This window comes from Pogona vitticeps, chromosome 6 (assembly GCF_051106095.1).
Source record: "Pogona vitticeps strain Pit_001003342236 chromosome 6, PviZW2.1, whole genome shotgun sequence".
Classification (NCBI taxonomy): Eukaryota; Metazoa; Chordata; class Lepidosauria; order Squamata; family Agamidae; genus Pogona; species Pogona vitticeps.
The window spans coordinates 111,409,807-111,628,419 of record NC_135788.1 but is presented as its reverse complement, the minus strand read 5'-3'; the positions used below and the strand labels follow the sequence as shown (position 1 = coordinate 111,628,419).

General features: G+C 44.5%; 11 protein-coding genes and 3 long non-coding RNA genes across 30 annotated transcripts; 6 read left to right on the top strand and 8 right to left on the bottom strand.

Moving 5' to 3' along the window:
• Positions 1 to 9,268: 9,268 nt before the first annotated feature.
• SRCAP (Snf2 related CREBBP activator protein) lies at positions 9,269 to 37,780 on the bottom strand. Of its 6 annotated transcripts, none has more exons than XM_072976847.2 (34): positions 37,649 to 37,780; positions 32,565 to 32,638; positions 31,687 to 31,919; positions 31,184 to 31,426; positions 30,872 to 31,057; positions 30,223 to 30,363; positions 29,423 to 29,639; positions 28,914 to 29,215; positions 28,483 to 28,573; positions 28,294 to 28,383; positions 27,550 to 27,702; positions 26,218 to 26,465; positions 25,953 to 26,130; positions 25,499 to 25,635; positions 24,447 to 24,616; positions 24,165 to 24,357; positions 23,925 to 24,061; positions 23,520 to 23,706; positions 23,216 to 23,385; positions 22,213 to 22,562; positions 21,237 to 21,755; positions 20,982 to 21,149; positions 20,095 to 20,325; positions 19,303 to 19,629; positions 18,705 to 18,943; positions 18,226 to 18,590; positions 17,813 to 18,015; positions 17,489 to 17,658; positions 16,764 to 16,960; positions 16,309 to 16,423; positions 15,444 to 15,572; positions 15,159 to 15,341; positions 14,818 to 14,901; positions 9,269 to 14,421 (listed from the first exon to the last, which is right to left on the bottom strand). In XM_072976847.2, the coding sequence occupies exons 3-34, from the start codon at positions 31,729 to 31,731 to the stop codon at positions 10,546 to 10,548; spliced, it is 10,044 nt and encodes a 3,347-aa protein (XP_072832948.2). In that variant the 5' UTR covers positions 31,732 to 31,919; positions 32,565 to 32,638; positions 37,649 to 37,780; the 3' UTR covers positions 9,269 to 10,545. The 6 variants fall into 6 exon arrangements, with proteins under 6 accessions (XP_072832948.2, XP_078233231.1, XP_072832949.2 ...); XM_078377105.1 differs by having other exon boundaries at positions 28,483 to 28,570; positions 37,556 to 37,653; XM_072976848.2 differs by lacking the exon at positions 37,649 to 37,780 and adding an exon at positions 37,556 to 37,644.
• Positions 37,781 to 38,116: 336 nt separating this feature from the next.
• Positions 38,117 to 41,160, top strand: LOC140701326 (uncharacterized). Of its 2 annotated transcripts, XR_013537160.1 has the most exons (3): positions 38,236 to 38,375; positions 39,187 to 39,262; positions 40,600 to 41,160. It is a non-coding gene; the product is annotated as an uncharacterized LOC140701326 (long non-coding RNA). The 2 variants fall into 2 exon arrangements; XR_012080267.2 differs by lacking the exon at positions 40,600 to 41,160 and having other exon boundaries at positions 38,117 to 38,375; positions 39,187 to 40,443.
• A 2,989-nt stretch (positions 41,161 to 44,149) lies between these two features.
• On the bottom strand, positions 44,150 to 60,736 carry FBRS (fibrosin). 3 transcript variants are annotated; one of them, XM_072976855.2, is made up of 18 exons: positions 60,198 to 60,736; positions 57,224 to 57,409; positions 56,202 to 56,237; positions 55,952 to 55,981; positions 54,820 to 54,868; positions 53,267 to 53,672; positions 51,962 to 52,200; positions 50,536 to 50,735; positions 50,350 to 50,394; positions 50,089 to 50,184; positions 49,247 to 49,315; positions 48,948 to 48,977; positions 48,500 to 48,736; positions 48,196 to 48,328; positions 47,651 to 47,734; positions 47,475 to 47,558; positions 46,278 to 46,497; positions 44,150 to 45,709 (listed from the first exon to the last, which is right to left on the bottom strand). In XM_072976855.2, the coding sequence occupies exons 1-18, from the start codon at positions 60,591 to 60,593 to the stop codon at positions 44,974 to 44,976; spliced, it is 3,276 nt and encodes a 1,091-aa protein (XP_072832956.2). In that variant the 5' UTR covers positions 60,594 to 60,736; the 3' UTR covers positions 44,150 to 44,973. The 3 variants fall into 3 exon arrangements, with proteins under 3 accessions (XP_072832956.2, XP_020669210.3, XP_072832957.2); XM_020813551.3 differs by having other exon boundaries at positions 48,665 to 48,736; XM_072976856.2 differs by lacking the exon at positions 48,500 to 48,736.
• A 290-nt stretch (positions 60,737 to 61,026) lies between these two features.
• Positions 61,027 to 62,222, bottom strand: LOC144583401 (uncharacterized). The gene is made up of 2 exons (XR_013537159.1): positions 62,082 to 62,222; positions 61,027 to 61,527 (listed from the first exon to the last, which is right to left on the bottom strand). It is a non-coding gene; the product is annotated as an uncharacterized LOC144583401 (long non-coding RNA).
• A 1,814-nt stretch (positions 62,223 to 64,036) lies between these two features.
• On the bottom strand, positions 64,037 to 84,056 carry PRR14 (proline rich 14). Of its 5 annotated transcripts, XM_078377107.1 has the most exons (13): positions 83,944 to 84,056; positions 76,854 to 77,055; positions 76,473 to 76,743; positions 74,710 to 74,840; positions 74,363 to 74,606; positions 74,186 to 74,235; positions 73,674 to 73,768; positions 70,331 to 70,698; positions 69,972 to 70,174; positions 68,925 to 69,039; positions 68,680 to 68,786; positions 66,249 to 66,320; positions 64,037 to 65,205 (listed from the first exon to the last, which is right to left on the bottom strand). In XM_078377107.1, the coding sequence occupies exons 2-13, from the start codon at positions 76,949 to 76,951 to the stop codon at positions 64,953 to 64,955; spliced, it is 2,007 nt and encodes a 668-aa protein (XP_078233233.1). In that variant the 5' UTR covers positions 76,952 to 77,055; positions 83,944 to 84,056; the 3' UTR covers positions 64,037 to 64,952. The 5 variants fall into 5 exon arrangements, with proteins under 5 accessions (XP_078233233.1, XP_072832961.2, XP_072832963.2 ...); XM_072976860.2 differs by having other exon boundaries at positions 69,972 to 70,698; XM_072976862.2 differs by having other exon boundaries at positions 69,972 to 70,698; positions 74,710 to 74,837.
• A 1,346-nt stretch (positions 84,057 to 85,402) lies between these two features.
• Positions 85,403 to 87,832, top strand: ZNF768 (zinc finger protein 768). The gene is made up of 2 exons (XM_020813556.3): positions 85,403 to 85,610; positions 86,730 to 87,832. The coding sequence occupies exons 1-2, from the start codon at positions 85,478 to 85,480 to the stop codon at positions 87,641 to 87,643; spliced, it is 1,047 nt and encodes a 348-aa protein (XP_020669215.3). The 5' UTR covers positions 85,403 to 85,477; the 3' UTR covers positions 87,644 to 87,832.
• Positions 87,833 to 89,381: 1,549 nt separating this feature from the next.
• LOC110090084 (uncharacterized) lies at positions 89,382 to 122,155 on the top strand. The gene is made up of 8 exons (XM_078377104.1): positions 89,382 to 89,449; positions 91,003 to 91,084; positions 91,327 to 91,446; positions 93,389 to 93,472; positions 94,801 to 94,953; positions 95,075 to 95,209; positions 96,522 to 97,168; positions 119,346 to 122,155. Exons 1-8 carry the CDS (start codon positions 89,397 to 89,399, stop codon positions 121,102 to 121,104), a joined length of 3,033 nt encoding a protein of 1,010 aa, XP_078233230.1. The 5' UTR covers positions 89,382 to 89,396; the 3' UTR covers positions 121,105 to 122,155.
• Positions 102,005 to 104,286, top strand: BORCS6 (BLOC-1 related complex subunit 6). Its single transcript, XM_020813557.3, has one exon. The coding sequence runs from the start codon at positions 103,085 to 103,087 to the stop codon at positions 103,805 to 103,807; it is 723 nt and encodes a 240-aa protein (XP_020669216.3). The 5' UTR covers positions 102,005 to 103,084; the 3' UTR covers positions 103,808 to 104,286.
• Positions 122,156 to 123,872: 1,717 nt separating the features above from the next.
• On the bottom strand, positions 123,873 to 175,944 carry ITGAL (integrin subunit alpha L). 3 transcript variants are annotated; one of them, XM_072976852.2, is made up of 30 exons: positions 175,637 to 175,944; positions 158,781 to 158,895; positions 156,894 to 156,988; positions 155,894 to 155,958; positions 155,016 to 155,130; positions 154,693 to 154,823; positions 152,710 to 152,855; positions 152,001 to 152,145; positions 150,250 to 150,400; positions 146,957 to 147,024; positions 146,248 to 146,380; positions 145,222 to 145,370; positions 144,701 to 144,838; positions 144,403 to 144,606; positions 143,597 to 143,727; positions 142,290 to 142,450; positions 138,852 to 139,003; positions 138,499 to 138,627; positions 138,005 to 138,078; positions 136,115 to 136,256; positions 135,301 to 135,405; positions 133,986 to 134,065; positions 132,585 to 132,671; positions 131,399 to 131,474; positions 130,925 to 131,035; positions 129,828 to 129,896; positions 129,096 to 129,200; positions 127,934 to 128,029; positions 126,255 to 126,362; positions 123,873 to 124,641 (listed from the first exon to the last, which is right to left on the bottom strand). In XM_072976852.2, exons 1-30 carry the CDS (start codon positions 175,695 to 175,697, stop codon positions 124,456 to 124,458), a joined length of 3,528 nt encoding a protein of 1,175 aa, XP_072832953.2. In that variant the 5' UTR covers positions 175,698 to 175,944; the 3' UTR covers positions 123,873 to 124,455. The 3 variants fall into 3 exon arrangements, with proteins under 3 accessions (XP_072832953.2, XP_072832954.2, XP_078233225.1); XM_072976853.2 differs by having other exon boundaries at positions 127,934 to 128,026; XM_078377099.1 differs by lacking the exon at positions 155,894 to 155,958 and having other exon boundaries at positions 175,637 to 175,833.
• A 2,509-nt stretch (positions 175,945 to 178,453) lies between these two features.
• On the top strand, positions 178,454 to 186,744 carry SEPTIN1 (septin 1). Its single transcript, XM_020813524.3, has 11 exons — positions 178,454 to 178,587; positions 178,726 to 178,816; positions 180,308 to 180,394; positions 180,507 to 180,630; positions 181,883 to 182,017; positions 182,492 to 182,609; positions 182,911 to 183,012; positions 183,118 to 183,217; positions 183,307 to 183,472; positions 185,054 to 185,138; positions 186,339 to 186,744. Exons 1-11 carry the CDS (start codon positions 178,585 to 178,587, stop codon positions 186,417 to 186,419), a joined length of 1,092 nt encoding a protein of 363 aa, XP_020669183.3. The 5' UTR covers positions 178,454 to 178,584; the 3' UTR covers positions 186,420 to 186,744.
• On the bottom strand, positions 186,708 to 190,061 carry DCTPP1 (dCTP pyrophosphatase 1). The gene is made up of 3 exons (XM_020813529.3): positions 189,885 to 190,061; positions 189,656 to 189,766; positions 186,708 to 187,741 (listed from the first exon to the last, which is right to left on the bottom strand). Exons 1-3 carry the CDS (start codon positions 189,974 to 189,976, stop codon positions 187,513 to 187,515), a joined length of 432 nt encoding a protein of 143 aa, XP_020669188.3. The 5' UTR covers positions 189,977 to 190,061; the 3' UTR covers positions 186,708 to 187,512.
• Positions 188,008 to 202,621, top strand: QPRT (quinolinate phosphoribosyltransferase). Of its 3 annotated transcripts, none has more exons than XM_020813525.3 (4): positions 188,008 to 188,140; positions 197,132 to 197,688; positions 199,551 to 199,682; positions 202,014 to 202,621. In XM_020813525.3, the coding sequence occupies exons 2-4, from the start codon at positions 197,137 to 197,139 to the stop codon at positions 202,233 to 202,235; spliced, it is 906 nt and encodes a 301-aa protein (XP_020669184.3). In that variant the 5' UTR covers positions 188,008 to 188,140; positions 197,132 to 197,136; the 3' UTR covers positions 202,236 to 202,621. The 3 variants fall into 3 exon arrangements, with proteins under 3 accessions (XP_020669184.3, XP_020669185.3, XP_020669186.3); XM_020813526.3 differs by lacking the exon at positions 188,008 to 188,140 and adding an exon at positions 195,571 to 195,685; XM_020813527.3 differs by lacking the exon at positions 188,008 to 188,140 and adding an exon at positions 196,252 to 196,363.
• On the bottom strand, positions 190,748 to 192,465 carry LOC144583400 (uncharacterized). Its single transcript, XR_013537158.1, has 3 exons — positions 192,341 to 192,465; positions 192,216 to 192,235; positions 190,748 to 191,128 (listed from the first exon to the last, which is right to left on the bottom strand). It is a non-coding gene; the product is annotated as an uncharacterized LOC144583400 (long non-coding RNA).
• A 1,485-nt stretch (positions 202,622 to 204,106) lies between the features above and the next one.
• Positions 204,107 to 215,786, bottom strand: MYL11 (myosin light chain 11). The gene is made up of 7 exons (XM_020813562.3): positions 215,651 to 215,786; positions 212,649 to 212,744; positions 207,526 to 207,601; positions 206,726 to 206,830; positions 206,550 to 206,628; positions 205,671 to 205,719; positions 204,107 to 204,489 (listed from the first exon to the last, which is right to left on the bottom strand). Exons 1-7 carry the CDS (start codon positions 215,651 to 215,653, stop codon positions 204,385 to 204,387), a joined length of 513 nt encoding a protein of 170 aa, XP_020669221.1. The 5' UTR covers positions 215,654 to 215,786; the 3' UTR covers positions 204,107 to 204,384.
• Positions 215,787 to 218,613: the final 2,827 nt, after the last annotated feature.

Genomic DNA, 218,613 nt, shown 5'->3' with positions numbered 1-218,613 from the left:
GGCCTGAGTAGAATCGTTAATGTCAAGACCTTTTAGAAATGATTAATTCCTCAGATTGCAATAAGTCAGGTGCAGCATGATGGCACACAACAACATTTCTAACATTACTGTCTTTCAGTCTTTAGTCACTATTACCACACAGAATCTTTCTTTTCTTCCCCTCCCCTGCCAGATTCTACTATCCTTTGATGTACATTGGTCAGGAAAAGAGGGAGACTGTTGGAACTAGGTTTCGAATGCACTTTTTTCTAGAAGGAGCTGCTTCTCTGGCGCCTAAAGAAGTCATTCAGCTTATGTGTGTCGCATCTTGCATCCTTCCTATTTCCTTAGTTACCCAACATACAGAGAATGTATTTCCGCACAGGAGCCTAATGTTTGCATCATACAGGAGGTGACTTCTTCATAGATGTTCTATGGATTTACAACAGTTTAACTACAGTCTTGTAGATTTACACCAGTCTGTCTGTTGAAGTGTTTAAGTACAGTGGGGTCTCTACTTAAGAACTTAATCCGTATTGGAAGGTGGTTCTCAAGTTGAAAAGTTCTTATGTTGAATCTGCATTTCCCATAGGAATGCATTGAAAACCATTTAATCCGTATCTGCTCTTTTCCGTCCATAGAAACTACAGTGGAACCTCTACTTAAGAACTTAATCCGTTTTGGAATGGTGTTCTTAAGTTGAAACGTTCTAAAGTTGAAGCAAAATTTCCCATAGGAATGGACTAAAAACCAATTAATCCGTTCTGGCTGTTTTTTTGTTATGTAGAGGTGCGTTCGTACATTGAAGCATTAGTTCCCATAGGAACTAATGCAAAGCTGGTTAATACGTACTCTACCACTAGGGGGAGATTTTTTTTTTTAACCTAAGATGACCTAAGGTTTAAAAAGGAGCAGGAAAGTTTTTTTTTTCCTGTTCTTATCTTGGATTTCTGTTCTCAAGTAGAAGCAAACTTTAGCAAATGGAGCTGTTCTTAAGTTGGATTGTTCTTAAGTAGGGACGTTCTTAAGTAGAGACCCCACTGTAGCACCTCCACATCTATGTTGAATCTATATTTGTAAATAAGTATGAATACTGCCAAAAGAGTATATCCATCTAAAAGGAACTGTGGCCTAGTAAATGATGTGCCCCTGAGATGCCTTTCTACTGGAAGAGGCCAAATGGCATAAACAGCCGCTTAGAGTGGTCTTACAGGCCAGATGGGCGGGGTATAAATCAAATAAATAAATAAATATAAATCAAATAAATAAATAAACAGTTTTTATGGCTGGATTACGGTCAGGATATTGAGCCATTTTGGGACTGAAGCAACTGAAAAATTCTTGCGATCATATCCAATTTGTGGCTAACAAGAGATGTAACATTCTGTTTTGCTTGTGCTTATTTTCAGGTCATGTTTAAGCTATAACATAATTGCCCAAGTTATATTTTTGGCACCAAATGTGTGTCTGACCTGCACTGTTACACACAATGCACACAATAATACAGAAGCCAAAAAAAAAAAAAAGCCAGGTTTTATCCAACTGCTGATCAAACAAAATGTAACAGAAGGACTTTTATCCATAAAAGACAATGCCAAAATAAAAGTAATAGTTATAAGGTATCCAGAGACTCTTTGCTCTTTGTTTTGTATCTTTGTTGTACAAATATAAATCAGATGGTCCTTATTCCTATAGGCCACAAAATAAAGTTATCAACACTGTGGAAGCTTTTGCATTTTAGTTAGTCCATTTTGAAGGAATTTACATCCTGACAATATAACATTTATTTCAGTCAGGCATCCTGTAAAAAAACGATATGGACAATAAGTGCATTGCAGATAATAATAAAGATAACAGAATAAACCTCAACACACGGTGTTCACTGATTATTATCTTCCAGTGCGTCACTTCGATATTTTGAGTCCATGTAGAATTCGTATTTAATTTGTTCTCACAACCATCTCGTATGGTGGACAGTACTTTCATTACAGCAGATGAGTGCAGGTCTCAATATCAAATCTGGCCTTTTGCCTGTCCATGCAAAGAAAAGGAGGCTGAAGAGTGAAAAAAAAATAAACCACCGAAATTTGTGGAATCAACTCTTCAACTTTTGATGAGAGAAAAACGACACAGAAGGGAAATTATCCACCCAGGCTGGTGTTTCTGTTCTTTAGTATCCCGTGGTTCCAAAAGATTACAGCATCTGGAAGCCCGATAAAAATCTTAGATGGAACAAACCATACTTTGTCAATGAGGCGGAACTGGAGCTTCTGTACATGGAAGGAAATGACATCATTTCTGCAGTCTGTCTTTTCATCAACAATGGCTCCAGTTAGAAATCCTGGATAGCAGAAGGCAACTTGCAGACTGGTTAAGGACCATGCAGGATAATAAATCCAGCAGGGAGGAAACCCAGAACAGGTGATCTTGAAAGCCGAGAGCCACATGTTTCCAGAGCTCATCATTCAGCTTGCGATAAAATGTAAGAAAGCAAGATGATGGACAGGGGTACCAGAATGAGAAAGCACAGCCAGACACCAATGCTTAGGAAAGACATACACCGAGACCTCCGGGCCCAGTAGACTGCTGAGTCCTGAGAATCGTTTTTTTGCTTCTCTTTAGCCTAATTTAGAGAAAACAACAAGAAAAGAGTTAGAAAACACAGTTGCTAGATATCATTGGTTTTTAATACTAGCATTTCAGGTTCTTTCTCTTGGCATCTCACTTTTCTAACACGTAGTAAGCTGTTTACATTACGTAGCATCACCCCCAGAATGGGTCTACTCTTTCTCTCAATGTGTCCAATAGTCTGCATTTCTTTACTGTCCCATGAAGGATAATGCTTTACCTAAAGCAAAAGGTCAGCAAAGATGCGCAGAGCAATCCTGAGTGAAGAAAGAAACAAGCACGTGCAATGCAGGGTGGTATTATTTATTTTCCTGACAGAGTAAGGTTGGGCTTTCTTAATTGTTCCCCTCTTGCTTCAGGTGGGAGATCCATGCTGGGTCCCTCTCAGTGGAGAGAACACACCACCCAACATTGTGGGGCTTTGTAGCAGCCATTTTTCCCCATGGATATTAACATTGTGGGGGGCTCAGCCATGAACTGCCCCCAGCAGTTCCTTTTTGAGGTGGAGAGCAGTTAGCAGGACACCTTCATTACACCCAAAGCCTCTCCAGATGGGTGGGTTGGTGACGCTTTGTAGCTCTTGGTTTTATAATTCATCAATACAAACGTTTCTCTTTCTTTGTTATTTTACTTGAAAATAAGAAAAAAATGGAGTTTAATGTCAATTAGGGAAATACGAAAATTATCTTGTATAAATCACAAGCCCTTCTACCAGTTCTTCACATAACTAGCATTACTAAGTGGAATCCTTGTTATTTGTCTTCTGGAATTGTTCTTACAGAACAGCATGCTGTCTTGTTACTGATTAATCAACATGATTTAACTTTATCTTCAGGAGGTAGTTTCGACTACCTCCATCTCTGAATGTCAGGCATAACTGGTGGTGTGTTTGTTGCCAAAATGGTGACAAACTCACACAGGAGAGTCATTAACAGGCTTGGTGCAGTCCTGGTGTTTGCAGAAATACAGTACAAAAAAAAATCTTTGCTTACTGATCACTTGCAGGGAGAATTCCTATGACATGTCATATTTCTTCCTGCAACCTCTATTTGAGCTTATGGGTGGGTACGACCATGTTATGAGTAATTTGGTGAGGAAGGCCAGATTACTCATGTTTGAACTTGCTTATGGGTTCAAATGTAGGTTGCAGAGAAAATGTGAAATGTCACAGAAATCATCCCTTTACGGATCACTATGTGAGTGGAATATAAAGCTTGGTTGGAGATGTTGGGGGGGGGGGGATAGGGCAAAATGGAGCAGCTTCTAGAACTCCAAAAGCTGCCACACACTAACATACCTCTGTCCCCTGGAAGGCTCTACCTGTTGTTCCACCCTCCAAAAATACTTTCTAATTTTCTTTTCTGATAAAGTATCCTCATACTCTCTACTGGCCAATTATTATTATTATTTTTAAGTGTAGAAAACATTAGGAGGGGCATGGGAGATCAGGGCTGAAGAGAAGGCCAGAGCATAGCAAACACATCTCCCACACCCCTATAAAGCGCCAAACCATTTTCTAAGCCCTTTCTAAGATCTGGGGCAGCGGAAGTAGTCTGCAGGGCTATACTTCTCCTCCCCCCCAAGAATAGTATCTGCTGGAGGAGAGAGCATGGCTGAGCCAACGGACTGGCACACTGAACAGGAGGCACCTAACATTCCTGCATTTTGTTGCAGGCAACACTGGATTAAGGGATGCTGAGACCCAGAGATACATTAAATCGAAGAGACCCCTCAGCACAGCTTCTCCCAGAAGTGTACTTTGTGAAACTTCAAAATATTGAGCCACAAACTAGCATGTTTAGGTAAAGGTAAAGGTTCCCCTTGACAATTTGTCCAGTCGTGTCTGACTCTAGGGGGTGGTGCTCATCCCCCTTTCCAAGCCATAGAGCTAGCGTTTGTACGAAGACAATCTTCTGTGGTCACGTGGCCAGCGCGACTAGACACGGAATGCCGTTACCTTCCCACCGTTGTGGTACCTATTTATCTACTTGCATTTTGCATGCTTTTGAACTGCTAGGTTGGCGGGAGCTGGGACAAACGACGGAGTCTCAGTCCGTTGCATGGATTCGATCTTACGACTGCTGGTCTTGTGACCTTGCAGCACAGAGGCTTCTGCGGTTTAACCTGCAGCGCCACCACGTCCAATGTATAAGCTAAACACGCTTATACACAAGCATGTTTAGCTTGTGTATAAATCTGGCACTGGGGGCAGGTTGTGAATGTCTAAAAGCAGCCTTTTTCAAAGCTCTTACTCTCAAAGGTCTTTTGCTGTTGGCATTTGCTAGGAAAACCTTGTACTTTCGAGGGGATGGTGGCCCCTCTTTGAGGCTCTACTTGTACAGGAAGATAGTTGTGCTGGTGGCCCATATTTTCACAGAACACCCACCCGCCAATAGCCCTGCAGTGGCCCATAACAGAGGAAATCCTGTTCATGGTGGTGCCCAGTTTTATAGGGTCTCTTGTCTCTCATCACTGCTCTTTTGTGCCAAGGAACCCCTGATAGATTTCCACAGACCTCCATCCTCACTTCCACCCCTAGCATCTTTCCAACATTTTTTCTATAGCCACAGGGATCATAACATGACTGTTATTGTGTAGTATCGTAATTTAATAAAATATTCCCCACAAGTTTGTGGCATGACAATTCTGTCACAATTTTAAAGATATGGCCCTCCTTTTAAAATTCACAGATACATGTGGATTAAAGTTATGGTTACAACAGCAATGTCCAGGAATCGAGAGAGAGAGAGCAAGCCCACTGAATCAATGGAACATATAGAGATGATTCACCATATTCCCACTGATTCAATGGCCCTATTGCAGTTGCGACTTACTATTGGGTTTCAGACAATGTATTGTATAGAGTAGGCCAGTGGTTGCCAATCTTGGGAAACCCAAGTGTTCTTGGACTGAAACTTTCAGAAGCCTTTGCCACTAGCTGTGATGGCCAGGATTTCTAGGAGTTGCAGTCCAATAACACTTGTGTTAAGGTTGACAACCACTGCAGCTGATAGATATCAGGTGTAATGTAGTGGATAGAATGATGTACCAGGACTCAAGAGGCCTGGATCCAAATTCCAGTTCAGCTACTGGGGCAAAAGAACTAGTAAAATGTCTTAAATATGTCACTATGAAAACCCTACAAGAGTCACTATAATGCTGTTCCAACTTGATGGCACATAAGAGTAGGCCCATTGAATCAGTGGGGATTTTGTGAGTGTACTCTGCCAGAAGTTCCATTTATTCAAGGAGTTTACTCCAGTTGTGTCTTACTACTGTATTTCAACTGTGTGTTTTAATGATTTGATAAAACTGAATTCTATTCCTTAAAGTCCCACAGAAACTCTGTACTGGTTCCTGCTGAGCAAAGTGATTGCCTGTATAGCTATCCCTATAAAATGAAGAGAACAATCAGTGTGTAATTTAGCTACCAGCTGTAGCGGGGAAAGTCACAAGGTATCTTTGCATTCCCCGTCTGCCACTGAGAAGGTATGCAACACACCTAAAAAGCATATTTGTCTGGGTTTATTTAGCACGTGTAACACATGCACACACTCACTTTCTCTCTGGTCCTCTGGTAGACTAAAATGCAGGAAAAAGAGAACAGCAGAAGAGCTGAAATTATCTGGAGCAATATTCTAAACATGGTCTTTTGGCTCCAATACAAATGCTTGTAAATCAGACGACACTTGGGATTATTGTTTGAAAATTATAAAAAACACAACCAGGCTCACCTGGTCTGATCTATTCTGATCTATTTGGGGTTGGAAGAAGGAAAGCAGAGATATGAGATCCTCTATGTATCTTATCATCCCTCCCACCTATTTCAGCCACCCAATGATAGCAAGGTACATCTCACCTTGACTGCATAAATCAGCGCTAAGACTCCAATGCAAGAACAGCCACAGATGATGCTGGCGATGGCAAGGTTGCGGAACCTGTGCATCTTCAAAGGAGGCTGCTTGGCAGGGGGATCTGTCCTCGACGTGTCTGTGCTGATCATGACGGCAGTCTCTCCATCACGAGGAGGGCTCCCGATTCGAAGTTCCATCTCTTCTCCCATGACAAGCACAGCATAAAGTTGCTGAAGACGATTAAGGGTCTATCTTTTCCACTCCATTCTCTTAGTTTATGATTCAGGAGACAAACACAGCAAAAATTCTAGTCCACATTAATGTTTTTCTAGATTCAAAGCCAGAAGCCAGGTGTGAATCTAATCAGGGTTCAAAAGTTTCATAAATTTTCTGTATGAGAAAGCCACCTTTCTCTGCCTCGGTCTCCTCTGAGTAAAAGAATCAAGTAGCAGTGCTGTTGCCTCACGAGATGGTTACAAAAGCAAAAAAAGGCATAGCGAAAATGAGTATCGTTGGAAGTGAGGGCAATATTGTGTTTGAGAGCGTGTGTGGTCAAATCTCAGTTCCCTGGACTCTTCATTAAGCTCAACTCCAGTGGAAAAACCTCCGTAGCTTCTCTCCTGTCCCTCAGAATCTTTAGTTTTGATTTCTATTTTATCTCTGCCTACACACCTGACCCGAGAACTTGGCTTTTTTTTTCTCTTTGGGTTGGGTTTCACCGGATGAAGTCACAGTAGCTCCAAAGGTATGTAGGCTGCTCCTGCCGTTCAGCATGAGCTCATACTCTCGTTCCCACAATTTACATTGTGGAGTTGCCAATTAAATGTGTTGATAAGCTAAAATGTTGAGACGGCATAGCACAGAAAGTCAGGGAGGAGTTATAAATTGCTGGCTCTGAAGGTGGCAATTAACGGGAAGGTGAGGAATGTCACAAACCACAACTTCTGGCTGGTAGCTTCAGTCCAGGAAAGGCTTGAGAAGGACACAGGAGTGGGGTGAAGTGGATTGGACCCCCAATTTCCTTGACTTCTAGCTTTTATAAAAGGGCAGGCTTCTCCCACTATTATTTGACCACACTTGGAGATTGCTACAATCAGCTCTTTTACAAAATGAAAGGAGCTGCTTCTAAAATAAAACTTGTGTACGTATCACACATTTAGGCTAGAAGCAATGATATCCTCATGTTCTAAGCCAGTGGTTCTTAACCTTGGGTTACTCAGGTGTTTTTGGACTGCAACTCCCAGAAGCCTTCACCACCAGCTGTGCTGGCTGGGGTTTCTGGGAGTTGCAGTTCAAAAACACCTGAATAACCCAAGGTTAAGAACCACTGTTCTAAGCAGTCCTCAATTTGTATGCTATGGGTAACCTCATGCAAGTTCAGTGCATGTATATTTTACTTTGTGGCTTTATTTGCAAGACCAAGGCTCACAGGAGCCTGATAGGATTAGCCTCTTCACTGTTCTTAAACCCCTGTAATATAGATGTTTAGGCCAGGCAGTTTCACAATGTTAAAAATGAAGCACTATTAGACAACCTTCCTGATGCTTTGTGTATTTCAGAATTGAGCAGTGACCAGTAGGAACAGAAGGAATGCCCACCAGAGATTCAACAGGAAACCACCATTAGCCCAGAAAAGTCCAAATAAAGGTGCACAACTGCTACAGCAGAGAGGAATTAAAAGGCTCTCAACGACAGCGATCAGTTGGGAAACTGGTCTGCCCACATTCCTGTACTTAGTGGTAGCAGAAACACCTGGCAAAGCTCACAGCAAAAACATGAGTCAAATTGTTATTTGTAAGTTCCTCTTGGTATTTTTAAGGCATTGCAGGAGATTTTTTTTTTGGCCTACTGGACGGCACAATTCCAAGGTGACAAGCTTTTGATATCATGACTTGACTGAGCCGTACCCTCAAAGAAGGAATTGGTCCAGCTATGTATATACAAATGGCAGTCTGTGCTCAACTCAATTCTCCAGTAGATTAATGCCGCGTAAGGACCTTCTTCTTTCATTTTTTAACATGAAGGGACCAAGAAGCTTCTACTAAGGGTAAGTAGACACCCGCACACCCAAAAGCTCCTGTGACCCAAAACCATTTGTGATGCCCACTGGACTGACCGGGTTGCCCTACTTGCTCAAAATGGTGGTCCACTATTTGGTGATCTGCTAACAGCAATGAGCCTGCAGAGGAAGAAGGGTAAACCAAGAAACTTTCTTGCACTAGCTGAGTATTCTGAAATGAGGGCAGATGGGCATCTTGTGTTCCTCAGAGAATAAAATCAACAATGGAGGAGACACCCCCTCCAAATTCAACGCAACACATAAACCATGTACATCAGACATAGTCCGCTTGATTTACAAACCAGAAGAGTGTAGAATAGCAGTGGGAATAGTTCCTTGCCCCTCTCTGAAGACAAACCCTTGAGAAAACTTTCCCAGATTAAGATGTAAACCAGGTGTGGTATCCAACAGCCTCTTCTCAAGGGTCCAAACCAATCATGAAGTTCTGAGCCTTCCAAACTTTAGTTTAGAAGGTCAGGAACAGGCCACAAGTTTGAACTTTAATGATTTTCTATGCAACACTGCTGAACAAACGCTGACCACCAGGTGGGAGGTCAGGGCCAACTATGCACAGAAGCAAATGCAAAGCAGCCAGGCGAATTCGAGAATGAGAAGAGGCAGCCTGACTCCCAAGGCTCACGTATGTAATGCCAAGCCGTGGCTGGTGTTACGCGAGACCAAAAAGTTCATCTAATGGGAATGAGAACATACGTGGTTTAACTATCAATGATGACTCTACAGGCCCATATGGTGTGCTGTTGTGTTTTTTTTTGCTGTTTTTGTTGTTTTTTAACACTTTATTTCATAGCATTATTCTGAAGAAAGATTACATCGGTCTTCTGTACAAGTTCTGAACATGCTTCAGTAGGAAAGACAGCTCCGTGGGAACACCTCCCCCTCCACCCCAACTGCATCCCTCCCCAAAAACCAGAGAACCACTGCCACCCCCAAATCCCACAGCGGTGGGGGAGGGGAGGGAACATTGTGCTCCCCTATACAAAATAACCTTTGCATAGATTATGTTCAAAAGAACCTATTTTACAATGAGAGCTGTACACAGAGAGAAAAGGGAGGGGAGAGGGATCTGACCCAACTGGAGCCCACAGAGAGTCCTTGGAGCAGTGAGGCTGCAATGTACATCATTAAAAATCAGACAGTTTCTGGTGGTGCTGCAAAAGGGAGCGCATGGCCTTCTTGGGGTGGGCCATGCACCCCCATTTTGAGGGGGTCAGTTTTTTTGACCTCCTTGCACCTCAAGCGGGCCCTAAGCTAGTTAAAAGAATAAGCAAAGAGACAATCAAAAGGGAGAGCGCAGGAAAGGACCCAGTTATTTGGTCACTGTCATTTAAAAACCAACCCAAAACCATTAAAAAAGTAAGAGCTAATTGTGATATAAATCAGAAGAGTATCCACTGCAGATCTAGGGGCAGTGGGAACAGATAAAAGAAAGTAGAGACACCAGAGCCCCAAGATGTGAATTTTTTTAAAAAAGGACAAAAGCGCTCGATGAACACTAGGACTGAGGCTTCACAAAATGGCGGTGAAGTGGTGCGGCATTCAGGGATGACAGAACTGTTACGTTAACGGGTAGGACTATGGCAATACAAAAACTGCCATTCCCCTGCGCTCTGCTCCATGATCAGGAAGTAGCAGAATTCATTGAGAAAAGTACCGGCCCGATCACTTCCCCCAGTGATGGAGCAGCAGAGTGACAGGCCTGGAACTGCCGATATTTAGCTGGAGCAGGCCTTGCCACACCCTCGGAGGGAGAGCACCTGGGAATGGGCCATCATGCCTGCTGCCACGGCTGGACTCCTTTCAAGTAGACTCTATGTCAAGTCTGGAATGCAGGGAGCTGAGTGGGGGATAGCCGAGTCCCATCAGCTGCCCCCCCCATGTTAACAGCTGGAATAAGAGCGAGGGGAGGAGGGGACTAAATCTGCTTTATGGTTACGTACAGGGAAGAGACAACTCCGGGCTCTTCCCTGCAGAGCAGCGACCGCAGAACTTGTCGGGGTGTGGTCATCACGTCTTGGGTTTGCGGCCTCTGTTACTTAGTGAAGAGGTAACTGTGGCAGCCGGGGAGGCGGCAGTTGAGGGAGAGGGCAGGCCAGCGACTCCCCCGGCCGAAGTGGAAGCAGAAGCTGGGCCTGCCTTCCTGGTGGGGGCCGGGGAGGAAGCCGAGCGAGTGTTGTCGGCAGGTTTAGCAGCACTACGAAGGATGCGATCGGCCACGTTGGTCGGGTTGTGATGCCTCCTCCCCCTCCCTCTGCCACGTCCCTCTGATTCACAGCATTGGCGCTTGGGCTGTTGGGTCCCCTTGCTACTGTTCGACTCTGAGGAAGACCTGAGGGAGGACTCCGACTCCCCGCCCTCCTGCTCCAAGCTGGCCTGGGGAGCAGGGGACTTGCTGCTGTTGCTCACTTGGCTGCCTTCCAAGGAGCAGCGCCGCTTCCGCCGCTGGCTCTCCCACTCTAGGGGTGGGACGAGGCTGCCAGGCCGCAGACGGGTAGAGCGCGTCGGGGTGTCGCTGGACTGCTGTTCCCAAGTACTACTTTCCGCTGAGGAGAGACCCTCTGCAAGCACATCTTTTGGGGAAGCCTGAGTTAATCCCTCTGTACAGGAGTCCACCTTTTCTTCACGCTTCAGCAGGGCTAGTCTGGTGAGAGGGCGGGTATCCTCGCCCTCTGATGAACTCTGGTTGACACCAGGCAACGATGGCCCAAGTTCATCCTTTCTCCTTCGCCGCCTCCTCTTGCGGACAGGAGGAACCGGGGCCTTCTTTTCCAGGGTGCTTTCCTGCTCAGAGGCTGAGGCAGGAGGTGGTGCTGCCTCTAGATATGGAGAAGGGGAGTTCTTTGGGGGACGACCCCTCTTCCGTTTGGGTGGAGATTCTGCTGTTGTGAAAGCTTTGGGTGATGTATGTGGAACAGAGGCTGGAGAAGACGGTTCTTTCGCCTCTGGGGAAGTTTCAATTCCCGAGAGCGTTCTAGGGGAAGAAGACGGAGGTTCACATGCTTCTGTGGATGATTTGGAAAGCAGTTTGGGGGAAATGGGCAACAGTTCTTGTGCCTTAGGAGTCGATTTTGAGACTGATCTGGATTTGGGGGGTGTGGGTGCCCGGCTCTGTGCCTTTGGAGATGTTTTTGAGACAGAAGTTATTTTGGGATTCACCTCCAGCGATTCATGAACCTTAGATGCCGCTTCTACCATGGAAACGGGTGCAGGGGACTTCTGCACCTCTGGGGAGAGCTCTGTGATTGGAGGTTTTGCAGCTGAGACTTGTAGCATTTCAGAAGCAGAAGGTTTAGGAGATCTGATGGGGGACTCCCGTACCTTGGGGGGGCGGCCACGCCTTCGTTTCTCCACAGGGGAGTCATTCTCACTGCTCTCTGTTTTTGTCTTGGGAGACTTGTTCTTGGGGGTGGATGTTTGAGAAGCCTTCCCCTCTGAGGTCTTGCTATGGGGCTGAGTCTTCGCCACCTTATCGTCTGAGGTCTTGCTATGGGGCTGAGTCTTTGCCACCTTATCGTCTGAGGTCTTGCTATGGGGCTGAGTCTTCACCACCTTATCCTGTGAGGTCTTACTATGGGGCTGAGTCTTCGCCGCCTTCTCCTCTGAGGTCTTGCTGTGGGGCTGAGTCTCAGGCAACGTGGGTTCAGGTGCTTTGCCTTGAAGACTGGTCTCAAGGGTTGGCTCAAGGAGGGGCTGAAAGAAGCCTTGACTTGGCTGCTCAGGAGATTTGTTCTTGGGGGGACGGCCACGTTTGCGCTTGACAGGCTCCATGGAAGGGCTCAGAAGCCCCTCCCCTCTTGAACCCTCATCCTTTTCCTTGGCGGCTGCCCGGCTCTCCAGTTCAATTCTCCGACGGGCAGGCAAATCACGCAACAACGGCAACTCTTTTCCAGAGGGGGAGGTCTCTGATTCTGACACACTTGGAGCTGAGCTGTTGCTGGCACCTCCTGTAGCGCTGTTGGCAGCATCCAGCTTGCGCATGCGGTTACGCCGCCGCCGAATCAGCTCCTTTTCTTCCACCACTGTGACCAGGCGCCCCGGCAGCTTGCGCAAGACTTTGGCAGCAGGGCCATCTTGATCCTGACAGCTCTGACGGATCTGCACATCAGCACTCGTCCGACGGCGAGGTGCCTTGATTGGCGAGAGGCTCTCATCTGAAAAGAGCGCTCCTGGAGAGGTTACAGAGCCTGGCGAACTCTCCTGCAAGGCGACAGTCCCCGGACAGATGGCTGAAGTTTTGGTCTCTTTGTTTTGCTGATCATCCTCGTGAAGCTTTTTTTCCACCACTCCTTGACTGAGCTTGGGTGACTCGCTGAAGCTGTTGGCTTCACTGCTAGTTGCCTCTGGTGTCGGCAGTGCCATCTGTAGAGGTGAGATTTCCTCTCGCAAGTCTGAAACCGGGCAAAGCAAGTCTCCAGTTCTGGGAGGCTGCCCCACACCATTCTGTTCCTTAGCAAACGGAGGACTTTCCAGATGAAGGAGGGAGCTAGCAGCTGTCGTGGAGTGCTCTGGGGAAGCGAGTATTAGCATCTCCGTCTGGGGTTTTTTACTGTCTAACATGGATGCTGTGCCATCTGTTGCTTGTGGAAGAACGTCCTCTGAGCTTTTAAAAGCATCAAGCCCCTTCGCCAGCTTATCAACACAACCCAAGAGTGTTGCCTCCTGCATCACCTCCTCTTGCCTGTGTGCTAAACCTGAAGAGTTCAATAAGGCTTGTTCTGCACTCATCTCCATGTCTTCATCTGGCTTAGGCTGAGCCTCTTTTTGCTCAGTCAAAGCGATGCCTGCCTCACGTGCACCCTCCGGTTTGCTCTCACATGGTAGCTCCTGAGTAGCAACAAGGGGCACAGGGTTTGACACCTTCTCTTTTGGAGCTGGGATTCCCACATCAGGTGACGTCCCTGTATCCAATAATTTTGTGGTCATTAGTCCATCCTGGGTTGGTACTTGCACACTTGGGGCATTATTTGTAGTTTGAAGTTCAGGGGCCGATGAACTGAGCTGGGGAGTTTCTTCCTGTTCTTGTGAAACTGTACCAGCTTTTAATTTGAGTGCTTTCCCATCAACTACTTCTGTATGAAGCTGGAGGGCCTGTGCGTCCGATATTGTTGCCTCACACCTAGTTGAGCTGGACTGGAGATTAACCAAGGCAGAAGGTTTCTCAGGCCTCTGGGGGCCTCCCCTCAGGACCTTATCCAAACTGGAGTCTGTCGCTTGCCGGGGACTTTGCCGCAACGTATCACTAGCAATTTGGGCTTCTGTTTTAGGAGGGCTGCTTTTTATGACTCTGTCACCAGTAGCTCCTGGATCTGGCTTCTGTGGAGTGACTTGTGGCAACTTATCCCCCACAGAGGGGATCTCTGTCCTTTGGGGATTAGTTCTCAAAACCCTGTCACCAGAAGAAGGCGCCTCGGTTCTATGTGGGGCTATTTTCTGCACCCTCTCCCCAGCAGATGGGGATTTAGTCCACGCCTCCTCTCGGCGGGCCACAGTTCTCCGAGTATTTGGGAAAACCTGAGCAGACTTCTCCTCTCGTACTAATTCTCTGCGCACAGCAGCCCCTCGCGTATGCTGAGCCACTTGGGGCAGGCCGTCATCCTCCTCAGTAGTCACTGCCCGGGGATGTCGGAGATTGGGTAGCCTTGCTTGGGGGGACTCCACATCCCCACTACTTCCATCTCGTGGTGGGATGCGGATGCTCCGCAGCCTTTCGCTCATACGGGTGCCGGTTCTCTCCAAGGCCAAGCGGTTAGGTCCCCTAGCCTTTTTGCTCTTTTTGCTGGAGCCTTCTTCAATTAGATAGTTCTCATCCTCATCTTCTGGCAGCTTGAAAACCACTTCATCCTTAGCCTGATCGATGTCTTTCCGGGCAGCTTCTACTTGTTCCTGGGAACAACAGAGAAGCCGCTGAGCAAGCATTCAAAGAAGGCTTACCCTATGTTTTATAACTGACTCTAAAGAACAAACCTCTACTGTTTCCTTTCTGGACTGACTACTGAACATACCCATTTAAGCTATAACCGACCTAAACTCCTGGTTTACACATTTTTGGATATGGATGTCATCTCCATGAAAGGTTGCAAGTCCAGAAGGATGGGACTCACAACAGCCTGGAAGACAGTTGCTGTGCGGCTGTTCTTAAATAGTTGAGTCAGAATGAGGAGCTGACCAACTTCAAAGAAAAAAAAAAAAACAGCCAGAAAAAAACCCCACAAGAAATCCCTTCAGCCACCCTTGCCTGATGTTATGTAGGACAGCCTGAGAAAGGCGTGGGAAGTTTACCTCTGCCTGCTTTAACTCTTCCCGACTGATGTCCTCTAGAGATGCCTCCAGAAAGTTCATGGCATAGCGTTCTATCGGTGTGAGCTGCAAAGAGGAAAAAGAAGCTCAGGGAGATTGTTGAAGCAATGCTAAATCACACAATGTCTCAGGAGAAAATAATCAATGGTATTTAGACTAGGAAAAACATCTGCTTGGCACTTTGGAGCACAGTCATTCAGAGCAAGCAGTGCTTGATGAAACAGCACCTAAATTGAACTAGATAATGCAGGCTCACAGGCACTCACCATATAATGACAAAACACTGGCACTGACTTCCACTTCTGCACCAAAAGATCACCTACCTGTTCTACCAGTGAAGCAATCTCTTGCTCAGCCTTTGACATCTCCTCCTCCTCTTCCTTGCTGGGTCGATCGTCCACGTCCAAAGGGATGTTTTCATTGAACTCTGCTAGCTCAGCCACTTGCTCTGCCTTGGCCTTGGTTGCAGCCCGGATATCTTCTGGGTCCTCTGCCTTGCACAGTGCCTGTGGGCCAGACATACCGAGGCCCATAGGTCAGCGAGATCCCTTGTCAAAGGAGGGCCATCACTCTGCCTTCAGCAACAAAGCTGAGTGAAGGAAACTTACCTGTTCCAGAATCTGAGTCTGCTTGGTGGCCAAGGTGTCCTCTTCCTCCTCCTGTACAACAACTGGGGCCTCCCCTTCTTTCTTAGCTGGCTCATCAAGTGGCATGTCAAACAGCTCACGAATCGTTTGCTGAAAAACAGACACAGTGGGACATTAGGCAGTGAGCAGTTCATTTCTGGTCACACCCCTGAAGAAAATCCATCAGGCAGTGAATCAGTTTGTCTCTTCACAAAATTCTTTTGTGGCCTTTCTTGTCACAAAGCAACACTACTTCTCTGTAACAGCTCCTGAGAACACCCAGGGATGATATTGTCAGTGTTAAGACTTTCTCAGCAGTTTGTGCTTTATCACTAAACTCTTAGCACTAATGGTTGTTGTGATTTTTTTGGGCTCTTTGGCTGTGTTCTGAAGGTTGTTCTTCGTAATGTTTCACCAGTCTTTGTGGCTGGCATCTTCAGGGGACAGGAGTCAGAACTCTGTCTGTGCTCTGGTGCAATTCCAAACAAAACCACAACAATCACCAGATCTTGGCTGTGAAAGCCTTCGTGAATATATCTTAGCACTAAACTGAACAGAGTCCAGAACAGCATCCACTGCAAGGACAGCAGCTTTAATAATTTTGTTCAGTCTCTCACTGAGCTTGATATAACCCTTGGGAGGACTCCACAACATGTTTCTGACCCACAGAAAAACTGCTCTTGCCATATTGGAAGACTTCTGAACAAGCTTGAAGGCTTGAGATGGTTTCTCCAGAATCCTGAGAGGTGAGTGCAAAAAATCAATCCATTGCAGGGACCTTCCTCCCCCCGAAGGAAAAACACACTTCAGTACTCAGTCTCTACAGAAGTAAGATCTATACCATTACCTGCTTGAAATAGGCTGTAGTGAAGTTGCCTCCCTCAATTGCCATATCTCCCAGCATCCTCTTCTGATTGGCCTTCTTCAGAATATTTTCTTCCACTGTCCTTTCACTAATCAACCTAAAGGGACATCACAGGGTCAATCTACATGTTATTGTTTGTGCACAAAGTCTCGTATGTTACCCTGGAAACACAGTTCAAGTCCCCCTTAGAAAGTGTGGCCAGAAGCAGTATTAAGAGCTGTACTGCCTCTCAGAGCACATGCATTGGACATAAAAGGTTCTGGGTTTGATTTATTTATCTCCAGGTAGGACACGGCATGACCTCAGTCAAAATCCTGGAAAGCTGCTACTCGTCAGTGTATAACTCAGACTATACTGAGCTAGACAGACCAGTTATCTGATTTCACGTAAAGTAACTTCTTGCATCCTGCTCCAGTGGAACAGAAAACCCAGCTAACCTGTAGATGTGAACATCCCGTGTCTGCCCGATGCGGTGGCACCGATCTTGGGCTTGGGCATCCATGGTGGGATTCCAGTCACTGTCATAGAACACCACAGTATCAGCACCTGTCAAGTTCACTCCAACACCCCCGCTGCGAGTTGACAAGATGAAACAGAAGATGCGCTTGTCTGCATTGAAACGCTCCATGAGTGCCTGCCAGGGTCAGAGAAGAAACAGTGAGTCAGAAGGAGAAAGCAATTATGAAATCAAAGTGCTTGTCTTTTTTACCTCCTGGCTCTAGGAAGAAAAGACCAAGTTAGATCATCACTAGGATCCAGAACAGCCATTTAATGCAGCTCCCTCAAGTCTGTAACTCAAGAAGTCAACAGCCATCTCTAGAATTACACAATCTCTGCAGAAAGCTTTTGCATCAGAGAATAGAAATTCCCAGAATTTCTTTGCATATCCCTATAATGTTTTTCATTTGTCCATCTGACGGCACCCTTTACTCTTCTGACCAATGGCATGAAGCCTGTGTGTGTCTTCTTTTATTCTTTAATTTGAACAACGACTCGATTTCAGGGACTTTCACCATCATAATCTTAGAACTGCAGAGTGGAAGGGACCCTACAGAAAGAGTCCAGCCCCCTGTCAATGGGGAATCAAACTTCCAATCTAACTAAGAGCTACCTGAGAAAGCCCCTGGTGTCCTGCCATCCTGCAGTGGCTGCCATCACCTACCTGCCGTTGCTCGACACGGGTGCTACCATCCAGGCGCAAGTAGATATGGCCATGATAATTGAGAAACTGTTCCAGCACATCTAACATGCGAGTCATCTGAGTGAAGATGAGAACTCGGTGTGCTCCAGCTTTGAGCTGTCGCAGCAGAATATCCAAAGTCTGAAGCTTCCCTGCAGGTGAAAGGAAGATTTGAGGGAGACATTGGGGAAAAGGCAAAAAATCAGCAGCAGTTATGTGGCACGTATCGCTAAAGAGCCTTTACCAAAACCTTAGGTAAACCTGGTTTCCTGTTCATTTCAAACAGCCCCACCCCACAATACATACCACAGTCATACTGGATGAGACGGAGGTCTGGGAACTGAGTCCTCATGTTGCAAATGATACGATGCAGGCAGCTGGCATGGGGCGAAAGCTCCTGTCGCAGTGTCTCCTTGAAGACAGCCTGCTGGAGCAGGAGTGATGGGGGTGGATGAGAACTGTGCATGGTGATAGAGGGCGCCTCCACAGGAGGCATAACGAAAATGAACCTGCAGAAACAGAAGGAAGGGCTAAGGACCTCGAGGGAGACCCAGGATCCCTGCGAAGAACAAGGAGGCAGACATCCCACCAGGGCTTTTGGAACAGTTAAACTAGCGCTCCCAGGAACAGGGCGGAAAAGCAAAGCCCTTCCTTTCCTTTGCCACTCTTCTCTCCCCATTCCAAAAGGCTAAGCTCCAACAAAGAGAAAGCATTATTACCTCTCTATAATGTCTGTCAGTTCTTCAATTCGCTGCTGGGGTGTCAGGATACCTTGAGCCAAGGACTCAGCCCGTTGCCAGTAGGCCTCCAGGTGGTGGGGGTCCCTCTGCACTTGGGCTGCGTAGCAGTGGGTATAACCAGCTCCTCTTGAGACCTTTGGTTCTACTTTCTGGGCTGCTCCCGCTTGTTCCTCGTTTCCCTCCTCCTCCTCCCTCCAAGAAGGGGGAGCAGGGGGGAAAAGGGTACAAAAGCGGAGCACCTCAGTCCCATAAATGGGCACAAGGTTGCAGTGCTGCTCATTGAGGCGGAAAAGCCTGTCAAGGCGCTCCTCCTTCTGCTTTTTCCGCTTCTCTTCAAGTGATTCCTGCAGACCACAGAGGGGGAAATGTTAATAGCTCTGCATACGCTGTCCTTAGCCGCCATCCTCTTCTGTAATCCCAAGCAAAGGTTCCCACATGCCCCACTTGAGGCCACTCACCAGATAGAAGGGCGAGCGGGGTGGGGGAGGTGGTTGCCGTCGAGGCCTTGGAGCCAAAATGGAAGGGGGAGGCGGTGGTGTCGGTGTTGTGGAGCGCAGCATTAAGATCTCCGGTTCCTCCTTCGGCACTGGGCTGGAGGTGGCTTGGGGAGGCATAGCAGGGGAGGCACTGACAGCAACAGCAGAGACTGTGGCAGCTGGGGTGATCGCAAATGGAGCCACAGACGGAGGTGGAGAAGCTGTAACCACAGAAAAACACAAAACAGTAAATGTTAAGAGCTGTAGGTAAGCAAAGGCTCTTGGAGTTCTGATTACAAAATTCTCCAGAGACATTTAAGATTTAACACTTATGTTCTAGCACGCGCTTTCCTCAATAGCCACCTACTCCACCTGACTGATTTCTCCCTCAAAACTTTTTTTTATTTTGATGAAATAGGCTAAACATAAAGATCTCAGTGAAAACTGCTAAAAAAAATTAATGTAGTTTTTAGAAACACTAAAGCTGGCTCCTAAGCACTCAAAGTCACCTTCCAACCCTGGAACCCTCTCAAGAGACATAAACCGCCCGCCCGCTAGGGTGTCAAAAAACCCCACTTACCCAGCTGTTGCTCCATGCTGGGGCTCGGAGCCTGCACCATTCGCAGCATGGGTCTTACGAGAGCCTGAAGGGGAGCTGGTGTGGGTGCTCTCATGGGCACCACTGGTTGCGTGGGCAGCCTGACAGGTGGCACCGGATTCACAGGCAGTGGGGCTCGCTGTGCCATGAGGGCCGTTGGGAATCCAGGCAGAGTTGTGGCCGTTGTCGATGCGGTTGGGCGCAGAGGTGGCTGCTGCGGGCCAGTGGAGGGGGACACCAGTCCGTCTCGAGGGGCTTGGCGAACGACAATCTTCACCACTCCGGAACTGTTCACTGCTGAGGAGGGCACTGCGGAGGCAGCAATGAAGACAAGATAGTACATTGCGGCTATCTTACAGAATGGGGGCATTGCTAACATTACTCTTTGATGGTTAACTAATCCTGGCACAGAAGACAGAAGCGGACAGTTGAAGTTAAAAAGGTGGCAAAGCTAAAGCCATGGTTATTTAGGAAAAGCACTCCATAAACATTTTTTTTAAAGTTTCATTATTTAACATTAATGTCACCATGAATTACATACCTATTTACAAAAATCTAACATATGTACTACAGCGTAACAGAAATACAAGTCGAAGCAATAGGAAAAATAAACAGAATGGAGAATGACCAACAGCAGATGATGGAACAGCTGATACAGAAGAGAGGAAGAAAGGAAGGAAGTTTAGGATGGAGGTTTATTAACGTAGGCCCTCCATCTTCAAGATTACCTCCCTCCTTGAGAGATAAGAGCCAGAAATCCTGACAGTTACTGACCTTGGGTGGCAGCAATGGGGACACTGATGGTTGCCGTGGAGGCAACAGCCGCAGCGGCTGTGCTGGCCGCTGGCACAGGCAGGATGGTGGGGGCCTGGTGACCTGGCACAGCTTGCACACCAATAGGTGCCTGCCCAGCCTGCTGGGCCATGGCCTGGATCAAAGCCACTTGGGCGGGCTGGCTGATGATATGGTGCTGCCCCCCAGCAGACACCAGGTGAACTACATTCCCTAGAGAAAAAGGAGGAAGGGAAAAAGTGTTTCAGCTGCAGCAGGCGGCAAATGCTTCAAGGAGAAGTGTAAGCCCTCCTGCCGGAGGTCCCACCAAGGAAAGAGTGGCCCTCTTTGTCAGGCAAGGCTCGAGCGTTTTGTATATCCCTCGGGTCACCGGATGATTCACAGAGAAACACCAGGAGCTTAGAGGGAAGAGGTTGTATCCCATTGTACTTACTCCTCCCCCCCCCCGCAACAATTTGGGATTATCACAGTTCCACACATTAATCTGGTAAGGTTTTTATCCTGCCTGTGGCTCTGCAGCTGTGACTGTTCAGTCCTGTTCCACACAGGACTCAGGTACCATGACAGGGGAAGGTATTATCTATTTCATGACCAATTAATTCACTTCAGATAGCGTTTAGGAGGCTGAATATTCTCTAGTATGAACTTTGGAGAACAGATTAGCTAGAATCATCTTTCACCATGCTTGTTTAGATATTTATCTTAGGTTAAATCACTACATTCTCCCCCTCCCCCCTTCAGCTAACCTCTCAAACAGTCGTATACAGCAAGCCACACATCATGCAGCTGTCACTTGTGCAGCCAGGCACTTATGCAACACAGGGGAGGGGAAATGCCACTGGGACAGCGGGGGACTGGGGTTTACCTACTTGGCAGCTGTCGGGCTGGCTGAGGCATCGTGACCTGGCGCACCTGTGTACCCGTCAAGGTCAGTTTGTTGCCCTGGATCTGGAAGGTGAGGGGTTTGCTACCTGGAGCGCTCTGGAGGGGCCGGTTGGCCAGCGATGCAAGCTGTCCAATGCTGACCACTTCGCCTGCTGTAGTGAGGAAGAGAGAAGATGGTTAGACATGGGAGACAACTCTCCTGTCCCATCACCTTCCTAGGCCAGCCTCTCAGTACTCACAGGGCAAGCGTGCCTGCATATCCGGAGACAACAGGAGCCTTTGCTGCACAGTTCCGGTGGTTGTGGTGAAGTTGTAGCCAGGCAAAGTAGGAACAGCAGAATGGATATTCATAGGCTTCATCATGCCTCCAACGGTGCCTGTGCCGATGGCGCTGCCGGGCTGCTGAGCTGCAGGGACTGGCCCCAAAGTGTTTGTAAGAGGCGGCGGCTGCTGCTGCCCCACAGGGGGTACCCCCAAGGTGTTAGCAGTCTGTTGCTGCCCCACAGGGGATATGCCCAGGGTGCTGATGGGTGGCTGCACTCCCAGAGGGGTGATGCCCAAGGTACTGATAGGTTGTTGATGCTGCTGCTGCTGCTGCACCACAGGAGGCATGCCCAAGGTGCTGACAGGTTGTGGCTGCCCCACTGGGGCTAGCATGGGCTTGAGAGAAGATGTGGTGGTTGTGGAAGCAATTGGAGTTGGTGGGAGGAGAGGTCGGGGAGCAGTTGGAACCAGCTGAGCTGCGGTCATGGGCAGGACTGTGGGAAAGGAAAAGAGGAGATTGTTAGAAACCAGAAGGGCTTCCCAGTCTAGCCTTCTCCTCACAAAAAGGAATCATCTTGTTCCCAGAGGAAAAACCTTTCTTCACCGCATCCCTGTCTTACCTAACCACTTCCACCAGTACTCTATTGGCCCCCTATTAGATAATCACAGTTAAAGCAGCTTGGCCACAGTTGAGAAGCACATTTGCCCTTGCAACTATAAGGACCACAAGCTTATGAAACGGAAATTAAAGGAAAGAAGGCAACAAAGAACAAATCTGACACTCCTGTGTTACACCTAAACTTAAGACCTGAATTTTAGATGATGAGAAGTCTCACTACATCTCTGCAGAGAAGAATAAACAAATCTGGGCTCAACTATCAGAGTGAATAATTGCCTGTCCTTCTCCCCACCCCACTCCAATTTCTCCACAGTATGATCCCTGAACCTTACCCTGTGGAGCTGAGGCCTGGCCGTGAAGCAGGGTGGCAGGTGTACTGTTCTGGCTCAAAGTAGGCACTAGAGTTTGTGTTTGTGGTCTGGTTGCAGGAGGCACTGGTATCGACATGGGAACCGGCGAGGGGGTCATAGGGATTGGCAAAGGGAGAGAGACTGAGACAGGAAGCGGAGGTGTCGGTACAGGGCCTGGCATGATTGGTCCCGGATGCTGGATGGGAGCTAGAGCAGGTGCCAAGGGCTCTGGCAGCACAGGCGTCATGGGCCTCTGCAGTGGGGCCGTGGGACGAGGGCTGTTCACTAGCACAACGGTACGATTCTCCGGCTTGGGCATAGGCTGCAGCATCCTAAAGGGGACAAAATGGGAGAACAGGCCGATTCAGCGCTAGGACACCACACACACCCTTCGCCCTGTAAGAGCTCAATTCTCCACAGTACAGAACCAGTTAGATTTCAAGATATATTGAATCACCTTTGCTCTAGAATCATCCAAGACAGGACCTCTGAAATGTTCTGAGAGTTTATCAGACAACACCTGAATGCATAAATACAGCAGAAACCGGCAAGCATTGTCCGATGACACTCTTTTTCAGGGCACAGAATTTTTAATCTTCCACAGATTACATGTCTAAAGCTTGGCACCACCTTTCAATAATGGCAAAGCACATTCAAATACCCACATTATCTGCCAAATAAAAGTGATACTGATGGTTGTTGTAGGTTTTCCAGGCTGTGTTCTGAAGATTTTTTCCCCCTAACGGTTCGCCAGTCTCTGTGGCCCGCCTCTTCAGAGGACAGGAGTCAGAACTCTGTCTATGCTTTGGTCAATAGAGTTCTGACTCCTGTCCTCTGAAGAGGTCAGCCACAGAGACTGGCAAAACGTTAGGAAGAAAAACCTTAAGAACATGGCCAAACAGCCCAAAAAACCTACACCATCAGATCCTGGCTGTGAAAGCCTTTGAGAATACATAAATATTGGTAGTGTCCACTTTCTAGGTACCTGTTCACTTTCATCTTGACCGGCTTGGGTCTCGGAGGAGGGTCTGGGGACTCAGCAATTTCCTCAATCAGTTTTCTTGTCACCTTCCACTTTGGAAGGAACGTGTCTGTCTCATAACGGGACACACGCCCCTCCAAATTGATCAAGTCAAAAATGCCCAAGTCCACCTGCTGGAAGAAATAAAGGTACACACACACAGGAAATGAGAAGCAACCCAAATACAATGTCTAATGACTCTACAGATGCCTGCCCCATGGAAGAGCGATCCCCTTCTCCCATCAAGACAGAAAGGGAGTGCACCTGCCTTGAAAGGGTCATCATCCAAGACCTGGAGGACAAGTGAAGCTGTGTTGAAGCAGACGCCCTCTGTGATAAACGGCGAATGGATCGGCCGCGGGTCGAAGAGGTTCGGATGGTTGCAGACCTTGCGGAGCTGCATCAGGATGTTGATGACACTCATGAAGTGCCCTGTGGCCAAGGTCTCCTTCGTGCTGAAAAGGGGAATCGGCCAGAAGAGTGTCAGCTGGGCGGCCCAGACCTGCCAAGCGATCTGAGGAAACACTCCTGACTCCAGAGAGTGAATTCTAAGATCCAGGAAGCACCACTGCCTTTCTGCAGATTTCCTGCCCACTATTATTTGCCAAACCCTAACCCTAACCCAAGCCTTCCTCACAAAAGAGCTTGGTTCCCAGCATGCTCCAAGACTTACGTAGCTTGGGCCATGAAGTCATCATAGAGATAACGCTGGCGCTTGGAGAGCCGGCACTTGATGACGTGCTCATATTTCTTTGGCATTTGCTTCTCTACATCCACTTTCACTCTCCGTAGAAGGAAGGGCCGCAGCACCTGTTGGCAAGACAGCCAGGATGGATTGAATTTTCAAATATTTTCCTGATCATGAGACACCCCCTAGTACCATTGCAAGGCTTTCGCCTCCCACCCTGCTCACCTTATGCAGCCTCTTGACCAGGTTCTCATTGTATTCCTGACTGCCCTCAATCATGCCGGTCAGCGGATTGGAAAACCACTCTTTGAACTCACGATGTGACTGGAAGACATGGGGCATCAGGAAGTGCATGAGGGACCACAGCTCCATCAGGCTGTTCTGGAGAGGCGTCCCAGTCAGCAGCAACCGCCTCTGGCTGAAAGACAAACACAGCAAGAGTGTAAGTGTGAGAAGCATCGAAGAGTAGCCTGTTCCTCTTCCATCCTGAGAGGGTTGCTTTCCTACCTGTTGAAGTTGAGCAAAGACTGCCAGCGTTGGGATTTGAAGTTCTTGATGTTCTGGGCCTCGTCCAAAATCAGATACTTCCAATTTTTGCGTCGAAAGGCTTGGTGGTCCTGCAGCACCAATTTGTATGAGGTGATGCAGATATGGAAGGCATTGGGCTTAGTCCAACCCTAAACACAGAGCATGTGGTTATTACAGTGTGGCTGGCAAGGAAGGCTTCAGGTTACCATTAAGTCCTGGATTCACACATTGACTATAGTACATACTCTGGCCATTTTCAGAAGTGCTTTATAATTATACATATCGGGTTACCACTCTCCATACCACCTAATATCCATAAATAACAGTATTAAAACCATCCACAAAGATTGTTGTATGTTCTCTAGGAGTGAGAAGATTTCATCTGTCTTTTTTTAACCTACAATCCCAGGATCCTCCAATCACAAAGTCAGTTACCAAAAACAAACAAACAAACAAACCCTAAAAATAAATGTTTCTGGACAAATTCTGAATCTAGACATTTATTTTAAGTACCAGGACCAGTACTGAGGTTAGCTGAGTTTACTATACTTTCACATTAAAATCTTTCCCTAGTTTACTGCATACTTTCTTCATATCACCAGCCTAAGTCAGAAAAATTATCTTTTGTTAATGCTGAACTAAATACCCTTGGTTATCTATTAGAAGTCGACAAATAGATTCCAATCTACGCTAACACATAATATTCTTCATCGACATAATTAAGAGCTGTCAAAACTTGCAGTAGATCCATACCCGCTAGTCAGCATAGCAACATGGCCTAATTTATTACTTCCTATACTCTGCAGCCTTTCAGAATCAGATCACTGAACAGTTAAATCATTTTTAAATGAAAATATCCACAATCTAGGAAGAGTCAGAATCCCGGGGGGGGGGGGGGGACTATAGCTAGCTTCGTTTCTTCCAGTCCCACAGCAGCCCTCTTCTATATAACTGGATAAATTAAATGATTTACATCATGAGACAAAAAGCCAAATTTTTATCCCCAGCTGCAAGGCTTTGAATCACCTCACCTGCCGCTTCAGCTTACGCTCCTTCTGTGCCCCATAATATGTGAGGATCTTGAAACTGGGGCACCAACGTTTGATCTCCATCTCCCAGTTCAGCATCACGCTGGTGGGAACGATGATCAGGTGGGGTCCCCAACTGCCTGCAGGACCACATGCAAAGAACATTTTATCTGCCTATGAAAAGCTACATTTACGCCTTGAGGTACAGCTACAAACTGTGCTGTACTCCAGAGCCTGCCCTCCACATTCACTTTCAAAATAATTCTAAAGCTCCACTGCAAGGGAGTGAGCACATGTTAGCAGTCCCAAGGGCACCCAATGGCATCTGACAGGCTTCCATACACTATCAACTGCTTCGCTCCTCTTGCATGAAGCCAACCTGTCCCCTCCTTTCTCCTTATAATTTCAGTATCTCACCACCATACACCAGGCTCTTCTCAAAGTCTCTCTCACCCACCCTTTTCACAGGCCAAGTGAGCCAGCAGGGAAATCGTCTGGATGGTTTTGCCGAGACCCATTTCATCAGCCAAAATACCATTGAGTTTCTTCTCATACATGGTGACCAACCAGTCCAGACCAATGTGCTGGTATTCTCGCAGCGTCCCACGCAGCAAGTAAGGAATGGGCGTCTTAACCTACATGGGAAAAAAAGAGCAATAATCCTCTGCCTGCCTCCTTTTACTTCGAACCAACCCTGCTGGCTTCTTTCCATCTAGATTCACCTGTGTCGTCGCCAAGGTATATCCTTTGGGCTGCAAGCTCTCTGCTGCCGCTGCAATGTCTGTAATCTCCTTCTTGGGCCCTGGGGCTGGAGCTGAGTCATTGTCTCCCTCACCGCCACAATCCTCATCCTGCTTCAGAAGGTACTCAACACCAAAATCTTCTTTCTGGCTCACTGAAGTTTCTTCCTCCCCAAGGGCATCTTCCTCTTCACTTTCGTCCTGTTCACTCTCCACCTCGTCTGTGGCATCTAGAAGGAAAGGAAGCAGTTATCAGGACAAAAAAAAAAGTCAGCAGATCCCACCATCATCTGGCATGCCAGACCTTGCCTAAGTGCTGGGTGATTTTGTTTTTACCGCCTTCAAATATCTATGCTTTACAAACTGTGGAAAACATGTGCATCACTTTGGCTGAATGCCTGTTCCTTAGTGTAGTAAGTTGTACTACAGCAGGCTGGATCTGGTGAGTCAACTCCTATGTAAGTTTCACTAGTTCAACTGGGCCTACTGTAGTTGTAACTTACTGTGGTGTAGAAGTAACTCACAGTTAGAGTACACCTACTTGAATCAATGGCACTTATGGAGGAGTTGACTCACCAGATGCCCCACTGATTCAGCGGGCCTACCCTAGCACAATTTACTACGCTAAGCAACATGATTTCAGCCATTATATGAGAAACCTGTCAATTTATTGTAACTTTAGACTAACCACTAGCCAGAATTCTCTGGACAGTATACAGTCTGTTAAAATATGATAAATAATAATACAACAAGAACAGCAATACAATAAAAGACAGAGATGAGCAAAGTAAAATTTGCAGCAAGAGTCAAAGACACAATTAGAAGTACTGTATATGAAGGATTAGATGAAAGTGATCTACTCTCTTGTATTTCTAGATGATCCAATTAACAGAAATGAGAACTCCAAAGAAGAGACCTCTTTCCACAGCGGAAAGAAAGGAACTGAGGTAACCGTACACCACTGTACATGCATTTCCCCTTTTCTCAAAAATAAATCCCGGACAGATCTAGTTAATATTATGTCTACCTCATTCTTTGTTTCTTCAATTGAAGTTACAACCAAAATTTTGTGCAGTAGCAAGGACAGTAAAAAAAACAACCATGCTGATTAACCATATAACAGTTGCAATATGTATTTAAAACTGCTCTTGCATGTAATATACTTTGTTTGAGAACACTGTTGCTCGTTTCTCTGTTTGTGTACCTTTTTTTAAATGGCTGAACAAGGGTTGTAATAAATGAAAACAAAGGCTTGGTTAATGCATTCATCTTATCAGAAAATAGCAGTATTTTCCAGCTTTCTTCTCTTCATACCTGAGTGGCTACTGCTGTCATCCTCCTCTGACTCCACCTCGTACTCTGAAGTGCTGGCCTCTGAGGCTTCGGATGTGTCCGACTCCTCCATTTCGAAATCTGAGGCATAGGCACCAGCATATTTTTGCAGCAACTCCTCCATAGGCAATTCCCCTGTCAGAGGAAAAGAAAACTATGACATTAAGCCCTGGGATTCTGAGAAGCCCTGGTCTCTCAGGTCTGATCACACTCTGGTCCTTGCCACAGCAGTCCTATCCTTTCTTAATGCATTCAATGCAGCAATTACCCAGCAGCAACAGCCAAGCAGAACATGGCCAGAATGGTGGTTCAAGTACTTCCTTGTCCTTTCCAAGGCCACATTATCTTCCCCATCTGTTTAATCTAGTTTGTTCGTAGGGCTTGTCTGCAAGCCTGCTGTCTCCTCCCATGGTTTCGGGAAGAGGCAAAAATAAAAGGAGTTTGAACACAACTGGGTCACACAATATCACCAACAAGAAAAATCAGTCTACTAAGACTGAATGTAGACTCCAGGGCTACTGAATATACTTTTGTTGGATACTCCAAGAAATACAGAGCTGAACTGGGTCAGCTGCCCACTCTTTTAAGATCGGACTTTCTGGGAATGAGGGTAGACACACTTAAAGTTCAGAAACACAATTCAATCATAGTGCAACTGGTCTTCAGGGCACATGAAGTGTACACTCTGACCCTCTTTATCTCCCATGCCACAAGCGTCCTCCGAACCTTCCTTTGCCAGGTCATCCAGCTCCTTGCTGTGATCAACATCCCCTTCCAGCTTTTCTTCAGCATCTATAGTTTCTTCTTCATCTTCAGCTAGAATAATAAGAGTTACTTGATGTTACTACACAGAACCCCAAAGCCACTGTTTCAGTTTTCATCGCGTTTGGTCAGGCACCCCAAGAATCTGCTCACCTTCCTCTTCATTAGCAGTGAACTCTGCATCTTCCTCATCAGGCTTCCATGGTTTTTTATTTCTCTGAGTAACAGGCTTTGGTTTATCCTGCTGAGCATAGGACAGAAAGGTATTTCAGGAGACAGACCCAAGGGGGGAAGCTTTTAGCACTACATAAGCACATCACAAACTGAGGACCATAATGAAAAGGGGTACTGAATCAGACAAGGAATTCCCATCAGGGAGGGTCCAGCTGCAGAAGGCAGTTAAGAAAAGGTTGCAGTATTTATTATTCTCTCGTTATCCTTAAGGATTGTCAATTTTTTTAAAAAGCTGATGTGGTCTCTTTCTGCCAAATATTCACTCCAGAACCCTCTGACAGTGAATTTCCTTAGTCAAGAGTTTGAATATACTTCCAATTCCAAGATGTACCTGCAAACCAGCAACACACCTTTAAGTTCTTGGTGGTTCGTCTCTCCCCCTCCTCCTCTTCCTCCTCTTCACTATCACTTTCCTCTTCCTCCTCTTCCTCCTCATCATTGTCAGAGCTGGAAGCACAAGGTGACACACTGCAGGAGTTCTCTAAGATTTGAGGTGGCAGTGACTGCAGCAGCTCCTCTAGGGGCAGCTCGCTCTCCTGCTTTAGCAGCTCAATCTCCCGTTGCTGAGACTCCGAATCATTCCCTTCTTGCTGCTCTTCCACTTCAATGGTCTCCTCATCATCTGACTCCTCATGGGGTTGGAAATCCCCATCTGTCAGAGAAGGAGGGACGAGAGGCAACCCACATTATGAGACAAATCTTTACTTAAAAGAAGCATGATTATCATTCAGCTCTAAGGTTGGTGGGGCAAGAACAGGGAATGGACATGGAAGCAGTCTGGAGAGAAGGTGACAGGATACATGGGCATGTCACAATTGGCAGCTTCACAACACAGAACTGAACCATCGATGGGTCTAACCTTCATCCTCAATGAGCTGAGTGGGTGGTGGTGGGCTAGAAGCAGTAGAATCAGCGTGGGAGCTGCCAGTCTTGCTAGGAACTGGGAGGCTCTCGTTGAGGCTCTGGGTCAGCAGGTCTGAGTACTTCTCTGTCTGGCCTACTATAAAATCCAGCTGCAGGTCCAGGGCTTTTTTCCGCTTCTCCTCCAGCCGTGACTGCTGCTTGAACTGCACAACCTGAAGTCAGAAGATGAAGGACAGAAGTTTAAAAGCTCATAAGCCTACAGGATCTGATAGTTCTGGAACCTGCTCTTGACCTATAAAGAGAAGCTAAAACCATTCAAAATCTCCCAGTCTTTGAAATCTTAAGAAGCAATTTTCCCTATGCATGTACTGCCTTTTTAGCAACTCACAAAAATGAGAAATTGGCTTAACCTTGCTAGGCTGCTAAAAAGTACTTGGCTAATGAGATAACAGGGTCACAGACCTCTCAATGATTTATTCAAAAGAGTGGATCCAATTTCATACTAAAAATGTTACCTGATGGGGGGGGGGAAATCTGAGTTACTTTGGACTGCTGCAGGAGACTATGTAAAGCAGGAAATATCACAAGTTGCACAATTTTTGGTATGAACTCAAATGCAGTAAGGGCTGAGATTCAGTTAAAGTAAATCCTTCAAGTATACACAGATAGACATCTGACGCAAAGCTCACATTGTATTGCTGATTCAAAAGGACAGAACCAGCTGGAGACTAACACCCATACAGACTAGCAAGGCTTGAATGTCATTTAATGTAGCACAAGATCCTGCATACGTACCTTCTCAACGTTGCTCCAAAATTGCTTGACCTCTTTGGCGATGGATGATGCAATGCGACGTAGCTTGGCCTGCTCTTCCCGTTTGGCTCGTTCTTCTTTCTGCTTCTGCTCTTCGTGGTGCCTGATCACCATACGCACAACCTGGATGCAATAACAACAATAAGACACATTGATTATAAAGGAGGATTTCTATGGCGTCATTTTTTTCAGCAGCCTATGTTTGAACTTATAAGTGGGTTTGGACATGTTTATAAGTAACCTGGTGAGAAAGGCCAGATTACTCATAAACATGTTTAAACTTGTTTGTAGGTTCAAGTATAGGTGAAATGTCATGGAAGTGAAATGTCATGGAAGCCCTCCCCTACAACTCAATAAATTTTTCCTTAATCTGGATTCTAAAGAAAGCTAGTTGCACCTCAGAGAAACCTTTTTGGATGGAATTTTTAGGGAAATACATTATGTTGTCACTGGAGAATAATACTGTACCTAAAAACCTTGGATGCTACAAACTAACAAAGTGTCTTTAAAACCAGCAAAAGCCAGAGGACAATTAAAGAATAGTTCCAAGCAATGGCATTTGCTTATAAAAAGTTCAGAGATGGCAAAATATGGCTTCAAGATGGATATCCACCAAGCTGACAAAACTCACCTTCCTTGCTACGCCCCTCTTCCATCGTCGCTCCTGGGCAAAGTCAGCCGACAGCCACTGCATCTCCTCACAGAGATAATCCCAGTGTACTTTGGGCCGAACTGGCTCAGGCACCTTTGACAGCCTTTTTAGGGACCAGAATCCTTCCTTCTTCATTTCTGCAATTCGATTCTCAATCTCTGCCTCCTGAAATACAAAGCCAGCATCAAATACTTCATTCCTATCCTTTGCAATATGGCCTAGAACCAGACAATGTCTAGCCTATTTGTTTAGTTAATGGAAGGAAACATTCCAGATAACAACATGGCTTACGTGTTTGGCCTGCTCAGCAATCTCTGCATGTGTCTTGTCCCACATGCTCACTGGGTCAGGAGAGGTATACATCCCAGGCGATATAAGGGCTCTGTTCTGTAACTTGGGAACATCAAAGCTAAGATGACTGTCCAGAGAGGAGTCGTGGGTGAGATGTGGCGGGGAGATGCTGCCACTTGAGGCAGGTGAGCCTGAAGAGGCTGGCGACACTGGGTTGCTGCCTGTCATTCTGTCTGTCGTAGTCTGGGGAATGACAGGAGAGTAAAGACAGAAAAGAGCAGGTTAGTTAAGAATTTGCCATCCTAGGAAGGAATATAACTGTTCAAAGAAAATGTCGTAGTAGGGCATCAGAGAAACAGAGCATGCCACGTATCTCATCAAAGCGCTAAAAATCCATCCTGACAGCCCTTGCCAAACAATTCATTCTCTGCAAAGTTACAACCAGTAAAAGGGTAGAAGGCAGAAGGGCACTCACTCTGGAACTCTCCTGTCTTGAACCCTACCTGTGTATGCAGTGCGTGATGTTGTCTGTGAGGACTGCTCTGCATTTTAATTCTCTCTTGCTCTTTGCCTCTCGTCCCAAAAGCTTCAGTTGTGGTTGTAGTGCTGGCGTCCTCCTCCAGTGCATGCTGGGAAGCGGCCTCATTCTGGTCAGCCAGCCACTGGGACGAGCCGTCCAGCTCCTGGGTTCCTTGGCAGCCCAGCCTGCGCTCGGGACTGCCCGTCTCAGAGTAAGCTAAAAAAAATCAATGGGACTGGTCATCGTGAGAATAGAATGACACTAAAGAGACCCCAAAAACTGGCAAGGCTCAGGATAAACCATTTTTCTCTTTCTTTCTCTTTAAAGAAACTCACATCACAACAAAAGTGCTCTCTGCCTATGACAGCAGTACCCTTGAACACATAAGACTTAAACAGAACTATTCAACAGGTTTTTGGGTAAGTCTGGAGGTCCTTATGGATTCATGACTGAATATGGAAGCACAGATGGCTGCAATAGCCGGGAGTGCTTTTTATCAGCTAAAGCTGGTATACCAGCTACAACCCTATCCAGATGCCTCACTAGAGTAGTCAGGATTAAGGGGAAGGTCTTTTCAGTGGCAGCATCTTACTGAATGGAATTCCCTCCCCAAGATCTCCATTCCACTTCCTCTCTTTGTTAATTTTTAGACTGGTCTTTATGACACTTTGATTACAATTCATTTTCAGAGGAAGAGTAGCTTTAGTCTGTTGTGCTGAACTGGATAGCTTTTGGAATCTATTACCCTTACAAAAAACAAATGTGTTACTACTGACATGATGTTCTATTGACAGTGTCTCTATTTCTGGGCACATTTCATATATTTGCTAATCCTGAAATGGCATTCATTGCCTCCTGTACCTGTGTGAGTTGAGAACTCCTCTTGTTTTCCAGACTGCTCTTCCAGGGTTTCGCTTTCCTGGGGAAGATTATTCCTGAAAGAATATGGGAATGTCAGACCAGGGCAGAGGAAATACCTGTGCAAGAATCTGAATTTGTGGCGGGAATCCTTCAAATGTGTACATCCTATCCTTGGATCCCCAACAGCTTTGCTGAAGGGTGGACTCAAGCCTGTCTCTCCATGGATGTAACACAGCCAGCATGAGAGCAGCCTGACCGTGGGTTGCAGCAGAGAGTTTTAGTGTAAGCACCAGCTACCAAATCCAAGCCTATGAAAAGAGGCAGGAACCTGTTTGGGGTGCTGTTTACGGGCACGAGGACACGTTCCTCAAAAACACCAGCCCTTGACGGATTCTCAGTGGCCAACCAACCTGACCATTTTACTCACTGCGATCAGGCCCAGGGAAACACAAGTCCACATATCCAGTACTTTGTCCCCACTTGTTTCACTTGATGTTTTCACTTCCCTATGTACCCACCTTTGCTTTCAAGCGCCAAAAGTCGTCTCGTCACCCTTCATATCATGGTCCTAGAGTCGCTCTGCTTTCTTGCTCTATTTTCTTTCCAGAGATCTCTACAAATCTACTAAATTTTGCAAACTGAGATTTTGCAATGAAGCTCTTTTATCGTTTCTCCTATTCTGTACTGCGCTACTGTAAAGTCAACTTGTCTTTAACTTTTAAACAACCTACAATCGTCAAACCCACTTTTATCTGCTTATCTCATGTTAAACCCAGTTACCTTGAGACTCTATGGCCCTGTTCTGCCCCTGCTAACTGCATATTCTGTTTCAATCGATCAGTTATCCGCTGTCCATCCACTTCCAATTCTGGCATATTCTCAGCGGCTACATGCTGCCCCAACCTCCACACTTTTCGTTCAACTTGTTCCAGAATGGAGCCAGCATGGAAGCTACTAGCTGGGATGTAATCTGAACTCCCTGTCACCTTCACCCCTTTCACATGTAAGCCAACTGGACCTTCACCCCACATTGCTCGCCTCATTGCATTGTATCTTTTAATTGCAATGCCCATCACTCCATCACGCCAGTCTTTTAATTCCCGCTTCCCTGTTACCAGCCCAGGACTCTGCCGCTCTGCAGTCAAGTCAGGAGTTCCTTCTTTTGAGCCTGGGCTATGACCGGCTACAGAGAGCGGAGATGCCTTCCTGCTTGATCCCAACACCTCCTGCAGCCAGTGCACATTCTCTGACTTGCCAGCAAGCCCAAACATTCTTTTTCCCATCCCAAGATTTGGTGGCTCGGGACTCTGTCCAGCTGACTTTGTTACTCCATGGCCTACTACCATCATATCAATGCGCTCTTTTATTCCTGCCCGCAGTGATCCCAAAGCAAGTCCATGTCCTGGCCCAAGTCCTGCAGTCCAGCCAGAAGTTGGTCGGGAGGCTGTATAACCTCGTGACAGCGGCCTTCCAAGCCATGCAAACTGCAGCTCCTCTAGACATTGTCCTTCTATGCCAGTGACCTCATTTCCCAGTGGTTTCTGTTCCTTAAGTTCTTCTTCCTGCATGGCTAATTCTATCTCCTCCTGATCAGACCTCTTTCCTGTCTCACTAGTCTCTCCTGCCTGCTGAAATGTTGCTGCCTCTAGCCCAGGCCCTTGCTGGAATGATGGTATCCTGTTGTCTGCCTCTGAGGAACATGACATGCCTTCCCGTCCAATTCGATAACCCATCAGGACCACTTCTTCACCCATCTTGACCCTTGTCCCATGAATCCCTGGCTCAGCTGATCTAGTCTCTCTGCGCTCTAACATCCCCCTTGACAGCTGTTTATGATCCTGTTTCATTAACCCCTTTTGTTCAGCCTGTGCTGTTAAACTGGTCACAATCAAACCCGGAGCCACATGTTCCAGCACCCCACCGATGCCTCCTGCTGACTGAGTTCCCCCACGAGCTACCTTCGGGATTGGGCCTTGCCGCAATCCTGCCAAGCCCCTAATTCTCTTCCCCTTCCCTCTACAGGGTTGCTCTTGATCACCCCCAGTTCTGTGTTCTGCAAAATGTGATGACTCCACTAAGGACCTTGATCGACCCTGTTCTCCTGCCATTCTTAGACTTGATCCTGCTAATTTATCATCCAGCTCCAAACTCCAAGCTAACGCTTTTTCCTGAGAGGGCATCTTTTCCTTCCCAACATCTTGCTGATACTGACTCAATCGTTTTTCAGGCACATCAGTAGCTTCTACTGTCTGGTCCTGAAACAGTACTGTGAATGCCTCGGCACTTTGCTGATCCTCAGTAGCTGCCACCTTTCCCTCTCTAGTCACCTCCCCAGGAAACCTGTCAGCTGAACCCAACTGCTTGCCTCCTGGCTGGTCTTTCACCACCACCTCTTCTGGACCTGTTAACTCTTCAACCTTCTCCTGACTCATTTTGGATTTCATTTCCTCTTTATCTACCTCATCCTGATTCTGTACAGGTATTTCCGCCACACCTCTTCTGGGAGCATCTTCTTGTGTTCCAGCTACTCTCTCTGGTGGTGGTCCTGTCTCTGGTGCTGCTTCCTGATCTGCTGCCAATGTCACCTGCCCCCTGGAAGTTATCTCCTTTACTTCCCCATTAATCCCTGTTAGCACCATATCCACTTCTGCAGTCACTACCTCACCTTTCTCTACTGAAGTTATTACTTCCTCCTCAACCAAAGCTAAGGCTGTATCCACTATTGATGCCACAACCTCCTCTAACATACCTTCAGTTGTCCCAACTAATTCCTCCATCTTTCCCTGATCCACTGCATCTCTGTAAGCTTCTCTATGATCTGTTCCTCTTGCCTTGTGAGTTTCCATCTGATCCGGTGTGGAAATCACACCTTCTTTAGGAGTTTCCTTTTCCTCATTAATCTGTGCCTTACTTGCCCTAGCTAAATCTACAGTCACCTCAGCCACTGCTGGATCGCTCTCTCCAATCACCCTCTGTGTTTTTATCAGATCTTCTGAGAACCCCTGCCCCTGACCCACTGCTGGTACATCATTTGTTGTCACCTGCCCAACTTCTCTCTGAATTGCCCCCACCAAAACTTCACTATCTCTCTGACCTATTGTTGGTGACGCTTGGCCCTCTGTCTCCCTCAGACCTTCATGATTTTCCAAGGCTTTGGCCTGATCAACAAATGGTGCCACGTCTTCTTTTCCAGACATCTGCACTATCTCTCTTTGGCCTGCCTCTATCAAGCCCTCAGTCTCCTCCGAATATGCTGCTGCTGCATCTCCCTCTGTAGGCATGGATTCCATCTCCCTCTCATATGCTTCAGATACCTTTTCACCCCGATCCACTCCAGCTGCCATACTTTCCTTTGTAAGCACCATCTTCTCACTGGACTGAATCACAACTTCCTCGGTGTGACCCAAGTCTGCTTTCCCAACTTCATCTTCAGTCAATACATGCACTTCTGTCTGCCTTACTCCCACCAATTCATCAGCCTCTGCCTGACCTTCTGCTGCAACTCCTTCTAAAGCATCTTTCTCTAACTCTCTCTCATCTGCACCTAGCACCTCCTCACCCTCTTCCTTTCCAATTTCCTCCATGTCCTCCTCTTGTTCCAATCCTGACAACTTCACAGCCACTTCTTGATACTTTATTGATGCAGCAATTTCCTCTTCAGTTTCTCCCTTCATGTGGTCTGATCCTGGCACTTCTTCAACTTCCACTGTTGCATCCTGCCAATCACTTATCTCCTCTTCCTCCACTCCAATTAAATTCTGTTCATTTTTCTTCCCACTCTCTTCTTCTGCATCATTCTCTTTCTCTGAGCTGCCTTCTCCAACCAACATTTCCTCCTTATGTACACTTACATGCCACTGATCTATTTCTTCTCCAGCCTCCCCTTCACTTTTCATCTCATCTGGGCTCATAAGTACAATTGTTTCAGGCTGATCAGGTGCTCCCAACTCAACATCACCTTCTTCTCCACTACCATTTACTTCTACAAGACTTTCCAACTCTCCTCCTGGTTCTTCCACCTCCTCAGACGGCTCCTCATCCACTCCTAATACCAGGTTTTCCTCCCTCATGGGGCCCTGATCTGGTCCCACCAACTCTCCTGCTGTCTCCGATTTTAATCCTGATGACTCCTTAATAAGCTCATCTGCCGGGTTCTCTTGCTCCATCACTTCATCTGCTTCATTAGCAGAATGAACTTCAGCGTGTCCCTCTTCAGACTCCATGGTCATAGTACCCTCTTTATTGCAGTGCTGTTTCTTTTTATAGCTTTCTACACCATTTGATGACTTATAGTAAACAACCCTCCCCCCAATTCCGTACCAGTTTGCTCCCCACTTTACCCAAACCACACCAGCTACCTTTGCTTCCTGCAAAACCTTTACACCCTGTCACCTTTACACTCCCAGTCGCCTAATGCTCTTCGTACCGGTCATCCCTTGCCAGAAGCTGACAGCCTCTGACTCCTCAACGCAAACCCTACGCCTTGCAATTTCCTCCTGCTCCCCACTTAGCTCTGGGACCAGCGTCTTCAACACGTTGTTCCCTGGTGGCCTTTCCTCAGCGTAAGTTCGAGGTCCCCTGAGCCCCCACGTCCCACTTTGACCCCCTCTTCCCCCCCCACGGTTTCACTTTGACCCTGCCCTACCTCCCCAAACCCCTCCCACCCTCGCCCCTTTCCCCCCCCACGCGCGGAGGCGAAGGCGCCCGTTGGTTGGCCAGTTTCGTGGCGCGCGCAAGGGAAGACGAGGTGACGAGGGGGAGGGGAGAAGAACGCGACGGCGGGTGAAGTAATAATAGGCCGGCACAAGCGCGTTCGACCGTTGGCTGAAGGAGCGCACAAGCTCTCCCCTATTGGCTCATTCCCTCACTTCCCGCCCCACCGCGCTGTCGTTCTCTCTCCCTTAGCGCGCCCTCTGCAGGCAGGGGAGTAAATGACGAATGGGGGGGAGGCGGAAGAAAAGAGGGCGCGCGCTCTCTTATCTGTTTCTCACTTTTCCCTCCCGACTGGAAACAGGGTCTTGCGCCTCTCAGAGACGGTGGGTCTGAGCGACAGGAGTAAAGCCCCGGCCGGTCCGCCATCTTACCTGGGTGGGAGGGGGGAGGAGGGAGGAGGGAGGGGAGGCGCCTCCTGCCCCGCCTCCTCCTGCCGCCGCCTCAGCCCCAGCGCCGCCGCCTCGGACGGATAGAATCCGCCGCCATCCGTAGCCCCCAGACCGCGCCCACCCGGCTTCTCTCCTTGCGTGGCCCCCACCGGTGCTGCTCGGCACGTCGCCGACCCCTCCCACCCGCCTGCTGATCCCTAACCAGGCCCCGCCGAACCAGACCCGACCCGCCGCGGCAAAATGGCGGCCGCCACCACCAAGCGCCAGGGCCAACCCCCTCCCTCCTCCCACCGCTCCCTCCGCCCGCCGGCATCGGCGCGCGCGGATCTCGCGAGAACGAAAACGCCGTGAGGCGGGGGGGGAAAGGAGAACTGGCCTACTGTACCTCAAGGGGGCCGGCGCGGGGCGCGGAGGGGCAGGGAAAGTGTGCGCGTTGGCCGGCGGGAGGTGGGAGGACGCAGCGCTTTGCTGTGAAACATACCCACGGAGCAGGTGGGGAGGGGGGCGGGGAGGAATGAGAGGGGCCAAGGCACCCTGGGAGAAAAGCATGCTGGGAAATGGAGTCCGAGGGAATGCTGGGAAGCGTCTCTCACTCTCCTCCCCCCTCCCCCCCAACCTTGGAAACTCTCTTGAGAAGAAAGGACGCGAGTTCTTTCCTGGGCGCGATCGGTCGAGAACTCCTTTAAGGAAGGGAGGAAAAATTATATGTGTATGTTCTTTTCTTGGTGCTTATAAACGAAATTCTCCCTTGACATTCTCAGAAGACATAGGTGCGACTACCTCTTTTAAGTTTTTAATAAGTAACTTTATGCGGGGGAAAAGTTTTCATGCATGTAAGTTACACGTGTGTGTTTTAACATCCTAATTGGAACATGGAAAACGTTTCCAAAAACGTTGCTAACGCTTCAGTGTCATTTCTTAAACGTTTTTAAGCCGGCGGATATTTCTACTGGGAAAAATTAGGAACGGGAGTACTGTGTAGTCCTCTTCATCCGGTGTTTCGGAGGCGATTTAAATTTGAAACCCAGCATCCAAAAGAAAAATAAAATTCCAGATTTTGCGGAAACGGATGTGGCTGAATTAGTTTTAAGGGCATTAAAAATACACTATTTTTGTTTACATATTAAGTACAACACACGCCTTTTGTATTCTTCAGAACTTTCCGTGTGGTTACAAATTGTAACCCCCATATCCTTAGCTGAAACCCTGTTAAATTCTGAAAACGGGCATGGGAGAATTGTTTCTGGATTGCATCCAGTTGTTGTTGTAGTGGTGGAAGCCTGTTGAAATGAATGGAAAAGTTCACCATGACTATTAAATCCCACTAACTTCACTGGACTGCCCTGATTGCATCCTAATTTAAACCAGTGTTGTTTCAGGGTGGGTTTTAATCTTGCTTACTTGTTTTCATATCCAGTATTTTTTTGGTTTAATTGTTATAGTAATTCTGTACATCTGTTGAATTTATTTCTAAAAAAAGAACATAGTGTAAAATTCATATTTGTTTTTCTTCCTTTCAGAATAGACAACAATGGACTGTTCCTATGCAAGAAATAAAAAGTACAGTAATGCATTGGAGAGAGGCAATATGACACAGTGGGTAAAGCTGCCTTTATAGCCATTCAAGGCCTGTATCTCCTATGGACTAATTATGGAGCCCTAGTTAATATTCTTTATCCACCAGTTTTGTGACAGGACAACTGGGTAACAGGTCTAAACTACCTGGCTGTTTCCAGGATGAATGCAATTAATGCCCGAACACTCAAGACAACTTCAGGGGATAGTGAAGGCCATACAGTTGTTGAATACATTTAGAGGGCATGAAGTTGTGAGAAGGTTGTAATGGAACAGGATTAGGCAATTACAACCCTGCAGAAGTTGTTGGATCCAGCATAGCCAATGGTGGGAAATGTTAGGAGCTGCAGTTCCCGAAAAAAAAAAAGGCTAAAAGTCGGCCTTCTCTTCTGTACTAGCAAGATAGTTAAGATCTATCAACTTAAGTTTCATCTTTTCCCCTATATAAATAAACATGCTTAAAATTAGATTAAATTATAAAAAGCATAGCAAATTATTATTTGTAGGAAACACTAGTACTTTTAATTACATCACTGGATTGTGAATGTGCATTGTTACTGTTTTTATTAATTATAAATAGCTTTTTATACACACCTTCTGGTTTACAGAGAGCTTACTGTCAGATAGTAGAAAACAGCCAGTTCTTTTGTATATTCCTACCACAGAAGAGACTGGGCATAATGTCTCTTTTCTGTAGTATTTGATGTCTAATCGATGAAAGCTTTTACACCAGAGTTGCAGGTGTAAAGAATACAGAGTGGTCGACCAGACCAGATGGGCGGGATATAAATCAAATAAATAAATAAATACACCTGCAACTCTGATGTGCTACAGAAACTGAAAACATAACTATGTGAACCTGCTTATCAAGAAGCAGGCAGAAGGACTCCTGACCTCATTCCGATATTATAAAGCTACAGTATTTGCATCCCAGCAGCCTGTTAAGGCATATACTGTACTGTAATATGTTTTAGACAAGAAATGTAACTAAATCTGGTTGCTTGGTTGAATCTGAATACTAGTCACAAGCTTAAAGACAGAAGTAGTCATTACACTGTATTCTCAGGGTTGCAGTCCTCAGCTGTATGCATGCTTTCCTTAAAATGCATTAATGTATCTTTAAATTGTTGAATGTATGATTTTGCCTTCTCTTGAATCAAATTACAGTATTGGTCTCTTAGTTCTCCTCTGCCCAAGTACTCTATACATTTTATTATCTCCATCAGATTTCCTAGCCCTTTTTTTACATTCACCATCAGCATATGTTCTTAACTTTGCCCATTTGTGCTCTGGTAGACTTTTTTTAAACTTTCAGATAATTTTTATATGTTGTTATTCCTTATTGACTGACTGGACAGTGTCTGCGAAGCAACCAACATGAAATTGACCCAACTCCGGGAGGCAGTGGAAGATAGGAGGGCCTGGCGTGCTCTGGTCCATGGGGTCATGAAGAGTCGGACACGACTAAACAACAACGATTCCTTATTTGTACAATAAAAAGAAATCTGCAAGTGTTTCATAAATATCTAGTTCTGAAATAAGGAGAGACGTATGTAGGACAACTTTTTGACATGTACTGTATTAAGAGATGACAGAAAAAGCTGTTATCAAAGATTTATTTTACTATGTGACCAATTAGCTACAAAAGAAATTTTAGCATATACCATATTTTTAAAATGGTTAGAAATGTACATTGAGCTGTACAGTTCTAGATGTTCAGTCTAGATAGATACATATTAAGGTGATGTTTGATAGTAGGCATCACGGTAATTAAGGAATAAACTTTCTAAACTGCAATGTTATTTTCATTTGGAACTAAGCCCATTTAATTTAATTGCTAGCAATTTGCACTGCTAGCAATTTTAGGATGTTGGCATTTTATTTTACAAAATAAAGGACTCCAATATATTTGATGTCAATATTTAGTATGTTGCAGTCTTTTGTAAATTTAGTGTGTTGGCAATTAAGGAAATTCTCCAGGTGCGTAGCTTGTTAAATCAGTTTTGCAACAACTAACATTTTGTGGCACCTTAACAATTAGTATATTTATTAGTTTCTAAGCTTTGTGTGGGTTGCAGTCCATTTCAGTATTGAAACTAAAACAATTATTTATTTGGGATTATTTGGGTAATTGTTTCACTGTATACTTCTTAATTGTTTGTAAATTACTTATGGCCTGTTTCCAGAATGCAAAACTTTAGAAGACAGATTAAAAAACACTTTAGCAAACGTCGTAGTGGTAAGGAGGACTATGGGGAGTCTAAATTATTAGTTGTGGCAACTGGAAACCAATTTACAATAGTTTACTCTTCTGGGACAGTTAATCATACAAAGTAGTTCATGGATACATATTAAAAATTGCTTATCCTATAGAAGTTTACTTTGACTCATAGGTCTTTGTAATCGTAAGAGATATTGACTGAAATCCTATTGCAGTTATGCAAACAGTGAAACTTTTGGAAGCCAGTTGCTGTAAGTTAAAAACTCTCTATAGACTTTACCTGTTGCATACTGAGTCACAGGATATGGCAGGCGACAGGTAAGATCTACGGAGATTTCTTAACCTACAGCAGTTCATCAGTAAAAGTTACATTATTTGCATAACTGCACAAGATTTAAGCCAAAGTATACCCTTTTCTCTATTTCAAATTATACCAATTTATTTGTAATTAGAAAAAATACATGTTTAAAAAAAACTAACTTAAAAAGAGCTCTGCTGTTAGAATTTTACAGAATTCTGAAATATTCAACCTTGCATGTTCTTGCCACATTATAATTTTAGATCCTGGAATCTACAGTCTCACACAGTTATATTTGGGGTGACAACTCCCATCATCCCAATCACTTTAAGTGGCTATGGGAGCAGAACTACATTGTGATTGGCAATGGAACTGAATTTCCTAGGAGCTGAATGAGGTAGTGGGTCTTTTTTTATTTCTACAAAAAAGAACCATGCTTCATCTGCCTGAGGATTTTGCATTTCTATTAGGCAATGGTTTAAAAAATAAAAGTCTCCCTAAAGGAGCATGTAGCCAGACAAAAGAGTTTTTTTAGCCCGTGTCCAGTGTCTCTACTATTCCTGCTTTATTAGACTAGATTACTCAAAAGATGAGGGTAAAGCAAAGCAGTTCATAGATTCTGCCTGCCTCCAAGTCTAAGAGAACACAACTTTGCTGTAATTGCGACATTTCACGGAAACAGAAAGGGGTGAAGGTCAAACCCACACTGCTTTTGTGATTTAGGCTATACAAGATTTGGTGTAATTCCTATTTTGCAAGACAAACTGTGATATGAGAGGATGTGGTCCCTGCAGTGAGTGCTGAGAGAAAGTAGCGTGTGCAAATTGCCGTCTGCCCTGGTTCAGACCACTTCTTTTATCTTTAGCCCCAAAGCACAGTAGCTTTCTAAATGGGGGGGGGTTGTAGGGAGTATGGACTGAGATCATTGGTAACCATGGGATTTGCCTGATAATAATTCTAGCCCAACTGGCCCATCCTACAATTCAGTGGCTGAAATCCTGCTGCATAATGTTAAAAATAAAGTAAAATCGTAGGTTCTGTCCGTTCTTTGCAGGTAAATAAAGAGCCCCTGCCACAGTTCTCGGGTGCACCTGCACAAACTGGTTTGGTGGGTGGGTGTGCACATGCCTGAGAATCACATGCTTGAGAACTCACCCACAAGGAGTGGATAGAAATTTATGACTTTGCTTATGTTGAAACAATAGGATTTGGGCCTATATGTTTGGTAATGCTAGAGAGCTTGCAGAAGACTAATCTTCATGAACAGCTTTCTTAGCCGTTTCAGAAAGACACTTGGGGGACTGACAGAGGTTTGAAAGCAAATCAGAGTTCTCTTTAGTGATGTAAGTACTAGAAGCATGCTCAAGACAATATGATAATTATCTCCAAATAAATGTCATCTGGCTCTTCTTCAATACTAGGAGTATGGGTTAGAGATATTTTAAAATATATATTTTAGAAATGCAGATATGCTTACTACTTGACTAGTAAAGTGAAGCACTTTATTTTGAGGTGCCAGTACTTCTGACTATAACTGGTTATCTGTAGCTAAACACCCATCTTCCACATATTGACAGTCTGTGCAACTTTTGGCATCTCATAGTATAGGCTATATGAAGAATTAGATTTACCCTATCTGATCAAGAACCCAAAGTCTATCATGCAGGTTTCATGAGTCATGTCTTTATGCTTAACTCACAAAGTCCTGCCCGGAAGATGTATCTTTTTAGTAGACACTCCTGCTAGAGAGGACAACTCATGGCAGAAAATAGCTGCTTTGCTGCAGGTTTTTACCGAACAAATCTTTTGTGCTCTAGTGTTGGGTTCAGTTTGAAAGGATCAGGATGGAAAGGAATGAATAGGGGGAAATGCCATTTTTAACAGACATCTGTATAGATCTATCCATTTGCAAGGCAGGGAATGAGAGACGAGGACTTTATGCAAAGGTTTTCACTTCCCCACAAGCTACAACCCAAGTCCCACATTATTGCCTTGCTCTATGAATGCACTGAGGGAAATTATGGAGACTAAGCAATCTATAGTTTGTGTCTTGCTGTCTTTCCTCCCAATGCCAGAATATTAGTCATCTAGAGCAGTGGTTCTTAACCTTTGTTACCCAGGTGTTTTTGAACTGCAACTCCCAGAAACCTTAGCCAGCAGAGCTGATGGTGAAGGCTTCTGGGAGTTGCAGTCCAAAAACATCTGAGTAACAAAGGTTAAGAATCAGTGATCTAGAGCACTAGATTACTACTGTAGAACTGAAATCAGGCTAGCCAATAAGGTTCCTGCTCTCTTACCAACTCAGAAAGAACACTGGTCTTACATTGTCCCCTCTTCCTCCTCCCCGCTCCCCAAGCCATCCAGATACATAAACACACAAAGCAAGGAATTCAGAAGCACCAGTTTGGGGTTTAATTAACCAACCTGGGGAAAACGGGCACTGGATAAGTGTGTGGCACCCTCCATGTTGCACCTTTCCAATCAATTACAGGAGGAAAGGGAGCTGGAGGTAGGGAGGGAGCAGATACAGGTATAGAAAAGAGCAGTACAGTAAAAACAAGGGGAATTGGGGGGGGAGGGAAAAGGAAGAGAATAGAGAGAAGTCACTTTTAAAATCACAATCTCAAACCTTTTATAAATGTACAAAAAAACTCCCCACCTGCCTGGGGCAAATATATAAATATTTACACTGCTTGGAGGCAGGAGGAGATGCCCTAACATACAGGCTTCCTCACTTCCCCTGAAAGCAGCCTTCCCAAGAGTCCATGGAGAGAGGAGAGACCACCCCAGTCAGATTTCAGCCCAGCAAGAGTACTGGAAGCAGACACCAAATCCACCGACAATTCCTACAAAGGCAGGAAGAGGAATCTTTTGCAGAGCTCAGGAACACAGACCAGGGGCACTCCGACTCCCGGATTCCTGCTTCACCCCAGACACCAACACCCCTAAACAGAACCCTCTGCTGTAAGCCTCAACCATAGCCAGGAAGAGAATCTGACTATTCATAACTGAAGGGGAGCTAGAGTCCTTCCAGGATGGTGGGCAACAGCATGCCCCTGCTTCAGACTAAAGCGGCAGGTGGCCACGCTCCTATCCCCACTAGAGGCCTAGATTATCTGCCCAGGGCATGTGCCAACTGTCCATCAGTATGCCAGAGAAAAGGAAAGCTGCTTCGTACAGGTGTTTATGTTCCAGGGACCTGCTACAGCACCATTATCTGGAGTCCCGGTCCTTATAGGCAGCAGCCAGTTCTCGGATGTCGGGGGCACGCCGAGGGGAACAGGGTCGAGCATTGGAAGCTGGGATGAGAGGAGGCGGGGCACTTAGCAGTCCCACAGCTGCAGCTGCAGCCGAGGGGGCCGTTTTGGCCAGCAACCCATTTTGGTGGCGAGGATAGGCCATGAGGCTGGGGTGGGGTGGAGGCGCCAGGCCGTATAACCGGGCCCGTTCGTAGTCTTCGGCAGCTGCAGCAGCAGGAGACGGGGTTTCCAGGTAGCGGGGGAAGCGTGGTATTGAGTGCAACTCCAGCCCCCGATGGTAGGGCTCACGCCAAGCTTCAAGGGCAGTGTAAGAGGCTGCCGTGGGGGGAGCAGCCACCAGGTACGGGGAGACACTACCGCCAGTCCCGGCCTGGGGCCGCTCAAACACAGCCAGTGTCCCCAAGGGATGGGAGACATGCAAGGTACTATGGTAGGGAGGACCAGCACGCAGTGCCCCCTCAAACCCTGTCAACTCCGGCTCTTCCTTGACCTTCACCTCCTTCTTCAGGGGCAGCTCTGGATAAGGTGAGCGGGAGGCATGGCCTGAGCTTGCAGGGCTTCCATAGCGATGGTCACGTTCTGTCGGCATATGGGGGCGGCCCGGAGGCTCCTCATGAGCCAGTGCTGGGTTCTTCGGAGTAGGAGTTGCTGGAGACGCACGCAAGGGGTGGCGGGAGAAGAGGGCATCTCTGAAACACATCCAGGCAAAATGTTGAGGGTCAAATGTGTAGACCCTTTCTTGGCCTTCCTTAATTTCCTGACGCTCACCCTACTCTCCTCTATTCAAAACTACTACCTACATTAGCCTGTGCCAGTGTCTTCCTAATTGAGTCCTGGTTCCCTGCCCTCAACATAAATACCTCAGCTTCACCCCAACCCTCAGAGAAGTCTTGACTATTTCCCCTTCACCCCACCCTGACAGCCCTTCAATATTTTACTTGATCCTCAGCACAACCATGTCGCACTCCCTCCCACTTCCTGTATCTAGGTCTCTTTAATCTGCATCCAGAAATGGGTAGCACTAGTAAATTAAAGCCAGGACTTGGAAAATGTGTGCCAACTATATTTCCAAAACATCCCCAGCCAGCACAGGACATATTGATGGCATTCTGGGAGTTGTAGTTCCCCCCCCCCAAGAGAATCTTTCCAAACTCCGATTCTGAACCATAAATGTAACTAAACAGTCAATGGTAATTGGTCTTCTTTGCACACCTGAAGACTCTGCCACCACCTCTGTGTCTCTCATTTGCCTCTCACCTGTCCTTTTCATCCTTGATCGCTGGCCCATCAGGCTTCTCGCTCTCTTTGTCGTGCTGGCTGCCTCCACGCTCAGTTCCATCTCCAGTGCCACCTTTAGGCCAGGCCGGGGCAGTGGGGAAGGAAGGAGGCGTGCGATGGAGGCGGTTCCATGCCTCATGAGGGCTAGGGAAGGGTGGAGCTCCAGGGCTCTCCTTTTGCCCAAAGACAGTGCTCGAGTCTGGGAGCAGGAGCAGAAAGATCAGATCTAGCACATTAGAAGCACAGTGGCCCCCAGAACCCTTGTCATGGCTGGTTACAACCCTCAAAAAGCCCAGCAGGCACTTGAGAGTGGCCAGGTTAGCAAATACAGAGGCAACTGGGCCCCCTCTGTTGAAATATGGACACCAGTGGACAACACATTACAGGGGAACACCTACAACTAAGAGCTTACAAATACACCATGAGGAAAGAACCAATGGTACAGTCCTCTCAAACATCATTTCAAAATGCTCGAGTTGATGTGGGGGGCCTGGAAAAAGAATGGAATGAGCTCTTGCAATAAAAACTTTCTGTGCACAGAAAGTTAGCATGTCAAGGCAGAGCATCATAACCCACATTTCTCATTTACCAAGGAGTAACACCCTGGAGAAGACTTTCCCATTGCCTTTTCTCTGAATGGATGGTTGGGTCTCAACAAACCCAATGGTCTAACAGAGAGGTGGAAAGCCTGATGACAGCCTTCCAAGAAACGCTAAATGGACAGGACCAACAGCTAGAAAAAATGTTTGCAAATTCCAGGCTGAGCCTCAGAAAAAGTCCTTGCCCTTTTAGTCAAAAATAGACTGGCAGTAAGAAGAGGACAAGATTGAAGGCTCATGGGCTTTCTCTCCAGTTCTGGAAAGGAGATAAAGACTTGGAAGGAAAGAGGGATAAAATGAGGAGTCCTAAATGTCTATCTCTGGCTCTTGGTAATGGTGGTGGAGGAGACTGGGAAGAGACAGGCCTCCCAGGTTGGTCCTCCAGCTGTAAAAGCAAGATGAACAGGGCTCAAGAACAGGATTGTGGAGTGCTGGCCTCCAGCCCTACCAATTAAATAGGCATCTTCTATCACTGCTTCCTTTCTCGGCCTAGTAGTTTCCAGTAAGCTCTCAAGGAATCCCTTCCTGCCCTCATCCATGACAGTTACTAACATCTCATTCTCCCTGCAATACTTACTGAAGGATGGATTGCCTAGGCCCCCAAAAGCACCATTGGAAAGTGCCCCCAGGGAGGTGAAGCTGGGGGGCCTGCCAAAGGGATCTGGAAAAGAAGCAAGGAGAGAGGTGAGCAAATGTGCAACGCTGCTGGATCCCTGCCCCGCTTGCCCTGTCCCTAGGCATGCCAGCTCTTACCGATGTGTGGGCTGGGGCTGAGGAAGGAGCCATGAGGGGTGCTAGCGGGACCAAAGGACGAGGCACCACCTGGGTGGACAACACCTGCAAGATCAGGGAGGCAAGGAGGAGGAGTGTTCACAGTTAAGAGACCAGTGTCGCTTGGGCAAGAGGAAAAGGGGCACATCTTTTAGTTAGAGAAAAATGGACTTCCCAATACAAAACCATCTCTGTGGAAGAACCTTTGCCGCTATCATATCATAAATATCATACACAACCTGTTCTGAGCCTCCTGGTTGGTTTTGCTTCATAACCACTTGGTAAACGGAGGGCAGACCTGTTCACATTTTACAAACAAAAAGAGGAACCTCAAAGAAAAACTTCTCTTGAAATACTATGGAGGAAGGTAGAATATTTTAGAATGCCATTACCAGCATGATTCAAGGGGAGCCTCCAAGTGCCAGGGATGGGTATTTGTGCATTTAGAGGGTGGCTCAGAATGTGGGCAGGGGACGGTCTTTGAAGTCCAGGGGAAACCTGCTCTGAAACAGAGAGAGGGCACTGACCAGAAGCTGTAAAGAGGGTGGCAGGGCGTGCCAAGTCCTGGCCATGGGGCAGACTGCCAAAGGCTCCAGTCCCGGGCAAGCCTGCAAGGAGATCATTCCGGAAATCCAATTTGTGTGGGTCACCCTGCATCATCTGCAAGAAAAAAAGAGACAACTTTCATGAGCAACAAGCTTAATATAATTCCATCTACTCCAACCTTATCCTTTTTTATTTTAAATTTCTTTTGGCAGGGACACCTCCTGCTCAGCCTCACACCCCAGTCCTGGAGGGATCTGATTTCCCAGCCTCCTAACCCCAACTTACAAACCCTGACTTGGATCCAGGGTCCAGCACAGACATCAGAGGACTAGAAAGGGAAGTGCCTCTCCTGTTGTTTGCAGTGACCCTCAGATGGCCACGAACAGGAGCTGCTCCACACCCCGTCACTGTATGCAGGCGGAGGAGAGAGGCAGTGTAGGCCCACCCTACCTTCATCTTCTCCTGGTGCCGCAGAATCATATAAGCCACACGGACATGCATGGCACACCACTTCCCGGGCTTCTGCGAGAGAGGGGGGAACTGTCAGCTCTGAATATTATGTCCCTGCTGGGCCAGGCACATGTTGCCCTGCATTCAGAATTAGTCACAACACTCCCCACTCCCCATAGTTTCTCCCTCCCCCACCCATGCCAGATCAGCCACTGCTAGCCCCCAGTATCCCACAGGTCCACCCTGCTGGGCTGCAGCCAGGAGGGGTCCCCAGCCTACTCACTCTCAGCGTTGGCCGGAAAGGATCCGTAAGCTGCAAGGAGACAGAAAGGCCAGTCAGGGTTCAGTATGCCTCTCCAAAGAGCCTCCAACCCCACCTCTTAGTAACGTGATAGCTCCCTTATCTTGCCAGGCCAGTCATCTATCTCGCCTAGTACTGACTGTCAGTATCTCGCAGTTAGGAGCTGCTCCCATCCTTTCCGGAGCTCCCAGGGACTGAACTGGTGGCCTCCTGCAGGCAGTGGCCTACCAATGAATGAGCTGTCACAGCCCCATTTTTTCCCTCTGAGGTAATCAACTCACCTGGGTGCCTTTCTGGGACAAGGTGGCTGGAACTGTACCCAGCCTGGATGGCAGGTCAGGGTTAGTGCTCTGAGGAAGAAAGAACCGTTTGTTAGAAAGCCAAGAGATCCCGAGTGTAATGCTTTTCTCTGCCTCGTGAGGTCAGATGCAATGCCCAGGACAGGACCTGTTGTGGAACCCCATCTCAATAGAAACTGTGCCATGTTTTCCAACTCAATTCAAGCCTTCCAATGCTTTCCCCAGAATCCAAGTCTTGTGACTCCCCACTTGGCTACTCAAGACCTTTGATTCCCAGACTCTCTCCAATAATCAATGCATACACTGGCCAGCTCAGATGGAAAGGAGAATTCTAAACACACTCAGATACAAATACACATGCACAGATCTTAGAAAAATGTATATTTTGGATTATGACTCCCAGGATCCCATGCTCACAGAAGATGCTGGGAACTGCAGTCTAAAGAACTAATTCTTCCAAGCCCTCACACACAGATCTAGTTTCTCTAAAACAGCAGGAAGGCTCCTCTACTGGGCCTTGCTTTCTTCTCAGAGCTATTATGTAAACCCATGAGTCCAATCACCTGTTCTTCACTCATGCTCAAACCCACTGCATTTCACTGTCCCCAGTCACCTTGCCTCCCCACAGTCCTGATGCTATCCCATATCAATAAGCTCATTCTCTATGCAGAGGATCCCTGGCCCTCAAACTTCTCTAGTCTGCTAGATTTGGATTCCACCTCCACTCCCACTTAAAAAAATGAAAACAAAGAAAATCCCAGGAGGTCCGAATTTTAACCTCCCCACTTCCAAAGAAAGCCCATTGGCCTACTATGTCTATTCACCTTAGGTTGGAACGCCCCCTGCAGAGAGCCAAAAGTCACCGCGGGAGGCAGGACCGGGGAGATCCCCGACACGGTTGGGGGAAATGCAGCATAGAACTGGAAAAAGAAGAGAAAGCCATGGAAATGCCACCCAGAGAAAATGAGGCAAGAGGAAGGGGGATTTTGTTCCTTTCCCAACATCCATGGATCTATGATCCTCCCTGATCTGCTTCCCCATCTGAAAGATCAGCCCCACAAATGCTCTAACAAGACTGCACTTACATTATGCCTCAGAAGCCCATCCATCTTGCCAGGGTATTTCTCAAACTGAAACAGAACGAGGGGGGGGGAAATGAGACATGGGGTGAGAGAATAATCCCAATCCCAAAACTCCATGTTTTAACCCCCCCCCCCCAAAAAAGCTCAGTCCTACACAAGACTGTTTGCGAGGCCCAAGATGACACTCACCACAGCTGAACTAGGTGTGGGCACCATGCCCGGTGGGAAAGGGGTGAAGTGCTGGTGGGTGTGCTGGTGGGTGTGCTGGTGCTGGTGGTTGTGCTGATGGAACTGGAAGGCCAGTGGACGGATAGTGGCAGCCCCCATGTCGGCTCCACCTTGCGCTGTGAGAAATCGAGAACTCAGATCTTGTCGGATTAACTCTTGTTCTGGGGAAGGAAAGCACAAGAAGTCTGAAAGCAAGTCGCAGGAGGGAGGGTGGAGGAACCAGTGATGAAAAAAATGTAACGTCATCCACTGTTAGAACTCTGCACTCATCTGTATTCACATAACTGTGGCCAGTGCTCGGAAAAGTTCCTTTTTCTTTGATAAGTTCCAGAATTAAATTCAAGTATTCCACAAGCATGGGACCAGACTCCAATGTTATCCTCATCTCAAGTCTTTTTTCCCCCAACAGCATGGCACAGTTTCTACTGAAATATTATTAAGCATCTTACATCTCCCATTAATCGTTATTTTCCACAACTCCCCCCCCCAAACAAAACACCTGCTTCATGTTCCTGTCATACAGTCAAATCTTCCCTCCCCAAGTCATTAAAACTAGAAATATACTTTTCAAAAATTAAAACCCAACACGTAGCACAAAGACCAAGACTACACAAACACTACATTCCCTGCCTTATATTATCTTAATCACTGCTTCTGGGAGGGGAACTTTTCTATCTAAACAAGATATTTGGCCTCCTTAACATTTGAGAATTTAAAATAAAAAAATAATAATTTTTACAAAGCTGGAAGTGGTCTTCTGGAAGTGGGCTCCCCCTCCCATTTTCATTTAAATTTGGAGGGGCTGATGTGGCCCTTGGTGGATTCCCCAATACAAGACCTTATCATCCCTACCGTGTTTCCTTGAAAATAAGACAGGGTCTTATATTAATTTTTGCTCCAAAAAAATGCAGTAGGGCTTACTTTCAGGGGATGTTTTAATTTTTTTCATGTGCAACAATCTACATTTATTCAAATACAATCATGTCATCTTCTTCTGGTTGCTGCACAAGGGTGGAGAGCAGGGTTTCACTTAACTGAGGCTTATTTGGGGGTAGGGCTTATATTACGAGCATCCTGAAAAAACCTACTAGGGCTTATTTTCAGGGAAACTGGATATTTTATAACCCCTATACAAGATATACTTCATGCAATCAGCATTGGATACGTACAGGATGAGTCCAACACAAACTGCAATTTATATTTTACATGTCTGAGGAGACCAATCTTCATTCTTACTTTTCCAATTGGTAGGACATTCAGCTCCTTCTAGGTATTTATAGCCCACAGCCCTCTCTGCAAGGAGCTTCCACCCTATTTCTTACCACTCGGCCCCTGCAAAGCTTTCCCAAAGAGTCAAATGACACCACTGTACCCCAGTCCCCCTTACCCGATATGGCAGCGGCTGCAGCTGGGTGCCCAGCAACTTGCAGCAGCGGAGGTGGTGGTGGGAGGCCAGGCGAGGGAGTGAACATGCCTGGGTGATGGTGGGAAGGCGGCCGAAGTGTGGATGGAAAGGCATGGGGAGGCAGGGCCAGTGAGGGAGTGGAGGGTCGGTGAGGGACCTGAGAGGAAGAGGGGGAGCAAGGAGGGAGGATGGGCTTGGGGTGAGCTGCACCGCGGCTGCACCTGAAAAAAAAAAGAGAGAGAAATCATTTGGATGCTGCTGGTGGGGAAGAAATCAAGTAAAGAAAAGACAGAGAGAGAAATACAAAGCCCTGCATATAGATCTGTGGGGCTCAAGTTTGAATCCCAGTTCAGCAAGAGATTGAACTGGAAGGCTCTAATTATAAGATTAATCGAAAATAGATCCCCAAGTGGAAGAATGAGAACAACAACAGGCCTCATTGGGTTGTTGTGTTTACAAGCCAAAGATGAAATTTATAACATCTTTTATCTAGAGGAACCTTAAACAGAAGATGAACACATATCTGTTTTTTTTAACACTCCCAAATCAATTGATCTTTCTTATGAGCGCACCTATAGGAATGCTATGGAGAAAAAGTCAAGGAATGGGAATTCTTCTTCTTTCAGAAAAAGAGGCATATTTCTAAAGGAAGAGAAAAACACTCAAAATAAGAATAATCAAATAAAAGTGGGAAAGGAGATGAATAAAGCCCAAATGCACGGTGTCGTCACAAAATGATGGAATTCTTCGATCCCTCAAGTCCAAATTTCATCCCTGTCCATAAATTCATGAGGTGGCAAGACACACAACACACACTCAATCTCAGTCTGAAACATGGAAACAGCAATACTGATTCATTTACAACCTTGCTATATGGATGTACAAAGTGCTTTGGAAACTCTCAAGTGGTCTATAAAATGTAATTTTAAACTGAGAGGAGAGGCACTGTTTGTTTGATCTACAATTTCCAGAAACCCACAGTCAATATAACCATTAACCATACCATCTGTGGAATGTCCAAAGCACTAACGTTTCTTACATTTTGTTTTTATGATAAGTGAAGAGGGAAGGAGAATTGCTTGAATAAGATAGGGAAAAGAGCAGCTAAAGGGAATAAAATGGGAAGGAAGGAAGGAAGGAAAGAAAGAAAGAAAGAAAGGACATTTATCTTTGTAGAAACTCAATGAGAGGAATTGGGGGAGAGACAATCTTGGAACAGAGTGATGGCAGGAGGACAGGTAAGTCATTCAAGAGTGAGCTCTGTGAAGACATAGCACTGGGACTCACCCTCCAGTGCTGAGGTCTAGCCCCACGGCGTACGGTGCCTGCGTCTGGCTGGCAAAGGGTGGTACCTTCATGTGGAGCTGGCTCTGGGGGAGGTTGTGGGGGGCTGGGCCCCCCTGAGGTGTTGGAGGCAGCTGGCCTTTGGGCTGGGGCGTCCCCCGAACAGCGTTCGGCGTCTGAGCCCGAGTCCTGGCGGGAGGTGGGGCAGGAGGACTGGGGGGCAAGGCCTGAGGTGGAACAGGGGCTGCAGCTGCCTGAGAAGGGGGCTCCTTGGGCAGGAAAGGCACTAGCAAGGGGTCCCGGTCGGCCTCGTAGTTGCGTTCCTGGCTCCGCTCCAGGCCTGAGACTTTAGGGATCACAGAGAGTTTGGCTTCACAGCTCCCATTTAATGCACCAATGGGTCCCGAGGCTGTCAGGAGAAAGGAGAGAAGAGAAGATGGGGGTGAGGGCATGAGCAGAATCTGGAGACCGTTGGAATTAGAGCTTGCGGCAAAATCCTTATGCGGCCACAGATTTCATGACTAGGCAAGTGTTATCTCTTAAAATATTTTCATTTTGTACAGAACAGGAGCCAAAATAGCCTGGCCTGCTTCAAAGAGCCATTTTGGAGACAGCTAAGGGAAAAGCCTAGTGGAAAGAGCAAAATCAAATTGGGTAACAACTACACCAGCAGCAGAGAAGCCTATCACTGCACTGCAAGCATTTAACATATAACACTTAATGATGACAATGCTAACAATATGTTACTATTTCTTGCTTCTTAGAACAACTTAGGACTGCAGATCTGGAAGGGACCCTATGAATCATCGAGTCCAGCCTTTGTCAAGGAAGCACAGTGGGGGATAGAACTCCCAACCTCTGGCTGCACAGCCAGATACTTAAACCACTGAGCTATCTAGCAGTTCCATTATTCTTATCATTATTACTATTTGTAAATTTTATTAATGAGTAGTACCTTGAGCAGCTCAAAAAAAAAAACTACCTCTAAGCTAGACCTGTGTTTCTCAACCTTTGGCCCTCCTCCAGGTGTTTGGGACTTCATCCCCCGCAATATCTGACCATAGACCAAGCTGGCTGGGGCTTCTGAGAGATAAAACACTGAACACCTAGAAATAGGTTATTTGTCCCTCTACCTTCCATTCAGATGCCATTAAACTCCTTTTTCTGACAGCCCTCACCAGTGAGGCCAATGGTAAGGGATGATCAGAGATAAGTCTAGTATTGTCTAGAGGGCAGTCAACTCCCCAGCTGTGATCTATACCGACACTATCTAGTCTGATGGGCAACTGCCTTCCAGGATTCTCAGGCAGGGAATGGCTGTCTCATCCCCTCGTATGGACTCAACATGTACATGTTTTAACTGGACATGCTGAAGAGTACATCTGGCACCTCAAACAAGAAAATAACAGATTCTAGGACTGATCTTCAAATTCCTCTCTCTGACAATATGCAAGCCAGTATGAACCAGCTGGCTTGTGTTCAAAAATCCAGATTTTACAGCACAGAGAACCAAAGAGAGCTTCCACCCCACGTCTTTCTGCTTGCTCCAACCCCACCTTTGCTGGTTGAGACAGTGAATGAATGTTCGAGGTCATCAATGGAGGCCTGTGGAGAAACACAGAGGCTCCGTCAGTTCCCAAGCGACTTTTTAAAAATACATAACAACTCAAATTCATTTTAATACATACAGAAAAAAATGCATGAAAATGTATAAATGATAGCATTTTATTGTCTTCTAAAGCAGTGGTTCTTAACCTTTGTTACTCGGATGCTTTTGAACTGCAACTCCCAGAAACCCCAGTCAGGACAGCTGGTGGTGAAGGCTTCTGGGAGTTGCAGTCCAAAACTCCTGAGTAATCCAAGGTTAAGAACCAGTGTTCTAAAGCAAGATGTGCTTTTCTTACAAGCAGGAACAGATTCACCTGTTCTGCTAATACATGGGTTTGGCTGCCCTGCAGGACAGAACCGATGAACTGAGCAGGGAATGATTTCTGAGTCAGACTGCTTCTAATTCATCTCCACCCCCTTTCTGCACTCCATGGCACCAATTTCAATACATTCAAGACCATCAAGATGATACACTCAATTCTGTGACTACCTTCACAGAGGAATAGGAGGAAATGTGTAAGAAACATGCTTTACACTGAGTCAGGTCACTGGTCCCTCTAGCCTAGGACTGTTGACTCAGACTGATGACCACTCTCCAGGTTTTTAGGCAGAATTCTTCCCTGGCTCTACCTGGAGATTGTGTACAGCCTCTCATCTAAGTACTAAACAAGTTCAAGATCTGCTTAGTCTCTGAAATGACATGAAATATGGTGTGTTCAGGATATTACGGTGGTCCTATTCTGGCACTGCAGCCTATGCAGGCTTCCTGCAGTCTGCTAGGTACAGGTCAAATTGCTCATTTTGCCTTTTTTCAAACACTTTGGACCTCTTGGGATTAATCAAAAGGACCAAAGGTGTTCACAGACCTTTTGCATTATTGTGGAAACCTGATTTTCATAGCTTTGAAATCCCAGAAAACTGCTTCCATGAGCACAGGAAAGAGACCTTGTAACTTTGCACAACAGTGAATCTCTTGCAATACCTCCCCAACCCTGCCCTATCATCTCTCTGAAAAACATAAAACTATTAGGAGATGTTAAGGCCTGGTAAGCTAGGCACAAGAGTGGGGTCAATGTTTACCTGCTCCTCTCGGTCACTTTCTGTATCACACTGCAAAATGAGAACAAAAGAGAGAGGTGTCAGTTGGGGCAGCAAACTGGAAATGCTTGTAGGAAGGGGTGGAGAATGGGTTAACTGCTGAGATGTTTGGGCAGCTAAAATCCTGCCCTCTAAAAAGTGTGATGCTAGGATTATGTTCTGGGGAAAAGAACAGCAAAAATCAATAAACCCAGGTTTGGCAGGCTAGGTGGCATAGAAACAGCTGACTTACTAAATATCCAGTTTCCAGGTAGGTTTGGAGAGAAGGCTGGAAATTAAAAGAAGGTGGGGGGTAGAGACACAAACATTACTTTCACAATAACAAAATATTGTCAGTACCAAAAGTTCTTTATTTAAAAAAAGCAAAGATATTGAGATACAGTACTGTATGCCCTTAAGGCTTTTATGACAAACAGTAAGATGTTACGGTTTTTACTGAAAACAAGAACTGTGTCAGCATTAAAAGCATGAGTTTTGTATCCCCCAAACAAGGGAAAGCCGTAGCCTGAGGCACACATTGAGTACTATGCATCAGCTGCTTCATTTGCTGTTTTGCAGCAGAACTGGACAATCTGTGGTTCTCTGGAAGTTGTCGGACTGATATCAGCCCTCACCACTGGCTATGCTGGCAAGGGGTAAGGGGACCTGCAATCCCACAAGATCTCCAGAACTGCAAGTCACCTGCCCCTGCTCTAAAGTGGCCCTCCCGATAGATGCTAGACTTCCCATTTTCTTCAAAAATAGAGGACCTTCAAGACAGATTCAGTGTGAACTCATTAATATCCAAGTCTATCACTTACAATGTGACTAGAGAAAAAAAGGCTCTTTTTGAAAAAAAAAACTCACACTGAAAACTCATTACCCAATTTATCAATGCAACAGGGATCATGTGATCACAACCGTTGTGTAACCAGCTAATATTAATAAGGTAAGCATCACTGCCTGTACTTACTGCACTTCAAACCCTTCAAAACTCATGTCTATAATTCACCCACTATAAATGTGTGTACGTATGAATACACTAAACTTCAAAGAGCACAAAACAGTATGTTGCTTTTGCTGCAATATACAAACATAGTGTACCAACTGTTCTCATTACTCTGGCTCCTTTAAGTCTATATTCATACTCTCTCCTCCTGGTAGTAATGCTTATTTTTCTTGAAAAACAAAATGCTCTGCTAGGCCCCACTCCACACATTCCTTGGCCCATCCATAGCGGTACACACTTGAGCTCCCTTTCCTCCAGAGTCTCACCTCTTTGTGCCGTCTCTTGCTACGTTTTCTCAGCGCTCGCTCCCCTCCACAGCTCCTGCTGCGACCCTTCTCTGAACAACCATCCTCATCTTCATGTTCAGAGTTGTTCCCCTCACCCCGTTTTCTTTTTCCAGAATGCTTCATCCGGAGCTCCAACCGCTCTGGAGTCTTCAAGGTTGCATCCTTCTGTTGGTAGATAATCAAGACATGCTTGTGTTGAACAAAACTGACTAGAATTGCCTATGAAATGGACACTTCCTCTGTATAATGAAATATTCCCGAATAAGACCCTGGAATGGATGCTGTGATATGGCTGACTCTGGGGCAAGGGTGGGCAATATGCAATATGCCCCAACCCAAAATGCAGCCTCTCAACAATCCCCCCCATTTAGCATTTTTTAAAAATATATTTTTCTTAACTATTAGTTCATACAAGAAAGCCTTTATAAGCTGGGGGAAATACTTTGATAAGAATTTTTTTTGCAGGAGATAGTTGCAGATGGCAATCTTCCAAGGGATGGGGTATGTGACCCCCAGACTTTAGAAGGTTGCCATGCCTTCCTGTCCCCTGTCTGCTCTACGGCACAGAAGTACACATTATTGTCACCAGGAAGAAAAAAAGCACAAATGAATAGAGAGCAGAAATATAGACACATGCATTGATTACTTGACTGTGAGTCGTCAACTTCATCATTTACTTTGGTCTCCAAAAGGAGATGGAATTTCTATGTGAGAGCCAAACTTGGTCTCACTTTGAATTGCTTCAGGGAAATCAACAGAACTTGACTAACTGAAGTCTCATTCATTTCAATAGGCCTACTCAAAGTGAGACTATGAATGCAGACAGTAATCTTTGATTATCTTGCAGATTTGATAAAGTTTACATTTATGAACAAACAAGAATATGGAAAATTATCAAACCATACACTCAATGGACAAAAGCCAGTCTGAGATTTGTTGGGTTGGGTTCAAAATCTCCACACAGTCACCTCATTTATAGGCTGCTCTTGGGCCTGACATTTTATTTATTTATTTATTTTTGTTCTATTTATTTATATGTTGCTGTTTCCCTTCTGTAAAGAAATCAACTCTTCCATCTTCTAATCAGGTAAGATTTGTTCAGATGCCATTCTCCAGCCTGGCACTATCGAAAGGTACTATGCTACTATGCTTTCATTCTCAACCTAACCTGTGGCCTTAGACATCTAGAAAGAAGTGTAATAATCTACATAACAGTGTTTTCCAGGGTGACAGCCACTGTGGTGTCATGGTTCACATGCCAGACAAGACTAACACAATTCTTTCTTCTACCCTATCTCCAGCAAACCCAATTCAGCTGAGCAAACCTGGACTATTCTCTTTCAGGCTGACCTATCTTACAGGGCAAATCAGGGTGAATGAGACCAATGCAAACCTCTGAACTCCTTGCAGAATGTGCAGGATAAAAATGTAACCTGACTTTCTTTGCTTGAGCATCACAATTATTCTCAGCTCTGGGATTCTGCACAGTGAAGAGTTATTTATTGCACACTGGATTCTTTCAGAGTTTGGTGAAGACATGTACCTGTGTCCACACCCTGCTCCTCACCCAGTCCTGTCTAGCTGGAAAAGCAAGTGACTCCAGTACAGAAATGGTCTGCAAGTTCAGCCAAGAGTAGGGATTTCTTTACTGCATAAGCAAGTGGAACAACTGTCTTGTATGCCACCCACCTACTGAAGTCAACGGATGTCATATCTGCCCAGACACACTTTGTATACTGGGTCATAACCCAACTATGAGAAAGCAGGTGGTGTGTGTGTGATTTCCCTGCCATGAGGAGGAGGATAAGAAACTTATACGATAAACAGGAAATAGGACAGTCCCACCCCAGACAAAGAAGAGAAACAGAATCTTCACAACTTATACCTTATACATCTTTGTATTGTGTAATATATTGCGCTATTGGGAAAAATATAAAGGAGCCGATATAGAACCATTCCAGGGTCCTCTAGTCAACATTACCAAAGATTTACCTATGTCTTGATACAAAGAAAATAGCAGTACTTACACTGAGTTATGGATTCATCCCAATTTGATACCAATTAAACCCTTTTATTATACTTTATGATCTGAAAATGCCTCTTAAACAGGTCTGTCTTATCTTCAAAGGCCAAGGCCCTGTCCCCTTTTTGCCATAAGCCAGTCATTTCAGTGTAGAGGTCTGTGTGCTTCTTAAGCACTGTTGCTGACAGTACAGAAGACCAAACAATCATCATCTGCTTTCATCGGCCACTCTCACAGGAAGTTGAACCACATGCCTTTGCTCCTATTAGTATCTCAATAGACTCTGTATCTAGTACAAGAATATTTTCAAACACCGAATGTCCTTTTGTCTTGTGTCAGCTTCCTCGAGTGCCAGCAAAGACAGCTTTACTCTTGCTGGCTCATTTACACAGGGTTTCTGGTAGTTTCCCATCCAAGGCAACAAGCAAGTCTCACACATCAAATACTGCTACATCAGGGATGAGAATGATGGGGCTCTTCAAATGTTGTTTGACTGCCATTCCCATAATTCCCGATTACTGGGCTACATCAGCTAAGACTGATGGAAGATGTAACTCAAAAATCATCTGAAGAACCACAAATTTCTCATTCTTGTTTTATATCATCCCTTAGAGCCATCACCAATCATTTGCTTTTTGATTTGGGAGACCCACAGTGATCAAAACAAACCCTTGCACACTGAAGATTACAACAGCTACTAAATCACTGATCCCAACCACTACTCCCAATAAATGTTGCCCTAGCTCACTTCTTCCTGTGACATTTTGGGGAAAAGATTAGCTATATGCATGGAACCTGCAAAAATAACTAGACCCTACATTCACCTTATTTCACCCTGTACCATGGCTCTGTGAATCCCAAAAGGCACATCCCCCTCCCTGAGCTCAGCCTCCAGCTGCTTTGTGTGTTGTGCTGCTAGAAGCTCCTCACCTCAAGTGCTTCAAGGCTGACAAAGCTGGCAATGGCAAAGCCATCAATAAGATCCTCTTCTTCCTCTTCCTCTTCTTCCTCCTCACGACTGCAGGAGGATCCAGAGGGTCTCTTTCGCCGTCGTAAGGGCCGTCGGCGTCGGCGCTGTTGCTGCTGCAGTGGGCGGCTTTTTCCAGGTGCCATGGGGGCAGGCGGAGAGGGGCCCTCGCTGTCTGATCCTGAAGACGAGGATGACGACACGACGCGATGGGAAGAATTCCCAGGCCGACCTCCCCGGCGGCGAGTGCAGCGGCTCTCACGGTCCCGCCGTGAGCAACGCCGTTGCCTCCTTGCTCGGCTACTGCTGCCTCCTCCTCCACTCCAGCAGTGGGCAGGAGCAGCTGCAGTTCCTTCCATGATGCCCCCCCTTGAGGAACAGAGAATTTGTCTTGTTGTGTCCAGGTGGGTGCTGTAGACACGTGAGAATGGGGGGGGGCACCCTTCACCCCTCACCAGCCAAGTGCATTGCAGCTGCTCTCAACCAGGTCCTTGCTCCTTTTTGGACCCCACCCAGAAAAGCACCAAATACAAAAAAGTCAAAAAGTTTTTCTTATTCTGAGGCAGAAAGGCCTTGGCCTCCACACCTCACAGTCAGCAAAATGTAGAGTATGCTGCCAAAAGCTGAGGGATCTTGGTTCCTTTGGGGAAGTCCCCTTTCATTCAAGCTTAGTTCCCTCCAAAGCAACAGTGGCAGCTTCCTGTCCGCTTTTATTTTTGTCTTCCTCTTGAAGGCAAAAACGATTAAATTACAAAACAATTAAATATTTTCAAGATAAAACTAAAAAAATGGGAAATCATCCAAGAGCATTTCACCATAAAATTAGCATCCGCCAACGCCCAGAGCACAGTCCCTTTAACAAGGGGCTTCCCCTTGCCGTCCTGAAGAAAATCGGTCAGACTTAAGCCCCCGAGCCCTTCATAAGGATTTTACATCCCTCCAACCCCGACGCAGTGCTGAGAGATGAAGGCCTTCAAAAAAAAAAAAAAGTCTCGAAAGTCCCTTTCCAACAAATGCTGGCACTTGGCAGGTGGGTCTGGCAGCTGGGAAGGAAGCTTCTGATTTAAGTGCCTTGTTTTCTTTAAAGAAAAGGGAAAACCCAACCAACCACCACGAAACGCCTTTAGGCCTTTCCTTCCAGAGCAAGGTTTTCAACGTCCGGGCAGCGTCAAGAGCTTGCACAGCCTCCCCTTTAAGACTGCAGATGTGACTTCTGCCAACAATGGCAAATGGCTTCCGCTCGGAGGGCAGTCACTTCCTCCCCTTCCATGACGAGGCCTCCCATGAGCACTTCTGCAATGACATCTCCTGTCAAGATACCCCCGGTCGGCCGCCACTTCCTTTCTACTGTTATTGTTATTATTTTTAGGCGGCTCGGCTCCCCGCGACGGGGTGTGACCTTGCCTTTAAGGACCCCTGATGTGAGCGTCTCATTTCCCTCTCGCTCAATCCCCTTTAAGTGCTTGAGGCTTTAAAAGCCGCCACACATTTCCGACCAAGGCGCGGCCTCCCCTTTAAGGCCCGAGCTTTAAAGTTCTCCCTTGTCAAGCACCCGGTGTTCTCACGGCCGAAATGAAAAGCCCTCCCCACGTTCCTCCCGGGCCGCTCCCGCTCCCCTTCAGAGCCCAGCGCCCAAAGTCCGCCTGAGCCACCCACAGCCGCCTTTGAGCGCCACCCCTCCCTCGCCACCACAATGAAGGCCTCAGCACAACTCCCCTTTAAGAGGGCCGAGCTCCCTTTAAATCCATTGACAGGAGCTGGAGCTGGGGAGGGGGTTGTTGTCCTGCGGCTGAAAGTGCCCCCTCTTCTCGTCGCATTTCCCACCCACCCCCCTTTCCAAGCTGTACCTTTAAGAGCGCCGGCCGTTGAGGGTGGTTTCCAGGCACCGCCGAACCCCCCCCCCCGCCCCCCAGCCGCGTTTCGGCCTCGGTCAAGCTCGCGGCAGCGAAACCGCCAGCCGCTGGCGCTGATTGGTCATCAGGCGGGTCCCCTCAAGAGCCGCCGCGCCCCCCCCGCGAGCTGGCCGAAGCGGTGGGGCTGAGTAAGGATGGGGGGAGGGGGGGTGACTGGAAAGGTCCAACGCGGGTGGCGACGGGTTTGGAGAGGACGAGGCTCTTGTCCCCGCGCGAAGAGGGGGGCACTTTGGTCCCGTCGTCCTTTGCCCCCCCTTCCCGCTCCGTCTCCACCGCTGGCCCCCGGAGTCTCTCTCTCTCTCCCCCTAGCTGTCTCTACCGGATCTCCTTCCACTCTGCGCACGGCACGCAACTCCTCCCACAGCGTCAGATCCCTCCTCCCATCGTGTCAATGGAAGCCACAGAATCCCTCCGCCGGAAGAGCGGCTGAGGGGGACATAGTCCCTTCAGTCGGCCTCCATTTCCCCGCCTCCGGAGGCTGGAGGGGAAGAGATGTTCCCTGAAATCCCCACCCCTTCTTGAGGGTCACTTCCGTCCTTTACGGGATGACGCCATAGTGTCGTGGAGAACATGGCAGGGTGATGTCATGCAGCTCTCTCCAGTCACCTCACGGAGTGATGTCATAGCACCCCCATGTGACGTTGTTGGGCAAAGCACAGAATGTTTAATCCTGTATAAGCCAAATGATGACAAAGGGCCAACTCTTAATATTCCTCCTTGCCTGGCAAGGATAGCTTTCCTCCACACTTCTGCAGAGTATTATTTCTTAAGATCTGATGCACAATCTAAACTGGGGACACTAAAGGATCCAAAGTGTTTGTCTCACCACTAAAGTAGGCAGGTTGGCTAAAGTGACCACCTTTTAATATGGGTTTAAATCTTTTGTTACCCCCCCCCCCATTGAGCCTTCTGAATAGATAATGTAATAAATTATAAATCATTTCTACTTTTCAATTACATGGTAGTGTTCTATAACTATGGAGACAAAAGAAAAAGCAAAGCACCACATCCAGATAGCGCTATACATATGCAATCATCTCAACAGCTTAATTCCTCATCAGGCAGAACTGAGAAGAAAACAAATCACAAACACACAGTTGTTCAATTGCTATCCATAATTGGAATCACAAAGCATCAAGGGGAAGGCAATGCCACACTCCCACATATCTTGTGGCCTGAAGTGTTGCCATTGGGCAACAGGTTCAGAGTATAATTATAATAAACACTGGGGATTTCCTGGTGTGTGAATCAGGACTGGACATGAAGTTGCACTTGGCTAATACTTACACTTTCGTTGAGGACATACCCACTGGAATTAAGTGCTACCCAAAGCACACTAGAACAAAGACTACTCAAGAAATCCTGAATATCTTAGAAAAAGAAAAAGTGATTTCCAGTTAACTAATAACAGGGGAAATCGTTATAATGAAGGTGATAAAGAAGGGGAAAAAGGAGTTGTTGCATATTTTCCCCCCAAAGTTCTTAAGTTTATTAGATATATATGCGTGTGTGTGTCACTGTGTGCTAATAACTTTCATGTATTGTATCTGTCAGTGCCAGAACATTCTGTCCCACCTTTAGCAAAATACTTTCCCAGGCTTGGTAATGACAAGAATCCAAAGAGCTCAGAAGGGACATTTGGGCTGCTCCCACCAGTCTCTTTTCCATTAAAAAATATTCCAACTTTCCCCAACCTCTCCCCCATGCAGATAAATGCTAGGTGAAGCACCTGTATTTCCCATTATTATCCTGCAATGCTTCTGGATCCAAACATCGCATCTAAGAACTAAGAGGCATTCCATGGTTATAAAGGTGGATTCTCTGTTCAGATAAGACTGAAGGCCATCTTACTAAAATTACAAGGAAAGGTCTACGCAGGAAGTTGGAAGTTACTTTTCTCCCCAAGCTGATAAGTTTATTAGAAATATAGATTAATACAAAACTGCAAACAAACAAAAACCACCCCTCATGCCTAACAGCCATTTCTGCAATCTAATCTAAATTTGGAACATTGGGGGCCCGATCCAGGACTGAGACCTTCAATGGATTTCCAGCTGACTGCCCAGGCTTTAACAACGGGAGAGGAGAGACCTATTTCCCCATTCTCTTGATACACACCGTTCCTTCTTCCCCACCTTTCACCTCCCAGCCTCACAAATACACTCCTGTTGTTGCTTCCCCGTAATTCCTTTATCTTGTCCCATCCATTCTGTCGGGTGACCTGTTGTGTTCATATTTTGGTTGGAAGGAGACGGCAACCCCCATACGTAGGCAACCTACTCCCCACAGACAGGGCCATCTCACAAGGGGCTAAGTCTCTAGCTGACAGCACGAGAGCAGAGACCACTGGACCTACATGCTCCCCTCAACTGTACCCTGCAAGGCACTCACTGGTGGTCTGATTGTGCGCAGGAGACCAAGTGCAAAGTACAGAAACTCCTGGGTACCACAATTGTTCTCTCCCCTCCTGCGAACAAGCTGGAGAACTGAGCAAGAGGAGACTGACATGGTGCCAAAGCAGGCAGCATAGTGATTGGACAGATGACCCCAAGTGAATCCTGACCCCCATTTTCCTAGTAGCAACCTCCACAGCTCAATGGAGATTTTAGCCACAGTCAGGGAAGATCAGTTGATTGGAGGCATGGAGAATAAAGTGAACCATAGAAGCCTGGAGTGGTAACGTTGGCTTGGTGGCTTGAAGCAAACCAACCTCTCACTAGTTAAGGGAAGGCTGGAGGGGGGGAAGAAAGAAAGCAAGAGCCCCCAGGGTTGTTGCCCTTTCCTCTGGACAGATGTTGGCTGTGATCAGAGCTCTTCTTCTTGTTCAAACAGGGCATCTAGCTCAGCCAACCGCTGCTGCAGCATCTCCTCCAGCTCGGGAGGCTGAGCCTGAGCCCGTCGCCCTCCTGCCTTGCGTCCCCCTCGAGCGCGGGCTTTGCGCTGCTTGCGGCGAAGGCCGCCTTCTCGAAACTCCATGGCCCGCTTCAATTTGCGCTGGCTGGTAAAAATGAGAGCCCCGTTGCGTTCCAGCGGCACCTCAAAGATGGTCTCAAACGACCTGGCAGAAGAGAAAAGAGGTGGGAAATCAGGCAGAAGGCAGTGAGATCCTCAGGTCTCCCCATATACCAGGCCTAGCTTAAGGAGAAGCTACAAATAATGAAGACATAATGGGAAAAGGGTTTTCATTCCCGGTATTTTAGAGCTGAAACACACAAGACAAGAGCAACCACAACTATAACATCCACAGTATGTTTTGAATATAAGGCATAGATTCCATTGAAATCAGAAGACATTGAGTATGTCAGGAATCCCGCAAAGTAACCAAGCATAAAAGAAGTGCTTTGTGGCAGAGTTAAGAAGATCAAATTTGTGTGTGTGTGTGTGTGTGTATCAGAATGCCTCTGTAGTAAGACAACCCTCCCCAAACTACCTTTTCAATGCAACCATACTAACTACTGAGTGAAGTATTAAGTATTAATTCTATCAGACCTGAGCACTAGAAATGCTCAAGAAAAAAGAAGAGCACCCTCTTTTAGCAAGGGAGTTAAAATTCCAAGGCTGCAGTAAGCAGTCTAAGCCACAGGCTAACAAAAAGCCGAAGCCATAGAAGGACTGACCATGAAATACAGAGTAGGAATTGAGGTACTGAATCAGAGCCCTCTGCCACCACCCTTGCAAAGGACAAATAACCACAAATCACCTGCACATTTCAGTCAAACGCAAGCAAAGTAATTTGTACATCATTCTCACAATATGGAGAAAGTGTCAGCACTACAAATAGTCTGATGTGTCAGCTGTATTCTTTTCTTCCAGTGCAGCCCCAAAACAATCTCTATGCTCAGGGTTCTGCCATTACTCTCTGTGCCCTTCACCTTTAATTACTGGAACACTCCAGTAATTAAACCATCACTCCATGAACCGCCTTACCTCTCCCCTTTTTAAAATGAACCAGACCCCATTTAGAGACAGGTTCAGATTGCAGGCGCTTATGTTCACTGCTTGCAAGCAGTGAAGACAGAATCCAAGATATGCAGCCCCAAGTGGACAGAAAGCAAGGGAGAGTGTGCATGCCACAATAACATTCACAACAGTGAATCTCACCTCTTCTCTGTGGGTGTGCGATAGTTCTTATTTGTGTAGATCTCTTCCAGACTGAACTCTTTCTTATTCAACCTGAGGAAAGGAAAGAGAAGGCCATCATCTAGGAATATTGGGGCCAGTGTGAAAAAGGGAATTTTCTTTAGCGCAAGTGAATATAAGCATGCCATGCCTCACAATATGCTTTCCTCACAGTAGCCAGGATTTGCTTGCTACCCTTTATTTATTTATTTATTTATTTATTTATTTATTTATTTATTTATTTATTTATTTATTTATTTATTTATTTAATTTATACCCCGCCTATCTGGCCCACTGGACCACTCTAGGCGGCTTCCAAATATAAAATCAAATACAGTAATAAAACATAGACAAATACATAATAATCAAACAAGAACAGCAGTAAAGATAAAAAGGAAAATTAAGAAAAAATCAAGAGTTGGCTGGAGGGGAGGCCTGAATAAACAGCCATGTTTTTAATTGGGTTTTAAAGGTGCCCAGCGTGGGGGCCGCGCGAATCGCCAGAGGGAGATTGTTCCAGAGGCGGGGAGCCACCGCCGAGAAGGCCCGGTTTCGTGTCTTCTCCTTCCGGGCCTCTCTCGGCATCAGGCTCCTCAGCCTCACCTCCTGACTCGCGCGGGTGATCCGGGTAGACCTTGGTGGGAGGAGGCGTTCCGCCAAATATCGAGGTCCTAAACCGTTTAGGGCCTTATAAGTAAGCATTAAAACTTTGAAGTTGACACGGAAACAGATGGGCAGCCAATGCAATGCGGCCAGCATTGGAGAGATGTGTTGATATTTTCTCACTCCTGTAAGGAGCCTGGCCGCCGCATTCTGCACCACCTGAAGTTTCCGTGTCAGCCTCAAAGGCAGCCCCACGTAGAGCGCGTTACAGTGATCTAATCTTGAGATTACGAACGCATGCACCAAGGTAGTGAGCGCCCCCATGTCGAGATAGGGTCGCAGCCGGGCAATCCGCCAAAGATGGAAAAATGCGGTGCGGACTACCAACGCCACCCGAGTTTCCATGGTGAGCGTCGAGTCCAAATATATGCCGAGGCTGCGGACCCCACTCTTCACGGCCAAGGTGGTCCCCCCAAATGTGAGAGAGCCACCCAAGCCACCTACCACGGGGGCACCCACCCTCAGAACTTCCGTCTTATCTGGATTCAGCCTCAGTCCGTTCTCCTGCATCCACTGCAGTACGGCCCCCAGGCAATGCTGAAGGGAAAGGACAGCATCACCTGCAGTTGGTGAAAAGGAGATGTAGAGCTGGGTGTCATCGGCATATTGATGACACGAAGCCCCACATCCCCTAATGACCCCACCCAGCGGCCTCATATAGATGTTAAACAGCATTGGGGCGATAATCAACCCCTGTGGAACCCCACAATTGAGACTCCACGGGGCCGAGACGCTCTCCCCAAGCTGAACTCTCTGGGGACGGTCCCCAAAGAAGGAACGGAGCCAGGCAAGTGCCGAGCCACCAATTCCCAACTCAGAGAACCTCCCCAGGAGGATACCGTGGCCGACGGTATCAAAGGCCGCTGAGATGTCGAGGAGGACCAGCAGGGAGATTTTGCCCCTGTCGGCCTCCCTCAACAGGTCATCGTACAAGGCGACCAATGCCGTCTCAGTACCATGGCGCGGCCTGAAGCCCGACTGAAATGGATCCAGGGCATCCGTTTCGTCCAGGTGAGCCTGGAGCTGATCGGCCACCACCCTCTCAACCACTTTGCTCATGAAAGAAACATTGGCAACAGGCCTATAATTGCCAATTTCGTCTGCCGCCAAACTAGGTTTCTTTCTTATGGGCCTAATGAGTGTCTCCTTGAGGGCAGATGGAAATCTACCCTCAAGGAAAGACTCATTTATTATTACTGTGGCCCATTCTGTTGTTGTCGGCCTGGCTGCTTTGATTAACCAGGCCGGGGGGTGAGGCAATCAGGAGTAGCAGGACCTAGTCCTAGCACTGGGTTCCCAGCCCTTGCTCTTCCGAGTCCTAGTTCTTTAAGATTATACGCTACATACACATAGATCCTTCCCACAGTACCAGCACGAGTCACCAGTGCCCTGGCAAATCGTATCAGCCTGCAGTTCCTGTCAGCTCCAGCTAGTGTAGCCAACTGTGAGAGATGCTGGGAGATGGGAGTCCAGCAATAAAGGGAGACCCACAATTGGCCTGCCTTGGCTGAATGCTTTCATCTGTTCCAGGGGAGTAATATTATTTATATATTTATTTAAAATATTTTTATCCCACCTTTCTCCTTAAAAAAAAAAACCCAAGGTGCTGACGGATGTAGCTACCTCACTTTCCAGCGATGGAGAATCTGACCTGTCAAACCACCGACAGGCTAATTCAGACTCTAACGTCTTGCAAAAAGCCCCTGCCCCTTGTGATTCCATTCTAAGCCCCTTTTGGGGAAAAGCTAACCTGACAGGCCGGGGAAGCCCCATTGGAGTGAGATTTGCTTGCTGCCTGGCTGGGGTCTTGCGGATCCGTATGCAGGATACTTTCCCAACGGTGTTGTCCTGGGAGATCTGCAGTTTAGGAAGATCAAGAATGGCCTTGAGAGGACACAAGGGGAAAACAAAGACACCAAAAGGCCCAGCGTCCACAGCCGCCCCGTTCTGCCCAAGACTTTCTAGAGGGAGACCTTGGGCTGTGAAGCAACTGACCTTCATCTCGTCCCCTGAAAGCATCATCTGCTCCGACGTGACCAGCTCAGAGTCACCCATGCCCAGGCCAACCCCGGGCACCCTCTGTCCAACATCTGTGGAAGGGGAGATGTCCCTGTGAGGACAGAGGGGAGGAAACCCCAACACAGACAAATAAAAGTGAGAACTAGATATTCCCAGACAGAAAATGTTCACTCATCAATCCAATGGAAGGCAAGGAAGGTAACTTTGAGTAAAACAAACTGAGGGAGCAAGGCCACCTACCGTTGAAGGCAAAAAAAAAAAAAAGCATAATGAGACCTGTGAAGTGCTGTGGGGAAAACGAAACCCTCCTGCCTTTGAGCAGAAGCAGAAGGCCCACCCAACCACCATAGTTAACAAACAGAGATAAGGCTATGGAGAGACAGGCCTCTGGTGCTTTGAGCTCGGTGTAATCCACACAGGCTGGGTCCAAGGGAAATGTCTTTGCCAACGGTGTTGCACAGGACCCTTGGGGGCCGTTTTCCCCAATCATGAGTTCCTAGATGGTGGTGGACTACATTTCCTTGAAAAACCACAGGCCTTCTTGGCCACAGACGGGAGTTGTGGTTCAGCAACATCTGGGGACTCAAGATGAGGAAAACCTGCTTGGAGAGTACAGATTAGAAGGCCTCCCAAAAGGTGTGTGGTACCACAACAACATGAGTCTTCACAGCCAAACCTTTTGTGCAAAGGCAAGTTATATATCTATTTAAAAGAGAGGAGCTGGGATAGCAACAGCCAGGCAATAAAGGAAAGTATGCACTGTTCAGGCCTCCTTAGAAGAGATTGAACGAGTTGCTTTCTTGAACTATAACCTCTTCCCCAGGTGAAGACTGAATTATTCTAAGAACCGGAATGCAAAAAGCATATTTTTAAACTCTAACTTAAAAGACAGGCTTGCCTGAAAGCCAGTCACTACAACACATCTGAGGAGCAGCAGACAGCTTCAGGGGGCGAAGTGGGGTAAGGAGAAGTAAAGAGGGGAAAGGAAGTGGAAGGAGAGGTGTGTGGGTGTGTTTATTTTACCTGGAATGAGTTGCTTCAGATTCACGGCAGCAGGAAGGCGCAGGGGAAGAGTAGGAGCTGTTCTCACAATGCGCGGCGTGGGCCAAGAGGCGGGCAGGGGGGGTGCTGAAAGGGTACACCTCCTTACGCAGGCAGGGCAGGGTGGGACAGCCCAGCTCCCGGGACACTTCCAGGCTGCAGACGGTGTGCCGGCGCTGTCGCAGCTGCAAGGAAGGGGAAACGGCCACCGGAGACGCTTGCCAGGAACGGGACCCGGGGAAATCAGGGCAGGAGAAGCTACGTCCGAGGCGGGGCTGAAGCTGCGGCTCTGGATCCCCTTCATTCAAGCGCCACTGGCGGATGGGAGGCCGCCCACTCACCACCACGCTGCCGGTTTCCTCCTCCTCCTCCTCCGCGCAGAGACAACTTCTCTTCCGGGGCCGTGGTTCTGAAATGGCTATTTTCACCTCAATGTTGACTCCTCGGCGCGGGGTTCCCGACTGATTAGTGGTCTGGTCCGCATTTCCCTGAAGGCAAGGCAGCAGGGAAGATGGCACCTCAGAGGACGGGGCGGAAGGCTTGGACGGGCTCAGGAAGATGTCAGCAAAGGCCTCTAGTTTTGAACGCATGCTCTGTAGGACTGGAGCTAGGCTCCAAGGCCTGAAACGGGGGACCACTGACGGACGCAGAAGAGCAGACGTCGAAGGGGGCCAGGAGGAGGGCGCTTCAGCAGCTTCAGGCAGCACGTCTGTGGGGAGGGAATAAAATACAGCACTAAAGAAAAGGAAGACAGGAGTGGTTGGTTGCCATTCCGTTACAACAGACTTCCTGAGTTCCCATCATCCCCAGAAAGCATAGTGGAGGATAACCGAGGGCCCTAAGTGAGGGAAAGATGCTTTTCTGTAAACATTCCTCTTGGTTGATTGGTAAGGATTTATAAGCTGCTTAGACCTGAACAATTCAAAGCACGACACAGAAGCATAATAAGACATCAAGTAAACACAACATACAACTAGACCACGTGCACAAATGGACAAGACACACATATTAACATATGATCTTTAGGCCATCCTTGAGATGAAGGTTAGGCTGACCTATAATGGGAAGGCCTGGAAAAATAGGCATGTTTACAACAAGGGTCCAAAACTAAAAAATTGTAGGAGGCGTGTCGAGTTTGTGAGGGGAGACGATTCCACACTGTGGGTGCCACAGAGCTAAAGGCCCTTACGTGATACAACCGCAGAGTGGAATTCAAAGAGATGTGGTGGCCTTTCTCAGCAGCTTTAGATACACAACAGCCTACAAGAGAGAAGGTGGTCCCTCAGGAAGCAGCACACAGATTGTTCAGGGCTTTCAAAACCATAAGACTTTCTTCAGTCACTTGGTCATATGATCTCGGCATGCCCTCTTAGCCTTCATGCCTCTGGGTGGAGTGGTCACGAGCGACCCGAAAGCACCAGCTCCCCTCTGTCTGGGTGGCCTCTACATGCTTTCTTAGGCTTCAGCTTCACCTGCGCTAGACGGCAAAAGTGACTCAAGAACCTGGGAGAGCATTTGCAGCTCTAGATAAAATAGGAAATAGTGGTCCCAGCTGAGGTGGGGTTGGGAACCCTTGGATGCCCGAAAGCCCAATCTGCTCTGCTTCTCAATTCAGATTAGGGACCACCCTGCCAGCTCATTGATTTAGCTATTCAGCATCCAGGGTTTCTAGTGACTTTTGAATTTCTACTGAAGAACACCCAGTGAGCTCAGAAAAGTTGTCTCTTGAATTCAGGGAGCTGTATCCCAACAGCATAACTTTTCTAAACTTTGACTCAAAGGACAAGCATTCCTTTCAACTAAAAGCAACAACAGGTATTCAACTTCCCTGTTTGCTCACCTGAACAATTGTCTTTCACCAGCTATTCTTATTTGTTTTTAAGTGGACAGGCAAATTTTAGCCCTCCAAATATTGTTGGACTGCAACTCCCATCTGACCCAGCCAGCAGATGGGAGGGCTGCCCTTTGCCTATTCCTGTACTAAGACTAAGACCCACTGTAATATTAGATCTTGGAACTTAGGGTTCAGAAAAGGAAGGAAAAAAAATACTTCTATTCAGCCTGAATGATTTGCAGACCATTTGCTTTGTTTCTTTACTATGGCCTGCACTTTTAGATCATCCAGCAACCCAGGTTTTCTGGGCGTTTTACAAATAGACAAATAAAAAGATCTTTTGGGGAAAATCCCGATCAAGGTTAAGAAAAAGAATACTGGTGACTTGACTATGCACCCCATAAAAGTCAGCAGTCTTTGCCCAACAACATTTCATGGAAACTAGGGAACACCCATTCCTTCCACTCATTTCCAATTCATCGTGACGTGGAGGTGTCTGTGGTCTGTTCTCTCTATTTAACTTGCTTTCGTACAGTTCAGATGGCACACTGTTCAGATAAGCATACTGTTATAATAGCCCCCATTCCTCCTTATTCCTTTTCTCCAAATACTCCCCCTTTGCCTTTGTCTCTCACGTTGAAGCACCATCTTGCAGCTGTTCTGCGGACTATTCCAATCATCCTCAGCTAACCAGGATGATGGGAGGTGTAGCCCATCATATCCAGAGAACATCTGGTTGTAAAAGGTGGGGCTAGCAATCCCAAAAAGGATGTGTTGTTTGTTCTTCTGGATTAGCAACATAACACAGACAATGCCATTAGGCACTGATCTTTCTGACACCACCATCAAGAGAAGGACTGACTTGCCCCAGAACGGAGAATCCTGTCCCCACCGAAAAGAACCATGTTCGAACATGTCTGTAAAATTGCCTTGAAGTTTTAAATGGCAGAAAAGAAAGAAGGACCTCCTGTAAATAAATACCACAATGTACAGAGAACTCATCTGCAAAACTGAAGTGTGCCAAGCGTTCCCTATGTTGTATGGCATCAACCCAATTGCTACATCCAAGCAGACTGATTCCACTCAATCTCAGAACTGCAGAGCTGGAAGGGATCCTACGGCTGATCCTAAGGCATCCATCAGATGCAACCCCTGTCAAGGAGGCAGAACGGGGAACTGAACTCCCAACATCTGGTTCTGCAGCCAGAGACCAAAACCATAGAGCTACCCAGCAGCTCTTAATACAGTGGTGCCTCACTTAACGGGCGCCCCGTTTAATGACGAATCCGCATAGCGACAATTTTTTGCGATCGTTTTTGCGATGGCATTGCGATGTTTTTAGTGGGAAAATATCGCTTTGCGATGATCGGTAAGCTGTTTCACCTACCGATTTTCGCATAGCGATGATTTCCCAAAAGCTGATCAGCAGTTCCAAAATGGCCGCCGGGTAAAAAAAATGGCCACCCGCTGTGTTTTCGCCCAGATTCCTCGCTTACCGGGCAGCGAAAATGGCGGCCGTATGGAGGATTTTCGCTTAAAGGTGAATTTTTTGCCCACAGGAACACATTAAACGGGTTTTAATGCATTCCTATGGGCTTTTTTTTTTGCATAGCGACAAATCCATATAGTGACAATTTTTGCTGCACAGATTATCGTCGCTATGCGGGGCACCACTGTACATCCACATGGAGGCAAATCTCACCGTTTCAATTAATCTGCACCATTGGGAACTAGCAGTTTTAGGCCTGTGAGACACACATGAAAGCCCAGGAAATTTACACACATGCAAAGAAACGTTTGTACATTCATGACATACCACCTTGCACTCACGGATTCACAAACTCACTCACCTGTTCGTTGGCTGTGCTCACAGGACGGGTCTGAAGGGGTCAGCTTTTCCACATTTGGAGAAGATGGTCGACAAGGCAGTGTCAGCTGATCACTCCTGAACAAGAGCAAAAACATGGGAGAGTGACAGGCGGCAGCCTCTTTTGTCCCTTCGGAGCAGGACATTCTAAAGCAGCCTCCTCCAACGTGGTGTCCTTCTGACTTACAACACCCATGAGCCTTCTGGTCTGTACTGCTGGATGAGGAGGATGGGGGCTGCAAGCCAGTACATCTAAAAAGTCCCAGTTAAAGAAAGCCTGCGATAGAGGAAGGCAGGGCAGAAGTCAGCCTTTCTGTCAGTAGGAAAATGGCCCAAGGGATGTTGGGATGGTAGAAGAAGCATCGAAGCAAACCCTTGAAGCTGGTCGGTTTTCTTGCTGCATCCCTGGCCGCCTCCTGAAGGCACGGGTGCAGTGGAAGAGGGGAAGCACAGCCAATTCCACACCTGGGCTGGTTTTGTGGGCAAAGCACTCACCGATAAGGGGGTGGGGAGGTCTCCAGCTGCTCCTTGCCAGCGCCGGCATCCTGCCAGCGAGAAAAGAGGTCTGAACCGAAACACGGACCAATCCACCCCACTCTCAAGACTCCCTCTGCATGAACTGCCCAGCACGCCAGCGCCTTTTCCGTGGTTGCCTCCCACAAAGGAACTCACCAGGACTTGGTCCGGCGAAGGGTCCTCCACTCGGATGGTCAAGATTTGCTGAGGAGCCTTTGTCGGTGGGGAAGCCCTGTTCCCCTCAACACTGCCGGGTAGGGACAAGCCCTTCTGCAGACGCTGCCTCTTGACCTGCAGGCGCTCGGACTCATGGCTCCGAAGGGGAGAGAGCTTCTGCTCCCATAGCTGCCGACACGCATGAGCCAACTTCTCCTGAGAGCCCAACTCGGGAGGAGATGATCTGGCCGAAAGGGAAGGGAGTAAGAAAGAAAGACAGCCGTTTTCATGGGAGATCCCGTACACCGAGTCAACCCACCTTTCCGGTCTCATAGACCAGTGCTCACCTGTACGCGGTACTACTTTGGCTCTTTGCTGACCAGGAGGCACTGTCTTCCATCAAAGTCCCTGCATGGTTGGAGTTTGTGTAAGGAGGCACAGTAGGTCTTTGAGAGGATGAGCACCCTTGTAGATCCTGCTGGGCAGAGAGAGAGAGAGAGAGAGACACAGCCCAAGTGTCAAACAGCTTAACAACAAGAAGGGTCAGAAGCCTTAACTTTCTTTTCCTCCATAAGCTTGCTTACAAAAGGCACTTTATCCATGGAGACATTCATGGGTATTTAAACCGGAAGATTTCACTAGATCCTGACCATGCAAGATAGCATAACCAGGCACAATTCTCCTGATCTAGTGGCGTACAGCATAATGGGAAATGAAATGCATCAGGGATAAATTAAGGAACTGCTCCCTTCGCTCCCATACGAATTCTTTCTGATGGGCAAGGAGGTTGATTTATATTAGAAATAGTCTTATACCTTCCTTCAGTCATACTAGGAAGGAGATTTACTGTATATATGTAAAAAACAAGGTAGCTAACATGTAAATACCAAATAATTAAAATAAAGTAAAATGAGCTGAAACGAAGTATAAAAAGTGGCCTCAAACTGTTAGCAGGACTAAAACTGTGTCTTTAAAAAATCTCCCACAAAAAGAAAGATTACTGAATAGCTACTAAGCAAAGCCTCTTTGGGGATGCCACCACTGCAAAATGTCTATTTTTTATAAGCACCCATTGCCCTGGAGATGGAAGGGGCACCCACACCAGCCTCCATTTCAGAGTAATTAATATGCAGGTACACCTGGATGTAATACACTTTATGTATCCTGATTAGAGATGGGGGTATTTGTATATGAATACAAATACCCCTTATGAAAAATATGAATATCCCCGCACAGCTGGACTTAACGAGGGTCCAGCCCCTGGGGCCCTGACCATCCACTCAGGCGTCCAGCAGCGGCCTCGCTCATCCTTCCAATCACTCCCGGAGCGCCGCTGTCTTCCTGCTCGGCTAGCCACTCCAAGCAGGGAGAGGGAGGACGAGTCTCCCTGCATGGCTGCCGAGTGGCCAGCCGAGCGGGAAGAGAGCGGCGCTCTGCGAGTGATCGGAAAGATGAGCGAGGCCACTGCCGCTGAAGGTGTTAGCGGAATTGCTAATTCACAATTGTTACAATTAACAATTACATTTCGTAGGTCTTTTTTTCTTTCTTTCTTTTTATATCACTTTGGATTATTTCAGCCATATTTGTAATTTTGAGCAGATGTTAGTTTTTAAAAGATCACTTAAAACCAATGTTTAAATATGGGACATAATGAGACATGTTTTTTATTAAACAACTTTTTTTTCATCTTTGTTACATGCTATCAAATCAATTTATGGCAAACTTAATAGGCTTTTTAAGGTATGAGAGATATTCAAGGAGCAGTTTTCTATTGTTATCCTCCAGTGAGTTTCATGGCCAAGTAAGGATCTGAAAAAAACATATTCTGAGTCCTAGCCTGACTCTCAATCCCCTCCACTATGCTGGGTTTCACGTAACAAGAATAATGTTAACTCAACAAGCAAAAGCCAAAAAGAACAGATTTCCTCAGTTCACTAGCTTTTAACAGTAATCTTTCCTCCTTTGGTAAAAATCAACTGGATGCCACTTCAAAGGAATTAGGAATCCTTTGACCCCCATTCTATAGGGACCTCTAATTCAAAAGTGGTGCCAGCATACCCCGTTATGACCTCACCCCACAGCCTGGCAACATTCCCTATGGCATCCTTACAGGCACTTGGGTGGTAGAAAAGTCCTCCAGGTCAACCGCCAGCACCTTCCGTTGCTTCTTCTCCATGGGAGAAGCCACACGCCACAGGGTCTCTCCCACCCTGCCGCCAGGGCTCCCATCATTCTTCTCCCTCCCTGGGGGTGAGCCCTGCTGAAGTCGCTGCCTCTTGTTGGGTGACTGCCCCACATCCCCACAAGGCAGGGGAGATGTTCCACCTCTGTCTTGAGGCTTCTGCCGTAGGATGGGGGATCCTTGCTCCTCTGTGCCGGGTCTGAAAAAAAATGTGAAATGATGTGGAGGGACACTCAAGGCACCATAGCAGCTCCTCATTCCCTTCTCCTTTTGGAATTTTCAGGAAAAATACTCTTGCTGTCCTCTAACCTGTATATGATGATCTTTCGTCGCCTGATCTGTCTCTCAAGGGCTGATACTGGAGGGGGGTCTTCTTGGGAGGTTCCATCCAGAATTGGACACTCCATGGTTGGCCTCAGGAAAAGTGAGGAACTCCCACTTCCCTTGGGATCAGAGATGCGGTGGCCACCCCACAGTGGCCCACCAAGTTTTCATTCCTCACCTCTCTGCACTGGAAACAGGGAGATAAATACAATTATTCAGATTGTACCACCCAATTAATAGTATGGGAAATGGCAATAAAATACCATTGGGGAGGGAAAGTTCTTAAAACATACGTAATAAACTGATACGCATTGAACTCCAAGTAGCAATCTGCCAATATATTGATCATATATGCCTTGTAGTATGGAATTCCTCAATTGGAATTCCATACACATAAAGACTAAACAAGTTAGCAGCCAATATGCCACAGTACAAAACTCATTCAGTGCCAAATACACAACAGAGCTGAAGCACTGAAGATCTTAAACTGAGATTAAAATACAGTATATAGGAAAATATTCTCTTGCACCAAATATCTGGAAAGGTGGCATCTCTCTAAGAGAAAACAGCATGAAACTACTACTATATGGTCATCTTGCTGTTGTTCATAGATTTAATCATGTGCCACTGTGATAAAGAATACAAAAACCATCTCTCTAGAATATATTCTAGACAAATGCTGGAATATATTTTCACAATTACTAATGGAAGTTCAGAGATAGGAGCAGTTACTTTTTCGGACTACAGTTTCTGGACTACACCAGCCAAGACAGTCAGTAGTCAAAAAAACTAACTTTTTCATATTTCAGTGTAAAGAACATAGTTTGGCTCCTTAACAACAGGGACGTCATTCACAGTTACTTCTGGTCTAAGCAGTGGGGCTTTGAAAAATATTTTTTTTCTAAGTTCTTTTCTGCTTGTTGTACACTGCCTTTGATCCTAGTGCTAGGACGTAGAATATAAGTCAAATAAGGGATTTACACAACAATCCTACACATCTCTATTTGTAAGTATGCTCTATTGAGTCCCTTGGGACTTAATTCCCAGCAACTGCATAAGAATTGTAGCCTTGATGTGTTCCAGGTCACGGAAGTACTAACTACCCCAATGACATTTGGAAATCTTGCTGCCTCAAATATTTGTTCCTCCAAAGACATGGGAGGAAGGACAATGCGAGGAAGGAGGGGGCTAATTATGCTTCCCCTAAGAAAGGGCAATTACAAATCATTAGAAGGTATGTAAATAGCATTTTAGTGAAAATCAAAATCTGCCTTCCATCCCTAAGGGGCTGTCCAAACATCACCAGGCTAATAATGCAAAAATTGGGGCAGAAAAGTTTCCCGGAACAAATCGGAATTGTTTCCATAAGCATATCAGTCCAGTGAGATGCAGACAACTTGGCAGGCACTTCCTAGATGCTGACTTTGGGGGCTGGGAGGGAGGAAATTAAAAAATATGGAAAATCACCAACCTATACAGTAAACAACGCAGTGCAGAAACTAAATTGCTCCCCCCCCCCAAAAAAAAAAAAACCTTACACAGTTTTAAAAATCCCACAGGAGATACACAGTTTTAAAAATCCCACAGGAGTTTTAAAAATCCCACCATACATGGGCCAACATGTTGTAAGATTTGAGTCTGCACATGCCAAACATCTCCCCGAACGTTCCATTCTTCGTTATCATTCCCCACGGAAATTTGATTCAGGAAGAAGGGTAGACCCTCCCTGTATATAGGTGGGTTGTTGATATATGGAGGGGCATAGATCCCCCACTTTTACAAGAGGGTTCATCTAAAACATACAGCTGGTAAGAACATCCAAGAAGCCCATGAGAAGAGAAGAAGAGGAAGCTAAGTGGTGCTGCACAACAGGAACTAACATAACAAAAAGCCAGTGAGTCATGATGAGCTGTAGTGGGCAGAGGCAAACCAGAACAGGCAGCATGTATCTTGCTGATGCTGATGTTGGTAGTGATACTAGTCAATCTCAACCCAAGATTCAGATCAACAGCTCAGAAGCAGTCCTGCTATTTCTTTCTCAATCAAGATGCTAGAATCTCTCCTGTCCAAGTAATTTCCATCTCAAGAGACTTTAAAATCTATTCTTCACAATTGAACTGTGCAGCTATCTTCCCACCACCACCTTTTGCTATGGAAACACCAACCGGGTATAGAAGCAGATTTTTTTCCCCAGGCTGACAACATATCTTACCTACCTTCATAGCTTGGAGGGGGGGTGGACATTAGAATTGGATTTTATGAGTTGCAGCTCTGAAAACTCTCTAGTCACAATCACCAGCAGCTATGCTGACTGATTCTAGGAACAGCACTTCCAAAAAGGAAAATTTTCAAACCTTTAATCATCTTGGCTGATGGATTCAATTTCTGGCCATTTATACCAAGTGAGTACTAGGGATTCCCCTTCACGGATTGCTGCCTTGACGTGGTGAAGGGGCTTGAATAATTCAGAGAAGCTATGCGCTGTGCCGTGCAGGGACACCAAGATGGACAGGTCATAGTGGAGAGTTCTGACTAAACGCAACCCACCTGGAGCAGAAACTGGCAAGCCACTCCAGAATCTTTGCCAATAACACTCCATGAATAGAAACAAAAGGCTAAAAGATATGACACTGGAAGATGAGCCCCTCAGGTTGGAAAGCGTCCAACATGCTACTGAGGAAGAGTGGAGGACAAGTACAAGTAGCTCCAGAGGTAATGAAGTGGTTGGGCCAAAGCCAAAAGGATGCTCAGCTGTGGACCTGCCTGGAAGTGAAAGGAAAGTCCAATGCTGCAAAGAAAAAAAACTGCATAGGGGCCTGGAATGTAAGATCTATGAACCTTGGTAAGCTGGATGTGGTCAAATAGGAGATGGCAAGAATCAACATTGACATCCTGGGTATCAGTGAACTAAAATGGATGGGAATGGGCAAATTCAATTCAGATGATTATCATATCTACTATTGTGGGCAAGAAGCCCATAGAAGGAATAGAGTAGCCCTCGTCAACAAAAGAGTGGGAAAAGCTGTACTGGGATACAATCTCAAAAAAGATAGAATGATTTCAATACGAATCCAAGGCAGACCTTTCAACATCACAGTCATCCAAGTTTATGCACCAACCACTGATGCTGAAGAGGCAGAAATTGACCAATTCTATGAAGACTTACAACACCTTCTAGAACTGACACCAAAGAAAGATGTTCTTCTCATTATATGGGACTAAAATACCAAAGTAGGGAGACAAGAGAGAAAAGGAACAACAGTTAAGTTTGGCCTTGGAGTTCAAAACGAAGTAGAGCAAAGGCTAATAGAGTTTTGTCAAGAGAACACCCTGGTCATCACAAACACTCTTTTCCAATAACACAAGAGGCAACTCTACACATGGACATCACCAAATGGACAATACCAAAATCAGATTGATTATATTCTCTGCAGCCAAAGATGGAGAAGCTCGATACAGTCAGCAAAAACAAGACATGAAGCTGATTGTGGCTCTGATCATCAGTTTCTTATAGCAAAATTCAAGCTTAAAATGAAAGTAGGAAAAACCACTGGGCTAGTCAGGTATAATCTAAACTAAATCCCTTATGAATACACAGTGGAAGTGAAGAACAGATTTAAGGAACTAGATTTGGTGGACACAGTGCCTGAAGAACTATGGACAGAGGCTCATAACATTGTACAGGAGGCAGCAACAAAAACCATCCGAAAGAAAAGGAAAGGCAAGAAAGCAAAGTGGCTGTCCAATGAGGTCTTACAAATAGTAAGAGAAGGGAAACAAAATGCAAGGGAGATAGGGAAAGTTACAGAAAATTGAATGCAGACTTCCAAAGAATAGCAAGGAGAGACAAGAGGGCCTTCTTAAATGAACACTGCAAAGAAATAGAGGCAAATAATAGAAAGGGAAGAAACAGATACCTGTTCAAGAAAATTGGAGATATGAAAGAACATTTTGTGCAAAGATGGATATGATAAAGGATGAGAATGGCAGGGACCTCACAGAAGCAGAAGACATCAAGAAGAGGTGACAAGAATACACAGAGGAATTATACCAGAAAGATCTGGATGTCCCAGACAACCTGAATAGTGTGGTTGCTGACCTTGAGCCAGACATCCTGGAGAGTGAAGTCAAGTGGGCCTTAGAAAGCCTGGCTAACAACTTGGCCAGTGGAGGTGATGACATTCCAGTCGAACTATTTAAAATCTTAAAAGATGATGCTGTTAAGGTGCTACATTCAATATGCCAGCAAGTTTGGAAAACTGACAAGTGGCCGGAGGATTGGAAAGGATCAGTCTACATCCCAATCCCAAAGAAGGGCAGTGCCAAAGAATGCTCCAACTACTGTACAACAGCACTCATTTCACACACTAGCAAGGTTATGCTCAAAATCCTACAAGGTAGGCTTCATCAGTATGTGGACCGAGAACTCCCAGAAGTACAAGCTGGATTCCGAAGGGGCAGAGGAACTCGAGACCAAATTGCTAACTAGCACTGGATTATGAAGAAAGCCGGAGAGTTCCAGAAAAAGTCTACTTCTGCTTCACTGAACACGCAAAAGCCTTTGACTGTGTAGACCACAGCAAACTATAGCAAGTTCTTAAAGAAATGGGAGTGCCTGACCACCTTATCTACCTCCTGAGAAATCTATATATGTGGGACAGGAAGCAACATTTAGAACTGGATATGGAACAACTGATTGGTTTAAAATTGGGAAAGGAGTACGACAAGGATGTATATTGTCCCCCTGCTTATTTAACTTATATGCAGAATACATTATGCGAAAGAACTGGATGAATTCCAAGCCAGAATTAAGATTACCGGAAGAAATATCAACAACGTCAGATATGCAGATGATACCACTCTGATGGCAAAAAGTGAAGTGGGAATTAAAGAACCTTGTAATGAGGGTGAAAGAGGAGAGCGCAAAAAATTGTCTGAAGCTCAACACCAAAAAAAGATCATGGCCACCACACCCATCACCTCCTGGCAAACAAGGGAAAAAGATGGAGACATTGACAACCTTTATATTCTTGGGCTCCATGATCACTGCAGATGGTGACAGCAGCCACGAAATTAAAAGACGCCTGCTTCTTGGGAGGAAAGCAATGACAAACCTAGACAGCATCTTAAAAAGCAGAGACATCACCTTGCCAACAAAGGTCCACATAGTCGAAGCTATGGTTTTTCCACCAGCAATGTATGGAAGTGAGAGTTGGACCATAAAGAAGGCTGACCACCGAAGAATGGATGCTTTTGAATTGCATTGCTGGAGGAGAGTCTTGTGAGTCGACTGCAAAGAGAACAAACCTATCCATTCTGAAGGAAATCAATCCTGAGTGCTCACTGGAAAGACAGATCCTGAAGCTGAGGCTCCAATACTTTGGCCATCTCCTGAGAAGAGAAGACTCCCTGGAAAAGACTCTGATGTTGGGAAAGTGTGAAGGCAAGAGGAGAAGGGGACGACAGAGGATGAGATGGTTGGACAGGGTCATCAAAGTGACCGACATGAATTTGACCCCACTCCAGGAGGCAGTGGAAGACAGGAGGGCCTGGTGTGCTCTGATCCATGGGGTCACGAAGAGTCGGACACGACTTAAAGACTAAACAACAACTAGGGATGGGGGGGGAAGGAAGTGCCAATCATACTAAATCTGAGTAAAATATAATTTAAAAGATCTGTCCTAAAATCAGTTTTAGTGCTGGTTCAGTACCATTTCCCTGGAAATGAAATGAATTTTAGAGAAAAAGTGTGGGGAAAATTATACCCCATCTCTCCTTTATCAAGCCAAAGCATGAGAAAAGTTATTTTGGGGATTAGAACTCTAGGGATCTCCTAGCCGAGGATTTGGATGTGATTTGTAGATGCAAGTCCAAAGGATAAATTTTCCTATGCTCTGTCTCTACCCAGTCACACAGTTTCACAGCTTATAGAGTAAATCCAAGTTCAAAGGCTGTATAACCTCTATCCCTTTTCCAGCTCCTGAAAGCAACTCCACCCCTATACTGCCATCTTTTGCAGTGCAAAAACTAATCATTTCCTCACCTGCCAGGCTCCAAGTCCAATCATGCTGCTTCAAAATTTAGCATCATAAACATTTCTTCTTCTCTCGGAGGCGACCTGCTACCCACATCCCCCTAATCTGTAAGTATCAAGTGCTCCCATTTATTCCGTGCGCGCGCCCCCCCCGCATCTCCTTGCCCCAGTTCTTCCTCCTACCAGCTCACCTTTTCTTATAGTGTTACCTGGGGGAAGGGGGCGGGAGGCGGCAGTTTAGGCAAGATTAGCCACGGAGCCCCCACCTTGCCCATTGGGGGTAGTAGCCCTGTCCCTTCTCTGAGTCAGATCCAGATCCAGATCAGGCGGTTTTCGTTGCTCCTTCCAGCTGCTGGCCAGCGTCTTTTTTGCACCGGGCATCTGGAGCGAAGAGCAGCAACGGGTGCCGGACGGGAGGATCGCTCCTGGCTGAGGTGCAGGGGCTCGAGAGAATGATGCCCATGCCTGGGGAGGGGAGGGGGGATCCTGTGGCCCTTCTCCCCGACTCAAGCGCCCTCCTCTCCCCACCCCAAACCTCTCTCTTGGCTGAGACCCACCTTCACCCACAGCAACTCCCCAGGTAACGCCCGATGCGCTTCCCAACGGCCGCACGGATCTCCACGCCCATCCTGCTCTCTCTTTTTTTGCACGCCCCCCCACCCCACCCCACCCCCAATCTTTCCCTCCCCCAAAGTTCCCCCCTTCTTCCCTTCTCCTGGAAGGTCCCTTTCCAGCTCTCCATGGGCTCCAGGCATCCTTGCCAGGCTCTCTAGTCGCCTCTTTGCCTCGCCCTCCACCCATCAACATCCTTCTTCGTGTCCCGCCACGAAGCGTCCCCACAACCTCCCCCCCCCCAAAAAAAACATACATCCCCCGGGATCTCACCTCCAGCCCTCGTTTCCTCAGGGTTCGCCTCCATCCCAAAGAAATAAACAAACACATACAAGCCCGTATCTCAAATCAATTAAATTAAATTAAATTAACCCCCCACCCCCTGCTTCGTGCCCGCCTTTCCCCCTCCCGCCCCTCCCTCCAACTCACCCGTGCCCCTTCTTCTTCTTCTTCTTCCTCCTCCTCCTCCTCCTCCTTCCACCCCCCCAGTCCTCCGCCAACTAACTCCGGGACACTACCCCGAGCCTTCTCGTGACTCAGCCCGTCCAATAGGGTTGCGCCTTGCTTTTGCCCCCAACCAATAGACACGAAGCTTCTTTGCCGAGGTTGGGTGGCGAAAGGGTCGCCATCACTACTTAGGGCAAAAAAAGGGAGCAAAAAAATATATCGTCAACTAGCTGCGTTGCAAGGCAAGCGCTCTGGGCGCCCTTTTAGGTAAGGGTACAAGAGCCGCCCGCTGAAGTGAAGAAACTTGCCATCTTGGGTAAGGGCAACCCTCACGAGAACAACAACAACAAAAGTGACCATTTTGACTGAGGGCAGATCCTAGGTGGAGCCGTTAAGGGCGCCACGATTGGAGGGGAGGGCGAGAAAATGGAAAATTTAAAGGGACCGCCTTGGCGCGATGGAGCGTGATGTGAAATAAAGATTAGCAGGTGCGATATTGGGCTATTATTTCCTCTCTGCCTTTGGAATATCCCTGGCATTTTATTCGCGATTGCTGCAAGAGGTTCATCTCTTTTGGAATTAAATCCTAACCCCAAAGAAATATTATAAATAAAAATCGTTTTTTAAAAAAATATTGGGAGGGAGTGCAACCCAACACTTGGAAGAACCCAAATTCTTCTTATGTGCAATAAAGCAAAAAACAAAACAAAAAACCCGCTGGAACCGAAGAAGTGGTTTGATATCCCACAAACTACACCAGAGCACAGAGTTCCGACTCCAGTCCTCTGAAGATGCCGGCCACAGAGACGGGCGAAACGTTAGGAAGAAAAACCTTAAGAACACGGCCAAACAGCCCGAAAAAGCTACAGCAAGCATCGGATCCCGGCCGTGAAAGCCTTCGAGAATATACAGTTTGATATGGTTCTCAAGTATTAAACTCTAAGGGTATAAGGATATGCTCGACTTTCAAGCTCCTAGTCCAGTGGTTCTTAACCTTTGTTACTCCGATGCTTTTGAACTGCAACTCCCAGAAACCCCAGCCAGGACAGCTGGTGGTGAAGGCTTCTGGGAGTTGCAGTTCAAAACTCCTGAGTAACCTAAGGTTAAGAACCAGTGTCCTAGTCGAAGCCTTATGCTTTCCTTTTGCGAACACTATTTTCTATAAAGATTAAAACATTAGCAACGTTGGGTGTTATGAGTCCCACACGACCCCGCCTGCCGGGAACTGTAATCCAAAAGTAACTTTTGCACGCTATGAAATAAATGTGTAGAACTGGCTCTTCCCCCATTAGTAATTTGCTTTATTATTCAATCGCCTCCCCAACCCCTGCCTTTTCTCTCCACCCGTTCTTGATTCTTAGAGGCAGCCCTTGGCCAGTATGGGAAACTACGCCTCCCAGGGTGCTCTGCGGCGCCTACTCCCTTTCCCATACCTCCTTGCGCTTTGTCTTTCCAGTGGGAAAACTCCTCGGCGATCAAGGTGCAGGTTCCCCTCCTGCCTTGTGCTGCCCCTGCGATGGCAGCTGGAGTTCCCATTGCTGCCCCTGCCGCCTTCTCCACCTTGTGCTTCGGAGGCCCCCCCGACGGGTCCGTCTACTTCCTTTTGCCTCTTGCCATCCCTGCTGAAAAATCCCAGGTGCTACTGCCAGGTGAGCCTGTAGACTAGAGAGATATAGGGGGTCCTGATTAAAAATCCAAGATCCAGTAACCTCTCCCGTAATGTTTCAATGCACCATCTATAGTAGAGTAGCAAAAATATCTAGGAGTGATCTCTCTCCCTTTCTCTCTCTCTCTCTCTGGGAGAAAGGGTTCCTAAATAAGACACAGAGAGAAAGAGCACACATGGTGTAGAATGAGGGCTATCATATGATAATCTGAGGCATGTATTAATAGCCACATTGCCCTGTTTATAGGAACGCAGTTGGAGGGTTCTCAAACGATAAATTATTTCTTGTCACTTCCCAAGAGTGGTGCCTTTCAAGATTAACAGATTTGTTTCAGCAGGAACTTTTATGAATTACAATCTACTACTTCAAATGCATGAATTCTTTATTCCCATCAGCTCCAGTGCCATCTACTTTGGCCTACTGCTCCCATCCTTCCCAGACAGTTTGCTGCCTGACAATGGGAGGTGATAATCTGACATAAGTAGAGAGAGCGGGGTTAGGGGAAAGCTGCAACTATCCCAGGGAGATTCCCATCTCAGGCATCTCAACCTGACTCTTATAACACTTGGAACAAAGCAAAAGAGTGCATATAAGCAAGACCATTATAAAGAGAGAGATGGTGCAGAATGGTTGGATTTGCCTCTTTCCTAGCCCCTGTGTAGGAGGAGGGATAGTGTTTTGTTTTGAAGGCTTCAAGTTTAATTCTTAAGCCATGCATGGGGAGCCTCTTTCCCCCAAGGTTCAGATTCAATTTCAGAAAGAGGCCAGATCAAAGTCAAAAAGATGGGACAAAGATAACAATCTGTTTTAGTTTCAAGCTTCTACTACCAGTAAATAAACTTAGGAGATGCGTATCACTGGTCATAATACTAAAATATTATTCTTTATAGTTAATTATAATTATAGTACTATCAAACCTTGTAATCAAACAGATGGTTTTATAAAGAAGTCCCGAGGGCCAAGCTGAAATCTCAGGAGAACCACTTTCAGCTCCTGTGTCTGAGGTTTCTCATCCCTGGCTTAAGCAGTCTTTGGTTTGGTGACTAATTGCCTTCGTATCCAGAGGACGAATAAACCCTACTGGATTCTGTCTCTCAACAGAAAGCAAGAATAGATTGAGAAAATCAGAAAGAAATGGTGTGGAGCCACATGGTATGTCTGCAAATAGCCCCAACAGGAGTGGAAATCAGGGGATACTACAGGGTGACTCAGCAAAAGACCAGGTGGTCCTCTGTAAAAGGGAGTTTAAGGACCTCACAGAGTCTCTGCATGGCAAGACTAAATCCTACAAATGTTCTGATTGTGGGAAAAACTACCACCGAAGCACAGATCTCTTAAGGCATCAGAGGACCCACACTGGAGAAAGGCCTTACTTGTGTCTGGACTGTGGGAAGAGCTTCAGCCGGAGTTCAATCCTTCTTGAACACCAAAGAATCCACACTGGTGAAAAACCATACAAATGTAGCCATTGCGGGCAAGGGTTTAGCCAAAGCTCCAACCGTAACCAGCACGAGAGGACTCATGGGAAGATGGGCAACTCAGAACCCTGGGGCCAGAGTCAGACTAGGACTAAGAATCAGAAGCCCATCTCTAAAAGCCCACTGAGAACTGAAGATGGTTTGGGACCTGTGCTAGGGTTTGGGGGAGTTTCTTGGAGTTCAAAGGTGGTGGTGAAACATAAACAAAGCAACCGCATTGAGAAGCCCTACAAGTGCCCTGAGTGTGGGAAAGGCTTTGCACGCAGCACAGATTTTATCCGGCACCATATCACCCATACAGGTGAGAAGCCCTACACGTGCACGAAGTGTGGGAAGAGTTTTACACGTAGTTCTGTTCTCACTGAGCATCAGAGAATCCACACAGGAGAGAGGCCCTACAAATGTAGGCTGTGCGGAAAGGGCTTCAGCCAAAACTCCAACCGTAACCAACATAAGACAATCCATCAGACGAAGAAGTTGCCCAAATGCTTCCTGAGAGGCAGGACAACTTTGAACTGGAGTGTGGAAGTGGTTTGATAACAGAGAAGTCACCTGAGGAAAAGTTTGATATGAATACAAGGGATCAGGATACTTAAGGGAAAAATTGAGTCTCTTACATGTAAGAGAAACCAATATGGGAATGGGAACAGGTGTAATTTTTTTTAATTAAAGGTTACTGTTGATTTTAAAATAAAAGTATTCCTACCACAAAAATACTAAACAAAATGTATGCTTGAAACATATTATTAGCATTGGGGGAAATAAGAACAATTGTTCTAGTTTCTCATCAAACATATACTGAGTAAATGACCACCTTCTCTGTAAAGACTGAAAAAAGCCAAATAGTCAATGTTCTTGCTTGCCTAGGGTGTCTTGTTTTCTGAGGAAATGGGCTTTTAGGGACCAGGGATTGTGGCAAATGGGAGGAAGGATTTCCTAACTTCCACAAAGTGGGCATGTTTGTTTGTTTGTTTCAGGAAAATCAAGGAAGAGACTTCTAAAACCTTAAAGACGATCAAGCATGCCCTTTTCTGGACTGTAGCCGATTCATTCCTTCATAAACATGGAGTCTATTCTCAGGCAACATAGATACCTCATACACACACAAAACCTTGGGTTGGTAATGGGGGGGGGAGAAAAGATAATTGGTGGATTCAGCTTGGCTTATAAGTGGTGATTAAAGGATCTTAATCCTTTGGATGGGGTGACATATACATATCTTAAGGGTAAGAGTTGTTGAAAAGTTGTTGATGGATGACATCACCTCTAAACACAGATAAACAGATTAAGTGTTCTCCAAGGCTTTCACCGCTGGAATCTAATGGTTGTTGTAGGTTTTCCCCAGCTGTTTGGCCCTGTTCTGGAGGTTTTTCTTCCTAATATTTCGCCAGTCTCTGTGGCAGGCATCTTCAGAGGACAGGAGTTAGAACACAGAAAAACCTCCAGAACACTGCCAAACAGCCTGAAAAACCTACAACAACCAAACAGATTAAGACTTGATTGGTGAAGAAAGGCTCCTTAGTGTCCTTCGAATAAGGGGCCTAAGTCATAAGTAGAGCAGAAATATGGTGCACCAGGAATGTTTGATCTGACTTGGAAAAGTCTTGCATCTCTGCATTGCAGATTCTGAGCTTTTTATATACAATATTGTCCCACAAGACAGAAGGCCCTTTCCTCTCACCCTTCCAAGCACCAATTTTTCCATTGCTGAAGAAACAAGTATCATGTGTAGTCAATATTATCTCCTTCAAGAACCAATATCAGCATTTTCCTTCCTGACAGAATGCATCTGCCCTAAGTTGCCAGGCATGTGGTGGGGAGGCCCTGCATTTTGTCCATACCCTAGAATAGTGTCTTTGTCTATTTCAAATATTTAAAGACAGTAAATATGTATTTTAGCCTGTCGCCTGGAAGCTCAGATTTAAAAAAAAGATGAATAAGAACCAAATTGTTTTGTGGCTATGTCTAACCAGCGCTAGATTCAAATCCAACCTATAGTGACTGTGAGTCAAACACTGCTTAAACGACCCTACAGGGTTGCTGTAAGAATAAACCAGGGGTCAAATGGAAGAACTGGCCACTCAAACTTGAGCAATCTGGGGAAAACACAAAATTATCATTTTGCATACTGCAGACAAGGAAACAAATGTTTCTTAAGAAGGTTATCATCGAGGCACGTTACTTTGTGACAGTACCTAAGAGTGGCCATATCCATTCTAACGGCAAAAGCCCCAGATCTGTGGGGAGAAGAAGGTTTCTTATTCCATGAGCCCGCGGAGGCTCTTTGCACATGCTCAGGAGCACTCTTGTTCTTATACCACTACGGGCTGCGTATGAAATCCGGTAGGTTCCGGGGTTGCCTTCGAGGACAGGGCTGGCTCAGCAGCTTCCGGGTCTCAGAAAGAGCCGATCCGGGCCCGGGGGGGGATGGGGGTCGGGGTCGGGAATCGAGACCGGGCGGAGGGGAGATGTTGGGGAGGGCGGTGGGCGGGTCATATCCCTCCTGGGCCCCACCCCCTCCTCTGGTCTGGCAGGGATGTGAGCCGCGGCTGGGGTTGCCACTCTCTCTCGCCAGCCAGCCTTTCCACCAATGAAAGCGAAGGAAGGGGAGTCAACGCGGGCCAATCTCTACGGCGCGCCCTCCCAGGTCAGGCTGCTCTTCTTTCTCCCGCCCCCCTCCCCTCCCCTCCCGCCCCCGCTCCTTTCCTCGGCCATCTCTAACATTCTTCCCCTCCTCCCTCCCTCCCCCCCCAGCAGGGTTCCCTACTTCGGCCGGACAGGCGCAGAAGCGCCTCGAGACCTGGCCGCGCGCGCGCTCCCCGCAGCGCGTGCCAAAGGGCGGAGAACCTCCAGGTTCCCCCCCCCCAACTCGGAGCTGCGGTTCTCCTTCTCCTCCCCCTCCGCGCGCCTTTCGCTCGCCCTCCAGCAGCAGCAGCACCACCTCCCTCCTCCTCCTCCTCCTCCTCCTCTCTCTCTCTTCCAGAGGCCCGGGTAAGTGGGGAGGACGAAAGCGGGGGGGTGGGGGAGCCAGCCTGGATCGCAGGAAGCTGTCATTCCCTGGTTCAACTTCCTTCCCGGAGTTGCTGCTCCCCTTCCCTCCTCCTGGCCTTCCTCTCCCCCACTCACCCACTACACACCCCCCACGCCGGATTCCGCTCCAGCCTCCCCTACCCCGGCAACGTGGCGGAGGAGGTAGAGAAGCAACCAACGTGGGGTGGAGGGAGAAGCAGCTGTTGCTTTGATCCGCGGGGAGGGGCGCATCCCAACCTCGCCTCCTCCCCATCCCCAGGCGCTTCAGCAAAAAAACTAGCAAGCCAATATTACTGGACACGGACACAAAGAAGTGCAAGGGGGGGGGTTTGCCATGACTCATGACTCCTAGTTAGGGGATCCAGGTTATTTTGAGCCAGGCCAGGCCCAGGACCCCCAGTCAGCCTTGGCAAATTTGTCTTTGAGTGCAGCTGTCTCTGAGCATGTGCAGAGTGCACTTCGCTCCCTGCCATAGGTTCACAAGCCAGTCTCTGTTTGTGAAAACAGCGAGAGTTGAGGGCAGGATTTCTAGGCAGGTTTGAGCCCTGTCATCATGCTACCCATCTTTCCTAGTCTGCCTTAACTAAGTACTTACGTACACCCTTTTGCTTGTTAGGAGCAAGGATGGTGCAGAGAGATGTAGGAGGAAGGAGAGCTCAAGCTGAGTAGGTGGGAGGTCTTGAATAAGTCACTGTCAAATGGTCGTGCCTACTTTACAGGTAGCCACCATGCCGTTATTGGAGGTTTGAAGGCCTGCATATAACCAGAGGATTTGCTTCCCACAAGAAACTGCACTTTTAGATGGAGAAATCTGATGGCCTTTAACCTTATTTTCACCCTTGAAAGCAGTCCACTTTTGTCTTTAGATTCACCATGGATGAGGAGAAGGATGGAAGCATGGAAGAAGAGAAGCGTAGTGTCCCAGCACGGCTTAAAGGTGGGAGTGAGGTGAGTAGCAGAGGGTGGTTTAACCACCCTTCAAAAGCTGACCCCTTTGATTGTGGTGAGCAGCCCATAATGGACCAAATAAAGGAGTAGGAATAAATTAGTCCCATCCTGCGTGAACAATACCATGGGAAAATCTGAGTGGGACACCGGATGCTTGAAATATTTGAGGATCTGCTTTGGTTTCAAGCTTTAATGGAGATTTTTGTGTGGGGCGGCCTGTGTCTTCCATTCTGTACTTCCAGAAGCTGCAAGCAGACAGGCCATTGGGGAAGGATGATGGCATAATCTGGGGATCCTCAGGGATGCAGAGGAAGAAGCTAAAGATGAGACCAAAGGAGATGGAAAGGGCACAGGACATTAAGGTGAGCCTTAACGAGATTTCCAGGGACAGAACTATGGGGGGGGGGGAGGTATCAGTGTGTTTTGTTCGGTGACAGAGAAGGGAACAGAAGCAGATCAGCATATATCTCTTGGATGTAACTTTTTTCTTTTTTTAAAAAAATTAGTAAAATCAATCCATACTTATTAAACATCATGATACATGGGTTCAGCTTATATTCATTTGTTGATACAGGTTAGGGTCTAATCTTTACACTGCATTTCTAACCATTGATAGAACAGGTTCCATGTTTGAAAATATTCTGAATCTTCCTTCTCAAATTTAAGTCTGTCCATTTCCAAAATCTTAATTATTTCTTCATCTGTAGGTATTCCTCCATTTTTCCAATGTTGTGCCAGTACAATCCTAGCTTATGTCAAAATATGCAATGTTAAATATACATTTTATCAAAATTTTATGTTATTATACCTAATAGAAACAGTTCTGGTTTAAAGTCTATTTTTTAAAAAATTTAACAAGCCATGTATGTATTTTAATCCAAAAGTTTTTAACTTTATCACAGTTCCACCATACATGATAGTAAGTACCTGCTTTTTGATTGCATTCCCAATATTTATTAAACATATTAGAAAACTTTTTGGCTAATCTAGCAGGTGGTAGGTGGCATCTATATCTCTTGGATGTAACTTAATTGGTATCTTCATTATATGCTAAAAGCATTGTGAGATCTGTGTTAAAAAATAGCCCCCCAAAAAGAGTTTAGATTTGTAAGAATGTTTTATAGCAGGAAAAATAGTAGCCAAAATTCCAGAACTGAGAATCAAGATTTGGGGGTGGGGGAGGAGGGATTTGTATTAGTGTGTTTATCCCACCTTTCTTACAAGAAGATGTTGGGGACATATACAGTGGTACCTCTACTTACGAACTTAATCTGTTCCGGAACAGTGGCCGTAAATTGAAACATTCATAAGTAAAAACACCATTTCCCATAGGAATGCATTGAAAACCGATTAATCCATTTCAGCTGAAGAAAAAAATAGCAAAAAAAAAACACTGCAAGCCCCTGGGGCTGCAAAAACAAACAAACAAAAAAAATAAATAAAAAGCAAACATAACCCCACCAGCCCAATCCCACCCTGCAAAAATCACCCGAAATAATTTTTAAAAAGGAGCACCTTAACTCCACCATTGCGATCGCCGCTGCCAGGAGTCCTCCCAGGCTCCAGCCGCTGCTGCCGGGCGGGTTCGTGGCAAGTGCCGACTTTCTCCCCCTGCTGCACGGCTTCTCCACCATCATGGGAGGCTCTCCTGGGGCTTGCCCCAATCACCACCTTTCTCCACCACCATTTGCTGCCAGACCAGGGTTTCCGCGCCACCGATGCAGGCTTTCCCAGGCTGGTAGACCAGCCCTACCAGGGAGGGCTTCCCCTGGTAGAGCCGGTCTATGCGACGGCAGCGCTGAAAGCCCAGGAGGCTGAGCCTCCCTTTTCCTAACCATTGGGGTGAAAGAGCTACGAAGAAGCAGCCTTTTCACCACCAACGGGTTGGATTTACCTCCTTTCCCCTTCCCCTTCCCCTTTTCCCTTGCCTTTTTCATTCATATCTTGAAACTCTGGCCACAAGTTGAAGCAAAATTTTACGGCTGGAGCTGTTTGTAAATTGGATCGTTCATAGGTAGGGACGTTTGTAAGTAGAGGTTCCACTGTACCATAAAAGATTTCCATACATTCCTCTTTTATCTTTACAACAACCCTGTGAGATAGTTTTGGCTGTAAGAGAAAAGCAGACTAGTTCAAGATTACCCAAGGAGTTGTGGTCTCAAATGACATCTTTAAGTCCTGCCCCAGTAGTCTGGGGTCTTGTGTGTTCTGAAGCGTTTGTCTGGATCCCGCGGGATGGTTTGGTGTTCAGTTGTGCTCATGTTGGTCAGCTCCCCCTTTTTTTTGTCTCCTTTTCCCCCTCAGCTTCTAAAAACTTCCCCAAAGAATCAGAAATTGCTTGCCATGTCAGGCAAAGTAGAGAAGGGAGCAACAAAAGGAAATGAGGAGGTAAGAGTATGTTAAAATCCCAAAGGGTGGCAATATTTTAAATAAAAGGATGTAAACCTGTAGTTCTTGTCTTAAAACTACAGCTCTGTGCCTCAAGAGGGAACACGGTGTCAAGAGCTCCTGTTTACAGATGCAGTTCTTCCCTATACATAACTTTCTTCACTAGAATTGCCAACTTTTCAAGCAGCCCTTGAAGCTGTGCTTTTCAAAACCAACTTAATCTGGGAAAATTCATAAACACTTGGTGATGTTGTGGTTTAGTCATTAAGTCGTGTCCGACTCTTCCGGAACCCCATGGACCAGAGCACGCCAGGCCCTCCTGTCTTCCACTGCCTCCCGGAGTTTGGTCAAATTATTTTGGTCGCTTCGCTGTCACTGTCCAACCGTCTCATCCTCTGTTGTCCCCTTCTCCTCTTCCCTTCAAATTTTAGTTGTCTGAATTGAATTTGCCCATTCCTGTCTGTTTTAGGTCACTGATACCCAGGATGTCAATGCTTATTTTTGCCATCTCCTGTTTGACCACATCCATCTTCCCAGGGTTCACAGATCTTACATTCCAGGTTCCTATGCAGTATTTTTCTTTGCAGCATCAGACTTTCCTTTCACTTCCAGGCACATCTACAGCTGAGCGTCCTTTCGGCTTTGGCCCAACCACTTCATTAGCTCTGGAGCTGCTTGTCCTTGTCCTCCGCTCTTCCTCAGTAGCATGTTGGACGCCTTCTGACCTGAGGGGCTCATCTTCCAGCATCTTATCTCTTAGCCTTTTGTTTCTGCCCATGGAGTTTTCTTGGCAAAGTAACTGGAGTGGCTTGCGAGTTCCTGCTCCAGGTGGATCGCGTATAGTCAGAATTCCCCACTATGACCTGTCCATCTTGGGTGTCCCTGCACAGCACAGCCCATAGCTTCTCTGAATTACCCAAGCCCCTTCACCATGACAAGGCAGCAATCCGTGAAGGGGAAACAGTTATTACCTCTGTGCTATTCAAAGCTCCAGTAACTGATTTTTGCAAACCCAAGTGACTGTTAAGAATCCAACAGTTGAGTAGCGTTGGGGACAGTTAAACTGAGATCTTGCAAAGGTTTTGTACAACAACTCCCAGAGCCAACAGTCAGTATGCCAATAACGAGGATTATGGGAGTTGTAATCCAAAATGAGTAGTAAATCAATGCTTTCTTATCCTGGCTAAATGGGTCATACAGTGTGCCTGCCTGCTTTTCTGCCACTCTTTTTATTTTAGAATAATTTGATTTTATAGGGAGGAGATTATACATATAAAGACTAAATTGCTTTTTCTCCCTTTTTGCTTTGTTTGTTTGTTTTGTTTTAGCAAGCTTCTTCATCCTTCCAGGATGGGTTGTCAGTAGTGGAAGATGGCAAGGAAGAGGAGCTGGTCATTAGAAGAGTGAAGAAGGAAGAAGAGGAGGAAAGGGCCCTGGAATATAAGGTGGAGGTACAGAGGATTTCTGAAGATGAGGAACCAGTGAGTGGGGATAAAGATGATGATGATGGGAAGTAAAACATTTGATGGGTGGGAAGAAGGAATAACTTTCACAGAAAGAGCATTACTTAATGTTTCTGTTTTTGTCATTTCCTGATTTCAGTCACATCTGCTTTACCTTGATTCTCCAATCCTGCAGAACTCATCACCTAAGGAAGAAATTAAGGTAGAATCAGAAGAGCAGAAGGCTCAAGAATTTGAAGTACAAAAAGTCACCATCCCACTAGATGGGACTTTGGTGAGTAAGGGTGAAGAATTTCAGGAAAGCTTGGGAGACAAAGAGACACATATGTGGAAAGTGGGAGTGTTGGCAAAAATGGAGGAAGCTCCTCCTAAAATATCCTAGCTATTATGGCTGAAAAGGAAGTAAATAGTATGCTTTCCTTCAGCATCCAAACTCCATACTAATATGATTTTTGTTATAGTCAACCAAAATGTTGCCAAAATTATGCAAAAGCACAAAAAAGCGCACAGGCTCGTGTAAGTTTAGGTGTTTGGAAACCCTTTTGTGACTTTATTTGGCCTATAAAGCTATCAGTTGGGAGTGTGGAATTGGTCTTCTGCTAGCATGGCTATCATTACATTCCATCAACAAAACCCCAAACTCCACCAGGCAAGTTTGTTTGCTTGCATACTGCTCCCCAGGTTGCCACCATTACAAGTCAGGCTGAAGATGTGGCCCAGCCAGATGTGTGTAGGGGTTTTTTGGGGGGGTGGGTGGGAGTTTTTAAAGACTGTTGTGCATAATGTAGGGGTCCTCTCATCTTTGGGAATCCCCTTTTAAGTATTAAAAGATTCCCTTTTTACGAAGTTCCCCTTTTAAGAACTGCTGCATAGCTCAGTGGCTTAGGCATCTGGCCACAGAGCCAGAAATTGGGAGTTCGATTCTCTACTTGTGCCTCCGTTGAACTCCCAACCTCTGGCTGTACAGGCAGTTACTTAAGCCACTGAGCTATCTAGCAGTTCGTCATCACGGTCTCCATGAATGCACACAAATGGGTGGTCTTCTGTGCTTGCGCAATCTTTGGAACTTTCTGGAGTTAAAAAATAAGATCATTAGAGGCCCTGCCCTCCCACATTACGTGTTCGGACCTCTAACAGTCGTCCCTCAGTTCCTTTTTTGTCACCAATTTGGACGCATCTAGGAACTTTCTGGAGCTACCACCCTGGTCACCCTTATAGGGTTTCAGTTTAAGCTAATGTAACACAGTTGGAGTGAATTTCAGAGAAAGCAGCTGCCAGTTAAGAAGCCAGCATTGGCTTTTCTTGCTATACACCAAGTGAAGAAACAGCACCACTGACTTCTTAACCGGCAGCAATTTACTGCTCAAATTTATACCAATGCAGTTATGTTACTAGTGGGCATAACTAACATGATTCTGGCCAATATTTTCTTTGTGAGGTAAATAGAGAAATTAAGAAGTCGGTGCAGAGGGATGGGCGCCATGTGGAAATAAAGCTCACCAGCCCGATTAAACCTTCTGGGGCTCTTTTAAGACTCCGATTGCAACCTAAGCTGTTTTCAATCCTTTTTTTTTCCTTTCCTGCAGTCCCCCTCCTCTTCCTCTTCTCATCCCAACACCTGCGGTGTGTGTGGCAAGAGTTTCAGCCGCCGATCCAATCTGGCCAAGCACCAGATCATCCACACGGGTGAGAAGCCTTACCACTGCAATGACTGTGGACGCAGCTTCAATCAGAGCTCTGCTCTCACCAAGCACCAGAGGACACACACTGGAGAACGCCCGTATGTCTGTGGAGACTGTGGCAAGGCCTTCACGGCCAGCTCGAACCTCCTCCAGCACCGGCGTTTCCACACAGGAGAGCGGCCTTATCGCTGCGAGCTGTGTGGCAAGGCTTTCTCTCAGAGCTCCAACTACAATCTGCACCGCCGCGGCCACACGGGCGTCACGCCGTACCAGTGCAGCGTGTGTGGCAAACGCTTCACGGGGAGCTCCTGCCTTACTCGCCACCAGAGGACCCATACCGGGGAGAAGCCATACCAGTGCCAAGAATGCGGCAAGCGCTTCTCCGGGAGCTCCACCTTGGCCAATCACCGCCGCACCCACACCGGTGAAAAACCGTACGGCTGTGCTGAGTGTGGCAAGAGGTTCACCCACCACTCCAACCTGGTAGACCACTGGCGGGTACACACGGGAGAGAAACCGTATGTGTGCACTGAATGTGGGAAGAGCTTTCGGCTTAGTTCCCACATCATTCGCCACCGTCGCACTCATGCCAATGCCCGCGGCACCAATCTCAGCCATGACATTCTCCACACCATCAATGCCATTTGTGACGAGGCCAACGTCAGAGCTTACCACCTCGGCCTTGGTTGTGCCAGTGATGGTGGGGCTGCTGACATTAGCAACCCTCATGGGACCAATCATGAGGCCCGGTGCGCTGATTCTGGTGTTTCCAATGGGAACGATGATACTGATGAGGAGGAGGGAGACCGGCTTCTTATCTGCAGCCAGTGTGGTAAAGGTTTCCGCTTGGAGTCTAGCCCTCAAGAGCGGAACCAAGAAGACTCAACACTAGGGGATGGCCCCTATAGCTGTACTGAGTGTGGTAACAGCTGTTGGACGTAGGTGGGCAACTGACGGAACTGAGCAACAAAACTTCCATTGCTCTTTAAGGTGTCATATGGATTAAAAAGAAAAGCCCCAGCGGAGGTGAAAAGAGACGGATACATTACTAAATCTGTCATAGACTGGGGTGTGGACTGGGGTGGGGATGTATAATGAGCCCCACATTTTGTGAATGGGAAGATACTTATATGGAGCAGCCTGTTCTGCTTCCATAGCGTTCTCTTCATTCTGCTTCCATAGCTTTCTCAGTTCGTTTCTGTTTCTGATGTGAAAAGAAAGGACTAAATAATATAGGAAGGTGTGTACTTTTGAATTCTAAGCAAGACAAGAAAGGGGTTTCGTAAAGTTGTATCTCACAGTGGCACTGGGAAGACAGTCCTCATTCCCTTCTGCTCCTCTACACATCTTGCCACCTTCCATCCCATCCTTTCTGCCATCTTCATGTAAGGATGATGACAATGATAACAACAAACCTTCATCTTTTCTTTTGTTGTCTTTTTTCTTTCTTTTTTCTGTTTCTCTTTTCTTTTTTCCTTTCCTTTTCCTTTTTTTCCTTTACAGAAAAGAGGACTGAGTAACTTATTAAGGCTCTGACTAAGGCTGAAAATGTCAGGAAGGGAAGCGCCGAAAAGTTACTTCAATCCGCACGAGCAGGAATATTGTATGAGCTGTAACTCTTCAAAATTCCGTCAGGAATCTGGTGTGCAATTAGAGACAGAAACAGAAATTAAGCTGAAGTTATTGGTTTATACCACCAGTTCCATTTTCAAGAAGGAAAAAAAGTACAATGAGGGAACAAAGCTGTATGTATTTATAATTGTTTAAGAAAGGGCTTTTTTGTTTGTTTGCCCAAGTAAGAAGAAAAAAGTCTCTTACATGCACATGCCTGAACTGATACAGAAAGATTCTTGAGCCACACTAATTCACAGGCATATTCTAATTGTTTGTTCCATGGGAAATAGAAAACTGAAAACTGGAGCATACATCATCCAGGACATTGAAACATGAGCAATATTCTGCCTTCTGTAATGGCTTTTGTTCTAATACACAGCAAAGCAAACCACACCCTTGAAACATCCCCAGACTGACGAAGCAGAGGTTTGCAGGGAAAGCCAAGGGCAGATCTCTTGTTACAGAATGCAGGCTGTATGTTCTCACTATGCCTCTCAAATGTTCACTACCGGTTGTCTCTCAAAATTCTGTTACTGGCCTCATATTCAGCTTCGTAGGAGAGGGAAAACAATGTTTGTAGTTTCCCCCATTACTGCAGCTAAATTCTTACAATCAGAAAGAACAGTCATTGTATGAATGCTAGTCTGGGAACTTTTTTTGAAGGGTTGATTGTATATGGTTTGCTGAAATTTCAAAATATTTTTTTAATCTGCACTAAAATAACCATAAATAAACTGTAGCAATGAAGACAACTTAGAGAAAGTGCATATTTTGTATACTCTGTCATGTTTCCCCAAACCACAGGTTACCAGAGAATCCCCAGTCTCTGATTACAAGAAGTCCTGATCAATCCCAAATGCAGTTTCTAATCTTACTGGCCCAATGTTTTCAAAACTTCCCTTGGCTATCATAAGAGCTAGAAATTGGTTGATTTTTCCCCAAAAAAGACATGTCTTGAAAATCTCTCAGCTGGGTACCTGAAACCACATATGGAATACATACTTTTTAAGTAAAAAAAAGTTGGGATTCCCCTCTCCCCACTAGATCCAGATATGCTTCCTTGGTGACTTAATGAAGTCACTGTGCAATGATGACTCTATGACATAATTTGTTTATTTTTCCATGTTTATTAAATTTCTTTTATAGACCTTTATGGCGCAGTGGTTAAATTGCTGTACTGCAGCCAAAACTGTGCTCACGACCCAGGGTTCAATCTCAGGTAGCCGGCTCAATGTTGACTCAGCCTTCTATCCTTCCCAGGTTGGTAAATTTAGTACCCAGCTCCCTTGGGGGGCAATGTGTATCCTACATAATTAAATTGGAAACCACCCAGCAATTGCTTTAAGCACTACAGGGAGATATATAAGCAGCATGCTTTGCTTTTTCATGTGACCCTCTATTCTGTGATCTTCAGGATGGCTTAAAATAAAAATAATACTGTCACATCCCCAAACCAGCAATTAACAGACAGGAAAAAATTGTTAAAACACTAAGAGACAACAACTGTCTTTACAGCTTAAAAAAGTTGCGGGAGGGAACCACAATGAAGAAAAACTTGTAGAAGAAATGTTAAAAATACAGGTACTGGTTAAGACTTCCAGGAGAAGATATTCCAGATTTGACATGTCATCCCCTAAAAAGGTGCCCTCCCCTGATGCCACCCATCTTATTTCACAGGGCGGGAGAGGAGATACCTAAAAAATAGCCTCTGGTAGCTCTCTTCCATTATATAAGATTAACAATTGGACTGATCCAAGTGAAGGCAGTACAATTAACACTTGGCTACCAAGGCATGAGGCCTTTAAAACAAGCATAGTTCTGAGGCCAGATTTTCTCTTGTAGCCTGCCCTCTGGCCCTCTCCTGGCTCAGAAATGTCAGAACCAGAACTGGAAATGATTATATGCCCACTTTTGTTTTTGATATTTTTTAAGATGGGGAATTTGACACGGAGGAAACTCTGAGTGGGGGGTATCAAAAATGGCCTTGGAAGTTCACATGTAGCCTATGGGTTACCCTTTGCTTATTATTTCTTTAAGGAAAGTACTGGAAAATTAGCCACCACAGCTAGCCCTCTCAATAGGCAGAGAGCTTTGATTTTAAATCAGCCAAACATGGTCACCATTCAAACCAATTACTATAATTACTACACAAAATCATCTACTATGATACAACTTGTACAAATAAATGTCACATAAAAACTGTATAAATCAATATATTTCATACAAAAGCTGTGTGTATAACTATGAGCTCTGTGTTTTTGAAAAAGAACATGTGTGACAAGTCTGTCCCAATACTCTCAGGGTGTTCTAAGACTCTTTCCACCACAATGTTTGACCTCTAGCAAGAGAACCATGGGGTGGCATCTTATCTTTAGGACCACAGCCTGTGACCCTGGAATCTTGGCCTATAATGCCACATGTATGGGGGCTACTAGGGAGGGGAAGTATAGGGAAGGGCAGAACACATCCTAGGCAGGCCGAAATCCCCAGGTTCAAACTGTGGCATCTTCAATTAAAGCAACGACTGTGAATGTGTGTGACTCTCCAGAATAGTGTTGGAGTGCAGCTGCCATCAGCCCTCGCTACTGAAGAACTACAGTATGAGTCTGCCATCTGTGACTAAATTACTGGATTTTTCCGTGTATAAGACGCCCCCATGTATAAGACAACCCCCAATTTTCTAACCCAAAAGTAAGAAATCTAAGAGGGACTTAGCAAGTGTAGGGGGAAAGGGATCAAAGCCCTGCAGGATCACTTTGATCCCTGCTTTCCCCTCTACTTGTTTTTTTTTCTGTCCTCAGCTTACTTTCGTGTATAAGACTACCCTCAATTTTTATTCTAAAGATTTTAGACAAAAGTATAGTCTTATACATGGAAAAATATGGTAATCAGGTAACTGGTGATGTGAAAGATCTGTACTCACTCCATGCATAACTATCACAAATCACATCAGCTTTGGGGAGTGTGAGAAAACTCTTGGGTAGGTCTGCTTCCATTTACCTACCCCTGTCTGATTTAGCTGTGGATTTCTCTCCTTATTGTTGTTATGTACTCTCAAATTGCCTCCGATTTATGGTGGTCCTATGCATGAGTGGACCTCCAAAATGCCCTGCATCAACAGCCTGCTCAGCTCTTGCAAACGCAATACAATGTCTTCCTTTATTGAGTCAATCAATGTCATATTTGGTCGTCTTATCCTGTTGCCTTCAACATTTCCCAGCATTATTGTCTTTTCCAGCGTGCTCTTACTAATAACAAAAATAATAGCAACATTTTGGATAACTTTACCCCCCCACACACACACAAATTCAGAAGGGAAGGTTGTGCACTTAGTTTAGAGAAATTAGGTTACCAGTTATACCCTATCTTTGGAAGGAGCCAGAGAAAGCAATCCTGCCTCATAAGCTTTTGTTTTCCAGATGTTGACATTTCAGCCTGACCATCTTTTGTGACCAGCCTGGTGAATACTTCCTTGCTCTTCTTCTTATGTGCCATCAAGTCACCTCCAACGGATGTCAATCTCCAAAATGCCCTGCCCTCAACAGCCCTGCTCAGCTCCCTGTACATGGTGCAGTGGTTAAATTCCTGTAATGCAGCCAAAACTTTGCTCACAACCCAGGGTTCAATCCCAGATAGCCCTCTCGAGGTTGACTCAGCATTCTATCCTTCTGAGGTTGGTAAAATGAGTACCCAGCTTGCGCACGGGGGGGGGGATGTGTAGCCTGCATAATTAATTTGTAAACCACCCAGAGAGAGTTTAAAGCGCTATGGGACAGTATATAAGCAGCGCGCTTTGCTTTGCTTTTGCTTTGCTGTAAACTCAAGGCTGTGGCTTCCTTTCAGCAGCCAATCCATCTCGTATTTAGTCTTCCTCTTTTCCTGCTGCCTTTCACCTTTCCGAGCATTATAGCTTTTTTCAGAGAATTCTGCCTTCTCATGAGATGTGCAAAGTAAGACAGCCACTACTTCAACGTATTTGCCTTCAGAGAGATAGTTCAGGTTTCATTTGATTTAGGACCCTCACCCTCTTTCTGGCAGTCCAGCTCATTTCAAATGAATCTTTTTTTCCTGTCAATTTTCTTCACTGTTCAGCCTTCACACCCATACGTGGTGTTTGAAAATACAGTACAAGAGGGTGGCCGATCTTGGTCGTGGTCTCCAGTGACACGTCCTGACACTTTTATGCTCTTTTGTGATTTCTTTCATTGCTGCCTTTCCGAATCTCAGTCTTTTTGTCCGCATTCTCCGTTTGGCTTGATGACTGAAGGTATACAAAATTTCTAACTATTTCAGTTTTTTCATTATCGATGGAAAAAGCTGTGCAGTTTTCGGTGGTCGTGATTTTATTTTCTTCCGACTGCACTCCTACGGGACTCGAACGTTAGCTTCCATTTGTGACATTTTAGTAAAAGGATCAGCCCCCCCCCCTTGCCTTCGGGTGACGTGAATATCCTTCTGCCCCTTTAAAGCTCCCCACAGTTGCCACTGGTGAACCTCTCTACCTCTTCCTCCCCCTTCTGCTGGCGGATCCAGAATGCTGTCTGGCTTCAGGTTGCGTCCGGCAGAGGAACCGTATTGGCTCTTTCCGTTTATGGAACATGAGGTGCGCCAATGAGAAACCTCCTTTCTCCCTCCCTAGCCAACCAGCTCTTTCCGTCCTCCTCTTCCTCGCTAATTCCCCGCCCACTAGAGCTGTAAAGAGGTCAGCGGGCGCTCAGATGCAGGAAATGGGATGATCGCGGCTCGGCTGTGCTTGGCTTCCTGCATCTTTGTTGCTTCCGACGTTCCTCCTGCAGAGTCCGTATCCTGAGCTTTGCTTCTTTGTTCTCCTCGTCCCAGTTCTGCATTGCCTGATGGAGGGTCAACATGTAATGGCTCAAGTCCATATCCAGACCCCAATATCGTCTTCCTCGTCGTCTTCCTCAGTGGCTGGGGAAGAATCCAGGAAGCTGCAGAATCCAGTACGAGCTGCGGCCCGAGAAAGAATGGCGGGAGGCCGTCTGCTGGACAGTCATAGCTTGGATGGGATAAGCCAGGTTTACGGGACATCCAAGGCTCAGGAAGGAAGGAGGGCTACAATCTCAAGCGCCTTGGAGTTGGAAGGGACCGTGAGCCATGATGGGGATTTGACGCACTTTGTGGCCAACAACCTGCAGATCAAGATCAAGATGAGCTCCCGGGGCAGTCTGGATAACACTGAGCCCACCACCTCCTCATCGGTGTCATCACAATTGTCTATTAGAGGGAAAATTGCAGATATACCATCCATAGACCCCCAGGTAGTTCAAGACCTGGAAAGGCTCACTAGAGACGTGGCACAAAAAGTGGACCAGATGCTGAGAGTCTTGAACAGTGCCATCCAGAACATGACAGCTCTCAGCGTGGGATACATCCAGACTTACCGAGATGCAGTGGACAGTTTGGGTGAATCAGTGGACATGAGCATCAAAGGGATGTACACTCTGATGGCAAGATGTGAGGAGCTGGACCGCTCCATGCAGCCTGTTCACACCCTTGCTAAACAGATCCGGGAGATTAAGAGGACACTGGAGATCTTTGAGGCACTTTGCAAGTAGTGCAATGGTTTCACACAGTGGTGGGAAGAAAAATGGGGTGGACACTTGATGTACAGTGATTCATACTCTAAAAGGGAACATTTATGTGTGGTTTTTCTTGCACTATAATAAATGAATTATGACAGTGTTTCTCAAACTTTATAAAATCTAGCCCCTTCTACATTTACTAGATGTTTCTCTGTTTATCCAGTCTGGACATCTTAACGGCCCAGTTTATGCAACCCTTGACTGCTTCCTTCCCTATCTATATAAAAAAGATTCCTACATCCATCTGTGTATCTCATCCTCCCCTCCATAAAATATTATATACTTTCTATGTTGTACGTATTTCCTCTTCTGGTGCCACATTCCTTTTCAGTCTCAGGTGGTTCAAAAGACTTGCAATCCCACTTCTCTGAACCACCAACACTTTGGGAAAGCAAACTGGACTCTTTGTGGAACAGTTATCAATAAATTATGTATTTTTTATCTACTAAAAATTGCAAATGATAGGCTTTATATGTTATTGCTGTTTCATAGTGATTGAGAAGCTACAGTATTTCCAAAAATTGTGGCCCAAAATTCATTGCATAGAGGATTATTTCTTTCTCATATACAGTATACATATATGGTAGTACAGGAGTACATCTCTGAGAAATTACAGAATATATGTTTCTGCCTGATTTAGCCTCATCGTGTTCAATTAGACAAGACTCTCTGGGGTATGGTTATGATTTAAATAGTTGTGAGCTCTAATACTTCTTCACTGCAGTTACTTCTTAACATGCTCTTAGGGTTTCCTCAAGGTTCATCTCTATAAGCTTCCCAAATGAAAATACAGTAGAAATGAAAATAATATCCCACTATGCCTTAAATACAGGGACAAGTGTACTACAGATGTTTCATACACCATAAATATGGAGCAGTTGTAGTAGCAGAAACTGAAAGAAGTGCAATGCAAGACACCTGGCATTTTTAACAGGTCAGATTTCAAAGAGACTGCTGTGAAAATACACAATCATTTCAGCATCTGAACTATCAGAATAGGTCATCTTGGCTGTCAAAGGGGCGGAAATGGCTTGATTCATTCAGCCTTTTGGACTACTCAGATGTGAAACTGCATAGTGTCGAGGCACATACCACATTTCACCCAGCCTTTGAGAGAGCATACAGATAAAGCAAGCCTCAAATGGTACCCATCTCAAGTTATATTTAGCAAAGACATGATTAAAAAAAAGGAACTGGATTCACCAAGAGCAGATATTGCTGCCAACGAGCTGAAGAACTGCCATCTGTACACATTATCTTAAACAATTTATTGTGTCCCCAAGTTATATCAGCAGTAATGGCAGTTTAATGTATAAACTGCTTTTTTCATTCATGACACCCAATTTTTAAATGTATACAGTATTTAATTTTCAGCTAAGATTGTCCCCTAAAACAGCTTACAACTATTAAACTCCCTCACAAATTGATACAGGATAAGAAGTTAATGATATATATGTGGTGTGCAGAATGGGAAAAGTAGTAGTAACGTTTGTAGCTTCTATTTCTAGTTTCTGGTTCCTAATGGTAATGAAGAGTTGCTTGCACTGAGTTGTTTTACCATAGTTTCCCATTCTATTTATTTAACTGGATTGTTCAAATTTAATCAAATACTGTATATCATTGTTTTATTTACAGGGTGGGGAGAGGCACTGCAATGTAGCATTTGATAGGCCTTGGTAGGATACAAGAAGCTTACATTACTGGAAATTACTATAAGGAGCATCTAAACTGTTAATACAGTATACTGTTCCATCATGTGCCTGCTTGGTGCAACAACCTTGCTGGGTAACAAGAACTTCCATCTGTAAACAGTACAGATGATCTGAGTCGGTGGAACACATTGTTACTTTCTTTGACTGAGGAGCATCAGACCACTTTCCTACTGTTCCATGACTACTCTGTTGTCATTCTTTTGGCACAGTGTATCATGATTCCAAAAGGAAACAATATCCCACAGACTGAAAACATTCAATATACTTTCTAATTCCCAAGAAAAGAGATGCTGAAAAGTACAGCATCTAATGGACTATTACTTTAATTTCCCATGCAAGCGAAGTGTTGCAAGAAAGGCTTTTACCTTATGTGAAGCAATAAATGCCTGATGTTCAGGCTGGATGAAAGGAGGAGGGCACTAAGATCAAATTGAAAATATCTGCTAGCTACTAGTGCACACCAAAATTTCAGAAGAAAGTCTATGCTTTACAGCTAAGTCTTTGACTGTGAGTATCATTAGAAACTATTGTTCTGAAATAAATTAGTGTACCTCAGCATTGGATTGTCCTGATGCATAACCTTTATTGCGAAAAATAAGCTACCATTATCATGTTTCCCCGAAAATAAGACAGGGTCTTATATTAATTTTGCACCAAAAATACATTAGGACTTATTTTCAGGGGCTGTTTTATTATTATTTTTTCATGTACAACAATCTACATGTATTCAAATACAGTCATGTCATCTTCTGGTTGCTGCACAAGGGTGGAGGGTGGGGTTTTACTTAACTGGAGCTTACTTTGGGGGTAGGACTTAGATTACGAGCATCCTGAAAAATCATACTAGGGCTTATTTTCAGTTTAGGGCTTACAGTATTTTCAGAGAAACAGGGTAGGAGAGAATATGTCAGATAAGGGCACATATGTCAGATAAGAGCACATTTTATCCCCTTATCTGTTCAATCGTGCGCAGAACATATCATACAGAAAGCCCAAATAGATGAAGGAGGAGTGAAAATTGGTGGAAGAAACATCAATCATTTCAGACATGTAGATCATCTTACTGGGAGAAAGCAGCAGTGACTGAAAAGACTGATACAGTGAAAGTGAAAGAAGACAATGCCAAAGCAGGACTGCAGTTAACATGAAGACCAAAATCATGACTACAGAATAACTACACAACTTTAATGTTGACAACTAATTGATTGAAATACTGATTTTGTATACCTTGGTTCAATCATCAATTCAAATTGAGACTGCAGCCAAGGTAATGAGGAGGAGGCTGAGATATGGAAGGGTAGTAATGAAGAAATTAGAAAAGACAATCAAGGGTAAAGATGCGACTGGAGACCAAGACCATGATCACCGATACTCTTGTATTCCCAGTCACTATGTACGGGTGTGAAAGCGGGACAGTAAAGAAAGCTCAAAGGAGAAAATTTTATTAATTTTAAATATGGTGCTGGAGGAGAGAATTGCAGACACTCTGGACTGCCAGAAAGATAAACAAGTGGGCACAAGATCAAAAGAAGCCTGAACTGATGAAACTGAGGCTGACATGCTTTGGGCACATAATGTAAAGTTTCTCTAGAAAAGACAATAATGCTGGGAAAAGATGAAGGCAGCAGGAAAAGAGGAAGACCAAATACGAGATGAATTGGCTCCCTAAAGGAAGCCACAGGGTGCTGTTTACAGGAGCTGTGAGACACTGTCGCGGACAGGACATATTGGAAACGTCTCATTCATAGGGTCGCCATAAGCTGGAGGCAACTTGACAGCACAGCACACAACAACAATGGTGGTTGCACAATTTAAGTTTCGCAGTAGGATGAACTGTCATTGGGTGATACTGTAACTCCTAATAGCCACAAAGCAGATCATATCCCTGCATATATCATCACCTATTTTGCTAAATGAGGAACAGATTAATGCTGAACACTGGAAGGCACATATTAAAAAAATTTTCACCAACCTCTTGACTTCATCCTTAAACACACATATTCACAGCAATGAATTAGAGTAGACGTGGCTAAATCTCTCAAAATTTCAGGAGTATGTGCCTGCCTGGGTTACAACAGAGTCGGGTACTGCTAAACTAAATAGAGAGCATGTACAGGGTAAGATTTACTTCAAAGTAAGCATGTGTAGGTTATGATCAGTATGGTACAAATTGGCTCAGTTTCTCCAGGTTTGGCATGAACTCCTCTCAATTATATTGCAGGTTTAGTTATCGCTACAAAGCTATCGTTGCCGGTGTATCTGGGTAGGGCTATACAGTATTCCCGGAGTCTATTCTGACTCCAGGTGCTTAGCTGCACAAGGTGTGAGGTCATAATAAGCAGGAGTGAGTAGTCCCATCTTTGTTGCGTCCCGTTCACTTGGCACAGGAGCGCCCTGGGGCTTGGATGGTTAGAGAGCCGGCTGTCCGTCTGGCCACCTGCCTCGCTCTAGGGAAGCCCAATTGCCCAGGGCAGGACGGGGCAGGCAGGGTGTTCGAGGCTTAAGCTCCGACGCCGTCCGATCGGAGAGCAGACAAGCCTCTGAGCGCTGGTGGAGTGGAGTGACAGCATTCAAGAGGCAGCCGTCCCGACCGACCGAAGCCCCCACGATGGGGAGGAGGCGAGCGGTAACCAAAACCTGGGGATGCAGTGGATGGAAGTGTTCGTGGCACTCTGTGCTCCTGGCAGCCTGGATCCTCAGCTCTTGCTTCCTTCCGAGCCAAGCTTTCAGGAGATTTGTCACGATCGTCGCTGATCCTGCAAAGCCAACCGCAGGAGGGAATGTCACCTTAATTCCCCAAGGGGCCATGAATGATTCTGTTAGCTGCCGTTGGTATCGAGGGGCTGCTGCGGATGCGCACATCATCCTCATCGAGTACGGGCCTCCATACAACACGAGAACACCAGGAGCGGTCTACAGTAACCGGGAGAAGATTCAGCGGCCGGTCTGTTCCCTTCACGTGACAAACCTAAACCATGACGACTCGACCACCTTTTTCGTGACATTAGATAAACCTGGATCAGTGGAAACAGGGAGCGTGAACCTTGAACTCGTAGGATTATCGGGCCGTGGCGGCTGGAGTGGTGGCCTCTCCAACGGCGTCATTGCTGGCATCACCGTCGCTTGCCTGCTGGTCCTCCTTGCCTTTGGGGGTATGCTGTATTTTCAGAACACCAACACTTCCCATTAGAGATCATCGCCACGAGTCCTCCACAGGCACACACATCTCACGCGGGACACTCCACCTTTGGACAACAACATGTACTACTATGCAATAAAAAGCTTCCGCTCTGTGAGCTCCCTAGGTGAATGCCTCTTACTCCCCTCTCCTCTGCTTCCCTTGGCCCGCACGATTTGCGGGGGAAGAAGGCGAAGTGGCTGGAACAACCTTCGGAAGCACACGATTCACATTTAATCAGTTCCGCTTGATTAAATACCATAATTAGTGTAGGAGGGGGCAAAGGGAGGTGGGAGAGACATTTGGCAGTCAGTGGTTGCCTTTTTTTCGGTTTGAAAGTCAGACATCAGGTGCAGCAAGCCAGGTTTGAACAAATGCGACTGGCTAAAGACTCTTGATATTACATTTGATTCCTAAATTCAGACTTGGCGGGAGGGGGGGTTTCCTTTTACATCCCGTGCTTTGCTTTTGTGGTGGCGTGCGAGTCACAGTTTCACACTGCTGATCACGAGAAAGTGTGTTGTAGCAGTTTGGGTCATTTTGACACCTTGGGCTGAGACCTGCAGAAGCCCAAGTTCTGTCGTTGGGTGACATGCTTGGATAACGGGAACTTCCTTCTGTGAACAGTGCCGATTACCTGATCAGGTGGAACACTCTCACTTCCTCTCCCTGTGACTCATGAAATATTGTCTGATGTGCAGCAGATACATTCCATTCTGTTCTACGACTACGGTACTCCATTGTCCTTTTTTTGGTTCAGTTTATGGTGGATCCGCAGTTCGTCTTCCGTAATACAGTAGGTTGAACAGTGATAGGATGATAAAGAGGATAGCTGAGGATAGTTACAGTGTATATACCGTATCCCTGCCCTTCACCTATTTTGTAAAGGGAGGAGAAGCAAATTGGTGCCAGGCCCTGCAGGGTACATAATCAAAATTCCTTTGCGGATCTCTTAGCTGAGACCCTAAATGCATTTATTCACCGCCGTGAACCAAAGTGGGTGTACCTAGCTCTTCCTCGCAAAAGGTCACGAGTACGCACATGCTCTGGTCACGACACAGACAAGAGACTAAATAGCAAGCTGAATTGTACAAGGTGGGATATACTTCCAAGTAAGCACGTGTAGATGTTGTGGTTATGACCAGGGTGGTTTATCATGGAGCTATGTGTCGGGAGACTATTCTATCTCCAGGTGCTTAGCTGCCCAAGTGTGAGGTCATAATAAGCAAGAGTGAGTAGCCCCATCTTTGCTGGGTCCCGTTCACTTGGCACAGGAGCGCCCTGGGGCTTGGATGGTAGGCGAGCCGGCGGTCCGTCTGGCCACCTGCCTCGCTCTAGGGAAGCCCAATTGCCTAGGGCAGGACGCTGGTGGGTGGAGTGACAGCTGGTGGAGCGGAGTGACAGCATCCAAGCGGCAGCCATCCCGACCGACCGAAGCCCCACGATGGGGAGGAGGCAAGCGGAAACCAAAACCTGGGGATGCAGTGGATGGAAGTGTTCGTGGCACTCTGTGCTCATGGCAGCCTCGGTCCTCAGCTCTTGCTTCCTTCTGAGTGAAGCCGGCGATAAAGTCCTTACGATCGTCGCTGATCCTGAAAAGCCCAAAGAAGGGGGGAACGTCACCCTAATTCCCCAAGGGGGCATGCAGGACTATATAGTCTGCCGTTGGTATCGAGACCGTGCTTCTGATCTAAACGTAATCCTTGTTGACTACGGAGCTCTAGGGAGAAGACCGGGACCTTTATTCACTAATCGGGAGAGCGCTCTGCTCCCACTCTGTTCCCTTCACATGACGAACTTAACAACAAATGACTCGGCAACTTACCTCATCAGACTGGAAAAAGCCCAGGGAGCGGACACAGGGAGCGTGGTCATTGAGGTCATGGGAGAACCCCCAGCCCGTGGCGTCGCGAGTGGTGGCCTCTCCAAGGGTGCAACTGCGGGCATCGTCGTAGGTTGCTTGGTGGTCGTCATGGTCATTGCGGGTGCTTTATATTTCCGCAGCACCCGGTTTTCACACTAGCCAACAGCTCTTCTCAGCTACTCACTCATACAGGACACTCCGCCTTTGCACAAGGGCAGGAGTTTTATTTACTGGACAATAAAAAGTTTCAGCTCTCTGGGCTATTTAGCGCGTCGCCTCTTATGACCCGTCTCTGCTTCTACTGCCCTGCATGATTTGTAGTGAAGGCGTGGCTAATCGTATGAAGCACACGATTCAGTCAGTTTCTCTTGGATAAATGCCTATAATGAGCATATAATGAGGTGATATATTTGACAGTCAATAGTTGTCTGTTTTGGTTTGAAAGTCAGAAATTAGCTGCAGCAAACCAGCTTTGAACAATTGTGGATGACTTGTTAAATATTCTTTGGCATTCATCTGACTCAGAAATCCAGACCTGAGTAAGAAAGATTTATTTCTTGTACTGGTCTTTATTTTTGCGATGGTCTGCATGTCTCTTTTTTCCTTTCACTCACACTATACTTTTATTGTTTTTCTGCTCATAGGTAGACTTACATAAAAAACGGTTAAAATTATGAATGACACCCTGACAACAGATATGTCCCTCTAACAGCTCCCTACCAAGATTGACTAATGCCAGATAACATACAAAGAATTGTTATAATTGTATTTTTATATCTGTTATTTGATGTGTTTTTATCTATGTAAGCCTCCCCGAGTAGACGGTGTCGGGGGGGGGGGGCTGTAAAATAGAATAAATAAAATAAAATAAATAAAGGCAGCTTCTGAATCTTCTAACTTGGAACATACCAGGATGGAGGAATAAATTGGCTGACTCTGATTTTATACAGTATCTACAATCTTACAACATAATTTGCCTATGAAAAACCTGGGTCCTGGAGACAGATACTTTAGGTTTGCAGGATTATAGAACATGGTAATTCCCAGCCCAAAAAAACTTCAGTCCTGGGCTGAGGTCTCGCTATTGTGGTTTCCTCCACAATGGGCTTGAAGGGAACTGATATAAATGAATTAAACTAGGTATTGGCAAATTCTAATAATCCAAGGCTGTAATCTGGGCCCTTGATCTGCATCAACATTTATCTTCCACCAAAAACAACTGATTCTGGCACAGAGGTCTGAGCCAAATTGGAGGACCTTTTAGAGACACTATTCTCTGAGTACAGTATTTTAATAATATTTTTATAATTTGTGGTGATTTTAATGCTAGAATAGGAAATAGCTTTTCTATGATGAAAAAAGCTTTTGGCATGGAGCTCGGAGAAGATACAAATATTTCCTGAACTTCCCATGACAAGGCAATCAATAAGTATGGTCACTTCCTCTTTATAAATTTTATTTTATAAGTCTAAATGGCATTTACCTAAATACTGTATCTCAAATGGCTATTACACTTTTTAACTGATAAGGGTGCCAGTGTGGTAGACATATTGTAGGATCCTCTTCCAGGCTCCCATATGTAGATTTTCTAACAATTGATGACAGGCCAGAAAGTGACCATTTCCCTCTCAGAGTGTTCTTAAGGCTCCAACAAAGTAAAGCAGGGGTATTAACAGATCACAAAATCCCAGGTCATATATCAAGCGAAAAAAGGCTTAAATGGTCTATAAAAATGATGCTAACATAAGGCAAATGTTGAGCTCTAATAAACTCCAAGAGTTACGGCAACATGCTTTCCTTGGGACTCAGAACATTTGGAAAGTCTATCAGGACATAATTCTTGCACTCAAACCACATCTGACTATCATACACCCAGTAAGAATGTTGGAAGTTCAATGGTCTTGGTTTGATAGGGAATGTAAGGCCAAGAAAAAAAAAAGTTGTTCAGAGCAACAAGACAGATTAAATCGATTGGGACTGATGAAGCCACAACTCTCCTGCAACACCTTTGGAGGGAATATACTTTCTTAGAGGGAAAATAAGGCTTATTATGTTGCTAATTGGAAATCTCTGGGCCAGGCCCTCATTGAGGGTAGTATCCATACTAGAGACATCACCTTGCCGACAAAGATACGATAGTCAAAGCTATGTTTTTTTCCAGTAGTGATGTATGGAAGTGAGAGCTGGACCATCAAGAAGGCTGACTGCCAAAGAATTGATGCTTTTGAATTATGGTGCTGGAGGAGAGTCTTGTGAGTCGACTGCAAAGAGAACAAACCTATCCATTCTGAAGGAAATCAACTCTGAGTGCTCACGGGAAGGACAGATCCTGAAGCTGAGGCTCCAATATTTTGGCCATCTCATGAGAAGAGAAGACTCCATGGAAAAGACCCTGATGTTGGGAAAGTGTGAATGCAAGAGGAGAACGGGATGAAAGAGGACAAGATGGTTGGACAGCGTCAACGAAGCTAACAACATGAATTTTACCCAACTCTGGGAGGCAGTGGAAGACAGGAGGGCCTGGTGTGCTCTGATCTATGGGGTTCCCAAAGAGTCGGACACGACTTATGACTAAACAACAACAACATCCATACTAACTCCATACACATGATTCCCTCTAATCTCCCTGAATGGTCACCTGTTTGTAGAAACCTCGGACTTGATTCTAACTCTTCAGAAAGGCAAGGCTCCCGGGGAAGAGATGATCCCTGCTGAGGTCTTTGCTATTGACATTGCGTGCTGATCCCCTATTCTAGCCAGTCTATTCACCTATATTAACAATACAGGAAACCTAACTACTGTACAGGGTGGCAAAACCGTATTGTGGTGCCAATTTTTAAGAAAGACCTGCTAGAACCCAGCAATTTTAGACCTAGCAGTCTTCTTAATGTGGCCTACAAACTTTATGCTAGATATCTCTTTAATAGGCTTCTGTGCTCATTGCAGACTCCGTCCTCAGCTCTTGCTTCCTTCTGAGTCAAGCCGCCAGGAAATTCCTTACGGTTGTCTCTGATCCTGAAACAACCATAGAAGGGGGGAACGTCACCTTAATTCCCCAAGGAGGCATGGACAACTCTCTAACCTGCCGTTGGTACCGAAGTCAACAAGGATGATGTTTGCATCAGCAGCATACATCATCCTTGTTGACTTCAGACCTCCAATCAACGGGAGAAGAAATGCGCGGTCTTGCCGAGCATTGCAGAGACCGGGCCGTCTTGGAGAAGATGGAGGACAAGGAAAACCAGCACCCATGTACACAGGCATCCACCTGCAGTACGCTCTAAAACAAATGCTGTGTTCCAGCAACCTTTGCGGCCTTTCAGACCCAGGAGGCCTAAGGGCATGTCGAAGCATGCTCTACGGCCCTCCCATTTCTAGCCATGCCCCGCCAACCTCTCCCCATTGGCCTACAGGACCACTGGGATGGCACTGCCCTTCGGGAGCCAATCCTCAAACACTGCTGAGGTCACGGGGGATCCCCAACTCTAGGAAAGCCCCCTATAGGTCCACGGTGACCTCAAACAGCCCTTACGTCACCCCCTCAACCCAAGCCTTCCAGAGGCAGTGGCCTGGGTCCATTCTTGCCCCGGAAGCCCCGCCCCGTCCTCCGGAAGGGGCCTGGGTCGATCCTTGACCCGTAAGGCCCACCTTAAAGAGTGGGGGACCTGTCAAAATGGCTGTTTGATGAAGGCTACCCTGTTATACTACTGTGTGCAGCTCGCTGGCTGCTCAAGGATGGTTGTATGAGAAAAGAGTGGGCGATGGCACAGAAGTCACCTTACAGTAAACACGATTTTTGTGCCCCTGAAAAATAAGATTTATTGGAAGATACTTAGACTAATTTTGCTGGAAAGTTTTGTGATACAGAAGAATAAATTACAGCCTCTTTATACAAAACCGGGTTGTAAGAGAAAACATGAGAAATCATAGCACCGCTGAGCTCCAGCCATTGTTTTATGAGGAGAAAGAGCAACAGACGGTCTCCCTGCAAGTTCCAGTACACAAGCCCAGCAAAGGTATTTGGGGCTCTGAGACTTAAACTTCCACAAATACTTCCCTCTCTCTGGAACGAAAAATAGCGCGAGAATTACAGTTAGTACGGTATCTAAAAGTCTGCCGTCCTCAAATGACACTCAAAATCTGCTGCCTCAGGCAACTAACTGCCTCGCTCTGCCTAATGAAAAACGGCATGGATTGCCTCATGGTAAATCGTGTCTGTCTTTTCAAATTCAGCACAGGAGTTGGGGAGTAAATGCTCTGGCTTAATTTTAGGCAAAACGGATTGTTGTAAACTCCAAAGCTCGGCAGTAGCACCCTCCACCTACAATCTTCCAGTGGGCGGGAAAGAATGAAGCTCTGGCTTGAGCCTCAGCGGGTATTTATAGAACTACCTGAAAAGGGGCGGAGCTAGTTGGGCGGGAAGGGCTTCCCACTTGACGGTTAGAAGGTTCGGTAACGTGAGGCGAGAAACTATGAGTCCTATGTGAGGTGGTGAAACGACACCTCGTTTGTTCCCTTTTTTCCCCTACCCTCAACGTCTTGGTTCAAGTTCAAGTTCAAACGTCAGCCAACACGCAACTAAATTCTTGACCTTCTTTCCCTACATTCATACACAACACAACATCCTTTTTATAGTTTCCAAAAGTACAGCCTCGTCATTCCGGTGCAGTAAAGACGGTCCCGTAGCAGGTTGCAGTTGAACATGTGTGTTATTGCATGTGTTTTCATGAACGGTAGACCTCATTTCATCCTACGTAAAAGTATTATCCATATAAAAGTATTATCCACACATACATACTGTACAATCATTAAATATATTGAAATGAGAAAGTTTTGTGGTAACTTAAAGAGGAACACTTAAATTACAGCATAAACTTCAGGAAATGATTGCTTCAGCACATGCATAAATTTAGCGTGCTTGTATATGTTTATGTGTACATATACACATACATATGTATGTATACACATACACACATACATGTGTATATATGCACATATATACACCTCCACACATATACGTGGGTACACACACACACATTAGTAGGCTATAATTCCTTGAAGTTCTTGTAGTAATATGCGTTTGTTAATCTCTAAATTACCACAAGATTCTTTCTCATTTCAATATATTTAATGATTATGATGGTAATTGTTAATACTACTCTTAGTGTAATACAACAATCTACAAAGAGAACAAGAAAGCTGAAATAGATATATTTCAATGAGCAAGAAAGATTATGACTGGAGGGGCTGGTGGCTGAGGACGTTGTGTTCATGGGTTATGCGTAAAAAGATACAGTATATAAGAAGGCACAAACTGATACAAAAATAAGATTAGCTGAAGAGACTTCCTCCCTTTACTGATTCTGAACCTTTTATACAACCGTTTGTCCTTTACGATTTCGATACGATATCTAGAATCATAGAATAGAGAAGTTGGAAGGGGCCTATAAGGCCATCAAGTCCAACCCCTTGCTTGATGCAGGAATACAAATCAAAGGATATCTGCCAGGTGATTATCTAAGTTTCTCTTGAATGCCTCCAGTGTTGGAGCACTAACCACAACTCTACTCATAAGAAGAAAGAAATAAACTAATGAATAATGTCCATAAAGATGAACTTACACAACATTAGAATTCCTCCATAAGTCAAAACACTTTCAATTTTTGCTGTGTACCTGCTGGAGCAGGAATGCATGTTCGATGAGCAGCTGTAACAAAGGAGACCTAACACTGGAAGAAAGCAGTAAACTTCAGGACTCTGCACTGGGAACATCCCTCTCTCCCTTCTGTGTTTGGGTCAGTTATTCTCCTTCATATACGAATCATTCTTACACAGTTTGCCACGCCAGCAATAGTACTACTGTGTTACCTTAATCGGTGTGAGCAAGAAACATGAATCTGGTTTGACCATGCAAAAATAAGCTGCTGTTTAACATTTTGTGAAGCAATAAGACTACGAGGAAGTGGGGGGGGGAGTATATATCTCTACCTAAATTTTCCCCTGAAGTAGGGGACGTATTCTACTCCACTGGTCTGCAAAACTCCGAAATAATTGATTTTGCTCAAATCTTTTCTTACGCGGCTCCTGTAACATCTCTACTTTGGGGAAACGATTGAGTTAAAACCGTAGAGCTTAGACAGTTGCAGCTGCCTAGAAGGGACTCAGAAGGAAGTACAGTTAGAGAAGGGGCTTGATGATGAAGGGACCTTCCTGTTGCAAGCGGATCTCTGGAGTTAGACACCTAGCAGCATCCCCATGCCCACTCTTTAATGAAAACAAAGCCAAGAGGGAACACACCAGGCAGACACCAACAAAAATACAAGGTTTGACGTGGCTGCATTAGCATTGTCCCCCAGGGCAGCAGACAGGAAAAAATGAGGAGAAAGGGTCTGTGAAAGGGGTGGGAGGCAAAACAGCAACGGAGTCAGGAGATTGTGATGGCAGGCATGTGAGAATCGGGGACAAGGGAAGGTAAGAAGGCAGGCTTCCTTCCCAACACAGGGATACATAGTGCTGTGTTTATACGGAGCCAACATCCCTTTAGGGAGAACCATTGAAATGAGAAATAATTTGTGCTGAGTGGCTTGGATCTTTAAAACAAGGCGATGCAGAGCTCTGAGGAGCCTAGGGGTGAAAGTAGGACAAGGCTCTATGCAAATATTTGTGAGGAGTCTCGCCAAACTCTCCCCTCTAGGTTCCATAGATCTCTTGTGTAACAATTTTTTTAAAAAAACATGTCTGTCTGTCTGTCTGTCTGTCTGTCTGTCTGTCTATCTATCTATCTATCTATCTATCTATCTGGATAGCCAAGTAATAGTATTTATTGTTGTTTTCAAGGAACATATCTGTTCTGCAAGATATTAAAGAGCTGTGATTGTTCTAGGACTATGTAGAATGTGTGGGGTGGGACATCTCTTTTATGTAAAGTATTATCTTATAGTTATTATTTTGATTGTTATGGATCTCTAGACCATAGACATCTACACACCTTCCTCTTACACAAACCTGTTGCTTTCCCTGCCATCAGGACTCCTTAGTACTAACGCTGCTGTTACTTCCCGTATGGAAAGTGCAGAAGAAATTTATGTTCTGGATCTCCAGGACTCCAGTGAGGAAGAAACACAAAGAGGTGAGAAATTAGGCATTAATTAATTAGGTGTCTTCAAGGTAGTTCTGACTTATGGTGATCTTCCCAGGGTTTTCAGGTATCAAATATTCAAAAGTGATTAATCAGTCTCTACTTTTGTGGTACCCTGGGACTGTACACCTTTCTCAAGGCCACATTGGTGGCAAAACATGTAATCCCATCAGGCAGAGAGGCTCCGCATGTTCTCAGCTGGCACCTTTTTGGGAGGAACAATGATGAATTAAGCTCCTGAGCCCTGGCTCCACAGTTAGATGCTCCAATCTACTAAGCTCATCAGTTCCCTGAATGTGTATAGCATATAGCCTGTTTCCTAAGAGACTGAGCTGTAGGCATACTGAGGTGAGAAAACATAGGATATAGGATCTGTTTAATATATAAATAAATCCTAGATACTTAATAAGAATACAGTACTTGAATCTGTTCAATTTTTTTCTTAAATTGTAAGATGCAGGAAATGTGTTGTTTCTTTGTTATCAAGTGTGGGATTTGTGTTGATTAAGAACAAAATGAGGCAGTCAAGGTGCAGTAATCTATTATTCCTCCTAAAAGATTACAAAAATAAGCAAAGTGAAGTCCTCCAATATAGCTGTTTGGCTTTTACATGATTACTTCTGAAAGCTGATCTTTGCTTCATTCCTCTTACACAGCTGCTTCTAACTATAGTTGGACAGCAACAGTTTTAACAGAGAAGCCTATCTTTTAATAAGCTATAAGAGAAACGTTTGCTGTTTGTTTTTAATGCTCCATTTTTATCAAGAATTGTGTAATTTCCTTCCAGTTATACGTAGAACCATGAATAAGTAAAATTCTGATATCCAGGGCAGTCTCTATGTCTGATTTTTCTTGTATGGTTCTATGTCATGTTGCAGGAGTCAATCTCTCTCTCTCTCTCTCTCTCTCTCTCTCTCTCTCTCTCTCTCTCTCTCTCTCTCTCTCTCTCTCTCTCTCTCTCTCTCACACACACACACACACACACACACACACACACACACACACACACACACACACACACACACACACACACACACACACACACACACACACACACACACACACACACACACACACACACACACACACACACAGAGAGAGAGAGAGAGATATTTGGGTCACGGCCCTATTTTCCATAACAGACAAACCTGTACTGGATTCCAGGTACATATTCCCATTGAACTCATTATTTGTTTTATTTATTTATAGGCCACCTTTCTCCCAATAATTTATATTGTGTAATGTTTAATGTATATAGTCCTACAGCTTGAAACAATATACAAGACAAAAGTTCTGGGTTCATTTGGCAGCAATGAAATAAACATCTGTGGTATAATTATTTTGACAGAGGGCATTGAGATGATAAATGAAGATAAGGAAGAAGGAACAGAACTACAGAGGATACATAAAGAAAGCAAGGACATTTATAGAAGGGCAGAAGAGCAGCATGAAGTTTCTCCATCCAAGGAAGTCACAGTAGAAGGCTGTCTTATAGAAATCCCTCAACATGAGTCAAGTAATGGTGAACCTGTAATTTCTGTGGAGTCTATGGATAATTTTTCTGATAATGACAAAGTGCCCAAAGCCACAATCTGCCCTGACTGTGGAAAAAGTTTTAGTAATAGCTCTCACTTAGTCCGGCACCGTCGTGTCCATACAGGGGAGAAACCATACAGGTGCCCCCACTGTGACAAAAGCTATCGCCAGGACTCTCATCTCGTTCAACACATGCGCTCCCACACAGGCGAGAAGCCATACCGCTGTACACACTGTGGCAAGGGCTTCTCCCAAAGTTCCAATCTCATTATCCACCAGCGGACACACACAGGGGAGCGCCCCTTCACCTGTCCGGAGTGCGGACGGAGCTTCAGCCATAGCTCTGATCTTATTCAACACAAACGGATCCACACAGGGGAGAAGCCCTATGTCTGCTCCATATGTGGAAAATGCTTTTCACAAAGCTCCAAGGTCACCCAGCACAAGCGCTTTCACTCTGGAGAACGACCATTTTCCTGTGGGGAATGCACCAAGACGTTCCGTCTCCGTGCTGACCTGGTCCGCCACCTCCGTGCCCACACTGGTGAGCGACCTTTTGGCTGCCCAGAGTGTGGGAAGCACTTCGCCGAGAGCTCCCATCTTATCCGGCACCAGAGGATCCACATGAGTGAGCGGCCTTTTCGCTGTCCAGACTGTGGGAAAGGGTTCAATCAGAGCTCCAATCTCCAGCAGCACCAGCGGGTACACCGAGGACAAAAACCCTTCAAGTGTGATGAGTGTGGGAAAGGTTTCGGTGTAAGCTCAGCACTCTTGCAGCACCAGCGCACACACACTGGTGAACGGCCCTACTGCTGCAGCCAGTGTGGGAAGAGCTTCAGTGTCAGTTCTACCTATCATATACACCAGCGTATCCATGCTGGCCAAAAGCCCTACTCGTGTGCTGACTGCGGGAAAGGGTTTGTACGCAGCTCGGCTCTCCTTCAGCACCAAGCCACTCACACTGGTGAAAAGCCCTTCCGATGCCCCTACTGTGGCAGGGGCTTTGGACAGAAGTCAGCGCTGTCTCAGCATCGGCGAGCCCATGTGAGAAGAGGAGAGACAGTGACTTTGGTGGAGGATTGGGATGGTGCTGGCATGGAGGGTATTGGGGACCAAGGACTAGAAGGAGGGGTAGACGGCATGTGGCAAGGCAATGGAATTGGAATTATGGGGCAGGAGTGGCCTGGTGATGGGAATGAGCGCATGCAACAGGAATGGGAAGATGATGGGGATGAGACTATGAGAACAGAGTGGCCAGAAGATGTCGATGAGAGTGAGGAGCAGCAATTGCAAGAAGATGGCAGAGAGGACACAAAGCAGGAATGGAAGGAAGGTGCGGATAGAACTGTGAGGACACAGTGGCAGGAGGAGGAGGATGAAGATGAGGGAGTGGAGCAGTGTTCCCAGGATGACTGTATAGAAAACATGAGACTGGAGTGTCAGGATGACGACGACAATGATGATAATGAAAGGGTGGAGGTGGGTTTACAAGGCGAGGTTGTTGAGAATGTGAGGCTTGAGTGTCACGATGACAATGAAAGTGCAGAGGAAGATTTGGAGGACGTTGGTGATCCAAAAATGAGGGGAAAGTATCCAGAAGAAAGTGTGGAGCAAGACTGGCAGGATGGTAAAGAGCAGAGCTTACGAAAGGAGTGGGGGAACATTGCTGAGAAAAATGCAAGGCAAAAAGCAACAAGAGTGGAACTGGAATGGCAGGACAGTGAAGATCATAGTGACAGACAAAGTTGGCTGGGAGATGAGGAAGAGCGCTTGGAAGCTGAAGGGGAAAAGAGTGGGCGACAGTCTTGCCATGATGATGAGGGGCCTGTGGAATTAAACTGATCAGCTGGGGGTGTACAGAAAGCAATGAGTGGAGTGTCTTCGGAGTTTACATGATAGCCAGAAGCAACAAGGCATTAACTGAAAGTGTAGTGGGCAGAAATAACTATGCTACATCTTGGTACAAAGTGGCCTTGTTCTTCTGCATCAATTATGGCCATATTTGTGTTGGTGGCAGATTCTGTCAAGGCTGCTCTCCAGTTGAAAGTGTTCCTCAGCCCTAGTACCTGCATGCCTGGCCTGGGTACTATAAAGTAGCTGCCTTTTGGTCAAGCTATATGACGATCCAGATCCCGGTGTTGTCCAAAGTCTTGTGCCATTTGCTGATCAAATTAATTCCAAATGGATTATTTTACTCAGTCACTTTTTAAATCTTATATAAATCTCCATGGTGTGCCATGCTGCCCAGTTTTAACCATAAGCTACTAAAAACATGTAAAGCTCCTCCCTTGAGGTAAGTGTGTATGTGTTATGTGCCATCCAGTTGCATCTGGCTTACGGCAACCATAATAGGATTTTCAAGGTACAGTATATGAGATATTTCAGGGGTGCTTTTACTATTGCCATTCCCCAGCAAATTTCCATGGCTGAGCAGGGATTTGAACTCGGGTCTTCTGAGTCTTGGCCCAACACTTTATCCACTACACCGTACTGGGTGTCTCCAACAGTAGGTGCCTTTGCATAAAGAAGTGGCTGCCCTTCCTTACTGTGTAAGCAATTCTTGCTGTACTCCTGAAATTTTTTAATTTTTATTTTGAAAGACTACCACATCTTAAGACTGAATGCTTTGAAGTCACTGGCTAAAAAGGTGCTTTGTGAGCAAAACCCAATAACATTGTGTTTTATTTTCACAGTTATTATTTAGGAGCCCTGAAGAATCAGGGGGCATATTTAAGACTCCAGTATTTAACTAGAACAGCGTTCAAACCTCTTATTGCATGCCCCAGACCCTTCGTCTCCTCCCTTCAACTGTAGTTATTTTTGTAACATTCTGATTTCCTTCTTTTACCAATTTCTCCCTCTTATGAACTAATAAATGCTCTTTTTGATTCCCTTCAAGTGTATGGACTCAATAATTATGTGCCATCAAGTCACTTCTGACTTATGGCAACCCTTTTCAGGGTTTTCTAGGTAGTCACTACTAAGAAATGGTTTACCATTCATTTTTCTGGGGTGCCCTGGGACAGTACAGCTTGCCCAAAGCCATATAGGCTGGCTCTGCTCCCTGGAGATACAGTGGAGAATTGAACTCCCAACCTCTGGGTCTATAGCCAGATACCTAACTCTCTGAGATATCCAGGCAGCTAACATGCTGACTTCTATGTTACTTAAAAATAGTTTTTCTAAATCCCTTTCAATATCCAACATTGTATATAGTCTGGATATTGGAACATACAGTATTTATATTATTTACAACCAGAATGCCTATATGTTTTCAGATGCCTGATCAAGACTCCCTGACCTAGATCTGGAGATTCACATAACTTGTTCTGCATGTCTTTGACTTGTGTTTTAGAAACAACTACATGAAACCGCAGAAGCCTCTGTGCTGTAAGGTCTGTAGATCTTCAGCTGTAAGATCGAATCCACATGACGGAATGAGCGCCTGTCGCTTGTCCCAGCTCCCGCCAACCTAGCGACTCGAAAGCATGCAAATGCGAGTAGATAAATAGAGACCACCTCGGTGGGAAGGTAACAGCGTTCCGTGTCTAAGTCGCACTGGCCATGTGACCACGGAAGATTGTCTTCGGACAAACTCTGGCTCTATGGCTTGGAAACGGGGATGAGCATTGCCCCCTAGAGTGGAACACGACTGGACAAAAATTGTCAAGGGGAACCTTTACCTTTACGTGGCCAACTTATTTTGAATTCATTAGCAAGTTGTCATATGGCTTGGAGATTGATCCGCAATAAAAAGCAGGCCAGAATTTGGGATTATTTGGGACGCACATCAGAGTAACTGTAATTGTGTAAACTGCAATAGAGAATGTTGCCAAATCAACTATTACATACAGCAAGAATGCAAGCAACAACATTAATTTGAGCAATAATGTTAATCTGTGGCAATTTGACCACTATGGTTTGCACAGTTATAGTTAACAATAATAATGAGTTTCTGTCAAGTCAGAACTTATTGATGGCAATCCTTTCCAGGGGTTTCTAGATACAGAGTACAGTACTCAACAGTGATTTATCACTTCCTTCTTGTGGGGATATCCTGGGATAGTGTAGCTTGCCCAAGGCCACACAGGCTGGCTCTTTTTCAAGACTCACCATGGGGAATTGAATTTCTGAACTCTGGTTCCACAGCCACAGCCTTGTGGTGCAATGGTTAAAACTGCTGTACTGCAGCCAAAACTGCGCTCACGACCTGGGGTTCAATCCCAGGTAGCGGCTCAAGGTTGACTCAGCCTTTTATCCTTCCGAGGTCAGTAAAATGAGTACCCAGCTCGCTGGAGGGGCAATGTGTAGCCTTCATAATTAACTTGTAAACCGCCCAGAGAGTGCTTGAAGCACTATGGGGCGGTATATAAGCAGCATGGTTTGCTTTGCTTTAGATACCCAAATCACTGAACTACCCCAGTGGAAAACCCAGATATTCAAAGAGATGTCACAATCTATTTTCTCTTTTAAGCTGAATCTTGATTTACTAAAGTTTCTTTGAAATGGTTGTTGTGGGTTTTTCGGGCTCTTTGGCCGTGTTCTGAAGGTTTATTTATTTATTTATTTATTGTATTTATACCCCGCCTATCTAGTCATTTCGACCACTCGAAGGTTGTTCTTCCTAATGTTTCGCCAGTCTCTGTGCTCTGGTGATGTTCTTTGAAATGTTTTTTTTTCTAAAAGAGGATGAAATCTATGTGTCCAGTTCCTATTTCAAAATCCAGAAAAAGCTGCAAGTGGCCCTGCATAATCTTTCGTCTCTGATGTGAAGTGGGGCAAGTGACACCTTAAGTAGATTTAGAGAAGCTAAATCTAAATTTGGGGTCAAGAACCACAACCCATCTGGGGAAGTGATGACAGCTATGAAGGGCCTCCACTGGACAAGTCTACTCCCTTCATCTCCTTTCTGCCTCTCACTGCAACATGCTGCTTTCAGTTCCGTGTTTCTACACGCCATGTAATAAGAACTTGCTATGTGCTACCCTGACATATGTTGGTGGCCTGTTAGCTTGCCAAGGCCGCTAATGGAAATGCCAAAAGTTAACGCAACTGCTGCCCCGTTTTCCATGGCGGATGCCCCAATGGTGAGAATGAAAGGCCTCACTGCCAGCACCCGAAAGATTTCTGGCAGAGCAAACATTCGGACCACGGACCACAGATCAAAAGTCTAAGGGGAGAAAGTTAATTTTGTCATTGAGTCTCGGCTTCTCTGTTCAATGGGTCTGCTAAGCTCCCATTGTATTCTTTCTCTTTATCGCTTTCTACATTGCCTTCTTCCCCTCTATCACCTGCCACAATGCCTTCTAGAGGTAACGCAGTCTCATTTTCTTCTTGGAGGTCCATCTTCTGCTTATAATTACGTTTGAAGAATCCACACTGCAAGTGAAAAGAACGGGAAACTATTAATCAAAAAAAGCAAGGTGCTTAATTGGGTGTGGGAGACATACTGTAATCTCAAATCTTATACCATTAAAAAAAATAGCTTTGGGCAACACATGAGCCCTACAGCGTAACCCAATAATATTTTACTTGTCGGTCTGTCCCTTTCTTATCAGAAAATAAACTGGATAAACAAATGAAAATGAGGACCAGGCCTTTGGCCAGCTCAACCCTGATTATGGAGTACTTATGTGGGTCTGCCACTTGAAAATTGGCAGCCTAATTTAACCCGCAGGGTTCCTATGTGTAGACTTTGACAATAACAGGCACAATGCAGCCCATGTTAAGCATGCTTAAGTTTAATTAATTCCAGTGGGAGAGTTAAGCACTGTATGGCATTCATATCTATAATCTGATTCCCGTTGCTTAGTGTAGTAAGTCACACTAGAGTAGGCTCATTGAATCAGCAGAGATTTGACAAGCCAACCCCTCCGTAAGTTCCACTGATTCAAATGGACCTTCTCTAGTTGTGACTTACTTTAGCACAACCTCCTCTGTAAATTGACCCACCAAATCTTCAGTGATTCAATGGGCTTACTCAAGTGTCACTCACTAAACTCAGGAACAGGATTTCAGCCATAGATTTAAAAGGGATTCATCTTGGATCACACAAATTATCTTAAAGAATTATGGTTATTCAACAATTCTGATCTGGACAATTTTTCAAACTGAAATGGAATAGATCAGTATCCCCAATCTGTGCGCATATAAGAGAGAGCTTTCATGTTGTGGTAGTTTTCATCAGAATCAGAACATCCTATCAGACTAACACGGAGACCTATTCTAGAACATTTTATATCATCAATAGAGTTCTACATTTTAAGATAAGTAAGTCCAACTTCTGGGACAAAGTAGACCCAATCCTAGAGGCAGAAAAACAGAATATATCATACCAAATTATTTAACAATTAAATACAGAAATCTATGCATTTTTGGATTGATTGATTGGTTGTTTTCTTTATATAACAAGAGCTGAGCAATTTGTACAATTACAGTCAACCAGTTTTTACTGCCATTCCTGCAGTACGTCTCAGGACAAAAAAAAATCTAAATGGGGCAACATGGAGGTACAGACCTGTTCTCTAAACATGACAAAACAAATTCTGCATGAGTCAAATTTGATCTAAAAATTTCTTCCAGTGTAGAATCCTCATAGCTTTGATACAGGGTTTAAGTTTTTTTTCCTAGCAACTTCCATCAAGTATTAGTGGAGCCATGTTTGGGGACTGGCCATATCACAGATGCATAGCACATTCTTTGTGAGTATGAAGTTCCATGTTCATTCCTGGCAACACCAGGTAGAACTAGGAATGAATCCCAACCCAGGAAAGCTGGTGCACTGCATAGAGAAAACAAAGTCAGGCAGACCAGTGGTTTCATTCACTACAGGGAACCTCCTATGAACTGAATCTATGAACTGGTTTGAAAAATTAACATTTGTTGCTTTCAACTACTACAAATGATTTTTTAAAATTTGTTGCCCAAAGAAGAAATTAAAGTCTCAGCAATTCATAAGGAACCCCAGACCTCCAAAGTACATCCACTCTTACCTTGTAAAGTCCAAAAATGATGAGGATCAACAACAACAAGCCTCCAATGCCACTGCCTATTATAATAGGAAGATAATTCATCTCAGTGATCACCTCCACTTCAGTGACCTTTGGGAGTGTTCATGTGGCAGGGATTAAAGAAAAGGAAGAGAGAGAAAAAAAGACATAGAGAATCACTAACCATACTGGAAGCAGACTGATATGAACAGCTTGATTCTGGTGGATCTAAATCAGCAGTGAAAAGATACCTGTATTATTACTCAAGGCGAACATTTCAGCCCAATAGAAAATTTTCCCCCAAATAAGTCCTTTCTTTATTTAATTATTTCTTTGCAATATATGTCATACTCAGAATATATCAGATAACAATAATCTTAGAACTGCAGAGTTGGAAGGGACCCTATGGATCATCAAGTCCAGCCACTGTCAACAAAGCACACATGGGGAATTGAACTTCTGGCTCTGCAGCCAGGGACCTACACCACTGAGCTACCCAGGAGTTCATATGTTTGTTGCTTCTCACCTGAAAGCCTTGTTACCAGACAGTCAAAAAGCAAGCAAAACAACATGTTCAGAAACTGCAAACGTTGAAGCACAGTCTTATTTTCTGTGAAGCCCGCTAGTGATGGTTGCACATCCATATTCATTTCAAAATAGATATGTGCATAAAAACCAATGACATATGTTATAGGTAGGGAAAGCAGCAAAAGGCGTATCTTCAAAATATTGTTCGTTCTAAAAGAAAGGGAGCCATGATACTCAACATGACCAGATCATGGTTGGGCTTTACGATTCTGGCTAGAATCCTGCTGGCTTTGCACAACCTAAGTCCACAATTATGTCACTGGCATGTACACTTCCATACTCAGTGTGCACATCTAGGCACTTTGCAATTCATTTATGAAAACAATGTGCCTTTGACCAGGGCCTCAAATTTGCCTGATCAACAATTTGGCCCCAGTGAGAGTGGCTTCACTCTTCATTATGAGAACAAAATTTGTAAGTCAGTCTATATTTGATTATTCAAATACAGAACCAAATACAGTAAAGACAATACCAATTTCTCTGCTACAATGTTCCCCGAAAATAAGACAGGGTCTTCTATTAATTTTTGCTCCAAAAACACATTATGGCTTATTTTCAGGGGTTGTTTTATTTTTTTCCATGTACAACAATCTACATTTATTCAAATACAGCCGTGTCATCTTCTTCTGGTTGCTGCATAAGGGTGGAGGGCAGAGTTTCACTTAACCAGGGCTTATTTTGGGGGTAGGGCTTATATTACGGGCATCCTGAAAAATCACACTAGAGCTTATTTTCAGTTAGGTCTTATTTTCGGGAAAACAGGGTACCTCTTCAATACTACCTGAATGGAACGAGCAGACCGAAGTTTGAGAACCTTTGTTCTAAAGGTTATATGCATTGTTATAACTGTATTTTTGATGATTTATATATGTTATACTGTTGTGTTTTTATCTATGTAAGCCGCCCAGAGTAGACATTGTCTAGAGGGGTGGGGTGGAAATCTAATAAATAAACAAACAAACAAACAAACAAACAAACAAATTCAGTTGAATTCTTTAGCAGAATATGTTGCATGAACCATTGTTGTAATGTAAACAATGCAAATACATTTTCAGTGAGTAACAAAAATAAATAATTCCAAAAGAATACAATACCTGAAATTGGGCAAATCTATGACCATAGAAATTTTTGTATCTTTCAGTGTCAAACGTTAACCACAGGGCTGTGCAAAATTTTGACCGAGGGAACTGCTGCAAGCATAAGGAAAGAGACCTCAATTCATAAGCAGACAATTGCAGCTTTCACTATTAGTTAGTTTGTTTAAAATAGTTTTATCCTACCTTTCACCTTAAAAAGTTCCCACAGCAGCTTACCGCTATTAAGAGACCGTATTTAAACTAACAACAGCAAATACACAGTACTAAAAAGATCAAATTAATGCAATACTAAAAAATATAAGCAACACCAAAATGCATTCAATGTAGTAAGATACAATTCATTAAAAAAACACCACTCAGTCAACTCAGGGAAAGCTTGCCTGAAGAGAAAGGTCTTTGCCTGCTTGCAGTAGGACAGTAAAGATGGGGCCAACCTGCCCTCCTGTTGGAGGGAGTTCCAAAGTCTGGGAGCAGCAACAGAGAAGGTCTCTCTCCTGTGTCCCCCACCAAACACACCTGTCTGAGCGACAGGCCTCTCTTGGTGACCTTTAATAGGTTAACTTGAAGACTCATTATCTTGGTGATTATTTTGAGAGGGTTAAGGAACCCCTTGTGACACAGTTATGGTTTCTAAATCTAGAATAAGAAGATCACAGCTCAATCAACAAGTCTGGTCACTCTAGAGAGATGTCTGCCCATATGATTTACATCAAATATAATTCGAAACAAAATTTGCAAAGGTAGATGAAGGCTGGAGTTCAGTGGTTTAGTCATGTTTTGCTTGCAGAATGTCCCTGGTTCAACCCCAGCCTCTTAAAGATAGCTAGAATTAACTCCTCCCTGAAACTTTGGAGGGCTGCTATAACTTACTAAAAACAATCCTGGTTTAGTGAAAGGCAGCACATGGGTTACCTCCTACATACAATTTAATATTTTGGGTTCAGTAGCTTTCCTTTTGTGGTCTGTATCCTGAGCATATTGCTCCGGCTGCTTAAATTCTGGGAAACTGTGTTTTTCCCTCAATCTGGAAGCTCCTAGCGAACAGAGGAAAAAATACAGTTCTCCCAGCTACTTCCATAAAACCAGCCACCTGTTCAAAAGTTGGTGGGAACAAGTGTCTGTTGCAACCTATTATTTCTAAGGAATACAGGAATCTTACCTCAATGCTGCCGTTAGCAAACATTACCCCAGTAACACTGATTATAGAGGAATTTATCTGTCCAAGGTCACAGCTGTAGATGTGATATTCACTAGCTGCACATTGCTAGAAAAAAGAAAATAGAACAATTAATGAAAGAGCCCATCCACATTTTAAAGGTATGTTGCAAAAGCAGGTGCATCTCTTGAATGGGCCAGTAGCTCTTATTCAGACCAAACTTACATCTCTGTATATTAATATGTTTGGAATTTGTTTTGCAACCAGAACAGGGCTTGAAGTTCATACATATCCACCTCCTTCAACACATAAATCCACTCCTGGTTTTCTTTTAACATTACTTATTTCAGTAGTCTGCTTTAGAGAGGAAAATCCATGTTTCTGTTGTTGCTATTGTTTGAAGCACAGGCAACCCGAAACACTTTCCAATTTACTGCAAATCTCCCCGAGTTCTGTTAGTAAATCCCAGACTGCCTTCTTTCTCAACACCTCTACTGTCAAATACAGAAAAATGGAACAAACACACATATTCTTCGCTCATTTACTTCTGCTTCTATTTCTTTCTCCTTTCTTTGTTATTTTCCTTGTGTTGAGTTACAGTTCGCAAGCCCTGTTGGTGAAGGGGCTGGCAGGTTGATGGCACAGCAATACGTAATGTATTTAATTTTTAATCTTGCAACAGCCTTTGAGATCTAAAACTCTGCAAGTAACACTCATACTGAGGTTTTAGTCTACCTCCTCCTCAATCCACTTGGAAGGCTTGTGTTTCTCCATTGGAGCAAGTTGGCAAAACACAGAGGGATCCTGGGAAGAGAAGAAGAATCTATGTTACGACACCAAAATCGTGAACATTTGAGACTGTTCTTGTACCAGTTTTTCAACCAGTCCATGAGCCATGGGTACTTCTGATTGATTGATTGATTGATCTGATGAGGCCACATCACCAGATTTTCAGAAGGGCTAAATTATAGTATCTTCCACTTCTGATCACCACGCATTTTCCCTCTGGTTCACTCCTATTTTTAACAACTCCAAAATAATCTAACTGCAGAAAGGAAGGATATATGAACAGAATGGTGACGTAGTTTTCCAGCAGCTGTAAACATGAAAATGTGAGATGAGATACCAAGGTGGTCTTCTCAGGGGAAGATGAACAATATATTAAGGATGTCCATCCTTTCTCCATCACTCGTTCTGGATGGTGATCCACAGAGCCACGTCTTGTAGCCAAAGAGAAGTCCCTTCCCACATCCCACTCTTACAATTTCTATGAGGTTTACAAAACAGGGAGAGATGACTTTGAATACAGCAGCATTTAGTGCGTAGCAAACACAGAAGAACTAGTTGTAAGTCTGAAATTACTGGACATGCCCATTGTAACAATGTATACTCAAAACTGAGATTGCCATCCACTTGGGGGGCAGGTACTCTTGGTTTTTAAAAGGTAAATCTTAGACATACCTTTTTTAAAAACTCCAGACTACTGATTCAAATGCTAGAGGAAAGCTGTGCAGCAACTAGGAGAAGTCAAGAAAGAGCCGGAGACTCGACTCAATTGGTTATGTCACTCCTACTACACTGATGGGATAGAGGTACACACAGGCTAAAGATCCTAGACCCCCATGAAGTGCAATAAATCAACAGGAATTTCACTTTTATCTTGCAGCGATAGAGCAATGACTGACTGACAGCACTAGGAAATCCCTGTCTGGAAAGATCTCATGCTTTAACTCCTTGGAAAGCTGCTGCGGAAATGACTTCTATCAAATGTTCTGATTTAGCACTGGAGGGTGCTGTGTTTCTACCTTGTACGCTTTGTTGCTAATACTCACAGTTTGGATGTTTTTCACGTCCCATATCAGCCTGCCAGGAAATTCAGTGGGCACCTTCACAAAGACAGACACGGCAGGAGGCGGAGAAGTACCTATGGGCCAGTTGGTTATCTGAGGGGTAACGGGGGGGCGGGGGCGGGGAAGGAAGGAAAATGAGACAAAGTAAAGCAAGAAGTCTTAACATGGTAAAAGAAATGCTGGCAGAAAAGAAGCGGAAATGGACAGCAATAACACAGTACAAGATAGTTCCTTATATCCAAGTCAGAAAATTAAAACCACTAGAGTCTAGCTCCCTATGGTCTACCTTGTTTTACAGATAGATACGGAGTCTGTTGTTGTTGTTGTTGTTGTTGTTAGTGCTTCCAACATATTTTTGGTATCACCTGGCAGGACAAAGTTCCAAATACAGTAGTCCTAGAATGAACTGGGATTTGTATTGTTTTGTGTGGTTACCAGCTATTGCTTCTTACTCACATTATATGAGTGTGTCACGGTCTTGTTTTCTTGATGCAAAAAAGTGAAGTTAACATAGTGAGTAGATGTCTCCATCCTGCACAGGAGAAAAAGTAGAGTAGTGAAACGTGAAGGCAAAGTCTTCATATCAAAGTTGTGTTCTATGCCTGACTTTGTTCTCTGATTTACATTCATTAAGCCTAAGTTATGACAGTAAAGGCTTTTAAAAAATAGAATTTCACTGGGAACATTTTCCTTCCTTCCTTCCTTCCTTCCTTCCTTCCTTCCTTCCACATACAGAAGTGATATTTGACCCCTTGCCTTACTTTGCCCAACAGAGTCAAAATTTTGTTACCTTTCCCAGCAGAGGCAAAATGTGTCATATCGTCCCCCTTGCAGGGAAAAATAGGTAGCAACTCAAGTCATTGGAGGAACAATTATGGGAGGACAGGGTGGGAAAAAAGACTAAACATCGTTTTCTTCTCAATTCCCATTACTCTGTGAACAATTTTACTGTCTCCTGCAGAACCTATTTCAAATACATGTGTTTATGTTCCCATCTCTTATGCAATCTCTGCTCTGGCTTTCTGACTTCACTCTCACTGAAATAATAAATTTATTTCTGGGCTATACCACTTTAGAAATCCCAGGATCATATGTTCTCTATAGAAAATTCTCTTATCAGCACATGCACAGAACATGCTGGGGAATAAAGATATCTCCTAACCTTCTACCTGACATATTGGGGTTTTTTGTGTAAAAGGAGTCCCGTTTCCCCCCATTGCACGTACACACACCATTCAGCAATGTGTAGTAGCCGCCTGAGGGGCTAACCACTGTTGTATACTCATGGTCTTCAACTTAAATACTATTGTCTTTCATTGTTGGAAGACATTTTGGGTCCTTTTCAAGGAGAAAGGTGGGATAATAATATATTTTAAATAAATATGTATATAATTGGTATTGTTAATATATTATCTGTATATCTTAAATCACTGATGATTTTTCCATGAACGTTCACTTTTCTTTCATCTGAATCTACTCCAGCTTTTCACATGCCTTTCCTGACCTCTTTGCCAATGGGAAACTATTTTGTTTCTCTGTACTCTGTCTTAGCAATAGCATCTTGACAAGAGTATAGACTACACATTAAAACCATCAAATGTATTGCAACCTCTTTATGAACAATGATCAAGCAGACGCTTACCTCTCAGCAATGATGTTGACAGGATACTTGACAGGGATGCGAAGTTTGGCTGTGTTGTCAAGAGCAGTGTCATTCCACTCATTGTCGCTGTAAGACAGACAGATGCCAAGAACATGTAAACTATTTGTAAAACCACTTACATACAGTACTTTACAAATCATCCTGACTTTCGGAGAAATAAGCACAGCTATGAAATCCAAAATCTAAAACTCCCCAACATCCTAGTGTCTATTACCCATTATTACACAGCAATAAGTGTTCTCCTGCTTATCTTGAACTCCTATTATTGTTCCCTGTGGTTGAAATAACATTTGTTTCCTCAATTCTTCAAGTTCCCGATCTTTCCTTAATGACTTAACCTGACTGTAACCTACTGTTTCTGCCACCTGACTTCTCTGTTTTGCAACCTTTTCATTAAGCCCCGTGCTTTCCGAATCCAGCCCTACACCTTGAGTAGAAGCCTCAGAGCTTGGAAAGCTGCTTTTTAAAAAGTATAGTTACAGCTACAGTTCAAGGTTCTCCAAAATTCAGTGAGTTTCTATTACACTTGCAAGTATTTAAAGCAGCTCTTCAGATCCCCATGTCACAGAAGTAGCTAAAATAGTTACTTTTAGTTAATTTAAAAAAAAAACTGAAGATAAAAGCCTCTGGCCTGTGATACAAAACACACTTTTCCCCAGTTTTCACAAACAAAACAGAGCACAAAGCACATTTAAACCAGGGGCAAGTAAAATGCAGGGCCCCTTAGTGGACACATTCAAAATTGTCAGAAATCCTCAAAAAGCCCCCATCCCCATTTTATGGGTCATGGGTGGCAATTCTGCCACATTTTGGTGTGCCTGAGTTATTTTAGGCGGCAGAGTTTGTTTTTCTTTCAAAAGTGGAAGTCACTTCCAGTTCTGAAAGCAAGATCTTTCTTTGACTTAAACAGCCCAAGAACAGCCAAAAATACAAAAAAACAAAAAAGTAGTAAGAGCCCCCAGCTGGTGAAAAGGAGAGTTACTGAAAAAAATTTGGAGGCTTATGGAACATAGGATTGGGTGCAAACCACAAAAATCCTGAGGTGAGAAAGTATGGTCCTCAGACTTCTGGAAGTTGCCTATCCGATTTCAACCATAGGATATTCCTTCTCCACAATGTGGGGAAGCCATGATATATAACTGTAAAAGTAACTAAAAAATCAAAGTTATACTGCAAAAGGAATGATGTTACTCCTTGTTGGGTTGCGACAATTATGAAGTGCAGTTCCACTTTCAAAGCGGACAAAAGGAACTGATTACAAGTAACTAGTTATCGGTAACACTTCCAAATTCGATAAAGCACTATAATGAGGGCCAATGTTCCTTTTATCTTCCGTATAGCACAAAACAGAGTCTATGTCGGCAGATGCAATAAAGTTACCTCTGGACACATGCCTGCATCTCCAAATGGTCTCCCCAAACACTGTTGTCAAGAACGCCAAATCGGAGCTGGATTAAAGCCTGAAATGGAAAAGGGAGAACAACAGGAATAAGATGATTGACACAGCGCCCTCTCCCTCATTCCCACGGTATAATACTAATCCCCTCCTCTTTCATCTCCATGCAGCAGATAAGTTCTCCTGCTATCTCAGATCTGTAAAAAAAGTATTTAAAGCTCAGGAACATAGATTACGAAGGACATGTTTCTGGACTTTAACTCCACAAATAGCCCAGCCAGCATGCCTTTGTTGTTGTTTAGTTGTGTCTGACTCATCATGACCCCATGGACCAGAGCACACCAGGCCCTCCTGTCTTCCACTGCCTCCCAGAGTTGGGTCAAATTCCTGTTGGTCGCTTCGGTGACACTGTCCAACCATCTCGTCCTCTGTCGTCCCCTTCTCCTCTTGCCTTCACTCTTTCCCAGCATCAGGGTCTTTTCCAGGGAGTCTTCTCTTCTCATGAGATGACCAAAGGATTGGAGCCTCCGCTTCAGGATCTGTCCTTCCAGTGAGCACTCAGGGTTGATTTCCTTCAAAATGGATAGGTTTGTTCTTTTTGCAGTCCAGGGGACTCTCAAGAGTCTCCTCCAGCAACACAATTCAAAAGCATCACTTCTTCGGTGGTCAGCCTTCTTTATGGTCCAGCTCTCAATTCCCTACATCACTACAGGAAAAACCATAGCTTTGACTATTCGGACTTTTGTTGGCAAGGTGATGTCTCTGCTTTTTAAAATGCTTTCGAGATTTGTCATCACTTTCCTCCCAAGAAGCAGGCATCTTTTAATTTCATGGCTCCTGTCAACATCTGCAGTGATCATGCCTTAGGGGCATGCTAACTAAGAAAGTCTGAGTGCTCTGGTCCAAAAAAGCAACTACCCCAAACTCAGGATTCAATTGTATCTTTTAACTAGGTAGCACCTTTCAGAAAACATTTTGGTTGTCACAGGCCTCACTCTTGAAGCAGCTTGTGCTTCCATTAATTGTGAAATGCATAACCTTTTGACTATAGGAGATAATGGGGCTGATGAGAGGGATGAAGGATGGTTCAGCTACTGTTGGGAGTGAACTGGGAAACTCCCCTGGGCAGTTCAGCATCTGCAGGGCCTAGATTGACCCTGTTCACCCAGAACAATCAGCACAGGGCTGAGGCAGTAAACCTGGAATTTAACCCTAGTTCATACAAAAGGCTTGCACAGGAAATGATGATATGAAGGACCATGAACCCTTAGCGCTAAACTGGTGTTCTCACACACCCACCTTTGTCTTGTTCCTGTAGACCGGATGGCTGATATTGCATGAGAGACCCTCGTGGACATGACTCTGCAGCATGCCGTCACAGCTTACAAGGATCAGGGTATTAGACTATGCAAGAAAAACAGGAACTGAGTGAGGTGAAGCCATTAACCCAGCTGCAACAAATCATAAACCAGGCCCTCCCCAACACCGAGATATCCTGAGCACCTTAAACAAGAAGAGATACCCCATTCCAGAACTTCTCAGGTCTCTGAATTGAACAGATTTCTCTTATATAAATAATGCACCAATAGGAGATAGCAGCGCCTTGCTATGCATCAGAGATTGGAAGTATACAGTGTGTGCTCAAACACAACTCCCAGCAGAGCTGTAAATCACAATTTTGGTGTCTAGGACAATCGGCATCATCTCCTGGCTACTGACCCGTGATGCTTAGGCTCTGCTCCCTCAAGAAAAAGGAGGTTTTACCCCTCTCATAAAGAAGATTTGTGTGTGTGTGTGTGTGTGCATGTTTAAGAACAAGGGTAGGAGTATTAGAGGGTTTTTTTTCCTAACAGGCCCGCTCCATCCTAAACACGCTTATGACCCTGACCCCCAGAATCCCCTCACCCTAAGTGGCCAACCAGGTATAGGTTTTAGACTAAAGCTCCACAAATACCTCACAAAGGCTAGTGGTGGATGGTGGAGATCTTGGGATTTGTATTCCAAAAAAGTAATTTTTCCAAATTCTACTAAGTACAGCCAAAAAGACTGCAATACAGGGAAAGGCAGCAAAGATGAAACCCTGACTTTTTTTAAAAACAGATAGAATACCCACTTTAAGAACAGATACTTTGCGGAAGGAGAGACCCGGCATGTGAGGCACACGGAGGACGGGATAGTATGCATTCTCTCGGAGGTTCTCCAGCTCCAAGTTCATATCCAGATAAGCTTGAGGGGATACAACCAGCTCCCGAGGCCTGAGATGTCAAAGGAGTTTGGGAAAACAACTTGATTAAAAGCCTTTTGCATCCTGAAACAAGTAAAGCAATGTAGGGTTTCTTTAGAATTCATGGACTACAGCCCCCACCTCAAGAGAGCTTTAATCAAGAAATCAAAGTCCTGGCCAGTATTTTCAAGTTCATAAACCAAATGAAATCAGACTTTTGCAGCCATTTTCATACTGTGGAGAAGAAATGGGTGGGCAGGGCTAAGCTTTGTGGGAGGTGCAAGGGATTATGGGTCCAGGAGATTTTTTTTCAAAGCAGTGGGTCCCTATTTGTTTGTTTGTTTGTTTGTTTGTTTGTTTGTTTGTTTGTTTGTTTGTTTATTTATTTATTTATTTATTTATTTATTTGATTTATATCCCGCCCATCTGGTCTATGCGACCACTCTGAGCGGCTTCCAATATAATATAAACAATTAAAATAACACAAAGTTACACAAATCTTCAAATGAAAATGTCAAAACCAGAAAAGTAAAGAAAAAATAGATAAAGAAGAAAGAATCAAGTATTGACTGGAGGGAAGGCCTGAATAAACATCCATGTTTTTACGTAGTTGGCTTTTAAAGATACCCAGCGTAGGGGCCGCGCAAATCTCCGGAGGAAGGTTGTTCCAGAGGCGAGGAGCCACAGCCGAGAAGGCCCGATTTCATGTCTTTTCCTTCCGGGCCCTCTCGGCGTCAGGCTCCTCAGCCTCACTTCCTGACTCGCACAGGTGATCCCTTGGGTCTCCATTTGTTCACCTCCCAGAACTCCTGGCCAACACAGCCAATGGTGAAGGCTACTCGGAGTTCCAGTCCAAGAATATTTGGGGACGATATCTGGGAATGCAAGGTTGAGAACCACTGTTTTAGAAGCTCCCTGTGCACAGCCTAATGGCCAGAGACCACCACTTCTATAATCCCTTGCAACTCCTATAGGGCTTAGCCTGCCCATCTATTCTCCTTGTTGTCTCCACAGGATGAAAATGGCTGCTGGTGTCTGAATTCACCAGCCTGCGCACTTGAAAATACCTGTGAGGACTTCAGTTTCTTGATGAAAGTCCCCAAATGTCTGGCTAGGGGGATTCCTGCAGAATTCTGGGGATGTAGTCCATTAACTCCAAAAATCCCATGCCTAGGTGTCATTGTTTGGCCGTACTAGAAAGCTAGCACAGCATTTGGATCTCATTGCACTCAAGAATCCACTAGATGGTCTCAGAACATATTTATGCAAAACAAGTTAATAATAATTTCATCCTCCAGTCTTGAAATTTTAAGAACTGCAGCACTCTGAGAGGGAAGAGACTAGGGAAGTGCAAGGACTGCTAAAAGAATTTCTTATATGCCCTAAAGACTTAAAAAGACGGTATAAAAATGCTACCCCCATATTTTTCTGTGTATAAGATGCCCCCATGTATAAGACGCCCCCACTTTTCTAACCCAAAATTAAGAAATCTAAGTGGGGCTTAGCAAGTGTAGGGGGAAACAGGGATCAAAGCCCTGCAGGATCACTTTGATCCCTGCTTTCCCCTCCACTTGTTTTTTTCTGTCCTCAGCTTACTTCGGTGTATAAGACAACCCTCAATTTTTAGTCTAAAGATTTTAGACAAAAGTATAGTCTTATACATGGAAAAATGCGGTATGTCTTATTATTATTTCAGTAATCAAATCCTGCCCTCTCACTAATGCCTTTCATTTGCTCTCATTCTGCAAATAACATTAAGTTCAAGAACATGCTACAAACCCTGAACCACTGAATGAAATCCGCATGTCAGCTATACACACGCCATCTGTTCCGCAGTTCTTCTCAAAAGGAATCTAATATGTGTAGCAAGAGAACAGGATAGTTAATACATTACACCTGCCCAGCATCCTACCCCTCCACACTGCTGCTTACTTTGTACCCGGTCCATTTCCACATCAGAACAATAAGTTCTACTTAGTTCCTGAAGACTGCTTTCAATTCAGAACACATTTATAGATGGTAAAGTAACTTACTGTCATGCACATTGCTCTTACAGAGGAAAACGTGGGGTTTTGTACATCAAGTATCTTCGCCACATGCTGTGGGCATTGATCAGTCACAGTTTTGCACACATGCCAGTATGCAAACAGTTTATTGTAGATCGCTAAACCCACAACCTTCAAAGGAAACCCAGAATCCTAGTGCTGAATCTATCTCCTGTGATAAATCCACTTTCTTTCCAGAAATAAGGTGCCCTGGCTCCCACCATTCACCTCTATTGTTGTCGTGTTGCTTAGGGGATTCAGAACAGGTTTTGGATGCCTGTTGCTGGTTTCGTTGTCATCCTTGAGGGAGAAATTGACCACGACCTTGATAGCTGAGATGTAATCCTCAATACAACTCTGAAAGGTAATGGTGATAAGTTGCTACATGGCTCCACATCCCACATATAGATATAAGCCAGAAATTCCCAACGAAAGGTACTTGCATAGACATATCGAGCTAAGCTCCCCCTGCCCCAGGAAGCAGCTGCATCTTTAGAAATGCCCAAGAGATACCAGGATAAGCAACTGACACATCTCACTGCAGATGAAGCTGCATGATATGGAAGTAAATCGCTATTTACCGTAATGTTAATCTGCTCCTCTACACACACTTGTCCTACAGCGATATCCCGTTGTCCATTTATGTCCTTCTTGCCATTCCTGAACACCCCTCGATTCTTCATTCTGTTCGGGTCGATCTCCAGGTGGAACAAGAGGCTAGCAGAGGAAAAATCTGGAGGGAGGGAGGAAGAGTGTATCTGAAAATAAACTAAGGATGGGGAATTTCTGCACTGTGGGCTGAAGATGGCCTACAGGAAGTTTCCATCCAGCTAGGAAGCTTCTTCTGCAAGCTCAGATCAGTAAAAGGCTATTTAAAATTCAGGAGAGTGCAGTGTGACAAAGAAAACTTTTTCATGCTACAAAAGAAACAATGCCCAAGGAGATGTTGCATGGAGCCAAGCACAGCTGCATCTGGAAATCCATTGCATGATATATTACTGCTGAGTAGACACGGCAATGCCTGACCTGTCCTTCGCATGTCTGATGGGACAATGTACACATTGGTAAAAATGACATCTCACCCTAAGCCCTCTGCTTTCGCTCTGTGCCTTTGGCCCCAGACATTTCTTTTAATTCCGTGGCTCCTGTCACCATCTGCAGTGATCATGGAGCCCAAGAAAGTAAAATCTGTCACTGCCTCCATATCTTCCCCTTCTATTTGCCAGGAGGTGATGGGAGCAGTGGCCTTGATCTTAGTTTTTTAGATGTTGAGCTTCAGACCATTTTTGGCGCTCTATTCTTTCACCCTCATTAAGAGGTTCTTTAATTCCTCCTCACTTTCTGCCATCAGAGTAGTATCATCTGCATATCGGAGGTTGTTGATATTTCTTCCGGCAATCTTAATTCCGGCTTGGGTTTCTTCCAGTCCAGCCTTCCGCATGATGTATTCTGCATATAAGTTAAATAAGTGGCGAGACAATATACAGTCTTGTCATAGCCCTTTCCCAATTTTGAACCAATCAGTTGTTCCATATCCAGTTCTAACTGTTGCTTCCTGTCCCACATATAGATTTCTCAGGAGATGGATAAGGTGGTCAGGCATTTCCATTTCTTTAAGAACTTGCCATAGTTTGCTGTGGTCCACACAGTCAAACGCTTTTGCATAGTCATTGAAGCAGAAGTAGATGTTTTTCTGGAACTCTCTGGCTTTCTCCATAATCCAGCGCAAGTTAGCAATTTGGTCTCTAGTTCCTCTGCCCCTTTGAAATCCAGCTTGTACTTCTGGGAGTACTTGAGCCACATACTGCTGAAACCTACCTTGTAGGATTTTGAGCATAACCTTGCTAGCGTGTGAAATGAGTGCAATTGTACGGTAGCTGGAGCATTCTTTGGCACGGCCCTTCTTTGGGATTTGGATGTAGACTTATCTTTTCCAACCCTCTGGCCACTACTGAGTTTTCCAAACTTGTTGGCATATTGAGTGTAGCACCTTAACAGTGTAATTTTTTCAGATTTTAAATAGTTCATCTGGAATGTCATCACCTCCACTGGCCTTGTTGTTAGCCATACTTTCTAAGGCCAACTTGACTTCACTCTCCAGGATGTCTGGCTAAAGGTCAACGACCACACTATCTGGGTTGTCCGGAACATCAATATCTTTCTGGTATAATTCCTCTTTGTATTCTTGCCACCTCTTCTTGATGTCTTCTGCTTCTGTTAGGACCCTACCATTTATGTCCTTTATCATGTCCATTTTTGCACAAAATGTTCCTTTAATATCTCCGATTTTCTTGAACAGATCTCTGGTTTTCCCTTTCTGTTTTTGCCTTTCTCTTCTTTTCTTTGCATTGTTCATTTAAGAAGGCCCTCTTGTCTCTCCTTGCCACAATCAGGTCTTGTTTTGCTGACTGTATAGAGCTTTTTCATCTTTGGCTGCAGAGAATATAATCAATCTGGTTTCAGTATTGCCTATCTGGTGATGTCCATGTGTAGAGTCACCTCTTGTGTTGTTGGAAAAGAGTGTTTGTGATGACCAGCTTGTTCTCTTGACAAAACTCTATTAGCCTTTGCCCTGCTTTGTTTTGAACTCCAAGGCCAAACTTCCCTGTTGTTCCTTTTATCTCTTGACTCGGTACTTTAGTATTCCAATCCCCTAGAATGAGAAGAACATCTTTCTTTGGTGTCAGTTCTAGAAGTTGTTGTAAGTGTTCATAGAATTGGTCAATTTCAGCCTCTCCAGCATCGGTGGTTGGTGCATAAACTTGGATGACTGTGATACTGAAAGGTCTGCCTTGGATTTGTCTTGAAATCATTCTATCATTTTTAAGATTGTATCCTATTACAGCTTTTCCCACTCTTTTGTTGACTGTGAGGGCTACTCCATTTCTTCTATGGGATTCTTGCCCACAATAGTAGATATGATAATCATCTGAATTGAATTCGCCTATTCCTGTCCATTTTAGTTTACTGACACCCAGGATGCCAATGTTTATTCTTGCCATCCTCTGTTTGACCACATCCAGCTTACCAAGGTTCATCGATCTTACTTTCCAGGTTCTTATGCAGTATTTTCTTTGCAGCATCAGACTTTCCTTTCACTTTCAGGCACATCCTCAGCTGAGTGTCCTTTCGGCTCTTCCTCAGTAGCATGTTGGACACCTTCTGACCTGAGGGGCTCATATTCCAGCATCAAATCTTTTAGCCTTTTATTTCTGTCCATGGAGTTTTCTTGGCAAAGATACTGGAGTGGTTTGCCACTTTCTGCTCCAGGTGGATCGCGTTTAGTCAGAACTCTCCACTATGACTGGTCCGTCTTAGGTGTCCCTGTATGGCATAGCCCATCGCTTCTCTGAATTACTCCAGCCCCTTCGCCATGACAAAGCAATCCGTGAGGGGGATGGGCTTTTTAACCACCCTTTAAAAAAACTCAGATCTAGTTCCATTGGGAAGGAGAAAGTGTTTAATTACTTTTCCTCATAATTCCCCCATTTTTTCTCTCATGACAAAAGAGAAACATCCAAAAATAAACTAAAACAAAAACAAAAGAGAGGATAGTTAAAGACCCAGCCAGCCATTCAGGAATGGGAACTGCTGTTAAAAGCAAGAATGCTGCCGTTGCAGTGGCCAAAATAAACAGGACAGAAACCAAAAAGAGGAAGCTTCTAACTAAAAACACAAGTGCCTTTCAAAACCCCAATAAGATTTTACCAACCTGCAATGGACAAACTGGCATTACAATAGCACATGACAGTTAAAACTTCAAGTCTCTAAAAACAAAGGAGGAAAACACACAGAAAACACTGGAATGTAATGGGCTGGCACAAGTATACTTTGGATTCACCACTAAATGTGAGTCAACACACTGTGACAATCAAAGGAGAAGGAGTTGAAAGGGGAAAATAGGCATTTGCTCTATCCCCATGGCTGCATCCTCTATGATACAGATAAAGAAGTTGGATCCCTGGCCTGAAGGATTACAGAGTATCTCTGCATGTCAGTGGTGTCCTGACAACCCTCACCTTTGTAGCTGCTGGTGGCCAAGCTGGTGCTGAAGCAGATGGTAAGGTTGAGCTCCTTATTCCGCCAGGAGCTGGTATCCCCCAAACATTCCACATCTTCCACTCGAATTTCCTTGGGCCAGAACTTTACATGTGTGACCACTGTAACAATCGGTCTGGAGCTGGCAGATGTCAGAGAATGTTAATTGTTAATTATTGCCCTCTACAGATCAAAGCTTGCATGACCAACTGCTTCATTATCAACCAGAGAAAGAGATGCATGGGTTCCAACCTGCCCTAGAAGTGATACCTAAAAGTTGACTATTGTGGGCTATGTGTTGCTACTTCACTCAAAAGTGAAAGGCACTGAGCTCTTGGTCCAAGGTACTCGTTTTATTGTAATATGAATGAGTGTGCTCCAGGACTGGTCTTGGACCTTAGAATGAGCAGGTTGTCATCCTTGAGAGGGTAGCCCCATATACTGCTCACTCACTAACATAACCAATACAGACTCCCATCACTGAGACTCCAGAATACCACATTTCCCACCAACCCACATACACACAGAGGAAGAGGTAACCAGGGTAGGCAATGGTGTATGATACTTATTATCACAATAAGTACAGTGCAACATACAGAAAAAGATGCACACACCTCAGAGTAAGCCATACTACAAGCACACTAAAGAGAAGTGTTTGCCAGATCATCTGAGGGAAGGTCATCTGTCCAGGTTATTTAACCTTTTCAGCAGAAGTTCGATAAATATTTCTCTCTCTCTCTCTCTTACTCCTCTGTATCTCTTTTCCCACCTCTCTCTTCCTTCACCCCACCTCCATCTTTTACCTTCCCCTCCAGATAAATCTTCCACCACAGCATGAAATTAAGTTTGGGGGGGGGGGAGAGGAGGAAGATTGAAATTCCATCCTTGTGGATGTAAATGTTTACTCTCTAGTTAATGGCCAAATAAAGAAAAATAATTTTTTGGATGATGCTATATAGGAGAGGTGGGTCAACCTGTGTCTATCGGTGTCCCACTTGAAATTATTTTAGGGAAAAAAATAAAATCTATTGATAGCAATGTTTCTCACCATTGCCATGAGGAGTGGAGACGGACAGATGAGTTGCACCATGTGAGGAAGAAATGTTAACTCTTCCTTCTGATTTTTTTTGAAAATTGTTCCTAGTATGACAATTTAGGCACAGAAAAGATTTCAGCTGGCAACGAGGGACACTCTGGCTATAGGAATGTATGTGGGACTTGAGCCCACCCTTGGACTCCACCACCTCCTTTGGGAGGGTGAAAGAGATCCTCGTTCTCTGGTACTCACCGGAGGACCAAGGCCTCTCCCAGGGCTCCCACAGTGATGTCTATGAGGCCATCTTTGCTGAGGTCCGTCTTTCCGTGGATGGACTGCCCAAAGAATTTCAAGCCAGGAGACATGCCAGCTCCTGTAATTCTCTGTGGGAGAGAAATGCTGCTAGTTTAGGACAGGGTAGCAATTGGACTGGCTGATTCCAGACAGGCAGAACTCTTCACAATATCACAATAGCTACTTGAACCAGTGAGGAACTATTCTTGCATGACCTTCTTTAAGGAAGATTCAACGATGTATCATCAAGTCAATTCTAGGTATAAATCACCAGGAGCGATTTACCAGTCCTTCCTTTTGGTGGTATACTGGAACCTAAGACCACACACATCCGCAGCCAGGTGCTTCCCAGTGGAAGTGTGTGGTGTTTTCTTTCATTTTTGAATGGCTGATTTTATTTGGGGTTTATTGTTGTTGCTGCTCCGGCTTAGTTTTCTTGCAATAACAACTGTTCCTGCTCTTTTTTATGTTATCAGATTTGTACTACACCACAAAAGTGAAAACGAAATATAAAAATATTAAGACTGGAAAGTCTTGTGGTGAGATTGTGGAAGTTTCAGAATAGTACACTTTGATCCCTGCTTTCCCCTCTGCTTTTTTTTCTCTCTCCTCAGCTTACTTCCGTGTATAAGACGACCCTCAATTTTTAGTCTAAAGATTTTAGACAAAAGTATAGTCTTATACATGGAATAATATGGGATTTCCCACAGCACGTTAGCTGTTGTCTTAGGGCACATTAGTGTGCAATACGAATACGCCGATACCTGGCTATAGTGGCTAAGCAAGGTCTTTTCATGGCCATTGTAGATATAGACTGCGCCCTTCTCATCATCTTCTAAGGGAGCACCCACAGCCACATCGGTCAGTCCATCCCCATTGATGTCCTCCAGGTCTGTGATGGCTGCTCCAAACCTGCCCAGGGGATATCCCGGGTCCCCATGTAACTCCCCCCTCAGGACGAGACGCTCCTGGAAAAAGAAGGTCTTATTTCAGAGCCTGCAGGAGGATGCGGGGATCCCCCCCCAGCCAACCCTCCCCCTTCTTTTTGCCCAGCTTGCTTACCTCTTCCCAGCCGTAGACAGACACATTACCTCCTCTTGTCTCTGTGAAATAAAGATGGGCCCCCACAAGGAGCAGGTCTGTTTCCTGATCCATGTCTATATCTACAGCACAGAGGACTCCCCCAAAATATGAGCCAGTCTGCAAAAGGAGTGTGTAAAAAGGCACAGAGACCCTTCTTTAGAAACTAATCTTTTTTGTGTTTTCATGTTTTAATCTTTTAATTGTATTTCAAAGCATATATTGTTTCATTTATCTTCCCATATTTAACTTATTGAGTTGAATTTTAATGTTGCGAGCCGCTTTGCATCCCTTGTTGGGAGAAATGTAGTGTATAAACAACAACAACACAATACTTACTATCTCCACCACACTTTCACACGGTCAAAGCCTGCTTTCCTGAGCCAAATGCATTGTATCTGGCCAGATTTTTGAACCTCATGAAGAGTTCTGCAGAACTCAAAACTTTATGTGGTCTGCCTCAGAGTTGACCCAAACTTCCCTAAGGTTCTCATATTCCTCACCTGCTCCCCTTTGATCTCCTGTTTTAGCGTCCAGTTGGCAGTTGTGGCATTGATCTCAAATATGATAACCCTTCCCACATGCTGATACCGGGGAGCACCAACTGCATAGAGCTCTCTCTGTTGCCGCTGCAGGTATTTCAGTGCATAACCTGAAAAGGGAAAGGAAAAGAAAAATTAATCAGCTGGATGTACCAGAGAATAAAAGCTATAGATTTAAGAACATTTCTGAATATGTCTGAGCTTTACAATAGGAAGGGATGGAAATCTGCTAAATTACTTCATGGTAATTTCATAGTGACAGATTTTACTTTCTTGGGCTCCCTGATCTCTGCAGATGGTGACAGCAGCCATGAAATTAAAAGACGCCTGCTTCTTGGGAGGAAAGTGATGACAAACCTAGACAGCATCTTAAAAAGCAGAGACATAACATTGCCGACAAAGGTCCGCATAGTCAAAGCTATGGTTTTTCCTGTAGTGATGTATGGAAGTGAGAACTGAACCATAAAGAAGGCTGACTGCTGAAGAATTGATGCTTTTGAACTGTGGTGCTGAAGGAGACTCTTGAGAGTCCCCTGGACTGCAAGGAGAACAAACCTATCCATTCTAAAGAAAATCAACCCTGAGTGCTCACTGGAAGGACAGATCCTGAAGCTGAGGCTCTAATACTGTACTTTGGCCGTCTCATGAGAAGAGAAGACTCCCTGGAAAAGATCCTGGTGTTGGGAAAGTGTGAAGGCAAGAGGAGAAGGGGATGACAGAGGGTGAGACGGTTGGACAGGGTCACCGAAGCTACCAACATGAATTTGACCCAACTCTGGGAGGCAGTGGAAGACAGGAGGACCTGGCGTGCTCTGGTCCATGGGGTCACGAAGAGTCGGACACAACTAAATGACTAAACAAAACAAAATTCACAGCCCAGATCTACTAAAAGAGCAAACGCCCAACACCATGCTAAATGGAAAGCAACAATGGCGACAGCAATGGCAGAGGAAGGGCCAGAGAAATGTCGCTCTTCTCATTACTCACCTAAGTATGCCCCTTCCATTTCTTTCTTGTACAAAGGAAAGGTGACAAACTTTTCTTGGACAAAACCATCCTGCTGCTCGAGTAGCCCTCCAGCCCAGTTGTCAGCTCCCACAGCACCGAGGACTATCCGGCCCTGCAGAGGAAAGAAAGGGGTTTTATAGATAGCCTGTAGGCAGCTTCTACATGTATAGCTACCTATACATCAGGGTAATGGGGCTCCTTTCAGCCCAGGAGCCAGATTCCCTTTTAGGAAGTGGGCTATTTTTGGGGTGTGTGTGTGTGTGTGTGTGTGTGTGTGTGTGTGTGTGTGTGTGTGTGTGTGTGTGTGTGTGTGTGTGTGTGTGTGTGTGTGTGTGTGTGTGTGTGTGTGTGTGTGTGTGTGTGTGTGTGTACACACACGCAGAATTCTAGCAATGGATGAGGGCAGAGGTGGCAAAACAAATGGGTAGGGAAAGATCTCACCAGTTTGGTCACTCCCCAACAGGCGCAGAAATCACAGTCCTTTTCTTTGGCTGTCTGCTTAACAATAAGCCACAGGCCGAAAACTTTGCAGGCTGCAAAACCGCCTGAGATGATATAGCTGCACAGATTCTTGCCTGGGACAAAGTCCCACCGAACAGGCTGGTATTTTCTGCTGCACAGACATACATACAGGATGGCACTGCATGGCATTCTTCATTCCACAACACACTTACAGTGGCACCCTCACCTGGTTTATATCGGCACTGAATCCACTGGATGACATTTCCATGTGGAACGAGCCAGTGTCGCTGGTACCTGCAAGGGACAGAGATGAGGAAGGGGTTTTTCTGTGTTACAAACGGTTGCCCCCTCCCATCTCAGAAACAGTTGCCCCCTCATCACCCACAAAGAATGATGGTGGCCTACAGGAAGCTGGCATTGTGAAAAAAATCTAACCAAATTGAGAAGCAGATGGAGAAAACTATTGTCCTCTTAATCAGCACCATCATGCGCAGATGCAGAGTGTGCCTCTGGGCACAATTAAGAGAGCATTCACTTCGTCATGGAATTACTCCGGCTGCAGATACATGAAATGACTGAAGAGGGCTTCAGAAGTCAGAAAAATGAGACTTCTAAGAAGATTCGAGAGGAGTGCTCCTTTATTTTAAATTACTCCCCCAGCCTTGTTGAAAGGGCTCTTTAATAACATTTCCTATGGAGAAAGGATATGCCCCTGTGGGGATGAAACAGTTGAGTCCTTGGCACACTCCATTCTAGAAGGCAGCTTATATAGGGTCGAATGTATCCACTATCTCTACCCAATTATATGTAAACGTACTAGCATATATCCCACAGACTACCTGAAGTTTCTGCTGTCAGGAGAGAACCAATTAATAACACAGTTGGGGACTAAGATTTAATTCTGTTTTAAGAATTTGTAAAATGTTATATTAAGACAACCACCTGACTCAAGTTTATACCGTTGATATGTTCTAACAACGTACAGTACTTACTATGTAAATCTTGTATTATGTTTTTATCTTTGAATTTTCAGGTCTATGACTGTGTAATAAAATTTAACTTCATATAGACCAGATGGGCGGGATACAAATCAAATCAAATCAATCAATCAATCAATCAAATTCCTCTCTGGTACTTGGGCAATGCCCATAGAACCTTCAGGTATCTAACATTATGGGTCATGATGCCACTCAAATGGAAATTTCAGGTGGGCTTTTCAGGGCATAGGTCACATCAGAAGGTTGTACAGTGTTTCCCCGAAAATAAGACAGGGTCTTACATTAATTTTTGCTCCAAAAAAACACATTAGGGCTTATTTTCAGGGGATGTTTTTTTTTTTTTCATGTACAGCAATTTACGTTTATTCAAATACAGTCATGGCATCTTCTTCTGGTTGCTGCACAAGGGTGGAGGGTGGGGTTTCACTTAACTAGGGCTTATTTTTGGGGTAGGGCTTAAATTACGAGCATCCTAAAAAATCTTACTAGGGCTTATTTTCAGGTTAGGTCTTATTTTCGGGGAAACAGGGTACTGCTGGGTAAGGATGTATAGAATACTTGCTAAACTCTTCTTTCCAATTAGTTTTGGCTGTATCAGCGCAACTGTTTCAACTCAACTGTGCAAGCTCATCTAGGAATTTGAAAGCCTTGCGAGATTCCTGCCCTCCAGCCAAGAGTGAGACAAGGAACTCTGCCAGAGTTCCATTAATTTGAGCAAAATGCATCTGCACAGAACGCGCGTCCGTTCTCATAGTGCATCCAAAGCACACATGCAGACCAAGCAAAGCACAGCAGGACTGGCTGAATGATAAGACAAAAACAATCTAACCAATGCTTCAAATTCTTAAGACACCCAGGAAATGAATACGCAACCATCCTTTTTGTTGTTGTTTAGTCGTTAAATAGTGTCCGACTCTTCATGACTGTGTGTACTAGAGCACATCAGGCCCTCCTGTCTTCCATTGCCTCCTGGATTTTGGTCAGGTTCAGTGCAAATTACACAATTTTGTGGTTGTTGTGGGTTTTTCGGGCTCTTTGGCCATGTTCTGGTGGTTTTTCTTCCTAACGTTTCGCCAGGCTCTGTGGCCAGCATCTTCAGAGGATAGCACTCTGTGCTCTGGTGCAGTTTGTTTGGGCGTTGAGTATTTATGGCTGTGAGATCAGCTTTTGTCCTTTTCAGGAGATGGGTGATTAGTGTGTCTTGTTGTGTATTCGCCTTCGCGAATACACAATTTTGCTTGAAAAAATCAGCAATTTGTTCAGATCATTATTTTTACCCCTACAAGAGCAGCAGTAAGGGTGCCTGCAAATTTGTTAATGTCTTTGTTAGTGAGCAGAAGATTGTAGAAGTTCTTTATCCTCACTTGTGACAATGAGATAAGTAAGGGCTTACATCAGTACTGCAGAGGACCAAGCCCAGGAAAGGACAAAAAAAGGCCAGTTTCTTCCTGGGATACAGTGGTGCCTCGCATAGCGATGTTAATTGGTTCCAAAAAAAACATCGCTATGTGAAACCATCGCTATGCGAAACACCATTTCTCATAGGAATGCATTGGAAACTGGTTAATCCGTTCCAATTGGAACGGATTGCCGTTGTTAAGCGAAAAAACCCATAGGAAACATCGCTAAGCGAAACAATGTATCCTCCATTGGAATGTATTGAAGCTGACTCAATACATTTCAAGGGCTTTGCGAAGTCAATTTTTACAATTTTAAATGTGTCATAAAAGGGTCAAAAATGGTTTTAAATGCTTGGATTAGCTTCTGCACCCTCTAAAACGGATGCAAAAGTTAATTTGGCTTTGATCTGACTTTTCGTTAATTTTTTCTGAATTTTTCCCCCCCAACTTTTGACAGCTGTCAAAATCTGACAGCTCCATTATTTCCTATGGGGGAAGAAAAAATTCACAAAAAATTAATGAAGACTCAGCAACTGTTCTAAATTCTTGGGTTCGTTAGAGGACCCCCTAAGTCGTGTGCAAACCTGATTTGGCTTTGATCTGAACTTTCGTTAATTTTTTTGTGAATTGTTTTCTCTCCCATAGGAAAGCATAGAGCTGTCAGATTTTGACAGGTCCATTGGTTCCTATGGGCCAAAAAAAAAATTCACGAAAAATTAACGAAAAGTCAGATCAAAGCCAAATCAGGTTTGCACATGACTTAAGGGGTCCTCTAACGAATCCAAGCATTTAGAACCGTTTTTGACCCTTCTAAGACACTTTTTTAATTGAAAAAAGAAACATCGTTAAGTGAAGCAGGGGACCTAAAATCGCATTCGTTATGCGAAGCATGGTCCCAAACTTCGCTAAGCGAAAATCGCCCATAGGAAACATCGTTATGCGATGCATATTATTTTCTAAAAAAACACATCGTTATGCGAATTCATCGCTAAACGAGGCAATCGTTAAGCGAGGCACCACTGTACTTTGAATAAATGCTAGGATTCCATCTCAAAAGCAGTGTTCTTTGCTAGTTCTCCCACCACCACCAGCCCTGCTAATACAACAGCCCAAAAGGACACCTTCAATGGCAAAGATCTTAGACTGGAGGTCGTCAAAGCTGTTTTTGAGATCTTCAAATCTGGTAAGGAGCTTCACAGTCTGATCGAAGGGTGCTGAGGCAAGCTGTCGTATCTTCTCTTTGGATTCTTCAGAGTTAAAATGCACCCCAACCTGAGGAAAGAGGAAAAAATCAAATGAGACAGAAGGAGAGTTTTTTAAAAAAAATCAGCTCCAAGTAGAAAGTCAAGGAGTCTGAAAAATCCACAGAAGAGGAGGGAGCAGATTAAGACATGATCCTGTAGCACTCGCGCATGAGATAAAGGGCTGCATGTACTGTTATTTTTTTTCCCGATGACAAAAGACTAGAGACTTTCCCCCCAATTTTCACTTGATTTTCCTGACCAAAATCTGCCATCTCACACATGCACATCCAGCTACTGTTTATTCACAGAAAAAGCAGCATTTTTGCAGGACTGCCTATCATTATGCAAACTGGGGTATCTGCCTCAGGAGCTGACACCAGGTGGCAGCCTCAACAGGTTTGGCAGAGAGAACAAGGCACTAAGGAACCCCGTGCCCCTTTTAAGATAGGATGCTGGCCCATCGCAAGTCTAGAAGACGCAGCTCTTATTAGTCCACCCAGCTGGTATGACGCCACCTAATTTTTTCCATCAGGACCCAAAATTTATCCAGCCTGGCCTGGCGTTTGAAAAAGGAGGAAGGGATTTCAAAGAGAACTGTGACAAAGGAAACCGACAACCCCCTCTCTCCTTCTACAGAACTACGGTTCCAATCCAGCCTGACATATGCACAAACCAAGGCAATTACAGTATTTAAACCCACAAGACATTCTGTTAATAGCACATCTATCATTTATCATTTTTTGGAATGTTTTGTTGCTATGATGTCAATGATTTATATTGTTTTAATTGTATTTATGTTTGTTGTTAGCCGCTCAGAGTGGTAGAATCTAATAGATGGGCGGGATATAAATCAAATAAATAAATAAATAAATAAATAAATAAATAAATAAATAAATAAATAAATAAATAAATACATACATACATACATACATACATACATAAATACATAAATACATAAATACATAAATACATAAACAAACAAACAAACAAACAAACATCTGTCATAACACATCTGATGTGGCCATTCATGCAGAGTTAACGGACCTGCAGAGCTAATCAGCTAGCCTAATCCTCAATACAATTCCCCCAACAGTATTTCTAAGGCCCTTTTCTGATTACAGAGTGGTCAATGCCTGCTTTTCCAACCTCTTTTATATTACATATGACCAAAAGGCAGCCACCTTAGGTTACACAGCCACTCCCCAGAAAAGCATCCCTGAAATCTAAATTGTGTTGCTAAATTTTGGTGACACCCAAAATAATCCTGTTAGCCCCATTTTTCAAAACAGTACCTTTAGGCAGGTGTTTCTGCTGCATTTTTGGCCACTGAATTTCAGTGCTTCTTTCAAACCAGTTTTTTTGGCGGCACCAAATTGCACTGGTGCCAATGGATACATGCGGTTCGTGGTGTGTTCTGGGCGGGACAAAATACACTGCAAGTGCTCGTTCTTGCTTTATATATTCACAAGCACCCTTGGTTATAAGGACTTGATTATGGAGACGGCAGTTCAGTGAATGAGAGAAGCAAGAACTCTTAAGTATTTCACTCCCACCGAAAGTAAACAATACCCATGGGTTCAAAACAGACATGCCCCCCCCCCCGCCTGCAGACTTCCTGGATACTTTACCCCAATAATGAGGCGTAGGATCCCCTTTTTCGTAGCTTCGGCTATGATCCCTTTATCTTTGTCTGTAGCAAGTCCATCGGTGATTATGACAATGACTTTATTGGATCCCTCTCGCATGCCACGCTCAGGAAGGAAAACATTATCCCTGTTGTTGACACACAAGGCAACAGTGATACAGACCAAGACACTTCCTGAATCATACTGGTCGACCAAACTGTTCTCCCTCAGCTTGAGGACTGGCTCTGACACATAGATCCAAACGTAAAAGTTTTTTCTCAATCGAGTACCCTCCGGCTGTAAATGTTCAACTATGATTATAAGCCATGCTCCCTGGAAAGGATGGAAGCTATAATCCAAAGAAGTAGCTCTTCCAAGCTTTGGATGGGAGTTTTAGCCCAACACATTTGTCAGGTGTAAGAATAGGGGGAAATGGTCCTAAATATTTTGAAACGTTTAATTAAATCTTATGTAGGAAGCCTGTGTTTTGCTTGCTACAACTGTGCCTTATACCAGTAATCTATACTTAATCATTTCTGCTCACTTCCATCCGCCTGACTAGGTCTTGTGTCTAAGGTAGCTTCTTGGTTTACATATATGATCAAAGGACATGGCATCCCAAATCTCCCCATCATCAGAGACCCTTCCCACTTTCTCAGGTAGTCATCACCTGTTTTTCATCACCCACCCTCCACTTGAGGAAACTACTCACATTACATATTTGATGGCACTGAAAGTGTTTGTAAGATGTTTCATATGTTGCACCTCTGCCAAGAGCTTTCGGGGGTTTGGCTCATTGATATAACCGTTAAAATCAAATTCAATTTTGGTATGTTGGGAAAACTGCACAGCAGCAAACTGGAGAGGTTGGAAGAGAAAAGCAAACGAGAATTCAAAGACGCTGCAAAATTACAATGTGAAAGACTGTAATGCTCACACTGCGTAGACTAACAGGTTGCAACTACATGGTCATATACCACAAAATTATTAAACAGGTGAACTCAAAGTATTAAACAGGTGAATTCAAATTCAGTGATGCCTCGACTTATGAACGTCTTGACTTGTGACCAATACGAGTTACGACCAGCTCCAGCCGCAAAATTTTGCTTTGACTTGCGACTTGAGCTTTGAGATATGACTGGAAAAAAGGCAGGGAAAAAGGCGAGGAATTTGAACTGCTAACCGTTGGTCAGCGAAGAGCCTGCTTCTCTGTACCTCTTTAGCCCCAGCAGTTAGAGACTGTGTGTTCGGAGGAGGCTTCAGACTGCTTGGTACTGGTTTCTGCTTTTTAAAATGCCTCTTCTAAGTGAGTACAGGGTTTTGCAGCATGAGTTTGGGCTGGGGTGGGGTTATGTTTCTGTGCTGTGATGGGTCTTGCAGTGTTTGTTTTTCGGTGTGTGTGTTTTTCCAGCCAGAACAGATTAATTGTGTTTCCAATTAGTCCTGCAGTGTTTTTTGGTTTTCGGTGTGTGTATTTTTTTTTCCAGCCGGAATAGATTAATTGCATTTCTGATGGGTCCTGCAGTGTTTTTTGTTTTTCAGTGTGTTTTCCCCCCCAGCCGGAACGGATTAATCACATTTCCGATGGGTCTTGCAGTGGTGTTTTTTTTCAGTGGGTTTTTTTCCCGGCCGGAAGAGATTAATGGGGTTTCAATGTATTTCTATGGGAAATGGTGCTTCCACTTACGACCAATTTGAGTTACGACCATCTTCCAGAACCAATTAAGTTTGTAACTCAAGTATTTTATGTTGACCACATGACACAAAGGCTGTTTCAAGCCAGTCCAACCCTTTTTGCTCCTTTCCCCTGCTGCTAGGGTGGCTTCTACCTTTTCAACCTGGAACAATTTGAATGGGCTTTTCCTTATGTGGTTAGTTGTGGTAAATCCTTGTAAAGATGGACGGTATGTCTGTAGGTGATATTTTGGTGATGTAAGCAGTTGGGGCAGCATGTTCTGGCCCAAGAAACATGCACCGTATCCTTTCCTCTCCCCAAATAATCCTCTGAGTTGTTAATTTTTTTAAAAATCATACATACTGTATATGAGATTAGTGCTCGATCACCCTATCACCTTATTGCTGGGTCGCTGTTATTATTTCCTATATTTATGCCCCTATCAGTTCCCAATTAGATTTGCAGAGGCAGGACCAGAGGAAGGAACGAAAAAAGGGGGGCTGTGGGCTGGAATGTGAACTGCATTGCATCCAAGGTAAATGCTGAACTCCCTAACCAACCCACAGGCCCTGTGTGAGCTCTGACTGTAATCCAGGTTGCAAATCAAATTGCAGCAAAGCCACATTATTTTCAGTTAGCTTTCCAGTGTCGTTGCACCTGAAGTGGTATAATTGGAAACTGTAGCAAAGCATTTGGAGAAAGGCCAAGTTTTGGCAATGATGCACAACTGGTGTACACATTTGGCACATGGTATACAAGTTTGGTGGGGAGCTCTAGGGAAACAACAGGAAAAAGGGAAAAGAAAGTCAGGGGCTGAGTAAAATAGATTTAATAACTGTGCATAAACAGCTGGCATGTCTTCCTGAATTGAGTTTGCTAAACTTACTTCTATTATGCTCAAAAGAAAAAGAAGAAAGCAGAAAAAGCTGGGTGTTGATTTCCTTTAAACACAGAGATGATTTTAGAATCTTGAAGACTTAGACAGCAATTTCTGTTATCCAGCAACGCCAATGTACCTACATGTATGGTGCTGTTGTAGAGCTTTTCCATTACATTGATCATGAAGTCCTTCAGTGTATTGAACTGCCCATCTGTCATGCTTTCTGACCCATCAAAGAGAAACACCAGGTCCACGTTCCCTTTTAAGCACTCTGTGTGTTGAAGGGAGAGAAGTGATAGGTTACAGCCCTGAATGAAATACTGTAATGGTATGAAGGTTAGAGTTTGAAGGCTAGGCCAGCTGGGTTGGAACAGAAGACATGATCCCTCCCTGCAGAGCTGTGTATTCTGCTGGAACATGAACACCCAGAAACAAAATTTGTCTCACAAGGACATTTTCTTACTTTGGTATCCAGTAGTTATGTTCCTAAAGTTCTGGAGTTTAGCATCCAACATATAGCAGAGTCCACTCACATAGAGATTTTTGTCACAATGTTGTTGAACTCCTGGACCACAGGCCTGCAGGAGAGAAGGTTTCAAGTAAACAACAACATCAGCAAAGCAAGAGGAAAGTAGTGAGCAGATACAGTACACGGAGCAGTGGATGCTGGAATTACAGAATATCAGCAGAAAATAACAACTTACAATGAAACACAAGCCTACTGTGAAGTAAAAAAGGGTGGGGCAACGGTGGTCCTTCAGAAATTTCTGGTCTAGAACTTGTATCAGCCACAGTCAAAATGGCCAATGGTGAAGGATTTGGGGAGTTAAGTCAGCCAAAAACAACTGGATGACCGCAGTTGCTCACCAAGGCAACGAGGCTATTTCAGATTGGAGTTTTTGGGTAGCAAAAGATGAGTCCAAGGGAAGTTTGCCTGCACAAGCTTGATTGATATAAACTGGAGCTATTTTAGAGCTCTTCTCTCACTAGACGTGTGTTCCATAATCTTCTGCTTGTGCAATTGGGGGGTTAATGGTTTTTTGGGGGGTCACCTGAGACACCAAGAGTTCTCTGTCAACCAACGCTTTAAGGGTTTCTAACAGGTCTGGGAAACAGAGAAAGGGTATTGTGCTGATGGACTGTGGGAACCAAAGAAGCGTGAAGACAAAATGAAGGCTCCGTACAGCCTCCTCCCACTTTGAAGCCTTTAAACAACTTCTTTGAAAGCAAGCAACTTCTCAGGCTGGAAATTCAGGGATGAGGACCAGATCAAAACAATTGATCTTGACAGCTCTACTGGCCAAGCTCTCCCTCCCTTCCGGTACTCGAGTCCAGACTCACAATCATCTTCGACCCTTGCATGTTGCTTGCCAAAGTCATACCCATGTGATGTATTCCAGAGGTCCCTGCGAAGAGATGGAAATGAAATGGGCTAATCGTGAAGGAGACATGAAGGAGAGGCCCCTTTCTGAACTGCAGACCCAATTATCTCTTCATGGCTGAGTGCCTTTTGGCAAGGATCCATTAAAGGAAGACAGCCTCCATTTGCCCTGTGGGCAAGAGGCCATCCATGATGTTGCAAAGGAGATAATGTATCCCTAGAACAGTGAGATCTCTCTCTCTCTATCTCTCTCTCTCTCTGCTTCACTTCCCCCCCCCCCGTCTCACACACCATTTTAATGATACACAGATACTTTTATGAACACACAAGGATGATCTTTGGACTAAAGAGTGAAATGAAGCACCTGGGTGATATAATTGATCACATTTAAGACTTTAGCCATCATCAAGGCTGACTCTATCATTAGGAAGAACAAAGCAATTAAATTTTGACAGAAAAATAAGTACAGTATTGCTTCCTTCTATTGAAGTTCATGGATTTATGTATGTCACACAATCTGCCCTGCTGGGCCACCTAAATTAGCTAGGAACCTCAACGACCAAAGAGTTGAGGCAAGACTCAGTGGCCACTTCAGTCCAGTATATAGACTGTGGAAGATTATCCCTCACTCTAAAATGTCTCAAGCTGGCTATGCCTGGAGTTCAAATCCCTGCTTGTTTATGGACCTCACTGGTTGGCTCTGGGCCAGTACTAAATCTCTGGACAGCTGTACTAGAGCTCAGCTTAATGTACCTCACAAAAGTGTGTGATGAAAGAATAACAGAGGGAAGCGTGGTATGTTTCCATGAGCATCCTGGAGGGAAGGTTGCTTTCAAATGAAACAATAAAGTGAGGATTCTAGGGTAACACTTCATTCTCAGGGCCTCTATCCTTGTCAGTGATGGCTCCCCAGGGTTTCTTTCCTCAGTGCCTACAAAATGTCGGAACCCTGAAACTCACCTTCAAGTGGGACATCTGTACATTTCTCACTCTCCATTGAACACTGGTACACCTTGCCAGTGGAGTTTGGTTGAGCAGGAGCGCCCACAATAATTCTGAAAATAAATAACAGACGTTGCAAGATAGTGTACACACACACACACACACACACACACACACACACACACACACACACACACACACACACACACACAGAGAGAGACACACACAGAGACACACACACACCCTCCGCTTCAAGTCCTTAGATAGAATTTCTGCCTGTTCACAGTCCCCACACCTTTGACAATCATCATTATAGACAGAAGCCATTTCCATGTAACAATTTAGGGAAGTTGCCCCATCTGGATTTCTGTCTGTCATGCAGCTTATAAGAAATCCCTGCCCTTAAAATAAAAACTGGATGGGCCTCCCCCAAATTCTCCAGTCCCATTCAGCACCACCAGGCAAATTTTCAGTCTCACTTCCTGAATTAAAAAGGGAACAGATGTGTAAGGCCTCTGTGTAAACACAGGCCGTGTGAAACTAAATAGGGAAAGAAAGTGCTCTTTGACCACAACAAAATCTACAACAGCTAAAACACATTATGGGAAAGATGGAACCATTGCACAATGCCCTTTGACGGGCAGCATATTTTTTTTAAAAAATCAATATTCCAATCAATAAATATGCCAATCAATAAATAATTTTTCTGTAAGTGCTGTGCCCCTGGCTACCCAGGATCCCATGAGGTCAACACTGAAGGCATCGAAGTGGTTTACTTGCCCCCAAGTAAATTCAGCCTCTAGGTCACGGGGTCATAAGAACCCTTAAGACTCATTACACATGGTACTGTATGGAAAGGATTGTCAATGCTATGGATGTAAGAGGTATACATGGATTTAAACTACATGAGGGTCCGTCATCTGTCGTCAAGTCGTCTCCGACTCTTCGTAGCACGCTAGCAATTAGAAGAAACCTTGATGTTAGGAAAGTGTGACGGCAAGAGGAGAAGGGGACGACCGAGGATGAGATGGCTGGACAGTGTCTGCGAAGTAACCAACATGAATTTGACACAACTCCGGGAGGCAGTGGAAGACAGGAGGGCCTGGCGTGCTCTGGTCCATGGGGTCATGAAGAGTCGGACACGACTAAACGACTAAACGAACGAACGAACGAGGGTCTGTCACCCCTAATCCCAGCTTTGTTGAAGGGAGAAGTATAAACTTCATGAAGTGTGTTGAGCATGCAGATGTACACACTATATAACCGTGCAGCCCCAGTTATCAGAACACACTTAGATTTATTTCCCTCTTATAAGAATCGACTTACTGGGGGCAGGATAAGTATCTTTAAGGGAATTTACAATGTAGAACACTTTCCTCAAGGCAATTAGCTTGAGACTTAGCTGAAGATGTCAATCAAGGTAATAGTGTTTTTTATAATTTGGTCATTAGATGGCACTTGACCTGTAGCAGAGTAGGGTGTTTCTTGATCCTATTCTCTTCTTGTCTGAGAGACACACCATGTATGATTCTCGTCTCCCTTGCTTAAAGGTGTGTCCTCTGATACCAGCTTTTCCTACTATCCCTTTTAAGAGCATCCTTCCATACTCATGGACACCTGCATGGTGAGGTCTTTTCCACTGCTTTTTTGTGAAGGCCAGGAAAGGCTTTATGTGCTACATTTCTTTCTGCCTAGCAGCTGTTGAGGGGAGTAAAAAAAAATACAAAAACTACCAGGAAAAGCAAGGAAATTTGAATCACTCCTTTTTCCACAACTGGGAAGACTTTAAAAGTCCCCACGGAGGCAAACCGCCACACAAACACCCCCTTCGGCCACAGCACCCATATATGCCACAATTGCACACATACTGATGAGTTATATCTGGGAGTGTATTTGGGAATTTACCTTGCTTCAGAGCCTTCCCCAATCTGCAGAACCTGGTACCCAAACTGCTCACTGACGTTGGAGAACCGAGCTGCCGGAGTGATCTCAACGTTGTATCCCTGAGATGGTGATTGTCCTGCAGAAAGTAGAAGTGCAGTGTTTATCCCAGGTGGATTGAGAAAAAAAATGATATTGTGTTCATATATCTGTCAAGTCACTTCCAATTTATGGCAACCCTAATAGGATGGTTAAGATCAACAGGTGGTTAAGGAATTGCAAATTAAAAGTGTCCTTTACACACACACACACACACACACACACACACACACACACACACACACACACACACACACACACACACACACACACACACACACACACACACACACACACACACACACACACACACACACACACACACACACAGAGAGAGAGAGAGAAAGAGAGAGAGAGAGAGAGAGACTGTGCTACATTCCCTAAACCTGTCACATGCCCTGAGGAGTGATACAGGAATTTTGTCTCATTGCCAGTACTGAAATACGTTTCAGTTGTTTGCCCAGGACCAGGGGATTCACTCCAAGAAGCAGAATGACTTTAGCCCACTTGCTCATTCTTGTTCACTTTATTCGAATTGCTCCTCTGCAGCTTTTTGAGGTTATGTGCAAATTAGCTAAGTGACACTCCAAAACCACATAAGAAAGAATGTGATGTGAGAATAAGAAAGGACTTCTAAGATCAAGGCTCTTTTCTTCAACCATGGTCAAGCAATTAAGAACATAAGAAAAGTGCTACTGGACAGACAAAGGCTGATCTAATCCAGTATTCCAGCCCCTCTCCATCCCCTCAGGAGAACTTACCAGCTTCTAGAACTTGATGGACATGCCCTTTTTCCTTTAAAATCTTGCAAACATGGCAAATGCCACATTCTTCCTAATGATAGGGCTGGCTCTGAGCAGGACACAAAGCACAGCTCAACCCTCCCAACTCATGTTCCTCAATGAGGGACACCAAGAGTCATGGTGCCTCTAATGCTGAAAGTAATATGGTCTGAAGCTCAACTTCAAAAAAACTAAGATCATGGCCACTGGTCCCATCACCTCCTGGCAAATAGAAGGGGAGATATGGAGGCAGTGACAGATTTTATTTTCTTGGGCTCCAGGATCACTGCAGATGGTGACACCAGCCACGAAATTAAAATATGCCTGCTTCTTGGGAGGAAAGTGATGACAAACCTAGACAGCATCTTAAAAAGCAGAGACATCACCTTGCCGACAAAGGTCCACATAGTCAAAGCTATGGTTTTTCCAGTAGTGATGTATGGAAGTGAGGGCTGGACCATAAAGAAGGCTGACCGCTGAAGAACTGATGCTTTTGAATTGTGGTGCTGGAGGAGACTCTTGAGAGTCCCCTGGACTGCAAAGAGAACAAACCTATCCATTCTGAAGGAAATTAACCCTGAGTGCTCGCTCACTGGAAGGACAGATCCTGAAGCTGAGGCTCCAATACTTTGGCCATCTCATGAGAAGAGAAGACTCCCTGGAAAAGACCCTGATGTTGGGAAAGTGTGAAGGCAAGAGAGAAGGGGATGACAGAGGACGAGATGGATGGACGGTGTCATCGAAGCTATCAACATGAATTTTACCCAACTCCGGGAGGCAGTGGAAGACAGGAGGGCCTGGCGTGCTCTGGTCCATGGGGGTCATGAAGAGTTGGACATAACTAAACAACCAAACAAGAACAAAACTTTATCTTCCATTAATTATTGTTCTTGTGGTGGTGAATTCTAGAGTTTTACACCAGGCTGACACATTTCATTGCATCTGCTGTCTCAGGTAGCTGCCTGTTCTGCATCACAAAAGGGCCACCATTGTTATGGGATGTGTGAAGAAGTATGGAACAATTTGAAAAATGGGTAAAGCTAAAAGAGGAAAATCCAATAGTCCTCCCAATGGAATGTAAGAGTGAAGTAGTATCAATAAACCCCTCAGAATTTCATAATCTCAGTTAACAGGTGAGGAAAAGAAATGACAGCAAAAGAGGACAAAATGGCAGCGTAAGGATGACCTGATCCACCCAGTTACCACTACCAGTGCTCTGACTGCACAAGCAACTTATTGCACTGCACATTATTAACATTTTGCATTTTTGTAACCAGCAGAACAGAGAAATGCAGAAAAATATAACTGTAGTCCTCTGTAGCTGTCAGTTCTAATATTGCACCTTGGAAACATTTATAAAAATACAGATGACAAAACCAAATAATACTTCTCTTGCCACTTAATGTTTGAAAACAGAATAGAATAAAATATGGAAAATCTCTGTCAAAATGCCTCTAACAATGCTTTCAAAGGTAAATATCACTCATTTCAATCAAGTTACTTAAAATGTTACAGTACGTCAAAAGTAACTTTGTAAGATCATTTACTTCACTTGTCACTCTAGAACTAAGCAGTTATTAGTAATTACTATTTATAACTCTGAGGTTTTTTAAATATTAAACATGCTACTGTATTAGTATACTGTACAGTTATGGAGACATGGCCTTATTTGTAAGTCATCTAAAATTGAGAACACATTCATTGTCTACACTGTGATTAGCAAAGGCCTGACAGGCAAGATAGATTTTATGACTGATAATGTGTAGAACAGAAGCAACAGTCCATCACTACAGAGGTTATGAGAGACTGTATTCAGACGAAAAGTAAGTCTGGAAATAAATAGGTAAGAAAGCTGGAGAACTAGAGCAATGCATTTGAAAGAGAGAGAGATGAGGAAAGAGAACTGGCAACGACTGTTTGCCCTTTTTAAAGTTGCTTCCGGAGATTCTTGGTATTATCCATGTGAAATTGGGCAGCACTACTCCTTTGAATTAAAAAAAAAACAGAATGTCAGGAAATTGATGGAAACTACAGACTTTAGAAATAAGAAAAGAGCAGCTGGTTCTGTCACTGAAAGCAATACTGGTAATGATGGGACCTGTGACCTTACAGACATTGTAGGACTTCAGATCCCATCAACCCCAGCAAGCTTGCTCAAATATCAGAGTCGATGGTCACTGTAATCCACCCATTTGCTTGGGACCACCATTTCCCCAACCCTGTTATGTACTACAGATGCCTTTTAAAACTCCTTCTACAAATGGTGCTCTGTTTGAAATCTGACATGTTAGACTGCGTGACATTATAAAACTAATTATTTTTTTTATTTATTTATTAGATTTCCCCCCCCCCCAGACAATGTCTACTCGGGGCGGCTTACATGGATAAAAACACAACAACATGACATGTACAGTATAAAAATCGTCAAAAATGCAGTTATAGCAATTAATTCCAAACAACACATTACTAAGTTGACATGACTCAAGGAAGAAAAATAGAGAGCAATTAATTGACTGGAGGGAAGGCCTGCTTGAATAGCCAAATTTTTAACTGGCTTTTGAAAACACCCAGCGAGGGTGCCAGACGAATTTCTGTTGGGAGGGTGTTCCACAGCCAAGGGGCCACCGCCGAGAAGGCCCGGTTTCTTGTTTTTTCCTTCTGGGCCTCCCTCAGTGTCAGACCCCTCGGGTGATTCGGGTAGATTTAGGTGGAAGAAGACGATCTGCCAAATATAACTACTAAAAATGCCAACGAGACCATTTGAGTGGAAAACATCAGTGTTACAGGATTTGGAAATCATCATGGTGGGAAGAATTCTCAGAAAATGTAGAAGGCGCCCACTTGAGGGATTTCTTGGCCTGCTGGCTCAGCCATTCTTATTGATCTGCAGAAGATAGCCCCCACAACGGAAGCACAACACATTTGGCCTTCTGCGAAGAAGCCAAGTTCCCAACCACAAAATCTGACAGTCGGGTTCACATAACATTAAAAAAAAAAAGAAAAGAAAGAAAAGAGTTCATGCTCGCTCACTTATGAGGACTGCTCAGGTATTTCCCCCTGAAATGTCAAGATGTAGGCAGCAGGCAGCAAATTAAAATCTGTACCTCTATAAGATAAAATTGAAGTTTCTCAACTCATTCACATGCTTCTAATGTGGCCCCACATCCTACTTTACAAAGAACAGCTGTCCATTCAAAGGAAGACCTGTTTTGTTCCACTTCACCTTCTCTTTTAAGCAATGCATACACAGCCATCTTCAAGGCTCCTCTGTTCTGTGTTATTTTCAGAGCTTTTAACTTGTGAGTTTTTTTTAGTGTCTTTTCACTTGTCAGAAGCAAACAAAAGTTAGAAGAATCATTGAATTATGTTCTGCATTGGCCTTGTTACCATGTTGCCTAAGTAACGTGTGTAGCAGACTCACTCACACACGTACCACAGATACCATGTAGAACCTAAAACATCCCACGCCAGGTTTGTTTTGCATTCATATAGCTCAACCATAATGGGAAAAGGCAGAAAAGTGTTATCAAGTTGTTCCCGATTTATCACGACCCTCCAGGGGTTTCTAAGTACAAAGTACTCTGAAGAGGTTTACCATTTTGTCCTTCTGGTAGCTCTCTGGAACAATGCAGCTTGCCCAAAGCTACACAGGTAACAGGCACAAAACCCCATCAGACACATATACTCACTTGCCAGTAATACTGGCTGGCCCTTCTGGAAGGAGGGCTAGGGGTTATACAACGAGGCACCCCAATCCACTGAACTACTGGATCTCTTGTGCACACATTTTCGCCATAGTTTATCAGCACTTCTGATGAAGCTTTGAGACGTGACTGTTCGTCAGAGCATTATTTCATTGACATGGCTACAGTCAAAGGGTCCAAATTTAGTCATAATGTACATATTAAGAAAAGGTCTATTCAAATGAATGTGACCAACAAGTACCATTAACTTCAGAAGGTTTATTGTAAGTGTGACTAATTATCGATCAAACATGAAACTACTCATCCTGAAACTCAGTAAAAAGTTCTTGACATTTAGTCCAGTCGTGTCCAACTCTAGGGTGCGGTGCTCATCCCCATCTCCAAGCCGTAGAGTCAGCGTTTGTCCGTAGACAGTTTCCATGGTCACATGGACAGCGCAACTAGACACCGAACACCGTGACCTTCCCACCAAGCCGGTACCTATTTATCTACTCACATTTACATGCTTTCAAACTGCTAGGTTTGCAGGAGCTGGGACAAGCGACGGGAGCTCCCTCCGTCGCGTGGATTCAATCTTACGACTGCTGGTCTTCTGACCTTGCAGCACAGAGGCTTCTGTAGTTTAATCCACAGCGGCACCATGTCCCTTCTGAAACTCAGTAGGGACTACCATAAATAACAAAAGTTCAAACTGCAGTCAGCGTGGAGCTTTGCAGGGATTTCTCTCAAATGTATCTCTTAATTCCCTAATTTCTTTTCCAAAATGAGAAAGTGAGAGGATTCACTTTTAATAAGACAATGCAATACTGGTTTAATTACTATCAGTATGGATCAGTTCAAACTATGCACCATCAAGAGAAAAGTCAGGCAAGCAAGCAAACAAGAACCAGGCCTATGTGGAATGTGATCCATATCTATGCTTCCACATCATGGAAATCTGTTTTATTGTAAATCAATTATCAGTCTATCTAACTCAGAATTGTCTCGGGATGGGAAGCATCCATGCATACTGATGCTGTTGGACTAAAGTTACCACCAGTCCCAGCCAGGATAGCTAATTTCAACCCTTTATGTCTAGTCCTTGCCAGGATGGAATTGAGCTCCCAACTGCTGGCTCTACAGCCGGTTAGCTAAAACCACTAAGTTGTCCAGGAATGTACCCATGATATCCAGTGTGGTATCGTGGATAATGTGGTAAGACTCAGGAGATCTTGATTCAAATCCCTGCTTAGCCATGAAAATTCACAGGGGAATGGGTAGCCTGGGTAAAATCACTCCTTACCCTGAAAGCCCTATTAGGGCCTCCATAAGTTGGTTCCAATTTGACAGCACTTAACATGCAATTACACCCACCGATTTTATTCCAGAGCTCATCAGGAGAGCACACGGTATGCATACAAAGTATTCCAGGCTCACTTCCTGCTCTCTCCAAATAAATCAGGATTGGGAAAGATCTCTGTCCGTGGCCTTCAGAACCAGCTAGTACTGGGACAGAAAGATCAACAAACTCGCATGCTGTACCGTAGGTTCATATGTAACAAGCAGGGGCAGTGCTGCACCTCTTTCAGGAGCTCCTTGGAGCCACTCTGGAGAAGGCCCTGCCCCTTGTAGCTCTGCTTCTGATGGGCAGGCCCTGCTTGAACATCTTGAAAGATGTCTGGCTACAGAGTACATATTGGCATTTATTATGTTTCTACTCTGCTTTCTCATGGCTAGGTAACTGAAGAGGCCTTCTTACAATCTTTGTAAAAGATAATAAAACCAACAAGCAAAAACAAATTCAACTATACTATCATTAAGATGAAATCAAACTAAATGTAACCATAGAGATGCAAGTCTACAAACAGTTAAAATAACCACAGTATATTAAACTGCTTCATAAGCCACTTTTAAACAAAGTGTTTTCACACCCTTCCTAAAACCATGGCAGATAAGTTATTTCACACACATTCTAAATACAAGCAGTGAGGTCTGCCTGGTTCCTGCAAGCGTTTGATACTTAAATCTCATCCTTGCGATTGGAAACAAAAAGGTTTTTTTTTACTGTTCAAGTGCCATCTTGGTTTTCCGGTTCTCAGGCCTACAGCTTCTTTCAGCTGAGAATTGCTTCTTGCAATACTTTGCATACCGATATAATCAATCCATTGCAATAAGGAAAATGTCCTGCCATCCTGGACACACAAGATGGAGGCCAGGTATTAACCCTGTATGATACATGCAATATATTTAAGGACACCTACTTTTAGCTTTACGTGTGCTCCCGTTACGGCTGCCAGGTCCACAGCATATCATTACAAAGATATCATTACAAAACCTCAGCCTAGGGAAAAGCGGGAAGAAGTTGGGAAAGGAGGCTGGCACTTTTTTCTGGGCTAGATGACTGAAGAAACAAACACAAGACACTCCATTCTCTTGTGTTCTTCCAAAGGCCATGATCTGCAAGCATTCCTTGGTCCTCTCCTCCATATTATTTTACCCAGGCTTTGTGCCCTGGGGAGGACACTCCAGCTTCACGTACAGCGTCAAAACACTAGACGCTGTTTCATGTCCTCCATACAGAGTATGTTACCATAGTCTCTCAAGACTGAAGGATGCCTATGGTCTCCCTATCTTCTTCTCCTGCCTCTGGCCTTTTGGTTTACTGATACAGTATTGTACAACATGCAGGATCCATGAGCCACTGAATCCTAGGAAGGAAGGGGCAAAGATGAATATTAAATCCACTTCACACACAAACAAGCTTCTTCCTCTTCTAATATTATTCACTCTTCCTATATTCCATTCTCAAGAATCCTAGCAATTCCTTGAGGCTTCAGGTCAGAACCCCACCCTCCACCAGACAGGGCTACCCTATGGCGTGTAAACAAATCCAGTTACAATTTTACATGTACTCCCTAAGTAAACAAATCATCCTCCACCTAAGACTGCTAATAGAGTTAGTTGCCATTTAAAAAAAAAACTTCCCTGTGATAAGTCCTTCTATACGGTAACAAACTGGTCTGCTTCCAGCCCTGCAAGGTGGGCCAAGCTGCAAGACAACCTTTGTCCATATTTCTCACAATATTGTTTTTCCTGGTTTTATCCGGTCTTATTTTGCAGAAAGAAAACTAGGCCTAGGGCGTTATCAAAACAGAGAGGTTTATTTTTCATCGTTCTCTTTCATTTCTTTAAAATTGGGTTAGTGTAACTAGCACGAGAGAAAGAATTTAAGAAACAGGCTGTTGCTTTAAAAATAAAATTAAGAAAACCTCACTTCCCAGCTAAACATATAAAGGTCCTAAGAATACAGTTCTTAAGAACTTTATATGTTTGATATATATGCATAATCTAACATGCGCTGGATTATGGAGAAAGCCAGAGAGTTCCAGAAAAGCATCTACTTCTGCTTCATTGACTACGCAAAAGCCTTTGACTGTGTCGACCACAACAAACTATGGCAAGTCCTTAAAGAAATGGGAGTGCCTGAACACCTTATCTGTCTCCTATAGTCTATTTTAAAAGTGATCTTTGGAAGCTTCCAGGAGAAAGTTGGAAGTACAAAAAAATAACTTCAGGGTCACACTTTGCTCAAAAGGCACTACGAGTACTGTAATCAAAACATGGCAGTCCAGGGAACCATTCTCACAACCGGAGGATACAGGTGCTGATGTTAGCAGAAACTAGAACATGAACATAGGATAAACACAGTTAAACACACAACAGATCAGCCTACACTGCAGTGCCATGCATGTTTATAGAATACAGCACTCCTCTCTGTATTCACAGGGCCTTGACTCAGAAAAGTGTATAGAGGTCAGTCCACAGCCTGGTTATTCTTGAAATCCAGTGACCCACCGGCGGATATTTCTGTAAATGAAATGTTATTTTCTCTGTTTTGCAGCTGACTTGTGGTATCACCAATAGATACCATAAATGAAAGGGGAAGGATTGCTTCCTCTGTTGAAATATTTGGAGGCCAATGAAGGGGCACCCTGCAGTAAAGCTGCCAGGAATTAGGCTGGTAAGTAGGAGCAAATTTACAATGATCAAGCCAATCCTTCTCTTGTCAGCAGAATTCCCACCCTTTTAACAAGGCACCTGCTCCTTCACATTTTAATCTGCATGCAATACTTTTCTTAGTATGGATTTTAAATGATAATAAACACACACACACCCCTTAATTTGCCACATATTTTCACATTTGTCTTGTTGTTAAAGAAAGGGGACCAGGGCCAGTTAAGTGTGGGACAGAAGGCGAGAGGGATACCCCACTTGCTGGAGAACCATCCCTCCCCCACAACGAGGATAAGGAGGCGAGACCCCAGCCAGCACCAGAACCTACGGAGAAAGCTCAACAAGGGACAGAAATAGAGGAACTGAGTGAAGATATACAGAAAATAATGATGGGAGGAGGTTCAGGAGGAAAAAGCAGGAAAGGAGAGGAAAAAGAGGGTCGTTTGAGGCAAGAACAGAGGAGGTAAAAAGGAAGGAGGGGAAGTTGCTGCCCAGTTGGGAATGGGGTTGGATGGAGGATCCCCGGATGGGATTATGGGAGATACTAAGGGTGCCTAAGGAGGAGGCGTGGATTACAGGAGGAGAAGAGAGATTCCACCCACACCCTCTTATTGGGGAGAAGATGAGGTGAGAGAGTGGAGGAGGAGGCTGAGAGAGGAGAAAGAGAGAGTTGAGAAAGGAGAGAAAGGTTGGATTGGAGAATAAGGGAGATGAGGAGGAAGAGTTACAGGGAGGACCCTGGGAGAACCAAGACCCCGAGAGGCCAACCCTGTGGAATGACGAGAATGTGCCCTTGCTGGAAGGTTCGACAGGGCAGACCGTAAGAGACTGGATCCCTTCAGATCTACCGAGACCATGGAACACTCGTTGTGGAAATCCGTTCCTGTTTCAAGATTGGAAATCTCTTCGGGACCCTTTGGCAGAAGGAAAGAAGACTCACGATCATGTTACGGACACTTGTTTTATTGTTAAATGCACCAATACAAAAAACTTCATTCATCTCCAGGACAGAATATTGTTCGTAATTATAATGGGTAACAGGAATCATTTCAACACTGTTCACAGATCTTCCATTTCCTCCCCCTGAACCCCACCCCCATCTAACCACAAGGAGGAAGTGACCTCTACTTTTCCATGCCTCCAGGATGACAATTTTGTCAAGCTCGGACCATAGCCGTGCCTTTAGTTGCACCTTACGTAAAGTGCAAAATATGTGGCTTCCCATTATGCAAAAAGCATCAATGCAACATAGTTAATCTCCAGCAATCAGACTCCTAGATCCTAGTTAAGAGGGCTGATATGAGATCTAGGAGTTTCTAGTCCTACTAAATCATGAACCTCACTAGATGGATGACCTTGGGCCTGATACTTTCACTCAGTATGTCCTAACAGGAAAGAGTGAATGAGTTTTAGGATAAAGCAGGAAAAAGAACTTTCCCCATTGTCTGCCATTTTGTTATTTAGTTGTTAAGTCGTGCCCGACTCTTCGTGACCCCATGGACCAAAGCACACCAGGCCCTCCTGTCTTCCACCGCCTCCCGGAGTTGGGTCAAATTCATGTTCGTAGCTTCTGTGACACTGTCCAACCATCTCATCCTCTGCTGTCCCCTTCTCCTCTTGCCTTCACACTTTCCCAACATTAGGGTTTTTTCCAGGGAGTCTTCTCTTCTCATGAAATGGCCAAAGTATTGGAGCCTCAGCTTCAGGATCTGTCCTTCCAGTGAGCACTCAGGCTTGATTTCCTTCAGAATGGATAGGTTTGTTCTCTTTGCAGTCCAGGGGACTCTCAAGAGCCTCCTCCAACACCACAATTGAAAAGAAATAGAAGTTGGAGTACCATATTTTTGTGTGGAAAATCTATGAGCTCCAGACCTATTTCTGCTTCTTGTTATGTGCTGTTGCTGAATGAATGGCAACATTATGAATGAATGACCGCAAAAAGGTCCTATCATTAATACCCTGCTTAGGTCTTGCATGCTAAAGGCTGTGGGTTCTTTTGTTAAGTCAAAGCATCTCATGCTACGTCTTCCTCTTTTCCTATTGCCTCCAACATTTCCTAGCATTATTTCCTGGTATTTTTTTCTACTCAAATTCCTTTGTGTACATTTTTTTTAAAAAATCTAATTAAATTTCTTTGTGTAGCACTCCATGATAAAATGATAAATGTAGTGATTCATTAGTTTTATGAATGATAAAATTTACCATTCATTAGGTGCATAAAGCCTTTTCACTTCTAATGTAAAAGTGTGGTGCTTATATACCACCCCATAGTGCTTAAATCGGTTTACAAGTTAATTATGTAGGCTCCACATTGCCCCCCCCCCGTGAGCTGAGTACTCATTTTTCAAAGTTGGAAGGATAGAAGGCTGAGTCAACCTTAAAAGGGCTACCTGGGATTGAACCCCGTCGTAAGCACAGTTTTGACCACCGGAAACATTTTTACTGTCCCATGTTGGTGACAGACTGGCTGAATGTGAACCAATCAGTGTTTAGTCCAAACAAGAGAGAGCTGTTCCTGGTCAATCAAAAGGGAGATTAAAGAACAGGGATTCCAAACCAGTGTTGGACAAAGTTACAATGCCTAGAGTCAGCCATAAGCTTGCATACCTTGCTTTCAGCAACTGTATAAACACACTCCTAAATCCACTGACGTTACATATCAGATTTGGGCACAGTGACACTTGTTAAAACAGCTTCACTATCTAGCAGTCCCTTTTCAGATACAATTCGAAATATTGGCTGTGGCCAATGGAGCCCTACACAGATAGAGGACAGATCATCTGAATGACTATGTTCTCTTCTGTGAGCATGACTGGGTTCGAAGGACCTTGGGAGAGGTCTCTATGTCCATTTCCTACCCCACTTGGCATATGAAGGCAAAGAAAAAACCTTTTAATTGGTTGGTTCTAATTCCTGAAAATGGCTTCCACGGTAGCCAAGGGTAGCTTGATTTTCACTGGTAAGTAAATAAATTTTTATTCACACAGGCGTTGGGCTTCTCAGCTGGTCTGTTTGCTGAAATAGGTTTTAAGCATTTGGAAAAATATATTTTCGTGGATTACAGCTCCTAGAATGCCCCAGACAGCGAGATCAGTATCCATGTTAGTATTCTGCAAGTGATTCAGAACAATAAGTTTCCTAAGCTCTTATTTTACAGAGCAGTGGTTCCCAGGCTTGGGTAACCCAGGTGTTCTTGGACTGCCACTCCCAAAAATCCTGGCCAGCACAGGTAGTAGTAAAGGCTTCTGGGAGTTGTAGTCCAAGAACACCTGGGTTACTCAAGGATAGGGACTAATATTACAGAGGGAACATAGTTGGTTAGTTAGTTTTGGAAACATTGTTAACTGGTTTGCTGTTATGTTTTCATTGTAACCTCGTTTTAATCTTGTATTTTTGTTGATGTTCGCTTGCTTGACTGTAGTGGAAGGGCAGGAAAAAGACCGAGAGGAAGGAAGGAAGGTAAAAGTGTGCATTCTGAGTCATGACTTAAATGTTTAATTATTTCACCATGTCTGTTGCTGGACTACAACCAAAAGGTAGAGTATGGAGATCAGTGAAATGTCTCTCTCAACTCTTAATACTGCTGACATAACACAACGAAACTTCCAAAGCGGGGAGGTGGGTAGAGTAGATTTCCTTTCTGAGGTACAAAAATCCACAGTGGTAAGAAGCCTGGTTTGCTACAAGCAAATAATTGTTGTCAACCCACACAAGTGGTTCCCACACAGTTTTGTTTTTGTTGTTGTTGTTTTTTTTTTTGCCATATGGGGGTAGAGAACAGCCAAAGGTATCAATTTGGCAAGGGGGAAAACCCTAGAGAAAGCAGTGGCCATGGAATATGTGTGTTAATTTCTGTTCCCAAAAACAGAGTTGTCGGGTTTATTAATAACAGCGTGATTTAGGACTTCTCGTAGTGCCTGGTGAATGTCATGACCACCTTCTTTCTAGTTAATGAAACTCTCCTATCTTTAATGACTGTCAGACACTGAGCTCTCTCTACCTGCTTCTTTGGGGAAAAAACCCTTCAGAATATATAGTGGTGCAAAAATACTTTGAATATAGCCAAATCTTGGGAAAGTTATTTAGGGGAGGGGGGGAGACAACTCCCAGAATACGCCAGCTAGCACGGCCAGTGGCCACAAAGCACTGTAATAGTACATTTAACATCCACATAGTTATTAGTATTTATTATTTATTTATTTGGATTCAAGACAATTAGTGAGAGTGTAATGAGGAAGTAGCACCAGAAGTTACCACTATGATCATGATGGCATCCCCACTGTCATCATACACACACTGTCCCCAGGTACAGCTCATCCTGTTCAGCACCTGAGTTTTGTGGTTCAGCACTTCATTACTACGACCAGAGCCCTTCTGGTAATGGCACCAATGTTGTGACATGTCCTACCCAGGTGATACAGAGACTGCTTTTTTTCAGGTGCAAACCAAAAACCTGGCTTTTGGGTCCATCTAGACCTGATTCTATGGACATTGTTTTGATGCATTTTGCTGCTTTTAAAAATATTTTGCTCCTCTATACATTTCTTGTATTGTTTTCTTATATTTGTCCCAGTGAGATCAGATGATGCCACATATGTTGTTTTAAATGTTGTCGGTTAATTGTTTCAACAATTAATAGACCAGAAGGAAGGAAGGAAGGAAGGAAGGAAGGAAGGAAGGAAGGAAGGAAGGAAGGAAGGAAGGAAGGAAGATGTTCAAAATCAGCCAGTGTTAGCACAGGATTAGCAAATTGGTTACAGCCCATAAATGCCTTAACAGATCAACATGAATTTAATTCTTCAGAACACCAGAAATCACTGTCTTAATACTAAACTGCATATATGTCAAGAAATACACGGTTTGGCAATATACATGCTTCATAAAAACAATAAATAGTGCACTAGACCCAATCAGAGCTTGGATCATTACATGTTAAAAGGACCTCATTATGTTAATCACTACACTTCTCAGTGCTGCAAGTAAATTATTGCATTGCACATTATCAACGTTTTCTACCCTATTTCCCAATAATAAAACCTAACCTGAAAATAAGCCCTATTATGATTTTTCAGGGTGTCCGTAATATAAGCCCTACCACAAAAATAAGCCCTAGTGAAGTGAAACCCCACCTCCACCCTTGTACAACAACCAGAAGAAGATGGTTGATACATCATGACTGTATCTGAATAAATGTTGATTGTTATACATGAAAAAAAAAAATAAAACATCCCCTGAAAATAAGCCCTAATGTGTTTTTGGAGCAAACATTTACATAAGACCCAAAAGCCAGGTCTTATTTTCAGGGAAACACGGTATTGTCCTAACTAGAGTAGTAAGCCAGAAAAATACAGAGAAAATACCCCCCATCCATCTAGTATCCAATTTTGTTATTGTACTTTAGAAATATTTTTATAAATCCAAAAAGAAAAAAGAAAAAACCTACACACCAGATAATACTTACCTTGACAGGATTGATAAGAGAATGACATAAAACCTCCAAAATGTCTTTAAAAATGCTTTTAAAGTGCCATTTAAAAGTAATTTGTGAAAAGGAAGTAGGTGTCATTCAGTACAGCTAAGTGTTTTCAGCATTACTGGAACTTTGAAGAGACTATGTGCATCACACCCAAATAAATACAACTCCAGATCATTATGTTACCTACAAATACCAACTTCCAAGCTTTCTGCGCAATTAAAGTGGCCGCTGTTGGAAGGTGCCGCCCTTTTGCCTGGTACATCTGATGCCCCCCTTAAACCCCTCAACTATTATTTGGCCTTGACCAAAATCTTCCACTGAGGCCATTTATGTGTGTGTGTGTGGGGGGGGGGGGTCTTCTCCCATGCTAAACAGCAACTTCAGGACGACAAGCTCAGACCCGGTTTACTATTCACTTCTTCTGGGGGTGCCCTGGAACTGTGCAGCTTGCCCATGGCCACACAGACGGGCTCATCATTTCTCTGGAAGCACAGTGGGGAACCCAACTTCCAAACTCTCACTCTGCAACCAGATGCCTAAACCATTTGAGCTACCCAGACGCTGCATAGGCAAATATTTTGTAGAAGACAAGTGGATAAATGTAGCACGACTCATTCCAAAGAGCTGCCTTTGGAAATTAGAGTGGTCAGCTTGAGAAGCTAGCCTTTTAACAGTAGCAGCATTAGGGGGTGGGGAAATTCCTTCACTGGAAATTTTTCAACACAGATTGGGGTGGATTTCTGCTCATAAGGCTTTACTAGTAGATTTTCTACGTTGGTAGAGGTTGACCGGGGCAACTTTTGGAATCCCTTCCAGGTCTAACGTTTAGCGAAGCTGCCTTAGATACTGAGGCACCTTACCGGTTGATTCAGCCCACTACTGTAGATGCTAACACACAGCAGTGCTCCAAAGTTCGTGCAAGGGTTTCCTTGCTGTCTATCTGAAGAGACCAGAAATAGGATTTGATGCCCCTGCACATGAAGCATGTATACGATGGCTCAGTCACAATCTCCCCCTGGCAGAGTTTAATCTGCAGCACATGGCTTCAATTATTGCTATATCCTGAAAAAACATCTGCTGATTTTAGTTTGCCTTTGGATATTGCAGGATTGCAGACCCCGTTATACCTCAACATGGGCTTAGCTTAGCAGGAATTGGAGGTTAAAAAAAAAATCTGAAGTTACTTATCCCGGTATTACAGATATCTACGAATGCAACTTTCTCTGTCTCTCCCATCCTCTCCCTCTCTTATTCTGTTTCACAGCTGGTTGGCAGTCCTACAGATGGTCAGGATGAGAGGATACAATGCAGTGTTTGCCAAACACTTCTGATCAGATGACTCCATACATATTCCATAGTTTCCCCAAATGTCCATCAGCAACAAACGTCCACTACTTTGGGAAAGAGGAAAGAAGTGCGGATGGACACAGTTGGCTTAACCCATTCAAGTCAGTCTGGTACTTGCAGAATCACTATCATGTTTATTTGGATTTTGAGCCTGTTTCTGCTTCTTTTGCAAACATAAGCTTTCTATTCCTATCTGCAGTTCTTTGGGTAGGGATATTCAAGGAGACCCAAAGGTCTATGCTGAACTCAGAATGGAAATTGCCAACAAGAGCACTTCAAGACTTGCAACGCAACATATCTGCATTTAGAAGCCACTGGCAATGGTGTGGCTAAAAATATTGTAAATATTGTAAAATAAATAAATAAATAAAAATATTGTAAATAAATAAATAAATAAATAAATAATAACAATGAAGTGGGTAGAAAGCAAGCAGAACAGAGGAAGCTACCTTACGCAACCTAAGGCTGTTGACCATATAACCTGGTAGCAGGTACTGTGCTCAGACATTTCAGACAGGAGTGTGTAAGATGCTGAGAATCAGTGAAGCCTGCGAAAGTTTTTTTAGAATCTCCATTCCCAGCCCCCAGTTAGCAGTCATGCTAGTAATAGGGGCATTCCGGGAGTGACTGTTCAAAGTTCTGCAAGGCATGTGCTCTGCTAAAAACTTAACAATACTTCCCTAAGTCTTTGGCAAAACACTACATCTTCCACCTTACCCAATCTCAATGCATTTGTGTACACACACACACACACACACAAAGAGAGAGAGAGAGAGAGAGAGAGAGACTTATTCACAGTGTACTTTCTGCCTGCTTTTTTGTCATCTTTCCCAGTTTTCCAAGCTAGATTATGTCTAAGAAAGCAAACACATGTGAAACACACACACACACACACACACACACACACAGAGAGAGAGAGAGAGAGAGAGAGAGAGAGAGAGAGAATTTTCAGACCTGGCCGAATCCCAAGATCCAACCTGCTCACTGTTCCCAAAGTCACTATTCTCACAAACATAATCCTGTCCCACCCAAGAGACCTTGCGTACGAGTAGAACAGCAGTTCTAGATTTGGACTGGGACCTAAGAGTGGGGCTGGGACAAACAAGCGAAGTTTCTAAGTGTCCTCCACTTACTCATGAAAGTCTCCAGGTAAACATGGGCTGGTCACTCCATCAGCTGGACCTAACTCACAGGCTGGAGGTGTGCATCATCATCATCATCACAACAACAACAACCACCTTAGAACTGCAGAGCTGGAAGGGACCCTATGGATCATCAAGTCCAGCCCCCGTCAAGGAGGCCCAGCGGGGAATCGAACTTCCAACCTCTGGCTCTGCAGCCAGAGACCTAAACCACGGAGCTATCCAGCAAGGAAGAAGAGATTCCTATATACTGCATTAAGTTCATTGTAGAAGGCAAATATAAATATAACAAACCAACAACCAAACCAAGGGCTTTAGCTCACTGAAGCTGACTTACCTTGAAAGTGCCACACGGTCAGCAGTGCCAGAAAGTGGACTGGAAATGATAAGCTGGCCATGGTGGAGTAGCATGAAAGATGATGCAAGGTCTTAGTCGCTGGAGCTCATGACTGGCAAGGGTGCCGGGTCATCAATTGAATAAGTTGATAAAGCGAAGAGATGGGTTCCCGAGTAGAAAGGAAACAGAAGAGTACGGAAGGACTGAGGGTGACTTCTGAATTTCAAAATCGTTACTTTCTCTCTCTCTCTGGTATGGTTCGAAAAGGAGGGGTCACATGTGCGGAGGAGGAGGAGGAGAGAAACAGTGAGGCTGCGAAACATATTTCTTCCTGTGTGGGCACACCACATGCATGTCGAAAGACTCGAGGATGTATCAGGTGGTCCCCAAGCAGTGAGGAAAAGGGTTTTCATGAGTAGAATTTCCAATTCAGACAAAATGTACAGTAGTAACAGTGACATCTGAGTACTTTTGAGTGGATCTTGCCTGATCAGAGCTGGCAAAAGTTTATTTTTGTACATTTTCAGGGGGGAGCAACATACAGTGGTGACAAGTAGAGATGTTCTAAAAACTTTATGGAAAAACGGATAACAAGCGAATCACAAACAAAATCCAGGTTAAATCGTTTCAAAAGTTATTGGAGAAGAAGTCAAATAGGAACCTGCCGATTTTTTAAAAAAACAGAAGTATCTCGCATGTTCCTAAGACTAGTCCCTATACCAAAGGACTGGGAAGGAACTAAGGTAACAGTAACTTTTGAAAAGATAACCAGGAGGAATCCAAGTAATGACTGGTCTGTTAACTCAACATCTGTTCTGGGAAAATCAGTTAAAAGACGGATTAAAGTATGAAAAAACCAATGCACAGAAAGAAGGACAAGTGCCGCTGATGGAGACTTAGCAAGGCTTCTGCAAATGTCTCAATGAAGCCTTCAAGGGCTCTTTGAGGATCACTATAAATCAGACACCGCTTTTATTATGCTACCGCCATGCCTCTTCCCCTTCATTTTATGAGAGCTTTCACACAACGTCAGTCTTGACTTATAATCCTCACTTATTTTCCTTGCCATGAGTGGACACAGCTGCTTGTCCTGGGAACAGTATGGAGCCTATATTTCACAAAGGTATCTTTTTCAAGCTCTCCAAACAGTGCATGCACATTCAAAAGAGATGGAGACAAAGCAGGCTGGGGATGAGTATAAAATGGAAATGCCGTTGCAAGAGGCTAGAACTCATGAGGAGAAAGTGAGAGGTGGTCCTACGTTCTTATCAGGCCTGATGTCAACGTGCAGTCACTGTGCCATCAGCTGACATTTTAACTTTCCACAGTGTCACTGATGTCATGTTGTGCCGAAGCAACTCTGGGAAACTGAAAGAGAAATTTCGAAATGCTTGGGTTCGTTGCACCAGCGTCGCTGCCTGTGGCAGGCAGGTTTATGGCCTTGTAATGTAGGAAGGCATCCACTAGAGGGCACTTTACTGAGGGTAGTTCTGAAAACCAGGGCTGGCCCTTCTCTCACTACTCCTCAGCGATCAAACACAATTATCTTCCTTCTTTGGTGACTCCTCTTTCTTTCTGCATTTGAAGAAGTAGACTGGAATCCACAACGTTTATGCCAGATGGGATGGGGAAAATATATTAATAAACACTAATAAGGTTTGTTAGTGTTTACCATGTGTCATGAATCTTTGCTTCTCTTGATGTGTCAAAACGAGGACTACAGTAGTTGGTTGCTTGATTAAGTTAGTGACAAACAAGGAAGTGCCAAGCTACTTTTCTGCTTGCGGGAAAGCAATGAACGGCACACCCCCATGCCCAAATCAACATGCATATCATCCATTCCAAACCTGGTCAAGATATTTGGACACGTGAAGCTGAAAACATCTATCTATCTATCTATCTATCTATCTATCTATCTATCTATCTATCTATCTATCTATCTATCTATCTATCTATCTATCTATCTATCTATCTATCTATCTATCTATCTATCTATCTATCTATCTATCTATCTATCTATCTATCTATCTATCTATCTATCTAGGACATGGTGGCGCTGTGGGCTAAACCGCAGAAGCCTGTGCTGCAGGGTCAGAAGATCTGGCAGTCGTAAGATCGAATCCACGCAACGGAATGAGCACCCGTCGCTTGTCCCAGCTCCCGCCAACCTAGCGGTTCGAAAGCATGCAAATGCGAGTAGATAAATAGGGACCACCTCGGTGGGAAGGTAAACAGCGTTCCGTGTCTAAATCACACTGGCCATGTGACCACGGAAAGATTGTCTTCGGACAAACGCTGGCTCTATGGCTTGAAGAGCGGGATGAGCGCCGCCCCCTAGAGTCGGACACGACTGGACAAAAATTGTCAAGGGGAACCTTTACCTTTTACCTTTATCTATCTATCTATCTATTTATTTATTTATTTATTTATTTATTTATTTATATTATTGGATTTTTATCCCGCCCTTCTATCCCTGGCAATAAAGACACAGGAGCGACAAAATAAAGAATAAACCATTTGTAGCCCTTTCAGGATAAACCATTTGTAGCCTTTTCTGGATACACTCAATCTTCTGCCTGAGTTAGCCTCCTCCCTCTGCTTAACAGTAGGGCCGGCCCTCATGGCAAAATGGGACCCTGGCTGGTAAAACCTGAACGACATGACATTTCACAAGTTTGTTGCGAAGAAGAGCGGCCGGGGAAAGGCAGGCGGACATATCCACTCCTTGTCAAACGCAAGGTCTGAGGGTGACATTTCAACTTATTGCAACCCACAGGTCGGAACCAAAGGGAAATGAAAGTGGGGCAGCCAATCGGCGACCAAGATGTCTTGACAGCAAGTGCAGAAGCGGCTTCCGGTTTCACCACGACAGGAAGTGGGTGTCAGAGCAGCAACAAGGTGCATACAAGGTGTCCTTGCAACGTCTCTCTACACAGTTAAGAGACGTCATGGTAAGACTCTGAAAAACAGCTCCCTGTACAGCCTTATTTCCATTGCATGCCCCCCTACTTAGAAATGCTGTTTTTTTCAGAACAAGCCAGCCAAACTGAGATAGTGCGTGCTAACATCTTTTTTTCTTGCTATCTCAGGATAAAGATTATGTGGGTTTTGCAACCCTGCCCAGCCAGGTCCACAGAAAATCGGTGAAGAAGGGCTTTGACTTCACTCTGATGGTCGCAGGTAAGGATTTAAAATACCAGCCCTCTCCATCCTAGCTAATCCAAACATGCTCGCTCCGGGCACCAACTCTTACATTGCTACTCCCCCGCCCTATTTCCTGCTTCTGCAGAAGTGAGGGAAGTCAGACTATAGCTGATGGAAACAGATCAGCAGGAACCTAGGCTGTAGGTGGTCATCACCCCCTGGAGGAAAGCTGTGGAAGATTTTATTAGGGGAGATCTCCTGGCCAAGTGGATGTGGAAGAGGGTTCAGGACAAATTTTGGTGGCCTGCTTTTAGGGAATGCCTCTGGCAGTCCACAGAAATCCACTGAGAAAGTGAAATGGAAAGCCTCCATAAAGAGGAACGGGGACAGCCCTTCTTGGCATGGTTGAAAGGCCCTTAGTGTGCTACCAATAAAATAAGGAAGAAAGGCAGACATACAAGATGCACACATACACTCAGGAACAAAATGTAGATAGCTTGGTTCAGTTTGTTACAATCAAGATTTAAAGCCATTTCTCTGTTTCAGGTGCGGGGGGAAGGAAATATGCTGCAAATTGGTCAAAAACTGGGTATACGAGCAAGTAGCTAGCGCGTCAGCCATTGCTTTGGGATGTTTCATTTCAACTTTATGCAAAATGTGATTTATATAACAAAGACTGAGTTTACAAATACAAATATGTACTAGTTATTGTATTAGTGATTGTCTTAACTAATTTATATTACTGTATGTTTATACATTTTTTAAAAATGTGCATTTCTGTTTTTAAAAATGGTGTTTCCATTTCATTTCGCATGTGAAGACAGAGCACCGCTGGGTGTACTAGGAGCTCTTGCTTTTTCTGTGTGTGCCGTTAACACTTTTTGTGGTACAAAATGAAGAAAAAAATGTTCCACCCTAGAGTGAACAGTAACTGCTTGACGAGGGGGCTCTATAGCTGCTCTTTGTGTCAGGCCAACTTGGAATGTAGTTCAGTGACAAACGAACATGCATTGTTGTAGGATGATGGGACAACAAACTTGAGATGTTCTTACTCTCAGGCCTTCTGTTATAACCCAAAATATATTCCCTTTTCCAGAGGTAGGGAGAGAAATGGACTCCTCCTGAATCCCGGAGAACTAGCCCCCTACATCTGCTAGTGGGCTGCATATTACACCCAGTTTCCTCACCCTGCAGAGAAGGGGAGAAATGGAAAACAAGGCCACATCAGCCTTTTAGCTCCATCAGGCCTCGCCTCTTCCCATCTGTTGTTCAGCAGCTATTTGTGGCATTCAGAATTTGTGTCCGAGTTTTCTTAATTTCTTTTTCTCTCCTCCTCCCCTTTCCCCTTATGTGTTACGCATTTTTAGATTGTCAGCTGACATGTATTTTATGTATTTTTAGACTGTCACTTCTCATTGGTATGCCAGCCACTCTGAAAACTTTTCCAGCTATAAATAAATGAAAATTTATTCCTCTTAGGAACTCCAAGATATTCATTCATCTTACACTCTCCCATTCATCCTGTAGGAGAATCTGGCCTGGGGAAATCTACTCTTGTGGACAGCCTTTTCTTGACAGATCTGTATAAAGACCGTGTGTTCCCAGATGTGGAAGGTGAGCAGTGCTTGGCACCTGTCATTGTCTGTGATTGGCAGGTGGGTGGCAGAGAGGAAGGTGATAAGGAGATGACAATACTGGCCTTTGTCCTGTCTTCCTTCCTTCACAGCCAGGATCCCTAAGACGCTGGAGATTGTCAAACATGCTGTAGATATTGAAGAAAAAGGGGTGAGAGTGAAATTGACAGTGATTGATACTCCAGGATTTGGCGATGCGGTGGACAATACAGAGTGGTAAGAGGAGATTGGATCTGTGTGTACATTTGTGGAAGTGCTTCAGTTTTGTAGGAACATGTGGGGAGGCATTTAAGACAATACAGAAGGGATACTAGAAAATAATGGGAAATGGGATTCCATGGGTTTCCAGCTGAGAAAGTAAGTAAAGCATCTCAGGAAACAAGGATGTGGACTTATGTACTCATTCCCATCATATACCTAAATACTGTTGGCATATCAGAATGGCAAACACCAGGCTTCTGGCCCTATGCACATATAATTCTTAAACATGGTGATTTGAGTAATCACAACTTTCTTAGGATGCTAAGCTTCCAGTGAAACCCCTCTTTAATTTATGAGCTGTGGCCTGCTAAAGGATGTATGAGTAAGACAGATTCATTACCATGTAAGCACTGAGTCTAGAGTAGCAAAGAAATAGCCTTAATCAAGGCTTCCTCAGTCCGTGTGTGACACTAGAGTTAGAGGCCTAAACCCAGAGGTCCGTCCCTGTTAGTTGGAGCAAAGGAACTTACTGATTTGCCAAAGCTATTCTTGTTCAAGCATAGATTTATCAAACTCCCATTGATTAAGTAGGCCCTAGATCAAATCAAGGCTGAACTCCCCCTGGAGACAAAAAAGGTTGGAACTCAGACTGTCCGACTTTGGGCACATCACGAGAAAACAGGATTCTATGGAAAAGACAATAATGCTTGGAAATGTTAAGGGCAGGAGGAAAAAAAGGAAAACCAAATACGAAATGGATAGACTCCCTAAAGAAATCCACAGGCTTGCGTTTGCAAGAACAGAGCAGGACTGTTGAAGACAGGACATTTTGGAGTTTGCTTCTTTATAGGGTGGCCGTAAGTCATGGGCAACATGATGGCATGACTTGAATGAGTGGGAACTTGGTAAAACTTCAGATGGATTACCAGTTTGATTTAGGCCATTGCTAATGTTAACCATGGTTTGTTGCTAATCCTTAATCATGGTTTGGGTACTCTGATGGGACGGAGAGCCATGACAGTTAAAATAAACAAATTATATCTAAAGAATCTCATGGGGATACGACATTGAAGGTTGAAATGTTTACCATTTTCTTCTTCTAAAACTTACAATCCACCAGCATCCCTAACTGGAAATAGTATCTTTCCTAACACAACACATCAATAATTCGGATTAAGAGATGTGAAAATTCCAATTGTTCATGTTACTCTGAATAAGGTTAGGATCTTTCTTTTCCTTTCTCCTTTTGTTTTGTTTTATTCCTCAGCTGGAAGCCAATTGTCCATTACATTGATTGCCAGTTTGAACAGTACTTTCGGGACGAGAGTGGCTTGGACCGCAAGAACATCCAGGACGGGCGTGTCCACTGCTGTCTCTATGTTCTGTCACCTTTTGGACATGGGTAGGAAGTATGGATGTTAACAAATTGGTTTTGGTAACAATAGGGGGTTGAAGTCAGAACATTTTGAAGGACAGTGGCTATTCAATGAGGAGCTTAATTTTAAAAGCTTAATTTAAGACGAGACTGCTTAATTTAAATTGAGACTGCTCCCCACCTTTATTCTGAGCATTCAGTGCTGGGACATATCACACAATGAAGTGCTATAGAGCATGTGCAAAGTGCCCTCATCACAGAATTAGTCTAGAGTATAAAAGCTGGGCAGGGAGTTACCACATATTTAATCCTGGCAGCAGTTTTTGTTTGAAGTGAAATTAATGATTTGGAATAGTGAAGAGCAAAACACCATGGCCACAATTTTAAGGCAAAAATTGGACAACCTTGTCCACGTTGTGGCAGGGAGTGGGGAAGAAGAGGCCATAGGATTGTTGCCAGATGCTCTCAAAAGAAGAACCAGGCCTTCTTCCTCTGTTACAGTCTCCGACCTTTGGACATTGCATTCCTCCGAGCCATCCATGAGAAAGTTAACATTGTGCCAGTGATTGGAAAGGCGGATAGCTTGACTCCGGCTGAAGTGCAGTACAAGAAACAGAAGGTAGGGCTTCTGTAAGGGCAGAAGGGAATGCATACAGGAGGGAAGCAGCTTGTCTGAAACACCTACCTCTGTGCAGTTGCTCTTAACCTTTTAATCCTCTGAATCTTGGACTACCGTTCGCAGAATCCCCAACAATTGGCCATATAAGTAATATCTGAAGTATCCAGAGGGCCAAATGTTGGGGACCACCACCTTGGTGGACATCCCACCATGATTTTCATATCCCACCTCTGCCCTGTCCTTGGCCTATTTGTATTTCATGGCTCTTCCAACCGCTTGTTTCACTTCCTTTTGGGCACAGATACGGCAAGAGTTAGCAGAAAACAGAATTCACATTTACGAGTTCCCAGACTGTGATTCAGATGAAGATGAAGAGTTCAAAGCTCAGGATGCTGAGATGAAGGTAGGAACTGAAGCAGCAATGGAGGCATACTGTAGGGATGTATTGGGGTGGAAGCAGAGGACGGGGCACTAAGGGATATTGGTCCCATTGATTTTCTCCCTGCAGCGCAGCATCCCCTTTGCAGTCATTGGATCCAGTCAGGTGGTCAGAGAGCTGAAGGACAAAGTCTTCCGGGGAAGGCTATATCCCTGGGGCACAGTGGAAGGTCAGTTTTATTAAAATGGAGACATTCAATAGAGGGCGCTGTTGCAACAGGAAGTTATAGCTGACTCCCTGTTTTGTCACCCCCCCTAGTGGAAAATTCTGCTCACTGCGACTTCCTCAAACTTCGGAATATGCTGATCCAAACCCATATGCAAGATTTGAAGGATGTCACCCAAGAGGTTCATTATGAAAACTACCGTGCACAGTGCATTCAGAGCCTGACCAGAACAGGAGCTCGGGACCGCAGCAGTCGCGCGTAAGCCGTTTCTAGGACTCTTTGCATTTTTTTATGATGTCTGGAGCACAAGTGCCTTGGATGGAATTAAAAAGGATTGGCTAAGGAAGACAATGATTGCAGGGATTCCAGTGAGAAATTCAGTAAAATGTATGACCGTACAGCATAATTGTGCACACTCTGTTCTGATGCTCTCGTGCAGTCGTGTCAAATTAGGGTTCTAACAAACTGCACCTTCTTTGATCCTATACTGATAACAGACCCTAAGGGGAAACATGAGGTCTATGGATTCATCCACAGCTGGACGATTTCATTTATTAATTTTGGTATTGGTTAGAAAGTTTTGGGCTGAGACTTGGAAGAGACAAGTTCTAAGCCTTGTGGTGAACCTGAGCCATCCTCTGCTCCCTCTCTGCCTGACCCACCGGAGAAGGTTGTCCTTGTGAAGATAAAGTGATGAGTACGGGAGCCACGAACACCCCCTTGAGCTCATGGAAGAAAGACGGGGTGTAATTAATGCAATAATAAATTCTATAACATATTTCCATTTAAAGAAGTGTGTAATCCGGTAATTTTAGGTTCCTTCTATGGATCCCCAAATGGCATATAGGAAGTGTCTTTAAGAACTAGGGAGAAGAAAACTCTGTATAAACGAGTGTGTTACTTGGCAAATATACTTAATTTTCATAGAGGTAAATCCCACAGAACTCAATAGGGCAGATATGGGAAGACATGCATAGAGTTGCATTGAAAGTCAGAGACATATGAAGGTCACTTTCATCTAGTTTACTGGCTTTATTGTCTTACCTCTACAGAGGAAGAGACAACAAAGAGAAATTTAAAAACACATACCTTAAAGAGTCTTATTAACAAAAGCAAGGTGCCATTTTGCCCCACACAAAATTCAGTTCCTTCGAAATCTTTTCTCGGCTGTCCCATTTGTCGTGCGTTAGCAAGCTGTTATCTATTTGTCAGAGAATCCCCATGTAATATGCTAGCCTTAGCAAAACTTTCTATAAAAATAAAAGTTATTTTATTTATTTTTATTTTATTTATTTTATTTATTGTATTTATACCCCGCCTATCTAGTCATTTCGACCACTCTAGCATTTCTGTAGTACTTTCAAGTGTTCAGAACACCTCTTATTCAGCTTGTTTATATAAACTGTGTAACTCTGGAAAGAAGGTCAGTTATTTTTGTCATATTTCAAGTGGGTTGATGAAGCCTTGGGAGGGTTTAGAACTCTTAGACCTGCAACGTCAGAAGGGACCCTATGGATGATCTAGTCCAGCTGTTTTCCAGGAGGCACAGTGGGGAACTGAACTTGAAACTGCACAGCCAGAAAACTAAACCACTAAACTATCCTTTGGAAAAGACCACCTGAAAGAGCTATGGCAAAGCCATCTTGGGTCCTTTTAAGGAGAAAGGCGGGATAAAAATATTTTAAATAAATTATAAATACAGTACAGTGGGCAAATCTTACTTGCAGTTCAGTCACTTAGTGGCTATGAGACCTTATCATATTGGTATGATCCAGAGAAACTTACAAGTAGGCACCTACATTCTTGGGTTCAATGAAATGCTCCCTGTTCCCTCTCTAGGAAACTGTCGCGTCAAAGTGCCACTGAGTTGCCCCTCCTGCCGTTGGCCGAGACAGAGAAACTGATTCGTGAGAAAGACGAGGAGGTGAGTTGAGGGAGGGAAAGCAGAACTGCGTTTAAGATCTTGCATTTTTCTTTGATGTTAGTGGTTAGTACAGCCAAAAATTGGAGGATGGAGGATGCTCTGCATTCTCCACCTATCTGCTTGATTGAAGGCGAGTACAGTGGTGCCTCGCATAACGATGTTAATTGGTTCCATTAAAAACATCGTTATGTGAAAACATTGTTAAGCGAAACACCATTTCCCATAGGAATGCATTGAAAACCGGTTAATCCGTTCCAATAGGAGCCTATTCAATACATTTCAATGGAGAAAAAAAATCACCAAAAATTCAAAAAGACTCAGAATGAAGCCAAATTACTTTAACGAAGGTTTTATTAGGTGCACTAACGATTCCAAGCATTTTAAACATTTTAGAATATTTTTAAAATAGCGAAAACAGGGCTGTCAAAAAAAAACATTAAGCGAAACAGGGGACCTAAAACTGTCATCGTTAAGTGAAGCAATGTCCCAAACATTGTTATGCGAAAATCCCCCATAGGAAACATCATTAGGTGAGGCGGCAAAATTTCCAGCATTGGCCATCGTTATGTGAATTCATTGTTGAGCGAGGCACTCGTTAAGTGAGGCACCACTGTATTTTTATTAACCTGATATAAGCTGTATTATTATGCTGGATACAATACGAGGAAGAAATACAGACTCCTGGCCTCTGGGCTTGTTGAAGACAGGAAGACTGATCCTGTTTCATACAGATCCCTTTCCAGTGAAGAGGAGTGAGAAACATGGGGTCTGTGACTGATAAATGCAGCTGAAATCCATCTCATTCCCTCCCACCAAAAAAAGGTTCAAAGACTCGCTGCTCCTGGAGGTACTGAAGAAAGGTGGCTTTCGATACCAGAAGGCTCCAGGAGCATTGAGTCTCTTCTAAAGCAAAACGCAGGGCATCGTTTAGTAAAAGAAGCGCTCTTTGATTATTATTTTTTAAAACACAGAAAAGGAACTTCCAGTCATTTCTAGTTCTGAAAACCACAAATAACCGTATTTTGTGGGACTGCTGCCTGCAGCAGAGCCCAAATTGGCCCACAAACCTTCCAAGGTTGCTCATCCCTTCTTTATGATTGGCCGTTCCTCAGCCACTCTGGGCTGGGCAAAGGACGACGGCTGGCTTTCCCCATTCCCAAGATGAACGTAAACCGATTGTTTCTCCCTTTCTTTGCCCAGTTGCGCCGGATGCAAGAAATGCTGCAGAAAATGCAGGCACAGATGTTACAGAACCAAGGGGACCAATGCGACAGCCTCTGAAACATGATGATGATGATGCTCTTTTCCCATATGACCATGGAAATCCTAGCAGAGATGTTCGAGCCTCCTTCCACATGGCTGGATTCTGATGAGGGCTACCTACGGCGAGTGAAAATAAAAGTGGCAAGTTGCTGGACACACTGTGCCTCTGGGGAAAAGCTGAAGGAATTTTCGCACTAGTTAACGCCTCTCTCTCTCTTTCATAAATTACTTTATTTCTACTACTTGCTTGTGATAGCAGCATCTTACTGGCATAATATGGCTTCAAATGAATACAGTACACAAAAGTGGTCTACAAAAATAAAATATATTTCATGAAAATGGAGGACCGGCTTCCAGGAAGAATCCTGAATTGCTTTTAGTACATTCTCTCTTTCACAGCTTATCAGTTACCCAATACTTTCTGCCAAAGGTCCCCCTTCACCTCTGTTGCTGGACCCATTTTCCTTACCCCCCCCCCAAACAAAGAACCTTCTTCCGATTCACATTCTCACTCCCAACTTATGCAGGATAATTATTTACCCTTTGTGTTATCAGTGGGTCCTATGCAGTAACAGTGTAGCAGCATCAGAGTAAATATTACTATGGTGTTCAAATAAGCATTGCCAGGCTATCCCATGGATAGTTCTGAGTAACTGATGAAACTTCAAGAAAATTATAAAAACATGACATTACTGTCAAGCAAGCAGCATCTTGGTGGGGTGCCACAACCAAAACATTTAATTCAATTGGCTTTGGTATTCCAGATCTCATGTGATGTCAAGTCCCATCGCCTACTTTGCCTGGCCAATAGTCAAAGAGGATGAGAACTGAAATCAACACAACATCTGGAGGACCACAGTTTCTCCAACTTCGCCTCACAGAACAAGGAGTGAGTGATTTAAGAGCAGTAGGAAAGGTCAACACAAGGCATATCTGATGTTGCTTTCAAATCATACTTTGAGCCCCACCTACAAATGTGAAAATGGTCTGTTCTGAAGTCCAGGTCTGGACGAGGCCCTGAATCATAACAAAATCTTGACAACCAATGTTTTTTAGGGGCTTCACAAGAAAGTTTCTCTCTTCTCTGCTCAGGAAGAGACCGTCTTGGCTCTCAGTTCTGGTACTCTGTGTACTTTTTGGATGACCCATAGACTTTCTCAGCTGGGTATTTGAGACGATTCTTGTCAATTTTCCTGAGGGCAGCAGCGGGAAGGTCCACGTGGCACTTGTCTGCCAGGGCCACGAGGTAGATAAGGACATCGCTGAGCTCATCAGAGAGGGCTTCACGCTCTGACACTGTCCACCCTGGTAGGCCTTCGGGGGCTTCTTCCTGCCATTGGCTAAAGACAACAGGGGAAAAAAAACACTGGGGTAAAGATGAGTGTTTAGGTGAAAGAACACACATTCAAGAGAAAAAGTGGGCTTAATTTTTAAATATCACAACTAGTCCCTGTGTGAAAATCATTTCGGTGACCCTGAAAGCTATTTTTAATCACAGCTTATAATCCTTTCCATGCAGTCCTTTTGTATGAAGTCATTTCTCCTCTGCTATGCCAGACCAGGCCAACTCCCTTCATATCACGGCAGCAACCAAAGGCAGTTCTCTGATTAATGCACCACTTCCAACCCTGCAGAACAGCTAATACAAGAACCAGTGTTTCTTTAAACACGCAGGCTCTTTTACACTAAAAATGGAAATAGAATCTTAGTAACGTTCAAGCTCCTACTGGAGAGGCTAGGTAAGTTTGGATACAATACCCTCTCTCACTCTTTCTGTGCATGCGTGCAAGCTTTATACTTTATTTCTGTTACTGTGAACATTTCTTAACTAGGCTTTCAGACAGGCTAATAAGGAAAAAAAAATTAAGAGAACGGGAAGCAAAAGTATCAGGCAAAAACAAAATAAAAATAAAGAAAAAAAATTGTGACACCTTAGAGATTTCTGTATTTTAACGTGAGCTTTTATGAACAAGTCCACTTCCTCAGACATTAAAATATAGCACTTAGTCTTTCAGCTGCCACAATGTTTTTGTCTTCTTTATTTTTTGTTTTGTTTTTGCCTGATAGGCTGGTACAGACTAACATGGCTACCTCTTGTAAAACTGCTACTATGAGAGGCAAAAATCCATCAGGGAGTTTAACAAAATGAGCATGAAATGAACACAAAACTAAAATTTTGACATACATATATTAAGAAGATTAATTCTAGTGATACGACCTTTTGGAGGTTAACGAGTTACAAGGTCACCATACACTGGAAGCAACTTGACAGCAGAGAAGAACATCACATGTGTATGCATATGATAATCATTCCTGCTCACCATTGTTGCAGGAAAAAAGCTGCATGGTGGTAATCCAAAAGGTCCTCCCCATCCTTGGTAATTTAAAAAAATATGAGATTATAGCGTAACAGCACTGTGACACAGTGAACAGTCTTTGATTTTTAAAAGTACTGCATTTTAAAAAGAGTACAGCTAGAAACACATCTTTGTGCAACTTAAGGGGATTCTGGTAAATGTGTGATCAGACTACTGGCTCAATCTATCTCTGCCCACATCAAAACAATATCCCTTTGAACAAAATTTAAAAAAGACAACACAGTGCTAAGTGCTTCTACATCTGTGGGAGGATTACAAACGAACAATGTCATGTGGATGTCCGGGAACAGGAAGGAATAAACAGTGGCAATCCTGCAAAATGAGGTTCCATGCCTTTTGCCATTCAAAGGCAGATCTATTTCTTGTGCAAGGTCTAAAGGGCTGAATTGGCTCTTGTTTGGAAGTTGAATTCCCCAACTACCAAGATGGCTCATTCAAAGTAAACCAATTCAAGGAATGCACCTTCTGAAGTCCCTTCTGTATCAAAATACAGCAGGTGGTGAAAGTTAGAACTAAAATATATTTTCTGTATGAACTGCTATGCCTTTGGGAACAAGGAACATGCACACACAATAAGCAATATTTCCAAGAAAGCACGTCGGGTGTATCTTCATTCTTTTCCAGAGCTGGGAAAAAATTATTCTTCGGACTACAACTGCCTAAATTCTTCAGCCAGGATGGTGCCATTACTGAGGTCCTAGTTTGACCGTTCCTGTGTACTGGACAAAAGGCCTATGAGGGAAATCTCCAGTCTGTTTCACAAAGAGTACGACCAAGGGATTCTGGGAGTTGTTGTCTGCAGAAAGCAATTTTTCCAAGCTTGGCTTCTTTCCCTCCCTTGGGGCCCAGCTTGTAGCCTCCTTTGCCAGTACTCACAACAGCTCCGCCAGCTCTCCGACTTCCCCCACTAGGGCCAGAAGCAGATTACGAGGTTGGTGGTACCTTCCCCAGCCACGCTCCTGCGTGAATGCAGACTGTAGGCTTCGGCTGTGGCAGGAGGAAGAGCAAGAGAGAGAATAAGGGTGGGAATGGAAATGAGTCCAGCCAGGAGCCCTCCCAGGGCAGAGAATTCAAAGAGAGGAACAAACAGAGAATGAGGTCTCACATGTCTTCCAAGGTGGGCTCGGCACTGAATCGAAAAGCCCCCGCTGGTTTACCAAGACCATTAGCCATCATGGCCTTGTCTTCCTCTTTCATTTTCAGCGAATCAGGTGAACAGCAAAATGCCTGGAAAAAGCAGAGTAAAGGACCCTGTTAATAAAGGAAACATTTATGGCCATTTTGCTATTGCCAGTTAAAATATTTGATAATGGTCTTTATGTGTGTTGCAGGCTTGAACAGATTATCAGATTAGTTCAAGCGTTGGGTCTCCAATTCACTGTTGACCAGAGAAGGAAATTTCTGCCAGACTGCAGGTCATCATGGCGTAAAAGCTTTCCAGATCTAGAACTGAGAGGTGACACTAAAGATCCAGTTGTAAGCCACTGTCTGTTATAGAACTCTGAAATCTCAGAGGGTGGTTGTTAGTTTATTCCATACTCTTTTTCCCCCACCCCCAAACTGGCCTACCACCTGCAAGGTTCTGGTCAGGAAAGGCAGCGCTAGATTGCCCACAAAGGGATGGATGAATAGATACAGAAATTTCTAGAGCTGTAGCTATGTTAACCTAGTATGGTTAAAATCAAAAGGAGTATTTTGCCTCCTTAAAGATAAATAAGTGTCGGTTAAATGGTTTGTTGTTGTTTAGTTCTCTAGTCGTGTCCAACTCTTCATGACCCCATGGACCAGAGCACATTAAATGTTTATCTACTGATAAAATACTGTATAAATATTTATTTAAATGTCCATTCGGTGGCAAATATAAATGGGCTAACTCCATGCATCTGAAGAAGTGAGTTGCAGTCCAAACAAACAAACTTTATTTGACTTTAAAGGACCACAAGACTCTTCATTGACTTTATATGGAAAAAAAAAGTCTTGCCTGTACAGTTTCAATCGATTTGTGACTCAGCGAGGCTTACAAACAGACAATCCTCTCCTGTAGCCTATTGCATCTATTACCTCTGTGGCGTCTGCAGGACCAGAACTCTTGGAAACAATGAGCCCCCCATCAGCAAAGGGCTGGGAACAGGCAGGAGTGGTAGCCGTCTGATGCTCAGCAGCAGCCATGTGCTGCTGAAGGTGGGCGTGGTCTGCAGGCAGCTCACATGCACAGGATCCGCAGGCTGCTTTGCGCTCATCGCCAGGGACAGGCTGAAGCCAGCTCTTCAAATCCTTCTCTTCCTCCCAGCCTTTGCAGTATTGTTCCTGACTGCTGCCTTCCTTCAAGGATGCCATGATTGGCCAGACCTGCAAAAGACAAATACAGTGGTGCCTCGCTAGACAATGATAATCCGTTCCACTGAAATTGCTGTTTAGCGAAATCATTGTCTAGCGAAAAGCATTTCTCCATTGGAATGCATTGAAACCTTTTAAATGCATTCCAATGGGGAAGAATCGTCGTTGTCTAGCGAAGATCGGCCATAGGTAAACCACTTTGCGAACCGCCGATCAGCTGTTTAAATAGCTGTCTTGCAAAGCTTAGGTCGCGAAAACACCCGTTTTGCAAGCACGGAGGGAGCTGTCAAAATAGTTGTCTAGCGAAAATTGGTTTGCGAAGCAGGGACCAAACATTGTCCAGTGAAATTCCCCCATAGGCATCACTGTTTTGCGAATCGCTACAGCGATCGGAAAAAGTCAATGTCTAGCAAAAAAACTGTCATGTGGGGTAACTGTCTAGCGAGACACCACTGTAAACACTGGCTTGATCTATTTCCAAAACAAGTAGCCAAAACAACAGACTGTTGTTGCGGCACCTTAATGTCCTTCATAACAGCGCCAACTTTTGTGAATTAAAACTTACGCTGTCATAAATGTATTCTGCCACTCCGGCTTAATAAAACGGCGGCCACCTCTTATGCCTTACTGCTTCAACTCTGGGTCCCTTCTCACAATGTAAAGTTTGCTATGTGCAAATTCCTGTGGTGTGAGGAATGGCTCAAATCAAAGGATACAGCAAACGTTCATGTGTCTTTTTCTCCACCCAACTAAGCCGTACAAGTCTTTATCAATCTGGAGCAGTCGCAACATTGGAAGTGCAGCTCTAATCATCCTCAGCTAAGCGTGACCAGTGTAGCTGGGATGCTGGTTGAGAGATCAATCCAGCCACTTAGAAAGCACCAAGCTTGGGAAGCCTGCTGGAGAATCCGGTGGTGAACAACAATTTGTGGGTCGCATTCCGTCCCAGCATTGGGAGAAAAGCAGGATATAAATGATCAGTTACATCTAAATAAACACAGATAAATAAATTCTGCCAGGACTTTGGAGATTCCTACTCAAGCTGTCCTCATTGGTGGGGGGGGGGCTGCGACCATCACACCGTCTCCGACTGGCCTACCTTATAGGGCTGTTGTGAATCTAAAGGAGGGAAAGAGAGCCATGGATGTAAAAGCAGAATACAAACACAACAAATGACAAAGTAAACCACTGAGAAATAGCAAAATAACAACAATAATGGCCTACCCGGATTGCTCTTGATCAACCAGCGGCGCCGACCAAAAATACAAACAAAAGAAAAAGCCACGTGTTTTTTTCCCCTCGCGTTCAACGCCGGGAACCTTCATTCATGCCAATCAACACGAGCCTTTCGAGTGGCCTCTCATTGGATAGCATGAATATAATAGCAGCACCTATGGGCCAATCAGAGACAGCTAGAGAAAAACATGTTGATCACTGTAACCAATCAAAAGAAAACTAGAAAGAGGGACGGGACCTTTGGCGGGTATTGATCTCAGACAGGCACAGAGCGCATCCAATCGGAAAAGAGATAACCAAAACTTTATAGAGGTATTTTGGAAGAGGTGGCCGTGTGGGTCTGTGCAAGCATGTCAGGCAAAAATCCAGAGCTACGAAAAGAGAGGGGTAGAGTTGTCGATGGCCAGTCAAAGGGAATGCTTTTACCTGGATGCAGGCAAAGAGGCGTTAGGGATCATTTCTTTTATAATGTGAATAATACTCTTTCTTTTAATCACAGACTGGCCACTGGATATAAATAGGCAATAAAAATATATAGCAGCATGGGTTCGTTTCCTAGTTGGCATCTTGCAAGTTACTTATTTTTAAAGAAAACTTTTTTTCCTTCAAGCGGCAGAGGAGAATCTCATGCATTCAAAAGAAGGATGATTGCTATTCACAGAGGGTTGGCTTTTTGTCTTTGTACAATCGGTGTTTTTAATATTTATTTCCTTCAGTGTTTTGTTTTGTTTGTGTGCTGAATACAAAGGGGACTTCCGCAACAATAGGAACAACAAAACGCTTTTGGTTTAGGGCGGCTGCATCGGCATAGCAATTGTTGGTGGTGTTTTTTAAAAGACTTTCAAGTTCAGGCAAGGGCTTTTCATCGCAATTCTTGTGGTAATCGGCTTATTTATGCTAAATTGGCCCCCGATTGCTCATGGTTAAGATAATGATCGCACCCATTCACCCCATTTTGCCTCCCCTCTGAATTTAGTTGCATTCATAGCAGGAAGTGAAATGAGAGAACTGATTTTCTCAGAAAAAAAGATTGTGAGCTGTCCTCTTGTGGGTGTCCCTGTAATGTTGGTGGATAGAGTGTTGGACCAGGGAGACCTTGGTTGCAATCCCTGCTTAGCTGTGGAAATTCATGAGCAGGTTGATTGAACATTTCGCAGACCTTGAACATTCTTCTTCCTGAACATTCCACATACTTTGAAAATCCTATCAATATTTTAAGTTGGAAGTAACTTGATGGCACATAACAACAGCAGCAATCCCTTGCTATAGTACTGTATAAAATATTTCATAAGGGCATGGCACTGAACAGGCCATTAAAATGCATGAACCTTACAGAATACCTGCTCCTGGGGCAGATGAATATTGCCGCAACTAATTTGTGGATCAATAAAGTAGCTTACATTTTTGGTTTCTGACTGGAGCTGTGCTTATGATGCCACTCCAAATGAGCACCAGAACCATTGCTGTTGCCATTTCTGGCCAGCTGTTGTAGGACAACCCTTTCTAAGAGCTGCCTCAAACATTAGATAACTGCTGATGTCCTATAAAGCTGAAGGCAACAGTTGATTAATGCCAACCCCAGAATGTAGCAAGTATTTTTATTTAAACAAAGAAATCATTGCCTACACCCATGCTTTTAACAATAGCCAGATACATTTATTTAAATAAACTTTTCCTGGCATGTTTCGTTGTTTGCAAATCTGTTTGCTCATCAAAGCACAGCAACAGATCCAGTAAAAAGCGCCCAACCTTGAACAGACGTTGTGATTCAATAGAGCTTAGACTTCCTGGAACACAGCTTTAAAAGATAATTGCCACCCGCTTGGTACTTTGACCTCCAGTTCTGTTAGGAGGTATTCAGTTACCCAAGTACTTTATGTTTGTTGGAGAATCTTTAGGCGCAATCCTGTGTTCGGATTTCTAAGTAAACATGCTGGGGATTGTACCCACCAACCCTTATCCCTTAAACTTCTGCTGGCTCTACTCTTAAGTTTGTACATGGCAGGTATTTTTAAAACCATAAACTGGCAACTCTGCCTTGGAAAAACATTGAAAATTGTTTCCAGAGGGGTAGGTGGAAACACAACAAAGAGCAATGAGTCTTGTGTGCCTTAAAAAAAAACAAATGTAGCTTTTGTGGGTTTGATTCAATGAGCCTGAGCCTATGCATTTGACCCAGATATCACATCGTCCACATGATTGTATTCCGGATCAACACCATCTGGGTGTGAAAGCTGGACAAGAAAGAAAACTGATAGGGAAAAAATGATTTGTTCAAAATGTGGTGCCAGAAGGACAAACAAATGATTCTTAGATCGAATCAAGCGCGAACTATCTCTGGAGGCCAGACTGTTTAAACTGAAGTTGTCTTGCTTTGGGTATGTTATGAGAAGACAGAATTCCCTGGAAAAGACAATTATGCTGGGAAAGGTTGAAGGCAGCAGGAGAAGAGGAAAACCAGATACGAGATGGATTGACTCCACAACTTGGAGTTTAGTGGAACTCAGCAGGGCTGTTGAGGGCAGGAGAATTTGGAGACTGATGGTTGTTGTGGGTTTTTCAGGCTCTTTGGCTGTATTCTGAAGGTTGTTCTTCCTGACGTTTCGCCAGTCTCTGTGGCCGGCGTCTTCAGAGCATGGACAGAGTTCCCACTCCAGTCCTCTGAAGATGCCGACCACAGAGACTTGCGAAATGTCAGGAAGAACAACCTTCAGAACACAGCCAAAGAGCCCGAAAAACCCACAACAACCATCAGATCCCGGCCATGAAAGCCTACGAGAATACAATTTGGAGACTGCTCATTCATGGGGTTGCCATAAATCAGGGATGACTTGACGGTAGATGACAACAACAAATTTGTGTGTGTGTGTGTGTGTGTGAAGCAAGTATGCCCAGGACTGTAGAATTAGTCTGTGCATTAAGAACAGGAGTGGGACTTATTCCTGAAGAAGTGTATTTAAGATCATAGCCTCAGACCTCAACTGGAGGAGCTGAGCCCTTTTGAGGACAGTAATATGCCTCTACTTAGCTCTACTTTCTGGGGCTCTGACTTCTCTCTCTCCCTTTACAAAAACACTGACTTGTTAGTGTCTGTCTTCAATAACTGTGTGGACATTTGGACTCGCTGAAATCAAGCTGGTGTGGGAGAGGCAAAGCAAAAAAACAAAAAAAGGTGGGGGTTCAAAGTGCCAAAAATAATCTTTATAGCCCTAATCCCACCCCTCACAGAGCAGTAGCCTCCCACCCCTCAGGAATGCAGGAAATTTGTCTTGTGCAACCAGTTGGACAAGAGGGAAAAGTTGCAGACGGACATTTCAGAGCCTGGGTCCTCAGGTAAACGAAGAGCACTACTTTCTCTTTTAATTAGCAGGATCCAGAATTGCAGAGAAACAAATGGTAGAGGTGACCATCAATTAAAAACAAAGTCTCAAGGGAAGACTGCTTTGTTTGGTGCTTTCACGTGTTAGGTGTGGAGAAATGAGAACTGCGCTTAGATTTTTCTCCATGGCTCCCACATTTGTTAGGTTTATGGGAAGAGCTATCTAATGGAATAAGTTGTATTTTTAAAAAGTTTATTTTGCTTCATAGATTTAAAGCCCTGCCTCTCTCATGCAGATACATCGTGACATGGGATTGGGGATGTCCTTTTGGAGAAATTATTTTATGAGGGCTGGCCCTACGATTAGACAGAGTGTGGCAGCGGCCGTCTTGGGCAGCCAGTTTGGGCTATGTTGAATGAGGAGCATTCAGATCAGTGTCTTTTAAAAACTGCTGGTGAAGGAAGCACAATCTGTAGAATTCCCCCCCTTCTGTTTTAAAGCAATTTGCCTGGCTTTAAGTACTCTGCCGGGCACCATTTGTGATTGCACCGGAAGCAGCAAAATGGCATGGACTGACCTTTATTTTAGGGTGTGAACAGCACACCTGTAGGGTCCATACCAAGAGAAAAATCCACATGTGCCCATATTATAACAGTTCCTTTATTTGGACCAATTGATAGACCAGAAAACAGTGAGTAAGCTTTGGAGCCAGTGCTCTGTGGCTTTTTAATTGGTCCTAATCATACTGATACGATTGTATGCTTCTTACCTTCCCCAGCAGTAAGAAGTACCCTGTAAGTTTGGGGTGACAGAGGGCACTGGAAAGGAACGTATGACATGTATATATTTTTTATTTTATTATTTTATGGCTGTGCTCAAACTGTGGCTTGTGGTGTTCTGGGAAGATTAGACATGGAGGAACTGATACATTTTCAGGGTGTGCTTTGTTTTCTTTACTTGAGCTACCATCACACCATTACTGCCCTTCGGCTCCTTTGAGAGACAGGCTCTTTCTGACACCTCTCCATCCTTCCTCTGTCTACATGCCTGAATCCTTTTCAAATGCACACTGCCTAAATCCCCATTGTTAAGGGTTTCTTACAAATCTCCTTGGTGGCTTGCCCCAGGGCAATACTTCATTGGGACCTGATACTCCCTAATACTTATGGAGGTCAGCTTCTTCAGTCTGTTGAAGCAAAAAATGACAAGCCCAGAGACCCCTTAAAAGCAAACAAATTTTATTTGCATACTCAATACTCAATCACAGAAAGAGCCAGCATGACCAATTGGTGTGCTTCCTGGTTTCTAGTGAAGCAACTGAAGGAATGATCCCTTTTCTACCAACACCCCCAAGATAGTAAATTGCAGTACCAATTCCTGTCACTAGTTAGCACCATTAGTTCTTTTGAGTTTTGTCTGGTATATCTTTGCTAACATCTTTATGGTTTCTTCTCCCAAGTCTTCATGGCCTCTCATCCAAATCTTTCACACCTTCTCCCTGCTGCCCGGTTGCGTCAACTGGCCCGTGACTGGCTCAAAGAGGATGCTCCCAGCTTTGACTATGGTGGTTACGCTGTAGGTGATCATCAGGAATGTGCTGTTCTCCTGTGTAAGTCCCCTGGAGTCTTAGCTGGCTTCCCTTTCTTTGAGGCCATATTTGCTGAAGTGGGCTGCTCTGTGGAGTGGCTCCAGTCAGAAGGAACGTGGGTGGAACCCATTACCCGTGTGGCCGAAGTCCGTGGACATGCCAAAGACCTGTTGTTTGGAGAGCGGGTAGCTTTGAACTGTTTGGGCCGGTGCAGCGGTGTGGCCACAGCAGCGGCAAAAGTGTGTCGGGTGGCCCGGGAAGCGGGCTGGCATGGAGAGGTGGCTGGGACAAGGAAGACCACGCCGGGATTCCGCCTCGCAGAGAAATATGCTCTGCTGGTGGGAGGAGCTTCTTGCCACCGTTATGACTTGGGGAGCCTCATCATGTTGAAGGACAACCACGTATGGGCATCTGGAAGCATCACACAGGTGAGCAAAGAAAACACAGAGGTAACTGTGTGGGTTCAGAAGGACCTTTCAAATTTAAATTAGGGTGGTACTTTCATTAAAAAGGTAAAGGTAAAGGTTCCCCTTGACATTTTTAGTCCAGTCGTGTCCGACTCTAGGGGGCGGCGCTCATCCCGCTTTTCAAGTCATAGAGCCAGTGCCTGTCCGAAGATAGTTTCCGTTGTCATGTGGCCAGCTTGACTAGGAAACGCCGTTTTACCTTCCTACCAAGATGGTATCTATTTATCTACTCGCCTTTTCATGCTTTTGAACTGCTAGGTTGGCGAGGAGCTGGGACAAAGCGACGGGAGCTCACTCTGTTGCGTGGATTCAATCTTAGAACTGCTGGTCTTCTGACCCTGCAGCACACAAAGGCTTCTGCGGTTTAGCCCGCAGCACCACCACGTCCCTGGTACTTTCATTAGGACCAGTCAATTTTTTTTAATTTTTACTTTTTTGGATTAGAAATTACAACATAACCCTACCAGCATGGTTGCGGGCCATGTTGGCTGTGAAAGTTTGAGGCATAGTCCAAAAAGTACCTTCTCAAACCACTGGACCAACTCAAATATCAGAGAATAACTGTACAAATTCCTACCTTTTCCGGAACTCTTAGTAAGGCAGTTGATAAAACAAAGCACATGTTACTGTTCAATCCATGAAGACCGCAATCATAATCTTATGGTTATAGTCATACAATAGACTGTAGAGAGATTGTAGACTATAAAAACCTGTAAATTAAAAATCAGTGTTCCTGAGATAACGTACTGCATAAATGCCTGCCTGAAGAGGAAGGTCTTTGCCTGACGACAGAATGACAAGAGAGAGGGGGCCAGCCTGGCTTCTCAAGGCACTGCGTTCCAAAGCCAGGGGGCAGCCACTGAGAAGGCCCTCTCTCTTGTTCTCACCATTGCCTTTACAATGTGCAATGTACAATATAAAAAGAAAATCTGAGTTTTAAAAAAATATAAATTTTAGAACATGTTTTAAAATGTACCCTTTGAGCAGCTCCAACTAAACCACAGACTGCTGTATGTATTAAATTAAATGGCATTAGGATCCTTGAGAAAACCAGAGTAGAGAGAAACATTTTCATTGGAAATATAATGCCTGACCTTCATCTAGCTTCTTAGGGGCTTTTACTGCAGCTGACTCGTCTGTGGACAAGATCGAGTGAGAGACAGGAGCACTAGAACTGTCTGATAATCTCTCTAACAGCTGCATGGAGTGTGAAGTTCCTTGCATGAAAAATCCTGCCAGGCTGATAAAATTCTAAGGAGTGACTTGGAGATGTCCTTTCTGAGTTTGAAAATTTTACTTTTTTGGACTACAGTTGCCATCGTTGGCTGGAGAATTCTGAAAGTTTTAGTCCAAAAGAGGAAACAGCTCTGGCCCTTTCTAAGAAAATGAAAGCTTTTAAGTCAGTGCCAGAAATCCTGGGCAGCAGAGGCGACGGTGAAGGCTTCTGGGAGTTGTAGTCCAAGAACACCTGGAGGCTCAGGGTTGGGAACCATTGTTCTAAAGATCCAGTGGCTGAAATCCAGTAATCAGTTGCAACCAGAGTAAGCCTACTGAACCAGTGTGGATTTTGAGTCAACTCCTCCCTACGTTTCACTGATTCAGTGGGCCCACTCTACATGCAAGTTCCTACTGGATTACAAGCCACCTTGTTGCAACATGCTGGTGCTAGTTGTATTTTAAGGACTCATCACTAAAAAAAAAGCTTTACCACACCATCACTGTTACCCTTCCTTGCCAACTCAAAGACATCAGAACATATTGTCTTTCCCGCTCAAAAATGAACAAAACTATTTTGTTGTCTTATGAGGTTTCCTGTCTCACAGGCTGTCCAGAGTGCCCGGCGTGTTGGAGGCTTTGCCTTAAAGGTAGAAGTTGAATGTCGCTCCTTGGAAGAGGCTCTCGAAGCTGCAGAATGCGGCTCTGATATCATTATGTTGGACAATTTTGCTCCTGAGGTATTGGGCTGGATGTCCGTTTAAAAAAAAACAAAAGTATGGTGTTGGGTGTGTTTGTATATGTTTGCAGTTATAATTTGGGGGAGGAAAACTTCTGGCCTACTGCAGCCTCTTGGGGATCCTGGTATCCACAAACTCTCATAAAGCCCGTTTCTGATCAGGATCTCCGATCGCTAGTCTTTGGGAAGAGGATGGAATGTGTTTCCAGTTCTCAGCTGGAGTCCATGGAAGCGCCAGATCAGAGCGCTTCACACTCTTGTCCTCCTAGGCTAGGGCAGAGATCCCCAACCCCCGGTCTGCGGCCCGGTGCTGGTCCATGGCGTGAGGCGGACCAGGCCACCAAGACAGCCTTCCCACCCCCTTGCACGCACTCACCCCCACACAGCCCATTTGTGGCTGTGTGTGTGCTCCAGCATGATCGTGCGAGCACTGTGCCGCTGTTTGCGCATGTGCACGAGTGCAAGCACGCCCAGACAAGCAGCGTGCCACAGTTTGTGCATGCGCACATCTGTGCCTGTGCAAGTGCTGCGCTGCTGTTTGCGCACATGCCCGTACGAGAGAGCTCTTGTGCTTGTTCACACATGTGCGCAAGCGGGGGGGTGCACCGCCTCTCCCAAGCAGTCCACGGAACAAAAAAGGTTGGGGACCTCTGGGCTAGGGCACAAAATGAAGCGCTCCCGTGGGAACGAAGACGGTTTTAGTCTCCCCCACCCCAACAAGCAAGAATGGGGACGGAGAGGAAAGCCAGATGATTGTTGGGAAGGAAAAGCCACACCCAGGCCCTAATTCCTGTTCTGCATCTCCAGTACAAATCTTCGACTGAGAAATTTTTCACATTTTAAAACTACTGTGAAATTGCTACAATTTTCAATGTTCTTAAGCAAAATCTGGTTCAAGGTAACACATACCTTCCACAATCAGTCATTTTTTTTTCTTTTTCTCCCCTTCACTGATTCATGGGCCCGACTCGATGACTCCCATATAGATTTCTGCCCCTTGGCCAATCAACGTTCAGGTTATTTTAGGGCAATTTATAGACTTTTATGATTTTTTTTTGTTTCTTTCTTTTGACTTAGAGGAGCTCTCAGGTTTTTATTTATTTGGAATATTTGTTTACTGCTTTTACAAGAACCACAAAACTTGAAAGGGATTTGCATCGTTAAAGGATGACACCCCTAAGAAAGTTTCAGTCAAGTTATTCACATTCTTATCAGGGATGCTTTTAAGCCATAAATCTTCCACCCTTGGGGGGAGGGCTGTGGTTTAGGGGCAAAGCAACCACTAGAGATAGGTAGATATGTTTTTAGACGGCAACAACTCCCAGAATGCCTCAGGAAACATTGCTACTGCATTTCTGGGAGTTGTAGTCCAACAGCACACATCTGCACTCTTTTAGCAGCGGTTCTGCATACAGATGGCCTAGGTTCAATCCCCTGGATCCCCATGCAAGGTTGGAAAAATCCCTGCTTGAAACCCCAGAGAGCTGCTGCCGGTCAGTGTTCACAGAACAGAGCTTGCTGGACTAAGGGTCTCGGACTCAGTACAGGGCAGGTTCCTACGGTAGAGGTCAATGAAGGAGGGCAGTCTAAGCGTATTTTTGTGGCTCTCCAATGTCCTCCTGCTGGATACATTTTTTGGGGGGGGGGAGTTTTTCCTGCCTTCAGGAAGATCTCAGAAATAATTGCTTTCCAACAAACAAATGAAAAGAAAAAGAAAGAAAAAACACTTAGCTCAGTACAGGATCCCACCCTCACTCCCAAACCCACAAAAATTAAACTGGAATGGGACTTCCTGCCACATTCAGCCTCGATTTTCCAACCATTTTTGTTTATTTTTCAGGGATGTACCAGTTTTGAGTGGGTTCAAATCAACCATTGCATCCCCTGAGGTGGCTCGTCCCCATCCTAGAGAAAGATGCTTCTATGTTGATCTAACAGGTTCTGGCTTATTTAGGTTTTAGGCCTTCCTTTTATGCCCCCACCTCAGGCAACCTAGCTCTGTGAATGGGCTTAAAACACCGTCTTGTTCCACAGACTTTCCAAACTCCATGATGAGGGGGTACCTTTATTAGGCCAACGAAGGAAAGGTGGGGGTCTGATTGTTGTCCCATACATGAGACTTCTTGCAATTTGGACCCCACGCTCTAGAAAGCTGCTTCACCTCACAATTTGTTTGTCTACTAAGGGTGATTGGAATTGTGGGCCAAAAAACCATTAAGAGGAGGACGACGGTTGTCCACTGTGCTATATCATACCATATTACATATCCCTATACAACGATCTCTGGGCATTTGTTTTGATGGTTCCTATTACTCTTATTCCCCATCTGCAGGACTTGCACCCCACAGCCAGCACCCTGAAGACCTCCTTCCCCCAGGTGACTGTTGAAGCCAGCGGAGGCATCACCGAAGAGAACGTGGCCCAGTTTGTGGGTCCCAGTATTGATGTGGTGTCCCTCGGTTGCCTCACCCAGTCAGCTAGAGTTGTCGATTTCTCCCTCAAGATCCTCCGGGACTCAGTTCCTAAACCACCTCTCCGGAATTTTGTCTTCTGAGGCTTTGGGATGGGGGAGCCGGTCCCATTCGGGGGTGGGTGGGTGACTGTCCTTTGGAGCAACGGGGGCTGAAATAGGGGACAGGTTATACCCATGGTGTTCGGAGTTTGCCGAACATCAGCCTGTTATGTCATGCCTGAACTTTTAAGAACTCCTGAGTCGAGAGAGTAGGCGATGACAGCTTGGAAAGGCTACTTTGTTGAGACTAAATGGCCCAGAATTCCCTGGCCACTATGGCCTCTGGTTCTGTAGCTTAAAGATATTAGCCACCCTCTCTCCAAGTTCTGTCCTGGCATCTTTAACATGTGTGATCTCCTCCTCCTGGGGCTTCTCCTGAGGCAGGCAGGTTTTCATGAGCTTGTCAATTAAACACATATTTTGAAAAAGGTGTTTCATTCTTGTCTCATTGACTCGTTATGGTCACCTCAACATGCCCTCAACAATCCTAAGCCATTTTCTTCCCCTTCAAGTATCTCCAGCCCCCTTAAAAGTGGTAAGAGAAGGGGCGGCTCCACCGACTTTTACCTTTGCCCAGTATTTGCTTTGGTCCAGCCCATAGGCAGTGTGTGATGGCCTTGTCCAGTGTCCCACGCTTACAAATTCCACATGGGGGCCCCTCCAGAGTGATCCTGCTCTTCTCATTACGTGACACCCCCTTCAAGCTGTTCTGCTTTCCAGTGTCTCCAGGTTTTCACACTCTTTTCTCCAGCATTGCAATACTTTCCCTGCCAAACCGCCAGTCTGCTCTCCTCCAGAGGAGGAGAAAAAGGTCCTTTCATCCCATGTAGCAGAATTTAAGGGGTGGGGAGATTGTGGAAAGGCTAGAGCCTACCTCTTTGAAGGATTGTAGCCTGCTGCTTCCCATTGCCTAGAAGCCAGGCCAAGATAAGTGGCCCCAAACTCCTGCTTCACCCATGTGTGTGTGGGAGGGGGCAATGATGGATGACCCTCCCCTCAATTCTTTATCTAACTGTAAGGCCAACAGGTAAAGCAGAATTGGGCAATGCTGCTGCAAAAATCCTCTAATGCAATTTCTGATCTCGGCCACTTATCTCTCTCTTCCCCCAAGCCTAGCTATTTATTTATTTAAAACATTTTACCCCACCTTTCTCCATAGAAGAAACCACTTTTCCCTTTTTCCCGTTCACTAATGGTACCAACCCATCTACTCTGAAAGAGTACCGGATCTTAACCACATGTAATCAAATTAATGAGACCGATTAGTCCACTAAAACAGCCTTTCCTGATCTAGTGCCCCTCAAACATGCTGGACTGCCACTTTTCTCACCTCCTACCAGTGTGGGCACCCTGGTAATTCAAAGCTGCATTGCATGGCATTCAGCTGAGTGACTAATATGTGTTTTCATGTTTTACACAGATAACACACTAGGATAAAGGGAAACAACTTCAGCATCCTGGGGGCTGCATTTTAGGGGAGCTCCAACCACACACACAAAAAATAATAGGATCTACAGTACTTCAGGAGCCGGAATATAAATCAGTTGGGGATTGGAATGTAGCCCTCACATCAGTCCTTTCTAGTTACACAAGTTGGTGTTTCGAAAGAAGACATTTGGGATACCAAATGGTATGGAAGATGCCTCCCCATCTATATGTTTGTCTTGTTAGTCTTGTATGTTTTGTTAGTTTTATGTGTTATTGTTTTGTAGGTATTTCTGTTGTTGCTGTAGGTATGTATGTTATAAAAATAATAAAATGTTTAAAAAAAGAAAAAAAAAGACATTTTTAGACTACAGCTCCAGAATCTGAGGAATTCTGCTATTTTCATTTTAAAAATTAAAAGAAAAATCCCAGTTTTGGTATCTGTGTTCATACTGTGAGAAGACAGGCAAAGTGTAACAACCGGGGCATTAGAAACAGCTGTCCTCATCTTTATTAAGACATTTTGCAGAGAAAGGTACCAGTTTGATTAAGACTAGTTGAGGTGGGCACAGGTTCACTTTGAGGGGCGTGTATTTTCCCTACCCAAGTAATAATAACAGTAATAATAAATAACAGATTGATCGTATGTTGTTGGGGTACAAAAGAGTGTGTATCATAGAGACCAGCATAAGGGAAACTCCCCTCAGGTTGGGGCTGTCTGGGTGGATATCCCCCCTTCCAGAGTAAAGGGGTGAAAATCCAGGGTTTATTCCCCTTCCTTGTCCTCTCCGTGTGTGATGACATAGCAAATGTTCTTGTAGTCAACGTTGCCGGCTACATCAGGAGGGAAGGCCTGCCACATGTTCTTGATCTGCAGGAAAGAGGAGAAGTTTAGGATGAAGGATGAGCTAATATACAATCTTTTCTCCAGGAACCAAAGTACATATAATCCATTTCAGTAAATGTAGCGGTATTCTGAAAAAAAAGCAGATGACTAAAAATGTGGTGTGAGTAATGAACTCAGAAACAAGGAAGCTGCTTGATCATAGATATATATTTATGATTTTGACAGGGTTTTTCACAGAAATGCTGTACCTACTCAATCTCTGGCAACGTCCCATACTATCTCCCACCTTAGCTCTCTGAGGGAGTTTTAGCATTCAAAATGTCTGGTCTGGACAAGAGTTACTCTGTTTTTTAGGTCAGGGAAATCAGTTTCATGACAAGAAATTTCAAGGCACAATGTTTTCCCTTCCTCTCTGGATTAACAGGAGGCCCATAGCTCTAAGTACAGAGAAACAGAAGGGTAAGAGTGAAGGTCTAAGTGGATATTGTGTTTTCCAGGATTAACACAGAAGACCAGCCCTCCTCTTCATCAGAGACAGGTAGGTATCTCAGGCAGCAGGTTTTGGATATTAGCAAAAGGACAGCAAATTGTCAATACAGTAATTCATTACTATTTTATTTTTATTGTCTGGAGCAGGAATGGATTCTTGTGAGATTTTCTGGCTCAAGTGTCAAAATAAATTGACCACCATCATGTGTGACACCACTCTACTTATCAAAATAGGGAGAGGAACAGCACTATTTACTGTTTTGACTCAGATAGCAGAATGATTTGTGCAGCCTGTGAATTAACATGAAAGTAACCACCTTAAAGACAAACTTAAGTGTCAAAACGGAAGTTTGCATGGAAGTCATACCATTGTGGCTACGAAATGTGTACAAATATGTTGCAATTACTCTGTGGTGACAGAAAAGCTTTTTTAGTCTCCTCTGATGCTGAGAAAAGGTTTCAGGGCTGGTCTTAGTTTCAGAGTAAACCACAAGTGCACTCAAAATCAGCCAAGCAAATCAATGGGATGTTCACAAATAGTAATTGATTTAATCTTCTCTACATTTACTATTTTACCCTGCACCAAATAGTTTAGCTGTGAGGAATTTAACAGCACTTAGCAGAATTAAAATTGAGAAGAAGGGTACAGGGAGGTGAAATATTAGCGAGAAAAGCAATAATCAGAATATCAGTAGGATGCAGGGAATTGCCCTCACCTCTTCTGGGGTGAACCTGTCACATTGAGTGGTCAGAAGTTCTTCCAAGCTGTAATGGGGCAAGAAGGATAAGATGCGTTAGCAGGATCTCCCCCAAATTTCTGACCATCTATTAGATTGTTCCCAAACACTCTGTCTCAAATGGGTTCTGGATAACAATAATCTTTATAGTCACTATATACTGACTGTCTCCTTAGCTCAGCACCTTACCAAGAGTAATCTTATTTGCCACGTCCCATACTTTTTTCCTTAGCAGTAAGGATTACTGTTAGTGAGACCCAGTGTTTCAAGAACTTTAAAATTTCCAGTACACAAGAGTATATGGAAATGTTTGTGTGACTGTTTTTAATTCCAAACAAGAAACAGTCCATGAAAGTAGTGAAAAATACACCACATTCTCCCGTGGTAAGAGTTCCATAATCTTCAATGTCATATATAACGTCAATATGCTACTTTTTACATGTGGGAGAACAAATATTAATGAATAATGAAAATAGACAGGTGCTTTGCAGGCTATTTACAGACTTTTGCCTCCCCAACAGATTTGGATTCACACTCTTGCTTTTAATTTCTGGCAAACTATATTTTGCTTCCACACTTTAATTGGTGAATGAAGGTTTCCAGATGCCATCAAAACCAACATTGAAAACCCAATTTAAACCTGCTCTAGTTTGGAGGGCAAGCACAAACCATGGTTTGCCCGTCCAAACATGACAATAAATCATGGTTTGATTAAACAAAAAAGTCAGAAATGAAACTGGAGCTTACGACAGATATGGAGGAATACAGGAGCCCAACAATAGCCAAACTATAGTTTGGAGTTACACATGCAACAGTCCAGTATCCCCACTTTAAATGAGTTGAAGGTCAGATACTCACAATTGCTTCTTGACAGAACCCTTGCCATCAGGGTCCAGAACTTTGAAGGCGCCCATAATTACATCCTCGGGATCAGCACCTGGTGGGGTGGGGTGGGAGAAGCAGTGAGAGATGCAGTCATGCCATTAAGCAGAGAAGGAGAAGCAACAGAAGGGGATGGGGGGGGAATCACTCACCCTTCAGCTTCTCTCCAAACATGGTGAGAAAGACCGTGAAGTTGATGGGACCACTAGCCTCCTTGATCATGGCTTCCAGCTCCTCATTCTTCACATTCAGGCGCCCTGCAAAGTCAGGAAAGAGGAGATTAGCAGTTGGATTTGATTCCTCTGTCACCCATCAAGATGCACCCAGAGTTTGCAAAGAGTAATTTCTGAACAGGGCCAGATTAAGACCTGTAGAGGCCCTAAGCACTGAAAAGATTATGGTGCGCCCCCACCCCCAAATATAATGTGTGGCAGGACCTGAAAAAAAAACCTTAATGTGCACACATTACATGCATGAAAATACAATAATTTAATTGCATAGCATGTGGCAAAAAAGAACCACACATTTTATCCAAAATAATACATACAACTAAATTACCAGCTTCCACTCAATTCTTGTGCTTTCATGCTTTCATTAATATAGACAGATTTTGTCAGAATCTGTAAACTGACAAGTTCAAACGAGAGCTTAACACCTTTTGGGGGTTTTTTTAACAATGGCTGTTATTTCTTTGGCTTGCATATATAGTACAAAGGCATGGGTCTAAAAGACCAGCAACTCTTTTAAAACTTATCCCCACCCAACCTCCACAAATACATAAGTAATTAAAAAAAGAAGAAGCAAGCAATGATTATGATGATTGATTATTTCACCCAAAACACAAGAGGTGGTTTTCTTGGGGTTCTTGAGGGGGGGGGGAATGTGGTTTAAGGAGGGTGCACCGTTTGCACCATGGTCCATGGCATTCTTTCCAAACTGAGGTTTGCCTTACCCATAGCAGCAAATGTATCTCGCAGGTCTTCCTTGTCGATGATGCCATCTCTGTTCTGGTCAATAACAGTGAAGGCCTAACATAAAAACAAGAACACAAATTACTATGGCAGTTAGAGAAAAATCACTCCACCCTTGAGTGTCCGACTCTTTGTGACCCCATGGACCAGAGCACGCCAGGCCCTCCTGTCTTCCACTGCCTCCCGGAGTTGGGTCAAATTCATGTTGGTCGCTTTGATGACACTGTGCCCGCAATCTTTGGATCTTGAATTTGTCCACTTTTTTAGGAGATGACCTACCACACATCTAGATCTGTATTATGTTGCTGCAGCCTTTGCAAAAATGTACAGAAACACAGATATATATCTGTGTTTCTGTACATTTTTGCAAAGGCTGCAGCAACATAATACAGATCTAGATGTGTGGTAAGTCATCTCCTAAAAGTGGACAAATTCAAGATCAGGAACAAATATGAAAGATGAACATTTCACAATACTTTTAAAGACAAGGGCAGCTATACAGAAGCTGGAAAAAATCCTTAAGTGTAGGGGTTTGTCACTGGAAACCAAGGCCAAGATCACCCATCCTATAGCATTCCCAGTTACTGTGTATGGATGTGAAAGCTGGACAACAAATAAAGTGGAAAAGAAAAACAAAATCATTTGAAATGTGGTGTTGGAGGAGAGCTTTACGGGTATCATGGCCCGCGAGAAAGACAGTAAGACAGTGCTAGATCAAATCCAATGCAAACAGTCTCTGGAAGGAACAATGATTAAACCAAGGCTATTGCACTTTGAACATATAATGAGAAGAAAAGACACAATGAAAAGACAATAATTCTGCAAAAAGTTGGATGTAGTGGGAAAAGATTAAGACCAAACACAAGATGAACAAACGCAATGAGGGAAGGCATGCAAGACCTGAACGGAGCTGTTGGTGATGATGTTGATGATGGCAAGACCTTTCGTCTAATTCATAGGATTTCCCTTAAACTGTAAACACTTCAATGGCACATAACAACAAAGACAGTACTTTTCAAAGGAGTCAGCATCAGATCACCAAATGATGAGACACTGATACAGAAGTGTAAAAAGATCCTTGGCCGAGCAATGGATGAAGGTGACACATTTTTGTGGAACTACACAATGTTTCATTGGCATGACGCATGTTTCCAAATTAAACTTTATTAATATGCTGTATTTTTCTATCACATTTATAACCTGTTTTTCCTTTAGTGACCGCAAGGCTGGCTTTACTCCTTGCCAATTTCTCCTCAGAAATTGAAGACTGTTGTATCTACTGTTGCTCATATAAGATGCCAAGTCCCTTTTCTCTGCAATTTGAATGAGGCGACTGGTCAGTTTACTAAACCAGTGGTTCCCAGCCTTGGGCAACCCAGGTGTTCTTGAACTGGGAGAAACCCTGGCCAGCACAGCTGGTGGTGAAAAGGCTTCTGGGAGTTGCGGTCCAAGAAACCCTGGGTTGCCCAAGGTTGGGAACCACTGGCTTAAATCACAAAGTTTCTAAGCACATTTCACCTCGAGTTGAATTAATCATCCCTTGTTCTCCCTATTCTAGTTCTCTTTGCTTATCTAACCAGACATTACAGCATTGGAGAGACGCCAACCCCAATTCCCCTTTGGGCCTCCTTTCCTCCTCTGCAGCTGTGCCCAGGAGACACATGTCACTTGATACCCCTCCTAGCCTCTAGTAGGAATGGGAACAATCTTCTGCCAGCTCATATTAATCCCAGCACCCCTCCCTAAGGGGACAGGTGGTACATTCCGAAGGAGTTGTTGATGAGGTCTCCAAAGGATGGTGGGAGGGGGGGAAGGAAAATCATCTCCCTACTTGCCCCAGTCAAGTTGCTTCAGGCTAAATGTACTCACTCCTTCCCTGCTAAAAACAAAATGGCAGAAGCCACTGTCTACACGGAGCTTGCTCTGCTCTTCAGAAGAGGTGGAACAGCTGCCAATCTTCACTTAATGTAATCTTCATTTTAAAAGAATAATGACCATCACAGTGGGGCAATGCATCATCTTAGCAACTCAGCATCTGAGAGTTGCGTGGGGTTGGGGACACACAGCCCTTCTGCCCAGTTCTCCAGAATTTTAAAGATACTGTACCTAATAAATGATGGGGGAGCCGAGCTTTGCTGACTGCCAGGCTTGACCCCGTCATAAGGCAAAGGGTGGCAGCCACCTCACACAGAGGATATCAGGTGTCATGAAAACAGCAAACAGTTCATTCTGTTGTTATTATTCTGTTTTTGTGTGTGTGTGTGTGTGTGTTTTACAGCCAGGGAGTCCTTGTAGGACTTTCTGCCCAATCAATGTGGCAAAATATGTGAGTTGTAGAGGGATACACGCAGGTTACATCTTCCTTACTAAAATGAGAGGTGTTGTGTTTCTAGACCACCCATTCGCAACCTTTTTTTGGCCACGGCCATGAGCTTAATATGCAAGAAATGCAGGCCAAATCAAGACTGTATAAATTGCATAATGAACATTATAAGGTGGTGTAGGAATTTTATTTTCTCATTTTCTCACCTCTTGAAATGTACCAGGCCCTCCCAGGGGGCCATAAACTCCCCACTTGAGAATGGCTGTTCTAGACAAACAATCCCTTTTCTAAATTTGCCTCCAGATAGATTTGATTAGGCTGTGGATATTTTATGCAAATCAGGAAGGTACCTAACAAGATTGGGGGGCAGGGTTATATATTCCTTAAGTTGTTGTTTTTGCAACATGTACAAGAGTGAAGTAACCAGTTGCTGCAAAAGTTTACTCTAAATCCTTTCCAAACTATCCGTTCATTACATCAAACTAACACATATTAGAAATTTTTAAAAATACAGCAACCCCGAGTTGCCCTCCATCAAATGTAGAGATTGTCAATGGAGCAACACGGGCAATTATAAATGTATAATTGCAATTTATGTAGTGCCAGCAGCATGCATGGGACTTTGCAGGGTAAGGACAGTAACTTATCGGTTGTGTTTAAAGTCTTATAAGGACAAGAAAAATAATTCTTGGGGAGTATGATTCCAGCACAGAACGGCTGCTTGGTCTAGGAAACCTATTCCCTACTCCACCCCTTAAAGGCAAAGACAGCTCAAGAAAAATTAAGATGTGCTGCTCCCGGAGCAAAATGGAACATATGCAGCTGTCTCAGCTTACATCAGATAGATCACTGGCCCCATCTAGCTTGGTACTGTCTACTAATGTTCTGGCGAGGTCTTCTTCAAACATGGTGATCATCAGCAAAGCAAGGAACTGTCAGAGAATGCTCAATGAGCAGTGGATATGGTTCCCGAAGAGAAGCAAAAGCTATTCTTCCGATAACCCCTGTTGACCAAGTAGTGTGACACACAGTACTTAACCAAGGCTAGAAAGATCTAGGTTGAAATCCCCATTCAGTTGTGGGGCTTCCTATGGGACCTTGGGCCTTACTTATCTTACAGAACACTTGTGATGATGTTGTGCAACAGGAAATATAGCCATGCAAACTTCCTGATCTCGCTCTGTCTACCTACCTACCTACCTACCTACCTACAAGAACAAACTACCAATATGATGAGATATCCCAACAACAAAAATTGAAGTCTTTGTTATTAAAAAACACACCCTCACAGAATGTCACACACACAAAAAAAAGATGTGTAGAGGAGAAAAGAAAAGAGTGGGTTGATAAGGACTTGGAATAATCTATTATCATTCTTGTCTTGTCCCACGTACTCCATAGATTTGTCTCCTTCATTTAAAGGGAAAGGGTTTTCAGCCTTTGCGATGTGGGGCTGAGTTCCCCTTTTAATAGGTTTGACGCCAGAGGGCTGCTTGCTGCCAGCTCTCTTTCTCCAGGCGCCCACAATTCATCTCCCAAGATCTCCTTGTAAGGAACTCCTGCCTGCTCCATCCAAGCACAGATGTCACCTACTCTCTTCCTCCTCCCTCACCCGAAATAGACACTGTAGCAACTCAAGGGTCTCAGAATGGAAACACTACGATTCTTGGGGTAGGAGGTGTCAAAGGGCTGTGGGGAAGTCTCCAAAAGGCAAGGAAGTTGCTCTACAAAATGGATACTGAGAATCTGAGATGTGTGGAAGGAAAGGAGCCCTTCATATGGAAAGTTCTCTTCACACCACTTGATGTTCCTAAGTGGTGTAAATTGTGATTACTATGTAAGGTGGTCCAACTTTCAGTGGTGTGCGACAGCATTGGTGGGTCTCTCTTGCAGAACAGAAGAGGTTGAGGAACTAGAAATGTCTTCTAAGGCTCCAATCTTCTGCATGTTTAAGCACCAGTGAACAAAGTGTATTCAAGATTTATGCATCAGGTGATGTTGAAAATTTCACATCTTATGACAAAATAACTGCCTTGGAAAGCTTTGGTCAAATTATAGCACCAACAGATATTAATTCCTGTATTTAAAATCTCTGTTGCCTTCTCTCTCTGTACCCCAGTAGAAGAATTAGCGTGTAGGATTCCATATTTGAAAAATGATGGCTGAAATTTAAAAAGCCATGGCTTCCTCACTTTTGAAAAGATTAATTCTGTCTATTCAATCTGCAGCCAATGTCTGTCCATGTATTGTTGTGTTTAAATATCCCCTGATGAGAGTTCCGTGGACTTCATGGATCTGTCATGCTAGATATTTCTTATTTTCTCTCTGTTTTCGAATACAAATAAGTTTTTTTCTGCCCTGCTCAAGATTATCATATAGATCTGAACTTTCCTGTTGGGTCTCTTTGATGATCTTTTGTTCTCTGAACTAGACATAGAGACCCATGTAAACTACCCATTTTCTAGTCATTTGGTCATAATTTGTTGCATCCACTAGCTTCCTCAAAGAGCAAAAATAAAAATCAGCACTGATTAATGTAGGTAAATTTTAACAACATAGTTGTCTCACACATTCTGTGTTGCATTTAGATAAAAATAGACCATATAAAAGTCTGAGATGGTGACGTCTATTACTCTACTGTCTTCAAAATATGGTGAGCCAGACTTTCTACATTTGGAGGCCCTTGCTGCACATTCTGCTGAATCAAACACTGGACTTACAGTGCAGGATTTTCCAGCAAATTATATCCATTCTCTCCTCCATTTCATCCTTGTGCCTTACCTCTTTGAACTCCTGGATTTGTGTTTGGTCGAACATGGAGAAGACATTTGAGCTTCCGCCTTCTGCTGCTGCCCTTCTCTTTGCCTTCTTGGGTGCCTGGATCATATTAAGGTGGGAATTAATGATCTGACCATTGCATCCATACCAAGAGCAGTCACATATTTCCCTTTGCAGAAGATATTCCTGTATCTGAAGGACTATCAGATGACATTCCTCAATGGGAAAGAGCTTTCTGTTCCAGGCCTGAATCCAGTTGGTATTCCCAATAAAAGTAGACCCATTGAATCAATTAGATTTATATAAGGACCAACTCATCATTCAGCATTTGACTTGCTTGGTCTACTCTAGATGCAACTAGCAATTGGATTGACACCAAAGAACCTTAAGAATAGAAAGCAGGAGGCTTGCCCATTAAACAAGTAGCATCAGGACCACACACACTGAGAAAGCATCCAGATCCCCAGTCTATGCTGAAATTTCTTGTATTTTTATTTACACTTTTAATTTTTTTTCTTAGACATTGAACTTAGCCAAATAAATTTAATGCAAATTAATTATTTAAATTTATTTAGTCCCCCCTCCACATGCATATGTAGATACCTTATCCAGAGCATAAAAGGATGGGAAATGGCCCATACCTTCTATAGATTTCTAGAGACTGAAATATTTAGAGGTTTTATTAATTACAGTCATGCAAAACATTACTGATAATTTCATAAATTTCTGTCTCCAGGCAAGGAAAAGGTCACTTGAAACTACTTCCTGTCAGTCTTCCCCAAATGAAGCATACTCAGCTTTTAAATTTATATATTTCTGTGTTAACACTAATCTTTATTATTTTCTACAAACATGCGGTAATAGGATGAAAGTTCTAAAATGCCTTCTTGTACTATCAAAACTTTGAAAATGTTGGGAGAAATACTGAAACTTTGATGAAGAAGTTTAAACTATTTCTTCCTATTGAAAAATGGCACATTTTGGTTTGAGCAAATAATAATAACAAGAATTCCTGTTTTGCATTAAGGTTTGAAGGAAACTATGATTTAAGTGCCTCTTTCACATCTGTAACAACTCATCTTTACAGGTGAGGACTATGTGGTTGTTGACACATGTCTAGCAACTTGCTAACAATTAGGGTGCTCCATTCCCAAATGAACAGCATCTAGCATTGTATCTCTAATGGATTTTCTGATATTAAACAAAAACCAACAGGGAAGGAAAACAAAGGATGGTTGAGGATGGAAAATATCTGTGAAGATTCCCTGTCTTTCAGGTGAGGTTATCTGGAAGTTGAGCCACGACAACTGGATTTCTTTCTCGTTAGGTTGAAATGTTTCACTACTCATCCAGACTCATCCATAATGAAGAAGCTACTTGGATTGGTAGTGAAACGTTTCAAACTAACGAGAAAGAAGTCCAGTTGCTTGAGAATGGAAAGTGACAATATTTGGACTCCAGTAAAAATTCAGTGAATGATGCAAAGCACAATAAAATATGTATCTGGAAACATCCCTAGGCTTACGTCTCCTGAGGTTGCCTGTCTATTTTAGACAGAATAGTACAGACTAAGTGACACATATTAAATGAATATGAATTGATAAAATAATCTGAACTGAAGTTAATCTATGTACCCACACACAGAAACTCCAAATCTGATTAACTGCTGAGGTAAAAAAAGTCCTGTCTGTCTGTGAAGAAGTGATCTGAACCCTGAGGAGTAAATTTTGGAAAGGTTTAGGAATTTCTGTATCTTGGATTAAGAAATAAAGATGACATAAGTCAGCCTTCTTCAACTAGAGGCAATGGTGTTCTGGTTCAACACATCTCGGAGGACATCAGGCAGGTTTACACCTCTCTAGACAGAATTAGGAAAAACATTTCTGGACTACATCTCCCAGACTCCATCCGCCACTATGTCTAGCATTATTGGCTAAAATGGATTGCAATGCATGCAAGCTCACACAGAGATAAATCTATTAGTTTGAAGACATCGCAAGATATTGAAAAAAATACACCTTTTTCAGAATAAAACTGTGGTTTAAGGTTCAAGTCACACAGTGACTCCCAGTGTAAAGGGAGAAAAATATATCCCTTGTGTTTCTTGTTCCAATCAGCATTCCTCTTGATTCCAGCTTCATTTGTCTGGATCTTGTGGCATCTTCAAGAATGTGATTCCTGAGCCTCTTTCCGTCTGCTCAGCAAATACTTAGTTGCCCTTTTGCTTCTTAAAAATATGAAATGACTTCAGAAAGAGGTCCAACTGATTCCAAGGTGGGCAAGGCATTCTGAGAGGGAAGGACGTGGTTATTTGGGGACTGAAAAGATTCACCAGCAATTTCCAGTCTCCAGAGCTGAGCCATGGAAATGGGATAGGAGAGGGAGGAGAGAGAGCTACAGGGATTGATAGAGGCAAGATCAATTTCAGTGAATGACAGCAAAGGACATAAACTACAGGGGGAAAAAGGTGGAATTGTCACTAACTCTGTGTGCTGTTCTAATTCCTGTCTCTTCAAAGTTAGTTTTCAAACCCTCCACTTGTTCTCTGGTACAGTATTCCCACTTTGATCTCTTCCTTTCTCCCTCTAAGAGCCACAAGATATCTCCTGACAGTGGACACATTTTCATTCTCAAATCAGGAAAATGTATAAGAGAAAGATGCTGAAATAGAGAGTTATGTATATATATACGAACAAGTCAGAGGGAGGTAAAAAAGAAATTATGAAAGATATGCATAAAACTCTTTTTGTCTTCTGGAATAAAATTTAAGCAAACTAATAATACTTTTCTTCCTGTGGTTCTTATCAGTTGCATTGTTTTTTACTCACTGTTCTTTTACAGTTAAGCTAGCGGATCAATAGATGGATTATGTGATGTTCTTTTTAGATGTCCTTTCCACTCTTTGTATTTCTATTAGACTGGGGTGGGTGGGTGGGGGATTTGCCAATTTCCTTTGTACCAAATTTCCTTAGGGATCCTTTGAGAGCTGCATCTATCTCACTTACCATTTTTTCTCAGTAGGCAGGCGGGTGGGTGAACGGCAGCTGAGGGTGCAGTGGGGATGTCCCAGAGGGTCAGCAGGATGAGCAGCCTAGACACATGCTGCAAATTCCCCCGGGGTTATATACAGTCCCCTGATAGGAGGCGGGGCAGCTAACTATAGCCACATTTTCAAGTTTGGCTCCAGGGATACGGGTGGTGGGTAACCAGGGTCCAGAAATAGACTCTGGAGGAATGCAAATGGACCAACTCCTTTCTTGGAGAAGGGAAAAGAACACTGGGTTGGAGTAATCCTGGTTCAGAAAGATCCTGGTGTTTGTGGTACTCCAACTGGCTACATTACTCCACAGGAAGTTCTTCGCCTATTCAGTTTAAGCTTATGCCCCTGTTTAAGGTTCATCAAAGGCGTTTACAGAGGAAGGAAAGGGAAACAGAGCCAGGGTAGTTAGGAAAAGGAAATGAACCTACGACAGTTCCCTATACGCAGGCATTTATTTTATTTATTTATTTATTGCATTTATATGCCGCCCATCTAGACATAGTCATAATTCCAGGGAGAGAATGCTAAGGGATCCATCCAAAATATTTGTTTTGCATTTCTTTGCCAGCATTAAGAAAGCTTGAATTCACTTCAGGGATGTTTTGCCTAAGTACTGAAAGTGAGCTTTGATTTGGAAACTTAAATGTTATCCTGTGAACCATGCCTTGTAGCTACCTTTAATGAAAGGTTTAGCTACTTATGGAAACTGAACTACAGTATGTTCTAAGGTGCTGGAGGAGACTCTTCAGAGTACCCTGGACTTCAAAGAGAACAAAATCTATCCATTTTGAAGGAAATCAACCCTGAGTGCTCACTGGAAGGACAGGTCCTGAAGCTGACGCTCTACTACTTCGGCCATCTGATGAGAAGACTCCCTGGAAAAGATCCTGGTGTTGGGAAAGTGTGAAGGCAAGAGGAGAAGGGGACGACAGAGGACGAGATGGTTGGACAGTGTCATCGAAGTGACCAACATGAATTTGACCCAACTTTGGGAGGCAGTGGGAGACAGGAGAGCCTGGTGTGCTCCGGTCCATGAGGTCATGAAGAGTCGGACATGACTTAACAACTAAACAACAACAAATGTTCTAAGGCAGCCTTTATGCCCATCAGAAGTGTTGGCTTCCAATTCCTAAACTGGCTAATAGTCATACTGGCTGGGAGTGATGTATGGGGCACGCCATTCTAAGACCTCACTTTAGAGGCCTTACTAGAAAGAATCCTGGTGATTGGTCTATAAAAGTAACCCATATGACAATGCTTAAAATGCAGGGGGGTGGGGAAGGAATAGATTCCTTGTTTCCTTCATTTATCTTCTTACCCTTCCTCCTTCACTCCCAGCCATGGGTATCAAATGTCCCTGAGAAAATTTCCTTTTGGGGATGGCAGGTCTCAGCTGTTGCTTGCGAGACACCCAGGCAGAAGTAGAGGCTCCTAAAGATAGCATTCGGAGCTTTTTTTCCCCAGCTGGGCGCAGACAGGCAGCTCCGAGAGGCCCTGTCCATTCATTCCTTAATCCCAGTGATTTTCCCTTTTAAAAGTCTCAGTTATAGCGGCCAGGTGTTGTGTGGTAGACAAAGAGAAAAATATGATAGGAAACTATGGTTAAAAAAAAGCTTGCAGTTAAAAGCTTGTCCTTTCTCCTCATGCAGGGATCAGCAACTGGAGATGTTGGGGCAAACCTTTTACCTTGAAGACAGCAGCTGCCGATCTAGAAGCAAAAGAGGTGCAAACACCTTATGCTGGTGCCATGGAGTCATGCTGTTGAGAGTCCATTTGGAAAATCAGGGAATCCCTTCTTTTCTTCCTCTCCTTTAACTAACCCTAATTGCTGACGGGATTGTAGATCTGAAAAACAAGTTCACAGTAGCCATCTTCCGTGGGAACAGATTGCCTTGTATTACCTTCTGCTACCCACAAAATGTCAGAATTCAGGAGTGAATGGGAGAAAGGAACAATTCAAAGAGCACCATCTTTGGGACTACAGTGGCACCTGAGCTTTTTTAAAAGCTGCTTTTTTTTTTTTTTTGCACTGCAGCTCCCAGAAACCCTCCAAGAGTGACCATACTGTCTGCAAGTTTCTGGAAGGCGCAGCCCCAAAAACAATTTTTCCAAGTGCTGTCTGTTTTAGAGAAGAGATGAATAGGTGAGAAAGACCAAAAGAGCACAGAGGACAGGACAAGAGAAAGGGGGGGAGAAAACAAACAAAGAAATGAAAAGAGGTGATCAAGAAATAAGAAAAAAAACAGTGTTTCAAAAGGTATAAGGAAGAGCTGGATTGTAGTGGGGGTGGTGGTTTTTTTTTTTTTTTTTTTTTTTGCTAAAATGGAGAAGAAGCATAAGAACAGAATCCATCCATTCAGCTCCAGGAGTAAATTGAAACTTCAGGCCTTTTTTTTTTTTTTAACATCTCACCACTGCTGAGCTGACACATCCTCCTCCTGGACACATGCCCAAGACAGAAGATGATATTCCCTGCTAGCCCAGAGATGTACCTTCTGTAATCCCAGCTGGGAGAGGGAACCCAGGAGTCCTGGCACCTTAAAAACAAAGGCATCCACATATTCCTGTGCTTCTAGAACAATGTTCTTGATAGTGATTGACCGCAGCTCTCCATGGTTCCAGACAGAGGTCAACCTCAGCCCAAGTATTTGGAAATCCATTGAGTTACTGAGGAGCTCCTCCTGTACATAAGGACTACCTTCCATCACTGAGCTGTACAGTACTTTCTCTATACACTTTCTTTCTCCACATACTCCTGTATGTAACACCTGCATGACAGGAATCCAGAACTGATGGACTCAGATTACAACTGAAGATATTGCACCTAAACATTAGTAACTTTTTTGATAGTAATGTCCAAAGTATCTTGGCAAAATTAAATTACGGCCTTTTTGGGAGTATAAACCCTTCCTACAGCAGAACGGACTA

Excerpts from the sequence above, each read along its gene's own strand:
- SRCAP (XM_072976847.2), bottom strand. The coding sequence starts at position 31,731 with ATGCAGAGCAGTCCTCACAGACAACATCACGCACTGCATACACAG. Across the intron at positions 31,058-31,183 it reads TTGCTGAGCAGGCCAAACAC|GAGGCAGAGATTGAGAATCG; the intron begins GTAAGCCATGTT and ends TTTGTATTTCAG. Across the intron at positions 16,961-17,488 it reads CCCGTGTCGAGCAACGGCAG|GCACTCATGGAGCGTTTCAA; the intron begins GTAGGTGATGGC and ends TGACCCTGGCAG.
- FBRS (XM_072976855.2), bottom strand. The coding sequence starts at position 60,593 with ATGGAAGGAACTGCAGCTGCTCCTGCCCACTGCTGGAGTGGAGGAGGA. Across the intron at positions 56,238-57,223 it reads GCAAGAGACGGCACAAAGAG|CCTTCTCTCCAAACCTACCT; the intron begins GTGAGACTCTGG and ends TTTAATTTCCAG. Across the intron at positions 55,982-56,201 it reads ACCTGGAAACTGGATATTTA|TGTGATACAGAAAGTGACCG; the intron begins GTAAGTCAGCTG and ends CTCATTTTGCAG.
- PRR14 (XM_072976860.2), bottom strand. The coding sequence starts at position 76,951 with ATGGAGTGTCCAATTCTGGATGGAACCTCCCAAGAAGACCCCCCTCCA. Across the intron at positions 76,744-76,853 it reads CGAAAGATCATCATATACAG|ACCCGGCACAGAGGAGCAAG; the intron begins GTTAGAGGACAG and ends ATTTTTTTTCAG. Across the intron at positions 74,841-76,472 it reads TTTCTACCACCCAAGTGCCT|CAGGATCTACAAGGGTGCTC; the intron begins GTAAGGATGCCA and ends CTCTCTGCCCAG.
- ZNF768 (XM_020813556.3), top strand. The coding sequence starts at position 85,478 with ATGGCAGCTGGAGTTCCCATTGCTGCCCCTGCCGCCTTCTCCACCTTG. Across the intron at positions 85,611-86,729 it reads ATCCCAGGTGCTACTGCCAG|AAAGCAAGAATAGATTGAGA; the intron begins GTGAGCCTGTAG and ends GTCTCTCAACAG.
- LOC110090084 (XM_078377104.1), top strand. The coding sequence starts at position 89,397 with ATGCTCAGGAGCACTCTTGTTCTTATACCACTACGGGCTGCGTATGAA. Across the intron at positions 93,473-94,800 it reads CAACAAAAGGAAATGAGGAG|CAAGCTTCTTCATCCTTCCA; the intron begins GTAAGAGTATGT and ends GTTTTGTTTTAG. Across the intron at positions 95,210-96,521 it reads TCCCACTAGATGGGACTTTG|TCCCCCTCCTCTTCCTCTTC; the intron begins GTGAGTAAGGGT and ends CCTTTCCTGCAG.
- BORCS6 (XM_020813557.3), top strand. The coding sequence starts at position 103,085 with ATGGAGGGTCAACATGTAATGGCTCAAGTCCATATCCAGACCCCAATA.
- ITGAL (XM_072976852.2), bottom strand. The coding sequence starts at position 175,697 with ATGGCCAGCTTATCATTTCCAGTCCACTTTCTGGCACTGCTGACCGTG. Across the intron at positions 152,146-152,709 it reads AGTGCCATCAAATATGTAAT|GGATAATGTTTTCCTTCCTG; the intron begins GTGAGTAGTTTC and ends TGTCAACAACAG. Across the intron at positions 144,607-144,700 it reads CTGTCTACGGCTGGGAAGAG|GAGCGTCTCGTCCTGAGGGG; the intron begins GTAAGCAAGCTG and ends TTCTTTTTCCAG.
- SEPTIN1 (XM_020813524.3), top strand. Across the intron at positions 182,018-182,491 it reads CTGTCACCTTTTGGACATGG|TCTCCGACCTTTGGACATTG; the intron begins GTAGGAAGTATG and ends CCTCTGTTACAG. Across the intron at positions 183,218-183,306 it reads TCCCTGGGGCACAGTGGAAG|TGGAAAATTCTGCTCACTGC; the intron begins GTCAGTTTTATT and ends CACCCCCCCTAG.
- DCTPP1 (XM_020813529.3), bottom strand. The coding sequence starts at position 189,976 with ATGAAAGAGGAAGACAAGGCCATGATGGCTAATGGTCTTGGTAAACCA. Across the intron at positions 189,767-189,884 it reads GAGCCCACCTTGGAAGACAT|CCGAAGCCTACAGTCTGCAT; the intron begins GTGAGACCTCAT and ends CTCCTGCCACAG. Across the intron at positions 187,742-189,655 it reads GGAGAGCTGGCGGAGCTGTT|CCAATGGCAGGAAGAAGCCC; the intron begins GTGAGTACTGGC and ends TGTTGTCTTTAG.
- QPRT (XM_020813525.3), top strand. The coding sequence starts at position 197,137 with ATGGCCTCTCATCCAAATCTTTCACACCTTCTCCCTGCTGCCCGGTTG. Across the intron at positions 197,689-199,550 it reads CATCTGGAAGCATCACACAG|GCTGTCCAGAGTGCCCGGCG; the intron begins GTGAGCAAAGAA and ends CCTGTCTCACAG. Across the intron at positions 199,683-202,013 it reads TGGACAATTTTGCTCCTGAG|GACTTGCACCCCACAGCCAG; the intron begins GTATTGGGCTGG and ends CCCCATCTGCAG.
- MYL11 (XM_020813562.3), bottom strand. Across the intron at positions 207,602-212,648 it reads AAATCCAGGAGTTCAAAGAG|GCCTTCACTGTTATTGACCA; the intron begins GTAAGGCACAAG and ends TTTTTATGTTAG. Across the intron at positions 205,720-206,549 it reads GGTTCTGTCAAGAAGCAATT|CTTGGAAGAACTTCTGACCA; the intron begins GTGAGTATCTGA and ends GCCCCATTACAG.